Below are 214,159 nucleotides of genomic sequence, written 5' to 3' on the forward strand. Positions count from 1 at the left end.
CGGAACCTGGGTGATCAGACGACTCGATGATCGAGATGTCATACCCTGGGAGAGGCCTGTTTCTAGACAGATAATATTCGCAGCGCAGAAATCATGACTTTTTGGTCAAGGCTTTCATTGTGTATCCCGGCCGAGAACCGTGTTTCTGTTGACATTGCTGCCAACAATGATTCCTAACGAGCTGCCCGTGCGGGAGTATGGCCAAGGAGGCGGTCGTTCCAACCTTCCTCCACCTTAATCTCGCGAAGAGATTTCAGTTCTCTGACATTTGGTTGGGAAAATGAAATGAGAGTGCTGGGTCAGCAATACTCTGTGTATCATGCCGTGTCACCGGTGTGGTCTTCCTTTCGATCCATGTGTAGTTCCCAGTTATTTTGGGAGCTCCGGGAACACCGTTTTGGGACTCCGCAGGCTCCGGTGCAGCAGCCCAAAACGGAAATTTGTTTGGTTCTCCTTGGCGGAGTGACCGGAGTTTAATGGGCCCGCCCCATAATAACGGACCGTGTAAGTGCCGACACAACCACCCAACCTCAGATAAGCCAGCCTGGAACTGACCGGGAAATCCTTTGAAGGCTATTAACGTGTTTTTTTTTCTCTTCAGTCTTGCTAAGCCAATGTAGCAGTTAGAATACTAGTATTTTCCGTGCTCCACAGCTAGTTCAGAAGAATTAATCATCATCGTAATGTGTTGCGAGAATGTTGGTAATCCTGTTATGAACTTCTGTCGAGTTCGCGAGATAACAAGATGTCAACTTGCCAAACTATCCATCAGGGTTCATTCATTTGATAAAGTTTAAATCCCTCCGGAAATAGAGTGCCTTCATAACCCACCTCGTCCGTTCCTGCCGTGTTTCCTCAGCTACTATCACTCACAACGGTCTTCAAGCTTCCCTACCACAAGAGCTGCAACCACCAACAACCCCATGGCAGCAGCCACACCCCAACCTTCGACCAAGTCGTCCCAGACCCCGACCATCATGGAAACACCCAATATATCCACCGAAAAGCAAGACCAAGACCCAGAGAAGAACCAACCACGCAACACCACCACGATGGACGAAAAGGACGCACCGCACCACGCCCTCCCAACCAAATTCATCACCAGCCACGACACCAGCTCAGGCACAGACGCCCCACCATCCCCCAACAACACCTCACCCACCACCACCCCCGTCATAACCCCCGTCATAACCGGCGCCACCCCGCGCACCCTGCACGGCCCGCGCTGGCTGCTCGTCTGCCTAGCCATCTTCTCCGCCAACCTGCTGTACGGGCTGGACACGACCATCGTGGCCGACATCCAGGGGGCCGTGTCGGAGACCTTCGACAATGTCACGCAGCTCGGGTGGCTGGGCGTGGGGTTCACGCTGGGGTCGACGGTGGCCAGCCTGCCGCTGGGGAAGGCGTTTGGGGTGTTTGATGCGAAGTGGGTGTTTGTGGTGTGTTTGGTCAATTTTGCGGCGGCGAGCGCGTTGTGTGGGGCGGCGGGCGGGATGGGCGCGATGGTGGTGGGGAGGGTGTGGGCGGGGGTTGGGGGGGCCGGGATGTATTTGGGGTGAGTGTTTGTTTGGCGTTGTCTCTGTCTTGATCTGGTGTTGGTGGGTGGCTGGGTTTGGTTTGGGTTGGTTTACTGACGGTTGGGGTGATGTCTAGCACGCTGAATCTCTCGACTCTTCTCAGCTCGCCCAAGGAGCAACCGTTTTATGTTGGGCTGACCGGGTTTGTGTACGGCAGCGGGTGTGTCTTGGGCCCTGTTGTGGGCGGCGCCCTTGCGGACAGTGCTGCGACCTGGCGTTGGGTGAGTTGGGATGCTATCCCCTTTTCTAAGGGAAGGGGGGGTGATTATCGTGATGAGTGAGCAAGCTGACCATCCTAGGCCTTCTACCTCAACCTGTGCATCTTCGCGGCCGCCGCCCCGGTCTACATCTTCCTCATACCCTCCCTCCCGCGGCGGCCCAACCCCTCCTTCACCAGCAACATGAAAAGCATGGACTGGCTCGGCACGCTCCTCACAGCCGGTCTCTACTCAGCCTTCACCGTCGCCTTCTCCTTCGGCGGCGTGCTCTGGGCGTACAGCGACGGGCGCACCATCGCACTGATCGTCGTCTGGGCCGCCTGCACCCTCGCCTTCGGCATCACGCAAAAATACTCCATCCTCACCACCCCTCTCGACCGGCTCTTCCCCGGCGAATTCCTCCGCGACCCCCAACTCATCCTCCTCTACATCATCATGTCGTGCGGCGGCGCCGCGCTCTTCGTCTCCATCTACTACATCCCGCTCTTCTTCCTCTTCGTGTACGGCGACTCGGGCATGCAAGCCGCGGTCCGCCTCCTCCCCTTCATCTGCCTGTACGTCGCCACCATCCTCACCTGCGGCGCCGCCATGGGCCGCACCGGCTACCACGCGGCGTGGTTCCTGGCCTCGGGCCTCTGCCTCACCGCCGGCGCCGCCGGCATGTACGCCGTGCGCGCCGACACACCCCTCGCCCACATCCAGGGCTTTGGCGCCCTGCTCGGCCTGGGCATGGCTACCTCGCAGGCGGGGTATGCGGTGGGGAATCAGCTGGTGCGGCCCGCGCGCGCGGCGGAGCTGATCCAGTTTTTGAATGTTAGTCAGGCGGCGAGTCAGTTGATTGGGTTGGCGATTGCGAGCGCGGTGTTTCAGACGCAGGCGGTTGGGGGGATGGCGAAGGTGTTGGGGCCGTTGGGGTTTGGGGAGAAGGAGATTCAGGCGGCGGTGGCCGGGGCGAGGAGTGATGTGCTGCAGCGGGTTGGGCCGGATGTGAGGGCGCAGTGTATCGATATTATCGTGCATGCCATCTCGCAGTGCTGGTTGTTGGTGGTGGCGGCGGGTGCGGTGTATACGCTGTGCTCGGTTTTCTTGACGCGGTCGCGGTGGATTGTGCGGAAGAGTGATGAGGATGGGGTGGTGGGGGAGAGTGAGGGTGGGAGTCGCGAGGGTTTGGAGAGGGCCTGATTGTTACGGTATGGGGAAGGAATGGGGATGAGGATGGAGATGGGAATCGTTTCGATCGTAGATCATGCTTAAGACTTCGTAGAGCGCCAAAAGTTGCAGTTCAGTCAGGGCCGAGCGGAAAACATACAGAATGGAGAATGGGTAGGTATTAACTAATAGCGTCCATAATAAACAGTTGAGCGCCTCATTGTAATCCTGTCATGCTAGGTAGGTATCATTGGTGTATGCTATCACTGCCCATCTGCACTATATATACAAGTTCTTTCCCGCCATTTTCCAACGAGGACTACCGCCCGATGGGAAGTGGCCCTAGCGACGGTGGCTTAATTGGCACTGGCGGTAGTCCTGCCACCCCGGTTTCGCACCTGTGTAATACCCTGGAGGTTACAGGTTCGAGCCGGGGTGAAACATGAGATTTAAGAGGGCATTGCGCTCTTAGATCTGTCCCGGAGAAATCCCCAACGGGGTTTCGTAGCTAGTCACCTCCCCGGATGGGGGGCTGGCCGGTGAGCTTTTGCCTTTTTGTTCTCAGTATAGTGTAAATAGGTTACCTTCTGGCGATTCCACAGTACAGACTGACATTAGTTACCTAGGTATGTACATCACACGTTCCGGGCATCGTCTCACAAGCCCTTAGCTATCAAAACCGAACTCGAACGGAAAGTAAAAAAATAGAAAAGAGAAGGAGGCCAAGAAAATCGAGTAAAAGGAATGGAAGAATAGAAGTTGAATCAAAAAGTAGACTTTGGGTTTCCAAATTGTGAAGCTTGGTAGCGGGGTGGACCGTGAAGGCTTGGTTGGGTCTTTTGCTTCGATGCTGCCGAATGAGCCCGCAGTTGACGTTAGTTAGGTATGGTATACCAGAATAATATGTAACAAGGATGACCCGGCCGTGCAGAATGCGGGAATGTGCCCGGGCTGATTTGGAGAACCAGAAGCTCGGGTCATGTGACAAGCAGTGCCATAAGTTTGGTGCCTTGCTTGCTGTCGCCTGCTTCACTTCCTCATCTCTTACATCTCAATCACCTGTACATCCAACACGCGTCAAAATGGCACCAAACACCCAAACAACCGGCGCAGGCTCACTCAAAGTCAAGGGATTAAAGCCAGCAGATGTATTGACCCCCATGCGTATTTGCTTCCGGGTGCGCGTGGAAGATATCCCGGGCGCGCTGCCGGATCGATGCGTCATTCTCGCCAACGACTTCTTGAACCGCAACCTTCATCGCGACTTTGATCGCGAGCGCGACTACGCGCACACCCCCGTCAACATTAGGAACGAAGGCAAAGCGTGGATAATCCTCGATGTTAACAAGCACCTAGAACCGAAGCCAGATCCGAGGACCGTGGAGCTCGTGCCGCTCAGAGTCAAACGCGTCGAGGGTTCATTGTGGGTTGCCACTTGCCATGTCTGATACGCGACTACGCGTACGCCGAGTTATCACGCTAACTTGAGGTTCTAGGGAGTATGGAACAGTGCATTACGCCAACCTTCGATCGTACACGTCTCTCTTCCCATGGGGTAGCAGGCGCGTCAGAATGTAGGTGAAAGGGGGCCTCAGACCAACACCGTGGTCATGACTGTGGTATGGTGCCTGGCGCAAGTTTCGTCACGTGTCCGGACACCGGTGGGCCAAACTGCCTGCCGGCTGCTGTCAAACCGCCGCCAAGCCGACCAAACTACCTATCCGATCAACTTACCCATCCCCCCTTCAAGCACCGAGCTTCGAGGGCGCAGTTGCCAAGTATAACCGGAAAGCTTAGCTGCCAAGTCCGTCCCAACTGCGAGAGGACCCACATTTTGGACTCCGGATTCCCCTTTGATCTTGGGTAAGGAACGGAACTCTGTGATACCTCAGCCCTTCAAGGAAGGCCAGAGGGGGGATTCGGTGGAATGACCATAGATATCACTTGACCGAAAGCTGAAAATAAAAATAGTTTTATTAATTAATTGGCATCGTTCAAGTTCTGGCTCTGCGTCTCCATTCTCCAACCAAACACACTGGTGTCTTGCAAGTTGTACCTCCTTCGTCCTCCTATATATTCAGGACTCTGCTCTTCTTGTTCACATCGTCACACACACCCATCCACAAAGTCTCACCTCACTCGATCCCCGCCCCCAACCCCTAACTCCACCATGGCCCTCCCCAAAACCTTCAAGCAAGCCGCCTTCCACTCGCAGGGCGCCGCCCTCACAATCGAGGATGCTGAGTTGCGATTGCCCGGCCCCGGTGAGGTGCTCGTCAAGGTAGAGGCCTGCGGCGTCTGCTTCTCCGATATGTTTGCCCAGCAGAACGTCATGGGTGGCGGATTGTAAGTCTAGCCAGCTTCCTTTCCTCTGCATTTTTGAAGGTAACGAGGCACTGATGGATGGATTGATTGTTTCCCCGCAAAATAGCCCCATCGTCCCGGGTCATGAAATAATTGGCCGCGTTGCTGCTATTGGCGACGGTGTGACGGCTTGGAAGGTCGGCGAGCGCGTGGGGGCTGGATGGCACGGTGGTCACGACGGTAGGGCTTTTCGAATGCTGCAAATTCCCGGGCGTTCTCTTGCTCATCATGCCCAGGAACTTGCTTTGCATGCAAGAAGGGCATGTACCAGATGTGCGACAACCAAGTCGTCAACGGCGAGACCAAAGCCGGCGGATGTACGTTCTCCCCGACCATACCTTTCCCATCAACCCCCCAGTTCCACACAACTAACCACCCCCCCCCCTCAGACGCCGAATACGTGCTCCTCCGCAGCGAAGCCACCGTGCACGTCCCCTCGCACGTCCCCGCCGCCCAATGCGCCCCCATCCTCTGCGCCGGCATGACCGTCTTCAACGCGCTGCGGCACATGGGCGTGCCGCCCGGCGAGACCGTCGCCGTGCAGGGGCTCGGCGGGCTCGGCCACCTGGCCATCCAGGCCGCCCAGCGCATGGGCTACCGCGTCGTGGCCATCAGTCGGGGGGCAGACAAGGAGGCGCTGGCGCGCCGGCTGGGGGCGCATGAGTATGTTGATGCTGGTAGGGAGGGGGATGTGGGGGAGGCGTTGCGGAGGTTGGGCGGGGCGAGGCTGGTGATGACGACCGCGCCGACGGGGGAGGGGATGGGGGCTTTGCTGAGGGGGTTGGGACCGATGGGGAAGTTGTTGATTCTTTCGGTTCCTGGGGATGTGTCTGTTAATACGGGGGTTATGGTAAGTTGTTGGGGGGGGGGGGGGGGGGTATTGGGTGAAACGGCTAACGGCAAGACAGTTAAAATACGCTCTTTCGGTGCAATCCTGGCCCTGTGGTCACGCCACTGATTCGGAGGATGCCATCCGGTTTATGGATCTGCAAAAGGTGGATTGCATGGTGCAGACCTTCCCGCTCGCGAAAGCAAACGAGGCCTTCAGTAAGTTGATGTCCGGCTTGTTAGGCGGGTTCAGAGGCTAATGACAATGCGCAGACGCCATGATGGACGGAAGCGTCCGCTTCAGGGCCGTTATTGTGATGGAATAGGGGTCGTCTTGAGGAAGAATGCGTTAACCGGGGCTCAGCACTGGGGTTGATTGATTGGTAGACGAATAGTGGCACGGATTCCATCAAGAGTGTCACGATCATGGCTACGATGTTGACTCATGGTTTCTATCTTTATTACTGCTAGTAAGGTGATCGAAGGTGCATGTGGCGTTTAACCAAATTCAAACTACAAAGTTCAAGAGAAAAGAGGCAAGATGGGGCATTGACATATTTCTAAACCACAATATTAACCAGTGGTCTGTAGTCTCCAACTATACCATGTTTACAAATGATGCTAAATTTCCCCATCTAATTGTGTCTCTACCCTAAAGTAAACCACTTGTCTTCAATCACCATAACCACACTCATGCTAAGAGATACATCTTCCACTCTAAAACTCCGAGCCACTTATCTCTGTAATCATCCTCGTTTATACTCACGATAGATTCTTCCAGTCTCAGTTCACAAACCCCCAACTCATCAACCAACGTTTCAAGAACTTCTTGACATATCCATCTTCCAAAATCATCGGAGGGTTGCGTAGCACCGGACAGTCCCGTTGAGCAGCCGTAGTGTCAAACACAACAGCCGATTTCTGACCAGCAGCATCCCGGACTCCATCGACGCTGTTAACCACCTCCCTGCCTCCATACTGTTGTTCATAGTAATCCAGCAGCTTCACGGCCGGGTTACGCTCTTCCTGGCCTAGGGCTGCACTCGCACGCAGCTTAGCTAGCCAGAGCGCGGATGAGACCTCGACGAAGGGCGGGATACTAGGAATAGAGTGGAGAGCCCGCAGCAAGTCTGCCCAAGCGAACGACGCCGGGTTGACCAGGTTGTAGAAGATAGGGGGGTTGGAGGCGTCGAGGTCGCAGGGCCGGGGCGCCGAGTCGAGCTTGTCGGCCAGTTGGAGGATGGCGGTGGCCAGCGTGTCGACGGGGAGCCAGGCGCAGGTCTGCCAGTGTGAGCAATGGCCCAAGGGGGGACATGAAGGTATGGTGCATAACGAAAATAAAAATAAAAATACGCACCTCATCCAACGCCGGCAGCGCCCTCAGAAAGAAGACAGACCGAATCAAGCTGGGCACAAACTCGCGCTCATTCCACACCCCTTCCGCCCTATCCCCCACCACCTGCCCAATCCGCAGCACATACGCCCTGGCACCAGCCTCCTTCGCAGCCCGAAGCATCATATGCTCGCCAACCAGTTTAGACTGGGCATACCCCATCGGCGACGCCCACCCCAAATCCGGCACCGGCTCCTCCTTCACCACCACCAACCCCTTTTCCTCCACTCCATTCTTCATCACCACCTCCTCAACCCCGCCCTCAACCCCATTCTTCACCACCCCCCCAACCCCCTCAACCTTTGTCCCCACCTCCCCCACAACCCCAACACTCGACCCAAACAGCACCACCGCCCCCCTCCCCCCTTTTCCCTGTCTCTGTCCCCGTCCCACCGCCACCGAAAAATCCACCAACGCCCTCAACCCCCTCAAATGCGTCTCAAAACTGCCCAGCCCCAAACCAAAGTGCACCGGCCAGGCGAGGTGGATGACCAGCGAGCAGGTGGCGAGCAGGTCGGCGTAGATGGTGGGGTCGGTCAGGCCGAGGTGGGGGAGGGAGGGGTCGGGGGTGGGGAGGGCGTGGATTTTGGAGGAGGGGGAGGAGGGGGTGGGGGTGGTTTGGGCGCTTTGGGGGGTGGTGGTGGTGAGGAGGTGGGAGAGGGAGCGGGTGTGGAGGGAGGTGTGGATGCGGGCGAGGGCGGATGAGGTCTGCTGATCTGGGGCTGGGTGGTTGGGATTGTTGGTGTTGGTGGTGGTGGTTGTAGTGCGGACGAGGCAGAAGACGCGGGAGATGAAGGGGGAGGCGATTAGCTGGGCGAGGACGTGCGCGCCGATGGAGCCGGTTGCGCCGGTGAGGAGCTGGGTTGGGAGGAGTGGTTAGTTTATATCTGAGCAAGGGGAGAAAAAGAAAAAGGGGGGGGGGTTCCTCTTACCACAGTCTTGCCGAACCCGCCATACTTTGTAATTAAATCCTCCATCTGGCGCTTCACTTGAGCTGGGCTAGTACTCTCGGATTGGCCGTCACCCTTCACAGTCCCCCGGCCGAGCGAATAGAGGAAACCCGCGAGCCCCTTTCCGTTGCCACACTCATAGACAACGTTGGACGGAAGATCCCTCCCTTGCAAATCCAGGCGCCGAAGCAGCGCCCGGCGCATCTGCAACGCCTGGAGGCTGTCGACGCCCGCGGCAAAGAAGTCGGCGTCTTCCGACGGCAGCGACCGGCCCGTCGCCTCCTGGAAGACACCGGCCACCAGGACCCCCAACTCGTCCAGGCTCAAACCCGTAAGTGGCGCCCGCCCCCTTTTCTCATCACCACCATTACCCGCAGTCCCATCTTCCATGCGCGTGTAGAGACCATCAATAACCCCCGCAAACCCGCTATACACCTGCGCCCGGATGATGCTCCCCTTATCCGTCCGCGGGTAGTCCACATCCACCCCCAGCACGGCCACCATATCCCGCGAGATCTGACTAAACGCCTCCGCCCCGGCATTCGCCTCCACCACCGCCGGCCACACCGCATCCAGATACTCCCCATCCTCCAACCCCGCACCCCCACCCGCACGAAACAACAACAACCCCGGAACCGGCCTCTCCACCCCCACCACCACCGCCTCACGCACAAGCGGGTGCTGCCGAATCCGCCCCTCCATCGGCAGCGGAAGCACCTTCTCCCCAGTCACCAGAGTAACCCGATCATCCAGGCGCGTGATGCACTTCCAGGCGTCGGGGATGGTGGGGTGGGGCGCGAAGACGTCGCGCGAGCGCCAGGAGCCGGGTACGGGGGTGTCTGAGTTGCTGCTTGTGGAGAGTGCTGGGTGGCCGGGGAGGTAGACGGCTTCGTAGAGGTTGTCGCCGAGTGAGTCCATGTGGATGAAGGCGCGGTGGTAGGCGTAGAAGCGGATGTAGTTCCAGCTGTGGTCGGCGGGGGCGCGGTTCATGCTGTCGCCGGCGAGGCCGGCTTCGGTGCTGTTGTGGGTGAGAGGGCCCGGGAGTTAGTCTTGGTTGTGGTTGTTGTACCGAGGGTATTGGTTGTAGGTACTTACGTGCCAAAGACCACAGCCAGGTTAACACCCTCTTCCACCAGCCGATCACCCAACTCATCCGGCGTCTTTGCGCCCGCACTCGTAACCACCTTCGCCGCCCGCAGATACCCCACACCCTCCGCCGTCTCCGCCAACAACCCCAACACATACGGCACGACATGAATAGCCTCCGGCCGGACCCGCCGGACCGCCACCACCAGATTCTCAGCCGTCAGTGGCATGGTGGCGCTGTACATGTGGGCCGTCTTGGCCCGGTACATGGCCTGCAGGCAGGTGGAGATGCCGTATAGGTGGTACCACGGCAGAGGGTTGAAGTTGGCCACGCCCGCCCCTTGAAGTGCATGCGTCAGCAGCGCCCCGTGGCTCACCGTCACCGGCTTGGGCAGCCCCGTGCTGCCGGATGAGTGCATGATTAGGGCTGGGCGGTGGGTTTCTTCGTCGCGGTTGATAATTCGCGAGAATCGGGGCGCGTTGGGGTTGGTGTCGGGGTCTGGGTCAGAGTCGTAGTCTTGTCGGGAGGGGATGGGGAGGGGTTTGACGGGGTAGTCGGCGGCAACTGCTGCGACTTTGTCCGTGATGGTGGAGGCGGCGCCGTGTACCAGGATGGTGCATCCCGTCTGCTTGAGGAGGTTTAGGATGGCGGGTGGCGGGATCCGTAATGATAGACACAGCGGCGTGTAGCCAAGCCGGCTGAGGGCAAACACGGACACGACGTAGTCTACAGTCGATGGGGCGAGTAGTCCAATCGGGCCACGGCCGTTCTGGTGAAAGGGGTAAGCAGGGAAGTAAAACACATTTGAGGTTCATGACCAGGTTGACTTACAGATTCAAGACCGAGTGACTGGTATTTCTTCACAGCCCCATCGATGAAGGAGTCGAGCTGTTTACCCGTGAAGCATTCATAGTCGTCGACCCGGTCTGGGTATCGAGGGTAGCCTAGGATTGGTGTCTGTATCTCATCACTGGCTCGGTGACGAATGATGTCGTCCAGCACTTTCAGATCACCATACTTCTGGTATAGCTCCTGAACGCGGTCCTGGGTCAGGTGGGACATTGTGGATAATAGGTACGATTTGAGCAGAAATTAGAACACAGAAAGAAAGCGGAACGAATGTCCCCTGGCTGGGTTAACAAGGGAAATATCATCAGCTACTTCTTCATCTCTCTACCTTATTCTACGAGTACTATATTCTTCTCCTGAATTCCTGTGTTGATAGCAATATCTGTGCCTCGCCGCATCCCAGCTTCCAGACTTGCCTGGGGCCTACAGGTGCCCAAACCGGTCGACATCAGCCTCAAAGAACAGAATCGGTCCTTGCCGGAAACTCCTTGATGCGCGGTTCCGGCACAACGATGATGTCGTGAGTGGACATAGTTCAGTTGACCGACTCCGCAGCCCCCTGCTGCGGAATATGTGCGGGAAGGTAGTACCAAGGCAATAATATATAAATACCTTATGTGAAACAGGATGATTGTCATCCCATCAGCATGCGGAGGCGGCGGAGCCACGCGTATTACGAGGAGGATCCAGTAGGCAACCCCGGAGTTGTCCCCCAGCTTGGTCAAGACGCTTAGACACCCTCCGGCATGATTTGGTGCAGGGCACCTAGCCATCGCTTCTACATCTGAGCTTGCGTGTCGTCACTTTTTCATTTTTTTTTTTTTTTTTTTTTTTTTGAATGGGGATCAAACTGGTTGGGGACGGCTGTGTTACCTTTACATTTTAGTTCGAGCAGAACTTCCATGCGTTGCCTGTTCAAGGCGTCTTCCGAGAATTAAAACGGTAAGGAACGTGTATGTGCTTGTATTATCTTGTTGTTGTATCTTTGGCCCACAGACAACCCCTGCCGACTGCCAAGCTACTCACGTCATATCATTGTTAAATGACCTTGCCAACCGACATTGGTCGCTCTCTCACTGTAGGTAGTTTCTTATCGAGCTTGAATCCTATCTCATTCCACACTTTTGGTGCCAACATCTTCCAGGTCTCTTAGGTCTCGAGAAGACAAAACGAGAAAAAGAATTAAAAACCACAGTGGAAGGTATGACTGAGCCAGTGGTCAAGTTTAAAAAGAGACAGAGAAAAACGCAATCGAGAAAATGCCCCGAGTCGCCAACCGGAAGCCAATCCGGCAGCTCGTCTTCTGACGACGACAGTGATCGGCCCGGTCGTCGCGACAAGAAAAACAAGACAACCACCGGTAGCGAGGCATCGGGGATATCACGAAGAGTCTAGGAGGCACCACAGTCGCTCATGCAGACAGAGGTGGCGGCGTCGTTGATAAGAACAACGAAGGGCAGGAGGACGAAGGCGCCGACAACATTTCACCTATCTGCGCCATTTGTGAGAAGAGCTATACATCGCCTGTTGTGACAAAGTGCGGCCACTACTTCTGCGAATCTTGCGCTTTGACAAGGTACCGGAAAGATCCAAATTGCGCCGTGTGTGGGACTGCGACAAATGGCATATTCAACTCGGCGAAACAACTTCAGCGCGCACTTGCGAAGAAGGCGGGCAAAGAGCGGGGGGATCAATCTGATTAGGGTCAGAACTGGAAGTGAAACAGTGCAGAAGAAAAGTAGTAGTTTATCACTAACACGAGAGGAGCTTTCGTGGATGATCCAGTAAACCGTTCCGTCGTAGATTTCAAGTTGTAGCTGTCCAAACTTGTTACTTGATTAAGCTGACAGTTCAATCCTAGGCCAATGTTGAATAATATTGAAGGCCAGAGTCTAAGTTCTTCGTCCTGTGGTTGACAAACAATAAGTCTAATAATCGGCACCAACATCCGCAGCCCCTAACACGCCAACACCAAACCACCCCAACCACCCCCCGTAGACACCTCACTTCCGCAACGGCGGCGTATCCCTCACCAACCCGCCCATCAACTGCTCCGCCACGCGCTGCCCATGAACCTCCGCCCTTTCAATCGCCGCCCTCACCACCGCATCCTCCTCCTCCGTCAACCGCACCCGCCACGCCCCCCAATTCTCCTCCAAAAACCCCACCCTCTTCGTCCCCGGAATCGGAAACACCGTCTCCCCCCCCTGCCGCATCATCCACGCCAGCACCAGCTGCCCACTGGTACACCCCTTGCGCGCCGCCAGCCCCTCCAGCACGCGCACCAGCGCCAGGTTGCGCTCAAAGTTCTCGGGCGCGAACCGCGGGATGCTGCGCCGGAAGTCGGAGGGCGCGAAGTCGGAGGGGGAGGCGTACCGCCCCGTGAGCATGCCCCGGCCGAGCGGGGAGTAGGCGACGGTGGCGATGCCGAGGCGCCGGCAGGTGGTGAGCAGGTTGGTGGCGGGGTCCTCGATGTCCATGCTGAAGGGCGAGTACTCGATTTGGTAGGCGGTGATGGGGTGGATGGTGCAGGCGCGCGCGAGGGTGTCGGCGCCGCATTCGCTGAGGCCGAGGTAGCGCACTTTGCCGGCGCTGGAGGGGAGAGAGGGGGGTGGTTAGTGGGTGTTGTCACGTTGTGTGTGGCTGCCTTGGAAGGGTTGGCTTACTCGACGAATTCTTTCATTGTCGCCACAATCTCCTCGACGGGCGTCTCGCCGCTGAAGCGATGGCTAGTGATACGCAATGAGTTAGCAGTCCGTCTTCTAGCATCTTTGATTTCAAGACCACGATGACAACCTCACCAGTACAGAAGGTCAATGTAGTCGGTATGCAACCGCTCGAGGCTCTCGGCCACCGACTGACGGATGTACTCGGGGTCGTTACAGATTTCCCTCCCGCCATCAGAGGACACCTTGTTGCCAAACTTAGTGGCTAGGAATATCTAACCAATAGAAAAAGAAACCTACAAGTTAGCTCAAGGCTTAAAGACAAAATAAGGAGGCCTACCTCATCCCGCTTGCCCGTCCGCTGAAACCACTTCCCGAGGAGCTCCTCGCTGTCTCCGTACAAAGCCGCCGAGTCCCAATGGGTACAACCAAGCTCGTAGGCGCGGTCGAGGAAGGCAAAGCGCTCCTCGTCCGGTGGTGGGGAACCATAGAAAGCTTTGGAGCCCAAGAGTGTTAGCCATGCTGGTCCAACTGTAACCTCCACACATATTACCAAGGCAACTCACAGCTAAGCCCCATCAGCCCCAGGCCGAGGGCGGGAATGTACGGTCCGTTCCTACCGAGGCGGCGTAGGATCACGTTGCGTTTCTGATCGGTGGTTTCCATCTTCAACTTGGAGTAGGATGTCGTTGTACAATTGCCCGTGTTCAACGGCCCGGAAAAGGGGTTCAAATTGACAACAGTGGTTGCCCGAGTTGAGACGAAGTTGACGTCGGTGTTACCGCGTGGTAGAGTGAGATGCGGGGGTTGGGGAACGTTGTGCAATCGTAAACCAGCTAATAAGATATACGGTTTAGGTCTCAAATGGCAATAAATAACGGTCAGTCTCAGGAGTCAGGCCTTCAGCCGTTGTCTACAGGGAGGGGGCAATATATGCCAAGTGCTATGCCAGTTACCGAAAGCGAGAAATCCTACCACTATTACAATGTAGGTAATTATGTCTGATCCTTCGCCTGGGGTTTTGCATGCATATAAACGAGGAAGGGAGGGACGCATTGCCGGAGTTTCTCGATCGGTGTTGATCTTCGACTTGTTTACACCCTTTCTGAACTCCGGCATCATCAACGCTGCAGGACATTAACGATCACTTGGCTGAGTGACATGCTGAAACAATTTGTGCGATCTTCAAATACAGCGAGGAGTAAGCAAGCAAAGCCCCGCATCGTTGTAGTACGGCCTTGGGCGTGTGTTCTCCGCATGGGCCTGGAACCATAACACAAGCATTCAGGGGCTCAGGGGTTCGCACAGCAGATTGCATTGGTTTATCTGCAGAAACGACCACCTACCTAATCTAGTATGCAACCTCCGCCGCCATGATGCCCTCCCTACAACAGCAAACCCCCTTTCCCGGCCCCCACTTACCGCCGGACAGCAGCGGAGATGAATCCACAAACCGACGACGACAGCAGGAACCACACACCACCACCACCACCCTAACAACCACCAGCCACAAACTCAGTTAATGAACCCATTGCCATTAACTCCCGCACCCCCATCCTTCCACTTTATCAGCGTCAGGCCATCGAACACAGGCAGCAGGACGGAGTCGACGCGGGGGTCGGCCTTGCAGAAGCGGTTGAAGCGGTCCAGTGCCTTGCCGTTGGCCGTCCAGTAGGGGCGCACCTTGTCGGGCAGCTGCGGGTTCGCGTCGGTCGAGATGGTCATGCCGCGCGCAAAGACTGGAAGGGTGGGGTGTCTCGGTTAGTAACTCCGGTTTCTGTTTGTTTTGGGGCGCACACCGCTCCTCTCTTCTTTGGGGTTGCGGGGGTTGTTCATGCTTGCTTGTGCTTGTGCTTGCTTACTATTGTCGCACAGGATCAGCCCGCCGGGGCTGAGCAGCCTGCGGTCGAGGATCTTGGCCACGTAGTCCTGGTAGCCATCCTTGTTGGCGTCAACGAAGACGAGGTCGAAGTGGCCCGTCAGCCGGGGGATGCTGTCGCCGGCGGGACCCTCGATCAGCGTGACGCGGTCGTTGAGGTGGTACTTGTCAAACGTGCGCCGCGACGCCGCGATCATCTTGGGGTCCAGCTCCAGCGTCGTGATCTCCGTCTGCAGCGGCCCCGTTGCCTCGTGCCACGCCATGGCGCTGTACCCCGTGTAACAGCCGATTTCGAGGACTGTTGGTGGGGTGGGCGGGGCGCGTCAGCTTCTGTTGTCTTGTGGCTATATTTGGAATATGGATGGGATGGGATGCATACTGCGCTTGGGCTTGAGCAGCGAAGCCAGAAACTTCATGGTGGCGCCCTGGAGCGGCGAGGACATCTTGTCGGCGTCCTCGAACTGGCTGCAAGTCCAGTCCCAGAGCTCGTTCATGTTGTCGGAGACGTCGTCCGAGACGTTGGTGCAGTACTCAGTGACGGTGGCTGCCATCTCGGGCTGAGATCCTCTGTTAGTCATTCATTTGCTGGCGTGGCATGTCCCAAGACACTCACCGTGAAGGAGAGAACGCTGGTCAACATGGTTATTGCTGTAATGCCTTGGTCTAACACAGGGGGGTTGATACGATTGTCGGAATGTGTTGATTCTGTCTAAGATCTATCCAGCCCCAACGGGCGGCCAGCTTGAGAATTAAATACACGTGGTGTCTCTCACCACCTTCTCCCCTTTGACGGTTTGCGAGCCGGAGTCGGCTACCTCTCTCGCACGGAACCGTCTATCTGGATCTCCCCGTGCCCCCTCGGTACTGCTGCTGTCAACTCTACCCAGATATGCCCCTCTCCCCTCTCGCCACTGTAACTGCAGGAGTACCGAGGAGGCACGGAATGCCGGAGAAAAGCGGGGTGTTGTGATTCCCCGGAGGCACTCAAACGGGGCCCGGATCCCGGGGCCGTAGAACATTGCTCATGGGAGATGATGGAACGGGAAGCATGCGACTCCTTGGGGAAATGGCAACTCCACCCGAAGCCCGAAAGGGAGAAGGAACAGAGCCAAGTTCCTGAGGCCGAAGGAGAGAAAATAGCCAGCCGTCGTCATCTGTAGTATCGGACCTAATACACGACGTACCGAAGCATCCTTTCTAAGCCACCCGGTGCTGTGGTACCGTAAGCTCGGCCCGCAAAAGGTAGCTGGGAACTCCGGCCTCCGTAGTGGTGGCCAGCCGTCTTGGTACCGGCGGCTCACAATTGACGGCCTTTCCTTACGGTGGGAAGGCTTGGTAGTGCCCTGGCCCCTAAACGAGGGAAGGGCTGAAGTCGGTCACGGGGTTTTGGGCCGCTGCAACATCAACATCTGTGTGTGCTACTAAAGACGCACCAGTCCATGAGAGAGACATTTCCTAACCGGCCAGTATCTACTCAAGAATCGCCCTTACTGAACGTGTGAGCTAATCACCACGACATAATAAACCAGAACGCAACGACTATGTCTGAAGCCCGACCTCGTGACGACATCCCCGAGCTGTTTCGAGCCTCAGCCGCCGTAGCTGGGCGGCTCACGCACCTGATCCCCGACGAGCTCGCCCTTGCGGTCCCTGACCACCCTTTGTTTGGCTATGCCAAAACAAATAAGCCGGCAGACGGCTTTATCGATGTCACAGCGCGCCAGTTCGCCCGTGGTGTTAACCGTGCCAGTTGGTTCCTTTTAGACCTCCTGGGAGAGCCGACCAACTTTGAGACGATAGGCTACATGGGTCCCGGTGAGCAATACCCTTCGATGTAAGCCCTGCGTATTGTTAAAGGCTGACTGTGCATGCCATGCCAAGGTGACTTGCGTTACTTCCTCTTCCTATTCGGGGCCATCAAAGTTGGCTATAAGGTCAGTTTTGGGACTGGCATAAGTAGCCGCTGCTCCTCGAGCTTTACTAACACGCCCGGCGGCCGGCCAGATGCTTTTTACCTCGCCTCGCAACAACCTAGATGGGCATCTCCACGTACTCTCAGGGGCCGACTGTCATATATTCCTCAAAGCCAACGGCACAAACGTCGACAGCATCCTGGAAGCACGGCACATGCAAACCGCAAACGTACCGGAACTGGCCGACATGCTAGCACAAGACACCGAGCCCGTCGCCGTGTACCCATACACCAAGACATTCGAGGAAGCTTGCATGGACCCATGCCTAGTGCTGCACACAACCGGATCAACAGGCTTGCCCAAACCCATCACCTGGAAGAACGCCAACCTAGCCTCGTACGAGGCGTGGCGGACAATCCCCGACGTGGGCGGCTACGTGCCTACAACGGCTGTCTACCAGCAGGCGCGGCGGGCCTACACCAGCATGCCGCTGTTCCACACCAGCGGGCTCAACGCAGGCATCACCTGGAGCCTGCTGTGCGGCGTGACACTCGTGTACGGCGCGCCCAAGGTGGTCCCCAACGCCGGGTATGCCGACCAGGTGCACCTCCACGCCGGCGTCGACGCCACCATGGGCGCGCCCAGCATCTACGAGGAGCTGAGCCGCGACCCCGAGGCCCGCAAGCGGCTGGATGGGATGCAGTACGTGGTGGCGAGCGGCGCGCCACTCTCCCAGACGGCCGGCCGCACCATCTCGAAGCACTCGCGCGTCATCTCCAACCTCGGCTCCACGGAGACATCCTGCCTTCAGCGTCTCTCACCCTCAATCGCCGACTGGGATTACTTCTACTGGCACCCGACCCATTCCGGCATCGAGATGCGCGAGCACACACCAGGCCTCTTCGAGCTCTTCCTCGTGCGCCAACCGGGGCTCGACAAATACTACCAGGGCATCTTCTCCACGTTCCCCGACATCTCAGAATGGAGCATGAGCGACCTATACGAGCGGCACCCCGACCCGGCCAAGCCGTTCCTGTACCGGTACAAGGGCCGCAAGGACGACGTCATCGTGCTCAGCAACGGCGAGAAGGTGAGCCCCGCGCTCATGGAGGCCGCGCTCAATAGCAGCCCGCTGGTCAGGGGCGCCATGGTGGTCGGCCGCGGCCGGTTCCAGCCCGCCGTGCTGCTTGATTTGGCTGCTGGCCACCCGCCGCAGACGGTCAAGGGCAGGCACGAGCTCGTCGACCAGCTGCTTCCCTTCATTGCCGAGGCCAACGCCCATGCGCCGGCCCATGGCCAGCTGGACCGGTATCACGTCCTCTTCGCGGACCCGCAGCGCCCTGTGCAGTACCTGGGCCAGGGCAAAATCCAGAGGCTGCAGACCTACGTGCTGTACGAGGCTGATATTGAACGGCTGTACCGGTCGATCGAGGAGCCTGAAGAGCTCGCTGGGCTTGGTGGGGATCTGCCCCCGCTGGACTTGAGCAGCAAGTATGGCGCGGGTGAATGGCTGCGCGGGGTGATCGCCCAAGTCACGGGCCTCAACCTTAGTGACGACGATAGCGACATCTTCGAGGCTGGTGTTGACTCCCTCCAGGTGATCAAGATGGCGCGGGAGATCCGCATGGCGGCTAAACGGGGGCGGGCGCCAGCAGGCCTCGCTGAGTTTTCTCCCAGGTTCATCTATGCTAACCCAACAGTGAACCAACTTGGGGCTCTCGTGCTTGGGGCACCTTCGCGGCATGAAGTCGCAACGTCACCACGAGCCTCAAAGAAGGAGCTTGACGAAAAGCCCTCCGCGACAGTTCTGGAGGAAGTCGAAGAAGCGACCGGCTCAGAAACGCCGCCCTGGTCGTCCGGCTCAGACTCGGAAGAGGACGATGCTGCTGACGCGGACCTGGCTAGGATCTTACTCGAGGAGTACACCGGCTTGCTGCCCCCACTCCGGCCAAGGTGGCTATCCACGGCCGAACAAGCAGGCAAAATGACCGTCGTCCTCACCGGTAGTACCGGATCCCTGGGGCCGTACATACTGGAAGCGCTGAACCGCAACCCGAAGGTGGCGCGTGTGATCTGCCTTGATCGCAGTGACAAAGCAGCGGGACGGCACGCTCTGTTGTGTTCTGCACGTGGTTTTGCCCCTTTACTACCGTCGCGTGTACAGTTCCTAAAGGCCGATCTGTCGCTGCCGCAACTTGGTCTAGGGCGTGCCGCATACGGGATACTTGTGAGCTCTGTGACGCATATCATTCGTGAGTAACTCTTTCCCCGCCCCTTCCAAACAAGCGCCACGGCGTTGGGAGTGGTACCTGACACGCCAGTAGACAATCAGTGGCCCGTCAACTTCAACTGGCCTCTGCAGTCCTTCCGGCCACAGATCCACGGCGTTGTCAACCTCGCTCATCTAGCCCACAGGTCCCGGCACAACGCCTTGGTGCTGTTTGTATCCAGCGTGTCAGCCGTAGCGTCTTTACCCAGCGGCACGGCACCGGAGGCACCGGTTCATGACGTTTGTGCCTCGGCCCCGATGGGATATGGCCGGTCCAAGTTGATAGCCGAGATCTTATTAGACCGGGCTGCGCAGCGCAGCGGCGTACGCTCCGCCATTTGCCGGGTTGGCATCGTTGCCGGGCCCGTCGAGAGCAGGTCGGGAATGTGGAACAAGCATGAGTACATTCCATCGGTAAGTGTGTCTGATCAGCACGCATATGATAGCCAACAGCACTTACCTTTTTCTCACCATAGATAATCATTTCATCAGCCCACCTCGGCATCTTCCCAGCCACGTTCCCATCACGAGACCGAATCGATTGGCTCCCCGTCGACAAGCTGGCCATCATCCTCCTAGAAATCCTACAAACCGTTTCCGTCACCTCCACCCACCCCACAACCACACCCCCTCCACAAACCAGCGGCGCCCAAGTCTTCCACATCGTCAACCCGCACCCCGCCTCCTGGAGCACCGACCTCACCCCCCTCATCACAAGCGCCCTGTCCAACAAAGTACGCACAGTGGACTTCGCCCAGTGGGTGTCAGCGCTGCGCGCGAGCGCCGAGGACGCCCTCGCAAACCCGAGCGGGCATCAGCACATCGATATCGATCTTGACCTTGACCGCAACCCTGCCATCCGGCTACTTGAGTTCTATGAGGATGTGGCGGCGGCGGCGGCGGCGGCGGATTTGCTGCCGCGTAGGTTGAGCTCGGGGAGGGCGGAGGGGGCGAGTAAGGCGTTGGGGAGGGTTGGGCCGGTGGGGGAGGGGTGGTTGAGGATTTGGTTGGCGCAGTGGGGGTTGATGGATGGAAGATGGGGGGGGGCTTGAGCGTGATGGGTTGGGGTTCTTGGGGTTGAAGGTGCTGTGATTTGTAGACTTGTGGGTAACGTAGGTACCTAGGCAAATACCTACCTATGTTTCTTGGAATCGCGAGTAGAGAATACGTATCTACCTAGGTAGAGTTTGAATTCATGATTAATACATTTGGATAATTACATGTACGGTTTGCGTGTTGGGTAACCTGAACCGTGTGCTTCAATGAGCCCTGGGATTTCTATTCCAAGGCAGCAAGGACTTCCAATTCATCTCGGTAAGCAGGCACGTTTGATAATAGAGTCACCGGGTTGAATGGCTGTAAGTTAGGAAGATGGGTAGTGAGGTTCGGGTTGGGGTTAGGGTGGGATTTTTGATTTCATCCAAGGCAATCAGATTTAAGCCTAGAAGCCAAGGGCTGGGCAAGTCTGGGTAAAGCAAAGCAAATATGTCCCCATATTAAGGTTGCTTGTATTGTGGCACGCCTTAGTTTGCCGTGTCTTGGTCTTCGACCTCGCCGCTCCGGAACTATGTAGCCCCTTAAAGGTGGTGGATACGGGGGGCTTAGTTTCTGCCCACGAAGTACGGACTGATGGGATGGAATTCTGTAAGTACCTATCCCGTGTTATCCCCTCGCCTCTTTTCTTTCTTTTTGTTGCTTTTTCCTCTCTTGCATACTCGGTTTAAGCAGCTCCCTGACTACCTAGGTAGTACCCATAATAACGCGAATCCACAGCCAAAACGGACGTCTAGTTGCCTCCGGCTTGTAACACCGTCCCATCCAATATCCATCAGCAACATACCCATTACTCTCTGGCGGTCTAAACAATGAGGGGATTGATCAAGTTGTGGATGGAACGTAGTATGAGGAACATGTTTGATGTATGTATTTGGGTGGGCAGGCAAGATCTGAGGTTCCGCTCTCCAGAAACACTTTTATCATCAATGATTGTGGAAATAAATTAACCCGGTAGCTCTGTCTTCCCGAGGAATCAAATCGCAGAACAGGACTCGGGGATAAGACCGAGCCCCCAAAGAGGAGAATTTCGAGACGCTCGGAAAACCAACTCCTAGAATCATGCCACTAGGCCTAATTAGCAGCAATAGTGTAGCTAGGAACTTGCATGGGATTCACCGCCAGTTGTATGTAGCCTTCGTAAGCAGCGGCTCAGTACTATTTCCGGACGGCTGTCAAGCACATGAATCGACCCGACTCCAGCCAACTTCCATCCAAGGATACGGACACACGGGGCGTATTTCCGGACGCCCTTTACCCGGGGCAAAGACCATACGATGAGTCTGTGTGTTGTTACGCGTGATCAAAGGATTGCATGGTTCTACACTAGTGTCCATGTACGGGTTTGTTTGCGAGCCTTGTCAACGGTCCAGAAACCCGGTCATTGGCGCGCCTGTACCCGGGTACCCGGGTATTAACACACACAAATCAGCCAGGATGGGGTATCCCGAAACTCCGTATCCTCGACCGACTAAGTCAACAAGTGATCTCATACAATAGTTCTTAAACCCCAACATTCCTTTGCAATGGACGTGAGTGTCAGGGAACGAGAACCTACCGTCTCCAGCGCACCTCACAAACCAGCACCATGAAGTTCACTCTGGGGCTGGGTCTGACCGCAGTGGCATTCATTGCCAGTCTTGCCAATGCCCAAAAGGAACCGCCAAAGGAACCGCCAAAGCCACCGCCGAAGCCACCGGGGCCGAAACCTCGTCCTTTCGGCACTTTTGGGGAAAATGTGATCTGGTGGCCGGATGCCAACCACACCATCTTCTACCCCCGCATCACCGAGCTCTCGGACGGTACCGTTCTCGCCACGGCCGGGCTGGACAGCTCTCCGAACGTCTTCCCCATCTTCAGCTCCAGTGATGGCGGGGCGTCTTGGAAATGGATTTCCAACATGACGGACCAGGTCAATGGGCTGGGCATGAACGCACAGCCTGCGCTGGCTGAGCTCCCGTGGGCCGTCGACAAGTTCCCCGCCGGCACCGTGTTGGCGAGCGGAAACAGCTGGGCCCGTGGGAACAGCACAAACATCGACTTGTACGCGAGCACGGACAAGGGACACACGTGGGAGTTTGTGAGCAATGTGGCCCGAGGCAGCGGCCCCAACACCGAAAATGGGAATCCCTGCATCTGGGAACCCTATATTCTGTGAGTGTGTTCCAAAGTCCAAATATGGATGCCATCAGCGTGTTACGTTACTTACAAAACATGTCAAGTCCTTACGAAGGCACCATCGGTGTCTTCTACTCGGATCAGCGGGATCCTCTCCACGCACAGAAGCTCGCCCACCAAAAATCAACCGACCTCGTGAACTGGGGTCCCGTCGTCAACGATGTCGCCTACAAGACCTACACCGACCGCCCCGGCATGACCGTCATGTCGTACATCCCCCCCATGAAGAAGTGGATCCTCGTGTATGAGTACCCCGGCACCCCCTCCCTCAACGCGAGCGGCGGCGAGAGCTGGAACGGCGACGCCTACCCGGTCTACTACCGCCTCGCCGCGTCGCCCTTCGAGTTCGACAACGACCGCGGCTACCCGATCGTGATCCGCGGCGTCCAGCCGGGCTCCAGCCCCTACGTGGTGTGGAGCCCCACGGGCGGGCCCAACGGGACCATCATCGTGAGCGACAACGACCACTCGGATGTCTTCACCAACAGCTTTGGCGGCCAGCCCGACCGGTGGGAGGCCCACGAGACCCCGCAGATGAATGCTTACAGCAGGGCCCTGCTCGTGCCGGCCAAGTACCCGGATCATCTCATGATCTTGGGTGCGGCCAGGTATTCGAGGACGGTGCATAGGCCGCTGTCCATCAGTGTGGTTAGTGTCAAGGACCTGCTGAAGAAGAAGCCCAATGATGCGAAGCCCATCTATTGATGATGGTAGTGATTCAGGCCTAGAATGTGTTCATGTTGGGATTTAGAAAAAGTCGATCCGATGAATTGAAAACATAGAACTATGCCCAAATTTATTGCACACCAAAGGATTGTATCGAGTCTGCTCGTCGGCCGAAAAGTGGCCTGGCTACGCGATTGGCGCGCGCCATGCTCACTTAAGTATTTGATTCAAGTGCGAAGCATTCTGCTGGGCGGCGGGAAATGTATTGTGTACAGATTGATTACTGTGGGTCGTTTCGGGCTCCGACGTCTGACCGCCTTCTGAAGCAGGCATCGTCCCCACTGCGCACGTGCCTTTCGCGGGGAAAATAGTCGCTTCAAAAATAACTAATCCGTAAAGTCGACATTTTCCTTCAAGAGGGTGGATACAACGGCAGAAAGCTCAAAAGACACCAGCCTGCGGGTTGACCAACAGCTGGATTCCCTCTCTATCATCGGGCTGCAAAAGAAAACAATTATGTCCGACCAGTTGTTGCCCGCAGATTCGCCATACCACCAATCGACGACCCCTTAACCTCTGTCGATTTCTCCCCAAGTCCACCACTTGGGCCCTCACACCCCTCGACGTCGGTTGTGTCGTCGAGAAGATTGCGTCGACGCCTTCTTCACTCGCTGAACGGCCCATTTACAGAAAACAAACCTTACCATGACGACCCTCTCATCAATTGCGCGCAGTTCCGCGTCGGTTGCCACATCATCCCCGATAAAACCGATCCTACGAAAATCCACCTCGGTGCTGGGCACGCGATCACGATCCGAGGACTCGGACGGGGCAGACGAGGATGAACCCCCGACCAAGCGACAGAAAAAAACAGTCGCCTTCAACGAAGATTTGAATATGATCAAGGAGATCAACAGCAAAAGCCTGGAGGAAGCGAAACGCGAAGTGCGCCAAGCGCTGGAGGGGCACAGCCGCGGGGACGACGAGGACTACGACAACTTGAAGGATATCTTCTTGCCAAAGAATGCCACAACCAACGAAGACGAGGACGAGGACGAGACGACAAAACCCCAAGACTTGATCGTCTACGTCGTGGCGCTGACGGGATACGTGCCGCTGCTCGGCCGGTCGTGCTCGGGTCTGCTGCGGAGTGTGCTGCGGTGCAACTGGCTGGAGCGGGACGAGAACTTCGCGCGAGCATACATCCAGCTGCTTGCGGCGCTTTCGTCGGTGCAAGGGTCGCTTTTTACGCAGGCGCTCACCATGATCGTCGACAAGTTTACCGAGACACGGCATACGTCCAGCGTAGCGGGCTTCGAGCCAGTCGACCCGGAAACCAAGAAAAAGTGGCTACATGTCGGGTTGAAGTATCTCCTCGAGCTGTTCCCGGCGGGGCAACACATCATTCTCAGCTTGGTCGCGTCCAAGTTTCCGTTCACCGAGGCAACAAAGGCGACCCACATGGAGTTTATCGACCACCTGCTGCGTCTTAAGGCTGCGAGGCCGGGGCTGGAACGGGATATCATGGAGCTGATTCTCTCGAGGCTGGTCAAGCTGGATGTGGAAATGACGCTGGATCTGGAGAATGACGACGACGAGACGACGAGGGCGGTGCTGCGCCAGCTGGGCGCGTCCGATGCGAAAAACGAGGAGGACGACGACGATAGCGATGTCGATTCCGTCCTCAGCGATGACGACGATCTCAACGAGCAGGCTAAACGCGTGCTCACGGTCAAGAATAAGCTGGAGACGATGGACGCCATCCTCGATTTACTGTTTTCGATTTACGACCCGATATTTGAGGACCCAGAAAGCCCCGAGGCAACCGAGGCGTTCCAAGACTTGTTGAGTGACTTCTCGAATGTCATTTTGCCGGTATGTACTCTCGAGGTTGGGACGCATGCGGAGGCTGACAGACAGGGCAGCATCTCAAGTCACGGCACACTCAATACCTTCTTTTTAAATTTGCCATGAAGTCCCAGCAGCTCATGGAGATGTTCATTGGGACCCTGTTTAACCTTGCGTAAGCTTTCTTAGCCAACCTCGTTAAATCACACGGCGCTGACCGCCCTCAGATTCGAGTCAAACCGGCCACCCGTCGTTAAGCAGGCTGCGGTTGCTTACTTGGCAAGCTTCACTGCGCGCGGAGCCATGGTTCAGAGCGAACAAGTGCAGCTGATCACCAAAACCTTCCTCGACTACATGGACCACTACCGCGCCGTCCACACTGGCTGTCGCGGGCCGGATGTGAGGCGATACAGCCAGTATTAGTAGGTCATCCCATCCGAGACAAGGTGTCAATGTTTGCGATTCTAACGGTCCTCAGTGCATATTTCCAGGGCTTGCTTTACGTAAGTTGCGGCAAAAGGGGTGTTTTTCTACCTCGTCGTGTTCTAACTTTACATCTAGATCTTCTGCTTCCGGTGGCGCGACCTGATCGACCAGGATCTGCTCCCCCCCAGCCTTGACTGGGACGACCCAGCTTCCTTTGTAGGACAGGAGTTGCCTTGGATGACGGGGCTCAAGTCTCGCCTCCAAGCCAACATCGGCAGCAAGCTCAACGTAAGCCGCCCCCTTGGCTGCGCCTGGTCACCACCCACTAACCCACCACCAACAGCCTCTCAAATGCTGCTCCCCAATAATCGTCGACGAGTTCGCCCGCCTCTCCCACCACCTCCGCCTCATGTACATGTAAGCCCACCACCCATCACCCCTTCCATCCTCCGCCCATCACTCACAACCACCCCCCCTCCTAGCTACCCCCAAATCGAAAAGAACAAGTCCGTCCACCTCTCGCAGTTCTTCACCGGCAGCTACGCCACCGGCGGCGCCCTGCGCGACTCCGGGTTCGAGTTTGACGACGAAAAGTGGACCCATCTCGAGGCCTGCTTCCCCTTCGACCCGTTTCAGCTGCCCATCGCTAAGCGCTGGCTGGATTTGGAGAGCAGCTATGTTGCGTGGCGGCCGATGGCGCTGTTGGATCGGGAGGGGGAGGGGGAGGAGGATGAGGATGGGGGGAAGGAGGAGGACAGTGAGGGGGAGGGGGAAGGGGATGATAGTGAGTTTGAAGGGGAGGAGGGCGTGGTGGGTGGTTTTCAGGAGGATACTGCTACGGATGACGAGGGTGCGGAGGGGTATGCTTGATCTGTTGCTGCTGCTGCGGGATCGTTGGGGTGGCGCGATACATATACCCTTTGATGGGATGGGTGAGGGGGCCGGAGAAAGGGATTCAGGGCCGTTGGGGGAGCTGCTTTTCAAGTTGAGTGATACTATACTAGGGAGGGGGGCATTTTGCGGCATTGGTGTTGGTGTTGGGGTTTGCCAAAATAGCAAGCATATTCTGGGCGTTTTGGTTGATTATAGATAGTCAAAATGTTGAGATGGAATGACAAGTAGATGAGATGAGAAGAATGAGACCGTTTGAGACTCTGAGTATTTGGAATGGGGCCCACTAACAACAAGGTTTATTTGAGTTTTGGCGGCGCGGCACAGGCCACGGGCTGCCAATGACAGGGGCTAATCTTTGTTGATAGGCAGGACAGGTGGTGACGAAGGGCGCTGACACATGACCGACTCCTTCTGGACATTTTCTTATCAACTGCACATTTAATAGTCTTGGGTCAAGGACGCCAACGTTGTCATTTCTTACCATTACGGAATCCGAAACTGGGTGTCCGCATCTATATTTGAGTTTTTAGTCAACGTCTCATTTTTTGACCAGGTATGGCCCCTTGAACGGCTGGAATCTAGCCCAGGATCAGTGATTTGTGTTCTGTGATGTGATGTTGATGCATGACGTCCAGGTATTCGGCGGGGAACTTATGGCTGAGAATACAGTGATGGCAGATGACAGCGAGTCGAATCGGCCCTCGTTCTCAACGTTTTGGAGGAAGTCTAAAGAGGCACTGGGTGGGAAAAAGATTCGGTTTGTGGAAAGCAAGCCTGCAGGTGGTCCTTGGAGTACTGGTGCATCGGGTGAGTTTGTCTGTCTGTCTTTCTATCATTCTTAATTCCCTTTCCTGGTTTCCGAATCTTCTTTTCGACCGCGTTCGTCGCGGACCAAGTCAAGTGATACAGTCTCTTTTGGGTGGGTGGACTCAGTGATGGCTTGGCGACGGCCCGTTGTGGTGACCAAGATTTGTCAATCGGACAAAAAGACGCCATCGGGGCATTTGTGGTTGGCAGGCATCCTGGATTGGGCAACGGCACGGACTGTTGCCAGCCTTCAGGGTGCTCACGATTGAGGGGAAGTTGACGATATCTTGGCGGGCCGGAGTACCTTGATGGCCGACAACGGGAGATATTCGTTTATGTGTGCTTAAGATGGAGAACATGTTCCGGGTGTTTATTGTTTCGTTTCGTCGTTTTGTTTCCCCATCATCCGTTTCGTTTCACCACCCATCACACCTGCTTCCTAATGCGTACAAAAACTAAAGCGAAACATCAAGGGACAGGTGCCCAAGATGATGCAAGCACCGAAGCATCACAGGACAAGACCCAGGCCCGCAGAGCCCAGGTCCGGAAGGCTCAGGTCCAGCACCGGCAACGGAAGGCCAACTATGTCAAGCAGCTCGAGATGGACGTTGCCCGCATCCGTGAGATGATCGAGGCCGCTGAGCAAGAGACCAAGTCTCTCTTGGACGAAAACAAGGCCATGAGGGCGCAGATCTTACACGCCATGAGCAAGAAGGCGGCACCCTTGACTCTGGACCAAGGGGTACATCTCCTGCAGGAAATGCCCCAACCATGCGAACTTAGTGATGCCGGCAAGGCCCTGCAACAGCAAGGAGCAGAGGATGTCACCATCACCCTCGGCTTCGACGAGGTTATGAACGCGCCGACATTCTACATCAGTAGTCCGCCGCCTGCCTCAACCCACACTCACCAGCCCTCTCCCCGGGAGAACTACCCAACTGATAACTCCTTCCCCGACCTGACTCCCGCGCAAACCCAAGCAGCAATCAACTTCATCCTCGCGTACGCACCCCCCTCCAACCACCTCCTACAAAGCACTAAAAACTAAGCTAACAGCCCCCCAGCCTCGAACACCTCTGCCGCGCGCATTTCCATCCATCACACTACAATCCACCCCCGCCAGACACCGTGTACACCAGCCCGCTCATCGGCCACGACGGCCACGGACACACGCTCATGGCGACCAGCCTCGCACTGCGCGACGCGCCCGAACACATCTTCAAAGCCGCCTCGCGCAGCGACCGCCTGCTCTTCCCCAGCACGCCGCCCATCATCCTACACCCCACCTCCACGCCCACACCCCCATCCACATCCACCACCATATCCCCCAGCCCTCCCGGCACCACCAGCGACCACCACAGCACCACAGCCACAACCACCCCCAACCCCCAAAACGACACCACTCCCCCCCTAACCTGGCGCAGCACCTCCCTCACCCTCCGCTCCCTCCACGGCCTCGCCTCCTCCCTCAACCCGCACGACGGCGTCGAGGTGGCGCCCGTGCAGGCGTGGTTCGAGCTGGTGGGGCGGTTCGGCGCGGAGCGGGTCATGGCGGCGGGGGTGCTGGAGCGGCTGAAGCGGGAGTTTGTGGGCGTGGTCAAGTGTTTGCATTATGGGGCGAGTGTGGAGAGGGGGGTGTTTGAGAGCGTGGTGGGGAGGGTTTTGGGGGATGGGTGATTGTGGTGGTGGTGTGACTAGGGAAGGGGGATGGGGGTGGTGGGGGATGGTGAAATTGGGGATGGTGAGGTGAGGTGAGGTGAGGTTGGAAATGGGAGGTGCGGTTCAATGGGGATCATGGGGAATGGGGGGTGGTGGTCTGCTCTGGGAGGCAGTCAAGGCGTAAGCGCCGCGGGAAGTGAAGGGAAAGGGTTTGTCGTTGGTTGGTGCTTCGGCATCAAGGACCAGCGATGAACATGTGCGTTTCCCCTTCCACTCGACTTCCCAGCGCCCGATTTACTCGACCTGACAAACAAAAAGGGGGTTTACGGTGGTCAGGGGCAATATCCGACACAACACTAAAGATTGGGAACACCATGCAACTATGTTCGGAGATGAGATCTTGATCTTTTTACTCGCCGTCGGTGTTCATAATAACGCTTACCGCCGGGAAAAGACTACCCAAAGGTAGCGGTTATTGACTTGGCAATGTTTACTTGTCTCTGAGCATTCAACTTTTACCCCTGAGCAGCTGACTCTTGAGTGAAGCGACACATCTCGCATGTAACCGCGGAGAGCGAGCGAGATGTTCCATGTGATTCGCCTCAGCTTCGGTTCATCTCGACAACACAAATCCCACAGTGACATTGCAGAAGAGATGTGCTGTGTGGCCCGAAGCGTCGAGTAGGCAATATATTGGACACCTCGTCCCACGCTTTGCTGCCTCGGTCGATATTCCGAGATAATCTGCTGACCGAGTCACATTCTCAGAAACTACCATCAGCGCGAGCAGTCAAGCAATTTGCACTCGCCCCTTAGTATGAAGTGATAGTGGAAGGATTGGTTCGAAGCATGGAGCGCGAGATGTGGTGGCGTTTGTGGTGCGTGGTGAAAGACCGCAGGTCTGGACGGGCTAACGGTCGGTCCATCGGTTCTTGGTATGCGGCTGAGGCCGGGTGCTGGCCTGCTTTGGTCTTATTCCCGACCTGGAGCAAGACACCGACGGTCGGACGATTTTACAACCGGACTGACGCGACCCAAACGGCGAGATGTCGCATTGCAGCAGGGTTTTGGGCATGATGCATGAGGTCTCCACCGCTTCGTGTTGGCCAAGGTGCGCGGCACGCCAGATCCGACGGGTTCACTTTGGCATCTCAGTGAGTCAAGCAAGTTCAGGCTTTCGTTGAAGGTTGGCTTGTTGACGCCCGATTTTGAGTTGCGGGTTCAAGGAATCCGGATGAGGTAAAGCGCATTTACGATTCAATAGTGCCGTGTGCGCGATTGGCGCCAGGCGAGCAGGAGAGTTTTGGGATTTTGCTCGTCAGATTCCTGCTGCTGTGTTGTTGAACGTCAGATCGACAAGCGGACAGTGGGGTGCAGGCAGATACGAGTCGAGATTCTGCAAGCAGGGGGTCGTCATGTATGGTGGGACGGGTGGTCAATTGCCTCACGCCGCCGAGGGAAGCCTAAGAACAGAAGGATTTGGCAATGATAAGGACCGGCCCTACTGTGTGTGCAGTGATGGGAATTTATTAGAGTTTTGACACGCCCGGAACAGCTCACGGGAGTCGATCCAAGATCAGAGCTGGTCCACGATGATCTGCCGATCTGTCAATCCTTGACCACTATGAAGATCGTCCGTGGGGTCAACATGGTGGAGGGCCTGGCGGTTCCAGCCGCGGAATCGACGAGAAAGGCATCGGATGCCGACCTGAAAACCCTTGAATTCGACCGAACACCGTCCGGCAGCCGGCGCATCCACACAGTGGCGAACGAGGGAATGCGTCCGGTGTGGGGGAAAAGGCTCGGTGGCTCGTTCGATTCGATGCACAAAAAGATAGTTACCTACTTTAGACATGCCAGCGTGCTCACCCGGTGGAGAGCGCCCAAAAATAGGGCTCTTTCAACACGTGTCGCCCATGCCTTCTTGGACATTGGATGTGCCTTCCTGGATAATTACTAGTTAATAAAATGTTTTGGCAAACATCGGGGGAGCCGGGAAGGCCGGCAAGGGTGCCAGGTATGGAGAAGATCCAGACTGTTTTCCATTTTCCTATTTTCTTAGGAAAAGAGCAACACCGAAGGCTGATATTTCGTGCCTTCCAACACCTCAGAGGTTGGTTGGTTCCCTTGATTGCTCCTTCCTCTGTCAATCTTGTTGGAACCCATCTCGGGCAAGCGCGGCGTTGCGGGAACAGACCGGCCAAGCCCCGCACTGTCCCTTTTCGTGCATTCAGCTCATGCTTTGTGAAATTCTCGAACCATTCCCCAACCAATGAACAACCACCACAATTGGGGGATGAATTCTCGTTGCTCCAAAAGTGCCCACCAGCAGATGGTCTCTTTTCGACTTCCGTCACTTCGCTGATGGATCTGGACCATCAATTTTGAGTTGTCCGTTCTACCCAATAGTCGGTCCCGAAGCGGGGATCATACATTCAATAATCAGTCAATCTTGGATGGGGAACGAGACAACCACCATTCAGTGCATCGACGGTCAATTGACGTCGCTGCTCACTTCTCGTATTAACCATGGATGTGCAGCCACAAGCCTGGTGTCACAAGCCGTCCATGCAGTCACCTTTTCCAACGGATGCGCATTGGCCAACTCGTCCGAACCGTCGCCGGCAAGCAGGGGCCAAGACAAACCCGGCAGTTCCCACAGCAAGGGATTCGCGGTTCCTGGATCCTGGATGGGGCACGAGAGCGAGCCCGATCTGGACTTGCATCTTGGCGCCTTCATCTCCACATCAGGCCGTTCAGCCTTAGCTGGCTATCTGTCGGTCAACCAGGGGCCATGACGGACAGCTTGTGAACCAAAGCACAAGATCGACATGCCGTGGACAGCGACCGTCCGGGCATCAAGATGGAACCGCTGTGAAGTCACCGAAGCCAAGAAGATGGATGGCCGTTGCCGCCAGAGACATGAAGCCACCGATGTCTGCATCTCGCACGGCCGGCGCCAAATTCTTCCAGCCCTCGTCATTTCTTCAGGCGCTCCAAGGCCGCGCGCCAGAGAAAAGCCCAAAGGCGAGACCGTGATGGAGGTAGCCCACTAGCTTTGATGTTCAGAGGCGGCCGTCATTGCTGGCAATGGGTGTAAATTACGGGTGATGCGGATGAGCTGCACGGTTCGATGCCCTGAGGATCCCTGTCGTTGCTCACCAGCACAACCCCCTGCAATCGTGGACACCGCCGCCCTATCCAGACTCGTCCCACTCCTCTCGCTTCTTCCCTTGGCCAGGCGACCCAGGCCCATTCCGCTCCATGGGCTTGGCCACTCGCGCGGCCCTTGGACCGCTAGTTCGGTGGGGCTTCCCCCTGTCCATCCCGTTCCCAAAGAACAGGAAGAGCGCCCGTCGTTCTCGGGCGTGTCACCCATCGCGGGCTCGGCACGGCGGACCCGCCTCGTGGCTGAGAGAGAGCGTGTATATTTTGAAATGTCACCCCCCACATTCGCTCCTCGCTTCCTCTTTGCCTCTGCTTTGCCTTGACCCTGACGCTCGTTTGTCCTGTCCGGTTTGTTGGTGTCGGCGCCCGTTCCTCGGACGCAACAGTCTTCATCATGAAGGCCTCACCATCAAGGACGGTCTTTTCGTCCCTCATCCTGTCATCCGTAAGGGTTCTCCGGGCATGGATTTGGCCCCATTCAGATGTCTATGGGCCGAAGACAAATTTATCTTGCTGACTTGCCCGATAGCTCCCACTCTCGCTTGCCCAGCTCGCCATTCCCGAGGAACTTCCCGGAGCCTGGAGTTATGAAGGATGTTATACCGATGTGCCCGGCCGGACTATCAACAGTGCCTCCTACGCCGATGGCGAGGAGATGACGACCGAGTCCTGTCTCGCGTTTTGCTCTTCCAAGGGTTTTCCGTATGCCGGGACAGAGTACTCGGTAGAATGCTTCTGCGGCAGCAGCCTTGCTGCCGGTGCGGCCAAGGTTGCTGACTCGGCCTGCAACATGGCTTGCTCAGGAGATGCTACTCAGCCTTGCGGAGCCGGGGGCCACCTCTCGCTCTTCCACACCACCGAAACATCCGGACCAGCAGCGAACCCAGGCGTCAATGACTACAACCACATGGGCTGTTATACCGAGGGAACGACTGGCCGCGCGCTTACCTACGGCGCCGGCCTCCCAAGTGCTGACTTGACCGTTGCCAAGTGCACGGCTGCCTGCCGCGCGGCCAACTACATTCTCGCCGGTGTTGAGTATGGCGGAGAATGCTGTAAGTCGTGTTGTGGTCCATGGTTTGTGGCGAGCTTGGGCTGATATGAACAGATTGCGGCAACAGTATCGCGAACGGCGCTACTCCGGCCACCAGCGGCTGCAGTATGGTCTGCAATGGCGACAGCAGCGAATTCTGCGGTGGCCCAGACCGTCTCAATGTGTACAACTACCAGGATCAGTACAACCCGAGCGCGACCTCGACAGCCCCCCCGTGAGCCCCCGCGCATAAATAACTCCTGTGCCGGGCCATCTACTAACAAAGTGTAGGGCCCCTACTGGCGGCGGCGGCAACCCCGGCCCGGCGGCCGGGCCGTCTCAGCCCGAGACGATTGCCAACTACGACTGGTACGGATGCCGGACTGAGGCGACAGGCACGCGCGCCCTGAGTGCTGCCACTTTCGCTTCTGACGAGATGACTCTCGAGGCCTGCCAGGCGTTCTGCTCCGCTTACACCTACTTCGGCGTCGAGTACGGGCGCGAATGCTACTGCGGCAACAGCTTCAACGCCGGTTCCGTGGCCGCCCCGGCAGGCGACTGCAGCATGACTTGCCCGGGTGACGCCGACCAGTACTGTGGTGCTGGCAACCGCCTGTCTGTATACGCCAGGGACGGCACAGCACCGCCTCCGAGCTCAACCGTGCCCGCTGGGCCGACGTCGAGCTCTCCCCCTCCCGTCGTCACCGGCATCCCCGAGGGATGGTCTTACCAAGGATGCTGGATCGATGGAAGGCAAGGGCGTATCCTCCCGTACCAGGTTCCCGACAGCCAGACCAACAGCCAGTCGGCTTGCGCCAGCGCTTGTGCTGCGGCCGGCTACAGCATCTCGGGTGCTGAATACGGGGTTCAGTGCTTCTGCGGCAACGCCATCTACAACGGCGGCGTCAAGACTGCCGAGTCGGATTGCAGCACCACTTGCCCAGGCGCGCCGAGCCAGAAGTGCGGTGCTGGTGACCGCCTAAGCATCGTCTCCAACGGCACCCCCGAAATCTACGCTCCCCCGGCTCCGCAGCAGACCGTCGGCGACTGGGTCTACCAGGGCTGCGCCGTGGATAACATCAACGACAAGCGCACTTTCTACTGGCAGATCTTCTTCCCTGGCGTCATGACGCCCAAGATGTGCCTGGACCGCTGTGCCCAGTTCGGTTATCACGCTGCCGGCCTCGAGTACGGTGAGGAATGCTACTGCGGCGACCCGGCCAACATGGCTACCCGTGGCTCTACCTTCCGCCCGGAGTCCGAGTGCGCCATCCCCTGTGCCGGCAACGCTTCGGCCATCTGCGGTGGCCTCGCCCGCCTTACCACCTACTTCTGGACGGGCACTCCGTTCTACACGTGGGACTTCCCCACGGATTACCGCGCCGGCGAGTATCGGTTCCTGGTCAATGGCGTCAACATCCCGCTCATCACTCAGGAGACCATCACCGGCAAGGTTTCGTTCATTTCTAAGGGCGCGACAGGCCCCGGAAACGAGACGGGCGCTTATGAGTTTGACCCCTCCACGCTCACTTTCCGCACGCTCCACATCAAGACCGATGTCTTCTGCGCCGCCGGTGTGACCCTGCCCGACAAGGGCGGTCGCCAGCTCAACATTGGTGGCTGGGCCGGTGATGCCACCTACGGCACTCGCCTGTACTGGCCCGATGGCTCGCCCGGTGTCCCCGGCACCCACGATTGGCAGGAGAACGTCAACGTGCTCAAGCTCCAGGCCGGCCGCTGGTATCCCAGCGCCATGATCATGGCCAACGGTTCCGTCATGGTCATCGGCGGCTCTATCGGGTCCAATGATGCTGCTACTCCCTCCATCGAGATCTTGCCCTACACCGGACAGGCGCCGCTCTACATGGACTGGCTGGACCGCACCCACCCCAACAACCTGTATCCCTTCCTCTGCGTCCTGCCTGGCGGCGGTATCTTCGTCCAGTACTGGAACGAGGCGAGAATCCTCGACCCCGTCACTTTCGCGACTATTAAGGAGCTCCCCAACGCGCCCGGTGCTCCCAACGATCCCAAGGGTGGCCGCACGTATCCCCTCGAGGGCGCCGCGGTGCTCCTGCCCCAGAAGTACCCCTACACCGACCCGCTCGGCTTCCTGGTCTGTGGCGGCTCGACCGAGGGCCCCGGTAACGCGATCGACAACTGCGTGTCCATCTATCCCGAGGCGGCGAACCCCAAGTGGGAGATCGAGCGCCTGCCGTCGTTCCGTGTCATGTCCTGCATGGCCCCGCTGCCCGACGGCACTTACCTGATCGCCAACGGCGCGCTCCACGGCGTGGCGGGCTTCGGCCTCGGCGTCGGCCCCAACCTCAACGCGCTCATCTACAACCCGGAGAAGCCGCTCGGCTCGCGCATCACGGTGGCGGCCAACACGACGATCGCGCGCATGTACCACTCGGAAGCCATCACCCTCCTCGACGGCCGCGTCCTCATCTCGGGCTCCAACCCGGAGGACGGCGTCAACCCGGAAGAGTACCGGGTCGAGGTGTTCATGCCGCCGTACCTCCTCAACGGCAAGCCGCGGCCAACCTTCACCATCGCTAACAAGGACTGGGGGTGGGGCCAGACGGGCATCACCTTCACGCTGGGGGCGGCGGCGCGCAACGGCGCCATCACCGCCACGCTCCTGGGTTCCGTGTCCAGCACGCACGGCAACTCGATGGGCGCGCGCACCCTCATGCCCCGCGTCTCGTGCACCGGCACCTCGTGCACCGTCGACGCCCCCACCACGGCCAACATCGCGCCGCCCGGTTGGTACCAGTTCTTTGTGCTGGACGGCGGCGTGCCCGCCGTCGGTGTCTATGTGCGCATCGGCGGCGACCCGGGCCAGATCGGTAACTGGCCGCAGGGCCCGGACTTTACTACCCCGGGTGTTTAAGGAGAGACGGGGGGTGGGGATAAGGGGCTGTGGGGGGCAGTGGGGGAAGTGGGCATGATGATGTTTGTCTCTTGTCTTGGAAGAAAGCTGAGCTCTGCGTCTCGCGTCGTCATGATGGGTGGTGTTTTTTGTTTCTCTGCTTGTCTAATTGAGATGATGTCGAACTGCAGCGCGTCTATTTGGTAATTTTTTGAATATATATACACCTTAATCGCTGGCCCGTGCTTGGGCCAAACACATATCACCCCCCTCCCCCCCATTTCCTTGCCGTCCCATCGTTGGTGTCATCGAAGTGGAATGGAGTTGGATCAATCTCATTTGCAATCACTCAAACGCAGCAACTACCCCCGGAAAATCTTGTTTTTTTTTCTCTGACCCAAAACCAGCCCACTACCCAACCAGGTAGCCCGCGCACCCGAGAGCTTCTTCTATCTCCCTGGAATACCGAGGTAGGTAGGGTGATGTTGCGAGAGCAGAGCCACACGACAGGTGAAGCACACCTTCCAAACCTCGTGAACAATGTTCGTTTGCCGCGGCGTTCCTGGTTAGTGAGATAGTCTGAAAAGACTCGATTAGCCGATTCGCTAGGAACCTGTTCCGAGCTTGTGTTCACTGACTGATTGATTGGGAACATGCTACCTGACACAAAGCCAAAACAACCTGGAAATCTTCAATATTCCTATTCGCATATGTATTTAAACCTTTGAATCAATGCACACCACACAGCACACCACCGAATATCCACAACATCCACAACATCGAGGCCGATTATAAGATGGCGAACCTACCCCCCATCCCACTAGAGATCCTTCTCATGATTCTAGACGAGCTTCCTAAATCGTCAATCATATCATTCAGTCGGACTTGCAAATGGGCGGGGGCCGCCGTCGAACCACTACTTTATCGCAGCATCACCTTCAAGTTCCCCAAATACGAGTGCTATAATACCATTCAGCCTGTCCCGCCAGAGCATCCGATACACTCTTTTTTCCGAGCCATTCGTCAACGACCAGCTCGAGCCAGTTATGTCAAGGCTGCCACATTCCTCTCTCTCCCTGAGTCCACTACCCGCAGCGAACCCCCACCCTCCGATGTAAGATCTTTATGGTTAGAGGCGTTGGATACCCTCGAGCAAAACGGTACATGGGAAAAGATTCCGTCAATCCGGGGTGATATCGATGAAGGAGGGCTCGATGGTTTTCTGCCGATTCTCTTGGCCCTCCTTCCCGAACTCGAGACACTGGTAAAGAATCTTAGTATATCATTTGATGACGACGTCATGGGTCATCTCTTGATGCTAAAAAAAGTCGTGATCCGGAACGATCTCAACTCGGGCATACGCTACAAGCTTGGCTCTAGTGGGCCAAATCTCCTTTGCCTTCCTCGCCTCGAGCACCTTTCGACCGTCTTCTCACACGTCCGTGGCGAGTTGATCGCTGACGCCAACCTCCCAGCCCTTCGGACGCTTGAACTAACGGACCATATTTCAAACCCGTCAACTACCAAGGAGCTGCTTGCCAAAACACCCAAACTGGAGCGTTTCAGCTATTTCTTGGTCGAGGACACAGACTCTCTCCTGGAGTTCCTGCGGTGGGGCGATGACTACGGCATTGGCGACACAGCTCATGAGGATGAGTGGTCCGCCTTTGCCACGAACTTGGGCGGCGTTGCCGCAACGCTAAGGGTACTGAAAATATACGTCGATTTCACGCCGCCCGCTTACCCAGAGAATGTAGAGGGCAGCCAGGAGGCCTGGGAGTGGGTGAACCACGCCTCGGACCGCCGAGGGGCCATCGGTTCTCTCACGCACCTGCACAACCTGACCAAACTGGAAATACCCATGCATGTACTCTTCGCCTATCGCCCACACGGCATCAGGCTTCGGGACATACTGCCACCTAGCCTGAGAAAGCTCTACCTACGCGACGACTCCGCCTACTCGGGGGATATATATGATGCCCCTCCCAAATTAGTTATTCCAGCCTTGCAGTCATACCTCCTCGAGTCCGAGCCCGACGGCAAGGTGCTCTCCCTGCAAGAACTCCACTTCAAGCTGAGAACAAGCGACATGGCTTCCTTGTTCAGGAAAATGGACGTGCAAGACGGACTACAAATCGACGAACAGCATCCCCTTAGGCGGCTGGAGAGCGTTGCTCGGCAAGCGGGGGTGAGATGCATGGTACGCTTCCGCGTGCAGCACGCGAGCTTCCTGTCCCCCGAGCATGAATGTATGGATTATGTGGATGAAATGGTTTTGTATGACCCTAACGCCGTTTTCCCGGCTGGCGGGACGACCGAAACCGTCATGGATTCGACTCGTTACCCCACGAGGCGTCGGTTGAAGAGAGCAAGATGTGTCTTCTTTTCCCCGTTCGACGGGCCAATTACATGTAAATACCCATAGCTTTTCTATATCAATCATGCTCCCTAACACCTACCTAACTACCAAAGACCCGTTTGTTTATAATCAACCCAACTCCCGCCGGGCCATCTGCATCCGCTTCCTGTTCTGCTGCTCCAGCAGCACCAACTGTGCCTGATAATCCCGGGCTTCCTGGCTCTGGTCGGTCAGCACCGGTTCGCGGCCCTCCTTGTCCCGCGCATGCTTGTCGGCGCCCCTCTGGAGGAGCAGCGCTCCGGCCGTCGGGCTGGCCACGTGCAGCGGCGTCCGGCCTTCGTGGTCCCTCGCTTCCGCGTCGGCCCCCCCCTTGTCGAGAAGCAGCTCCGCGACGGTGCTGTCCATGGCCGTGGCCGCGATGTGCAGTGGCGTCTGCCCGTCGTCGTCGGCGGCCTCCGTGTTGGCGCCGCTGTCGATCAGCAGCCGGGTGATGGCTGCGTTGTTGGTGGCCGCGGCGGTGTGGAGCGGTGTTTGGTGTTGGTCGTTCACGGCGTCTTTATCGGCGCCGTGGTCTAGAAGCAGCGTTATGACGGCTTCGTCCTCGCGTGAGGCGGCGATATGTAGTAGTGTTGATCCCTGGTGGTCCGCCGCGTCCTTGTTGGCGCCGCTTTCAAGCAGAAGGCTGGCGATGGCGTCCTGCTTTCGAGCAGCAGCTACATAGACCGGTGTTAAACCATCCATGTCTGCCGCGTCCATGTTGGCGCCATTAGCGATAAGCAGCCGTACGATAGCCTCCTCCCCATTTGTAGCAGCAACGTGTAGTGCTGTCCCGCCTCTCATATCCCCCAGGTCCACATCCGCGAGACTGCGGATCAGCAGCTTTGCGAGCTCGTAGTCGCTTGCCAGGGCCGCTATGTGTAACGGTGACCGTCCAAATTCATCCCTCGCCTCGTACTGGGCTTGCTCGTAGAATTCGCCATCTTCTGGGAACATATTCGCCGGTTGGAGGAGCCAATACCATGCGTCACTCGCCTGTTTCCAGTGATTCATTCTCCCCATCTGCTCAGAGTATTGTTTCACTAATGCAACAACCTCATCCGGTTTGGGGAGCAGCCCTTCGACACTAAGTGCCGGGATAATGCTCAGATAAATTTGATCTAGACTCCCAAGTCTAGTGTTCTGAATCTCCTGAGCCATGGTCGACAGGCGTCTATTCCAGAGCATGAAACTCCCTCGAGTGTCGACGCTGCTAGAGTCGTCAGTTCGTAATTCGGTGATGTTCTCGCCCGGCCTCTTTGCTGCCTCCTTTGCCATAGCCCACATGAAATCTGAGAATATAGCGTGGGTATACACCGGCATGATGGGTTGCTGCAACGCAACCGCCAAAAGGGGTTCTCCGCCTTCTTTTTGGATCTTGGAACAGGTCGAGTATGTTGAATTTGAGTCATCATCACTGCGTAGTGATGGTGAGTCTGATGGCTTGCAATCGAGATCCGCCCAGTCCTCTCGATTCTGAGCTGCGTTGCCATCGACCATCTCATACCCTATGAGTCTGTGATAAGCCACCGATGACCACGTGTTATACCACCGGTCCCACGACTCGTTCCACTGCATGTCGACTAATTCATATCTGCGGATTGACGGGTTGGTTTTCTTGTAGGATATCCAGGACCCATGCACCCCACGTTTAATGGCCTTGTCATACATCTCGACTTGTATGATATTTGGTGCATCACGGGTAGTCCACCATTGAAGGTCTCGACGGAGGGATGGGGTGCTCGGGCCCAGAAGTCGCAGGCTTTCGCCGAGTACCTTCTTGAGGGGGTGAGGATCCGGGTTGGGCGGCCATTCTGCAACGTCGCAATCCTCGTGTTCGATGGCCGAATATAGCCACAGGGATAAGGCCGCGTCGAGTGCATCTACATCCACCGTCCATTTATAGTCCTCTGTTGTTAGACCGATACCAACGGCGCCGTTGGACGATCCCGCGTAGCGGGTTCCGAGGGTCCAGGTGAATACACCAAACGGACCGATTAGCTTGTCCATCACGATCTCAATGGCCCTAGCAATGGTCTTGGCTTCTCCGGATGCCAGGCCACACCACTGGGAACGCATGCCCAAATCTGCCCGTACCCCCATCAGTGCTTGTGCCTTCGAGTCGGGAAATTCTGGTTCTGTCCCCCTCTCCCCTCCCCATCGCTTGAGCGTACTCTGACCCCTGCCAGAGATAACCGACCAGTCACTGCGAATCTTCTCGCTGTTTGAAGTAGCCAGCCAAGACGCCTTGTCAGCATCTCCCAAAGCTGTTGCAAGCCAGTCGAGCTCGAACCCCGGGATAAGCCGTCGCGCCTCGGCAGACTTTGCAAGTCCAAGCCGGACCCATGCTCTGAAGGCAGTCATGACGAGGGTGGCGCCAAGTTGAGCAACTGATGCTGACCAATGCATGCCTCGCAGTCCGATAAACTGAACGATAAAGCCACAAAGGCCCATCAACACGCCGAGGACGGTCTTGGAGGCCAAGATGGCCGTGTGGCCTTGCTCTTCAGAGGCCGCTGTCGTGCTTTGAGAGCTTTTTTTGCGTGTTTCAGATACCGTAGACGAGTACAGTAGCTTGGTTACTGTATCAACCATCACTTGGACCGCTCGGTCTACCCGCCCGGTTGGCTTGCTCCCTTTTCCGGCTCGCCTCGATGTCACGACAACTGTCCGGTCATCCCTGGCAATGATGGCAAAGGAACCAAACACTTGGTCGCTCACGGTTCCCGCCTTTTGCAGCCAGACCATCCGGGCGATACTTCCTCGCCCTGTTCGGTATCTCGTCTCTTCGGTGCTGCTGTCGACGACATGACCACACATCATCATGCCAAGTACTAGGAGAAACGTGCCAACGGCGGTACAGGGGTACGCATAGGGGACAATAGGGCGGCCATCTTTCAAAAACATCAGCCGGGGATGGTAAGTGGCGAGTCCGGAGAACACAAGGACGCCCAGCTGAAGCACAGTTCCCAGGGCCGCCACCCAAAGTAGCCCGCCCGTCCCAGACTGATTATTCATATTGAGCGAGATGTTTGGCGCATCGGCCCCGGGATTCCGTGTAACAATGATCTTGGGTCCCCGAATTTTGTGGCGTGCTGACCCTTCCTCGGCCCTCTGGGTCGGGTAAAAGGTTTCCGGCAGGTTTGGCTCTGAGAATGTAAGTGATGTTTGTCTGTGGAATATAGATTCAACGAACCACTTACGAATTTCGTCCAGCAATCCGGTATTGATTGCGCCCTCCAGTGTCATTACCTCCGGGACACCCCATTTGGCATCCTCGCCGTCCCGGAATCCCTCTGGGAGCAAGCAGATAAACTCGCCAATTGGAGCTGCCCCCATGCTTCTCACCACTGCCTGTCCGTTCCAGAGCTCACAAACTTCCTTAGAGGTAGACGACATCAGACTCGCCTCAACAACCGCAAGATTCTCCCTAGCTCTTCCCACAAGAGCCTTGAGCCATGAAGGGCCGCCAACTCTGATAGCACTGACGATGATAGTGATTATGCCCAGGGGAGCCATCGCCAATATTACGTTGTCTGTCCAGCCCATCGCCTGGCTCATGAATTGCATGGTGACTTGTTCTCCCAGAAGCGACAGCAGTCTAGCCCGGTTATTAGTACGGGCGCCAATATCACGATAATCAAAACAAGCAATAATAGTACAACGTACGGTGCTAGGTCTGAGAATAGGTTATTAGAGAAGTCATCTCCAGAATCCGCAGCTATCACGCATCGTGCAAATGAGAGGAGCAAAAGGAAGCCCGGGGTGATTTTGGTGCCTGACATGTTGTCGGCGGCAAACGAGAGACCGAGCGGACAGGTCAGGTCTTGGTTGAAAGGGGGTGAGAAGGGAAACGAGGGAAGAAGATTCTACACACATCTTTGTCACGTTTAGCCTTCTGGCTCTGCTCCCAAGAGGGGCTTGAATGCGAGGCCCGCTCATAAACAAGGACTGACTGGAGGGCGTTGCTGCAGATGGGGCAGTGCAGAAGAGGAATGGACACGGCCAATACGTGGCATCGTTGGCCCACATCTGCAGAAGCATGAGCCGGGGACACCATTCATTGGATACTTGAGTGGTTGGAAAAGCGGACTGGGGCGGCCTCGCTCATTCAGGGGGGGGGGGGGTTAAAACTTGATTGGATAAATTCCATCACTGATTGGGGGCGGCCTCGTTTCCCCTTGGTCAAGGTAATAATAAGTAAGACTCTAAGTTAAGTGTCCCTCATCCTTCTCACGTTTTGCCCGCACGGTTCAAGAATATCAACCCCCCAAAGGCAATCATTCGGTAGACTGTGCCAATAACCAAGAGTACCTACCTATGCTGCCGTCAGACGTCAGATTAGCTCGAAGGCCCCGAATCCCCGTTGAGACCAGCCACAACTAATTATATAACTCACCCAATGTCCATGCTGAAACGTACATACCCTGTCCAACTGGCAGCAAGGTCCAGATCGTACAAGTGGCTCATGATAGCCAAGTGTTATCGAAGTAGGCCTCGGTCAACCATACCTGAGGAACAAGAAGCGAGTGTCGGCATTGAACATGCATGCCCATGCCCCATGTAACCAAACCCAACTCACCCCGGGGCACAACCGCCACAGCCACTCAGGGTGCCACTCCTTGGCCGGGTACAAGGGCGGGCCATACCCCCAAAAGACACCAATAATCAGACTGACGATCATAACCATCAGGGGCCCATTCTTGCGGCGCACGAGCATGGACATTATGGAAACCAGGCCGTAGATGCAGTAAAAGGACAGCAGGTTGGACAGGAACATACTACAGAAGGGCATCTACGGCGTCGCCAGCACGCAGTAGAAGGTGTTAAAGTGTATAGCCGAGATAGCCAGCTACGGGAACGTCGCCAGCACCTTGCCCACGTAGTAGGCCAGCCCCGAGTGCCCGGAGCTCGCCTCGCGCCAGTAGATCTGCTCTGGAAAATCAACATGTTAGTAGGAAGACTCATCGTAAGCCCCTGAGTTGGCAACAAAAGAGAAACAATATAAAAAAAAGAAAAAAAGAGAAAAAAAAGAAAAGAAAAAAAAGAAAACGCACTCTCCTCCCCAAAGGTCCTCACCCCCAACACGGCCGCCGCCAGGCCAACCGCCAGGCTACACAGCAGGCCAATCTGCGGTACGAGCGTGTACCTAGTTGAGCGCGCTCGACAGGAGGGCCAGCGGCGTGTAGTAGGCGCCCTGGAAGTGGGTGCCCTGCAGCTGGTAAAGCGGCAGCCCGATCAGCAGGCCGGCCACCGCGCCCCCGCCGAGATCTCGATCTGGAAGCTCGTCTTGCGCACCCATTGCTGCTTGAGGGGGCGCGTGAAGCAGAGGTGGCTCTGCTGGAGGCGGGAGGCGCCCCGGCTGGTGGCGGAGGTGGTGAGGGCGAGGAGGTTGTTGGGGATGTTGTTGGGGATGTTGTTGGGGTGGTGTGTTGTTGCTTCTCGCGGTCGAAGTCTGCGGTGAGCTTGAGGGCTTGTGGACGCTAATGGTCGAGGAGATTGTCGAGGGTTGGTGTGGTTCCTTTGGCCCCCGGTGTGGTTGCGCTGCCGTGGCCTGAGATGATATCCAGCACGGCGTCGGCCACGTTGGACTTCTCCGACAGCTCGAAGCCCATCTCGGAGAAGTGGTTCACCAGTCCCGCAATACCGCCGTCCACGCGCGTGGTAAGCGTACCGAGGCGGCGTAGTCGATGTTCTCGCGGACTGTACATTCCGCCATAAGCACGTCGTCTTGGGGGACATGGCTGATAAGCTTTTTGAAGCTGGGGTGAGTGAGGGTAGTTAGATGGGAGTTGCTTGCTGATCCAAGGGTAAGGGAAGATAACAGCCTACCGAGAAATCTGGGAGGCTTCCCCGTTGACGTAGACGGTGCCGGTGGTTTGCGCGGCTTTGCCCATGAGGACATTTACAAAACTGCTTGAAGAGAGACAATGAATTAAGAGGACGTGACCACCGAAAAGCGACCAGGTAGCGTGGAAATGTTAGTTGAACAGGGGCGGAAAAGGGCGGAAAAGGGGTAGCAATGTAAACAGAGTAACAGCATCTCGACGCGGGAGTAGCCCTCCCCCCGGATGCCGTGCTCTTCGTCCCACATGTAGACGGCCGTAATGGGCGGGTGGTGGGAGATCTGTTCCGACACGAGGTTGGCGGTGGCGCGGCCGTCGGTCCATTGCGCCCGGAAGATCTCGCCCAGGAAGGCGTTCAGGGGCTTCTTGATGCTGCGGCCTGGGGTAGAGCTGGTATTTGAGGCTGGCGAGGATCCATTTGAGCACGAGAAGGGCGCGCAGCTCCGGATCGGGTTCTAGGGCGGGTGCTGCGGATAATGACGGTCGCTCTACCCAGCAAGTTCCGAGTTTGGTCACAGAGGCGGGGGCGAGGAAATAAGGGGGGGCCGTGATATTGGCGAGGTCACCTTTTACGGACCCGAGGAACTGTAATTCCAGTCAGCATTTATTATTTGAACCACAAGAACGAGGTAGTGGATAATATCATGCCGTACCTTGAGAAAATCCCTGAGTTTAGAAATTGTGGTCATGTTGGAGAAGGGGGGGGACGAGGGGTCTGATATTTTACTGCTTCAGTCTTTCTTCAACATTTATACGAGCGGTGAGAACAAGAGGAGAGAGGCTGAATGTGGGCTTCAAAAAATCACACAAATCGAGCGAGTTCATGGGGTTATTCAACTTGATACGCGTGCGCTGACAAGAAAAGCTGCAAAAGGGGCGGGTGTGCCAAGTTCATCATCGCATGAGGAAAGCTTGTAATTGCATAGGAACTGGACAACCGCTTACTGTGCGATATGTACACGCAAGGCATGTACATATACAGACATGCTACCTACGCTTGAACCAACCGGCCAACGCCCCCTTTATGGATTATACCCGGTCACTTCTCGCGTTTGCCAAGCCTGGGAATCATCCTTCCCGGATTACTACTCTCCAATCACAATCACATGAGGATCACGGTCAATGAAATATGCACGGTTTTGATATTCGAGAAAGTCCCTTCTCGCATCCCCCTAAGAACAACAGTCAGTAAAAGAAAAAAGAAAAAGATGGGGAAGCAATCCCGTCTCCCCGCAACCGACCTCACCCGCTGGCGCCTTCATAGTCACGAGGGAGACCATGAATGGCGTTACCTTGATACCGCCGAAGCCTCCGACAGCAGCACGCGACCACAGACGTTCGCCGAGCGGTACCTCTTGGGGCTGACATCGCCATCAACACCACCCCCCAAACCAACCCCATCACCAACCAAACCTGAATCAACCCCCACATCCACATCCACATCCACATCCCACCACAACTCCCCCTCAACCCCCTCCCCCCCCTCCCCCTTCACCCCCCCCGCCCTCCACGGCTTCCACTTCCTCACCCACCTGCAACTCCCCGAAGGGCACTGGGCCTGCTCCTACGGCGGCCCGAGCTTCCTGCTCCCCGGCCTCGTCTTCGCCATGTACATCACGAAGACGCCCGTCCCCGCGCCCTGGCGCATCGAGATGACGCGGTACCTGGCCCGGCGGGCCAACGCCGACGGCGGGTGGGGCCTGCACCTGGAGGGCCGGTCGACGGTGTTCGCGACGGGGCTGTATTATGTGATGTTGCGGTTGTTGGGGGTGGGGAAGGGGGAGGGGTTGGTGGTGCGGGCGCGGGAGTGTTTGTTGGGGTTGGGGGGCGCGACGGGAATGCCGCAGTGGGGGAAGATTTGGTTGGCGTGTTTGGGGTTGTATAAGTGGGAGGGGGTGAATTGCGTGCCGGTGGATCTTTGGTATGTATATGTAGGGGCGGCGGATGGTGATGGCATGCATGTATGCACACATGGTGTGCTAACTTCATATTTAGGCTTCTCCCTTCCTGGCTCCCGTTCCACCCTTCGCGGTGGTGGGTACAATGCCGCGTGGTGTATCTCCCCACCTCCTACCTCTGGTCCAACCGCTGCACGGCGCCCCTGGATGACCTTCTCGCCGAGGTCCGCGAGGAGATCTACACGACCCCCTACTCCGCCGTCGACTTCGGCCGGCACCGCCACACCGCCGCCCCCTCCGACACCATCCGCTCCGTATCCGGCCTTCTCATCTTCCTCTTCTCCATCCTCGCCTTCTGGTGCAACTACCTCCGGCCCCAATGGCTCCTCCGACTTGCCAACCGCCGCGTAGGCGAGCTGATGCGGCGCGAGGAGCGCAACACCGACTACAACTGCCTGGCCCCCGTCAACAAGGCCTTCCACATGGTGTGCGCGCTGTACGAGGACGGGCCCGACTCGGAACGCCTGCGCCGCCACCGCGACCGCCTCGCCGTCTACCTCTGGCTGGGACCCGACGGCATGACTAGCGGCGGCACCAACGGCGTGCAACTATGGGACACGGCCTTCGCGGTGCAGGCGGCCGTCGAGGCGGGGCTCGCCTCCGACCCCACCGTGCGCGCCTCGCTCGCCAAAGCGCACCACTTCCTCGACATCACGCAACTGCGCGACGACCTGACCGACGACCCCTTCCGGCAGGGGCGGAAAGGCGGGTGGCCGTTCAGCACGCGCAGCAACGGCTACGTGGTGTCGGACTGCACGGCGGAGGGGCTCAAGGCGGTGCTGATGCTGCAGAAGGAGTTGGGGTTCCCCGCGCTGGTCAGCGACGCGCGCCTGGCCGACTGCGTCGACACGCTGCTGGCCATGCAGAACGCCGACGGCGGCTTCGGCAGCTATGAGCAGACGCGTGGCTCGCCGCTGCTCGAGTACCTCAACCCGGCCGAGGTCTTTAACGATGTCATGATCGAGTACTCGTACGTCGAGTGCACCACCGCCGTGCTGACTGCGCTGGCCCGGTTTCGTGCCCACATTCCGGGGCATAGGGCCCGTGATATCGAGGGGGCCATGCGCCGCGCGGTGGGGTTTGTGGCGGCGCGCCAGCGGCCTGACGGCGCGTGGTATGGCTCGTGGGCCATCTGCTTCACGTACGCGACCTTTTTTGCTGTGCAGGCTTTTGAGGCGCGCGGGCTGCAGTATGGTTCGAGTGACGAGGTGCGCCGGGCGTGTGCTTTTTTGCTGGCCAAGCAGCGCGACGACGGCGGCTGGGGCGAGCACTACTCGTCGTGTGTCGAGAAGCGCTACATCGAGCACGAGACCAGCCAGGTCGTCAATACCGCATGGGCTGTCATGGCGCTGATGCATGCTGGGTATCCTGATCCAGAGCCGGTTGAGCGGGGGCTGAAGGTGCGTTTCGTTCTTTTTGTTTTTCCGTTCTTCTTCTTTCATCTCTTTCCCTCGTGTTCTCCCCTCTCTTCTATCCGTCTTCTCCGTCCCGCTCTGTTAACACCATGATAGCTCATCGCCGACCGCCAGCAACCCAGTGGCGAGTGGCTCCAAGAGGGCGTCGAGGGCGTCTTCAATAGAACCTGGTAAGTGCTGCTGCTGCTTCTCGCCAATGACCAAGCAACCCATGTCTGATCTTTCTGTACCTTTACCAGCATGATCGGCTACCCCAACTACAAATTATACTTTACGGTGATGGCGCTGGGCATGTACTCCCGCATGTATCTCCCGAAAATCCAGAATCGAGGATAGAGCTGGAAGCCAGGGACTGGTTGTATTATATCACGGGTTTTCTTCTGTCGTCTAATCCCCCTACCTGACCTGGAAAGAGATGTATGTGATTTTGGGTTTTAGCCCAAAATTTTGATGGCTGGGATAGGTAACTAATTGCTAAGGCCAAAAAATAAAATAAAAGGAGGCTTTACTTGCTTGACTTTCTCCAAAGTGGTTGGCAAGTTAAATTACCGGGAATGCGATCAAGACGGCAGGACTGTATTTACGAATACACCAATACCTTATCTCGTAAACGCCCGGGTGACGATGGAAAAAAAGAGGAAGGGAGCTCAAAATGCAGGCCGATGGTTTCTCGGCCAACCATCTGCAATTGCACAATATTCTTGGCAACCTGCCAAGCTTTAGATATCGCAATCCATACTGCTGACCAAGCAGAAATAAAGGAGGGAACAGGCCACCACGCCGCAAAATCGCCCCCATTGATGTCATGATGCCTTGTTCCCACAACGGGGCTTCACCGCCTTGAAGCCCAAATCCGGCTGCGCAGCTGAACCACGAAACGATGCGTGCACACGTTGTGTTTACAATGCTTAACAACAGGTCGAGCTGGAGCTGCTTTTGCGAGACTGACGCCTCATATTGATCTACCTAGCGCCGCAATTTATGCAGCAATGTTCTTCAGATCTAAGCTTGCGTATCTGGCTGAGTTGCCGCTGGGTCAACCAAACCAAAGAAAAATCATGCCGGCCGCCGCTCCAACCCCTCCATCGAAACCCGAACCGATGGCCTCCCTCTTCCCCCAATACCAAGCGCGATCCCCGATGCCCGTCCCAAATGCCCGTAGTGCCATTTGCGCGTGCTTCAGAAGATGTGTCTTATCCTTTCATAACGGGCATTACCAATCCTGAACCACACCGAATGTACTCGATCGAGTTGTCTTGCTACGGAGGCGCTCAAAGGTCATCGTCATCATCCGGAAGGGGCGCCTTGGCCGCCTCTTCCATCTCCGCCTGGTACTGCTGGATAAGCGCCGCGTCGACCGCCGCTTCGGCGGGGGCCAGCGCAGGGGCGGCAACGAAGTCCTGGATACGTCGTCAGTCTCCATCCTGAATGTGTGACTCTGAGAGTGAGGATCCGAAGATGAAACTTACCAGACCGGGGTTGCCAACAAGCTTGCGGGCGAGCCAGAGGAAGGGCTTCTCGAAGTTATAATTCGACTTGGCCGAAATATCGTAGTACTGCAAGTTCTTCTTCCGGTGGAATGTGATGGTCTTAGCCTTCACCTTACGCTCCTTGACATCCACCTTGTTGCCGCAGAGAACGATGGGAATGTTCTCGCAGACACGGATGAGATCACCTATATATGCCGTTAGTGTCTACCCTAGCATTCTCTGTTTTTCTTTTCGCCACGGTATACATACGGTGCCAGTTGGGGACGTTCTTGTAGGTAATGCGGGAGGTGACATCGAACATGATGATGCCGCACTGGCCGTTGATGTAGTAGCCGTCACGGAGACCGCCAAACTTCTCTTGGCCCGCAGTGTCCCACACATCGAACTGGATCTGGCCGAAGTTCTGCATCGTTTCTTAGCATCGGGCCCGGGCGGTACGGATTGCACGCTCGGCGGGAGCGACTTACGGTGGTGAAACCGAGGGGGTGGACCTCGACACCCAGGGTGGCCATGTACTTCTTCTCGAATTCACCAGTCAAGTGGCGCTTGACGAAGGTGGTCTGGGAAAGGTCGCGTTAGCAAAAGTCGGGACCCTGTCGACGCCCTTTTGCAACCCCGAAGTCGGCGTCAAAGGAGTTGCAATCGAGGGCGCCGTCAACAGGCAAAAATGTTAAGCTTACCTTGCCGGTACCACCATCGCCGACCAGGACCAGCTTGAAGGTCGGGGTCTGTTGTTGAGCCATGCTGTGTGGTTGATGTGTTGATTAATGTGTTAAGAGAACAAGGCCTGGAAGCCCGCGTTAGTTTTGCAATCGAAAGGAGGGGCTTTTGTAGGAGTCGCGAGTGGAATCGTTAAGGAAAAGCAACCGGAGAGCGGGGATAGCACGCACTTGATCGGCTTATGGAGATTGTAGGGAAATGCGGTTGTGGTCGGGTTGCAAGAATGAGTGGCGCCTGAAGACGGAGCGATGTTGTTTTCAAAGGGCAGCTGGCTTGGAACCACAGCAGCCTTGACGAAAAACTCGTTGGCGGCGGGGTGATTTGTGCACGTGATAGCTTGGTCCGTGCGTCAAAGGGAGCTTTTTGGGGCACTTGAGGTCTCTTGCTGCGTGCCTTCCAGTTACGGTTTTTGTCTCTTTTATGGAGGTCGAAGCCTTCAATTCTTTTTTAAGATTCACCGGCCATCAAGTGTTATGTTGCCGTGGCACGGGTTTCGAACACTCCGAGTCAGATTCGGATTATCCGTCATTCACAACGAGAGAGCTGCCCAATGACGCACTTGCCACAAGCTATATCAGATGCCTGAAGTGCCTTGATGTTTTCTCGATTGCCCATCAAGGAGAATTTGCTGCCTGATTGATGAGTCAAAGCTAAAGCTATCAATCGGATGGCCAAAACTGGAGTTCCTTTCATTAGGCATTCTTTCATCGCAGTCATGCTTCGTCCTCTACAAGTCAAATGTTCTCTCACCAAGCCATCGGTGTTGACCAGGCTGCCAGGCATCAAATGGTTTCCAAAGAAAGAATGCCAAGGACAGCCAGGCTGAATTCGCCCGAGCCACAACACATTGATTGCTCTCTCCCCAACCGCTCACGCGACCATTTCTGTGGCCTTCAAATTCCTCTCTTTTGGCAACCCAAAGATTGTTAGGAATAACGCATCGATGCCTCCCTCCGAAAGCTTTGCCAGCATCCCATGCACAAGGAAGAGGGTCTCACTACCTGTTTCTCGTCCTTGGTGTCCGAGCCATGCATAACCTCAGGCGGCCCGCAATAACATCATATCTGACTGTTCTTTGGGCAATACTGCGTTTATCCCAGCCCCTGGTGGCGATGACTTGGTCGGTTCGGAAAGGCTGCCAAGCCAAATGTAGCCACACGTCCACTAGGGCGAAGTTGAGTTCCGGAACTTCGCGAACCTTCCATTCAAGGTGTCTTACGGGATAGAACGGCTTCAGCTGCCGACTCAAGGCCAAGCCGTTAGCAAGTTATTGGCAAGCGTTATCTACGGATGGCCACATTGGGAGTATGCACTTCTTCCTGTTAAGCGGAAAGAGGTCGGCCATCGGCGGTCGACGGCTCTCCTTCGCCACGATACATCAATACTAATCTGATGGTAACCGAAATGTCCCTTTACAAGGTTCAGGTGCTACTTAGCCATCGAGTTCGTGAGAAAAAGCAGTTCGAGCCCCATAGTTGCAGCCCTCCGTATTATTGGTCTCAGGTGTACATGAAGTGTAGTCGTATCCCAAGTCAGTTGGTTCAGAGCTTCTTCGGTTGTCTCATGGGCCCAATCAAGTATTATTTCAGTAACCCGGTGGCAGTCTGGGGGAGATTTGTTGGTAGCGCACCACCCCCGTTGGCCGGCCGTCGTAAAAAGAATGGGCCGACAATAATGTTCTCGTATAATAATACTCCATTATCGAAAGTGGGAGCGTTGACTATGGTCTGCTTGAACGTCGAGAGGGGGGTTCTCAATTTGCTCGCTAACCACAACTTGCGGTCAAGTACCTTTTTTTCGGAGCACCACGCTTTGCCACGGGTCTTGTTTTGCTCTCACATCGGAGCAAAGTAGTACTGCTATCACCTACCCATTTATTCAGAGCTAGTTTGGCCGGCCCCAGCAGGTTGTGTGGCCCGCTCGCTCGCTGGTTCACCAACAATCGCAGCGCCTGCTCGGATTAAAGCGGCAAGATATGGCAACCAAGCATTCCTCTGCCGCCCCAGTTGCGTCTCGGTGTCAGTGTCAGCCGAAGTTCCTGTGGCTGAGAACCTCCGCCGCTTCTTGATACCTTGACGAGGATATTTTGCTGCGATCCCGTTAGCCAACGTCATCAGTCCCTCCACAGGTGGCAAAAGGTTATCGCCTTACCCCTTCGTTTCCTTGTACGCATTCTGCCACCTTCTTCAGGCCGTCGTGGTTTTCGAGGCTCACGTAGCCAAAGTTGCGGATGAGGTCGCCTGCTTGGAGACCGGCGGACGCAGCCGGGCTGTTATCTACCACCGAATTGACCTTGGCAAAAGGTTGGTCGAGCGTCTCGGGGACAGAGTCTCTCAGTATAGAGGTGTCGGCGCTAACAGGGGCTGGGGTTTCGTCATCGCCGTCCTCAAGGCTCGCAAAGTGCTCGTGCAGTCGTTTCTCGATGGTGCCCATCAGATCCTTCCAGTCGTTTCGAAGGTGGATAATGCGCGCCCTGGTAGTCCGAACTGTGACGGACGGTCAGTATGCTCGCTCCAGAATCTCAACGATGCTAGCCCCATACTTTGCGCTACATCGATATCGGCTCGAGGAAACCCATCCGGAGTGAGAAGGTTGGTGTTCATGTCAACCCCATGCTGTAATACTTGTTAGCCGTCCGCCGCTCCCTGGCTGCGAGTTTGAGCGTGGTACAAACAGAATCAAGCACGCCGCCAAGCGCTTTGAGCTCCCCCTCGACCATGTCCTTCTTCCGCTGAAGCTCGGCGATGGTGAGCTGGGTCGCATTTCCGTTTGCGGTGGGCGCCGTAGTTGGCCCCGAGGGGACGGTGGGTGCGTGAAGGGTATTCATGGTTCCAGCTGCGAACACATTCCAGGCCGGGATGGATATTCCAAGTTCATCGTCTTGGAATTCAAGACAACCTAGCGGGTGCAGGCAACGATCCAAAGTCTCAAGCTGGGTGGGCAGCCTGCTGCAAATGCCGCGTTCGGCAGCTGGCATGCGCGGCGCGGGGTAGCTTCAGTGGAGGGGTCGGTCAAGCCAATAGAAGGGCAAGGCCTGTGGAACGTCCCGATCCGGCGGGATGTCTTGGGGGGAAGCCCTGTGCATCCACCACGGAGCGTTGCAACCCGCCAAGAATCCAATGGTTTTTGGCCAGAAGTTCCGTTTCGGGCATTGTCCAAGGTCTTCTCAGCCCAACAAACCACCCCATTTCTTCGTCAAGACACCACCACTACATGCTCAGTGAAGGGAGTGATGATGATATTTCCCCTCCCAGCAACCAGCATTCCGAAAGACCTTTTTATCCCCCGTTCGAATCGCATAGTTGTCTATCTCGTCAATCCGGAGTTGGAAGAGACCAGAACATGGGCGATCGCAAACAAAAATATGGATCCATCACATGCGAATAGAGGAAAGTTACACCACAACATCACAACAACCCCGTCAACTTGTCCGTCTGCGTCGTGATGGATGCTGCCCAAACGCGACGGGACCCAATCGGCCTCAAGACGTGGCTGGGTCCGGGAACATCGTGGCAGTCCGGATGACGTTCCAATAATGGGCCAAGCCCTAGTCTTTTCGGCCAGTGCGCTGGCTCAATGCACCGAGTAATGTAAGGTAAGGTAGCTCGTCATTGTCCGTCACCAGCAGCTCATAGTCCGGCCGTGGCTTTCCGTCACACCCCACATGAATCGATCCCATCTCATAGTTTCTCCTCAATGTCATATCCCACCGCCCAATCCGGCTTTCAAGACGGGTCAGATCTCGAAGGGGTGGGGAGCTGTTCCCGGGGTCCTCCTCCCTCCTTCCTGCCCACTTACTTCGGGTACATGAGCTGCTAGCATCCCACCTCAAGTTCGAGATCGGACCCGTTTCTGTTCCTTCCCTCTTCTTCACTCCGCCTTCGTTGAACCCGGCACCAACGTCGACACCCAGACGTTTGGGCCTGGTATTATTCTCTATCATGTTTTGAATCGGGAGGCAGGTCCTGCTCGTCGTGTGTTATAGGAACACTCTTGTTTCTGGATATTTTATATCTGCCTCCGATCACATGATGCACACCCTGAGTGTCGATTCTGGACCGCTATTTTCGAACCTCGCTTTCTCTAGTTCCCCTAATGGTCCGCAACAGCCCGGAGATGCAAAGCCCGATGCTGCCCAAGTAGGCAGAGGTAGAATGGCGGGCTCGGGGGCCGTTGGAGATGGATTTGGGCTGGATAATGCCTTGACAACGCCCGTTGAAGAGGGGGACGATATGGAAGCGGAGAAGGCGGAATACTTCCTTTGCCACGAGACGCAACCCGATCAATTCCGCTGCCAATCAAGGCCGCGTCCGGCCAAGCCCTTCCAAAAATGGATGAAGACGTTGCACAAACGCGTGTTGCGGCAGCACCAAATGTTGGGTGACGACGGAAGCCTCGCCCCCTGGCTTCGCGAGGCGTCGGAGCGAGGCTCTCCAAGCCGGGGGTCCGCCCATCACAGGCACTCATCCTCCGACTCGTCCTTCGCTTTCGTCACAACGCCGAAAAGTGCCAGTATATCCATGAACGGTCTCAGCCTGCTGACGCGTTCACGAAAAACGACGATCCGGTCATCACGAGGTCCGAGAACAGAGCGCAGTAGCAGGGCTTCCGTCTCCGGGCCCCGGCTTTCTGAGGAGAGTTGTCGTCCCGAGACGCATGCACCCGTGGACCCTGCCGTTGTTGAGCGTGCTTTGCAGCGGCGTCGTATATTAGAAGAGCTGATCAACACCGAGGAATCCTACATCGGAGACGTCCGCTTCCTGATGAACGTAGGTTTGGACATCGCTGATCTCTATCAATTCTCACATTTTATAGGTCTACGTTACAATCCTCGCTTCGTTGCCCACGACCCCCACAGGGCTGCGCTCGTCTGTGAACCGGAACTTGACCGATATCGTAGAGCTTCACGAGGAGCTTCTCGGAGAGTTGCACTGGGCGTTACCGGATTCAGAATGCACGCAGCCGAATCTCCCCATCCAACAAACCGTACCGAGCTCTTCGAATCATGGGCACCGTCGTTGGAGGGGCCTAGATATTGTTCCGGAGGGAAGAGATGGAGTTTCGAGGCCGAAAGACGTCCCGGGGAGGGTGGCCGAGCCTCAAGTGGCAGCCGAAGTCGCGAAGGTCTTTATGAAAAGAGTATGCATATCCACAAGCAGCCCAGACCTCAAACGGCATGCTGACCCTTTCGCCGGATGACAGATGGATCGCTTCTTTATTTACGAGGAGTATGGTGCAAAGTATGAACTATTGACTAAAGATGTCGCTGCGACGCATCGTATGATGCCGGGCTGGCCATCATATCAAAAGGGGCTTGAGGTCCTAGCCTCGTCACTGAGTCCCGCGGATAGTCGTGACGGTCAGTCGAAGAAAGCTCTTGCGATCTGCGACCTGCTTGTCAAGGCAAGTTATCCTCTGCTGTAAAGGAAGGCTCAATTAACGCATATTAGCCGATCCAACGGGTGTGCAAATATCCTCTCCTTTTCTCGGAGTTGTTAAAGCACACACCCGTCATTGACTGCCCCTATTCGCACATGGAAGTTGAAAACACACTCATTAGGCTTCGCGAGGCCACTGCCGAGATCAACCGAGCCACCAACGATTCTCGGACCAAGTCAGTTTTGGAGAAGACGTGGATTCTCCAAGACCGACTTGCGTTTCCAGACCGGGTATGTGACCTATAGCCATTCCTAATTCCGCTAACAAGAAGTAGCAGCTGGATGCGGTCCTGAGGAACCGCATTCGGTCGTTTGGCCATCTCCGACTTTGTGGTGCTCTCCACGTCTGCTGGCAGACCAAGGACGGCGCCAGTGGGCAGTACATGGTCGCCCTCTTGTACCGTGACTGGCTTTGCCTCGCGACGGCTGCCAGGGTTGACCAGATCTACACAATCCAAGCCTGTATCTCCTTAACCAACATTAGAGTAGAAGAAGTTGATAATGGCCGAGGTACGATCTTACCATCCAACCCCAAAACACTCCGGATAGTTATGCTCACCATATGCAGGGCTCCAATGCCATTCGGTGCTACATTCTTGGAAAATTGTATTCTTATGCGACAACCAACTTTACGAGCTAATATTGACTGCATGCTCCCCCAAAGAGGAGCTGGAGTGGCGGGCGCGACTGAGAAGCAGCCAAACAACTAATTCAGAAGATGAAGACCAAACACAACCAGATATTTTTAACTTCTTGTCCCTCGACATCAAGACGCTGGGAACTGTCTTTAGGAAACCAGGTATACCCCATAAATTGCGAGCGCAAATTTGGGCCCTGCTGACAAGCTGGTAGGAACCATTGCTAGAAAGATATCGATACACCGGGCGACCACCATCGGCCCCAAATCCCCCCTTTACCAAGTCATCCTCAAGAACACCAGTGCCGCCAAGGAGGCCCCAACGAGCTCTGGCAGCCAGATCAACCGGTCGCAATCGCTGCTCACCACCAATAGCCGCATCCCCGTGCTAGCGCCGGCCCGAGCTGAGCGGGCACGGCTTGAGGCCTTGCTCTCGGACGTGTGGACCCGCGACGTCTTGCCCTTCCCCGGGATAACCGCTCGGTCCAGGAGCGAGCACCTCGTCCGGGCCTCGGCGTCGTCCGTGATGCGCAAGCTGAGCTCGGTCACCATCCCCGGCAGCTTCAGCCGGCGCTCGGCCAGCTTTGCGAGCCTGCACACCCAGAGCCAGCACCAGCAGAAGGAGAAGAAGAGCGGCACGGCTGACGCAACTAACACAGAGACCGGGCCACGGCCGACCCAAAAGGCCCCTGCGCCTGCGGCCGCATCCGACCTCACATACCCGGCGGCTGCCCCCGACCACCACCCGGGCCCGCACCACGACCAACACCGGCCGCGCACCGCAACCACCACCACCGCTGCCACTGCCACCACCACGTCGACATCCGAACCGGAGCGGGACTCATCCGAGGCGCTGGAAATGGCGGATCGCCGCCGCCCCTCAGCCACTGCCGGAACAATCTCTCGACGCGCCTCGGCCCCGGACGAGCTAGGTCGGTGCACGGAGGAAGAAAGTGAGCCATACCCACGAGAACAAGAACAAACCACAGCGGGACGAAAGGAGCGTGGGAAATCTTCGCCTCGGCCGAGCTTACAGCACTCGCACCTAAGCGAGATATCGGCTTCGGGGAGGGAGGCCGAGTTGAATCTGCTGAGGAAGCGCAGCTGGTGTAAAGTGGGAGGGAGAGGAAGGGGAGGTGTTGTGGAGGGCGAGAGTTCAGGAGAGAAGCAGAACGGCAACCATGGCGGCGACTCAGTGCAGGTACCGATGGGGGATGATGGGGCGGGCAAGGCCTCGTCGTCGTCGCGGTCCAAGTCGCTGCGGCTATCGGGGAAGCGGCTGGCTCAGGCTAGTGTGCGGAGGCGGGAGGCGGTTGCGGGTAGGCTTCGCAGCTTTTTTCGTCAGGGAGGGTGCTAAAAAATGTTGATGGGCTGGCTTATTTGGGGTAGGGACTTGGACTTCCGGATGGAACCGAAAACAAAAGAGGACGGGATGGCTTGCTTTTGATCCCCCGCCCCCCCCCCCTTCACTCACTTTCATTTTTTTCTGTCTTTAGATGGGACGGGGATCATGGCACCTCACGGAGCTTGTGGGTAGGTTTTGGCTTTTTTCCAGTCGGGAACACGGAACACTGGATGTATACTTAGGGTTGTTGGGATTAAAAAGGCACGATGGTCTTGGTCTTCGGCAGGCCAGGACCTGTTCTAGTGGATGGACAGATTGTGGGCTCTGAGGTATACTACGTAAGTAAATAGGTACCTAGTCAAAAAAATATTGGTTTTGTAAACACCATGGTTGGCACCCGAGATCCATCGGGATATCCCGAAGGTGTTGGTCTTGTTTGCCAACGGTGACGTCAAGGGGATAGCTCGCTGCAGGAACGTGATGTTGCTGCGGATCTGCCCGGGGACTGTGTGAATACAGCCAGCCATCGTACGTACAGTACAGGCTTGCCCACCTGCTGCTCCGCACCGTCACGACCATCAATGCCAATGCCAATGCCAATGTCGTTTGTTCGGTGGCACTAGCGATTTAACCAGCATTTACACTATTAAAGACCGAATCGGGGTTGAAATAAAGCCAATACTCCACAAAGCTTACCTAAAACATGGCAGAAAGATGCCAATTCGGGGCGGTGCTGCAGTAATCCATACAGTGCTTGCTTTGGTGGCAGTCTCGGCAGGCTTGGGTGCACCTTCATCGTCACATCAACTTATGACGTCACCACCTGCCCTTTACCTCCCCTCCTTTATTTAATGAAGGCAAGAAGCACACGACACTTTGGAAGATGAACTTTTATTGAAAGCATACTGCAATTGACTCTCATAAGAATACCTTGATTTGACTTTTGACGATAAAAAGCGATCTTTCTTCAAGCAAACTAAACACCAACACTTTCCACAACCACCACTGACCAAGACGACCACTCGGACAACCACGAGTGACACCCCAACCCTAAACTCAATCACACACACACCCACCCGATCCCGATCTTACAGCCCAAGATGGCGCGCGGAGAAGCCAATGCCCCCAAGGTGCACTACAAGAGCAGCAACGACGAGGACTTCATCGTCTTTTTGGAGAGCGTCGAGAGTTACCAGAAATGGCTGGGCGACAAGAGCGTGCCACTCACCCAGGTCGTGTCAGCGTTCAAGATCTTCACTACGCACGGGTAGGTTTTTGTTCTTTTCCATGCTCTGCGTCCCTCCATACCTGCTTTTTGCCTGCCTGCCGATGTGGCACCCTCGGGGGTAGTCAAGGCGGGGGAGAGGGGTTATGACGCAATGGAGTTAGGGGAGCCAAAATACGTACAATAATTCCATATACTAACAAAAACGCGTGATAGGCAAGGCCATCAAGGCATACTTGACGGGGTGTCGAATGCGATGCTCGAGAACGAGTTCGGCACCTCCAAGGACGAAGACGTGGTGTTCCAGATCCTAGAGAAGGGGCGCATTCAGGAATTTGCGGTATGTCGATTGTTCCCTTCCTGTTCCGCCCACACCACATATCTTTCCTTTTCCCGTCGTTGCGTCGATCATCATTGGCGATTGGCGTTGCACACCTTCGCGCCGCCGGCCTGTCCTCGGTGTTCGTCAAACCGCGAGTTGTCAGCCGCTGGCAGGGCTCGTGGTGTATGACAACGAACGGTACGAGCGGGCGGCCGGGCGTCTCGCGAAACGGCCTGCCCTTGCTGAGCCTCGCTCGTACACGCCCGCCCTCTTGCCCGCGCACGCGGCATTGGGGCCTCCGCCGGCCGCTCTCAGTGGCCGTGCCCTCCAAGCGGGAAGCCGCGCCGCAGATCGGACCAGATCACCGAGCCATCAATCCAGCCATCAATCAGTCAATCTAGTGGTTGAGTAGACGCACGGCAGTCGCGGCGCTTGCTTTGCACTACCTTGTCGACTGCCGTGGCGGCCGGGATTCATTTACCAGACGAAAAAGAATATACCTTGAGAAGACACACAAAATCATCCATACTGACATACATGACCTACAGATGCCGGATCGCGAAGGCCGCAAGAATGACTCCAAGGGCGGGGCCTACGTCACTCGCTAAGGAGGTATGTTGAGCCCAGTCACGGGTTACGCACTCGCCCCTGGTGCACCGCCAACCCACACCCGGACCCTTATTTCAGACGATCGGAAGTTTGTCTTGAACCAGGGCGGCGCAAATGGGTGGCGGTGATCCATCGATCGGATTCGATAGCCATGGAAAAAGGGCGGGTGAGGGCGACGAGAGAAGTTGATCGGAGTCGGGGTCTCGAATTCGGCGATCGGGAAGCCGGGGTCGATGGGCGATCTTCAGTCGGGTCTGGTCTGGGCCTCCCTCCGTGGGTGGGGTGGTGAACTGTTTTTCCCATAGTCCGTAACACGACACGAATGCCTAACCTACCTACCCACATCTCTGCTTTTCCCGAGCGGCCCAATTCAATTGCTTTTGTGTGTGGTACCTGGTGATCCGTCTCACAAACGACGCCTCGACGTTTTGTCTCGGACGGACGAAAACCGATCGCGCCTTGGCAACGTCCCTTTGTTAGGCAGGCCAAGGAGGCCAAGTTAGCCGCCAAGCGCCACGTGATACTCTCTCCTGCTTTTCCTGATCTGAGACAAGACAGGGGCTGCTTCCCCCTCCCCTTCCCCCCCACCAGCTCTCTCCCAGGCCTGGTGAGGTGAGACAGGGCTTGGCGTTGCTTCGCTAATGAAATGACTGGCGCGCGGTCTTCGCTTGGAACGTGAAGTAAGCTTGGGTTGGGAGGAAACCGTGAGAGGCGAGAGGCCGACTTTTTTTTTTTTCCGCGAGGGGGCTCAGCTTAGGGGGGGGGGGGGGGTGTTGCTTGGGTTGGTTGGGTTGTGACTGGTTTGTTTGGGCGCGCTTGGTGCGACTGCGACTGCGACTGCGACTGCGACTGCGCTGCCTGGGTTGTGTTGTGTTGTGTCGTCTGCCGCTGGGAGGCTTAATCTTTATTTATTATTTATGGTGTTGTGGTTTGAGTTTGGGTTTGGGTTTGGGGGAGGGAGGGAGTGAGGGAGTGCCATTTTTAGATTTGGGTTAATTATGGAGGTTGTTTGGTTGCTTACCTATTGCTGTTTCGTTAACGGGTTTGTTGTTGTTGAGGGTGGTACATGTAGGCAAGGCAGGGTTGGTTGTCCTTCTGATGACTCCTGACTCTTGACTTCTGGGTTTCGCTGGGGACTCCTGGCTGTTGATGGTTCTAGAACTTTTGACTTTGTCTTGTTTTTCTGGTGTGGATTTGGTAACATGTAATGGGGATTGACCCTGTAGGATATATCGAGGGAAGTTTTACTAGGTTGTCTCCTTGTCGCGGTGCTGGCTTAGACCCCTTTTGGGTTTCAGACGTGTTTTGGTTTTGGCGGATGGCGATGTAGCATCAGTTACCCCTTCAACCCCTTTTAAAGGACAACTAACCAAGCTTCTATTATCTATAATAACATCTCCCAAACATTGAACTTGGTAACTAACAATGCAAATGAAAAAGAAGTCCATGCCAAGAACATAGGTACTGAGAAGTAAAAGGTGTGCTGTGCTGGACGCTCATGGTCCAAAACATGATCATCAGGACGCCGGCACGGTCGCATTGGTCCCGTTCGTCGGACCACCTAGCTCCAGGGGACGCCGCCGACCGTCCACGGTGGCGGAGGACGAGGGACGGCAGAGGCCCTCGGAGGCGGCCCAGAAGCCGTCGACGCAGAGGGACCATAGACGGAGGGTGACCATGCAGGGGTAGTACTCGTCGTCGCCGTCCTTGCCGAGGTACAACCTGTACTGGCGGCGGCCGTCGGTCTTGCCCGAGACGTAGTCGACGATCGACAGACCACCACCCCACGCCGCGATCTTGTTGCCGCCGCCGCAGTCGAACTCGCCGCTCTCGGCCTCGTCTGTCAGACAGCCCGACGACTTGATGGTCAGGCACTTGATCGACCGCGTGCACACGAGCACGCCGTCCTCGTAGATCGTCAGGACCACCTCCGTGTTGATCGGGCCCATCGTGATGTGGACGAACCCCTCCACGCACGACACCCGCTCCGATCGCGAGCAGAACCCCTGCTGGCAGGCGACGTGCACCGTGCAGCCGCCCGTCTCGCTCCCGCCGCAGCCCCAGGGCACGTCCTGCCGCGCCCCGAGGAGCTGGGGGCCCGCGACAAGGCCGGTGTTGCTGCTGCTGCTGTTGTTGTTGATGCTCACGTCGTTTACCACCATCACCCCCGCTACCGCCGCTTTCGCCGCCAGGACCGGGTCGTCAATGTCGTGACTGTGACTGTGACTGTGGCTGTGGCTGTGATCGTAGACGGCACTGGCATCGTCCTTCCGTACCGGATCTAACACCCTCGGTGGTTGTTGTTGTTTCTGCTGCTGCTGCTGCTGCTGCTGTTGCCGGCGCAGGAAGCGGCCACTGGCCGTGGGCTGAGTTGGTGCGGGTGTGGGTGTCGGTTGCGTGGGCGCTGCCGTCAATAGCGCCTCTACCGTGGCCAGTTCCGGCACCGCAGTCCGCTTGTTGAAGGCGCATGCCGTGAACTGCGTCGTCCGGATACAGACGGGATAGTCGGACGGGCACAGGGGTTTCCCGACGGTCGGCCAGGCCGGGCAGGGCGCTCGTGTAGGCAGGCAGATGGCGTCGGTGATGCACATGGTGCTCCCGCCGCTGCTGTTGCAGAGGGTGGTCGACGTATACGTCGCGCATCCCGGCCCGCTGTACGGCGCGTCCCCGGTTGCTGGCGGCGGCTGCTCTGACGCACACGCGCTGCTGGTGATGCACACGGTGTTCCCGCCGCTGCCGTTGCAGACGAGTGTGCTGGTGAATGAGGCGCACGACGCGGTCGTTATGATAGGCGGCAGTCCCCCCGACGTCACTGTTATCGGCGGCCCCGTCGTCACCGGCACCGACACCGTCGTCGGCTGGTGCGCCGGGTCCTCCGGGTCCCAGCGGTCCGGCGGGTACCCCGTGGGCGACGGCACGCAGTAGTAGCCCGTGCAGAGCGTGCCGCAGCCCGGGGAGCCGGGCACGCACGTCGGCGACGCCGGGCCCGGCGAGAAGGTGATAGGGTCGCCGATGGCGTCCGGCCCGCGTCCGTCCCCGTCCCCGGTGCCGGGCCTCACGACACAGACGCCGCCTGCGCGCTTGGCCATCTGTCTTCCGGCCCCCGCTGGCGTTCCCGGCGGCAGGCACCCGGCACCGAATGGCTCCAGATCCGCGAGCCTGCCCTGCGGGCAGCTGGTGTGCACGTTCGGATTCGTGAGGCAGTTCTCCCCGTTGTGTGTTCCGGTCCAGATGAACGGGACTTTGTCGAGATTTCGCCGTTCCTCAGGGAAGTTGTACATTTCGAAGAACACCTGCGACTTGTCGAGGCCGTTGGCGAGATTTTCGTCCTGGATCACGCGTTGCATGTAAAGCAGGAGCTTCTTCACGTTGGCGGGACTCTTGAGCTCGTCTCCCCACCCGTTCGCGATATTGGGGAGACTGCGCCAGTACGCGACAAGGCCTGCTATCAAGGGTGTTGCTGTTTTGGCTCGAGTTACCCGGTCCGTATATATTGTTGAATGGAGGAAGAGGGGAGGGGAGAGGAGGGGAGAGGAGGGGAGAGGAGGGGAGAGGAGGGGAGAGGAGGGGAGAGGAGGGGAGAGGAGGGGAGAGGAGGGGAGAGGAGGGGAGAGGAGGGGAGAGGAGGGGAGAGGAGGGGAGAGGAGGGGAGAGGAGGGGAGAGGAGGGGAGAGGAGGGGAGAGGAGGGGAGAGGATAGAAAGAGAAAGAGGAAAAGTAGTATGCGTGGTGACTTACCAAACGAGTTGCCGACTTGTCCCCATGAAATACCACCCCCGCCCTCAGCTATATAAAGCTGGAAGGCTGGGGCCATGACCAGCCAGGAATCGTAAGGGCTGTGTGGCGCGAGTCGGCCGATAGCGTCCACGCCGCCGACGACGACCAGGCTGTCTATCCTTCGCCGGGCCTCAGTACCGGGGTCGGCAAAGCGGAGTGGGACGCCGGTGAAGTCATCGCCCAGGTCCATCCAGTCATTGTGGGCAGAACAGACTACGAGAACGTCTAGGTCCTCGAGCTTTTTGAGAATTTCATCTGTGACAACGTTTCAGCTCAGGTCGAAAATGGTATGTACAAAGGGTGGGTGGCACTTACAGATCCTTGTCACCATGGTCATGCCGATCACATGGTGGTGGACATCGCTGCTGAGCGAGTGGGAGTACGTGGCAACGATCTTGCCCCTCTGGCTCGGATCAGCGGCGTAGAGTCTCTTGACTTCGTTGTACACCCGAACCCAACCCTCCAGGTGCCGTTCTTGGAGTTGGTTGTATCCGTCCCCGAAGTAAGGCATAGAGTGCTGTTGGTCGATGCTGTTATCTATGCCTCGGCTCCAGTCCGCGTTCCAACGCGTGTCGGGTGCTACCTCGATTTGAGAGAGCTCCCAGAACGGGCTCTCTATTTTAAAGACCTCCCTGCGGTGCTTGCTGGACCGAGTGGAGGCGTCGTTGGAGCTGGCGTCCGAGTCGTCCTCCTCCTCCGAGTCGCCGTCGCTCGGCGCCGGCACGCCATGTTGATTATTGTCATAAATGCCGTACGCCTCGGCCACCACGCCCCCCATGTTCCTCAGATCCCTGATGTGGCAGGTCTTCATGTTGGGCACGAAGAAGAGCGCGACCCATCCGTCGTCTGTCTTCACCTCTTTGTAATAGCCGTAGTTGGTGTGGTCTGGCAAGTCCGGGTTGTTCTCGTCACTTGTGAGGAAGCTTCGGATTGTTTCGATGGTGTCGGCATCGTCCGGAAACCGGGGCCAGATCATGGCGTGGTCGCGCCCGGTTTCCGGCGGTTCTGCCCTCTTTGCCATCTTCTTAGCCGCCGCCCGTCTGGTGTTGTTTCTGCCGCCCGCGATGCTGGGGGAGGCAGAAGAGGGGAGAGAAGAGGTGGAAGAAAAGGGGAGAGAAGAAGAAGCAGAGCTCGCCGCAAGGACGGTGCTGGTCACGAACGCGGCGACGGCGGGCGGGGCGGTACGCATTGCTACGACACTGCACTCGCTGCCACGGGTGCTGGTGGTGTCGTAGTCGCCGTCGGTAACAACGCAGCCCCGGATGGTGTCGCACGTGGTGGTAGCCGTCGCAGTGATGGTACTAGTGGTTCCATCCTTGATCGTAGTCGAGATGAACGTGGACGTGCTGCAGATCTCAGCCTCTTGCGTTTCGCAGTTGGTGGGCTCCGAGGACGGGATGCTCAACTTCCCATCTTTGCCGATTCTGTACGTGTGTTAACGTGACGCGTGCGGTTAGTAGGGGAGGAGACAGGGACAATAAGGGGGAGGTGGTGGATGAATCCTTGGTTCCTTACGTGATGGGCGGCCAAGGCCCCGGTAGGCTTCCCTTGACGGTGATTCCCGGCGGCCATTTGATCGGGGGAGGGCCGATGATGACAACCGGACCGGGAAAGCTCCAGCGCCAACCCCCGATCCTGACACCCCAGTCGATGCAGATCTATAGGGGAAGAAGGAAGGTCAATAATGCCGCGCGCGTATTTGATAGAAGGAATAAGAGACGGGGCTGGGAAGCATTGATCACGTACGAAGAAGAACCACAGCCGGCAGGTCGAAGTTTCGTCGTCGCCGTCGTCCTCGCCGTCCTCTTCGACCCAGACAAGCTCGTAGCCCAGAGGGAACTCGGTCATGGTCGGGGTCGGCTCCGACACGCCGGTCCAACGTGTGCACCCCAGCTGGAAGTCCACGCTCGTCGGTTCGTCGATCTCGACCGTCGCCGTGACCGGGCAGTCCCATTGGAGCGTCGTACCCCCCTGGGCCTCGTCACAGTTGTCCAGCGTGATCATGGCGTCAAACTCCGGCACGTAGTGTGTGTTGGGAGGGCATGTAAAGAAAACCGCGGGCGCCGTGTAAGTCAAGTCCGGGAACGTCACTGTGAACGGTGGCGGGGTCCCGCCAGAGGAACCACCAGAGGAGGTGGTGGTAGTTCCGCCAGGTAAGGTCTCGCCGGGAGAGATTCCGGTTCCCGGGCTCGAGGCCGGGTCCAATCCCGATCCGCCGCCCCCTTGCCAGGTGATAATCTGCGGCCAAGGCGGGAGCGTGATGTTACGCGTGGTGACAACGCCGTCCGGCTTGGTGATCGGGATGCCTGTCGGCGGGAATGTGATGCTTGGGGTGACCCAGAAGGGAGCTCCTGGGATCTGGCCCCGAGTGACGTTATGGTTGGACACTGGCACGACATCGGTTACGATGGAGCCGATCGTGATAGTCACCGTCGTCGTCATCACCGTGAACTTGCCGTCCACGGTCGCGACAACCTCGAGGTCGGTTGTGAACGGGGGCACAGTGATGGTCGTCTGGCTAGAAAGCGTCGTCGGTGGCATGACGAAGACGCACGGCGGCGACGCGCACTGTGCCGTGTGAGTTGTGTACACCTCGGGCCCGACGTAGACAACCTCGCCGCCACCCGGCTCGCCATCCTCGGGGAACCAGAGGCTGATCTCACTGGTGTAGCCCTGCTGGTTCCCGTCGTCCAGCTGGATGCTGCTGCCGTTGGTGTTGCCCGTGCCGATCTCCTCGGCCGCCTTGGAGAAGATGTTGAAGATGGACACGTCCTTGGAGCCGCGCACCTCCATGATCTTCTGCTGGCAATCCTCGGACTTGAGACACGTTTGCCTGTAGTTGTTGAACCACGAGTACAGCCCTGCGCTATGCAGCATCACACCCTCCGAGTCGATGATGCGCAGTCCCCACGCCATCTCGCACGTCTCCTTGGTGCAGTCACTCCAGTCCGGGTCGCCGGGGAACACCCCCAGAGCCTTGTCCATGGGCGACGGAGACACGGGCTTGGGCTGGAAGTAAGGAGACTCGGTCTGGATGTGGCCTAGGTAGACGTCCTTGGCCCCGAGCAACTCGTACTGGTAGTAGATGAGATGCTCGCTACCGGAACCGTAGATCCACACGGGACCCTGCGACTCGATCAGCACACCGCGGGCCCCGAAAAGGGAGATCTGCGACTTAGACGAGTCTAGCTCCCAGTACAGGACCATATCGTTGTCATGGTCGGCGACCCAGGCCCAGAAGTTCTCAAAGTAACCGCTCGCCTGCTTGGTGACGTGCAGGAGCATGGACACGCAGATACACGCATCGTTCTCGCTGAACTTGGGGCACGTATCCACGTCCAGGTCCGTCCCGATCCCGCCGCCCACGCGGATATGCGAGTCCCACAGCGCCGCGGCGCCCTGAGAGCTCTCATGCACGTTCCACTCCATCATGATGGCGCCGGCCGTCGCCCCCTTTGCTGTGAACAACATGTCGACGATCTCCATGGTACCGACGTCGCCGTCCTCGCCGACGCGCACCACAACTTTTGGGTTCTCCACATCGGCGAAGTAGCTACCCGTGGCCTGGATCTGCGACCAGCCGGACCCTTGGATTTTGGATCCGGTAGGGAAGGTCACGGTCCCTTGGACTGAATATATCCCGGCGGGGAAGTAGGCGACCTGGCCGGCTGCGGCGGCCTGTTGTAGAAACGAGTTGATGGCTGCCGTATTATCGCCTGTGGCGTCGTTGCTGCAACCGTGTTCCGTGGCGATGAGGAAGGATGAGGCGGGCAGGTCTTCGTATTGCGGACGTAGGCGTGTGAACAGCTGGCCGGACCCGTCGAGCAAAGCCTCGGGCTTCGTCGGCCGGTCCTCAACGTGGCTGGTCACGCGCTCTCCCTGGCCGCCGATATAACGCCGACCGTTGGCCCAGAGGGCGACGGTGGTGGTGCCACCCTCTAGCAGAGTCTCGCCGCCCTCGACGATAACAATGGCGCCGACGTTGTTGAAAGCCGTATTGTCAATGACGATATTGGGCGGTGCGGTAGCGTGGTTGTTGGTTAGCACGCCGATGGGGACGTTGCTCACGGTCGAGTCAATGATGGACACGGAACCAATCCCCTGGCCATCGATGCCGCCACGGCCGCTAATGTTGAAAGCGATGCTGCCGCCTTCGATGTCGATCTTGTGCCAGTTGAAGCCCCAGTCCCACACCATCTGCACGGCCGTGATACAGTTCCGGAATTGTAGCTTGGTAGCCGTGTACTGCTGTGATCCGACGCGCCAGCCGATGGCGCCGCCCTCGAAGACAAGGTCGGACACGAAGCCGCCCGAGCCATTCTCGGTAAAGATGCCGACGTGCGTAGGCGGTGCCCCCGAGGAACCCGCCGTGGGCATACGGAAGAGCAAGTTTTGTAGACTGCAGGCCTGGCTGACCTGCCAATGGAGGCCCGTAGGCACCAACTTCTGGCCGTTCTCATCCGTGGCGGCCGGCATGTCGGTAAGGTCAAAGACGAAGTTGCGGATCTGCCGGAAGAATTGGTTCTGGTTGATGTACCAGTTGACCCCCGTACCATCCGGCTGCGCCTGGTTGGGCACGTACGGGTCTACGTCGACGAGCGCGATGCCAGTGAACTCGTCGCAACCCTTGATGACGGGTCTGTCTAGCGGGTCGCCGACGAACTGGGTCAGGTAGTACTGGATAATGGGCGTGCAGACTTTGTAGGTACCGGGCGGGAAGTAGATGAGGGCGCCGAGAACAAATGTGTTCCCGCATTCCTCGCCGCAGCGGTCGCCGTCGATGATGGCAGCATTGATTGCCTCTTCCGTGTTGGTGGCCCCGGTGTTGTCAGCACCGTAGTCCAACACGTTTCTATAAAATACGTATCCATCTCCCGCATGGGGAGCCTAATTTCATCACCCTGTCAGCAATGGCGTAACTGCAGCCGCTACCTGATGTGTGAGATCGGGTTGGGGTGGACTAATAGAACAAACACCACGAACCTTTCCCAATGGACCTAACGTGGGGAGCCAAAAGCTGCCACCCTGGCGGCTCTTCAGCGTGCCGCTGTTGGTGTGTATCGGCGGGCCGCCAGTCGTGGAGTTGGGGACAAGACCGGCCGCCTTCTTCTCCGCGAGCTTCTTCATATAGCCCTTAAAGCTTCCGGACTCATGCCAGACGGGACCATTGTATTGTCCTACAACGAGGGTTAGCCTCCTATCATCTCGCGCCAACAACAGGGGAAAATAATAGGGCAAAGGGGTCAGGGCACACGGCGTGCATGCGCCGAGAAAACGTACCTTTGTTGGGGGCAACACCTCGCTTGTCGCCCGTATTGTCGACCATGTAATCAGGCGACTCAGGGGGGGGCTGCTGGAATGCCGGCGCAAAAGACGCAACCCGCGCTGGAGCCTTGAGCTTTTCCCATTGCTTGTCTGCTTGGACTAAGGAGACAGCGGTGCTACCGAGCAGAGCCACGAGGGAGACTATCAGCCTCCTAGTGGACGTCATTGTGCAGACGCCACGAGGGCAAATGGCATGGTGTGAACGAGTGAAACAGGTTACAAGTCGCTCGGATGAGCCAGAAGGGGCCAAACTGGCAACGACGAATGGATGTACTTCGTGTTATTATATGCTAATTACAGAAAACGATCCCTGGGTCTCTTTCGTCCACCCCATTCCCCATTCCCCTGGTATCATCAGGTGGACGCGTCCCTCTTCCGGGCACGGGGTCCTACCATCTGCTCTCTTCCTCCTTCCTCTACCTAGACGGGGAAAAAAGAGCTCATGCCATGGCCGAAAGTGACTAGAGCAATTCCGAGAACCGGGGTCGTTTCATAGGGTACCTATTAACCCAAATCGGCCCCCAACCCAATCTCGCCCCCAAGGGCCAGTGAAGGAACACCACCCGCACCTGACGGATCTACAAGTATGGGAATAAGGTGATGGCGACTCTCATGCATAGGCTACTCATGCATGCCAACGGACGGTGAGCCGGGATATCCGTGTGTTAACGTTAACATGTGTTCTCTTGACTGGCACAGCGCACCAGATGTTGCTCTTCGGTCCAGTTAAACAGCCCCTGGAAGAATCTGGCCCCCAGAAGAGCATATCCACAAGTCATATATATTCCTGGATATCAAACCTAGTTACCTGCAGGTGGAAGAATGGCTTGTCCAATCAGGGAGGTATTCAGCTTCACGGCGCAGTCGCCTGCCCTGAACGCCCAGGCGATGGCTCGAAAGCATTCGTATTGATGCAAGGAGCTCCGCTCACGATCCTGTTCTTCTGCTGGCAGGATCAATATTGGCACCGTCGCAGTGATCCTTTGATATTGCACCCACCAGGTGACTCAATCTCGCGAGTTGCCTCGTTGAGCCGGGTGGACTTAAACTCGTTCGATAATGCCTTTCCGCTTCTCACAGCTTGCTCATCGGAGTCCATCACTGCTTCATTCCTCCCTCGCCCGCTGATAAGCCACCTGTCATACCTCCAAAGTCCAGAAAACAAACTTGAAACGTCCCGTTAGGATGCGACCCTCTCAGGTTCTCGGCGCTATCGCCATGGCCGGCAGCGTGTCTGGCGCCGCTCTAGACAAAAGGCTCTGTAAGCAACCCCCTCACGCACATTAGGCGGAACTCCATCCCGGTGACAGCGGACGTTGAAACTAACCGTGGGCCTTACTTGGCAGGCCTGTTCCCCGAGCCAGAGCGGCGTATCTGCTACTCGGAGGCGGGGGGGACGCCGCAGGGCTTGGACTTGCGTGAGATCAACTTCGTGGCCCAGTACCTCCGGGCGTACGAAGAAGAGATTCTCTCCCAGGGCGGCTCGCCGTTCTGGAAGATGCCGCTGCCCGACGCTGGCAACTGCGGCGAGTGGCAGGTGACCAGCAAGGGGTCAACGTGGGTCATGGCCAAGCTAGTCGGCGATGAGGCGGCCGGCGTGCTGTTCTCCGATATCGCCAACACCATCGACGGCCTCACCCTAGACGACCCGTCCACGGCTCTGCTGAACTGCAGCACCGCCGGTGGCCAGATGGGCACCATCGTCGACGATACCAATCCCTACTACCAGACCCAGCTGTTCGAAGGCTTCACCAACAAGGGTATCATCATCAAGCTTGTCAAGAGCCCCTCGTGAAAGCATCACACTAGGCTCTAGACTGCGCAGAATGCCACCGGGATGTTGGGAGCAAACCGTTACATAGGATAGATAGATAGATAGATAGCCGGCCATACATGCTATTATTAGTAGCCAGTAATCAATCAATAAATCAATCAATCAATCCAGGAACGTCATTCCAGAACTCCACCCCCCCTTGTAGCGTTTGCCCTCCGACTCGACCGCATCCGCTGCGGCGGCCGCGACCTCTCGTAGCGTTCTCGCAACTCCTCATCGGCGGGTGGTGCAGCCGCCAGCCATCCCGTCTCGTACGGGGCCGTCAGCCATCCCTCCTCGCCCGCGGGCGTCCGCGGCGTCATCTTGAGCAGCTCGACGCGGGCCCGGTCCCAGAAGACAAACCCCAGCCAGCGCCACCGGTTCACATTCTCCCGCACCCAGATCCGCTGATGGCCCGTGGTGTCGTCCTCGCCGTCCCCCCGCGCTTCCCGCCGCACCTGCCCGCCCCAGCGCTGACAGTCCAGCCCGCCGTGCGCGTCGACCCACGCAAACGGCGGCGCCGCATCATCCTCGTCACCGTCATCGGCAGCGGCAGGCACCAGCGGCGGCAAGCGGTCCTCACGCTGGTACAGCGCGTCGCGCAGGCCCCGACCCTCCCGCCGCACGCGGTACGAAGCCGGGTCCCAGGCGGGCAGCGGGCCGGCGGCGAGGCAGGGGAAGCGCGGCGACGGGGAAGAGACGCGCCCGGTCGTCGTCGGTTCCGGGCGGACAACGCGGCGGCGCCACGGGCTGGGATCATCGGCGACGGGGACGGCGCGCGCGCGCTCCGCGACCAGCTCGGCGCGCAGGGCGGCCAGGTCGTAGAGGGCGGCGTCGCGCCGCCGCTCCCGCGCCGTCTTGGGCCGCTCCGGGTGCATCAGACGGAGGGCCGTGGTGAGGTGGTGCGGGAAGGCGCACGAGACGAGCTCGGTGACGAGGCCGTGCGCTTCGGCGAGCTGCTCGGCTGCCCAGGGCCGGAAGAGGTGCAGGAAGCGGTGCGTCATGGCGGTTTCCTCCGCCAGGGGCGCCCCGTCTAGGGTCTGCCGCGGCCGGTTGCCGTGTTCTAGGTGGGCTAGGGCTTGGTGGCGGAGGAGGGCCTGGGACAAGCGGCGGCGCTCCGTGGGGGTGAGGGGGTTGGCGGCGTCGGGGTGAATTTTGCGGAGCTCTGGGAGCCGGGATTCGGCGAACTCGTCGACGAAGAACTGCACGGTGCGGTTCAGCTGGGAGAGCGCGATGACGGTATCCATGGCCAGCTCGCTTGCCGATGTTAGCTGTCCAAGATGGTGGGGAAGCGCCTCGTATCGGCGGATGATGCGCTCGCAGTCTTCGAGAGACGCTGTTTCCCGGGTTTCGAGCTTGCTGGGTGTTATTCGCAATGCGGCGATGGCGTCCCGTAGCCCGTTGCCCAGGTCTGTAGCTACGATGCTAAGCAGCACTTCTCGTTTCGCCGCCATGAAGACCTGGTACAGTCTGGGCGAGGCGTGAATGAGGGCATGGAGGTCCGCTGTTGACCGCACGGCGGATAGGATCGCCACCAGCACCTCGGTAGGCAAAAGCTCGAGCGTATAGTTGGACAAGGGGAATGGCGATGACTGCTCCTGCTTCTTGCCCGACTCGCTGGTGTCTGCTGTGCCCGCCTGATACATTGCAAATGTATTCGGTGTACGTTAAAATGCCGCTGTTGTTGGTTGATTATTAGAGCTAGAAGAAGGCAGGAAGCTGCCCTGGTGTTGCGTTTGCATTTGCAATTTGGGGACCAGGATAAATAAGTACATGTAGGGGCAACAGAGGGCCCTTTATAACCGAACCCGGATTACCTAATTACCTACCTGAGTAACTCCCATCCGTTTTCTCTAACAACGGCCAGACCTCTTCTCTGTTTCGAGAATATGTCTGGCAGAGGATCCCGGGAATTTGGGATAGTGTCAGCTGGGGTTTTATTATGACTTCGGCAGAGAATGGTACTCAGAGATTCTAAGCTAGACGTGATACAGGTGATGATTTGTTTGTGCGGCGGAAAGGTTATGGGAGAAAGACTTGTCTTGATAATATTTAGCCCCTGAAGCCAAGCTGCCAAATATGCACACGACCAAGAACAGCAGAAGTTCCCGGGTCTCTACTTCCTTTACAAAGTTCTTAACCTCGCGCTGAGGGCTGAAGTTGATTACAGCTATCTCGAGACTCGAGCTCTTACACAAGCGACACTTTCAACCTTGACTCCAGTCGCCTGTTCCAGGTTTCAGAACCCAATCTGAGCCGGATTGTTGCTGCTTGTATCTCCCAAAGGATTCACAAAAATCTGATCAAACAAAGCCGGCACCTGTGCGGCATTCAAGCCGGCCGGCTGTCGGACGGAGATGACGAGGCTCCCTGACCCGGAGGCCGGCCCGGTCATGGTTGCGTTGTGCTTTTCAAAGTACGCGCCGGAGCGGCAACCCGACTCGGAATTGTTGGGGTCCGCACAAAAAGGGCATACCGGCGCCCAGGGGAGGATGGTGACCCCGGAAAGCGATACCTTGAATTCGACCCCGAAGTCGCCCGAGCCGGTCCAGAAGTTGCAAGCGGAGGCGAGTCTAGGGCACGGGATAGCATTACTTAATTACTTGTGTCCAAGGTGCGCAAAGAAGAAATACGAAAAAAAAAAGGGGGGGGGGGGGTGTCGACTCACCGTAACGTATACGTCGCCGCCGGGCAGAGCTTGATGTCCTGCGTTATGGTAGACAGCCCCCCAATCACCGGATCGAAACTGCATTGGCTAGCCGCAGCTGTTAGTACCCCGGCTCGTCTTACTCTTCCCGCAAGCAAGCCACGCAACATAACATACATGGAGCGTGGATCTCCCCACGCGCCGCTCATATCCGCCGTCGAGTAGCTCCCAGCAGGAACGCACCCGGGGGCGCCGGTCGGCACGGCAATCACCCACGGCTTGATGTTGACATTGCTGGTGTCGGTTGCCGGCTGGCCGTAGAAACTCGGATTCTGTATCACTTGGCCGGCCGGGCACGCCGGGGGCGTGTAGGTCGGGTTGGAGACCTGGTCGGCGCAGTAGCAGGCGCTGGACAAGCGCTGCGGGGAGCAGGTTGTCGGGACAAAGGTCGGCGTCGGCGCTGCGGTGCCATACAAGGCCGTCGTGTACGAGTGACAGAAGTCAAGTGCGCTGGCGCTGTGTTGGCGCAGCGCATTGAGGCAGTTGTCGCCGTTGCAGGTATTGGCCGTCGTGAAAGAGCTGAGGAAGAAAAGGGCGGCAAGGAGGGGGAATGCCGGTCGGGCCATGTTTGGAGAGGAGAAGCAGGAGGAAAACACTTCGAGGAGCTCGATATGCTTCGGCTGGGGTCAATTTGCAAGGTTGTCACACATTTATACCTGTCACTCACGAGTTGTGCCATTCTTCAGGTTTTACTAGCCGCAAGAGGCGTACGGATTTGTATCTTAGTTGCGTAAGCGAGCCAATATTGAACACTATCGAGTCAGCTGAGATTCCTTGAATCCTTCTGCTACTTCGTATCTCCCAATCAGACAGGCCTCCCAATCAATCCATGCCATCGCCTGCTTTCCAGCTTCTTCTTTAGCTAATTTAGCCAAAACAAGGTCTTCTTTTTCTTCAAACCAGGAGACTATCCTCAGATCCAAGTCCTTGATAATTCCTGCTCTGTCCCACGAGCGAAGAAGGGATTCTTGAATGTCCTCAGCCGCTTAGGAAGTGTGATGATATACCAGTCTACTATGCCGCAACTGCACTTATCCAGTACACCGATGGGGATGGTTCGAGTCGACTTGGGAGCACCAACCTGACTGGATTGAGAAGGCAAAACAACGGGTTCAAGAGGTGTGGGACAAGAAATACCGCAACTTTGACATGGTCGCCGTTGAAGATCCTGCACTTATAGTACTCATCCAACTTATCCCAAGCTAGATTAATACCTATCCTGAAGTATTCGGCATCAGGGAAATCACCAACCACAGCCTTGAAGTACTCAAGCTCGCCAAGCAAGAATTCAACGAATTGCACAACAAGCATGCATGGGAGAAATCGTGAAATGCGAAAGCAATGGGCTTGATTGCGTTTGGATTATACACAAGCACTACTGCTTCCTGCTGCCCGCTTCCCGAGCCTTCAGGGGACTGTGGGCTCCTTGCAACCATGGTTGAGGCGCATGCCAGAACCACTGGTGGGTATTCCCATACCTTAAAGCACGCCTTTCTCCGGACTTGCCCGAGTGTTTCCCTCCCTGGAATAACAACGCAACGCCATGCTCGCCATGCTGCCACCCCCTCCCCTTCGTCCCGCCACAGGGCAGGTCTCGTCATGCTGAAATGGACAAAATATGATGGTATATGGAAAAGAAATACAGAAAAATAAGAGAAGCGCTTTCAGATCGCCATCTAAGAATAGGAATGCGTATTTTCGGTTGTTGATGCCATATGTACGGTTTCTCTCTCCTCCTCGTCCCACTCTGGTCCACGTTTCTCCTTCGGTGAGCCCAAGCGATGGGCTTGGCTTGATCGTCTTCGGTCCCCGCGATGACGGCAACTGGTGTGTCTTGCTGGAACGGTTGGACGGATCGGCGGAGGCAACGTGGCGAGGTCGTGAGGTAGGGGGTCAAGAGGTGTTGGCGGCATCGAGTATTCACACCACGGGTAGATATATAGACAGGGGTAATAGGTGCGTGTGTCCATCTAGACACGCCCACGCGCGGTCCGCTGTGGTAGAGTCCACGGCTTTGCGCAAATCATCTGTTTAATGTGTTAGCATCCATCTCAAAAACGAAACAACATCCGGCCAAAACATACCTCTCCTTCACTGTACGCCCAAAAGTAGACCCCCAACCCAATGACCTGATAAATGGCGGCATTCGTGCCCTGGTACATCAATGCGGCGGCCAGGGCGGTCAGCGGCAGGAAAGCGAGGCGCGCTTCGAGGCTGCGATGGAAGCTGGAGCCGGCGAGGAAACCCAACGGCCACTCCCATGCGAGGAGGATGATACCAAAGACTAGATTGATGGTCTGGAGTACTGGTATCGGTTTGACGGCCGGATCGAGCGTCTTGGTGACGAAATCCCAAAATATCTTGGGCCAGAAGTATCCTTCTACTGCGGCAGCGATTTGGTCTGCATGTCTGTGTTAGCATTCCGTCCGGCCACTTTTCCTCTCGAGAATCCCCCCCTGGGTTACCTACACATTGCTGCCGAGAGGACAATGAGCCTCGCCCAGTGATTCTTGATAAGCCTTCCCATAATTCCGGTTGGCGAGTGATGGTTCGATCAAGCGGTCCCGGTGTCCCTTCTAATAGTCCGAGCTGTTCCACAAATGTCTCTCTTGCCGTGTCACAAAACACGCTGATGCTTTTGTCGTTTCCCCGATTATCACCGAAATTCCGTGTCCAAACGATCGATCCTGGGCGCCGAAGAAAAAGATGCGAGAGCCGAAGAGAAACAAATAGTACAGGGGTAAAAAGTCGAAGGAAAGAAAGGCGAGGTTCCGGACCTGCGATGGATGGGTGGCCTGGGCTACCGAGATCCAAGAGAAAAAGATCGATATGAAAGAAGGCTATCGACCAGCGGCGGCGAAGAAGGAGAGGAAGGGAAGAGAGGCGGAGGGGAGATCCGAGACACCCACGGCCAGCGGGGCGGTGCTGGCTTGATATTGGGGGATCCCTCGCCTCGGCCGGGCAGGGCGAGACAAGCCCGGGCGTCGGACGGGGGAGTCTGGCACTCGCCCTAGTGGGCTGGCACCGGAGCCCGGGAGCTCGTGTATCAGATGGGCCGCCGGGGGTGTGCTTGTGTCTCGGGTCGCAAGTCTGAAGCTAGGCTGTGTTCGTGCGATATCCAAGTTCGGGTGACCCTGTCTATGACCACGGCAGGCATATGGGCAAGCATTGATGGGGGTTCCCAGATGAGTGGACCGTTTCGTCGGATCGGGGGTTAAGCGGCCATGGGGATGCCGGAGTTGGACGAGGGGTCTGATTCAGACGAAGCTTTCCTGGGGGCTGGACTTTCTCTCAACTACCGTGGGATGTCAGGCCGGACAGCCCTCGCATAGAGGCGCGATGGAGATCAAACAAGGCAAGGTCGTGGTTACCAAGGGGAAGGTTTGAGGTGGAAGGGGGCGTTTGGGCATGGAGGTAATGTATGAGCGGAGCGGGGACGGATGCTTGATCGCCAGACACCCGGGACCTTGAGAGTTTAAGAAGTGACAGGGTCTATTGCGCCCAGAACGCCGAGGTGCCTGGAAGGGGGGGGGGGGGGGGACCCTGCGCGCGAACGGCCGTGGCGTGGTGTAAGTCGAGAAGTGGAGTCGTTTCCGGAACTTTTTGACGCCCCCTTGTCGGACACGGGGGGGTGGGTTCACAGAAACAAACGACAGCCTGACTCGAGGTTGAGGGAGAATTGAGAGAGAGGGTTGCCTCATCAGCAAAGAAAGAACAAGAAATGGAACCACGATCTGTGTCATGAGCAAAACCAGCCACGTTCGGGACCGCCTCAGCGTCTCCGCGCAAGCGATTGTGAGCGAGCCAAAGCCCCCGCATGGTCCGCATGGCAGCAGCCGAGGGGAAGGGCGGGACGTTGCTGAGGTCCAGGGGTGGGTGGGAGGTGGGGAAACAGGGGGCGGCTCGCGACGCAGAAAAAGTAACCAGGGGTACGAAGTGGTATTCCACACCCCTCTCACCTCTCAAACAACCAGCGATTTGCTGGAGCCCATCCATGCCAATGCTGTCTGATGGACGGCTTGTCGTCCAAGGCAAAAAAGGCTCGGCCGCTGCCCAGGCCGACCATGGGCGCGGGCGGCAAAATGCGGACGCTCACCGCGGGCCATGGTCCACGGGCAATGACCTGCTGCGTATTTCTTTTCCCTCCGTTTTTCCACTTTTTTTTTGTTCAATTCCTCGCTCTGTCGAACGAGAGGTAGCGAAAGGTAACGAGAGAAAAATGAGGATTTTCGTCTGCCATTACACACTGGGCAGACTGCAAAGAGCTCATTTGGGCGGCGACGAGAGAGAACAAAGATGGGCTTGCTGCTTGTTGCTCCGGTGGACTTCTTCGATGCAAGCGTTGCGACACAGCTCTCTGGGCTGGACTGTTTGGTGTGATTGGTGTGTGCCGAGGGCGGCTACAAAGCGGGTCCTGCCAATGAGATGGCCAGCCACGATGTCGCTGCGTCAGGAGCCAAGGGTCCCCCGCATATCTCCCTGTCTGCCAAGACGATGTACCGACCTGTAACGCCCCTGCACTTGGCCGCTGTCAAGTGACAAAGTTGACTCCTCCACCCTTGAGAGGTTCTTCTGTCTCCTGGTGGCTGAGATGCATCGCGGCTGGATTGGGCAACAATAACGGCACTATCGGCGTTGCTGCTGTGGACTGCGTCTGCACGCAAGCAATGAATGCGAGCAAGGGCTGCCCGAGATAGTTGCCCCGAACGGTGCAAGCAGCTCCATAGGCTGTTCTTTCCGTGCTGCCGGGCAAGACATTGATGTTCCAAAATGGAAGCTTAGCATGTTCGAGCGATGCATCGAAATCTCTGCTCAAACCCAGATTTGGGATTTTCCTTGCCGCCGCCATCACCTCGTACCGTCGAACAGCCACGGCAGACTCTGAGACCCGGTCCCGCTCATCCGGCGGCCGGCTGAAGCACAAACCGTTTGAGGCGGCTGGGGCGAACAATGCTGATGGAAGGGAGATCCATACTCTTGGCAGGGTCAGGGGCAGGGATCCTCGCTTAGGTGCCGCTGGCTTGCTTGAGCGGCGGGCCTCGACATGACAACCGCCACGGAGAAAACTCACTCATCGGATGTCGATGATGATGTTGGCCGCGATCGTTGACGATGGCGAAAAAACTGCCTGATTGTCTTTGTCGCTCAATTTCCGTTTCTGCAAGCGTTACATTCGTTCATCATGGCAAGATACTATCCATCCACGTGGGAACGTCTTTCGGATCTGGTGCTTCTCAAAAACCTCCGTGGATTGAGAACCCAAAACGCCAAGGGTTTGATGCTCTGAGCTACCACGTTGCCCAAGCGATCTCGGCTCCATCAACACAGCAGACCAGCCAGCCATTGCGGCAACGAAAAGCTTTTACGAATAGTGGACGAGCATTCCAACATCTATGTATAAAACCGCACTCCCGTTGCACTGCAGCATTTGAGTGCAGTCTTTTATCTGGTGGGCCGGAATCTCCCAGGCATTTGCATTTGCATTCACCGGCCCGGTCCCAGTCCCCATGTTGTTGCTTGCATATGCACATCGAGCATCTCCTTGCTCGTGGCCTCAATATAGATCGAAAAGAACACTCAACCAATCTTTTCAGCGGTTGGTCACCGTCAGCCATTGGCCGCTTCGGCATGGAATAAAACCTTGAGTCCAATGAGAACCAAAAGCTCGCTTCTTCCTTTCCAGCCAATGGGGCTGGAAACGATAGGTTTCCCCGCACCGTGTGGCTGCTTGGCCTCGAGCTGGTTCACCACTGCACCCTGCAGCAGATCACATCGCACAATGCCGGGCTATTTTTATCATCACAGCTGGGTCAAGAGTCGACCTTCGCTCGCTTTCAAATACCTTCATGTTACGGCCAAGCTCCTCGGATCGAGCTGGGAAGGATTATATCATGGCACTATTTGTGACGCCAACGCTGCCGTGATTTTGCAGTTGTCTCGGCGCGATCAAGATCCTGTGCCTCGTTGACTTTCGTGCGGAGTTTGACCCGGCGATCTTCCCGAGGCTGGGCGTTGTCGTCACCGCATCTCCGTCGAGCAGGAACCTCTCCGAGACGAACAAGATATTCTTGGTCTCACCTGCAGCCCTGCTTTGGGATTTGATCCTTCACCGCTACCGCTCGTGACACTGTCCACCACGCCGCGTCCCCGCACTTGTCGGCCCGTGAACTGACCGCCACCAACGCCTCCTACCGCGAACCGGCCGGGGAGGGCCGCCTTGATTTGAGACCACAATGCTTGAGCTTCAGGTGGCGCCGGGTTTCCCAATTGGGATACAAAATCATCAAAAGTCTCTTCTCCCATTCGCCTTCTCTCGTCGCCTCATCTTGTCTCACCCTATGAGCACATGACTTCTGGCGTGAGCCGCAATGTGTCAGCTTCCCTGTATGCCTACCGACGACCTTATTGACACCTGCGCTTTGCTGGAGCTGACAACAGTTAAACCACAAATACCGTTCGTGAGGGGATCACTCGCTCGCTTGGAAATGGCAGCTGACGCTCGCGACCCAACATGTCTAAGAAGAGATTACCTACCTACAGCTAGCAGGCAATGACGCCGCCAACATCAAAATGTATTCTTAGTAGTTGCTGAAATCCCGCACTGCCATTGGGCCTCGCAAACGGACTATTAGACGACGGGCTGCATAGAATCGGACCACGCCCAAATCGGTGACAGCTCCGTCCAACGGCCTTGCTACTGCAGCCTTGCTACGTAAGGCTGCCAACTAACTGCCTCACTGACATCAGGTGGCTTGCGCGTAGGCGACCTGACAGCCGACTGCATGGAGCTAACTCCGTGGTGATTTTTTGCCAGGTACCAGAGGGGCCGACTTGCCGCCAAATTTGGTGTCTACCGCGGCAATGTCTTAGATCTCGGTGTACGCCATCACATTAATCGATCTGTCACGGCGCCTCCGGGCTTATAGAGCAAATCACACCCACCCGCCAAGTCAGTGCTAGCTGTGTTCTGCCATGTTGTAGCTTAACCTCCACCGAGATACTATCCCCATCAATGCCACGTAGACAGCCCGAACCACCGAGACCAGCAGGCCATGCCCAAGCAAAAAAATATCACGTCCAGGATTCCCTAGCCGCAGCCCTAACAACCGAGGCAAGCTTCACGCTCACCCCGGCGTCGCAAACTCAAACTGCCAAAACGAGACCATCCCATCCCCATCGGCACCCCCAATCACCTCCCCCTCCGAGATCCCCTGAACCAACTCCCCCAAGCTCACCCACCGCTCCCTCACCCCCTCCACCACCCCCTCCGACAGCGCCCCGGACATATCATTGCTATTCACACCCCGACTCTGTCCTTGACCCTGCCCCTCACCATACCCGCACCCTTGGCCCCCAACCTGCCACCTACCCTGCTGCCCAAGCGCTGCCACCGCGGGCGCGTGCGTCGTAACGGTACACCAAGGCAGCAGCTCGCGCGCGGCATCCACCGGCCAGCGGCACGCCGTTCGCGCGCCTGTGACCGAGGACTGGAAGGCGTGGAGGGCGGCTGGCAGGGCGGTGGGGTCGGAGGAGGGGGGTGTGGTGAGCGGGATTATGGGGAGGGGGAGGGCGTGCGTTTGGAGTCTGTTGCGTGCGGGTGATTAGTGTTTAGTTATGTGTGGTGTGTAGATGTTTGTGTGGTGCGTGTGTGGGTGAGTGGGGGGGATGGGATGGGCGAGTGGGTGTGGTTTGTTGGGATGGGTGAATGGGGGGCTTACTGGACGTGGAGCTCCATAAAAGGTTGCATGGAGGGCTGAGGGGATGTTGAGTTGCTGTCTTGGGTGTTGAGGAGGAAGAGGAGGGCGGCGTTGTAGCCGTTAGTGAGGCCGTGGAGGTGCTGGATTCGAGGCAGCGTTTGTGAGTTGGCGAGGTCATCCGGGGCGAGGAGCAAGAGGTGAAAGGTCTCGTAGTTTTCTGAGTGTAAATCTGGGATGCTCAAGGCGATGTCATGGGTCACTAGGTTTGTTTCTAATGCCATGTTAGCTGTGAAATATCTATGCTTTGATCGGTATGTGGTGGTACCTCTCCATCGCCTCCCCTCGGTTTGTAAAAGTTGGGTTGCAGCCAATGTCCAGGCCGGGCGTTGCCTAAGGCTTGAGCAAATCAAGTTCACCGCGGACTCCTCGTTTGAGTGATCCATTAACTCACAATCCCGCACCGGGAACTGAACCATGAAGTGTTGAGTGGTCTCTCATTAACTGATTGGGTATCGTTTCTATCTCTATGTCAAAGTTGTTGTTGTTTTTTTGTGGGAGAAGAGTTTGTTTGCCTCTATCGACCCTTGCGCCTTCCTCATATGTAAACTTACATCCAGGCTCCCAGGCACCGGTGCCGTCTATCGTCAAAGTTTTCGTCATCGTGCAGATGAACCAGACAGCAGCATATTTCTCCAGGCTGCATCTCGAACAGGGTAGCCCGCCCGGACCCTGGAAAGGGTGCGATGGTGATATTATATTCCCTGCTTCCCAGCATCAAGCTGTCGCCGTTGGGGTTGCTAGGAGGGGCAGCTTCGTCTTCGGGTCCTTAAACGCCCTCAAAGCCTCCTCAATCATCTGCACGCGCTCATGCTGTCTCCTTTCCTCGGCCCTGAGTTCCTCCTCTTTTATCCTTAGTTCTTCCATCCGACATTGGAGTTCTTCAATCATTTCCTTGTTCTTGTCCGGCTTCTGCGATGACCTCCAGTACTCGTACGTTATCAATCCTCCCGCAACAGCAAGAATAAACGCATCACCAACGACGTCGGCAAAAAGGTCGACCGCCTTGCCCTCGGGAAGCGACCTGAACTTGCGCCTCCAAATGCTGACGGGGGGCTCTTTGTGCTCCTTGATCGACTCCCGTGCCGTCGTCCCGTACTTGGCTCGGAGCTCCTCCTCCTTCTTGACTTGCTCCTCTGTTTTTACGACGGGGGCCTCGGCCTTCTCCTTCGCTCGTTGCTCGGCATCTTGATTCCGTAATACAGCGACCGACATCCGCATATTAAGCTGGTGTATTATCTGGCCATACCGCGCGGCAAAAGCCCGGAATCTGGGGTGTTCGTGCGCCTGGTGTTTTATGTGGTTCTGCGAGGTGGGAGGAGTCAGGAGGGTGCCGGACTCGGAAGACGGTCTGGAAGCAAACGTACTGCACCGTATTTGGAGACATGTCGCACGAGGAGAGCCGCGAGTTTGAAGAGCGGCAGCGGCACCATTGCGCACTAAACTCTGGTTTTTTAACGGCCCACTGGATTGCGATGCCGAGCTTACGGGTGTCGGGTTTGGGGCTCGCCGCCGTGATCTCCGTTGGAAGTCCTTATTGCTGATTCAATACCGGTTTAACTTGTCGTCTTCAGGAAGCCTCGGAGGGGGACATGGAGTCATCTTGAACTTTGGTGGGGCTGTCTCAGGGACAGCTCGGTACTTGAGCCAATGATGTTGCGTCAAGTGGTGGTTCAAGGAAGCTTATTATTCGCAGCCGCAGGGACCATTATGGTGGCTCGAGGGCGGACAACTGTGCGGACCCACACTTGGGTCTTGTTGCTGTGGTGACCCGGGGAAACACTCCACGCTCGGCTCGGCCGCGAATTTCCCGATTGTATCTTTCCGGACCCGACACCTGCAACAAAACACTTCGCCGGTCCGGACTCATCACTAATACCTCACTGCTGTCACCGGTTGTGAGCACGCCTTCCCAACGGCAGCTCTGTCGTGTGCATCCGAGTCGTGGTCAACGACAGTCGCCGTATAACAACGACGTCTTGCATCGTAAGTTGATCCCTCGCGAACTCAATCCTGTTTTTGCTTTGTTTTAGTGGGTGGGAGTTGGGGGATTTAAAAATGTCGAGATGGCATCACGACACTCCCTGTCAACCATACTCCCTCCAGTGTCTTCCATGGCCTAGCTATTCGATCGACGCTAACTGGCAAACAGAACTGGCAAAACACCAGCTTCTGCTCGACAACACGTTGCCCGGCAAACTGTTAGGCCTTCACAACCCCCGATCTTCTCTCGAGCCTCCGGGGCCCGAAGGGTATCGAAATGGAGGCGTTGTCCCCCCGGGATGCTAATGCCCAACGGCTCCCTCGAGCGCACGAACTGAAGACGAAGGCTGCCGCCCAGCTCAAGACCACGAGGGACAAGGAGCACCCGCCGCCGCCGCCCAACAATGTTGTCGAGCCGCCAAGCTCCGACCGCAGGGATGGTGTCGTCTATCAAGTCGGCAAGCTCCTAGGAAAGGGCGGTTTTGCCATTTGCTACGAAAGCAAGGCTGCAGGAGCATCGAAGCGCGTTGCCTTGAAGATTGTCAAGAGCAAGATGCCGACAAAGATGGAGCAAAAGGTGAGTACTACGGCGACGGGTTTGTGGTGCTTAAAGCTAACAGCCGTTCTCTAGTTCCAAACAGAACTGCAGATCCACTCGAAGATGCGGCACCAGAACATCGTGCAGTTTCACCGCGCCTTTACATTCGAGAGCTGTACCTACCTGGTTCTGGAACTTTGCCCCAATGGCTCGCTCATGGACATGGTTAAGCGTCGCAAGGGCCTGACCGAGGCTGAAGTGCGCTTCTACACGGTCCAGATTGCTGGCGCCATCAAATATATGCACGCAAAGGGCATCATCCACCGCGATCTCAAGATGGGCAACATCTTCCTCGACAAGTACATGAACGCCAAGATTGGCGACTTCGGCCTCGCTGCTCTGCTCCTGACCGGCAAGGACATGCAGGTTATGCGGCGGACAACGCTCTGCGGAACTCCCAACTACATTGCTCCTGAGATCTTGGAAAAGGGCAAGAAGGGCCATGATCACATGGTCGATATCTGGAGTCTGGGAATCATTGTGTAAGCTCTTGCTGAAACTGATTGTGTCTCACACCAAGGCTAATTCAGACTAGGTTCGCGATGCTCACATCCAAGCCTCCCTTCCAATCTTCGACGACCGACGAAATTTACCGCCGCGCAAAAGATCGTGACTACGAATGGCCATCAGCCGACACCTCGTCAAAATACATCACCCAGGAAGCGAAAGACCTTGTTGCTACCATGCTTCAAGATGCCGATAAGCGACCCGACCCCGACACAATTGTGGCACACCCATTCTTCACATCCGGGTACATGCCAGGCCCTTCCGACATCAACTACAAACTGCGAGAATTTGCGCCTGAAAACCCCGCCTTTTACGAGCCCCTGAATTCCCAGGCCCAGTCCATCAACCTCCGGAACGTCCAGGAGATGTGCCGAGAGTGTGGCGTTGGGCCATGGTGTCAGTCGCAGTTGGTCTTCAGGAATATCTGGAGGGAAATGGCGGAGGAGGAGCAGAACGGTCTGACTCCAGTCATCCCGCTAGCCGAGGGTATTGTCTACCGGCCGTTCGATGAAATCAAGAACGAGCAGAAGCTGCAGGCTCGGATCGCGGCGCAACAACTCTCAAAGCAGTCATCGCAAACTTCGGAGCGACCATCCGAGTCCAGAAGCCTCAAGGAGAGCACCCTATCCCAAAAGCCCTCAGCCGGCCTACTACGTGCTCCACCCCAAAGCTTCGCTGCCCAGCAGAGGGCGCAACACAGGCCTGCAACCACGACGACGGGCGTGTCGCGATCCAAATCTGTCACGGAACCAGCGACGAGAACCGTCGCCCTGCGACCGCGCCCCACGAGAGAAACACCTGCGCCCTCTCAGCAGCCCGCCGATGATGCCGCTCCAGTCCCAAGAACGTCGACCCGCAGCCTTCGTAGCCAGCTCACATCGACAAGAAGTCAGCCCGCTGTTCGCTCCGACGACCGTCCTCCCCCGCTACGACGGCCGGCATCCACGCGAGAGAAGCCACAAGAAGAGAAACTATCGTTGTTCAGTCCGTCCGAGTACCAAGAAACGGTCCCTGGCACCCAACCAGATGTGGTTCTCGAGCGGCTCCAGAAGCTTCAGGCTGAGCTTGAGCGTGCGCTCAATGCCCGGACCATGGCACTTGTGTCTTCGAGGGACAAGACGCCGTCGCCCCCGCATATCGTGGTGAAGTGGGTTGACTACACCAACAAGTTTGGTCTGGGCTACGTCCTCAATGATGGAAGTGTTGGGTGTATCCTCCGCAGTATCCCGTCGCCAGAGAGTGCTGAGCCCGGCATGCTGCCGCCCGCTTGTTTGCTCGTCCACGATGCCGAGCGTCACTGCCTGCGCAAGGACGACCCGAACTACAGCGGACGCCACCAAATCGTGCCCATGAAAGAAGGCATCTATTTCTACGAGAACAACGGGGAGACTGGCATCTCCCGCGTCCGGGTCGCTCCGGAGAACTTTATCCTCCCTGTCCACGCAGACGGCACTGTTGGCAAGCTCTCGGCAGGCCGCGACATCTACGACCACCGAAAACGCGAGCGCATCGTCCTCTGGAAGAAGTTTGCCAACTACATGATCGCCTACGGCCGCGAGATGGACAGCCCCACCCAACAATCGACACCGACAGCGACCGACGACGCAGCCATGCGCGTGCCGACCATCACGGACCCAACAGCGGTACCCGCAGACGTTGTCACCTTTTACCAACGGTTCGGCGACGTCGGCTGCTGGATGTTCGCGGATGGACACACGCAGTTCAACTTCCCGGACCACACCAAGATTGTGCTCGACGCCGCCGGCGTCTGGTGCCACTTCTGGCACCTCCCCCAAGACGCCGCGCGCCGCCTCGACGAAACAGGCTCCCTCGCCGAATCCGCCCTCGACGACCGCGCCGTGCTCTCCTACCCCCTCCAAACCCTCCTCAACTTCGCCAAACCCCCCACCACCACCACCTCCTCCTCCTCTTACCGAAGCAGCGGCGGCAGCACCCGAAGCGTCAGCGCCAGCTCCCGCCGACGCCCCGAGATCGCCCCCGAACTCCAAAACATCCCCGCGGCCAACCAGTTCCGCAAGAAGATGGAGTTTGTGCGCGACGTCGTGCGCGAGTGGACCGCCAACGGCGGGCTCGGCAACTCGGACCTGACCCGCGAGCGCCGCCTGCGCTGGACGGGCGTGCGCGAGACCCGTGGTGTGCCGATTCCGGCCAAGCATGTGTGGGTTACGATCGGGGCGAGGGGCGGGGATGAAAGGTTGGCGGCGATGGTGGATCCGCGGACGCCGGGGGTGATTGGGGAGGATGTGGATGAGAGGAGGCGGTAGATCGGGACTGCTCTCGGGGAGGTGTATATACCCTTCATGGATACCAGACCTCGAAGGGGGTGGTGATTGTTTTGTTCTGTTTCGTTGGTTTGGCGTTGGCTGGGGTTGTTTGTTGCTGTTGTTGTTGAGCGCGGCGGCGTTGGGGAAGAAGAGCATGAGGCGTTGCTTGCTTGCTTGGGACATGTTATGACGAGATGATTCCTCTTTACTTTTTTTTCCTTTTTCTTCTCTGCTCTCGCTCTCTCTTAATTTTGCTGTGGAAGAGAGGGAGAGGAGACCTACTTGACTAGGTGGATGGTGACCTAGACGGGGGGGTGTATTAGACAGTGCTTGGTGGTCTGTCGGCGTGCGCTTGCTGGCATTTCGGGCCTTCGCGGCCTCTTCTTCTTTGTTTAATTCCTTGTCAATCTTACTTGTTGTGCATACTACTAGCTAGCCAGCCTGTATGTAGATACCGTTTTGTGGTCCCTGCTTGTTTCCTATCCTCGCTCCCAAGTTGTGGTGTCGCCAAGCAGTGGTGAGCTTAGCACTCAACACCCGCGCTGCTCTGTTCCAAGTTATTATCCCTGGGGTTGCTTCCCTGAATGATACTGACCGCAAACAAACATGCTCCGAAGCAGATATATACTCCACAGGGAACTCTCCTCCCCGCCCTAAACCGACAGAAGGCGGCCCTTGGTGCTCAGTCGAGAATCTCCAGGGGTTGTTCCAAAGTCTGTCCCAAGGGCTTCTCCAAGTCGTTTTCCAAGGCCTGTTCCATAGCCTGTTCCCAGGGCTGCTCCAAGAACTCATCGTCTGCCATGGACGTCAACTTGGCATCAAGCCAGGTCTTAAAGGCAGAAGCCGAGTTCGCCATCTCATCGTGGTTAAAGTTGTACTCCTCAAACGCCCGCACTTCATGCCATTCAGACCCCCGGTTAGCCAACCAACGAACGCACACATCACTCAGTGAACGGCAGGGGAAAGTCAAAAACTCACTATCACACACAGGCGCGCCATTCACCCAGTCCTTCCCCGTCAGCCGCGAGTACTCCTGTATGCGGCCCGCTCGCTCGGAACGGATGGCCTCGTACAGCTTGAGGCGCTCAGGCACCTCGTGGGGCTCAGTGCCCAGGGGCAAGACAGCGGCGAGAGCGGCGGCGTCTTCGATGGCTTGGGCACCGCCTTGTGCTTGGTCTGGCGGTGGGGTGCACGGGTGGGGTGGTTAGGACTGTCCAGTATCATCTAGGTGTTGAGGTTGAGAGGGGGAGGGGGGGGCGATGGTGGCTTACAGGGCAGGCAGGGGTGTGCCGCGTCGCCCATGAGGGCGAGTTTCGACGATGTCCAGGTGGGTAGGGTCTCCATGTCGAGGAGCTGCCAGGCTTTAATTGTGGTCTTGTCGGCTTTGCGGAAGAGGGTCAGGAGCCGCTCGTCGAAATCGCTGAACGCGTTGAGCACCTCCTCGCGCGTAGCAACCGTGCCCCAGTCTGGGGGGAAGAAAAGGGGGTTAGCATATGCGCGTTTATGGAGCAGATGAGGGGCGGTGTTGACGTACCGTGGTTGGGGAGAGTTTCCGAGACTGGGTCGGGGTAGATACAGACAAGGTTCAACCACTCGTTGTTTTGGCACGGATACATGACAATCCGCCTGTCGTCTGCGAACCAGGTGGTGAGTGTGTCTTGCTGGCTGCCCAGTGATTCTGTCTCGGGACTGAATCCGACTAGGCATGAGGGAATGAGGAACCGGAAGGCTGCTTTGCCGGTGCGGAACAGCTCCGTTTTCTTGATGGTCTCCCTCGTTTTTGACTGGAGCACAATGTCAGTCCCAGTTGGTCTGCACAAATACTTACTCATGGCCATGGGGGCAATCCTACTTTAATGCCGTCGGCCCCAATAAACACATCAGCCGATACCAGTACACCAGAGTCCACATAAACCCCCACATCTGGCTTGACGTCGACAACACGGTGTTTTGGAAGAAACTCCACGGGCTCCCCAACCCCCTCCGCCGACGTGGCAACTCTCTTCAGTTCCCGGTGAAGAGCAGGGCGGTGAACCATCTGTCGGGGGTAGCCCCAGCGTGCGTTGGGGACGGTGAGGTCAACGTCTTTGATCACGTCGCCGCCTTTGGTGCGTTCAACATAGCGAGACATCAAGCTTGGCTCCAGGTTCTCGGTCTTGATGCCCCAGCGCGGCAGGATGCGGGTGACGTTGGGGGAGAGGTGGATCGCCGCCCCTATATCGGCGACTATGTTGTATTTGTCCATGACCTGCCAGTGAGTGTTAGTCGGGGGTTTCCATGGATACGAGGCTACCGGTATATCGAGTTTGGGGGGGTAGGGAGATGCACCAAAACCTTGTGACCATTCCGCCGCAAGGCAATGGCAGCGGAAAGCCCACTAATCCCGCCGCCGATGATGAGTATTGCCAGAGGACGGTATTCTAGTTCCTCCTCCTCCTCCATGCATACCAAACCTCCAAGCTCCGATCCTTCCATGTCTCCTATGGCGAGTAATGAGGCAATTAAGTTAATATTTGTTAAAGAGTCAATATTTGTTAGAGAGTCAAACTGATTCGGACGAGCCTGTAATTGGAAGGGTGTTATCGAAGCCGCGGGGAGGTTGGGTGACACGAAGCGGAGTCCGGAGTCCGGATATGAACCGAATGTGGCGGTTGTTTACAGGTCCGGGCAGCCAAGAAGGCAACTGCTGGATGAGAAATGTCTACCTACATGTACAATATCAATTGTGGGAAGGTGTAGGAGTGCGATCATTCTTGCAAAAATAGGCAGAGTACCCCTTTGAACATCAAACAAGGCCACTGATGCAGGCAGGTATTACAAATAGCCCGAGCAGTACTATCACATGAAGTCATGAACCAATGCATACCCAAGATAACTGAGGCAAAACACAAACGCCAACCATGCCAATGACTACCACATCGGAGAATAAGACTTGGTGATCCGGCGTGCAGTCTCCCAGCCGTAGTGCTCCTTCTCAGCCTCAAAATATGACAACTGCTCCTGCACCTTCTTTTCCAAGAAAGCCTGACGTTCCTCTGAAGCCTCGATAAAGGCTCGAACACGTGGGATTACCTCTTCGTCCAATCGCTTTTCCAACTCTTCGTCTGTAGGATTACGAGGACGAGGTACTGTCTTTTGGAAAACGAGTTCCCCGTATACAAGGAAGGCATAATCGGGATAGTTGAGTCCAATGGCAACACCGGGGTGGCACCTGTTGGGCAGGCTTTTAGTCGTATCCATAGCTGGGGGGAGGGAGGTAACAACATACCACGTCTCCAGGGCCGCCCACTCGGTCGATAGGAGTGGAGGAAGATCTAGCGCTTTCTCCCGTTCCTGGACGGCTTTACGGAGGTAAGCGACTTGTGTGCAATACGCATCTTCTGCAAGCAGCACGAATTCTATATTGCCGGCAGTGAGCCAAATAGGGGGCATCATGAGCTGGGCTGGCACGACCCGGCTCCATTCCCAGTCCAGGACACCAACGAGTTTGTAGTCTTGGTCAAACAGGACATTTCCTATGACTATATCCATGTCTCCGTGTACTAACAAGTGCGCAACGTAGCGAAGTGCGGTGTCAGCCAGGTTGTTGTCATATATGGCAAGGAGAGGAGCTAACATACCCAGGACGAATGGTCCTTCATTGGCTGACTGATCCAACCATTCGTCTTTAATATAGTGCTTGAAATGGTGAGCGGCATACAAAACAGAGTCAGGTGTCCTATCGTCCAGTGCTTGGTCACGTTCCTTCTCAAGCTTGTTGTTTGCTAGCCATAGGAGGCCATCCACGAATTCCTTGGCCGTGGAGAAGGTTCGTTTGGGCGGGAAGACTTCGTCGGGCTCTAGGCCATCGAGTTCTTGGTCCGAGATCTCGACTGAGAGCGGCCGTTGGTACACACCGATTTCTTCTGGGCTACAAGATATGGCCGAGATATTACGGGAACTTAGCCCCAAGGCCCCGATTCGGGGAAACTCCAGTTGGCGAAGCTGGATGTAGATATCGGCTAGTTGCTGGTGGATAAACCTCGCAGTGGGAGTCTGAGGCCCTGCCAATCGGCCAACCTCGCCGAAGGTGTCCTCGACCCCGAATCCTAGGGCTTTAAGACTCTGGCCATCAATGTAGTCCATAATGATGAAGGGTAGCCCATTCAGTCCTGTGTCAGAGAAGGCGTAGGCATGTACTCTCGGGATGGGGATTGTAGTTTTGGCCGACACATATCTAGGAAGGCATAGGGCTGAGCTTAGCTCCAGCGTTCGAGCGAGTAATTGATTAGAGGGAACCCTGAAGCCTACCGCATCGTCGCCAATTCAATCTCGGTCTTTTCGTCCAGGACGGCCTTGGGTACCATGACGGGGATCGGGATTCGGACCGCCCATCGTTCTGATGTGGGCTTAAACTCGACAAAAAAACAGAGGTTGAAACCGCCACGCTTGCGCGGACGAAAGATGGTGCATGGGTCTCCGTGGTGGAAAGAGGAAGCCAGGCGGCAGATTTCACCCTCATCGAAAGAATTGACCCATCGATCTCGCTCCTCGTCCATTTCCTCAGATTTCATCTCGTCTCTCATGGTGGAGCTGAGTAACTGTGAAGCTGATATAATTGAATGATGTGAATGAGAACCAAGTGCAAGTCAGCTGGTTAGTTGGTTCTTGAAGTCTTGAAGAAGTGCACAGGGAGTCTGGAGATAAACGGGAACAGCTTCAGGCCTCCGATCATTCCCCGTTGATTGAACAACTGGGAGATATTTAGCACCCGATTGGTCTGGGGCTGCAGCATGTTGACTGTTGGTTGTTGGCGTGTTGCCAAAAATAAACGATAGCTACCTACCTAAGGTACGACGACATGCTATTTTATGCATGTAAACACTCCAGGCACCTCATCAACTCCGTGGTAGAATATTTAACGTCAGAAACCATGGCTACCTTAGTTTTTTCCTACGGTAGGTTTCAGATCGAAGTATCAACTCTTCAATAGAGGTTATGTCTCATGGAGTTTTATTGCAGGACCATACGTAGCAAAGATTAAATAAAAACCGTACCCGACCGTCACACCGTTAAGCATTTTAGAGACTCTGAAATCTCAAATACCTTAGCTTTGGAAGATTTGAAACTCCCCGGGGAGATATCTCGGTCATATAGGTAGACTCAAATTTGCAGATTGGAAACAGATATTCAATATACCTGTACCTTGCCGTCCCGCTCCATTGTAAGATTATCCGAGGCAATGTATGTACACTGGGCTAGGTATCCTCATAAGGGGCTTGTGTTTGCAATCTTTCTTTGAATTGGTCCTCTCGTGGTCCTCTCGTGGTCCTCTCGTGGTATTTAAAACAGTTATGGATCCATGTCCGAAAGTTCGGGATACCAACCGCCGGTCCACATCCTTTTTCTAGCTCCCTAGGGACCTACTAGTAGGTGATAGGTCGGTGACCCAGAACCCACCCGGCCCCCAAACCACATCCCGACTCCTCGCCGCCAAGGGGGCTAACTATGTAGCTGCTGACTTGGTCGGCGGCACGGCGATTGCGAAGCCCCGACGACACCGACCGAATCCGGAAATACCGGAGCCGGAGAGTCACACCGTGCACTTGATGACAGGAAGGATTCTGATTCCCACCAGCAATACAACATGTGTGGAAAGCATAAATAGTACCAGCCTCCTCGAGTAGTCAAACTGTCACTTGCAACTATCTAGGTATGTACATACCTATACTACCACATTCACACGTTATACCCATCTTCGATCTGTCCAGAGAAGCTAAGAACCAACACTCATCATGGAATCCAACCTCACCAAAGCCATCGTTCACAACGAAGGTTGTGACCTGCACTACTTCTACCAAGGCCAGGGGCCCCTCATCACCTTCATCCCCGGCGGGAACGGCCACGGGCGGCAGTTCTTCAACCTCATGGCCGCCCTGTCCGACAAGTACACCTGCGTGGCCTTCGACCGCCGCCAGATGTCGGCCAGCCAGGTCCAGGTCAACAAGAAGCTCAGCCCGCCGCAGCAGGCCCGGGACATCCGCGCCGTCATCCAGGCCATGGGCTTCGCCAAGTCCATCCTCTTCGGCAGCAGCAGCGGCGGCATCTTCGCCTTCACCTTCGCCCACGACTTCCCGCACATGGTCGACCACCTGATCGCCCACGAGGCCCCCACCACCTCCCTCCTCCCCGAGGCCTCCGACGTCTTTGAGCAGTTCCTCCGCCTCATGGAGATCTACCAGACCGAGGGGCTCGAGAAGGTCTCTGCCGTGTGGGGCGCTGGGTTAATTGGGTACGGCGACGAGGGGATCCCCAAGACGGCGAGCCCGGAGCCCGGGAATGCCTTGAATTTCTGGGAAAACGAGTTCCCTTCGCTGCTGGGCTATACGCCCAACTTCTGGCGCATCAAGCAGAACGGGACTAGCATCGGCGTGATGAGGGGTGTTCGATGCAAGGATGCCTTTTTTGCGAAGGCGACCGAGGAGCAGGCCAAGGTTTTGGAGTGCACCAAGATGCTGGTGCCGGGCCACCACCAGGGCTTTGAGGTTGAAACAAAGGAGTTCCTGCCTTCCTTTTTGAACATGTTGGACATCTTGGAGAAGAAGAGGCAGGACGCGGCGTCGGAAAACTGATGGATTGGTTTAGGCAAGGGAGAAATGTGTAATTTGAACGAACCGAACCGTAGCCGCCTCAAAGACCATGAAAGCACAACTCGACCCCTTGTCCCATCACGCACCACACCCAATCCCCTCACTCCTCCCCTATCCCAACAAACCCACACAACTTCCTCTCCCAGCCCCCAATAACCCCACCCCCATCATCATCAGACCCTCAGACCCACATCCCTCCCATGTGCCGCTCCGCCCCGGACCCCCCTTCCCCTAGTCCTGGGCTAGATTGGACCGCGGCGCACCCGTTCGCTGGCGTGGTTTGCCCGGGGGGGGGGGGGGAAGGGGGGATAGGGAGGGACGGTACGGTGTGCGGGTGCAGCAGGTTGACCGGCTTACGGTGGCGGCAGGGCGGGGCGCCGGAATGCGTTTGCTCCCGCTGCTGCACCACCACCGCTGCGGTTGGTCAGAAGAGGATCGGCGGGGTGGATGGTGGTTGTTTCTGTAATGGTGACGGTGGTCGTCGTGGCAGTCGTGGTAGTCGTGGTGGTGGTTGTGGTGCGGAGGAGGTGGTTCCGTGAGATGCTGAGGCGGGTGGCTTGGGTTTCATGGGTTGTTGTTGACGGGGTGGTTGGGGAGGCGGGAGTGGTGGCTTGTTCCGGTGGGCTTTCTAGCAAGCGGGAAACCCATGCCGGCTGCGAGGCTCGTCTCGGGGCTGGGTGCAACAAGGCAACGGCGTTGTTGTGGTCCTGCCTCCAAGGCGAGGGGAGAGGATCCTGCCTCCATGGGGAGGGGAGAGGGTCTTGTGCCCAACCGGATGGCCCATGATGTTGTTGGCGGGAGGGTCGTTCAGGGGAGTAGGCAGGAGGGGGGAAGTACTCGGGAGATGACGGGTACTCAAAACCATCAGCGAAGGCCCTTGGGCTGGGGACTCTTGGCTCTTGCTCCGGGGCTTCGCGGCCTTGCCAATCAACCGGGCCGAATGCCGATGGAATGATAGCGGGGAGGGAGTGACGGTGCTGGTTGCCCCCGAAGAGAGCGCTTGGTGTGCCGGCGGTCAAGTTGTGCTGTGTTCTTCTTCTGGGTGCGTAGATGAAATCGCTGGGCGACAGAGAGGGTCGGACTGAGTAGGTAGAATCCATCATAAAAAGTTTCCCGTGGTTGTCTGCTAGAAGATGATGCCGACTAAACAGCGCGCAATGCCGTTCTTATACGCATCGCAGACAAGGGACGCCATGAACCAAAGCGAACCCCATGACCAATCGGGGCCGCGCAGTGGTTAACAAGGAGAGGTCAAAGTGTGTTTGAGACAGTATAATCACGTCGATTTTTGTTATGCTGCTTCTAACTACGTCTACACGTTCCAGATGACAATGCGCCCATCGACACCGCTCGCTGGATCTGGTTAGTAGCTGAACAGGATGAAAGGGAAACGACTTACAGCTAAACTTCCGCACGGAATCTCCAGACGCTTCGTACGGCCGGATCATTGTGATGGTGTTCTGGTGGGTGGTCTTCAGCTGCGTGTCGTCTTTGACCTTGCCCTTCAGGTCCATCTGCCGAAACATGTTCAAAGCCGACTCCTCGCGCTGGTCGCCCGCGCCGGCACCGCCTTTGCCCGCGACCGCGCCGCTGAGCTGCCAGCCCTCGAGGCCCCCTTGGAAACGGAAAGCCTCACAATCGTGGCCGGCAGCAATGATCTCAGCCTCGCCGTTCCAGATCAGGCTCATGAACGGCAGCAGTTGGGTGTTGATGCTGATGACGGCCTTGGGCGGCTGCTCGGGGGCGCTCGGGTAGACAACCGTGATGCTGCTGTCATGGGCAGCAAAGGCGAGGGCGTCGCCGCTGGGGGAAAAGGCGACGGAGTGGATCCAGCCGGCCGAGTTGTTCATGTACTCGCCGCAGACGGTGTTGAAGGGGAGCCTCTCACCCCAGGCGGTGGGCTCAGGCCGGGCGTCGACGCCCTTGATGAAGCTCGAGAAAACGCGGGCGTGGGCATCGGTCGAGCCGGCGGCAAGGAGGACCGAGTTGGGGTGCCAGGCGAGGGTGGTGACGGTGCTGCGGATGGGCTTCTTCAGGTGCTTTGACACCCACCAGTCGTTCTCCTCCTCAAAGTAGCAGACTGCAATGAGGCGGTCTCCGGAGCCGACGGCGAACTTGGTCTCGGACGGCGACCAGCGGACGAAGGTGGCGGCACGGTTGATGCGCAGCAGGACGAGCGTCGGCTTGTAGCCCTCGGGGGTGGGTTCCCAGACGATGGCATTGCGGTCTTGCGAACAAGATACGATGCGGCCAGAGTTGGGAGCGATGTCGATACTGGTCACAGTCTTGTCGTGGCCCTTGAGTTCATCCTTGAGCTTAAAGGCATTGCCGACCTTGCTATAGAGCTCGACGGTAGTGTCGCGGGCAATGGCCAGGGTCTTGTGGTCGCTCGAGAACGAGTGGTCCGCGATTGGGTTGTGGAACAGGTGGTGGATCTCGGGCGCAGCCATATTTTCGGGTTAGGTGGCGATAGGAGTAGCTCTCTACTACCGCAGTCGTCGTAGATTGTTGGAAAGGGATTTTGTAGATGCGAGTTGGGGAGAGTTGGATAGGTAGGGGAGCTGACGTTGACGGTGGGGAGCTGGCTAATGGTGGGGTTAAGCCCCTGTCACAATGCTGCTTGGCACTCCTCTGGTCTCCAATTTTTAGCTTGAACACATCCTGGGCTAAACAGACACGCGACTTTGACGACCGCCGCCGCCGACGAACCCCCAGTGTTTCGCCTTGTAACCTCAATCAACACGGTAAACCAAAAAACAAATCGATCTATTCGAAGATTTAATCATGACAACAATGGCCACACGCGCCCCTCCGCCAGGTCTCCCAGCAAAGGTCGCCTCAGTGCCGCCGAACCAGACTCTCTACGTCACGAACCTCCCATCAGCAAAAATCCAGAAGGAAGATCTGCGGACGGCGCTCTACATGCTCTTCTCGACCTATGGCGCAGTGCTAGATGTAGTCGCCCTCAAGACGATGAAGATGCGTGGCCAGGCGCACATTGTGTACAAGGATATCCAGACAGCAACCCAGGCAATGCGATCATTGGACGGGTTTGAGTTCTTTGGGCAGGAAATGGTGGGCCACTGCTCTCCTCTGAAGTCTGCTATAGTATCGTGCTAACCCGAACAGAAAATCTCGTACGCAAAGTCAAAATCCAACGTCATTGCCAAACTCGACGGCACGTTCAAGATCACCACCGCCGCGACTGCCGCCCGCGTCGAGGTTACCGATCTGCAGCAGAGCATCTTCAACGCGCCCGTACCCGGGGCGCCTGCCGCGGCGCCCGGCCTCCCCTCCAAACCGCCAGGCGCCGACCATGTGATGACCGACGCCGGCACCCCAGAGAGCCGCGGCGTCAAACGGCCGAGAGAGGAGGAGGAGGAGCAGGAAGGGAGCGACCAAGACGTGGCGATGGAAGAGGAGAGCGACGACGAATGATACCCCCCATGCGAGCGTGCCCCAAACAACAAATAACCCGTGGCAAGTACGGCACCTATCGTCGGAGGGCACACCGTGGGGTCATGCCACGGGATGGCGTGCTGTTCTGGGTGTTACCTGATTGCCATCTCTGGCGGGACCCACAGCCCAACGCACTGCCCGACTAGGCCCAGCCATACGGAGATGTATACCTCCTTTGGGCAATCGAAGTCATACATGGCCTCGCCATGGCGACACGGGTGGATGAAGAAGGTTGGGGCTCCGGTAACTGGGTGATGCTGCAACGGTTTGTGTTAGTCTAGGCCATCAAATAGGATCTCGGTTAACCACCAGTATCTAGCATCGCCGAGGAACTCAAGTCCAAATGATAAAAGAGGGACCTACGCTGAGCGAGATGCCATCCAAGGTGCCCGTGCTGGCCCGCATGCCTGCCTTGAAGTGGTCTGGCACCAATCGTCGAAATACCGTGTCGATGCTGAGGGGATCCTCGTCTGCGGGCAGGCCGTATAAGCTGAACCACAGGCACGGCGTCCGGTATGTTGGGTGGATGTGGACCTCATACCGGACGTGGCCGTGTTGTCCAACCTCGAATCCTTTGGGCGGAGGTTGCTTGACGATGACGGCCTTATTTGTGCATTCGCAACATGAGCTTCCAGACCATCCATTATTACGTCACCATTATTGTTTACGCACCTGGTCAGCCTCCTCGGTCGACAGCATCTCGCTGTCCCCTTCCACGTTCATCTCCAGGTCCATTTCTCGATTTGTTCGCTGCTCGTTAAAGGAAAACCCGTCGAGGTACGACGACAAGTCCCCGTCATCCGGGTTTTCCAAGGGTCGAGTAATCTGGAGCCATGTGTACCGCTCCGGGCCAAAAGAGAAAACGATGGCAGGCTCAACTGCCGAGATGACATCTACGCGCCATCGCCGCCTGGTCTCCCCAAGATCTGCCTGGCGATATTTTCTGTCGAAATGGTGGCAGACCTCAACGAATTCCTGTTCAACCAGGTAGGGGTAGGAAGAATAGCTGTGATCGCCTCGCATGCTGTTGTTTGTGGAGTTTAACTTGAGCGAAAAAAGAAGACGGTGGTTTTCTCTCTGAAAGTGAAGGGGATTATGTGGATGATCGGATGATTGGATGATTGTTTGGGTTGATTTGTGGAAGATGGCAAGAGAGGACCTGGCTTGAATCCCACTTTCCTTATAATTAGGGCCCCTCGATGCCCGAGAGAAAGCTTGCGTCACATGGTTAGTTAGCTTTGCTCAAATCCGCTTATCATCCGATTCCTGACACCACAGGTTGTGGAGCTTTTTATCCGTCTGCTCAAGTTCATGACGCATACCTAGGAAGTAAACTTCAAGGGTAGATGTACCTAGTGTACCATGCATGAATGTTGTATGTGCGTAGATAAGGTACATCCGTCGGTACGCCTGTACATAAAATATCCCATCTGGGGTGTGCACAAGATGTCCGTGCGCCTTAACCGGTACGGGCCGGATCATCCGGTGGGTTTTCTTGGGACAGATCTGCACTGTGCCAGTGTAACACGATACACGATCAAACTCTCTTTTCACGCAACACACGACCTTTTCAGAACACATCTCCCGATCTAGCGGCCTTCCCTAGGGGAGATAAACCAACTGATCGCCAACGGTGATAATCACCGCCATGTGTTGCCAGGCGGCCGCAGCAGCATAGTTATTCTACAAATGAACGTTCGAGACCCCTTCAACCTCCGAAACGGCAGCTTGAATCGGCCCCCAATCGCCACCTGGAAGAGCAACAAGAGCTACCAGGCCCAGAACAACACCAACAACTTTGCACCCCTGCACCACATCATCCGCACCGCCGCGGCAGCAACCCAATCCGCCGCCGCCGACCTCCGCGACAAGGCCAGCGAAGCCGTCCAGTCCGCCCAGCAAGCCCTCACCGACACCGCATCCAGCAACCCCCTCCTCGCCCTCGACAGCAACATCAACCTCGACCTCGAAAAAGCCAGCAGCCCCAAACCCAACAAACCCCACAAACCCACCCAGCACCGACCCAAGCCCAAACCCCAGCCCCAGCCCAACACCACCACCCTCCCAGCGGCCGGGGCCCTCCCCAAAAACGAAGAAGACCAGGACATGTCGTTCGCGATCCCGAAAAATGTCCCCTCCTTCTCCAACCCCCAACGCCAACTCGAAGACCACGTCTGGGGAGCCTCCCAATCTCGACAACGCTCTGCCGCCTCCATCGTAGGCGGTGTACAAGATTTCCTCGGCGGTGGCGGTAACAACCGCGCCGGCCTGCCCATGTACAAGGACAAGCCGTACATGTACCCCCCCGGCGGCGGTGGTGGTCCGCGCGGGGGTGCGTGGGGGGGACGGCCATTGTATCGGCGGAAGAGGGCGTGTGGGTTGATGTTGGTGGTGTTGGTGGGGTTGGTGTGGTGGACGGGGGTGTTTGCGGGGCGGGGGGAGAGGGCGGTGGGGAGGTTGGGTGGGTGGGGGTGGTTGGCGCAGGAGGAGGCGGGGAGTAGGGTGGACTGGGAGGGGAGGAGGGAGAGGGTGGTGGAGGCGATGGAGTTGAGTTGGGATGCTTATGAGCGGTATGCGTGGGGTGAGTTGTTGTTTTCTGGTGGTTTTGTTTTCTGGGGGATGGGTGGTGGGGGTGTGATGATTGGGCTGACTGACTAACATGGATTATAGGCCAGGATGAGTTTCATCCCGAGTCCAAGACGGGGAGACAGATGGCGCCGAAAGGGTTGGGGTGGATCATTATCGACTCGCTCGACACGCTGATGATCATGAACTCGACCAAACGGCTGACGCACGCCCGCGAGTGGCTATCGACGGCGCTAACATGGGATCAAGACCAGGATGTGAATACTTTCGAGACGACTATCCGCATGCTAGGAGGGTTGCTGTCAGCGCATTACTTGTCGACCGAGTACCCCAACCTCGCACCCATCCCGGACGATGACCCTGGGAAACCGGGAGAGGACCTGTACCTGGAGAAGGCGAAGGACTTGGCGGACCGGCTCATGGCAGCATTCGACTCGCCTTCCGGGGTGCCGTATGCTAGTGTCAACCTGGCCAAGTACAAGGGGATAGTCTCGCACGCCGATATGGGCGCATCATCGACCGCCGAGACAACGACACTGCAGTTGGAATTGAAGTATCTCGCCAAGCTGACCGGCGAGAAGGATTACTGGGACAAGGCCGAGACTGTCATGAAGTTGGTGGACGACAACGGCGCCAAGGATGGCCTGGTGCCCATCTTTATCTACGCTACGACGGGCAAGTTCCAAGGCGAGAACATCCGTCTCGGCAGCCGCGGCGACTCGTACTATGAGTACCTGATCAAGCAATACCTGCAAACCAACAAGAAGGAGCCCGTGTACCAGGAGATGTGGCGGGAGGCGATGCAGGGCGTTAGGAAACACCTCGTCACATACACAGAGCCATCCCAGTTCACTATCATCGGCGAACGGCCCAGCGGTCTGGGCGGCGCACTCTCACCCAAGATGGACCACCTCGTCTGCTTTATGCCGGGGACCATCGCGCTGGCAGCGACAGGCGGCCTTACCGAGAAGGAAGCTAGGAAACTCCCTACCTGGAGCAAGCAAGACGAGGAAGACATGCAACTCGCGCGCGAGCTGATGCACACATGCTGGGGCATGTACAAGTTCATGGCGACGGGCCTCGCGGCCGAGATCACCTACTTCAACATCGGCAACCCACACCTCCCAGAATCAGCCCCGCACAAGGCACCTGAGGAGTTCGACCCGGACCCGGAGGCGACCTGGCGCAAGGACTTTGACGTGCGGCCCGCCGACAACCATAACCTGCAACGGCCCGAGACGGTCGAGAGCCTGCTGTACATGTGGCGCATCACGGGCGACGTGCGGTACCGCGAGTGGGGATGGGAGATGTTCAAGAGCTTCGCCAACTACACGGCCGTCGCCGACAACGGCGGCTTCACCAGCCTGTCCAACGCCAACAAGATCCCGCCCGTCACGCGCGACAACATGGAGAGCTTCTGGCTGGCCGAGACGCTCAAGTACATGTACTTGCTGTTCTCGCCCGACGACCTGCTGCCGCTGGACAAGATTGTGCTCAACACCGAGGCGCACCCGTTCCCGCGTTTTGATATGGGGCCGTTGTTCTCGACGGGATGGACGAGGAAGTCGAGAGATAAGGAGGGGAGGATCGTGGAGTAAGAGAGGAAGGAGTCTGATGAATCAATGTTTGAAATGAGTACATATTTTGGCGTAACTGTACTGTACAAAAAGTCTACATGGCAATAATAGGAAAATTCACGAAGCTTGTATCTGGGTTGGTAGCGTATTGACGGACTTGGGACCCTGAACAACACATGGTTGAGAAATGGATTTTTATGACAAGAGCAATTCCAGCCATTGATGGACAATAAACAGCACGTCAGAAACGCTCATCTTGAACTAGGTCTTGTAACAGGCCCCTGCGGCTTGAACCCAGATCGGGAAGTTGGGAATCCTCAGACCTGGTTCAACATTAACTTCCCAGTCAGCGGCAATGTCCAAAATGGCAGGTCCTGCTTGGATCGGATTATCTCGAGAGATGTTTGTGTTCATAGAGTAAATCTCTGTTAACTCGGTTTTTTTTATTTGATTTATTTGCTTCTTTACCTTTTTCTCTTTTCTTGATTCTCTTTGCTTCTTTCTCTTTTTTTCTTAATCCCTTGCCCCCTTTCGAGTTCGGCTTTTTTGGCCGGAGTGTGTGCAGCAGGGAGCGAGGAAAGAAAGTCCACAAACAACCTTAAACCAGCAGGTTGGAGAAAAGCGCCACTCGCCAGGCACCGTTGTGACCCACACGAAGCATGGCAGCCCCACACTCGATAACCCTGCATTCCAACAATGAAGTGGGCCCTAATCCCAGCCAAGCCTTTTGCTGACCTGCCATGCCTGCTTTTCTTCCCACTCCTTCACTGAACTCGCCGGTCCCGAGCGGTCTATCAGCAGCCAATCGTGCCAATCGCGCCAATCTGACAGCAGTGGAGATGATTCCACCGCTGATGGTGCTCCCACTTGCCGATGGAGTCGGGGTCGGAGAAGGCTAGGCGTCTTGCTGATAAGTGGTTGTCATTCACGACGATCGACAATCAACTTTTTCTCTTGACTCGACCCCATGTTTGATTGTCGATTAATTGTCGAAACACATTTCACGACCCATCTCATCTCCAGGCACGATCCCAGTTGACCTCCGATGGTGAGAATCATGAGATGAGACGGCAATGTGGGGGCAAACTGCTGCAAGCACGACTCTGTCAAGGACCAAGCAAGACGATCCCCCAGTGATCGGCCGGCCGAAGTTGGACTGAACGGAGGGCGCCATCATACAGAGTACACAGTAAAATACTACGGCAGCTACATATAGTCGCATCACGGTTTCGTTTCCTAATTGCTGCTGCGGTATATCCACTCCTAAGTCCGCTGGACCGCGGGAATCGTCCGAGTTCAAGTCGGGAATTCCAGGAGCACAGACAAACAAGCAACCGGCGACAGTATCCCCGCTCACAATGCCATCCTCTCGCGATCTCGAGATGGCTGACTTGCGGCCCAAGGAGGACTCCTTCGCCCAGGGCAGCGTGCTGAGCATGCAGAACGCATCCTCGTACTCGCGCAACAGTAGCACCAACCACGAACAAGAAGGCCACCCCATCCGCCGCTGGCTGGACACCTTCCGCCGTGACCCCGGCCGCCATGTCACCCCCGCCTCCGTCATGCATACCGCCGAGGACCGCCGCCGGGCCTCCATGGCTACCCGCCACTCCGAGGACACCCGCCCGTCGCTGGAGCGGCGGGGACGCTCTCGCGGCCACTACTTTGACATGCACGCCGCCAACGTCGGCACCGCGAATACCCTGTTGTCGCGCGAGCTGAAGGGGAGGCATCTGCAGATGATTGCGATTGGGGGTTCTATCGGTATGTCTTTCTCCATATCTCGTAGACGCTGTACCCCCAACCGCCCCCACTCCGTAGGCGGTATGTAAGTTCCAGCTAACATAAGTCGTCAAAGGCACCGGTCTGTTCGTGGCGTCCGGAAAAGCACTCCATACGGGCGGCCCAGCTTCTGTCTTGATCGCGTACCTGTTCGTGGGCTGCATGTTGTATTGCACCGTTCAAGCCCTGGGCGAACTGGCCGTTACCTTTCCCGTAGCTGGTTCCTTCTCGGCCTACTCGACCAGGTTCCTCGACCCGGCGTGGGGGTTTGCGATGGGCTGGAAGTGAGTACTCCTACGGCATGCGTTCTTGTCAACCAGTACTAATATGCCCGCCCAGTTATGCCCTGCAATGGCTGGTCGTACTGCCCCTTGAAATTATTGCCGCTTCTATCACCGTGAGTTACTGGAATAGCAACCTCGACCGCTCCATATTCATCACCGTCTTCCTCTTCGCCATCATCATCATCAACCTCTTTGGCGTCAAAGGCTATGGCGAAGCCGAGTTTGTATTCGCCATCATCAAGATCACCGCCGTCATCGGCTTCACGTAAGCCCTCCCCACCCCAGCCCTTCTATGTCCCACCCCCTGACCCCCATCTCTGCTAGCCTCCTAGGCATCGTGATCAATATCGGAGGCTTCCCCGACGACGGGTACATTGGCGGGCGGTACTGGGACAACCCAGGGGCCTTCAACAACGGCTTCAAGGGACTGTGCGCCGTTTTCGTAACAGCGGCCTTCGCCTTCACAGGGACAGAGCTAGTGGGACTAGCAGCCGCCGAGACGGCCAACCCCCGCCGCTCTCTCCCCACTGCCATCAAACAAGTCTTCTGGCGCATCACGCTCTTCTACATCGTCTCCCTCACCCTCATCGGCCTCCTCGTCCCGTACAACCACCCACGCCTCCTCGGCGCCAAATCCGCCGCCGACGCCTCGGCCTCCCCCTTCGTCATCGCCATCGAATCCGCCGGCATCGCCATCCTCCCCGGCGTCATGAACAGCGTCATCCTCGTCGCCGTCATCTCCGTCGGCAACAGCGCCGTCTTCGGCTCCTCGCGCACGCTCGCCGCCCTCGCCGACCAGCGCCAAGCCCCCTCCATCCTCGGCTACGTCGACCGGCGCGGCCGCCCCCTCGTCGCCATCCTCGTCGCCTCCGCCCTCGGCCTGCTCGGCTACCTCGCCGACCTCGACGCCCAGTCCGACGTCCTCAACTGGCTGCTCGCCGTCTCCGGCCTCTCCTCGGTATTCACCTGGGGCTCCATCTGCCTCGCCCACATCCGCTTCCGCCGCGCCTGGCACGCCAAGGGCCGCCACACCCGCCAGCTGGCCTTTCGCTCCCAGGTCGGCGTGCTGGGCTCGTGGGTGGGGCTCGCGCTGAACGTGCTCGTCCTGCTGGCGCAGTTCTGGACCGCCGCCTGGCCGCTCCCGCATCCGGATCCGTCCGCCTCGGGGAAGGCGCAGACGCTGGGTGGGGGCGGGGGCGGGATGGGTGATGGGGAGGCGGGCGGCCCGCTGGTGACGGGGGCGGGGGGCGTGGGCGAGGGCAGTGGCGGCGCGGCGGTCGTGCCCATCTCGGCGGCGAGGGACGTCGCGCAGAATTTCTTCCTGCAGTATCTGTGTGCGCCGATCGTGGTGGCGTTTTATGTTGGGTATAAACTGTGGTTCCGCACGCGGGTGGTGAGGGTGCATGAGATGGATGTGGATACGGGGAGGCGGGATTTTAATCTGCCGATTTTGATATCGCGCGAGGTGGATGAGAAGAGGGGGATGCCGAGGTGGAAGAGGGTTTATAAGTTTTTGTGTTGACGGTATATATACCTTCCCCTCTTTTTTGTCATTCTTTTTTGGATGTAGGCGGGGAGCAGGGTGGTTGGTGGTTCGGGTGGATATCTGTGTCTGTTGTCTATGCGAGGTGACGGTGGGTGGTGCTATGGTTGGAAACTACGCACTCACGCGTCTGGCGTTGGTTTGGTTATGGTTTTTATACCCAGGGGCTGCGGTGGTGAAAGATTGATTTAATAGTTTAGAATTCACTCCTCGTGTTTATGGAGGATTCACGATATGACCTTGGTGTGAAATTGGGTTCCAGAGCACAGGTCAAAAGACACCTAGTTCGACACGGCGTAATGCACGGAGAATCCTGAGCTCTGATGTTCCCTTGCGGTCGAAATGGACAAGTGAACATACAGCATCACACACAACAAGACCGCGGATACAGGCTGCCGGTGTATTGGGCATGCTATCAGAACAAATAAGAAAACAACAGAAAAAAGATCCCGGGAATCCCAGATGCGATCCTCGACAGCGCCCCAAACGCAAACAGGTCTTGGTAACAAATACAGCCTGATAGTCCAACAAGAATTTGTCCGCCAGCCTAACAATTCTCCCGACCAGGGAAACAAAATCTCAGAAAGAAACCCAGCAGTTGTTGTTGGGTATGAACTGTGGTTCTCTCGTCGTGAGTCGCACATAAAAAACGTCAATCGTCAACGGCCAATCTATCCGAATGCCCTGAATGCCCTCGTCGGAAGGGCGCCGAGCCTACCCCAACGTGAAAGGTACGCCCCGCTTAAAAGTCCCAAAAGTTATCTGCCGACCTGGTCGGAGGTCCGCGACCGCCCTTCTTGTTGGTCGGTGCAGGCTCCTCGTCGTCGTCTTCACCGTGGAGCCAACCGCCCCCGGTGCCCTTCCGTCCGCCCATGCCGTTGCCGGCAATCACAATACCCCGCTCCTTGGGCGCTTGCTGGGTGTTGGAAGTGTCCTTCCTGCTGCCCATGCCATTGCCAGCAATCACAATACCCCGCTCCTTGGGGACTTGCTGAGTGGCGGCGGGCTTGTCGTTCTCCTTGCGCGACACGGGCGACACGTCATAGTTGGACCAGTTGCTCTCCATCATGCGAACCGCCTTCTGGCGATCCTCAGGCACCTTGGGGGGCTCGCTGGCACCCTTGTGATGCGGGGACTCGTCTGTCATATTGAAGTGGGGCTCAAAATCCTTGTTCCGGTCCTTGAGGTTGGTGATGTTGCCGAGAGGAGCAGGGCCAGGCGAAGGGATGGTGCCGTCCTCGTGGTGCAGCCGATTGTCGTATAGGTGCTCCCCCTCACTGTGCATGGCGCCGCGGGGCAGCCGTTTGGCATCGCTTGGCGCATCGCGCGCCGGGCCGTCGTCGATCAACTCAAAGTGAGCGTCTGCGTCGCGGCGCGGCTTGATGACCTGGGGATGCGGAGCGGGGGTATTCTCAAGCACCTCGTTATCGGCGCCCCAGTGGCGGACGTCACGAGCACGGTTCATGCCACGCGAGGCAACGGGCTTCTGCGGCGTCACAAAGTCGTCAAACGACCAGTTGCTGCCGTGCTTGCTCTTCCTGTTGTCGGGGGCGGCCTTTGGTGTGGGCACATCCTGCGACTCGGAGCCGTCGTCAAAGTCGAAGTGCTGGTACTTCTTGGGGTCCGGACGCAGGACACGGCCAGCCGACGGGGTCCGCTCGTGGGAATCGCCGGCAGTGTCGTTCTCGTCGGTATCGAAGAGGCGCATCGGCTGGAAGTTCTTCCCAGCGCCAACCTTGGGTGCAATCACCTTACTAGGGGATTGCGAGCGCTCGCGGCCGTTGCTGGGAGAGCCGGGCTCCTCGACGGGTTCGTCGCCCAGGATCTCGGTGAAGGACCGCTGGCGAGGTCTCCGGCCTGCGTAGGGCGAGATAATCCCGGCAGGGTTGTTCTCCAGGTCCTCTCGCGGCGCGAACAAGTCTAGGGACGCATGGGGGTCGCGCATAGCGTTGGTCGAGCTGCCGCGAGAGCGCGTGGGGAGTGCCTCGGCGGCAGGTGCAGCAGCGCCGTGGCCCTTGGCGCATTTCGCGATGAGGCTGATTTGGTCCTTGCCGTCGCGGATGGGCCAATTCGCACCGGACCTCCCAATGACTTCGATCTGCTTCAAAAGCGCGCCTTGGTCCCAGTTCTGTCGAATTTGTGCGATTTTGCCGTCGTCATTGAACGTTACGATGTGGGTCTACAGAAAAGGTGCGTGAGTGGGACTGATCACAACCCCGAAAAGCTTGCTACTCACAACGACGATATGAACGGTGCGGTCAGCCAGGAAGTTGTCGTCCAAGCCAGGGAGGTAGGGCCCCCCGCTGGTAACGAACTCCAAAGTGGTCTCGGCTTCGAGCGCGAGGGCCTGCTGGCTTTCCACAGAGAAGAGGGTGTCCTCCTTCTTCTTCTTGATCTTGTTGCGCACAGAGGACAGGTGCTTGATGATTTCGGTTGCGCTGGTAAAGCTCGACGTGGTCGTGACGTAGTGCAGCGACGCGTCGTCGGCGAGGGCCGATGTGTTCGGCGAAGCTAAAAACCGCTTGTACGCAGCCTGCAGCGCCATGGTGCCGGATGTGTTCTCGGAGAGGGTTTTACTAAAACAGCAATTCGGCTTCCAGGCCTGAAATGTAGGTTGTTTGAAGAAGCAGAGAAGAAAACAAATGTCAGGTGCGAAGAAGTCAAAAGGACAAGCCGAGGGAAAAGAGAGCGGGTCCCGTTTGCAGAGTTGCGACGGAATGGGAGGGCCGGGGATGACAGGACGACGGGGAATGCATGGGGAAGGGGTAAACACAATCCATCACTCCCCTGGCTTGGCAGGCCCTGAGTGCTTGCTGCAGGCGCAGTTGCTTTCAGGTTGCAGTTGCCGGTGTTTACTGCAGCCCTTTTCACTAGCGCCTCCTTAACAACGCCGTCTCCAGGGTGCCTTGTTTACTGTGTACACAGGCAGCAACAAAGTGTGTTCACACCATCTTGAAATGCCCGCTGTGAGTCTCTCGGGCTCTCGGGCTTTTATGTAGCAGTTCTTAAACAAGGGCGGCTAGTATCCAATGGCCAAGGAGACTTTGGGCCTGTCAGTCTTTTTTTTCTCTGCGGATGGCGCTCGAACTGATGGACCATGACCGATCGCTTCCTTTCCTGCCCGCATCGCTTTCGGCTTTCCATTGAGTAGCCAAGAAGCAGACGTCACTTTGACCCCGCTCGCAGGGTTGGGTTCAATGGATGAAAGTACCTCGTGTACACTATTCTCGGCGTGATCCGATCTTGGAGCTTAAAGATGGCAGCAAAGGACATTTAAATGCATGCTCACGCAAAGTTGCAACCTGTCAACCTCGGGCAAAAAAAAAGTCCACAATCAATGCAGGTCCGCGCCGTCAATGCAAGTCAGGCGCGTCTGCTTGAACCTGCCCTGCTTTGGTGGGGCTCACTTGCATTGCGGATCAAAGCCCCGCAAACCGTTCTGTTTCAGGGTGAGCCACGGCCAGGTAAAAGTCTCGGTTCCCAAGGCCGAACTAGCCTTTCTTAGTTAGGTTACTTTTGGTCCCAGCTTCCAAGCAATCTGGAAGGCCTGGACCCCCAATCCGGCAAACAAACAACCACCACATCAGCATCGTCAAGTCAAAACCTCGATGAGATGGTCGTCCCGCAAGGCGGAGTTAGGCTTGAAAGTGTCAGAATTGATGCAGCAATGCGGCTCTTGTTTTCCCGATCCCGTACCGTCCCCAAAATGGCCATCGGATCGATCGTCCAAATCGGGCGGAGCTCACAGTTATCCACTCCTGCCCCTCCAGGCTCTCATGTGCATACACACCACTCCTGTTGCCCCAATCTGGTTCGCACGTCGCCTCAACCAGGCTGTCGGAACAGTAAATGCATCACGGTGCAAACAATGTCAGGCTGACAGCGATATTTTGCCAATCGCTCCCAAAAACTCTTGTTTCAGGTTGGGCGACGCACCGTGTTAATTAAGGCAGCCAGTCACGAACCGTAATCTTAATCTCAGTCCGTCATGGTAGGAGATGATGGTCTCAGACAGCCTCGCGAAGTCCGTCGTACCGTCCCAATGCGTTGACTCGACGTCTCTGTTGCCTTTTTTTGCAGTCCTTGGTGGGGGAGGCATCGGCAGCCAAGCGGCTCTGTCATGACGAATCGTGAGACTGTTATTGCCACTCTTTAGCGGCCACATGACACCGGAATGACAGCTCGATCTTCATTCCTCCCTCTTTGCATGCCTGAATGGAACGAGATTCAAAGTAATCTGGCTGCCAGTCTTGAGCTGAACTATAACCAACGCGTTGATCTCTTGGTTGCTGCCATCTCATCCTTCACTGTCTGCCCATTTTCAATCGTCAACACTCATCAACCGGCAAAACCAGTCCGGCACCGCCGCCACAACCCTAGCCCATCAAGTATCAACCACACGAGATCACCCAACATGCTCATCCCACAACTCCCTCGGCCGAAAACCGCGGCACCAGTCCCCAAACCCCAAATCCACACGCACAAGAACCACCACACTTACAACGGCACCCTCAAACTGCCACAGTCCACACACGTCCGGATCATCACTGAACCCCCCGCCGACAACCACAACAGCAGCAACAACACCAGAACCAAACCCGACCCCCGCACCCCGCGGTACGTCATCACCCTGCACTACCCCCACAACCGCGCCTGCGAGCTGTACCGCACCGCCCTCGACATGAAAATCCTCCAGCGGGCGCTGCACGTGCCAGCCCACTCCAAACCTATAAAGATCAACAATACTAGCAGCAGCAAACCCGCTCCCACCACCACCACCACCACCACCACTGCCGGGGAAGGAGGACAAGGACAAGTATCAGAAGGAAGAGAAAAAGAACCCCCCTGCAAACGCACATGCTCCTGCCCCTGCGCGTGCGCCGCCGCCGAGCGCCAGTGTGATTATGCGCGGGAGGCGGCGGCGGTGCAGCTGATGCTGGGGCAGGCGCTGGGGAAGATGGAGGCGGCGGGGGGAGAGGAGAATGGGCGGGTGGGGGTGCCGATGGAGTGGTTTTTGAGGAGGCGGTTGGGGGATTGTGGATTGTGAGGGGGCGGTGAGGTGATATTCACGCTTGGTTTTTGGGGGTTGGGTTGGTGTGATTAGTTTGTTTGTTGAGCTGCTCTTTTTGAGCTGGATTCTCGCACCTGGGAGACGAGATAGTGCCGTCTGAAGATTGTATACCCAGGAAGCGGGGCGCTGAGGAGGGATAATACAAACTGGCTAGTTAATGTAATGTATTTCAGAGGGAGGGTAAGGAGGAAAGGGGTCCACTAGACCTACTACGATGGAACCGAGGGAAACTCATAAAATACATCAAACAAATCGTATACACTGTCAAGTACATCCACCACCAAACTGCTCTATAAGTGACCCCCACCCCCACCCAACCCATCACCCCATCACCACCGCCGACGCCGCCTTCTCCAACTGCTTCAGCACCACAATGATATTCTCACTCAGCGGCGGCAAGCCCTCCCACACACCAACAAAGTTCCCCCTTAGCACCTCCTGCGCAACCTCCATACACGCCCTCGGATCCTCCAGCAGACAGGCAACCTCCTCCCCCTTCCCACCACCCCGCCCCAACCCTCGAATAGCCGGCTTCCCGAGCCCATCGGCAATCCACGCCCTCACATCCTCCCCCTCACCACCCTCCCCATCCAGATACACCAACAACCCAGCCCCAACCCCATCACCCCGCCCACGCCCACCCCCCTCCCGCCGCTGCTGCCACCGCCCGACACCCCCCTCAGCCCCCCCAACCCCCCTCAACACCCCCCACCCCCAAACCCCCAACATCGCCTGAAACACCACCACCCCCCAAAAGTCCCTCAACCTCCCCCTGGGAAACGCGCGCGCGCACCGCAGCACCTGGGCGGCGTGCCAGACGGCCCGGCGGGCGTCGGGCGACGCGGCCCAGCGCTGCAGCGCCGGGTAGACGCGGCGGGCCTGGTCCTCGCCCTCTTTGCCGGAGAAGAGCTGGAGGTCGGGGAGGGGGGCGTGCAGGTGGAAGAGGTGGTGGTGGTGGAGGAGGAGGGGGTGGTGGTGTGGTTGGGAGTGGGTGAGGTGGTGGTTGTGGAAGGTGGTTAGTTGGGTTATGAGGTTGGTGCGGCGGGAGGTTAGGAGGAGGGCTGTGGTGTTTGAGGTGGTGGGTGGGTGGATGGAGGAGAGCTGGCGGTATTCCCAGATTAAGGACCAGAAGGCGTGGAGGTAGATTAACGTGGCGAATTGTATATCGACGTGGGTGTGATGGGCCGAGAGGGCGTTGGTGTCGCGGAAGAGGTCGCCGAGGGAAGGGGGGCGTGCGTTGCCCCCGGGCTTGAGGTAACGGGCCTTGAACTCCTCGGCGTTGCGGGCGAGCCAGAGGTCTTGGGAACAAGGCAGTGGGAGGTTCAATTCGGCGTAGGACATGATAGGGTTGTTGAGCTGCGTCATGGAGACTTGGGCATCGCGTAGGTAGGCGTGGAAGACAAGCCTACTAGAAATTAGATGCGCTGGCAGCATTCCTGTTATGAGACATACCTTTTCCAGGACTCCTGTTGATACCATGCCTTCCACTTCTCTTCTAGGACCTTTCCCTCATCGGACGGGGAGATGACGATGTCCAGGTAGCCCGACGGCCCAAATCTACCCCTATAGCGCATCATCTACGGATATCAGCATTTCCTCCAGGAACAGGAGTGTCGTGTCTTACGGCTATTGGTATGGATAAATCTAGTCTACGTTAGCTTGTAAGAGCAGCAAGTTGCCAAGGAGACATACGGCATTCAGCGATCTCCATCTTCCGCCGGTTGCCACTCCACAGAGCGACGTCCTGCAGCAGCACCAGGGTTTGGACCTTGTTGATCTCGGCGATGGACTTGTTATTTTCCTCAAACTACGCCAACTTTAGCGAACTCAGAGCTTTAGTGCGGAATAGAGACTGGCCACAACCCACCCTCTCAGGGATAGCGATGCCTATTATGGTCAGCCACGGCAGATATTGCATACAGAAAAGACTCACGAATCGCCTCCTGCAGCGCAAGCCCGAACCGGCGGAAAGCGGGCACCGGGGTCAAGACGGCCCCTGCGGCGGCGGCAACGGCGAGCCACTCCGGCCACTGGCTGTTGAGGGAAAACGACCCGTAGTGAATCCAAGACGCGACCTGGGACATATGCGCTGCCATAAAAATGTTGATCCACGAGTCCATTGTGTCAGCGGACGGAAAGGACGACGCTACGCGGTTCGCCATACGGCTCTCGCGGCAAGTTCCGAGGACGATGGCCAGAATCTTGTCTCGACATGATGCGCGAAGTGTTTCGTTGGCTGCCCAACCGCCTGCCGCTCCATCATGGCGGGTTTGGGGGCTGTGTGCGTCGTTAGATGGCAGAGGTAGGTTGGATTGTTCGGTGTAGCAGTTGTCTGTTTTCCCCGGTGTCCACCTCCACGGTGACTCGGTCCAGAGCTTGTCCAATGTCGACCGCATCTCGGCCATGCCAACAGGGTCCTCCGCGCTGGCTGTATCGTCTGGCGTGACTTGAGTTGCGTCGAGGTTCCAGTTAAGCAGGTTGAAGTCAAACTCGTTGAAATCTAGGGCTGCGTCATCGTAAAAATCGAGCGCTAGAGCTCCCTGAGCGTCGGGTAGCCTCGAGGGGTTACCCAAGGGCTGTTCGTATAAAAGGTCGCAAAGGAAATCGGGGAATGGAGAACTTGCGTGCTCATGGCCCGCATATCTCACACTATTACTAGAATATGCATGCAGGTTGTTCGGGAGGTGTTGAGCGGCTGTGACCGAGGACGCTTCCGGGGTGTAGACTTCCGGCTCCTTATATGCCGTATAAGGCAAAGGTACTATGCCTTGTTTGCTATCCTCCGGGCTTGTAGATCCAACGTATGAAGGCGGAGCTGGAGCGGCGGGGAACAGGCGCTGCGGCGGTCCCGCGCCGGACGAGAGAGAGCAGCAGGAATCAGGGGTAGACTCGGTGTGTCCCGTGCGGTGCTCGGAGGGTTGGATAGAGTGCACGGTCGGATCTTCTGAAGCAACCTCGCAGGCCAGCCCGCGGTTTTTGCAGCGTGTGCATCTAAACTAGTTAGTAAAGGAAATTGAGACAAAATGGTAGGCTAACGTGCGGTTTGACATCCTCGCACTTTACCCTAGACTTTGCGCAGGCGGTACACGCCTGTCCTACACGGCTGGCCGAGGGAGCTGAGTTGAAGCGTTTGCGTTTGTTGCCATTTCCATCTTGATGGTTGGAGCGGTGGCGCTTGAGGAGATCGGCTCGAGCAAATCCTTTAAAACAGACCTACCCGTGTTAGTCGGGCGGTGACATGAACTAGGCAGAGTAACCCACATCACAGGTGAACCGTTTCCCAAGGGTATGCGAAGCAATGTGCCTCTATTGCGGGTCAGTAATGAGACACACATCGCGGGCATGTATATCAAGGGATTCGGGGGTACTTACCTGGAGGTGCTCGGGGCGAGAGTAGCGGCCTTGGGACGCCGTCAGCGGGTCTCTCAAGACAGATCATCAGTATTTCAAGATTTCAAGGCGTCAACTCACGGAGACATTCGGCACACTGATAAAGAGCTTGCGTCTGATTCTGCCCTCCGGAATGGGTTTGCGTGTGGTGCGCCGGGCCCGCCCGGGCTGTGGACGGGGATGCCGAGGCCGGCCCGGATGTGACAAAGAGCGAATTGTGGGTCCCGGACGCCGGATGCCCGGGTTTCTGTGGTTGTTGCGGATCCGGATGGATGATGTAGTCGATGGGGCTGGCCATGGCTGACTGGTACCTACCACCTAGCTGGGCCGTTCTGTCAAAGGGATTGGACGGCTGACTGATGAGGTGCCGAGAGGTGCCCAGGCGGGCAGTGAAGTCAACGGTAGTCCTTCAGGGCTGACCTTCCACGTTGAACTCACTCCACTGGGCTAGGTTCCTAGTCTCGCACTTATTCGCACTTGCTCGCACTCAATTCGCCGCAATCCCTGGTTATTGTGCAATTGGAGAACCCGATTCATGCTGAATCTGGTAAAAAAAAATTGTCGACCCAGAATTGTTGCAATTGAAATACTTGGGAAAGAGAGACTCAGGTCGATCTGCTGGCACTGACAATGGCCGTGCTGCTGCAGGACCTGCCTGCCTCCCCAAATGCTGAAGGATCCGTTGGCTTGCGCAATCCCCCAGGCTTGGCATTTCATGCCAAGAATGCCCCTTGCCTGGCGTGCTTCGCTGAGATCCACCAGGGGCACAATTGCAGGGTACCTGGAACCTGTCTTGCTTGGGCGTGCCTGGGCGTCCTGTTGGGTCCGTGGCCTGGAACATTTTTCCTTGGTGATTGATCCGCCACAACTCGAACGACAACCCACCCAACTGTGTTCCGTCAGAATGCTTCGACGGTTCCATGTTGGCGGCGCCTTAAAGAAGCTCCCCAGTGGGCTTCTCAACCTCCCATTACGAATCCTCTCCTTCCCTGCCGCGCGCGCCCTCCTCGTTTGCGGCCTAATCTGGCTGCTCGGTTTCAGCTATGGCCGACTCTTTCTCTGGCGCGATCCCCATAGCGCCTACTTTCAGTCCGAGGGCGTCTACGATCTCCAATATTCCGCCGTCCGCCAGAAGGAAGCCCGCGAATTCATTGCCAAGGTCTCCGCCGAGTCCACCGAAGAAGGATGGAAGCCACCACCGAAAGCGGGCCCCTCGCCCGCCATGTGCGCCGCCCTCGTGAGCGTCCGCCGCGACGGCGACGTCGCCCGCATGTACATGGCTGACGCGCTGGGATCCATGCTCTCGGGCCTCTACCCGCGCGAGCGCGACGCGCTGACCGTCAAGCTACTCTTCGCCAACACCGAGCCCGCGCGGCACCCCGACTGGAACGCCCCCTGGGTCAAGCCCCTGGTCGACGACGCGGACGGGTATCGCGACCTGACCCGGCTGGAGCTCGCGGGGCTACGCAAGGCCGAGGAGGAGCGCGACATGCCGCTCAAGGGCGTCTTCGACTACCTCTACGTCATTGAGCGCTGCTTGGAGGAGACCAACGCGCCCTTCATCGCCGTTTTTGAAGACGACGTCATCTTCTCCGGCGACTGGATGGCTCGCACCATGCGCGGACTGCAATACCTGGTGCGCGATCACAAGAAGGCTGCAGGGGACAAGGATTGGCTGTATATGCGTCTGTTCTACACCGAGACCCATCTCGGCTGGTCGGCCGAGCGGGACTGGTGGTACAACAACCTGCCGCTGACGCTCGCCATGGCCGCGGGCGGGTCGGGGACCCTGCTCCTGCTGTTACGGTTTTGTGGCTGCGGCCCCCGGCTGCGCCTCGACTGGGTCACCATCGCCGTGGTCTCGCTGCTCGTGGCGCCGGGCTTCACCGTGTTGGCGTTCATGGCCGGCAAGCACAACCTGCCCTTACCGGGTTTCAGTCTCCACCACAACGTGCCCTTCGGCCCGGCCGACTCCGCGCTGGCGGCCGGCGTCTCGGCCATGGACAAGAACGCCTGCTGCACCCAGGCGCTGGTCTTCAACCGGGAAACACTGCCGGACCTGATCAAGAACCTGCGCAAGCGGGAGCGCGGTCAGACGGATACCATGATCGAGCAGTACTGCGACGCAACGGGGCTCAAGCGGTTTGCGTTGCGCGAGCAGGCCGTGCAGCATGTTGGTCTCGTCAGCAGTCGGGGCATGGCGGCAAAGCACACGAAGAGCGTATGGGCGTTTTGGTTCGAGACAAACAAGCCGGAGACGGTGGAGAAGACCCATAAGAAGGTGGTTGAAGAGATTGACTGGGCCATGTTCGATAAGATGTCTGCCGCTCCGTAGGGTCGTTGGCATGGCACGGCTGTGTATGAATTTGCTCTCCCGATGCAAGGGGGTTAATATTTCTCAGGCTCTATTTTAGGATATACACTAGCGAGTATTTGAATCTTATTTTTTCTGTTATTTCTGATACCCATCACAATTTCATCATTGCATCCCAAAAGAGCTGGGCGTTGCTGTGAGTGATCAATGGGAAGCCGTCATTCTTTTCACACATGGGCCACGGAATTGAATACTAACCACTAGCAGACCACGGCCTTCTCGCATCGACAGAACAAGGCCTTGCGTGTAATTGGCAAACTAGACTTGCTGGGATGAGCCTAAACCACCATCGCTTAACGGCATCGTGCCGTCCACCCCCAAGCAAGGGCGGCAAGCGAATGGCCAGCGAACCATGGACTCGTCAGCTCCTTTCTCCCGGAAGTCACCACTGTTTCGCTGGATAGGATGCCGCACCCCTTCGGACGTTATGCATTTCCCGGGCCATCTTTAGTTGTTACGAGTTCCTCCTAAGGCTATAACCATGTTCCACCCTGCGGGAGCAGACATGTTCTTCGAACCAGTTGCTTTTATTACCCACCTCACCATCTAGATGCCCCGGCTTCTAATGCCTGTTACAATCTATAGTAGGTGACCGTCTCGCCATACATTCACAAATCCACGAACAAACATCTCCAACATCCAAGCGGGCTAGACTTGCCAAGTTGGGGACCTCCGGCAATCAATGTATTCTCCTTGGCAAAGTGGGAAAGCCAACCTTCCCAAGTTCATCTCCACGTCAAGGATATCCCTGCTCACGCTTGATGAGGGACCGGACCAGACGCAGCCCATGGCGACGATGGTGGGTTGGTGATATATGAGAGACAGCTTTCCTCCCAGAACACAGTAACGATATGGATGGTCTCCTCCAATAACCACTGTACGGCAGTACCCGTGTCTAGGCCGGCAGCCCACTGAGCTAACCTTGTTGTCGTTGGAAAGGGAGGAGTACGTACGTAAGCCTTATTCCGGTGGGCGGGCCGAAACGGGAACTGCCACCCGACCATGTGGCAGAACCCTGCTCGGTGTTAACAAAGAGAACGCCTGAGAGGGACATCATATTCGAGACCGTCTCGGAGCTGCCAGGCACCGCTGGAACCCACCTACCAGCAGCGTTTCCAGGGATTCCAGCATCAAACCGTCCGATGGTGCTAGGGCCAGAATTCATGAGCTCTCAACACATGAGATAAGTTGTCAGATAGCTATGGGGTAGCATGGGAAACGCAATGCGGCCAAGTTATGGAATCCACCGGCAACTGTGCACTGTGTAGAAGCTTCTCTGGGCAACCTGCGCCAAGTCAACAGCCAAGTCCACGAGATAGACAACTCTGTTCTAAATGTCCGGATGGATGGTCTCTCGATGAAGTGGACATGCTATATGAACCCGGGACCATGACAGCCCAGGGGCCATGAGTGCTCGGCACTCTTCTTCACGACTCACGTCGTCGTCACCTTGTGGACCTCCAAACACAGACACAACCCCTGCGTCGATCATAAACAAGCACGCGGTCCGAACACCCCCTGCAACGTAAGCCTTCGCTGGGGCTTGTTACAGACGCTGCCGGTACTCCCAGGTTAGTGTTTATTCACTTTTAAAAGTCACAGCGGAGTGGGCCCATGAGAATCCTTTAGGGCGCCATGCATGGTGGCTGTCTCACCCTCTACGCGACTGTCCTCGTTGGTATTCATCGACGCCACGAGCGAAATGACAACGGATTGTGTTTAACAGTGGCCATTCCACACGCAACAGAGCTGGCCTCCGTCCGCACGGCATGCTGAACCGGCCTTGGTAGATTGATAGAAAACACCAGAGCCGGCCTGCCAGCTCCCTCTTATACCGCCTCAAACATGGAGAAAGATACCATCGCAGCACCTCTCGGAGCGGGTCATGACGCTGATCGCGTCGACAAGGCCCGTAGGAGAACCTTGGGCAATGTCCGTCTCCGCCATCCCGATACCAACGAGATCATCCTGATACCGACCCCTTCTTCGGACCCCAATGATCCTCTAAACTGGTATGTGTACCCCGATGGAGTGTCTACTTCACTAAAAGTTGCTGACACAGACAGGCCCCAGTGGTTCAAGTACTGGATAGCAGCACTCATCTGCTTCGCTATGCTTATGTGCAACTTCCTAGCTGCCGGTCCGTCCATCGCCATCGTTCAGATGGCCATGGACTTCTTCCCCGGCGCTCATCCCGGCAAGAACCCGCAGCTCTTCAACGCCGCGGTGGCCAAGGTGGCTTATTCCTTCACGACCACCGCCCTACTCCAAGGTCTGGGCAACTTTGTCTGGGTCCCTATCGCCAACAAGTACGGCCGGCGGCCGACGTATGTGCTGAGCTATGCCATGTACTTTGGCACGGCCGTCTGGCTTTGTTTTGAGCGCTCCTATGGTGGCTTCCTTGTGGGCCGTATCCTGATGGGCTTCGCAGCGGGTGCCGCCGAGACTGTTGGTAAGATAAGCCCTTTTTTGAGTCAACAAGAAGGATACTTACCATCTCTCCCCCAGCGCCCATCACCATCGCCGACATCTTCTTCCTTCACGAGAGAGGCAGCATCATGGCATTCTACAGCTCCTTTCTCGCCATTGGCGTGGCCCTCGGCTTGATCATCTCAGGGTGAGCGCCCCTCAAGATACCCCTTTCTCGGTCCCGTCTAACCACTTCTCTAGACTAATAACCATCCACCATCACTGGCGCGTGATCTTCCAAGTCGCCTCCGCCCTAATCGGGCTAGTCCTCCTCCTCGCCATCTTTGCCTTTCCCGAAACAGCCTACATCCGCAACCCGCCTCCCAACACCAATTCCCCCGACCACTCCTCTTCAGACCAACCCACACTAAAACCCACCCCCACCACCACCACAACTACCACCGACCCCGAAAACCCCTCCCCCCCTCCATCCACCACCAAAAAAACCCCCTACCTCTCCACCCTATCTCTCTCCCCCCCCACCCCCCACCGAACCCTCACAACCGAACCCCTCCCCCTCCTCCTCCTCCGCCCCCTCCCCCTCCTCCTCCTCCCCCCCATCCTCTACACCACCCTCACCTTCGCCACCACCATCGGCTTCCTGGTCGCCCTCACCTCCAACGCCCAAGTCGCCCTCTCCGCCACCTACGGCTTCGCCTCCTGGCAGGTCGGGCTCTGTTTTGTCGCGGCGGTGCTGGGCGCGCTGGCGGGGATTCCGGCGGGGGGACGGTTGGGGGATGTGGTGGCGGATTGGGGGACGCGGAGGAATGGGGGCGTGAGGGAGCCGGAGATGAGGCTGCCTGTGCTGGGGGTGGTGGTGGTGGTGGCGCCGGTGGGGTTGGTGGTTTGGGGGGTGGGGGTGCAGGGGGGGGTGCATTGGTGAGTTTTGTTTTTTTTCTTTGGCTTTTTTTGTTGGTTGGTTGTGGGTTTGTTTTTTTGAGTGGTGGTGTTGCTGACATGGTGGGTGTGTTTAGGATGCTGCCGGTCGTGGGGATTGGGTTGTGTAAGTCGTTTGTTTACTTATCCCGTGTTTCCCCCTTTATTCGTCCCTTTCCCCCTCCCCCCTCAACACACCCCAGCTAACAAATCTAACAAAACAGTAAACTTTGCCATCGTCCAGGGCACCAACGTGGCGCTCGTCTACGTCATCGACGCATACCGCCCCGTGGCCGGGGAGATCACCACGACCATCATGGCGTTCAAGAGCCTGTTTGGGTTTCTCCTCTCCTTCTACACCAACCCGTGGGTTGCCGAGGCTGGCTACATCAAGGCGTACGGGGTGATGGCGGCCATCTCGGCGGCCGTGCTGCTCGGATGGGTCCCGCTGTTCTTCTGGGGCAAGAAGATCCGCCATGCCACCTGGCGGTGGCGGGTTATTTCGTACATCCACTGGAACGACGACCGCGAAGTGGGCGAGTAGTTTGTAGGTAGCGGTCATGTTGATGCTATGCTAGTCTATTTATTTCTTCATTGCCATCTTCTTTACATGAAGTTCGCTCATGGCTTCTTGTTCAAATTTCCTCCATCAATAGCGCGGCCTCGAGGTCGTCTACGTCTGGAGGCAAAAACCAAGTCCGCAGAGATGCAAAGGCCCCATATCCCTCAGGGCAACGGTTAACCTGGTACGAGCGAAAATAGTTTCGGCAATATGGGTCGTTGCAGGCGGGCGGTGCATAGCGCAAGTTCTCCGTGTTCAAAGCGTGGAGCCATTCGTGAGTTGGGTTCAATTGTGCTGGAACCGCCTAGATCCCCGCATAGAAATCGAACACCATAATCCTCCGGTAGTATTGAGTGACAATACAATCATCTCGCGGCACGCAAGGTGGTTTCGCGCAGAGTCGCACCGACATCCTTTCGAGATTGACCCTCTTGCTGGATGCTTGATGTATTTCGGGGCGCTTGCTCAAACAAGCGATATAGCTAGTATCGTCTGTATCATCCTGAACGGGGTTCTCAGAGGTTGGGGCCCCCGATCCCCCCAAAGCGTTCCCTATCTCGTAGTAGACGCAGCGGCACTGGGGATGGTTGAAGCAGCTCATGCCCATGTCGCTTTCGGCCCCCAGCGGTGGCTGTCTGACCATGGCAGTGCGCCGGAACAGGGAACGCAAGAAAGGCGCGCGGAGCCGACCTTGGCCGTCGAGGTTTAGTTGGTTCACTCGGCTGTGCGACTCCCACCAGAGATGCAGGTATATCTGACGCTGCTTCCGTTTCGCCACGCCCTGGGAAGTTCTTCCCGCGTACCATCTGAATCGAAATAGCGGTGGTCTCGAACCCGGACAACGTCGATGACTCGGATCCTTGCAGTGCTCCTTGAAACGCACAACTTCGCTGCCGTCGTACTTTGCTTGGGCGATGGGAGCCTCTATTTGGGACCATGAGATCTGCTTATGTCGGCACACCCTGACGAAACCATTTCTTCCATAGCAGACATCTCCCCGTCTTCGCTTTGAAAATTCGTATCTGCTATGACGCTCCTTGCATCGGGCACACTTGGGCGTCGGCATCTCTGGCCTCGGGTCGAATTTACATGATTCCTTCTGAACCTGTTCGAATGACGGGAGGCATCTAGTGCAGAGCCGGTCAACCCGTATATTGAAAAGCACCTTCTTATGTAACTCAGGAGAATGCTTTAGCAGTCCGTAATCAATCTTCATCCTGACGGGTCGTTGCCTAGTACCGCCACGATTCCCGCTCATCGACATGTCCCAAGAGGTAGGCCGCAAGACAAGACGCCGGAACTGCCTTGAGACTTGCTGAAGAGAGATGCGAGTGACCAGGTCTTCGTCACAGTAATCCAAAATAGAGAGAAGGATATCTTCGGGAAGGCGGGCGATGGGACTATGACGGCGGTTATGGAGCACTGCGGCTACGAGGGGGTCGGTAAACGGGTCGAGTGTTGTGCAGTTGGGGCAGCCGGGGACTGCCATGTTGATGGGTTCTGTTGGCTTATCGATGCTCGTTTTGCTGAAAATGAGATGGTTGTGGTGGTGTGCATGTTTTCGATTATCTTGCTTTTCAGGTGTTCCAAGGGACGGTTTGAAAAGCGACGGCTCAGGGTAGAGGGTTATGGAAGTAACCTTTAAGTGGGAAGGTAAGAGGGTGACCGAGGCGGGGGGAGAAGGGAGGAAGGAGGACGGAAAGCGGGAAGTTACGAGCGGTCACCATCTTTCATTTGATCTCATCTCCCATCTCCCTAAGTTGTCCGGGTTTAACCCGCCATCATGATTCTGGCCTTACGGTTGACTGGTCCCCTGGAAGTCAACACTCGCACTCGTCTGGCCAGCCGCAGCCTCGTCCTCCTTAACATTCTTGTCCAGCTTCTTTTGTTGCTTGGCCAGTTTCTCAGCCGTATCCTTGCCCTGGGCAGCCTCAATCTGCAGGGCCAGCACTTGGAGCTGCAGCTTGAGCACCTTGTTCTTGATCTTGCCAGCCTGCAGGGCCTGCCCTTCGGGGGTGTTCTTGCCTCCGGCGGCCTCGATGGCCTCGTTGAATCCACCGGCCTGGGTCTCTGCCGCTTCGGCAGTCTCCCGCGCTGCCTTGAGAATTGCCAGGTCCTCGGCGTCGACCGAGGCGAAGTCGGATTGGTCAATCTGGTCGTGTAAGTGACGGGCCAATGAGGCATGACAGGAAATTGCATACAGGGAACTTTGCATTCACTTCGGCCAGGGCATCGCCAGCAACGCCAGAGGAGACCTGGAAGTCGGCGTAGTCCTGGACGGTAAGGACTGCACGTTTGACTTTGCGGTCTCCATTGTTCATGGGGAGAGCAATAGACGAGGCGAGAAGAGAGAACAGGACGGCTGCTTTAAAATACATGGTGGTGGTTGATGAGATAACGAAGGAGTATTAAATTTGGATATGAAGGTGTCTCAGACAATCGAAACAGCACAGCTGTTGCAGAAAGCAGTGAAGAGGAGAGGAGAGAAAAAAGGTCAAGAGTAGTGTTGGTTAATGAGATGAGAGGAAAAGAAGTGAGATCCAATTGAAGCCGGTGACAACGGGCCCTTTAAACTCTTGTCCCTATCCCAACAGAACCTCATCGACGGGGAACGCGAGCACTCCGTCTCGTATGTTGCCAGCTTCCATTCCCATGTCGTCAACACGAATACCAGGGTAGACGACTCCTCGCCCAAACGTCAGGAAGCACCAAGAAGCGCCCAGTGTTTACAAAGACGTCGAGAGTGAGAAGCGGCGGATCCAATGGGGGGTATTTCGTACCCAAGCGCGGTTTGGAAGGCGTCGCAGCCGGTAGCGATTTTGATCCGATGTGCTTCAGACCCCTGTTGCTGCCCCTGAGCCTCAACCCTTCAGACATCGAACATGGAGTAATTGAGTCCACCTATTATCGACAGGAGGAGAGAGGCGATATAAGAAAACGAATACGCGGGTATTCCAAACATTGACTCTTTTGAGGGTTTTTTAATAGGTATGTACGAATATTCATCAAGCTTTGCTTGTTCCGCCATGGCGCATGCTCCCTGAATCCCCAATGGAGAGCAGCTTGGTGTTCCATCGACTCTTGGAGAGCAGCACCCCTAAAAAGAAAGAAAAAGAAATCCTAAAAAACAAGGACAGGAAAAAAAGAGAGGGGCGGCCAAAGTTAGCTAAGTCCGAATAACGCGATGTTAATTATCTGATGTGAAAAGGTGAAAAGCGGGTTTGATGGGATGGAAGGACGGGATGGAAGGATGGAAGTCGGTGAGCGTGTCGATCTGTCAGTGCTTTCCAGCATCGTACCGGGCCCCAGCGGGTTTAAGCGCCGCCCATCACCTGACGCCTGCCGCCCTCGGCGCCCGGAGTCCAAAGGCCGTGGCGGGGCCGATGCTAACCCGACAGCCTGTCACCGACCTTCAATTGACGATCCAAGACCAATTTGGAGAGCCGATGCAAGCCATGCCCGAACATGCAGCACGCGACTAACCACATGTAAAGCATGGTCAGGATGTAGCACCAAACAGAGCATGTCTGGCATGGCATGGAGCAGGACGCCCCAGTTTTGTCAACACCACAACTCATTTCCCGGAGCTGATCGATAGTTCATCATAGCTCATCCTCACTCTCATCCCTCAGGAGTCGAGTAAGAGTTACTAACATCTTCAACTTGCCTACACTGACCGCTTACACATCGCGCTTTCGGTCCCCTTGTCCTCCACAATGCCGTACCCATCCACCTTCCCGCCTCTTGATATTCCCGATGGGATTGACCTTTGGACTCTCATGTTCGGGGACAGGCACCGAGACTTCCCCGTAACTAAAGAGATCTTGACATGCGATGAGACAGACCGCTCCTATAGTTGGGGAGACATACGCAGTGCCTCAATTGCGTTTGGCAGGGGACTGATGGCCGTCTGGGGATGGAAGACGGGTGATGTTCTGGCCTTCTACACACCCAATTCCATCGACGTATATGACCCTTCCCCCCGTTTTGACCGTAACTGAACCGACAATAACACCAACTTACAGACTCCCATCCTCACCCTTGGCGCCCTCTGGGCCGGCGGCATCGCCTCCCCGGCCAACCCCCTCTACACCGTTGACGAATTGGCCTTCCAGCTCCGCGACTCGGGCGCGAAGGGTCTCGTCACCCAGCCAGCCAACCTCCCCGTCGCCATTGCTGCAGCACACAAGGCCAATCTCCCGCTCGACCGCATCATCCTCGTTGGCCACCACCGTGACCCCTCCGGGCAGATCCGCCGTACGTTCACCCCATAAGGCCGTCAACGACTCCCAACAATAAATATCCCAACTAACGAACACCAAACAACTAACCCCTCACTCCAGACTTCTCCAGCCTCACCACCACCACTCCCACCACCCCCACCAAACCCCCCACCCCGCAAAACTCCCCCGCCTTCATCGTCTACAGCTCCGGCACGACGGGTCTCCCCAAAGGCGTGTGCCTCACGCACCGCAACATGGTGTCCAACGTCCTCCAAGCGAGCTACGTCGAAGGCCGGCAATGGCGGGCCCTCGGCGGCCCCGACGGCCGCGGCGACAAGCAGCTCGGCGTGCTGCCCTTCTTCCACATCTACGGCCTGACCTGCGGCGTGCTGATGTGCGTGTACGAGGGCTGGCAGCTCATCGTGCTGGAGCGGTTTGATATGCTGAAGGCGCTGCGCGCGATCGAGCGGCATCGCATTACCCTCGCGTATGTCCCGCCGCCGGTGGTCCTGGCGTTTAGTAAGCACCCGGCGGTGGACGGGTTTGATTTGAGCTCGTTGAAGGTGCTGCATTCGGGGGCGGCGCCGTTGTCGAGGGAGTTGACCGAGGCGGTGTGGAAGCGGTTGAGGGTGCCGGTGAAGCAGGGGTTTGGGTTGTCTGAGACGAGTGCGGTCGTGTGCTGTCAGGTGGTGGATGAGTGGGGGAAGTTTATGGGGTCGGTGGGGAAGATTATGCCGAATATGAGCGCGAAGATTGTGGGCGAGGATGGGGAGGAGGTGGCGGAGGGGGAGGTGCGTTTCTTTTTCTTGTGTTGTTGTCTTTTTCGATGGTGTGAGCTGACCTGGCTGTTTGGCAGCCCGGCGAGTTGTGGTTGAAAGGCCCCAATGTCTTCCCCGGTTACTTCAAAAACCCGGAGCGAACCAAGGAGGCGTTTTCGCCTGACGGCTTCTTCAAGACGGGAGACGTCTTCAGGCGTGACAAGCACGGAAACTATTACTGCGTGGACCGGCTCAAGGAACTGATCAAGTACAGTACGTATACCATTCCCTCCCACTGATACACCTTAACTTACTGATACGTCTAGACGGCTACCCCGTCCCGCCAGCGGAGCTAGAAGGTGTCTTGATAGGCCACAAGGAGGTGGCGGATGCCTGTGTAATTGGCGTCGAGGACCAGGCGAAGGCGACCGAAGTGCCTCGGGCATATGTGGTCCTCCGCGACGGCGTCAAGGCGAGCGAGGCCAAGGCGCAGGAGCTCGCAGATTGGGTGGCAACCCAGGTTGCCCCTCACAAGAAGCTGCGCGGCGGGATACGGTTTGTCGACCAGATTCCCAAGTCTCCCAGCGGCAAGGTGTTGAGAAGGGTGATGCGGGAGCAGGTGAAGAAGGAGGAGCGGGCATCCGGGGCAAAGCTGTAGCCACCTAGCTGTGAACCCTTCTCTCGGGGGAGAGAGCCTGTATTCTGTCTGTCACATCGACACACCACATCATCTATCCTCTAATACAAATACACCTTCAAACACCATCTTTATATCGCTTCCATCATACAAATCAATCCCAATATCCTACAACTTTACCCCACCATCACCCCATCCTCTCGGCCTCCTCCAACAACGCCTCCACACTAAACCGCGCATCCCCCTTCCCAAACCACTCCAACAACCTCCTCCTCTCCTCCGCCCTCACCTTCCCCGCCTCCCCCCCCGCCCCATCCCACCCCCCATAAAACCGCTGCAAGCACATAACCAACCACCTCGCATCATCCACCTTGACCCCCCGATCCTCCATCACCGTCCCCTGCATCAGCACCACCCCTTCCCCCACCGCCTCACCCTCCCCCTCCCCAACAGCAGCAGCCTTCCCCGGACCATGCATCAAATCCAAATAATGCGTCACCGTCGTATGCGGCGCCGCAAACTCCCCCCTGGCCTTATACTCCGCCAGCTGGGTAAACAGCACCGTCGCGCTGCGCGTCGCCGCGTCCCACGTCCACTGCAGGAAGTGCAGCTCGGCGCCCTGCGACGGGTGCGGCACGGGGAGCACGAACTGCGGGTAGGTGCGCGCGAGGGCGTCCATGGTGGTGAAGGTCGGGGTGGGGATCGCGGCGCAGAGGGAGTTGGGCTGCGAGGCGTGCCGGAGCCGCCAGATGGCGGTTAGTTCGGTCGGGGGGAGGTGGGAGGCTTTGGGGAGGTCGAGGATGGAGGAGAGGGGTTTGATGCCGGTGTTGGGGTTGGGGGTTGTTGGGGGGGGGCGGGAGGTGGGGTGGGGGGCGGGTTTGGGTGCTGCTGTTCCTGTCCCTGTCCCTGTGGGGGAGGGGGGGGTTTGTTGGGCATCGTGGGGTGGTTGTTGCGGTTGTGTCTCGGGGATGGGGGTGATGGGGATGGTGTCGGTCTCCTTGCGCAGGGACTGGATCTTGTCGGCGTAGGCGGCCTTGAGGGAGCCAATGTCCGTGTGGCCCTCCTCGCGAGCTTTGCGGTCGAGCTTGTCGCGGTACTTCTCGAGGATGTGGCGCGGCTGCTGTGTCGTCGTGAGGAAGCGCACGTCGTGGACTTGGGCCCAGCGTCGTTGGTTCGAGGCGCGCAGGGCCCGTGTTTGGCAGCTGACGAGGTGCCGTAGCACCGGTACCCGAACGGTAGCCATTGCGTTCGTGAGAGCTGGTGGTGGTAGTTGGGGGTTGTTGTTGGAGTTCGAAAGACGAAAAGTCGGATAAGAAAATTGATAAGAATGGTTGCATAGGTAACCCTAACCCATCTTTCGGATCTACCCCCGGCGTACCTGAATATGCGGGGAACCTGGACAATTCAAGGACCAACACCGTTCGTGACGTTGCCGATGATACCCCAACATACAAGTACTCGTATGTAGATCTCCAAGCAGTGTCTTCCCCTTTAGGTCAGACACAGCCAATGCAATGCCACGCGACTCCTCCCCCGCCTTTGGCTCCTTAAAACGTCCTGCCTCCCCTCTCATGCAAATTCCCCAACCTCTCAGATCATCACACATCACACCTCCCAAGCCGAACTCGTTGCTCCTTTCTCAAGTGATTCTATTTCACCCCCAGCCTACTTTACAAGTTTAATCTGCTAGACACGAGAAGGAAACGCTGAAGAAGCCATGTAATACAGCAGCTGCGATGGGCCGCAAAACTGCCCGCTCTAATGCGGACGTGGTCAGGTCAGGGGGTTGAGCCCGGCTTTCAGACCAGCATTAAATATCCTCCGTCTAGACGATGCCCCCATCTAAAGCTCCTCGAAACAAAACGCCGCCCACCCTGCGGAAGCCACATATCATCATCCTCTTCGAGCGGCCACATCAACCTCCGATTTAGGCGTTGACGGGCTTGAACACCCACTTCTCGGTGCCCTCCTTGAAGGGCACGCCCAGCTCAAAGAGCTTGGTGACGACAGCCGAGAAGTCCTTAAAGAAGAGGTCGTTGTCGGCGGCGTACTCCTTGACCCAGTTCTTGAACTTCTTGTCCTCGACCAGCGCCATGTCGGCCGGCAGCATCATGAGCGACTTGGTCTTCTTGTCCTCGTACTGTTTCTTGCGTCAGCAGCCGTCCCCGAAATCATCGCGAGAGCTACCGGTTCGGCTTACCTGCTTAGGGCCGTTCCACTTCTTCCACTGCCACTTCTCGTCAAGGAGAAGCTTGTAGAAGTCGTTGGTCAGGACGGTGGGGGAGAAGGTCCAGGGGCCCTCGTAGCCAGAGCGGTTGGAGTGGCAGCGGCCGAGGGCGTGGGCACCAGCCAGGGCGACGATCTCCTGGTCGTTGAAGCCCATGCGGTAGAAGATGTTGCGGAGGTGGTCTTGGGCCTGGGCGGCGTCAGGCAGGCGACCGTCGGGGGTGCAGGCGGCAACGTCCTTGTCCTGGCGGCCGGCGCGGAAGGGGATCTTGGGGCCGAGCATCTCCTGGATGGAGCAGACGCCAGCGAGGATCCAGAGATCAGAGTAGGTGATCCAGGGGAACTTCTCTGTTTCCATTGTCAGTCACCGGGTACTCCTGAAACGCTACCCTGCAAAACTTACTCTTCACAGGCTCGAGGAAGTCCCGAGCAGCCTTCAGACCGGCGTTGGCGCCGTGGTCGCTCTCGGGGGCGAAGCGCATGGTGGCGCCGTTGCTGCCGCCGGTACCGGTAGCGGCATCATAGGTGCCGCTGGCGTGCCATGCGAGGCGAACCAGAACGGGGCCATAGCTGCCGTCGTCGTACTCGTCGTTCTCCTCCAGGCGGTTGGCGATCTCGTTGTACACGGCTTGGTAGTCCTCGAACTTGGGAGTGAAGACCTTGGGCGTGGCCGAGCCCTGGTTGTTCAGGAAGAACCAGCCACCACCTCCGACAGCGGCAGCACCGGCAACCCAGAGCCAGGTCGACGAGCTCTGCTTCGCGGCGGGCTCGGATGAGTAGTAGCGGCGGCCACCCTGGCGGAAAGCGGCGCGGGGCGCAGCGGTGAACGCAGGCCGGGCCGAGGTGCGCAGAGCGCGGGTGAACGTGCGAGTTGCGGTCGACATCTATGGAATTTGCGAACCACGAGGTTAGGATCGGGTGTTTGTTGGAGGGAGTGTTTGGTTTGGTAAGGCGGGGGCTTTGGTGCAATATTACGCGATTTCCAATCGCTGATAAGAGAGGGGAGGAGCCAGGAGAGTTACAATGCAGGAGGGAAAGCGACGCTTGGGGAGACTTACCTTGAGATCTGTGAATTTAAAGAGAGAAAGGTCTGGACGACAAGAGAAATATCAGAAACAACTGGCCACCAGAAAGGCGAGATGGGGAGGAAGATGCGTAATCAAAGGGCCAAGCTGGTAGTCGGCTGGGATAACCCTTCGGCTTCGGGGGTTTGCCAATGGCGAGCGGAATGAAATCGAAAAAAAGTTATAGGCGCCTCATGAGTGGCCGATTGGGATGTGGAGTGAGCCCACAGGTGGGTCTTCTCACAGTGTGAGACAGGTTCAGGGTCGCGGTGCGCCCCGTCTTCCCCGAACTTCGACTCACGAATCCGTTCTCCTGTGGTGGCGGAACAAAACCGGTGGGGCTTCCGGGGACGCTCCGAAACCACATGATGACGGAGCCGAGGGTTCTCCGAGGAGTGCCGAGCGGAGCCGTCAGTCCGGGATCACAATTTGAGTTTTAGGTACCCGTCCTTACAGGTGGAACGGAACGTCTGACTCAACCATTGAGCAGTGGCCGGTAGTTGCGAGATATGCACTACCTAGTTCAAGGTACATATCTCCCAAGCATATACAAACCAGCCCGGAAACAATCGCGACTCAAACTCCTGCTGGGCACCTTTGCTGTGGGTTTGAATAGATAGAAATCCAAATTACAATTCAAAATTCCGCCAGCGATTTCCAGGGATGGCAGGCATATGGGGAAGGAGTGGTGTGACATGTCTTATGTATTAGTTAAATGATAAGTCAGCATGGTCCGACACGGCACTGGCCCGGCCGGACCGCAACGTGGGATCTCTGTTCGTCTATCTCTCCCGCTTCGGAAGGAGGCCGATGGCGGAACATGCTTCCATGACAGTGCGTCAGTAAGCAACAAAGTAAAACTTGGCCACATAAACTCCAATCAGTCTTCTCAAACTATTGTCATATCTGGCGACATACATATACGAAGTGCAGGTGGATTGACCCTCGGGTGAGTACCTAACAAACAATCGAAGATCCACCATGCCCAATAGTGCTACATAATCCATACACAATAATCCCGTATACCTAACAGGCCAGACCTCGCCTCCCATTATGGAAGTGTTCTCAAGAAGACCGAGTCCACAAACGCCCAACATCTTGCTCCTCCGACTTCGGAACAAAGGAGCGTCGCCTCTTTTGCTGGACTGGCCAGCAAAAGTCGCTCTGGCACACACGTTCACCCCGAGAAAAAAAACCAGCCATAAACCATGGCAATGTACTTGAAACGCAATGAGGAATATTGCCATAGCAAACTCGTTCACCCTACCAATCCCCCCCTTCAAACCAACTTTAATCGAAATTAGCGGGCCCCTGGGCGTTCGGGTCCGGGTCCGTGTGCAACTCGTAGTAGTTGTAAAAGCGTCTCTCTGCCTTGGGGCGTGTTGCGTCGTCAAGAGCTGGAAGGCCAACACTTTCTTTAGATTGCTTCGCCTTAGTGATGATAGAGACTGACTGGGGCCTGTATTATTTAGTTAGTATCGTTCGCTACCGCGCCTTGACAGACAATGCACTGCTTACCCAAATAGCTCCCGGTCGATGATGAGGAACTCCTTCATGGCCTGCTTGCCCCCGCGTTGTTGCAAGTAGCTCAGGTAGACCTGGCCCAATTCCTGCTTGATGCCTGGCGAAAGACGACTCTTGCTGCTCATCTCGGCAAAGACGTTCTTGACCCGCTCGGCGTGTTGCGTCTCCATGTCCGCATTTGTCGGCTGTTCCAGCTCGAATTCGAGCCACTTCTGCCAAAAGTGGCGGCTGTCGGCGTACCAATCCACGTTTTTGGCGAAGGAAGCACGCGCTTCATCAACCGAGCCCTTGACCTTCCACAACAAGAACGCCCATTCTGTAACCAACGCAGCTTTTGTGAAGATGTCCACGACGGGGGAATCGATCTGCGCCTTATACACCTCGATCGCCGCGTCCAAACCGCTCTGTCGTCGCTGCAGGTTGGCCCACGAGATGATAGCCTCAACACAATCTGGCAACTGCGTGAGGATAGCGGCATGGATATCCCGGGCGATCTCGACCCGCCCGCACATCTCTTCGAAATAGGCAAACTGGAGCCGAACGCCTGGCCTGCTAATGGGAACAAAAAGCGTGGCCGCACGCAGGTAGATGTTGCGAACCTCTTCGTCCTTGTTGTCCTGTGCCGACATCCACCTGGCGTACCGAAGCCAGAACTCGTCGTAGAGGGAGCAGGTGACCAGGCATCGCTCATACAAGCACACAATCCGCTGGTAGCCACCCTCGGCCTCCTCAAAATCAAGGTACTTCCGCCAGTTAATTAGCTGGTGATGCTCAAGCTCCGTAACATGGAAATACGGGCGCTTGATCTCGGCTTCGTACGTCCACCTCTTGCTCGTCTCCTCCTGAGTCCGCTGGAAGACCTGGTAGAAAGAGGCGTCAATCTTGGCGCGAATGTCGCGCTCGATCTCGAGCTCTGGCTTTTGCACACCAAATTGTGCGGCTTCGCTGTCGACCTCGGCGCGATACCGAGCTAGCATGTCCGCCGAGACGAGTTCCTCCAGAGGGCGAGTATGGGCCAGCTGCCGGAAACGCTCAAAATACCGAGCATACTGATGCATCGGGATATGAATGACGCGGTTGAGGATGGTAAAGATCTTGTCTTGTGCCTCCTGCCGCGTTTCGTATTCCAGGTACTTGTCCCAAAAAGGATGGGAGAGGAAGTCCAGGCCGATATGCGAGGCGGCGCGTTCGAAGAGCCTGAAACCCGTGTCAGCGGCGAACAGATGTGACGGGATGGGGATGGGGCGAATTGGGAAGGGTGTGTAAATACAATAGGGGATTTGTGTAAGTGGTGCGATCCATCTGAGGAGGCCAGACTACAATTCCGGGAAAAGTGCGAATGGGGAGTGAGGACGAGGCCACAGCACACAGGGCGTGATCTGCCGAGCACAGCAGAGCCTGGTTAAACTTTGTGAGAGAACGATCCCAGCAGAGGGTGGCGGCTGCCTTTGGTATCTCTCACCATGTCCCGGATGGTTGTACGTTCGCTCTGATGGTTCTGGCGGTTCGGTCGGTGGCGCGGGCCGGCCTCGCAGGTTTGCTGCGGGTGAGGAGTCATGGGGCAGGGAAGGAAACGGTCCGCGTATACTTACTCTCTCACAAGGTGGGGAGTGTGAGTGGTCTCCATCTTGAAAGAACAGTACTCAGTCCACAGATCGACTGAGTTGGTGATGCTGGCGCAACCCCTCTCATACACCTAGCAATCGTGTCAGCCTGAATTCGCCTGATGCCGGTGTGAGACTCAATGGCATACCATTTCGGCGGACTCGGGTCCCGAGATGTTGAATTCGAGGTCGGCATACTTCTTCCAGTAGCCGAAGAGAAGCGGAAATTTGAGGAGGAATCGGTCGTAGGAGTCGCGGAGGGTCGCCAAGGCCTGGGGACTCGAGTTCCGGTTGAGCCCGCCCTCGAGGCCTTCACAGGCGCGAATCAACTTCTCCCAATTCTCAAAGTTGTCGGTATCCGTTTCCTATCGCGATGTGGGTTAGCAGTCGGTAGCGCGCTTCAGAATGCACGCGTCTTACCACGTCGGCATTGAGCCGCTTGATCTCGGCGTTTTCCTCGTCGGTGCCTCCGAAGTTGGCGAAGTCGGCCATGGTCGCGAGTCAAGAGGTTGGCAGAGAAGGTGCCTGTCGACTTGTCGAAATCCCGAATTACGAGCTAGTATTATTGAGTCAAGGGCGTATAGTTTCAAACCGATAGGAAATTCGATGTTGAGGCTTCCAAGATAGGTGGACGAGGTGGGAGGACGATGGAATCGGGAGGCTGGAAGTTTGAAGTCAAATGCAAAAAAGCGGCTGCTGGGTAAGGGTCCCACTTATGATTCGCGCTGGCCACATTGGGACATCTTGCTTGGCAAGCTCGAGGCATGGGACAGCTTGGGCTAGATCTGGGTGGAGGTGAACTGCTTAGCTAATCATGCCCTTTTAATCACTTTTTTTTTCACGACTGTTCAATTTTTTTCTTTTCCTTTTCCAGGCTAATGATGATTGAATCAATAAACAAACATGATAGGAAGAGGCTGATTTTTCCGGAAACGGAAAGCATGATCTCACCATTGATTACATTCCTGAAGCCACCAAATGTTTTTCTGTCATTTTCGTTTTCTGCCACTCTTTTCGTCGAGATTTACCGGACCTGTGTGCTGTGCGATACCAAGATGCAGTTCCACGTTCCTAGGTAGGTTGTTTGGATAGCAAGCCCCGGCCTTGTGCAAAAACAAAACGAAGCATGGCAGTATTTTTGATTATTTGTTCGCTCCGGGCGTGTTTGCGATAATGAAAGCCGATGTCTAGCTCCCTTCACCTCGGGGTAGCCATGTATGTTTGGAACAAAACAAATATCATGATATCGGCTGTTTGGTGTTGCCATGTTACTTGTATTCTTTCTCTGCCCAGACATTTAAAACAAAGAGCAGCCCATTAGCCCCGCAATAGCCTTGAACTCCCGGAGGACCAGGGGTAGCCCCCCGCGCTGTCAGCTCTGTGCAGGGGCACTAAACAAGGCGGCTGACAGATTGTGCAGCTGGAAAGCGCCCAGCCGGGCAGGCACGTCAGGCTGACCTCCTGCCCTCCATTATATACAAGCGGATGCCCCTCGGCTGCATTCCAACCCGATATTTTGCATTAAGGTCGACTTATATGGCTGTACTTTCGAGTTGTCCACCAGCAGCTTCCTGTCGCTCCCCGAAAGCCTGACTCGTCCCGGCGCCGAATTGGCCCAGCGTCGTTCGCTCTGGAACCGCTATGACGACTGCGCTCGACTTCGCAAGCTGTCCTCATATTAAATATCAACCACATCATAGCCCCTCTTTACGACTCAGACCGACATGGACTACGATCAAGGCCCACCCTCGACGGCTTTGTGGCCGGGCCAGCCGCCGTCTTTCGAGAAGTCCAGCCAGATCTTGATTCGAGAATACCCCCACCGCGCCATCGCCATCGCGTCCAAGTCGCATGCCCTCATCTTAAGACACAGCACAACAACAAGCGAAGTCATCGCCAATGGATCCCTTGCGTCTGTATCGGCCGGCCGCCCGCGCTTTCCCAACCCCGACAACAATGCGTCCAAATGCATGGTTGAGTTTTCTGCAGCATCCGACAAGTTACTTGACGACTACCGCCCCTTAACACCACGGCCCATTTACGGAACGCTGGGGCTTATATCGATCGGGCCAGATGTGTTTCTATGTGTTATCACACAAGCTTCGCGGGTCGCAACGCTTCGCCCGGGTGAGACAGTTGAGAAGATCGAGGCTGTCCAGTTCTTCTGCCTCAACTCGGCCGAGTACGATGACGTCGTAGCCCTCGATCCCTACGACCTGGACTCGGACGCTGCCTCTGTATACGGGCAAGGACTGGGGAGGAGGGATGTTGCAATAGAGCACCCTTGCCAGGAACTGCAGAAGCTGCTTGGGAACGGTACCTTCTATTATAGCACCGACTTCGATGTTACAAACCGCATGCAAGACAGGTGAGGAGACAATGCAGGACACCCGCGCCAGACATGGCACTAACACGATCTAGGCCGGCCGATGCTGCGGAATTCGATATAGATAACTTCGACGAATCCTTCCTGTGGAATTCTTACATGATCCGACCACTCGTTCTCTTTCGATCACGATTACAAAAGCAAGAGCGGGACGCACTCGACGCATCGAGGATCTTAACCTCTGCGATCCGTGGCTTCTGCAGAACCTGGACAATACCACAAAACAGGGCGCCATTGAGCTCTGCGAATACTGGTTTGCCGTCCTACTTGACTATCACCTCGCGGCTGTCATGCAGAAGAGCCGGTACAAGGTTTAATTCAAGGGGCATCGACGACGATGGGAACGTGGCCAATTTCGTGGAAACAGAGACGACATATTGGAGCCCATCCGGGGTCGTGTTCTCGTACGCCCAGGTACGAGGCTCAGTGCCGGTCTTTTGGGAGCAGGCTGCCGGCCTTATACCGAATCAGCAAAAGATCACCGTTACGCGTTCGGCGGACGGGACCCAACCAGCATTCGACAAGCACTTCTCCGACCTAGAGCAAGCATACGGCGCGGTTCATGTTGTGAACCTCTTAAGCGCCACGAAACCCGGAGAGTACGAGCTCACGACTCTTTACCGACTAGGCGTTCAAAACTGCCCCCTCAGCCGACCAGAGGGAAGCCAGTCCAGGGATCATGCGTTGCTCAGGGAGACCGAGTATGATTTCCATGCAGAGACCAAGGGCCCTCAGGGGTACGTGGCGGCCAACGAAATCCGACGGTATATCGAAGATTCGGCCGACGGATTTGCGTATTATCTTGCGCAGGAGTCGGATGATTTGGGGCAATCGAACGGCAGTACGCATGGCCATAAGAAGCGCCGATCTGTTGTGGTCCTTCAGCAGGAGGGTGTCTTCAGGACAAACTGCCTTGACTGTCTAGACAGGACAAACCTCATTCAAACCATCATCTCCCAAATGGCTGTGGAAGCTTTCCTCGGTCACAGAGGGGAAAGAGCGCTCTCTGACTTTTGGTCCCGCCATGCTAACTTGTGGGCTGACAATGGCGACTCCCTATCCAAAATCTACGCCGGCACCGGCGCCCTCAAGTCCTCTTTCACTCGCACTGGGAAAATGTCACTTGCCGGGGCCATTGCCGATGTCCGAAAATCAGCCACCCGGCTTTACTACAACAACTTCGCTGACAAGGCCCGCCAAACAACCATCGATACCTTGCTCGGGAGGTTAGTTAGCCAGGCGCCCGTCATTCTATTCGACCCGATCAGCGACTATGTTGCCGGCGAGCTGCAACGGCGGAACGCCGAGTTTTCCACAAACGAGAAGATTCATATGTAAGTACTAGAAACGATTGTTCTAAGGTCGGCGCTGACATCAATAGCCTCGTGGGGACCTTCAACCTCAATGGGAGGACTGATGGCATCAGTGAGGATCTGTCTTGTTGGCTTTGGCCCTCCGAACTTGGTTCTATTCAGCCGGAAATTATCGCTATTGGATTTCAAGAGATAGTCGAGCTTAATCCCCAGCAAATCATGAACAGCGACCCAACCAGAAAACAGCTCTGGGAACGGGCTATCAAAGCCACGTTGGACGAGCATTACAACCGAGAGGGGGACGAGAAGTATGTCCTGCTGCGGAGCGGACAACTCGTCGGCGCTGCGCTGTGCATCTTTGTCAAGACCTCGGTACTTCACAATATCAAGAACGTGGAGGGCAGTGTCAAGAAAACAGGCATGTCAGGGATGGCTGGGAACAAAGGGGCGGTTGCGATCCGGATGGACTACGCAAACACACCCATTTGCTTCGTGACCGCACACTTGGCGGCCGGTTTCGCCAACTACGAGGAGAGGAACCGAGATTATGCCACTATCGACCAGGGCCTCCATTTCCAGAGGAACAGGGGGATAGCCGACCATGGTGAGATAAACAGAGCTGCGATTGGGCCAATTGACAAGGCTAACACACCCGATTAGACTCGGTCATTTGGTTTGGCGACTTCAACTACCGAGTTGGGCTCGGCCTGGAGGCAGCAAAAGATGCGGTGAAGAAGCGGAATCTTGAGCGGCTGTTCGAGAACGACCAACTGAACCTTCAAATGGTGGCGGGGCTCTCCTTTCGTTTCTACTCCGAAGCTCGAATAACCTTCATGCCGACATACAAGTACGACGTCGGCACCGACGACTTTGATAGCTCGTGAGTAGCTTCATGGGGGTACATGTAAAGACTATTGCTGACATGGGTTGCAGTGAGAAAGCACGTATCCCGGCATGGACTGACCGCATCCTTCGAAAAGGCTCCAACCTTCGACAGCTGGCCTACAACTCGGCCCCGCTACGCTTCTCGGACCACCGGCCAGTCTACGCCATCTTTGAGTGTACTGTCAACATAGTGAATGAGAAGCTGCGGGACAAGATCAGCCGGGAGGTCTACGAACGACGCAAAGCCGAGGTTGGGGATGGTACCGCGAACCTAGGTGCAAACGAATCCGACGACGAGGATCTAATAGGGTACGATGCCATCGAACCCGGACTTCCACCGGCGAGTTCCGACCGTCAGAAATGGTGGTTGGACAACGGAAAGATGGCGAAGTCTTCCATCAGCCCACCCAAGCCCAACAACCCAGCGTCACAAATCATTTTGAACCCAAAGCGACCAACAAACCCCCACGCGCCAACTGACGAGCCGGACTGGGTCAGTATTCCTAGGTCGGAATCCCGCTTGTCGTCTTTCTCCAGCATGTCGACCTCGCCGTACGAGCACGTCAACCATTCTACACTACTCTCGTCATCAGCGTCTAGCTCAGCGCCGAGAAAGCTACCGCCTCCCTACGATCCATCAATGCTTCCCACTAAGATGGGGAGGATGCAGATCAATGAAGACATCAAGAGCTGGCCGGAAGATGGAACACCTCCTCCACCTCCTCCACGGCGGCAGACGAGCATGGGTACCGGGTCAGGGACCGGTTCCCCGGCTCCATCGGCTCAACAGAAGCGAAAGCCGGTGAACAAGGCAACGCCGACTCCGCCTGTTGGACCGAAGCCGGGAGCATCTCAAGAGCAGCTAGCGAAACAAAAGGCCGCGCCGCCCGTGGCAAAAAAGCCAGCGCATCTCGCAGCCCCGGTCTCCCCAGCAAGCAGCATCCTCTCAACCAGCCTCGCCTCGGACGCAACTCCACGTGGCCCCGAGGTATCGGCGGCTGACATTCCTCGACGGCCAACACCCAACACCTCCCACGGCTCGGGGTCAGACTTGAGCCGCGGCCTCGCCCCGCTGCCGGTCAGAAATGCGAGCCTTAGGGAGCGGACACCGTCGCCATCACACTTTCCTCGTCGAACTAATACTACCGCGGGTGTGACGGCACAGAGCAGGATGGCGGCTGCGGGCGGGATACCGCTTGTTGGGTTGGCAGGGCCACAAGAGCGTAAACCGCAGTTGCCGGCTAGGAAACCGGTGAGCCCCGCTCCTACGCCCTCGTTTCAGAAGCAGACGCCGCCGCCTCCGCCGGCACCGAGGAAGGCGCCGCCAGTGGTTGATCTGCTGGCGGATGACGGGGCGATGGAGATGGGCGGATGGGAGGCGTTGAAGCCTTCGTCTTAGGAAGATGTTGATGGTTTCACGGCTGTTGTCTTTGGGTAATGGGTATAGAGAAGGCGTTTGAAAAGGGGTTCGTTTTATTTCGGGTTGATGAAGCTTGGCAAGGTGTCCGCTCAGCTAGTATCAAATGGGACAATTGACCGTGACAAACGGCGTTAAGGTTGTGGTTGTGCTTGTGGTCGAGGGAACATATATATATGGTTGATTGGAGGGATATAATTATGGGCTCTGGATAGGCGGGTATGGCAAGAACCTGGTAGGAATTGATATTGACCACGGATACCGAAACTGTGAGACTACTTCCTGGTATGATGGTTGACGACTTTGCAAAGTGCTCTCGGTGTGCAGGTTTCTGCTGTTTGGTCGCCGCTGTGTATATACCTAACTAAGTGGTTATGTGTGGTTGTGTATGGTTGAATTCAAAACCACAGACATCCACAAGCCAAGCCATGGGAGGGGAGGGCTCACAGTGTCCGATCAGTATGATTTTCCCCAGGTTCACGATCTCTCCGGGCCCTGACCGTTCAGCCGCCAGCTGCACCATCTACCAAATTACGTCATTTACATATGCAGTGCGTTTATGGTATTTAAACTTTCTTGAAGGCGTTGAGAAGGCTTTACTGACTCGTGGATCTCAAATTACACAAACGATATCAGGATCCGTTCTTTACTTATTAAAGAGCCATAACAAGTCAATGCTCAATGCTTCATTCCTCTCTCCCAACACTAATCAGGTGTGTTACAGGGGATACCAGCAGCGTTCCTGTGTAATTCTCCACATCGTCTTGCACAGTTCCATGTGTGCCTGCAACGACCCGGCTGCGGCACTACTGAGGCACAAGCCGTGCGCTAGTCCAGTAGCGGTCTGGGTCTTGAACCAAAGAGGTCATCAGGACCCCCGCCAAGAAGTCGCTTTTTGCCTGCCGAGAACCGGGGAGTCGGGGACGAACCCACAGCACCCACAGCACCCACCCCAACTGGAAAACCGAGCCTAGCAGAGCGAGAGCGCGTGAGTTGTGACCGCCGGCGCCGCTGTGGTTGCTCCATGCTTTGGTTTTGGTTCTGGTTCTGGTTCGTGCTTTCGCTTGTGCACGACCATTTTTCAACTCGAAATAATTGAATCTGCAAATTTCAGCAACAAGGGGCCGAGGTCAACTTTGCAGTGGATTACTTGGTACTTTCATCACGACGTCTCAATTATATTTTTACAGGCTGCCCGTTGCGTGTTGCGAGAAACCAAGATCGGGGTGTGTTTTCAATTCCGAGGCCATGGTGACCGATACCGCTGTCGCTTTCCGGTGACACAACGCAGTGTTCACGAAGTGGAACAGGACACAAGCTAGAGTCACTGCTTCTATCTCTACACGCGCCTTGGACCATTGGCGACCATTGGTAGGCCGTGTCTTGCATCTGCTATCTCGAAGGTCGGACAAGGGAGACTCGAGGCGCATCTCACATCTCGCTGTGTGACAGGCCCAGGTGAGTCGGCCTCGATTCCTTCAATCCCTTCCCAGCTGAGATCCAAGTTGGGAGACTTTTCCTTTTTGATCGCTAGCTTCGAATCTGCCGATTGACACATTTCAAGCACAGAGAGCACAGAGCACAAAACGCCCCTGAAAACGGTGGTCTACCCTGCCTTTAGGACGAGGCTTAATACCAGGCACGCGACACCAAGACCGCACCCACCCCCGACTACACCCGTCGATCTCGAACTGTTGAATACCACAATCATGGATCTCTCAAGCAATGCATCTCCCCGGAGCGTCCCCACGCCGCAAAGCCCGGCACCCCTGGCCCTGTCCGAGTTTATGGCTCAAGCAACACCGTGCTCCGATACCACCAGCCCTTCCGACAAACCAGCGTTATCCCAAGACATACCGAAGCCAGTAGGAGCAGTCGTAGAACCGAAGCAGCCATCAATACGAGACGAACCCCGAGCAGAGACCCCGCAACAACAACAACAACAACCACCACCACCACCCCAAGAAACACAAACCCAGGAGACACGGCCGCCACCAAGCAGAGAGGACACCGCAGCACCTGTCGACTGGCTCGCGACCCGCCAACAACTCCTCCCGCGCAGGAATCAAGGCAAAAAGGCCGATTGGATCCGCGGCTGGAGCCAAGCAGTAACCAGCTACGGCGAGGAGACCTACTGTGCCTGCTCCGAGGCCATCGAGACCCACGGCATCCACCGCGGCCGCAAAGGCAAAACCAGCGCCCAACTCGCCGACAACGTGCGCGCCATCCTCCAACGAACCGCTTCCCCCTCATCCACCAACAACAAATCCAAACCCACCACCCCGGCCACCCCCGACCCGGAAATTTGCCGCCTCTGCAGCCGCCCACCCAGCAGCACCAACGGCGGCCACGGCTCCCACTCCAGCAGCAGCAGCCACAGCAAACTCTACTCCCCCGGAAGCGGGGGCGGCGCCCTCAACCTCACAAGCGGGAAGCGCTTCTTCAGCGAGCTGCTGCTGCGCGTGCGCCGGCCGTCGTCGCGCAGCAAGAGCGCCGCCGCGCAACATAAGCGCGACGCCGAGCTCGGCAACCCCCACGCCTGGTCGCCCGAGGACTGCCAGCCGCGCTGGGCCACTACCGACCAGAAGCGCTTTCTTGCCCGCCCGCCGAGCCAGCCGGTTTCCGCGCCTGTGCATGGGACGGGCCGGGGGGTTGCGACTGGCCCTGGTGCCTCGCCGGTGACGACGGGGGCCGGGGCCGGGGCGCATAGGCTGTTGAAATCACCCGCGCAGGCCGAGGGTGGTGGTGGTGGTGGTGGGGGTGGGTATTTCGTGTGGAAGTCGCGGTCGCGCGGGAAGTTGCTGCCTGCTCTGGCCGGCGGTACGAACGGCGCCGGCGGCGTGGTGGGCGGTTCCGGGGCGGGATTGGGCGGCGCGCAGTCGTTGTCGTCGGAGACGGACGGGACCAGCGACTCGGATGTGGACGCGCAGCACCGGCCGTTGGGCTTGTCGCGGAGCTTCTCGCGCCTGCAGAGGGCGGCGGCGCTGCTCCAGCGCGCGACGGCTAGGTCCAAGGACTAGGGGGCTGGTCTGGTCAAGTCGCTTGCGCGGGCGGTTCGGCGGCGAAGGTGGCGGAGGCGTGGTGCTGGGCGTGGTGGTGTTGGTCGTTCTGGTGGCCCCCCGCGGCCTGTTTATTATGAAGCTCGGGGGGCTGGGACGAAACGGTTTTACTGAGCATACCCGCCCACCGGATACCTCACGGCGGCTGCCTGTCCGGCGAGAGATGAAAGCGCGAAGGTGCGAAGACGGCCGACCTGAGACTAGAATATGGTTTTCGGTAGTTCCCCACAACCGACGCAAACAACGGGGCGCCTCAGCACTTGGGTATTGCTTCTTTGGAAGCCAGCCCCGGGATCCCTTGCTTTTCAACTTTGCCGCCGAGCCCTCGAGCATTCCAACGAAATCATTGGGCGTTTCTGCCGCCTGGGTCTACGGGAAGCAGCAGTCAACACCAACTACCCGCCTTATAACCAGCAGGGCTACAAGTGCCCTGTACTACTTGGCTGCGCTGCTACAAAACAGAAGCAAAAGCAAGCCTACAGCCACGAACTCAACTGCCTCACATCAACCAATACACGAGTGTCTGATGGATGGCGAGATGGCCGATATAGATACCGACTTATTGTCGGAACGAAACAAACCGAGATGGGCGGATGGGCCAAACCACAACACGCTTAGCGGCGGTGTCATAGATACAGAGCAAACTGTTGCAAAAGTATGGTACAGTACGGCACAGCGCGGCAAACAGAGGAGAGAGCAAGTCTTGCCGGAGTCTCGAAATGTTTAAAGGAGGGGGTTGGAACTGTACTGGGCCTGGCAGGGCTGGGTGATTGATATATAAGAAATACAAGTAATGGTATTGTTAATGCACAAATCATGTGAAGTCGTTCGCTGTTTTCGCGTGCTATGTGTGATAACCGATCAACGGCGTGTGGTGTATTAGGGCGAGTTAGCTCCGTTTGGACGTGGTTACATGTTTATACGTTTCCTAGTCTGAGTATAGAGGAACGAAAGGACGGGGGAAGTCAAGGAAGAAGGGCTTGCATCTAAACCCCCGTACATGGTTACTTGAAACCAGACGACACACCTGGAAACATTCGATGTAGCCGACTGTCTCAAGGTCAACGGGGGTACATGACTCAATCCCCGGCACCAAAAATTGTCCATATAGCATATCAGCTTGGTTTGTATTCTTTATCTTAGGTTGCAATAACCACGGGAGTAATCAATGAGATCATCCTTCCATACCCCGCCCAGCCAGCCCCATCCCGTTAAGAGGGAAAAACTACAAGGAAATAGCACGCACATGTACCACACTAGGAAATAGTGGCACGAGTCCCAGCACGAGTCAGAGATCACGGACCCAGCTGTAGAGGATTGCGAAACACCCAAACGAAACAGGCCAGGAAAAGACAAGGCTCGGTTAAGAGGGGGTTTCTGTGTATTGTCTCGACCTCGCAAAGGACGACGAGCTTGTGGATTTGGATTTGGTTGCATGTGTTCCCCATATAATGGACGGACGATAGCCCGTTCTGGGGTAAAGCAGTGAGTAAAAAAAGGGAAAACGAGATAACAAAAAGAAAAGCACCATGCCCTGCATTTTCAGTCCCCACCCAACGACCAACTCCCTTGCGCAGTCCAGCCCTTTCTTTGCCTTGAACAGCGTGCTGGCGCATACCAGAGTCCGCCAGCTAGCCCAGTCCAGACAACAAGACCCATATCCCTACCGTAAACTCAGATCCCAAGACGGGCCATGCAGGATCCCCGTGCAGCGATTAACTGCGCGTGGAGCCCCAGCCCAAGAGACAGAGAGAGGGTGTGCGACAGAGGAAAAAGCGAGACGATCAAGCAAGCAAGCAAGCAGTGACGCCGCTTACTGCTGTTCAGGCGCAGGCTCCTCGGCCTGGCCATCGGCCTCCTTGGGAGCATCGGCGGGCTTATCCTTGGGGGCATCGGCAGCGCCCTCGGGCTCACCGTTGTCAGACGAGGTCCAGAGGGTGAGGTTGTCCCGGAGCAGCTGCATGATGAGGGTGCTGTCGCGGTACGACTCCTCGGAGAGCGAGTCGAGCTCGGCAATGGCGTCATCAAAGGCCTGCTTGGCCAGGTGGCAAGCACGGTCGGGGGAGTTCAGGATCTCGTAGTAGAAAACGGAGAAGTTGAGGGCCAGTCCCAGGCGGATGGGGTGGGTGGGGGTCAGCTCGGTCTGAGCGACATCGGTGGCGCTCTGCGCGAATTCATCATGTCAGTTGATGCAAAGCACGTGCGTAATCGAGTGGGCAATTCTACCTTGTAAGCCTCGTGGGCAGCGGTCGCGGCGACCTTGCGCTTCTCGCCCGAGGCGAACTCGGCCAGGTAGCGGTGGTAGTCACCCTTCCTGTAGCAAAACCAAGTTAGAACATGAAAAAAAACATGCAAACGCAGAGCGGGGAGTTTTGGCAGGGCAGGCGCACATCTTGTGGTAGAAGACCTTGGATTCACCCGAGGCGGCGTTGGGGATCAAGGCATCATCGAGGACGTCGAGAACATCCTGGCAGACCTTCTCCAGCTCGGTCTCAATCTTCTGGCGATAGTCGCGGATGGTGCCCACGTGCTTATCAGAGCCCTTGGACTCCTCCTTCTGCTCGATGGACGAGATGATGCGCCAGCTGGCACGGCGGGTACCAACTACGTTCTTGTAGGCGACGGAAAGCAGGTTCCGCTCGTCAACAGTGAGCTCTCCACCGATCTTGGCGACCTCCTTCATATAGGTGACCATCTCATCGTAGCGCTCAGCCTGCTCGCACAGACGGGCGAGGAAAGTCTTGCTGCAATTTCAAGATCGGTTAGCTGGTTCGCTGCGGGCTGGCGACCACGGCCGAGAGCAGTCTAACACACCTTTCGCGCTGCAGAAAGAGGAAAACAGTTAGCGACTGATGTGTAAAGGAGAATGCAGCTAAATGGCACCGAGCCCAACGCTATCGGCGGCATGCGAGCCACCTCACATGGCGGGAGGGGAAACGGCGGGTTTTGGTGGGTTTGCACTTACCTCGTTCGCCATCTTTGATGATGTGTTTTTGAGAATAGAGTAGTTGAACAGACAGTTGGATGTATGTGAAAATGGAGAAAGAATAAAACGGTCGCAAGGGAACTTGGTATGGGTGGCTTGTTTTGTTGTTTTTGGATTGTGGTCGGGGTTGCAAGCGGGCTCTCAGATGTTGAGCAAAGGGACTTTAGCAGGTCAACTCCTCCCCCTCACCGCGCTAGTGGGTGGCAGCCGGGGGGTGCTCACTGTGGGAGATCGAATGAAACTCGTTTTGCGCGTTAACACGTGACGCTGATACAACCTTATTTCCCAGCAAAATGGGAGTCCCACTCTAACAGGCGTCTCGCTGGGTCTTGGTTCCCAGGCCTCCTGGTCGCTGGCCCACAGCTAGGATCTCGACTCCAACGCACCCGACAGCCTGACAGTGGGGGCTGTCGAGGTCATTTCTGATGTTCAAAGGCAGCAGCAAGTGGATACAACAACCAACGACGACGACTGTTTGCGCATCGACATTGCCCGAGAGATGCGTCAGCTTGTGACTCCCTACCTGCTTAACCAACTCTGCTTCAAAATGTCTCAAGTTTCTCTGCTCTTTCACACCGTAGGCTCAACAAGACGGATACGAATAGCGTGTCATTCAACCGCGCGCTTCCAATCTATGGTGGTCTCAAACCTGGAAGGCCAGAAGAGCCCAGGTTCTCGGCCAATCCGCCCCATCAAACACTTGTTATTTGGTCTTGCTCTCACACGCCATTCGCCTCTACATACATACACAGAAAGCGCAAGCTGATGAGGGGCATGCTGCACGTCACACAGCACAACCAGCCGCAGAAGAGGGCTTCCTTTGGTTGAGTCGGACCACTCTGGACCCCTCCATCTGGCGGCAGCACGCCTTATCATTGCCCGCCCAAATGCGCACCCTCATGGGCACCCCCCATCCTCGGGGTCTCGTGCCCCCGTTTCTCATTGACAAACCTCATCCCGTCCCATCATCTCGGATGGTGGGAATCACGAAGCTAGTCTCCCGCGGCCACCGGGCCCCTTTTCCTTTAGCATCGGACAGTGGGGTCGTCCATGCCCAGCAAGTCAAGACCAGCAGGCCAACAGACAAAAGCGGTCACACCACAAGTGTCCCGCACCCAAAATTGTCCGGATGGGTCCCCGCCTCTCTCTCAGGTGGGGCTGGGATGGACAGCGCACCATGGAAGCGGCTAGAATGCCGCGAGGCTCCCAGCCCGTGGCCTTCCCCTCCCGGCACTCAATGAACAATGTGGGCCAACAAGCAATGAGCCGCTGATCGCCCGCTTCTGCATCGATTCCGGGAGAAGGACCTCGGCAGGGTCGCTTGCACAGCCTCGCTCGAGTCACCCAACGTCATGACTGGTTTGTTTATTTGTGACCAAGTGGCTGTTTTTTCCAGTCCATTTGCCCTTGGATTTTATCGTGTGATTAAAAGAGGCCCGACCCATGGGCTCATACTTACGTGCTCATCTCACAGGTTCCGCTCCTGGCCTATCCCTGCCAATCGGCACAAAGCTCGCAATTCCGGGCTGTGATAACAGCGTCACGCGCCCCAACCCTTGGTGCGACTAGTTTCCGAACCCCGACCTCTGCTGGTGGGAATGAAGATATTCATCCCCGTCTCCACTGAGAGGATGATCCTGGGAGCTCAGCCTCCTCTGGCTTGAGCTGGGTTCACACGTGAGGTACACTACAGATTATTAGCACCTTGTAGTTATCCAAACCGTAGTCTTGACTCAAAAACTGTTAGGAATGTTTATGTATCAATATGCCCTCAAGAATGCTATTGCCAAGCCCCACTCAAGGTAGACCCACAGGTGTGTACAGTAGACGTCCTGACGAATACCTAAACCAAAGCGCCATGCTATGCTATCATTATACATCAAGCCGACCCTGCCTGAACGCCAAACTCATCCCTCTCAGTATCCATGTCATAGATCCCGAATCTCATCCTCAGGCCCGCTCAATGTCAGGTTATACTTCTCCCTCCCCCAGTCGGCCGGGTCTCCTCCAGGAACACAGAGCCCCAGCCTCCAGAAGTAGTCCCGGTGTGCAAAGAACAGCTGCCACAGCTTGAGCCGCGTCGGAAACCATCGCCAGCCCAGCCCCGACACTTCAACCTCATCCGGTGTCCCGTGCCACTTCATCAATCCCAGCACCCACTGTAGCCAGTCCGCCGTCTCGGCCCCGCCCATACACTTCGGGTCGTTGTTTCCGCGGCACAACCTCAGGTCCTCCGGCCCGGGGGGTAGATTCGACTTCTCGATGTAAATCTCTCCGGCATGCGACCGATACCCCCACTCGGTCAACGGCAACAGCGGCACCGGGTCGCCCACATGCGTAACCCGGCGGTAGGCCGTGTCCTCGCCGTCATCCCCTTCCCCTAGCCTAAACGCCCGATCAATATAATCGGCCAGCTTAGCATTGCCCACCCTCGGCTCCCCAAACGTCGTCACAACCACATCCCGCCACCCCAACCCCAACCTGACCTCCAGCGCGGCGAGCGCCGCCACCGCCCCGCCCAGGCTGTGCCCGATCAGATGCACCCTATAACCGGGATACTTCTCCCGCGCGGCCTGCAGCGCGGGGATGACCACCTCGCGGGCATTCCGCCACGAGGCCATGAAGCCCATATGCACGGTGCAGTTGTCGCACCTCCCATCACCATCCCCATCATCGTCCCCATCCCCAGGCGGAGCCGGATACGGCACATACTCCTGCGGCACGGTACTCAAATCCACAATCGTATTCGTGACGCTATACGTCCCCCGAAACGCAACCACAATCTCCCTCCCACCCACACCACCCACACCCACCCCACCACCCCCCCTCCTCACCACCCCCTCCCCCAACTCCCCCACCCCATTCCCATCCCCCACCACCCCAGCAGAGGAGGGCGACCCATGATCCACCGCCAAAAACCCACAACTATCACTCAGCAGCAGCCCCGTATTCCACGTGCGCAGCAGGCGCAGCGAGGGGAACTCGCGGCAGCGCGAGACACAGGAGAAGGGCGGGGCGATGCCGGTGGTGCCGACGCAGTAGGTGATGTCGACGAGGCGGGCGGCGCGTTCGAGGGAGGCGAAGAGCGGGGGGGTTATGCCGCCGGCGGTGTTGGGTGGGCTGCTGGGGTTGGGGGTGGTGTTGGGGTTGGTGTTGGGTTTGAGGGGGGGTTGTTGTTGGTGTTGTTGTTGTTGGCGGTCGGGAGGGGGTGGGTGAGGATCGAGGAGTCGGGGCTGGGGTTGGGGTTGGTTTGGTATTGGGGGGATCGGGTCGGCGAGGATGGTGGTGGTGAGGGAGGCGAGGAGGGTGAGGTTTGGTAGGATGCGCATGGTTGTGTGTCGATGTCAATGCCAATGTTCGTCGTTGGGAAAGCAAAGAATTTGGGTAGATAATCGATTATTAGTACAGGAAGGCTAGGATATGTAGGATGAACGGGAACTGGATTTAACGAAGCATCGCCGTGTGAGTCGGACGGCAAAGTGTTGGATCGCGTGACCGTGATCACCCGCCAAGCCCGGCAGAACCTCCGACGTATCAGCCTTGTGAGTTGGGAAGGCGCAGTTTCTGGTGTATGCCGTTTTGGGTCTCGTTTCAATTGGCGGGACTCTGGAAGTCTGGAGCCTTCATTCGACTGCTCGGCGCGTCAAAGCCGACCCAAGTTCAAGACTCAACTTGCCTGCCAGGTTAACGGCAAGAGCAAAGCGCCGGGCCACCTGCTTGCTCATGCTTGGCAGTTGGCCTGCCGGTCCACGCGGGAAAGTGGGGCTGGTGCGGCCGGGATCGATCGCCAAGACAAGCCCCGTTTCCAACCTCATCCTCGCTGCTTGCACAGTATTGTTTAGCTAAGGCAGAGAACAATGAGGACCATAAAATACATAAATAAAAAATGACGACGCACTGGAAAAAAACAATAATTTCTTTGAGTTTACTTTCGTTTCCTTCCTCCGCCCGAGGCTTGGCCAACAACATCTCATCTCGACTTCGAGTCCGGCTTTTTTATCCATCAGGTAGTAGGCCAGGACTCGGAAAAGTAGGGGATGGTAGGACGGCGGCATACCTAAGCTACCCTACCTATATTTCGTGACATGAGATCCTTGGTCTTTGGAGACTACTATAGGATAGACGGAAAGCTAGGAGGGAGAATTAGGGAGAATGTAGAGAGTAGAAGAGTCCAAGATGAACACATGGGCGGAAGTCCCTTGTTAACCCAAATCCATCCAAATATCTCACGTTTGTGATATAATTCTATTGATATATATTAAAATGAAACAGATGTCGTCGCCCTAACACCATACCTTTAACCTCTCATCTCAGTCAGGATTCCCAACCCGCTTGCCGTGATTTCTGCCTTTACCACTTGACCCGAACTGATGATTCGGGATCGAAGCGGGAACATGAATCGGACGATATTGCGCTATCGTTGCGGGTGGTTTCTGGACTCGCTCGGCCCTTGTGGTACACCCTGCATTGTCGGAATGAAAACCACCACTCCAATTTCCCGCTGCAAGGCAGCTCAAGCCATGTCACGCCATCCGTTTCGGCCGGACGAGAGGCCGCGATTTCGGTCACGGAGTGCCCTTCCAGTGCGGTGGTTGAGAAACCCAGCCACAGGGCACCCTCCAATTCTAGGCGAGAACCCAAAGCGTTCAGGCGGACCTCGCCGACACAGGACACACGTGCGTCGGCGTGGTGCAGGAGCAGCCCCTTGGTGACCGGCGTTTCCCCGATTCGGCACCGACAAGGGGTTACTGCCGTCACGTCGTCGAGGGAAGCCGACGTGTAAAAGTAGGGCTCCCTGGGGGCCGATTCTGGACGAGGGGAGAGCGGCGTTAGAATCGAAAAACGTCTCTCACGCCGTTCCGGGAGAGGGGACTCGAAGGCTACTAGACGGATGCTGTGATCAGAAGACCCGTAAAAGACCCTGCTGGGCTGTTTGCTTGGCCGGTTTGCGAGAGTCCATTTGTGATAAACCCCCATTGGCCATGATCCCATTATTACGGTGCGACCCTTGTTCGTCCGGAACTTCCCAAGCGTCAGCGTGGCAAATCGTGTAGAAGGCGGACGTCATACATACCGTGAGAGCCCCTCCTCGCGGAGAAAGACGGTCGAGCTTCCATATCTCCACCACAATCTCTTCTTTGTCGAGCGGCATATACTGCCAGACTGTACCAACACTCTGGTTCTGTCGGTAGAATTCGGTATCCTCGCCGGGAGAATAGGCATGTATTGCGGTCGGGTTGGGCGTGCAACAGACCGAATATCCAATGACGCCAGGGTCGTTGCACTTGAATGCAGCCATCTGGATTGGGCCGGAGTGGTTGAGTTCCCGAGGGTTCGCATGCAACAGGCTACACCGCAGGTGCTCGAGGAACCGGGGTGTCGCCCAGGACATAAGCCGGGCAAACCTAGGCGTGTAAGACTCGGACAGAGATGTCAAGGAGAGCAGCCTTGCGCCCTAGACGGATGTCAGATAGAAGAACTGCCGGGGCAAGAAAGTACTTACGTTAGTTGTGCCCTTGACCGTGGAATTCTGGAGGTTCTGGAAGGTTCGCCACCAAACATTTGGCTGCTCCTCGATGGCCGGCTTCTCGAAGGAAGACGTGAAAACAAGGTCTCTCACGCCCAGATGGTCTTCCGCAACAAATATGGCCACGACGGAACTTGAGCCGTAGGCCAGCTCAGCTGCGGCGCTGCCGTCGGGAGGTTGCTCATTTGTGAGGGACTGGATATATCTGACCCCTTCAAAAAAGGTATACCGTACCCAGATCTTTGTGGAAAGACTGATGTAATAGGAACTGGGCTTCTGGAGCTTCTCCGATACTACCATCGCATGGCGTGTCGCAAATGACTCCAGGCAGTACTGGGCAATATTCTCGCAAATCTCCAGGGGGAAACACCCCTGGAACGTTATGAACAATATCGTGCTCCAACCGGGTCGAAGCCAGCGAACCCGTCGTTCCTCTTCTATCTGGGGCGGCTCGTATTGGTAGGAGGTGGAATTGGCAATGGCGGACCGTAATCTGAAAGGCACAGCTCAAGGTAGTTGGAATGACAACGAAATGCTCTCTCATACGCGCTGCAACGGCACGAGTCCGAGCATTGTGCATAGGTGATGCCCGCGATCAGAACTCTGCGGGAGAATCGGAACCTCTCTGAAACTGCTGTCCCAGTCTTCAACACTGGTATGTTGGTTAACAACAGCCTGACGTCCACACAAGAAAATACTGGGAAATAACATACTGGCAATGACGTCGTCATTCTCCTCTAACTTGAATCTGCAGAAGGGGCAGCGTCGGGTCAAACAGAATTTGTATTTCTCTTTCATATCTATCCTGGACTCAGCTAAATATCGCGGTTTGTTTCGTCGGTGTCGTGGTGAAAAACGTGGGTCAAGATGGGGTTGCAGAAAGGAATTAGGGTGAGCGGAATCAGCGGAGGATGGTGGGCTTTTTATACATGATCGGATGGGTGGAGGCGTACTAGCAGTTGATGTGCTAATGCCCTGCCCGTCTCCAGTGCTATAGAGTCAGTCATGTCGTCATTATAAACATCAGGCATATAAACCCCCCACTAAGATCAAGATCCATGACGTTGTGCGCTTTGACATTTGCCCTAGCGTTTGCTCCCCATGGGAAACAACGTTGCGAATATAGAGGAAGTGAGCTAAAAGGCAATTTGGTCAACGGACAGTATCACGACGCTGAAAGAGAACAGAGCCTCGGCCTGATGATAATGCGGAGAGTATTGCTCAAACCATGTGATGCTGCCGCTGCTTGAGATTGTGTTCGTTTCGTGATCTAGGACCAGGCGCCGCGTTTGCGTTGCACCGGTGCTCTGGATGGGTTTCGTTGTTCCTGAAGGGGAGTTTTGGTCAACATTTACACTTGGAGTTCAACCTTTTTATCCATAAGGCGAGCAGCTACCTGGGTAAGGAGGGATTCAGGCTTCAGTGATGCATCGTTTGACAAGAAAGGCGGGTATGATGGGCGTTGATTGCCCTTTCTGAATGGTTACGGTATAGCTGCTATCTGGCATCTCTAACATGTCTGCGTCTCTTGAATGATGTCCATCGTCCACTCGCATCGAAAGATTCGCTCGAAAAAAAGCCAGTTAACGCCATGTCCCACCTCTCATGCTTGGTCCCATCTCATTCCCGGATACCTAGTATCCCCATCAGTGCCATCACCCTGTGTGCCGGTGTGGTCGGTTCGGAAGGGTCTTAGTTCGGCCTCGGCTCAAGGCTGATGAACACGGCAGACAGGACGCTCGGCGACGACGAGCAGACCTGGCCATCAGCGGTGCCATTCACGGTGCTCGTGGTGCATTTCATGTTCGGCGTAACCCAGCCGGCAGCCTCGAAGGGGCGGTTCCTAGTGATTTGGTCAGCGTTGTGATGACAAATGCCCATTTTTCCGCTGATAACTCACTCAGTCTCGAACGGACAAGCTCGCTCAACCATGGTAAGCTCGCGCTCGTTCCAGATGAACTCGACTAGGCTGTTCTCGCAGGCATAACGAGCAGCGAGGTCCTGAGGGCCAACGTTGACCGAGGTCTCGTTGAAGTGGCACTTGGTCTCAATGGCGGGCATGACGCTGTCATCCGTGTAATCGAACTCGACGGTGGCGGAGTGGTTGCTGCCAACCTCGGGGGTCCAAGTGCGGAAGTTCTTGATCACAAATTCCTCGGGATAGGTGCAAAACTGGCCCTTGTGGGTGACCCTGGACAGGGCCAGGGGGATCTTGTAGGTCGGTGAAGCCACGGCGAGCTGGGCCGCGGCCATAATGGCGAGGATGAAGTGCAGCATTATTGTAACTGATGAATCGGCAGAACGGAGATAAAGGTGGAGGTGCTCGAGTGATGTGCAAGATATCTGGGAGATTCCTGACTCTCTCAAGAAGCAAACGGCTGGCACTTTAATGAAGGAGAAGTGAGTGTGGTGATGTTTGGTGGTTGGAAAAATTGGGGGCTTATATAGTTTGAGATTTGAGAATGAACCGGTTTAAGTGTGTGCGCACCTTCCACAAACGCGCACAAGAGCACAGTACCTGCATACAGTTTGCATTCCTCTGTTGCCCGGCAGCAATGCCAGGCTGGGATCTTACGCAATCCTCGAGACCGGATGGCAGCCACTAAGTAACCTTTTCCCGCCTGCCAAATCATCGTTAGCCAACCTTGATGGTTTAGTTCAGCATGGAAAGGCGGCTTCTTTCCGCTCAGTGATATTACTTACAGACCGGTCAGCCCTTAACTGTGGGGTAAATCTGGAATTCCGCTCGGGAGAAACTCTTCGTTGGCTGTGCCCTTCCCTCAGCAAGTACTGGATCAACTGGCGAACCAAGGTGGACATCAAGGTTCTTTACTCCCCTGAGCACTCTTACTGAATTGCAATTTTAGGCCCTAGCTAGCAAACCTGACTAGCTTGCACGGTTGGTGTGCAGAACCATGGAAGCCACCCTCGTGCGAGTTTGCACTGTCTTGAGGTCAAACTGAAGCAACGACTCGGGGCGTCTATCATTGGGCTCTGCCAGGTTCGCCTCTTCTGAAGTTTCCGCCTGCGTAACGTACAGACTCTGGTTCTTCCAGGAGTACATACACAAGCCGTCTCACAAGGTTGTGATGGGTTTAGTGTGACATTAAACAATTGAGGCTGGTACGAGATGGTGAATAGCGGTGATCCTAAATTCATGAGGCCGCAATGCCAATGGGACAATCAAGGCACAATGAACCTTGCACGCCCTCATGACCAAGGCTACAGAGTGTTTGTTGGCTAAGCTTACTGATAACAAGCCTAACTTTGGTAGGACAAAAGTGATATTCGAGAGCTCACGTTCGGGAGGTCGCATCTCACTCTCATCAGGACACACAAAAATCCTTGTAAACTGAGCAAACTAAATCAAATCGAGACCATTCAACCCGGGTCATGCCAGGAACTTGCGTACTCCGTCACACCTAACGAAGCTTCTGCCGAGCGGCTATACAAGGATTGTAAGCCGTTTGGACGCTCGAGCGGCTTGCTCTCTCTCAGCAGACATGATCATACCTACAGGGACCAAATCTGCTACACAGCAAGTTGAGGATACAATATCGATGTGTCGTTCAAGGGCCGAGCAGGGGAAACATACTAAGGCCCATAACCCCCTCGAAGCAAGTCACTAGACTTTTGCTGGCCAGCCCCTGAGCGTTGGCATGGCAACAGAGAACCACTCCTCGCGCAGCCTGGGGAATATCTGTGGGCGGGCTTTGCCACGTTACTGGCTAGGTATTGTGGGTTGAATAGACCGTGTGTCTGCAAGGATGCTTCTTTTCTTACATGTATAGGGGCCCTCGCAGTTGAAGTCTCATCAATTGCGCTAACAACGACAGACACAGGATCGCGGAGCATCTGACCGTAACGGAATGTCCAGTCGTGCTTTCTACCTACCAATTACCGTTACCAGACAAACTCTACCCCCCAACGCCGCATGATGCAAATACTCCCTAGGCATTGGTAACATTCAGCTCGACCTAGTATTGCTCCCACCATACCCCCGCTGACCGTTGCCCCCTCATATCCCCCGGCCTCACTTCTTCCCCAGCTTCAAGAACTTGCCCAGTTTCTTCTTCATCGCATCCGAATCCAGACCACCCCCACCCTTACCCTTTTCCTGCCTGGCCGGCTGTGCAGACGACGGCCCGGCCGCATCGCGCTCATCTGCCACGCCCTCCGGGATATCGGGCACCACCACCTCCGTCGCCTTGCTCGCGACGCTCCCCTTGAGGAACGGCTCCTCCCGCACCTTCCCCGCGACCGAGTCCTCCCAGAGCAAGTGCAGCATCTCGCGCCCCTTGAGGCGGTACTGTGCAACCAGCGCCTTACCGCTCTCCTGTATGACCGTCTTCGGGCCGGGAAGGATCAGCTTAAAGGGCGCGGTCGGGTGGTTCATGATGTTGCGGATGGCCTGGTAGAGAAACTCGCCGGTCTCGACTGGTGTGATGGTCCACACGGCTGAGGTCTGGTCGGGGAAGCGGACCTTGATCTCGACCTTGGTGACTTTGGCAAGCCGGGCTGCCTCCTCGGCGGCCTCAGCGGCCAGCTCAGCGTCGGACTTGAGACGCGTGTTTTGGGCTCGTTGAAGGAGCTGGTGTTGGCGGAGTTGGGCATGGGCGATGGTTGGTTCGTAGACCGAGTCGTCTTCGCGTGTGTGAGCGGCGGCCGGCGTTGAGGATGTCGGCGCGGCGAAGACGCCGGTTGGTTGTAGAGGATTTGATTGGGAGGGGGCTGCAGCGGATGGTCCGTCGACTTCCATGGGCTCGCCTGCTGTGCTTGACTCGGCTGGAACACTCGGCGCTGCTTCTTCGGTGGTGGCCGGCGTGGCAGCTGGAGCGGCAGCTTCAGGCTGTGTAACTTCCCCCGGAGTACCTTCATCCGCTTTCAGTTCCTCGGTAACCGGGGCCGGCTGGGGCTCTGCTCCCTCTTTTGATGTCGATTGTTCCGGCTCCACCTCGTCGAGATACTGGGCGATCTCCTGCATGGCATCGTAAAGCGTCCTCTCGCCGAGCTTGAAAGAAACCCTGAGCACCATGCTACCAGAGTTGATACCACACTGCGAGAGTGTCTTCTGCAGGTCCTCCATGGCCGCATATTCTCTACCCATGATGTTGACCACAGGGGCGTCGTGGTACAGCTGGCCACTGTTGGTCCCCACAGGCACCCCCCTCCCCGTAATGCTCAGGCCCTTCTCCGAGCTTTCAAACTGCCGCATAACCTTCCATAAAGACATGTCGCTGGGAAGCTTCTTGGTATACCGCTGACCGTTAACATCAAGAGCAATGGACACCACCGAGGCGCTCTTTGACTTTTGTACGAGCTCGAGTTTGGCGCCAGGACCGAGCCCAGAAGTGCGGAATGGGCCAGTCAAATCAACCAGCTTCTGCTTGTGCCTGTGTTTGTGAGTTGATTGTAGCAGATGGGCTGTCAAGTCGAATGACTACTTACTTGAGCTCGTACTTATCGCTCTTTAGGTTGAGCTTCTTACATGCTTCGCCCAACACATCGACCAGGTACGTCCCTGGTGAGACCTTGACTTTGGCCCGTCTGAAATCGGTAGAAACAACCTCGACATGTGTCGACATTTTGGCGAAACTGTGAGGGATTGTTGAAAAGGTTGGTGGCGTTGGACAGCTCTGGCAAGTTGAACTAAAGCTCAAGCTCCACTCAAGTGAATGAGTGGGATAAGTCCTTGTGAGCCTGAGGGCAGAGAAAGAGTCTCCGCAAAAGAGCAAGAAAAAATGTTATTTATCTTTGTATATGATTGCTGTCGGATTATAGTTTGAGTAGATGTAGAACGATCACAGCAAACGGGTTGATTGCTTGATGTTTGCTTTGCGGAGGTAGGTTGCTTTGTCAGGAGGGATGAGATGGAAGCTCGGCGGAGAAGCTCAGGTCCCACGACGCTGTATAAGACAGCTAATCTGAGGGCTTATTTGCCAACAGAATTTGCTTTTATGGCCGAGAATTGTCGAATGTAGCAAGCTTAATACCGGGATGTTTTTGATTGAACACCAAGAAGCATGGATGTCGGTGGAATACTAGGGAATCGCCATCTGAGTATGTGGTGGGATGAGAGAGCCTGGAGGATGGAGGGGCAATTCCACTGATGAGACGCCCCACAGTGGAAGCTCCCCGGGCTCGTGCCAGGCCCCAACATTACCGCCGCCCGACACCGCCTTTCATACATGCTAGGGACCCCGGTCGCCCCCATGCCACGCCAGCTGCGTGTTGCCTTGCACCCACCCGAACGTCAACTCCAGCGCAGCCTGTCAGCTGGAGCTCCAACCCGCCCGACCACAAGGCTGCTACGAATACCAACTACCTACTGCACGAGGGAGCTCTCTATCGCCCACGGCACCGCAACACCATCAGCTTGCGATCCCGTTTTGCGCCCGTTTCCTGGCAACATATTCAGGCCCACGACGAATTCAGTCTCTTATTTGCGCCGAACCCCGCCCGCCTTGAACCTGAGAGCTCCATCGTTCTTGTCGGCCGTCCCACTTCCCGGAATCATCGACCGACTACTCGACTGCTCCCAAAGACGCATCATCACCCACAGACAAGATGGTACGCCAACACCATACCTCATTCTCCCCACCGCAATGCTAACAAAATGATCTCTCTCTCTCTAGTCATCCCCCTTCTCAATAAGTACCTCCCCCCCGCCTCCCAACCCAACCACCACCCCACCGAAAACCAGCAGCAGCACAGCATTCTAACCCCCCGCAACAGACGGCGGCGCGTGCGTAGCGATGGTGGGCAAGGACTGCGTGGCGATCGCGTGCGACCTGCGGCTGGGCTTGCAGGCGCTGACGGTGTCCAACAACTTCCCCAAGGTGTTCCAGTACGGCGAGAACGTGTTCCTGGGCCTGACGGGCCTGGCCACCGACGTGTCCACCGTGTCGGACCTGTTCCGCTACAAGGTCAACATGTACCGCCTGCGCGAGGAGCGCCACATCGCCCCGCGCACCTTCGCCAACCTCGTCAGCAGCAGCCTGTACGAGCGCCGCTTCGGCCCGTACTTTGTTAGTCCTGTGGTTGCGGGGTTGGACCCGACTACGGGTGCGCCCTTCATCTGCGGGTTTGATAGCATTGGGTGCATTGATTTTGCGAAGGACTTTATTGTCTCGGGGACTGCGACCGAGCAGTTGTTTGGCATGTGCGAGAGCTTGTGGGAGCCGGATATGGTATGTGCATTCTACGACGAAACTTTGATTGTGGTGCTAGGTTGCCGCCGGGATGGCTTGCTGACAGGGCGGGTTGCCCGCTATGTAGGGTCCGGATGCGCTCTTCGAGACGATCTCGCAGTCTCTCCTCAACGCCGTCGACCGCGATGCTCTGTCTGGCTGGGGTGCTCACGTCTACATCATCGAGAAGGACAAGGTGACCAAGAGGCTGCTGAAGGGGCGACAGGACTAGAGGGTGATAGAAGCGTTATGAGCTATGATGGAATGGCGGAGAATAGTGTCCCGGCGATGGTTAAGCCAGGCATACGGGCGTTGTACATAACAGTACAGCAGTTCGAGACTCCGTGGTCGATACGCAATGAAGACCGCAGAACAACCACAACCACAACCACTATCATCACATGCCTGCTTGTGACTCGTGATTCTGCATTGACTGCTTGCGCAGCTATGTTGGATTATGTACTAGTACTATACAGGTCTACGTATCTATGTACGCCTGCCTCCACTCTATTGGTCCTTCTTTGCCTTCGGCAACCTGCGGGTCGAGCTTTGAACGAAGAATGCCCGCTCAATAAACTTGAGACCTTCATCGATGAGACTGGGAAGCGTTAGCAATGTTTCAACAAGATCAAAGGCTGTAGGGTACTTACACAACAGGCGCGCTAATGTACAACACTGCCTTCCATTCGGTCCAGTTGAGAGGCAGAATGGAGAACAGCGACTGGAGGAACGGAATGTACAGCAGGGCGAAGTGCAGCGCCATCGACAGGGTAATGGCATACACGAGCATCATGTTCTCCCACACGGGGAGCGTCAGGAGCGACTCGCTCGATGAGAGGGCGTTGACGGCGTTGAACATCTCGATGACGACCAGGATGGAGAGCGAGACGGTAGAGCCAGACTTGGCCATATCGTTGCTGAACATCTCGCAGCCGATCTCCGGGAACTCGGTCGAGCAGCGGTGGAAGTGCGACAGCTGGTAGAAGGTGATCTGGGGCCCCTCCGAGTGGAACATGAACCACCAGGCGTAGCCCGCAACCGTGGCGAGGCCGACATAGGTGCCGATGACCATGTACCGGAAGAACAGCCAGCCGCCGATCAGGGCCTCGTCGCGTTTTCTCGGCTTCCGCTTCATGATGTCATGGTCAGGCGGGTTGAAGGAGAGAGCGGTGGCCGGGAGACCGTCAGTGACCAAGTTGACCCAAAGAAGCTGAACGGGGATGAGAGCCTCAGGCATGCCCAGGGCGGCCGTCAGGAAGATGGAGACAACCTCGCCAATGTTGGACGAGATCAGGTAGCGAATGAACTGCTGGGTGTTGTTGTAGATGGAGCGACCCTCCTCGATGGCGACACCAATGGTAGCGAAGTTGTCGTCGGCCAGAACCATGTCGGCCGCGAGCTTGGACACATCAGTGCCAGAGCCCATGGCCACGCCGATATCAGCCTTCTTGAGAGCGGGTGCGTCGTTGACACCGTCACCAGTCATGGCAACGACCTCACCGAGGGACTGGAGCAGGTCAACAAGCTTTGACTTGTGGGTAGGCTCGACACGAGAGAACAGCGAGGCATTCTTGGCCGCCTCCAGCTGCTCGCTGGGGCTGAGGTTGTCGAACTCGCGGCCCGTGAAACTCTTGCCAGCCAAATCCTCCTTGGGACCGAAGACACCGATCTGACGGCAGATGGTCTCAGCTGTGTTGCGGTTGTCACCAGTGACGACAATAACGCGGATACCGGCATCCTTGCACTTTTGGATGGCAGCAGGCACCTCCGGGCGAGGGGGGTCCAGCATACCGACCAGACCAATAAGAGTGAGGTTCTGCTCCAGAGCGGCGTACTCGGCGGTGGACTTGGCCTTGTGGAGAAGGGGGTCGCCATTGACGTTCTCGCGACGGGCTAGAGCAATGACACGAAGACCCTTGTTACCGTAATCGACGACTTCCTTCAGGAGCAGATCGGTGAGCTTGCGGTCTAGGGGAACTCGCTTTCCGTCACGCCCGAGCACAGCATGGGTGCAGCGTTCGATGACAGACTCGGGAGCACCCTTGACGAACAGATTCTGTTGGCTACCATTCTGAACCAGAACCGACATGCTCTTGCGGTCGCGCGAAAACTCATAGGTTGCAAGACGCTTGTACTGCTTTTCGTACCAGGAACTGGCGTAGTGGACACAATCCTGACCCTGGCTGCTCGAAGGCGCGCAAGGGCCAACCTTCTCGACCATAACACGCAGAGCGCCCTCGGTGGGTTCGCCAACGTTGGAGTAGGTTGCCGTAGAAGGGTGGTAGTCGAGCCGGGCGTCATTGCACAAGGCAGCGACTTCAGTCATCTGAAGAACCGTTGTAGACTCCTGGCTGAGGTCCCGAAGTACCTTGCCCTGGAACTTGATGTCACCCTTGGGTTCGAAAGTCGTACCTTCGACGTCGAGCTCCTCGAGGTCGGTGCCCTGGTTGTTCAGATAGACGATCTTGCTAACGCTCATTTGGTTCGTGGTCAGGGTGCCGGTCTTGTCGGAGCAGATAACGCTGCAGCTCCCGAGAGTCTCGACGGACGGCAAGCTCCTGACCACGGCGTTCTTGGCAGCCATCTTGCGGGTTCCGAGGGCGAGGCAGGTGGTGATAACAACGGCAAGACCCTCGGGGATAGCGGCAACACCAAGAGAAACGGCGATCTTCAGGTAGTAGATGGCGCCCTTAGTCCAGTTTCCGTGGTTCGCGTCGCTGAAGTGAGGGATGTTGATGAGCCAGACGAGGACACAAATGACAGTGATAACCTTGGCAAGCTGGTCGCCAAAGTCGTTCAGCTTCTGTTTCAGCGGGGTTGGCTCCGAGATCTGAGCGGTGATGCTCTCGTGGATGTCGCCAATAGCCGTCTTCGACCCAGTCAAAACCACCACAGCCTTAGCGTGGCCAGTCACGACGGTCGTTCCCGAGAAGAGCATGTTGATTTGGTCCTGAAGCACCGCCCGATCGTCATTGATAACAACCTGGCAGTCCTTGCCCACGCTCTCGCTTTCTCCAGTCAAGATGGCCTGGTCGACGGCAAAGCTGTTGCTCTCGATCGCGACAAGACGGCAGTCGGCGGGGATGCGCGCGCCAACGGCGACGTCAACGATATCGCCGGGCACAAGCTCCTCCGCCTTGATCCGGTGAATCTGGCCATTGCGAATCACGTTGGCCTCGTTGGCCGAATATTCCTGCAGGGCAGCAATGGCCTTCTCGGCACTGCTCTCCTGCGAGACTCCAACAACAGCATTGAGTACCAAAATGGTGAGGATAACGGCCGGGTCGACGAACGCGCTCCAACCCCCTTCGTCTTCGAAAAGCGCCAACACAAACGAGATAGCAGCGGAACCGAGAAGGATGAGGACTAGCTGGTCCTTGAATTGTTCGAGAATGAGTTCCCAGAGAGGGGTAGGTGGTTCCTCGGCGATCGCTGTCCAGGAAGATGTTAGCGACGAAGGAGAAGGAGAAGGAACCGGGGCTCGACAGGCGCCACATACCATTCTTCCCGTGCTTGGCTCGAGACTTCGAGACTTGCTCGTTGGTCAACCCAGTCGCTTTGCTCACACCGAGCGTGCCAAGCACTTCGTCAATCGACTTCGCGAAGGCGTTGTCCATGCTGCAGGCGTTGCCGGCCCCAGGGTGGCAGCGGGGCGTCTCGGATATCTATGAAGAGCTGCAGGCAGGGAACGGGAAACCGAGATTGAAGAAACCCTGAATACCTATTCACCGTGAAAAAAGATCCTCCAATGCAAGACAACTAATGCAATTATGAGGATAACATGGGCAAAGCAAGGCAACTACAGGCCTTCTTGAGGAAAGAAAAATGACAAAAGCGAGTGGAATGGAGATTTGAAACAGATTCAGCCTTCCAACCGTTCCGGGCCCATGTGCACTGGACGACGTGTCCAATTCAAACAAATCGCCGCTCGGCGCCTTTCGTTGGGTGGAGTGGCTGCTGACAAGTGGTCGCCCACAGCCGCGCCCCAATTGCGGTCCCAACGTGCAATCCCCCTGGGCCCCCCTTGGTCCAGGCGCATCGAACCCCGCCGAACCCTCTTATCTCCGACTCGGCTCTGCAGGTCAGCCTTGGAAGGCCGTTACCGACTCTCCCAGCGCACAGGGAACCAATCAAAGTTCAATCCAAGAGCCGACAGAACCGTGTTCACGATCGGATTTCCCGTCTTGTGGACACTCAATGCCTAGAAAGGACGGAATTTCTTCGGGGTACGGCAGGCCGGAGGACGGAACTCCCGGGAGTCGGCGCGGCCCCGGCTGTCGGTCCGCTGTTGGTTCGAGAGAAGGCTCGGTTCCTGGTCCCGTTTTGGTGTCGTTCTTGTCAGACGTCAAAGTGGCCCTGGAAGGTACATAATGTAACAGCAGCCACAGGTGTGGGGGTTCGAATGTTCTGGTGCCTTTCGTGTGCTAAAAGCCACAATCAAGCCACGATTATCCCAGTTGTTTGAAACGCGGGGAGAATTCGCGGAAGAGCCGAGCGCGTTTGGCATGCCTGGAGCAAACCGGAAAGGACAAAGGATTGGTTTGTTTGAATATGTGCAAACTGTTTGGGTGCCGACACGTGGATGAGTAATTTAGGCCGTCACATAGATCCAGGCAACCCATTTCTTGCCAGTGGTGATGTCCCTATTCGTACATCCCCAGAACGATATCGCGGCTGTCACCTAATTTTTACCCCGCCAACCCCACCTCGAAGTCAACAACACAACAAGCACATCAGGACCCAGAGCTTGCTCACTGGACGACGCCATTCAGGCAACCAAAACTGAGGAATACATAGACCTGCGTCAGGCCCTCAACTGGCACCAGCATCCACAAACTCGACACAGCAACTCCCATAATGGCTCCCCCAACGTCCCTTGCCATCGCGACGCAGGCCGTCAACCGCCTCGTCAAGGAAGAATCCTATTACCACAAAGAACAGGCTAGCCAAGAGAAGCGCATCAAGAAGCTAGAGGAGGATATCGAGAGCAACAGCCCGGACCTGGATACCAACGCCGAGTACATTCTGAAGCAGGAGGTGGGTCACCCATTGCAAACACACACATACAAGGTTGGGTGACAGATCAACCCTAACCCTCAATCTAGAAAACCGCCCTGGACGAGACCAAGGCCGTATTCGAGCCGTTGAGGCAGCGCATCTCGGACGCTGTGGACAAGCTCGAGGAGCAAATTGCCATTGCGGAGAGTGATGGTACCGGCCCTGAGGAAGAGCTAAAGAAGGCAAAGGAGGCGCTGGAGACGGGCCAGAAGGCTGTCGAGAAGGCAGAGGAGTCTTAAGCTCGACGCATACTGCGTGTGTTAATACAAGATGACGGAGTTCATGTTCGCTGGGGTTGAGTGATATCAATATCAGATAATGGCCAACTTGGGTAGCTACATCACACTGACACATACCCAGAAGTGCCATATCTGTACATTCATGGGCCAAGAACTAGATGTCCCAAGATTAAATTATGGCCTGCGTAAGCAGCATGCAATATACCGACAGTATTTGGCGGACTACGTTGTGTCCATGCTCTCTCCCTCTCCGTTGACTACGATCTGCGGCATGTCGTCGGCTGGAGGCGGAGTCAAGGGACTATCAGGCTCCGATCCAGCGTCTTTGGCATCCTCCGGCTCGCCCATCTCAACATCCTCTCCCCCCTCGGCTTCGCCCTGGATTTCCCGCTCGACAGAACTCTCACGGCTGCCCATCCGGCTACCCATCTGGCTGCCAACTTGTGAAAAGCTCGCGTCCGTGGCCGTAGCCCGTTTGGCCAGAAACGACTGGCTGTCCAGACCCGGCGCAGGGCTATCTCTCGCCGGCGTCCGGCCACCAGCAGACACTGGTCGGGGTGTACCCACAGCATCACTCTCGGCGCCATTCTTCGGGGCCAGCCCGCCCTCGGGTCTGGGCGATCCCTCCCGACTCCCCATCCCCGAAGGCCGCGGTGTACCCCCCGCCTCGTCGTCGTCCATCCCCTCCCTCCTCTCGACCTCCTCCTTCTCGTCGCGAATCAGCCTCCTCAGCCGCATGCTCTCGTCCATGATCCTGGCAAACTGCTCCCTACGCTCGTGCCAGGTAACACCATAAGCCTCCCTCTCAGCCTCGAGCTCCGCAATCTCGTCGCGCAGCTTGCGCAGGTTGGCGGTCTGCTCGGCGCGCGGGCGCAGGGACGCGTTGCTGGTGATGGCGTCGGCGAGCGCGTCGAACTCGCGGCGCTGCGCCAGCGTCTCGCGCGCCTGCTCTAGCTGCACGCGCAGCTGGGCCGTGTTGCCCCGCACCGACTGCGACGCCGCCACGATGCGCTCTCGCTCCGCCGCGTACCGCTCGCGCTCGCGCTCGTTGGCCGTCAGTAGGAATTGAAGTCGTGCGATGCTGCTGTCGAAGGCCGCGAAGTCGATCGTCACGTCCTCCTTGAGCTGCGCGAGGTCGGGCGACGCGCTGTCGGTGCTTGGGGCTGGGGTGCCATCGCGTTGTTGTTGGCTGGGTGTGGCTTGGGGCGATTGCTGGCTGGGAGTGCCGTTTGTTTCTGGGGGTGGTGTCGGCGCTTGTCGAGCTCGTGCGATTGTAAGGGAGTGGAGGGTGCTGAGGCGCTTGGTGATACGCTTGAATGGTTTCTCTTCCACGTTGAGCAGCCGGGACTTGTGCAGCTCTGTTTCCTCCTTGTCGTCGAGAAGGCCCCAGGATGCCATCTTGTGGCCGTTATTGTTTTAAAACCACAATTATTGGTAGAGCGGGCAAATTGCGATTCAGATTAGGCGGGCAGGGAATCTCGAATGGTGATTTCTGGCATTTGATGTTCAGAGATAGATCTCTCGGGAATGGAGTACAGTTCTAGATTAATCCAACCCTTGCTTGAGCCGCACACGGGTGTGGGGCGGAACCACAACACACAGTGTATCCCACAGTATCCAATACATGCAAAACCATCGAGCTGCAATGACACACGCATGAGATGACGCAAACAAAGGGCTGGGATTCGCACAGTGCGATGAGGCCTGTATTGGCCACCCGAATAACCTCACATGCTCTTGCCACGTCCCATCTGACTCTTTCCATAACACTGTGCCACCAAAGTACTCTTGACATATCTTTATCGGCTCTTAACTGACAGTGCTCTACAGATGAAGCTGACCGTAACATGACAGCATCCATCTGGAAAGAGCCTCCTGAATGCATACCGGCGCAGCCTCTTTATAGCAGGTCTGCCCTTGACGACCCAAATCTTCACTGTGAGGAGCACTTCTCCAAATTTGCTCGGGAACCCAGTGACCTGAACCCGTGACTTGAGCCGTGCAGCGATGCCTGGAGCTTCCATATCAGCAGACCACCACGAACCTGAATAGGCATCGGCATTATCCCCCAACACGCTGCCTGCATCTCAAGCCCATCATCCTACCTTCAGCTATCTTCGAGTTCTAGACGCTTGGGTACACTGCACAGCACCTCAAAACTGCTATCAATACCGCACTGGCTTACTGCCGATTTGGAGACGCCCCCAAAAAACTATAACGATTGGGCCATCGCTTTTCCTATCGCCCGTCCCATCGTCCACCTCTCCTCTCGTCATCCAAAATATCAATCGACTCATCTCCGATTGCTCGGCCTGCAGTCATCTTCCATTGCCCTCATCACCAAACCTCACCTTCTTGACATCAACCTGTCAACCTCAACTCTTTCAACCTGAACCAGCTCCAGTTCAAGTTGCTCACAATGGACCAACAACGCACTCTCGTGCAAACCTCCCTGGGTCCCCGCCTCGTTGTGGAAGTTCCCCTTGGTGCTCGATCTCTTGCAGAGATGAGCTTGAAGGTGGCAATCGACAACGTCAAAATGATCCAAAGTCTGGGCGACATCCCTCCTTGCTACCTCGACCCAATCCTTCAAGCTGTTAAGTCAGCCGAACAGCTTCACGTCATCGAGATCAACAGTTACGATATCTATGACGAGACTGAAAAGCACTGGAAACGCATCATCAAGAAGGACTTCCCCATCCTCGCCAATAGGCACGATTACGCTCCCCAAAACCGAAAGTCGTGGCACAAGATCTACGACAAGTACAAGCAGCTTGACAATGAGCAACTCGCTGCCGCTACGGAGAAACTGATGAAGGGGTTCGCCGTACACACCCAAGAGAAGCAGTCTCGCGCCTCCACCATCATCTCGGCAGAGAAAGGCGGAAAGCTACGCAAAGCCAAGGCCAAACCCGGGTTCAATACGCCGCGGTCGGATGGCAGCTTCATCTCCAACACCAGGGCTCAACTTCGCCGAGAAGCGTTCCGCTTCAGTCGCCCGACGCCGTCAGGTCAACTTCCCGTCCAGCCAAATCAGATCAAGAAGCCACCCCCCGCCATGGTCGATGACCACCGCAGAATGGCGTATGGCAACTCAATCCCTGAACCACCTCCGATGATTCGAACGCCGCGCCAGAGATCAGCTCCGAACGCTACCGGCAGCGTCCAGAACCGCAATGAGGGCGAATCACGCCTCCTCCAGATCAAAAATGGGGGCCAACCCAATACCGGACCTGCTAAAAATGTTCTCAGCTTCAGCGATGACGAGGGTCCCAACGATTCTCTACCGAATGATGCTGATCTCTTTGGCGACGCGGATGATGACGATCTTTTCGGAGACCTTGAACAGGAGAACAAACCGTCTTCTGCCTCATCACCACAGAAGTCACGCCCCGCGCCTCGGCCGGTCCCGACTCAATCTTCCAAGCGCCGCCGTAACGTGGAGGATATAGACACTGGGCAACCAACCAAGCGCCCTCGCGGTTTCGGAACAACAACCACTTCTGCCTTATTGCTGCCTAATAAGGCCCCCAATCAACCTCTTAAACCCCGCCCCAAGGGCTTGTCGGCAGCGCCGGGTACCAACCAAGCCCTGCGTAAGATCCCCCCCGGGTCTTCTCCCAAGGCAGTGGCCCCAAGCGCCGCGCCGCTCCGTAGGTCCTTTCCCGCTCATACCGGGTTCTCTCAATCGCCCCGCGGCCACCCCCCGCTGGAGTCCCAGCTTCACCGCCCCGTCCCCCGACACCCGAACCCGGAAATTAGCACTACCCCTCTGGGGCTGATCCCTAATAAGCGCCAGATGGCGATTGCTAACAACCGTAAGATTCCACACAAGAAGGACGAAAACGGTAAACCGATATTCGAGAATGGGAAATCGGTACCAATGCACAGACAGGTTGGAGCCCACGCGATGATACGACCCCCGAAGAAGCTAAAGTCGCCCTGAGATCTCGGTGGGTTAAGTATAATGGTGATATCTGAGCGGACAACATCTGGGAGGGTAGGGCGAGGTTCCGTGGTTTGGAGTTACGGCTTGGTGGTTTGACGGTTGAGTTTCATGGTTTCACTGGTCTATGGTTTTATCGTTTCGTGGTCTTGTGGTCTCATGGTCATATGGTGTTGTGGTTTACGAACTGATTTACTTGCATGGTGTTCTCGGAAAGGTTCTGAGGCTGTTTCAGCGATTTTGCTGTCATATTTCAGCTCCAGGGTTCTTGGAGTCATAGCTTGGGGATTTTCCATGGTTATTGTACGACAATGGGTCGGAGATATCACACGGATGTCCGTTGAAACCCAATGGGATAGGGTAATTGTTTTCACATTTCTAAACGTGACATTTGCAGGCAGCCGGTGGTTGATAGCGAAGTTCCGCATTGCTAATATCACTGACTTCTATTTGTCGTTCCTCTCTAGACTGTCAGCTTGTAACCTTGTAACCACCCTTGTGAGAAGAGAGAGACAGGCTTAGAATCATCATCCGCAGCTCCAAACAACGAACTACTAACAAAACTAACACCCACCTCCTCCCTTGATGGCGTGCACATTCCACATTCTACAACACAGGCGGTCAAACCAGGTTCCTTGTTTCCCGCCGTCTTTCCTAGCAGAGCACAAATTAAAAATAAAACGCTAATGCACCGTCTTGCCCGGGTAGGTAAAATAGGCAGCAGGATCCCCCAGCACTTTCTATTCCCCTCGCCCCTCTTGACTCGACTCAAAACCTCATCAGCTACGCACACCGTTTCCTCTCTCTTTCCCCCTTCATAGCCCTCCCCTGAGCGCCAGAACCAAGTGCAGCGTGGCCCCGCCGACTAGGGCGTAGTCATCCGCCGTCTTGTCGTCGACCCTGGCTCTGGGTTTAGTACGGGGAAATCGGGGGAAGGGTAGGGGTTGGGGATGGAAATGACCGCCACACTCACATCTGCTTGCCACCGTGGATGAGACGCTGCTGTGCGGGCGGGATACCCTCCTTCTCCTCGACGAGGTCCTTGATTTTGGAGACCTTTGTTTGGCGGGTCAGCATCTCGACACCAGTAGTAGATAGATAGACAGCAGATATGAAAGGGGGACGGGAGGGAACAAAAGTACCTGGTCGCTCCCCTCGACATCGAGCTCGATCTCCTTGCCGGTAAGCGTGCGGACCCTACGGTTGGGGGTGGTTCATCGGTCAGTAACGGGGGAGGGTTCTCCCTGCTCCGGGATAGGCGGGATGGTGGTGGCGGGGAAGGCGGCATCCATTCCGCGGCGGGACATACTTGATGAGCATCTTGGCGGACGATGATTGTTGACTTGGTTTTTGGTTTTGAGGAGGTGGTGGGGTTGATGAAGTTGAGGTTAGGGGTTTTTTGTTGGCTTGGAGCTTGAGCTGCAAGCACGGCGGGGTCGGGATGCAGTCGCGTGGTCCAAATTTGGGCGGTTGGTGGCAAGCAGGCTGAAGGCAGCAGAGGTGCAAGTTGGGAAGTTAGGTGCTTGATAAGGAGGGGTAGTGGGGTAACTGCAGTGAGGTTAGAAGTGGGGCTGTGTGAATGCAAGTCATGGATAGCTTGCAGTTTGCATGCGGCCGTAGGGACATCGGAGCCAACTGGTCAAAAGTCGATCCTATGGTCTATATGGAAAGAAATGGGAGGCCCATCGTAAAGAACCATTACCTGATATTTTGTACATGGTAGTATGAAACATACATTTTTGACTTCATTATATCTGTCTCCGTACCCCAACCGAGTGCTGCGCTGAAGCTCACAAACAATGGAACCAGGAACCGGCGCCTGCACGTGATCAGCCAGGCGACCTTTGACCTCGTCATTAACTTTCCAACAGCCGGGCGATTCCATTACTTTCAAATCCCCTTTCTATATATTCCCCGCTGGTGGTCGAGATAGGGATGGCGCTTCCAGTTCCTGCCCCGGGCTGTTCACATCCATCTCCCGCGCAGCAACCTCATTCGCGGTCAGCTCTGCCGCCCCCCAATGTGTTTGTTGACCGCCGAATGTATAGTAACTCCCCTCGAGCTCTTGCGGTGGTCGAGGTTCGGCGTCGACCTCCAGTGGTGTCTTTGGCGGCCCCGGTACGCTCTCCGCGTCTAACTCTGGTTTGCCGGTCCACGTTTCTTCCGGGTTCTGAGATCGTTTCCGTCGTCGGGCGAAGAAGAGGTAGATCCCCACAAGAATAGCGAGACCTGCGACGCCCCCAATCACCGGGCCAGCGATCCATGCCTGGCTGCCACCCCCTGAGCCGCTCGAGTCAGCGGATGCGGTCCAGCCTTGCATTAATCACAATTCTCGGAATTCAATCCAAGAAGGAACGAATAACCCTACCGTTGTCACCAGTTTCGGTGCTCCCAGCTCCAGTCGTTAGACCAGTACTTTGACCAAAGCCAGTCCAGTCGGATCGCGTGGCGAGCACGTCCACCACGACGGTGTAGACTTTATCGGTTGTAACGCCGCCCTCTACCAGGCCAGAGAAGGTGGCTACTGACAGGGTGGTAGATTTTGTAAGCCACGATGTCGGAATGGTGTAATGGACGGTGGACGTGGCGGACACGGGGTTAGTGTCGCAGTAGGCAATGCCCTCGCTCCATGGGGGATTGCCGTTAGGGCCCACCCAGTTCGCCTCGAGGCAACTCGCACATTGCTCAGAGTATTCTCGAAACGGCCCTGCAGGGTCACAGAGCGAGGGGTTGATGCCTATTTGTTGGAATACCAGGTAGGCATTGTCTACATTAGACAGATAATTAGTATTCAGGTGCATCATCAACCAATTAGTCAGAAACTAATTTTCCTACTGCAAACATCTAAGCATACTGCTGGGATGAAGAATTCCACCTCTCCTGCTGTGCTGCTGGGTGAGGCAGGGCCGCCGGCCTGACCCTGGTTAGCAAAACTGGAGACGACCGAGGTCGTCTGCCGGGGAACCGGGCGCATTGTTAAGGTTGGAAGATGAGTAAACTACCGTGGAGGATGCCGACGGGAATCTTCGACAGCTTCAGCCTTGCCGAGTTCTGGCTACTTTATACTGGCCTCGCCGCCCCCAAAGATGTGACCACACAAACAAGTGTGGGTGGTAATGCGGGGGCGCAGCCAATCTCCCCCGTCTCTGTGGTTATAATCATGGTTCCAGGAACATTTGCCGGTAGCTACTTGCATTTAGACGAATGATGTGATCTGAAAGGCTGCATGCCGCATGCGAGTCTTCTCAAATCTGCGGCGTGGCAACCATCGGCAAGATCGTCGATCCAGTCAACGACATAGGAATCACTCAATTACCACATACATGCAGCGTCAATACCCAGTAAATAAGGCTCCTTAAGGAGAAGAGAGTAGCTGAACTTCATAAACCCAGAATCATCATGTTGTTACACGGAGACTGCTCGTCATATCCCCTTAAACATACAGCAGAGATTGTCCATCGCGCCCACCGACGCTCCAGCCTCCTTACTTCCTCTCAGTCTGGTCGAAAACATTCAGGCCCAAGCCCTCTGAGTCGAGTAGGAGTCTGTTCTTGCCACCAGCCTCTTGCAGAAGCCCGGCAATCGTGCGAGCATTCTCCAACTTCTTCAACTCCACATACGCCTTGTTCTTCTTGATAGCATCACCAATGAGCTCGGCCGACCGGGCCTCACCCTGTGCCTTGACAACCATGGCCTGCTTCTCCTGCCGGGCCTTGTCGACGACGAAGGCGGCGCGCTGTGCCTCTTGTTGGGCAACCTGCTTGGCTTCAACCGCTGCTGTGAACTCCGGGGAGAAGGCGAGATGCTACATTTCGAATTAGCAAAATCCAATGCAACCCCACCCATTCTCGTAACTAACCGTCAAGGATACATCATCCAGGGTGATGTTGAATCGCGCGGCTCTCCGCGACAAATTCTCCCGCACGAGCCTGGCGACCATCTCTCTTTGGGTAATCAGTTGGCTGGCGTTGAACTGGGCCACAACACTCTTCAGGACTTCGTTGACGATCGAGGGGAGGACGCGCTCGTCGTAATCCTGGCCGAGGGTCCGGTAGATCTGGGGGAGGGACTTCACATCGGGCCTCGAGAGCACACGGCATGTGATGTTGACCATTTGGAGATCCTTCGTGCCGGTCAGGGAGGAAACGTTTCTCGGTTTCGCTCGCACATCGTAGATAATGGGTGTCTCGAACCACGGGACCATCAAATGGGTACCTGGAGTCAAGTTAGTCTGGGTTCTCGGACATGGGTAATGATATCGGTATCGGCGGGGTGGCGGGGTGGAGGGTCGCACCTTCGGCGTAGATATCTTTGCTGACACCGCTCAACCTCCGGTATTTGATCGCTCTGTGACCACCGTCGACGTTGAATAGGGCGTTTTGGAAGAGGAGTGCGCCGCCGCCGAATAAAAGAAGACCGGCAAGACCGGCACCAATACCGCGGGGAGAGCCACCGGGGAAACCGCCAGGGAAGCCAGCGCCTCCACGGCCGCCGGCCTTCGCAGCGGCCCGGATCCGATTGGCGTAATCCTCAAATGGACTGCGATTCGACATCTTTGCTGGTGGTCAACGGTTGAGGCTCTCGACAAACCCACAGCTCGGTTTGCTTGGTGGAGAAAGAGCTTCAGTAGCTTTCAAGGGCCAATTGGTCCGTGCGCTGCTGGGTTTCTTTTTTGGCTCCCTCACGTGCGCCAAAACCGTTCCCTTTCAACAACCCCTGTCCGTACGGTATGGTACATACACATATTGTGTAATGTAGCTATCAACTGGAACGTGACTTTCAACCTCTTTTTCGTCCCAACATTCATTGTTGATCTAAGGAAATTCGCCAATCTCATTCAAACCACACTGCCTACCTAGAACTGGCCTAACTGCAGGACTCACGTGAGTTAGAGAGGGACAGAGCGCTTGGAAAGCCCCAATTGTTGCGCTAGTCCACTTGCTTTGGCATAAATCCATCACCTGCTGCCTTTGTTGGTTCTCCATCTCTCCATCGCTCACTTCCGACCCCAGACGTGACCTTCACAACACTGCACATTCCCCGTGCCATCGTTCCTGCGTATCGATACCTTGATTGTCCCTACCTTTTTCATCAAGTAGTCGTTACCAAGCAGTTCTACAGGGCAATTGCCCAGTTCCACACACGATGTCGACCCGACAACCCTCTCGTGTTGTGTTCGTGGGGAATATTCCGTATGGTAAGCTATATGGGAATGGTTGCCGCGATCTGATCTTTGCTGACCCACGTCAAAAGGCTTAACGGAGGAGCAAATCACAGAAATCTTTAGTGGTGCAGGCAGAGTGCTGAACTTCAGGCTTGTTTACGATCGTGAAACTGGTCGACCGAAAGGGTTTGGATTCGCTGAATTCCCTGACTACGGTACGCCCTCTTCCCACTCTTTCACAACCAACTTTCTCTTCTCTTCCTTTTTCTACAAAATCCATCAATTACTGACAGCACTCTGCTCTCAGATTCCGCGGCTTCAGCAGTCAGAAATCTCAACGACTACGAAATCATGGGTCGCAAGTTGCGCGTCGACTTTAGTAACGAGACGGTCAGCGATGAGGATAATCGCGACCGCGATGGCGCAGTATGTATTTTCCTTTCTTCCCCGCAATTCCCTCCCCATCCTCATCCAGGATCTATCAATCTAACCGCCACCCTCAGGCCGGTACCAGCGGTGCCAATTACTCCAACCCCGCCACAGCCAACGGCAGCGGCGCCAATGTCCCCTCCGCTTCAATCCCGGCCGCTGGCCCGGGCGGCGGCGGCGGTTCTTCTCTCCCGCCGCTCCCGCAGGGCAAGGATCTGCCCCCCGGTGTCTCCTGCACCGACGCCATCTCGCGCACGCTGAACACGCTCCCCCCTGCTCAGCTCCTCGACATCCTGCAGCAGATGAAGACGCTGGCCACCAACGACCCCGCGCGCGCCACCGAGCTGCTCGCCCAGGCGCCCCAGCTCAGCTACGCCATCTTCCAAGCCCTGCTGATCATGGGCCTGGTCTCGCCCGACGCCATCAACTCGGTCCTCGAGCCCGGCGCCGGCCCCATCATGCCCCCCGCAGCCGGCCCCGCCGCCGCCACGGGCACGCCCCCCGTCGCCGCGCCTGGTGGTTACGCGCCGCCGCCTCTCGCCGCGCAGCCCGCCGCCCCCGTCGCGGCTGCCCAACCCCCCGCTGGCCAGGACCCGGAGTCGCTCATGCGTGCCGTCATGGAGCTGCCGCAGGAGACTATCGACCAGCTGCCCGAGGCGGAGCGCCAGCAGATCATGATGCTGCGCGCGAGCTACGGCGCGCAGACCCGTCGCTAAGGCTCCGGCTGAACGCCGCAAGCAGACCTCGTGCGAGGGAAGTGGTGGTGGTATAGGCAAGGAGAGCGGAAATCTGGCGCGTCTCCTATTGATTGCATGCATGCATGGCGGTTGGGGGCTCTGTTTCCTTCCGGCGGTTTCGTTTTCTCTTCTTCTTTCTCTTTCTGTTTCTGGCGTTTCGGAAATGGGGCAGGCTAGGTAGAAAAAGGCCCGCGGTGCAAATGCCATGCTATATATATGGGATTCTTCTGGACAGCTGGGATATGATATTGGGGCCGGTGATTATGAGAGATCAGTCGCTAGTTTGTCATAGACCACGTTTAGGGAGTTCTAGCAGCAAGATGATTTCAGCCGATACATTGAGAACGAAAAATGAGGCACTTCTAAATGACTTCCATCGATGTCAAACATCATTCTTGAATCCATGTATTAAAAGTCAATACTCACACGCTTGCCAGCGTGCGTTGCTAACCAATGTTGCAAATCCATCCACCATTTCCAACGCCATAATGCAATTCTAGCCAACCCAAACCTCGGTAGCCATGCAGCCTATATCTGTGCCGTATGTATGTATGCACGCACTCCAACACAACCTACCCAAGCAAACCAGCCTCGCTCCTAAGGCTAAAGGCCCCTGCAAAGGCTATCCTTTAAAGTTCAAACAATGTTATACACCCTCTTCGCAATCATAAAGCACCCCAGACCAAAGCAGAGCAATCCCGCCGTAATGGCAATGAACCAGTTGAGGTCGCCCTCATACTCCTGGCCCGGCACCCACACGTTCATGCCCCACAGACCGGTGATGATATTCATGGGAAGCACGATGGTGCCCAGCACCGTCAGCTTCCCGAGCACATCAGCCGTCTGCTCCTGCCGCTCGTTCATGCGGATGTTGATCTGGGCGAGGTAGTTCCCATGAGAGCGAGCCAAGATCCTGATGAAACCGTTAGTTAGCTTGTTTTCGTGTGTATTCCGGTACAGTAAAGCAACTTACTTCTCGTAGTGGCTCAGGTTCGAAGTCATGGTCACAATATGATCCTGAATGTCGCCGAGGTACAAGCCGATCTCGGACCGTGGCGCCACCTCCCAGTGTTCGTTGCAACGCTTGGCAAAGCCCTTGATCACGTCCGCCTTATTGCTGAGAAGCCGGTAGAGCGACATGACCTTCTTGCGGCAGTCTCCGACCCGCCGGAGCATGTCGCGACCAGCCTCGGCTGACTTCACCTCGGCCGAGTCCGACTTTTCGTTAAGTCGCCGCTTCTCCTCTCTCATGGCCTGGTCTTCCTCCGAATGCATTTGCAGGATGGCGTAGTCGATGTCGTCTACTTCATCCTCGATGTTTTGGATAAGTGGCACGAAGACATCGGTGATGTCGTCGATGATGGCGTACGAGATCCAGTCGGATGAGAGAATAAGGTAGTCTCGCAGCTGGCGAATGCGTCTTCGTACGTTGGCTGGATGCGGCGTTACCGAGAAGTGGAAGCTGAGAACGCATTCCCGGAATACGACAACGTACATGTTGACGGGCTCGAGGAAGTTATCGCTGGCCAAGTCCTGGTCGAAAGAACGGTAGTTGACGAAGTAGTAGTTGCGGAATAGCTCTACCTTTTCCCGTTGCTCCTGCATCATGATATCCTCGGCCGTCAGCGGGTGTATCCCGAAGGCTTTAGAGATCACTTTCATCTCGGCCTCCGTCGGACTGAGAATATCGAGCCACCACACTGGACGATCTCCGTATTTGAGGGGTTTCTGCGGCTTCCCGTTCTGTGCTGACTTCAAAGGGTCTTCTGGGGGTTTCAAGCCTGCAGGTGTATGCCCACCCGAGTCCGCCCTGGTTGCTTCACTATGATTCGAGTGTTTTCGGTCCGATTCGTGGGTTGTGGTCGCGAGCGATGGTTGTCGCGATGGGATGAGTGGATCGCCGCCTTGCCCTCCAAGTACTTGGTATAGATCGACGTTCGGTTCCGCCTCATCGTCGCTGTCGTCGCTGTCGTCGAGAACCGGTGGATCGGGGACAAAAAGCTCCCTAAAGGTGCCCCCGGGTTGTACCAACTCCGAAATCGACTGACTGTGGATAGTGCTCTGGAATTCTTCGTTGAAATAGGTGAAGCGATAGGGCGCTGCCTCCTCGGCCTGAAACCATCCTCGGTGTACAGGTCTCAACCTTCCATTGATCAGTTGCGGCTCGGTGATCCTCTTCGCACGGCGTTCCTCGCTTCGGCCTTCCTTTTCAAATCTACTCCATTCATCCAAAATGGACAGATCGGGCCATTTCCCACGCCGCCTTCGTGGCCTCGGCCGGTACGCGGTATCACGAACACTAGGCTCGTCAAGTTCGGAGAGGCCTTCTTGTGGAAAGCAAACGTCTTCTTGGGCTTGCAGAGCGATGGTTTTCCTCCTGCCCAACGGCGACGGTTTGCCTTCATCTTCGTCTTCGCTCCCCTTAGTCGTGGAATGCTCGCCGTGATCGATCTCGTCGCGTAGCAGTACATCGCCAAAGCTCATGGTCATATGGTCCGTGGCGTGGAGAGCAGGCGATCCCGGTACGGAGGGCGGGTAGTTCACATTATAGACATCGCCAAGGCGCCTCTTTTTGCTGCTACTCGCCATGCTCGAATCGCGTCGGCTCGTGGGGCCGGTCTTTCGTGGAGTATCGCCCGTTCCATAGCCAGGGGCAGTGTCGCTCCTCTGAAATGCCGGGCCGGGGAGCAGAGGTGCCCCTTCGTCCTCCTCGTCGCTATCTACCCTAGTTGCCGCCCTCGGTCTCGTGGTGGGTTGCGCAGCCGGGATGGAGGTGCTGGTCGTCATCACGGAGGGGCGTCTAGGTCGTAGAAACGGCGGCTGTTCCCTGAAGTTCAAGTGGTTAGTCCCTGAGGGTAGGGCAACACGCGCACGATCGGCAGTCCTTACCTATGGTCGAGCAGCGCTTCGCTCTCCATGCTCGTGGCGCTAAAGTTGCGACCCGGCCTCGTATAGAAGCCCGGTGGGAAGTTGCCTAGCCCCTCTTCGTTGTCGCCGTCCTGCGCTATCTCATCGGCAGGCAGCGCAAATGACTTCCTTCTCTGCTTCTTTTTCTTCCCCCCTCTGTGGTTTTTGCGTCTTCTTGGGCCGTGACCAGTCGAGGATGGGGGGTTTGTGGTGTGAGGAGACATCGAGCCGGATATCTCCGGGGGTGGTTGTTGGTTTGACGAGTCCATTGGGGCCAGGAACCAAGACAGCGGGTCTAGGCAGGCTAGCAAATCAGCCTCGCTGGGTCCCTGTCGTGTTTCAACGAACAACGATATTGTTTTCGCTTCTCGGGCACGTGGGGGGCCAAACTCGGCTACCGTTGCTGAGGTATCCCGATTGAGCCACAAGGCATCGAATGACGGGCGATAAAGTGGATGAGGAAGCAAGATGAACTGCGAGTGTGATTGGGGCCACGTCCAAAGGTGGATTGAAAAGTGAAGATCGAAGGCTTGGTCGAGTGCTCGGCCTACACGGCAAGGCTGTCGGATCTGCAAAAAGGGCGGTGTCGCTGGCCGATATCACAAAGTTATGGCAGGGTCGGCGGCCAGTGGTGTCCGCAAAAGATGGAGGGCGGTCGCATGGTCGGAAGCTCTGGTGTTGGAAGACAAAATACCGGTCGGCTCGAGTGGCCAAGGTTCCAACTTCCTGGTGATGTCAGCCAGACAAGCAGATGCTGCATCGAGTATGCGGCTTCTCATTGGTTGGTTCAGGACAGGATGGGGGTCTTCGCACTGCAGCTCCGGCGCAGCTCCCCGCATGCGCGGGGGTTCGACTCCACCACAGTGGGAATTCGTGAAGAGCGCTCTGAGTCAGGAATCGGAAAGGAGAGAATCATTGAATGTCAAAGGAAATCAGTCGTTTGTTATAATTGGAATACTTCCGAATGTCTCATGATTTTGAGCTTTTGAGTTATCAGGAGTACCTAGTCTCCACACTCACAACATCCCCTAGCTATGCCTTACAAGCACAGCGTTAGCAAGAGAGGTTGGTACGTCTATTTGTATCACATTGAGCTTCTTTGCACCTCGTATGGCCATATGTGTGTCCCAAGTATATAGGTACACAATCAGGACCTCGGTACGCTCAACCTACATTCTCCGCATCCTACTATGTGTAAATTGCGTTAGCAGGTTTCTTGAGGAGAAACCCAGTACAGATTCCTCAACATTTATCATCTACATAGTAGTTACCTACCTTGACATGGCAAATCTCTCATCATCCGAGGTGATTATGGGGCGATAGCGGAGGGGTTTGTGGAACCTCCGGTACTTGTACACCCGCCACAGCTTCTCGAGAGAGCAGTGGAGGTCGGGCTATTGCGGCGGCCACTCCCGCACTCGGGGCCCCTCCTAGCCAACGTCTCCCCCTCATGAGACTATACATACTTGACCTCAACAGCCATCACCATCTCATAATCTCTCTCACTCACCTCCTTTAGCAGCCGTTTCTTTCACTCCTCACACATCACATACCACTCTTACTGCAACCCACCTTCCATCAACTCCTCACCATGGCTAACTTCCCCAAGCTCATCCCCGCCTTCACGGTCCAAGTAAGCAACCCCTTAGACAGGACATGGGAACCACCTCCCTAGAACATCCTCCCCTTTCCCTCTAACCATACCCCCATCCCCCACAACACAACAACCAGAACACACCACACCACTCCCAACCCTCACTAACCACCCCCTCCCCCCCCCCAACCAAACAGGTCGCCATCGCCCCCGCATCCACCCTCTCCCGCGCCCTCGTCTTCGTGCCCTTCGTCTCCACCGGCGGCAGCATCGTCTCCGAACCCAACTACCCGGTGCAGATCCGGGCAGCGATCGAGCACGGCGGCGACTTCATCCGGGTGACGGCCGACGGCACGCAGGCGCGGCTGGACGTGCAAGGGCTGGCGCGCGACGCGGCGACGGGCGCGCTGCTTAGGTTGAAGTACACCGGGAAGGTGGACTTGACGGGGGAGGTCGGGGTGGTGTTGAGGGGGGAGGAGGGGGCGGGGACAACGGGGTTTGGGGATGCTTGTGAGTTTTCCTTATTCTTTTTTTCTTCCTTTTTTTTGTTGTTCTTGTTTGGTTCTCTCCTATTTTACGCACTTGATGTCGCGGGCCGTGATGCTGATGTGCTTGCTTAAAAGTCAATGTCGTCGAATTTGAGACTGGAGGCGGGGAGTTCGCCGTGCTGGAGAACAAGGTGTATGTTGGGTCTGGACGGTTTATCCTCGAGCCTGGAAAGCCGACCATTGTCGAGTATCTGGTCAGCGAGCTTGCTGCCTAGAAGGGAATAGGGTTCATATATGATCACTATTTTCGATGGTAAGGCGTTGATTTGACGACCGTGAGCATCGCATCAATTGTAGATGCGGGTTTAATGTACGTGTCATGTTGAAACCGTGGCAATCAATGAGACCACCAAATTGAATCCATATTGTTGGACCATAGGGTATTCGCTCCGTATTTACCTGACTGTGTCCTATAAACTGTTGCTATAAACCCGCCGAATGCTTCTTGGCTGTGCCAGACGATGCACATCCAGTCCCCTCGCCTGCTATGCAGAATAACCTTCTTCCATCTCCATCGCATTTTCGTTCGGCGACTCCCATCAGCTCGCCGGTGGCCCTCCTGCCTTTTGGACCAGTAGTTGCCCAACTTGGAGGTTGGCAATCTCGAAAGCCTTAGACCCCTGAGGGAACGTTCCAAGCGCCGCCCAGAGGTCGATCAGCGGCTGCATGGGCTCGAGATCCGATTTCTTGAGCAGATTCAGCGTGGTTGCCGTTAGGATGAAGTGACTGAAGCAGCTGTTCATCGACTTCTCGAGATTCAGGCTGAACATGTCGTCAAAGTGCGACCAGTACAAGTGCGCATAGACGCGGAACATCTGGCGGAAGATGGTTTGGCACGTCTCCATAAAGTTCTGGGGGAAACCGCTACGCTTCCCCACCCAGTCCTGGCCCGATTCGGGCGCTGGCGTGCAGAAGGCCAGGTTGTCGGCGTATGAGACTCCAGCCGGGTCTGTGGGGAAGATGGTGCCATCGTCAATCTTCCCTGAGATATACCTCTGGACGAGCGTCAAGTACTCGTAGGCCGGAATCTCAACGGGTTGGTAACGCGAGTTGAGCCACGTGAATGAGTGATTCCTGTCTCGGTCAATATGAAGACCGTGAGTAGGGGGTTGGCGACAGACTCACCCGCCCGCTGACATCTTGGAACATCTCCTAGAGTTGCAGATCGAAGACCCATCTTCTTCTTTGTCGTGGACCAGGCGGATGAAAGTGATCAACATCCTCCAGTGGTCAACAACTGCCAAACGAATTAGCCGCGTGTTTCAGGACCCCGCTAGAATCGCATGTACCTTGGTGTGCAATCCACTCTCCCATCTCAACCGTCTTGGGCTTCGCACTCAGGGTCAAGAAGTTACCCTTGACGATGTGCTTGGCATAGTTGGCATTGAGCCATAGAGGCTTTGCCTGGGGGAGATGGTAGGAGGCAAGAACGTCCTCCGCTGACGGCACCATGCCGCTAGCCTGGTCCATGCCGATGGTCTCAGCAAGCGATGGCGAGGTGGGGAGCGGCGGGAGCTTCACCGCAAGATTTGAGGAGGAAGAGTGGCTTCCTTGGTGTCCTTGGTGCCCTTGGGTAGGGGTGGCTGGCGACTGGGCCTGGGCTTGTGCCTGTGGTGATACTTGCGCCGGCGCTTGTGGCAGTGATTGATGCTCGGGAGTTGGAGAGCTCGTGCCCGGTGAGTTCGGGCTTCTCTGGCCACGGAAGCGCGCGTTACTGTTTCGGCAGTTAGCCGCAGTGCTATTAACCAGGGAGGAAGACCGTTGGGCTGGGTGAAGTGACAGGGCCTGGCATCCATCCAATGAGGACATGAGGGATCTCAGGGTCTGCTTTTGATCAAACATACTCACTGTGCCAAATGCAACGAACCACACTGGTAGATTCTTATGCTTGAATGGGCGAGGAGCTTTTCTTTCGAATTTGGACGAACGGACAGTTCTCACAAGGAACGTTGAGTGAAACAATAAGAGGGGTCCCGAGCGAGGGTCACTACCCCTGATCGAACCACAACTTGGAACGCCCGAGAATTTAAAGATGTTTAGGAAGCACTAAGGTAGCACTGGCTCCGGCCTGGAAAAATAATAAGGGCTCTTAAGGGGGGAATATTAGAAGCGGCTGCCTCACTCTTATGCACGGCTGAGTTGAGGCGGGATGGGTAGGCCCGATGTGGATGGTGTGTTGGAGTTGGGTGTTGGTGGGTTGCGGGGAAGCGGTGGATGAAATCGACCTGATGGACCGAAACTCACATTCCAGAGAAAAGGTTAGACATTTTTGTTTCGGGTTAAGAGAAAGGTAATGGGCGAAAAAATGAAAAAGAGCCCGAAGCACCGACAGGAGACCTGGGAATAGTCCAAAAAGTGCTGTTTCCTGTTAGCTCGGACGGGTCGTCATGAAATTGTTTACTGGTGAATTGGTTCGGGTTGCAGCCCAGGTTCCAGGCCCACCGACTCTTTGGGTGTTCGTTCGACAGACCCCCGCCGTTTCAGCGCCACCTCTCCTTATCGTTATCGAAAGCAACAGGGGTGTATGCCAGCTGAGTCAGCGAGGTGCCATTGGTGTCGAGTCGAAGCAGCAGCGCATTGAGAATCGCGCCTTGAAGCTCCGCGACTCGCTCCCATAGCTTTGCCAGGCGCTCAAATTTGATACTCGGCCTTTCGAGAGTCACAGTTTGCACACCCTCGAAATACCCGCGCTACAAACTGCCGTTCCGATTGTCAATCAACTTCAAACGCATTTTCCGCATCCTCTCTTAGACCGAATCAACATGTCCGACTCCGAAGAACCCATCGATATTGCTGACGAGGGAGGTGACGATCTCTTTGGAGATGACGGCGATGACGCGCTTTCAGATATCGAGAATGTCGTGAGCGACCGGGAGATTGTGTCGGATAGGGAAGACGATGAGGCAGACGCGCCGCGCCGGGACGATGATGAAGAGCCTCGCGAATTCCGCGAGAAGCTGGTTTCCGAGGTTCCTTTGTATCGGCACCGCACGCCGCGCTCCAAGGACGGTGATGTAAGTCACGATTGTTGAGCAAGTCTTGAGCGCAGTTTTTTGCTAACAATTGCCTAGTTGCACACCCTCCGGGTACCCGATTTCATCAAGTTCAACCCGATGGAATACAAGGCCGACGAGTGGCGACCCAGCGAATGGGACCTCGAAAACGCCAATTCCGAGAACCCGATCCCCTCGATAATGTGCCGCCGCGATCCCAAGACCGGCCGCATCCAGAGCAACGCCAACATGTATCGCTGGAGCGACGGCTCCGTCACGCTCGCCATCGGCGACGAGCACTACGAGATCCAGAGCAAACGGCTCGCCCCGCCGCCCAACAAGCCCTACCGCGACGTACAAGACGCGCACTACTACGCCGCAGCCGCCCATTTAACAACTAACTCTCTGCTCATCGTCGGCCACCTCACGGAGCAGTACACGGTGCGCCCGAACAAGGAGCTGCAAGACCATGCGCTGGAGCGGCTGATGGCGGACCTGGCCGGCGCCAAGAAGGACCGCGGCTCCGAGATGATCATCGTCACCAACGAGGACCCGGAGCTGCTGAAGAAGCAGGCCGAGATGGCCGAGAAAGAACGCAACAAGCTGCAGCGCCGCCGCGAGACGGCCGCCGCCCGCGCCGACGGCACCGGGGCCCGGTACAAGGGTGGTGGTGCGCTGTCCGTCGGCGACCTCGAGGGCCGGCGCGGCGCGGGCGCCGGGAGGAAGCGCGGTGCTCCGGGCGGTGCCAAGCAGAAGCGCCGTCGGCCCGAGTACAACTCAGACGACGACCTGCCGAGCGGCACGCGCCGGACGGATAACTATGATATGGAGGACGGGTTCTTGGTGGACAGCGAGGAGGAGAGCGAGGCGGTGGAGGAGGACGAGGAGGAAGAAGAGTTGCTGGATGATGAGGAGGAAGAGGAGGAGCGGCCGCGGGCGAAGCGCCAGAGGACTGCCGAGCCGGATGAGGATGCCGAGGGCGAGGAGGACGGCCCGAGTCATGCCGACGCTTCGAGGAGTCGCAGACGGCGCGTCATCCAGGACGATGATGACGAGGAGGAGTAGGTGGAGTTGCAATTTGGAAGAGATGTACCATTCATTCTGGGTTAGCGCATGGTCACTGGCACATTAGGCGTCTTGGTCTCAAAATGGTATCTACCTAATCAGCGTTTGATATTCGCGACACGAGCCGGTCAATATTTTGGTATTTCGATATGATTGCTGAGACAGCATTGACTCATGTCATGGCGTTTCTCCATCTAATCCCGCTGAAGTAGAATTGATGATAACCATACAACAAAGCCTGGCCTCATCGTCACATCTCGCTCACGGGGCTATGGGAATCAATAATAGCCTGGTGTTCCTGTCCTATTCTCTGCTGGCCTCCCAGAGAAAGTCGACGACGAACCCAGTGCCGTTTCCTCGTCCGAACTAGGGTAGTTGCCGAATTCGTCTGACCTGTCCGGAGGTGCCCTCATCGCCTCCAACACCTCGGCGCTCAATAATGGCGGTTGGAATGGCTTAATGGAGTGTATCTCGCGCCCGGATGGCATTTGGGCGAGGAGAGGTCCGATAGGGGGTATCGGTTGTGTAAGTATCTGCAAGAAGTTAGAATGGGTTCTGGTAAAAGGGAATTCAACGGCAAGTCACAGTATCGTTTTGCTTCACCCACTTGGCCTCCAACATCTCAATCACCCTCGTCTCCTCCAACCGCCCGCCATCCGCACCCCAATCCAACCCCTTCTCAACCTTCTTATCCTCCCTCCTCTCACTCCACTCCTTCCGCAGCCCCTTCAACCCCCCACCACCACCACTCTTCTCACCTCCCTTCCTCTCCACCCCAACCTCCCCCAACCCCGCCCTCAACCACGCAATCCCCGTCCCCGTCTCCCCCCCCAACTCCGCATCAATCGCAAAGAACCGACACGCCCGCGCCCGACTCGCCCTACGCAGATCCTCCACGTAGCGCACGAGCCCCTCACTCACCTTTCCCCCCGACTCCGCCGCCGCTCCCGCCAGCCCCGCCGCCGCCTGCGCAGCGTGCTCCGCCGCGGCGAGGCACAGGCGCGCAAACAGGTGCGCGCGCACCTTGGGGATGTCGGGCGACTTGTACATCCACTCCGTGTCGTGCGGGTTGCGCGTCTGGGCGACGGCCGCCGGGTAGGGGTCGTCCTTGAGCACGGCGAGGAGGGTCGCTTCGGCGAGGGCGAGGGCGCGTTGGGCGCGGAGTAGCGGGGGGGAGATATCGGCGCATGGGTAGGGGTGGGGTGTGGTGGTGGCGGTGGTGGTGGTTGTGGTTGTGGGGGGGGATTCGGTGCGGGTGGAGAGGTGGTCGTATATGGAGGCGGCGTCGAGGAGGTGGCGCGTGGCGGTGGTGATGGCGGTTTGGCGTTGCGCGGTGCCTACGGGTGCTGTGGTGGTTTGGTAGAGGGGTTGGAGGGCGGCGCGGGCTTGCAGCGTGTGCGTGTTGGCGAGGGTGGAGAGGGCGAAGAGGAGCTCGTGCTCAAGGGAGTGGATTCGTACGCGCGGGGGCTCGCGGCCGGGGAGGAGGTTGCTGGAGAGGGTTGGGCGCCATTCTATTTGGGGGGCGGTCGTGAGTGTGACCGAGGGTTCGTCGGGGTGGATTGGTTTGCCCGAAAGGGAGGCGTTGAGAGCGAAGAGGTAGGGGAGATAGGTTTGGAGTGTCGAGGTGACGGCGGAGAGGGAGGGTGCCTGTGAAGCTGGAGGGAGGCGCTTGTGTTTCTTGAGTGTGTCTCGGACCACGCCGCGGTGGGTGCTTGCTTGGAGGGGCAGCGAGGGGTGTGACTCGCAAGTGAAGCTCGATGAGAAGGAGAAGCAGGAGGTGGTTGAGAGGACGAATGGGTACGGCATTGTCTAAGGGACCCAATTCGGGATGATATAATATATATATAATGTTGAATTTTCTAGAGCGAGTGAAACACCTGGATGTCTCAGGCTGCCGTTTATTAGAAGCTCCGATTTCAGGTTTGGATCGCCCGCTTTTCGCCCAATGTTTCAATGAGGGGCATCTGTTGCACGCGCAGGAGCTGCAGCAAGGGAAGGTGACATCACATCGGCCCAGCAGCTGCTGTCGGCCCGCTATGGTGCTGTTCCTGAGTTGCTGCAATGTGGCCCCTGCTGCCTCCTGGAGCTCCCACGGCTCCCCACATCCACTCCCGTTAGCTGTCATCCGAATTCCGAACCCCTGTCCAGACAGATTGCTGTCAGCCAAAAAGTTCCGCATCAACTCCACAGCCCGAGGACCATCCTCGACGGACTTCAGCCCTTCCGAACGCTCAATGCGGCCTCTTCTTCAACACCAGCTGCATTTTCGGTGACAATGGCCAAGCCTTCGCCTTCCCCCCACAAACCAAGGCGAAAGGCCAAGCAGGCCGTCAATTCCATCAGCAACATTCACAATGTCGGTACTGTCGAGACCATGTCTCGCGCCCCGGCTTTCCCGCTCGCGGCTTTCCTCTGGCCCGCGAGGGGTACTGTCTCTCAATGGGAGCTTCTACCCCTCATATTGATGGCCGTCGGTCTCTTCAGATGGGCTGCTGGGCTGTGGGGTTATTCAGGTGCGATTGCTCTCGAACCTTGGCTTCAATGGTTTGGTGAGAACGACGGCTGACTTGTCGCACTGTCGCAGGCTTCGAGAAACCCCCCATGTTCGGCGATTACGAAGCCCAGAGGCACTGGATGGAGCTCACAACCCAGCTTCCCATCTCGCAGTGGTATTTCCATGACCTTCAATGGTGGGGCCTCGACTACCCGCCGTTGACGGCCTATCATAGCTGGCTTTGCGGCAAGATCGGTTCGCTCATCGACCCGTCGTGGTTTGCCCTCTTCTCGTCCCGCGGCCTGCACGACCCGACGCTCAAGGTTTTTATGAGGGCAACCGTCATCATATCGGAATACTTGATTTACATTCCCGCCGTCGTTGTCTTTGTGCGCCGCTACAGCAGGCTGAACGGCGTTGCCAACTGGTCTGCCGCGGTAGCTCTTGTTGCCATCCTGATGCAGCCTGCTACGATCCTAATCGACCATGTCCACTTCCAGTACAACACGGTGATGCTTGGATTTGTGGTGGCAAGCATGTCAAGCATGCTCGCTGGTCGCAATCTGTGGGCTGCCGTATTCTTCGTGGCCGCCCTTGGGTTCAAGCAGATGGCGCTGTACTATGCTCTTTCTGTTTTTGCCTATCTTCTCGGCAGCTGCGTGTTCCCGCGGATCAACATCCCTCGCCTTATTGCGATAGCAGGAATCACCGTGGTGTCGTTTGCCATCCTCTTACTTCCCCTCGTTATCGGCGCCCTCTCCGACGCGAGGAACGGGATCGATTCTCGTCCGGACATTGACGGCCCCCGTCCGCCCTTGCCACTATTCCAAGGGCTTGCTGACTATCTGGATACGGAAGCCTTCTACTACCCGGTGGTAGAACAGTTAGTCCAGATGGTCCACCGCGTCTTTCCCTTTGCCCGCGGCCTATTCGAGGACAAGGTCGCCAACTTTTGGTGCGCATTGAACGTGGTTTTCAAGATCAAGAACTACCCGGCCGAACTCCTGCAGCGCGGCGCGCTCGTGGCAACATTGGCATCGATTGCTCCTCCCAATATTGTCCTCTTCCTCCGGCCGAGAAAGGAATTGTTGCCACTGGCGTTCGCTACAACCGCGTGGGGCTTCTTCCTGTTCAGCTATCAAGTACACGAAAAGAGCGTTTTGCTCCCGTTGATGCCGATGACGCTGCTGCTTGCAAGCAGCCATGGGTTGAACAAATCCACTCGCGCCTGGGTCGGGTTCGCTAACATCCTGGGCTGCTGGACCATGTTCCCTCTGCTGCAGCGGGTAGATCTGGCGATGCCATATGCGGTGCTCACCCTGCTCTGGACATACCTTCTCGGCCTACCTCCCACTTCGTTGAGTGCCTATTTTCAAGAAGGCGGCAACAACTGGACCCAATGGGTCACGCTTTTCATTCATGGCTCATTCTACCTGGCCATGACGCTATGGCACGTCCTAGTGCAAGCCCTCCAGCCGCCTCCAGACAAGCCGGACTTGTGGGTAGTGGCCAATGTCGGTGTCGGCGCTGCTGGCTTCTCTCTCTGTTATGTTTGGTGTCTAGGGAGACTGGTCATGCAAAGCGAAATCCTGCCCAGGTCGTGGTTTGCGAAGAAGGAGAAGGTGAAGACCCAATAAGCGGGCATGGCGGTCAACCCGGCGAAGCGAGTGGAGTGGGCTTACAGTTTTATACCCTGAATTATACCCGATTCGACTTTTTTGTGCAAGTTCTTGAGCGATCGTCTGGTTTATGCACCTCGTGTCAGTCGACGAAGGATCCCGCCCCCATCGGGGGCTCACGAATGAGAGAAATGATCAACCAAGGAATCTCAGAAGTCAGCATCAGAGGATGGCCATCCCAGTTACTGATTCTCAGCCACACGAGCCACAATAAGAACAGAAAGACACCTGGGTGCCTGCTGGTGAACCTTCGATGACACTAAATGGTTGCAAGTGGCGACGACAACAAGAGACAGGCGCCGTTGTTTAAATTGGACGGTGGAGCTCTTGGCATCAGAAGACACAATTCGGATGATAGTTCCTGACGACGTGCTCGAACTCGGCCCGATGGTCGTCGGCTGGGCACCGACATCCCGGACAACCACGCACCAACCCGTGGGGGCCAAACTTTTGGAGAGACTCGACCAAATATCCTCTACTCGACGTCACGGATCCGTCCAAAAGGTTGTCACCATCCCCTAGTCGCTTCAAACGAAACTTACAACCCTGAAGCTGGCAGCCTTCCGAAAAGAAACAAATCCTTGGTGGGCTTTATGGGGATCAAAAACGAGCAAAGCAGCAGCGATCGACCCGATGCGTGTGTTGTCAGACCCCGTTAGCCTATCGCATCCTGGAAAACAACCAACGGTTGGATCCTCCCGGGGTCTTGGCACATTTTCAGCCTTTCAACCAACTTCCGGAATGGGGTGTTGCTCGGCACACAGCCAGCTAGGAATGGGGGCCAGATACACAAGAGACCTCGTGGCGACCGCCTCAGCCCTGCGGCTTTGCTGACACTCTGCATCTTTGCAGACTCGGTCCAGATGGCAACCTAAATAACCCGACACCGCTGCGCCTGGGGGCGCCGAGTCTCAGGTAGAGATGGATGCATCCCATTGCCGCCCATTGGTATTCCCACTGGCGTGGAAGCGAAACTACGGCACTCACTGCCCATTGAATGGGCAGCGGCCCGATTTCGTGTGACGCGGACCGCCCGAGAATACACTGCAGCGTCCACGGTGCCAAACACACAACGTTGCTTGGAAGCGTCCTCCTCCGCAGTCCGTGCCGCCAGCCTGTCTTTCCTTTCCTCGTGTCTCGAGGGCGGGATGGCGCCACCACGCTTCAGCCTTTGTTTTGGTCTTTGTCGGCGAGTCCAACAGACGTCCGGGGTTCATTTGGGTCGTGATTTACACACATGGCAGCTTTGTCTGGCCCGGTGCTACTCGGCCCCTCCATGCCGCCACCCTCACCATAGAAATATGAGCACTCCCCAGATTCTGACATAACCCGGTGTTCTTTTGTCTGCTCCTCCTGTCAGCTTGATGTAACCAGCACACCGAGTACGTCTGCCGCCGGGCTTGAGAACCAAACGAGCAGGTCGTCCGTTGTTGCACAGGTCCCGCTGCGCTTCCCCACCGGGCTTGCACATCCCACAACCAACAAGCCACCCGGCCCCTTGTCGAGACCACCAACAGCTTTCCTGCAGGCAGGGCACTAAGTGGGCTCAGGTATCAATATTAGAGGGAGGAGACAGCGCGCCACCTTTGTTGTCTTTCTGCTCTGTTTCTGTTTTTGTTGGTTGCGCTCTGGCACTCAACCTTAACCTTACCGTTACGGAGTTAAAGTTCCAACATCACGGCCATGATCGCCCGAAAAATAATCGGCGTGCTCGCCGCCCTGGCAGCCACGGTAGCGGCCCAAAATGACCCGGAACCAGTCCCGACAGGCGCAGGGTCGTCGGGGTCATCAGGATCAAGGACGACCTCGGCCGCGTCCGGACCAGCAACAGTTACCATAGCAGTCGGAGCAGTAAGACAAATCAGCGTCTGTTGACCTAGCATAAGGCTGACCACGCTGTAGAATGGCCATGTCTTCACACCGAACGAGGCCAAGGCCAAGGTCGGCGACATCATAAGTGAGTCCCAACTCATCGATACCTTTTGATGAGTCTGATCGGCTTACATCCCCAACCAGAATTCACCTTCTACCCTGCTGGCGACAACCCACGTATGTCAACCCAGCCCTTCTTTTCACCTCTTCCATGGGTCCCAGGAGCTTCCAATATCAGCTATTATGCTGCCGAACTCCTCCAGGTGCTCCAAGTCACGATAGGGCAAAGGTAGCTAACACCGCCGGGGACAGACCGCGTCGCCCGCGCCGAGTTCGGCTGGCCATGCATCCCCTACGAGTACGCCAACATCGACAAGCCGGGCTTCTACACCGGCATTTTCGCCCCCCAAGTCATCTCCAACAACGTAAGCCATTGACCCCCCCACCCCATGTCTCCCACGCTCTGTTTCCCACCCTCTGACCCCACCCCCCCAAACAACAGCCCCCCTTCTATGAAGTCCGGGTCAACGACACGGAGCCCATCTTCTTCTACTGCGCCGCCCCGCACTCCTGCGTCGACTACCACATGGTCGGCGTTATCAACCCCAACTCCACCCAGACCCTCGCCCGCCAGCTCGAGTACGCCGGCAACGCCACCTACCAGCTCATGCCCGGCGAGCCCTTCCCCTCGGAGACCCCCGTGCCGACCCCGACCCCGGGCGGCGGGCCGCCACCCGCCGACGGCGATAATGGCGGCGGCGGCGGTGGCGGTGGTCTGAGCGGCGGCGCCATCGCGGGGATCGCCATCGGCGGCGCCGCCGTGCTGATCCTGGGGGCCGCGCTGGTGTACCTGTGCGGGCGCCGCGGCGGGTTTGATAAGGCGTACCGCAAGTCGGCGCCGCCGGCCGCCGTCGCGGCGGTCGGTGGTGGTGGCGAGCCCGGGTCGCCGAGTATGGTGGAGGCTAACTATGCGAATGCTGCGGGCGCGGGCGCCGGTCTGGGCCTTGCGGCTGCGGCTGCGGGCCATAATCCTAAGAGTCCTGGCCAGGGTACCATCTCGACGTATGATGGGAGGAACTCGGTTTATGCGGGCCAGTATCCGTATCCTGGTACGACCCCGTCGCCTGCTCCGCCTGGTGGGGGCCCGGCGCCGGCGTATGGCTTTGCACCGGTTGGGCAGCATGGTCATCATGAGGGGTATGCGGGCGGGATGTATCCGTAAGTCATCTCTTCCTCTCCCTCTCTATCTCTGGGATGGGGTTGTGTGTGTAAGTGGTTGCTGATGTGTTTCGGTCTAGATCTCCGCATTCGTCGCCTCGGGCCGATCAGTACACGCCTTTCCTCCAGCCCCAAGCCCAGGCACCGGTGGAGCTGTCGGCGGGGGATGCGCCCCCGCCGACACAGTCGCCGCCTCCGGGGTATCAGGGGAGGTGATTATGAGCGTCGGGACATGATGGGTGGCCTGGCGTGAATATATAAAAGGGTAGGGCTGGTTTGGGTTAGGTTTTGGTTTGCGTCTTCCTTTTTCGTTCTAAATCAGATATCCTTCCTTGTATAATGCGTGCGTCTTGGTGTTTACACGTGGTTGGTAGCACCTCCTTGGAACTTTGAGACGGTTAATAGATGGCATGATACAGTCCCAGCAAGACATTCCAGGTTCACGGTCTGCCTTTGGAGAACTCCATCCTACGTGCTGTAAGCTTGTCTACAGCAGACCTTTTCTTGATGTTTCTCAGTCATTACCAACTTGTTTGGCCTTGTTGCCCACGCCGCAGCCTTACAGCTGGTGGGTGTTGTGAGACGGCACGTGGCTTGATGCCCGGTATTGGGTTGCCCGGTGGTTATTGGGTCAGTTGGTTACTGGACTGCTGCCATGCGGCACACTGCCCTGTGCTCTCCCTCCTTGCCAGTTCGTCTTGCGGGATAGGTGACATGGTGCAAGGAGGAGGCGTACGGCACCGCCACTTGGGTTTCGTTGGTGGTTATTTGAGAGTACCCTCTTGACGATATACCTGTGTATCAAAATGCTTGGTTGGGGCCGCCAACGTACCAAGCCACTACTAGAACGAATACCGAAGCTCATCGGAAGAGTTGGTTTCAGCTCAAGCTGGCTTAGGCAGTGAGACAAAAGATGACCAGCTGAATGATGGGAGACTTTTAGTCTGGGTTAACTGGCTGGTACAATGGATTTTGTGCTGGCCCCAATGTTGTGTGACCTGAGCCGGAGATGAGGACAGGTGGGTTTGGAATGTTATAATGCGGGGGTCCCGTGCATGAGATTTCGAGGAGGAGGAATGGAAAACAATGGCGATATTGACTACGGTCGATTTGGGTTCATACATAATACAACAACCCCAAGCATTGTCTCCAGAAACTTGAGGCTCGCCTGCCAGCAGCAGTCCGGACGGATAAGTGAGGGGTGGGTGGGCCAAGCTCGGGATTGATAGATCTCCAGACCCCGCCAATGCTATTTGGCCTTGTATCCCTAGGTACTTGAGCAGGCTGGGGAATCGGGTTCGGATGTTTCCCGCGCCTCACTAAAAGTCAAAAGAATAGAGATAGAAAGGACACCCTCGTGTCCTCATGTCTTTGTGCCCTCGTGTCCAATGCTTCCGGATAAAGGGTTGTATAAAGTATCCATAGCTGCGGAGTTGAACGGAACTCGGAATCCGGGTCCGTAACCAATTTGGAGGTTGTTCTTTCATGACCAGGTTTCCAGGTTGTGGAGGGATGAGCTCTCCTTCCCGTCTAAAGGGTGCACCTCGGAGGATCCACTGATGCTCTGCCGAATTCAAGGTATATTTGTTAGCGTCTACGCTATGGCCAGCCAATAAAACAATATAATTTAGGTACCAGCAAGCGAAGATACCGACCCACCAGCCCGTGGCGATCGCCTTGATGCGGCACGCCAGTGGGTTTACGGTTGGTTAAGGACACAGTTGTGAATACCACCATCGTCGGTCTGAGCTCAGCAAACCTCAAATTCCGAACAACAAGCGGCACTCTCCCCCTCCCTCTCGCCCGCCACTTCTCTCGCCGGCGAATTCTAGCATCTTGTCATCCAGCTTGCTGAGCTTGTCTGGGGGCCTTTGCTCCACGATTTTCGACCTTCTCTCTTTTTCCCGACCCCAGCAGCAGCTACCCTAACTACAAAGAGCTCGGTTCTAGTCCTGTGTTGCCATCGCAACCCCTGGCCCGCCAACCCCTCGGTCTCCGTTGCCTTCCCTTCCCTCCCGCTTCGCCCTTCTCGCTTTTCCACCGCCAACGACAGCCCCAATTGCGCCAGCCGGTCTGCCATCTTTCGATTACTCGCCCCGCGATTCCCCCTGATTTCCGCAACAACCGATCACAACAATGGCGCAGATGCGAGGATCGGGTAGCTACGGCATGGCCGCGCCGAGCCCCTTTGGAGGACCGTCCGAAGACAAGACGGGGCAGAGCCCGCTTGATGCGATCCGCCAGCAGACGAGCAAGGTCGAGGACCTTTTGGACACCTTGAGCGAGCCGATCAAACCGTGCGTAGTCTCCTAATTGTTCTCCCTGGGAGCTTCCCCGGATCCGCTGACCCCCCGTCTAGCTACCTGCCCGCCATCGGCCGCTTCCTGATCGTCGTGACCTTCATTGAGGACGCGGTCAGAATAATAACACAATGGAACGACCAACTTCTGTACCTGCACGACTACCGCCACAGTACGTCTTACTCCCGACCAATCTTCCTCGCCCCTCCACCCCCTTGTTTGATTTTCCACCCCGCAACTAACCACCAGCCCTCTCCTCCCTGCAGTTCCCTCCGGCCTGACGCATCTCTTCCTCATCCTGAACGTGATCGCCATGGTGGCGTGCTCGACTCTGGTGATCATCCGCAAGCACTCGGAGCGCGCGGTGGGCGGGCTGATCGCGGTGGTGATCACGCAGGCGCTCGGGTACGGGCTGATCTTCGACCTCAACTTCTTCCTGCGCAACTTGTCCGTTATGGGCGGCCTGCTCATGGTGCTCTCCGACTCGTGGGTGCGCAAGACCAAGGCCTTCGCCGGCCTGCCCCAGCTCGAGGAGAAGGACCGCAAGATGTACTTCCAGCTGGCCGGCCGCATCCTGCTCATCTTCCTGTTCATCGGCTTTGTCTTCAGTGGCCAGTGGTCTATTTGGCGCGTCGCCGTCTCGCTGATCGGCTTGATGGCCTGCGTCATGGTCGTCGTCGGCTTCAAGGCTAAGTTCAGCGCGACCTTGCTGGTGGTGATTCTCAGCGTGTTCAACATCCTCGTGAACAACTTCTGGACTGTGAGTACCATTGCTGCTGCGGAGCGTTAGTGAGAGCATTTTGCTAACCAAATTTAACTCAGCTCCACGAGCACCACCCGCACAAGGACTTTGCCAAGTACGACTTCTTCCAGATCCTGTCAATCGTTGGCGGTCTCCTGCTGCTTGTCAACAGCGGCCCAGGCCAGTTCAGCATCGACGAGAAGAAGAAGGTCTACTAAGCATCTCATGCCGCCATTTTCCGATAGTATGGTAAATCGCACGCAGAAAGATAAATGGGCAGTCCGATCCGGGAAAACGCCGAGAACGGATTGCCCACCGAGATTGGTGGTTGTGGTTCTGGGGCGGAGGGGTGGCATCGGCTGGGCCCTGCATCAATTTCACGGCGTAGCCCCATTTTGATGTAGAAAAAGTCAACAGCACAAACGCGCAATGGGAAAGTTTTGGGTCAAGGAGTTCTGAGTGGTGTTGCTTCTTTTTGTAGTGTTTATGTGGGTTAGCATACATGTGCTTGAAAAGAAGCCTGTTTCCTGTTCCTCAAATGTCAAGACATTGCAACACATGACCCTGAACAGCATGACCGAAACATAGGTATCCCCTCCGAGCCTTCCACATCTGCCTTCCATTCCCGGCATCCATGCATGATGTGGCTCCATCTCGTGTTGTTGTACATACACCGGTTGGTGCAAAAACCGAACATGTCCAGGACTTGTTTTCCTTCCTGATATTAGGTTGTCGGAGCATGCCACGTCGTGGTATCATACCATAACTGTATCATTGAAACCTCCTCTGTTCCTCCGTGCGGTGTTTGGGTATCAAGTTCGCGAAAGTTCCGTCCCAGCGGCGCGGCGCTTCGTAATATATATATATATATTGTTGGACACAGGTGAATTCCCGCCAACCCCCTTACGGTCGTCCCTTTAACCTCCTTGGGCTGCTCCTCGTTGGCATGAAGAGTAGCGGGCACATCCGTCTCTAGGCATCAGAAAATGGCGAATCTTCGTCTCGAGGTAAGTAGGCGGCCCTCAGGGAATAATCAGATCGTCCATGGACCTCTTTGCGATGTCGATAATCCGCATGCACGTCGGCTTATCGCCCGACGACAGCGAGACATATTGACAATTCGACTTCAACACCACACCCGACGCCACCAACGCATCCATCTGCTCGTGGCGCCGGCGCGAGCGTTGCTCCATCATATTGATGATGTCCTTCAGCCCGGGCTGCTGGGCGGTTTCGTCATCGACGCCCGGCGTCAGCTCGTTGATGCCGTACACGTCCATCTTGAGCAGCGCGCGCACCGTCAGCCGCCAGAGGATCGGCTCCAGCACGGCGCCCTCGAGTCGGTCCGACGCCCCGCACTTGAGGGGGTCCATCTGAGCCGCCCACCCCCACAGCCCGCCGTACGCCGCCAGCGAAAACGTGATCTTGCGCCGATTGGCGTCGGCTTCAGAGGCCTCGGTGTCGACCATGGTCAGAATGCGCATGTACGCGTTGGAGACGGAAGGGAGCAACGCGCCGAGCATCATCAGGCTTTGCAGGGATTGTATCGGGGGCATGGCAGTTGGTTCTAAGGGCGGGTCGCTGCAGTTTGGACAGAGGATGGTGTCGTGGGCTGTTTTTGTTGCCGTGCGAGCCACACGCATGGCTTCCGAGACTTCATTAGGAAGGTGCTGAAGGGAATTGAGGGCTAGGTAGATCGCCGAGAGGCAATTGCATGACTTGGTACAGTCCGGTTCGCTAGGTGAGGCGTGTGTGCTCGGTGAGTTTGAGGAGGGCGGGGAGAGGCTGGGAATTGTGTCAAGGTCGACTCGCAGTAACTGGCTGACCTCCTCCGCTGTCATCTCGAGTGTTGGTGGTTGGGGGACGGGGTTGGCGGGCTCATCGAAGTTAATGTCGCTCAGGTTGCTGCTCATGGGCCAGAATGCAGACGGATGCGGGCGTTGCTCAGTTGGTTTCCCATTTGCATTCCCAGCTGGCTCTTGACTGGAGTCAACCTGATCAGGAAGGGGTGGGAACTGAATATTGGGATCGACTATCTCGAGAAAGTTCATGTCCATATTGTTCATGTCGAGAAAGGAGAGGTCCAAATCCATGCCGAGGGTGCTATCGAAGTCGAAATTTGGGGCCATGATCGACTGCACTTCCTCCTGTTTTGGTGGTTCGGTCGGCGCGGTGACAGTAGGTTGTGGTTCTGTTGTCTCAACAGCCCGATGCTTCCTCGGCCTGCCCATGCGCTTCTGGGCCGAGTAAACGCATTTGATGCCCTCACGCTTGCAGCGAGCACATCCATCGACCTCTTTGGAACAGGCAAGTTTTCTGCCTCCTATAAGTTCGTTAGAGAGCGCAAACAATGAGTGGGGCTCCCAGTTTGCCTACGGCACTCATCACAAGCCCGCCGCTTAGGCTGCTCCGCATTCTTCTTTGCGCTCGCGTCCATGATCGGACGGAGGGGTTCGTCCGTGGTCGCGGGGTGGGTCTGTCGTTTCGTCCTGTTGCTGCGTAATGGGAATAGCGTGTGCGTCTGTGGTGTTTATAAAGAGAAAAAGTGTCGAGGACCGAGTCGTGTCAGATCTCGGGGTCTGGTGTCTAGTTGCAGCGGCCAATGGATTAGTAAAGAGGGGAGGACGGAGCGTGCGCCGGTTGGTGAACGCACAAAGTTAAAGTGGGGGCCGCGCGTTCGCCGAGTTACCTGATAAATCAAGCACTTGTGGTAACATTGAAATACAAGGTGAGACAAGGTCAACAAGGACGGGACATCAGGCAACCATTGACATGATCTGTCCATCAGCCGCGTCAAAACACCACCAAATTTCATTGGCAACTTATATCTCTTCTCATATGACCAGAGTGAGAGATTGGTTTCGTATCTACGTGGTCTTTATGCGACCTGGTCCCCGAATGATTCATCCTCGATCGTAACTTGGTTGCGCGGAGAGTTTCAACTCACCTGCCCATCAAGGTGCCTGGCTGTCTACAATGCGCGTTTGTCTGTGAAAGCCATTCTTGGGCCCTCGGTGTGACCGAGATTAGACCACGTAGCTTTATCGGCTCATATCCCCGCACCCTTTTGTATCTACATTCATCCAGCGTCATCCAAGACTGGGGAATGAGATGGAAGGAATGTGGTGGCCCAACTCACTGATACATCCCATTACTAAAGTAGAAGGTGGGGTAATATGCGCAAGCTAAGTTAAAGCGGCTTAGCGTTACCCACCACCTTAGCGCAGGCGGTGAGCCAAGCTCCCCGCCAAAAAGTGATAAAACTGGCAGAAAAAAAGTAGGGGCCAAGCAACTTTTTTTGGCTGCTACGCTGCAGGTTGCGGACGAACAACAACAACAACGTACGAGTAGCCGGGACAATGGGGTCAAAAATCACGGATAAGAAGCGCAAATCGAGGGATTCGGACTCTGAGTCCGACGACGAGCTCGCCAATGGCCTCTTTGACGGTATTTTGTCCCAAAGCGAGGACGAGGAAGATTACCTCCCATCCGACGACGACGACGGTGTCGAGGATAGTGAAGACGAGGGCACTGGGGCGAGCGATGATGACGATGACGACGACGACATACTAAGCGACGATATACCCTCGGATGTGGATAGCGAGGAGGCGATCAACAGGCTCGTCAAACAACAGGGGGAACTTGAAATCACGGAACCGGGAGTCGACCCGAAGCGGGAAGAGGATGATGGCGCAGACAGGAACTACAGGATTGAAAAGGACGCTAATGGAGGGGAGAGATATGTCTATGAGTGCGTTCCCTTGTCGGAGCAACCTAGCGTTCGGTTGATATTGACTCGATGTTGACAGTGAGATTGATCCTGTCTACGACTCCGACGATTCCGACGCGAAGGGCCCGGTCAACACGATAGGCGACATTCCTTTAAGTTTCTACGACAGGTGAGAATTCCCTGTGGCGGGAGATCGGATCGCCATGCTCACACCCGCTGCAGCTATCCCCATATCGGATACGACATCAATGGCAAGAAGATCATGCGGCCGGCGACTGGCGATGCACTCCAGAGTCTCCTAGACAGCATTGAAGTGCCGAAGGGGTGGACAGGATTGACCGATGTGGATACTGGCAACCCTCTCAACCTCACGTACGTTGCCCCTAAACCTCGATTCATCAACCGAGCCATTCTAAACGAGATGCAGTCAAGATGAGCTGGAGCTCGTCCGTCGAGTCCAGATGGGCCTTCTTCCAACTGATGTCCAGGATCCGTACCCCGATACAGTGGAGTACTTCACATCCATCGAGGAGAAAATGCGTGAGTATAATATCCAGTCATTGTTTGTTGACGGGCGAGTTAACTGTGAAAAGCCCTCAGTAGTGCCCCGGAGCCCAAGCGGCGTTTCCTCCCTTCCAAGAACGAAGCCAAGCAAATCATGAAATTGGTTCGCGCTATTCGCGAAGGGAGAATCCTACCGTATAAGCCGCCTGAGGAGCGTGAACGGGAAGAGGAGGAACAAGAGGAGGTGCATTTCGACCTCTGGCAAAACGAGGAGCCCCAGGCCCCCAACCCGATGCATATCCCTGCGCCCAAACTGGCGCCTCCCGGCTACGACTTGAGTTACAATCCGCCAGAGGAGTACCTGCCGTACGTGTTTTCGGGACTTCGTTTCTGCCCTGGCCATCTATTAACACGCCTTTTCTTAGGTCGAAGGAAGAGCGAGAGGAATGGGAGAATGCGGATCCCGAGGACCGAGAAAAGGAATACCTTCCCCAAAAGCACAATGCCTTGCGGAAAGTGCCTGCCTGGGGTAACTTGGTCAAGGAGCGGTTTGAGCGGTGCATGGTACGTTGGTCGGGGGAAAAAAAAGCTGGCATTGTGCGCGATAACTGACTTCCAACCTAGGACCTTTATCTGGCGCCTCGTATCCGGAAGAACAGGCTCAACATTGACCCGAATTCGCTTCTCCCCAAACTACCTTCTCCTTCCGAGCTCAAGCCTTTCCCCACTGTTGCTCAGACTATCTTCCGTGGCCACGAGGGTAGAGTAAGAAGTGTTTCGGTTGACCCAGTAAGTACTCATCTACGCCTGGGTCAGGTGCTCAAATGGCCAAAAACAACGATGCTAATAATCTGCAGACCGGCGTGGCGCTCGCGACCGGAGGCGATGACGGGACCGTGAGGGTGTGGGAACTACTAACAGGCCGGCAAGTGTGGTCCGTTAAACTGAATAGCGAAGAACCAGTCAACGCGGTCCGTTGGAGGCCGACCAAGGATGCCTTTGTCTTGGCTGCAGCGGCTGGTGAAGACATCTTCCTAATGGTCCCAACACACGCCAGCGTCACTCCAGCTCTCGACCAAGCCAGTAGGGATATTTTGGCGACAGGCTTTGGTTACGCCACAAACGGGCAGCAACCGGCGGCCCCGGTTGGCAAGGAGCCAGCAGCGAAGTGGGCCCGGCCAGGCACGAAGCTCGAGGACGAGGGCGTCTTGATCAGGATTACCGTACGGTCAACCGTGAAGGTGATTAACTGGCACAGGAGAGGCGACCATTTTGCGACCGTCTCGCCCACAGGACAGCGCAGTTCAGTAGCCATCCACACGCTCTCGAAACACCTCACACAAATACCATTCCGGAAACTATCTGGCCTCGCCCAGACAGCAGCTTTCCACCCTCTCAGGCCGCTGTTCTTCGTGGCTACCCAGAGGACAATCCGATGCTATGACCTCCAGAAGCTAGAACTTGTCAAGGTTGTCCAGCCTGGCGCAAAGTGGTATGTTACACGAACCCGCTGACAATGCACGACGCTTTGTTACTGACATGTTTCAGGATCTCGTCATTCGACATCCATCCCGGTGGAGACAACTTAATTGTTGGCAGCTATGACAAGCGTCTCCTCTGGCATGACCTCGACCTGTCCAACAGGCCGTATAAGACGATGAGATTCCATGGCCAAGCCATTCGGCAGGTCCGGTACCACAGAGGCGGGCTTCCACTTTTCGCCGATGCCAGTGACGACGGCTCCCTGCAGATCTTCCACGGAAAGGTTCCGAACGACCAGTTAGAGAACCCGACCATCGTCCCGGTCAAGATGCTCAAGGGCCACAAGGTCGTGAGCAAGCTTGGTGTGCTAGATATCGATTGGCACCCTCGGGAACCGTGGTGCGTCAGTGCCGGCGCAGACGGGACAGCTCGGCTATGGATGTAAAGAGAGGGAGCGTTCGGATTGGTGCTCGGATTTGATTACTATGAGTCACCTCATGTATGTACGTACATTGGTCCTTTTTCTTGAGGCAAATATGCCGCGAGGCACGATACCATCAGGGCTCAACCGTTGGGCAGGGGGTAATGTTCTTTGATTTTCCGCCCGCTTCACTATTTTTGCATATACATTATCCTTCCAGTCAGCCAATATCCTGATGCCTTGCATAACATCTGACGAGGATGCCAATTGATACTGTTGGGCAGCGACCTTCGGGCCTCAGGATGTCGTCCCAAGGCCCACACCGCGACTCTGCATGGTTACGTGTATCAGCCCCATGAAGGCCCCTGTCAAAAAAGCACACGAACTTCTTCTCTCTTATTATTTAATTCAAATATGAAGGATCTCTCCCATGTTTTAGTTTGGCCCCCCTTCCCCGCCCTTCCCCCCCCAGTCCTGACTCGTCCCAACTCGTCCCACATCTCCCTCTCAGACCATGGAGTTCACACCGCCCCCAAACCGCGCAAACAACTCCAAGTCGACTGCATCAGCCATGGCCTTATACCCAGCCGGATTCAGATGCAGGTAATCCCCGCTATCATACTCCGTCTTCAACATGGTCCCATTCTTGGGGTCCCGCACCACCTTATCGAAATCCACCACCGCATCAAACCGCCCGCTCGTGCGGATCCACTCATTCAGCCGCTGCCGCTGCTTCTCGCGCTCCGGGTCCCCATACACCTGGCCCGGCCCGCTCATGGGCGTGATGGTGCCCCCGAACGCCGCGATCCCCGCCCCATGCAGCCGCGTGATCATCTGCTCGTACGCGAGGATCACGCGGTCGCCGACCCGCGCCTGCGCCGCCGCGTCCGTCGCCGCCGTGCCCAGGTCGTTGACGCCCTCGTAGATCAGCGCGTACTTCACCGCCGGCCCGCGCGCCAGCACGTCGCGCTCGAGGCGCCCCAGCGCGTTGGGGCCCAGCCCGTCCGCCAGGATGCGGTTGCCGCCCGCGGCCATGTTGAGCACGGCCACGGACCGCTGGTTGCCGTCGCGCTGCAGCCGCCGCACCAGCTGGTCCGGCCAGCGGTCGTTGCCGTTGGTGGTGGACCCGCGCCCGTCCGTGATGGAGTCGCCGACGATCGCCAGCGCCCGGTGGTGCGAGGGCAGCCACCCCTGCAGGGCGGAGGCTAGGAACCACTTGTCGATGCGCTGGGTGGTGGGCGTGGTGACGTCGGCGGCGGAGACGAGGTTGCCCTGGGTGAGCCAGGTGGCGGTGCGGCTGCCCGGGTGGCCGGTGATGGCGTGGCCGGCCTGGCCGGCGGCGAGGTAGACGGTGATGGTGAGGCTGGTCTGGGCCTTGACGGGGAAGCGGAGGGGGTCGGAGACGACGAGGGCGCCGTTGGGCACGGCGAAGGAGCGCGACCCCGAGAAGGTCAGGTGCTGCAGGGTGTCGGGCTGGATGGCGGGCGAGCCGGCCGTGCCATTGGCGGGCAGCGCGATGGTGGCCGCCGTGATGGGCAGGTCGGAGCCGCCGAAGGCGTTGCTGAACTGCAGCCGGATCGTGTCCGCGTCCTGGGTCAGGTAGACCGTCTGCCGGATCGTCGTGTTTTGGAAGACGCCGTCGGTGCCGTTCTGGAAGTAAGGGTGTGAGGTGAGTATGTGTGGTCCGATCATATGTGTGTTATTACCCCCACCTGCTTCCTGGGTGTAGGAGCAGGTGGGTAGGGTTACTAACATAGGGGGCATTGGGCAAGTTGTAGGGCTCAACCTGCTGCGGCATAGAGGCCCAGATGTCTATCCAGCGGTCGTCGTGGCATGTTGCGAGTGGGACGCAAGTCGCAGCCAACGCGAGGCCGAGAAGGCGACGGAGGCCCAAGGTGCTAGACATGACGGTGAAGGGCAGGGCGAGATCGCGAACGCTGCTGTCAACCTCCCCTCCCGAGCCCACCACGGACCCGGACGAAGGCTTATTTATCGTCGACCCCAGACGCAGGAACCCGCTTGACCGTTGCAACCCATGGCCATGATGCTGTCGATCGGAGGATGGGAACCCGAAACGAGGAAGCTCGTTTTAATCAGGCTAAATAGGCGGCCGTACGGTTCCATCGCTTCGTCTTCAACCAAGGCGGCCCGGGGGTATGGTGGACTCGGGATGCATCTCCAACGGTCCTCATTGATGGAGTACCCGACTTCTGGCAATTTCCGATGCAACCTCGTCCCGTTTGTCCCCCATAACCCCGCACCCGGCATCCGGGGTAGGGGACGTGGAGATTTGGAGAAAGAGTTATAAGAGGCGAGCATGCAGATCAACAATGGACGGCTCGCCAGGGGACAAAGGCCAAGTGGATATACGATGGTGACATGGTTAAATGCAAACACGCGAAGCTAAACCCAAAACCAAGACAGGGAACCATATTTTTACCCATCCCTTTTTTTTCTCGATGCCAAGTTCTTCCACCAATCGCTTCCTAACCGACCCAGCCGTTTTGCTTGAACTCGTCGTACCCAGAGACATATGAGGGTACCGAAATAAAGGATTAGGAAATAGGGGACGTCATCCACCAGAGCAAAGAAAAAGATGAACCGAAGCAAACACGAATAGTTGACACCGGCCGAAGCATGCGAGAAAGAGGAAAGAGTGTGTTGTTGTTTGGTGCATGGGGTATAGAATAGGAAAGATAACCAAAAGAAAAATCATCCAAGGTAAGACAGACTCGAAGGGAACACTGACCATGCGACGGATTCATACCAGTCGCCTCAAAGACGCACACCAACCACATCTCATCAACTCGTGGTCATCATCACCACTCAGCGTCGACCACACGCCGTCAGCCTCGCTCGCCGTCGAGTCGACTCTCCCATCATCACTTGCCCCCCATCAACCCCAACCAGCTCTTTCAGGGCCCTACCCTCTTCGGCTTGCAAGTTCACAGCGGGATGGGGGTCTCATAGCACCACGCGCCGGCAGCATTAACATCCTCATCGCCCCACATGGGCGGCTGCACACATGCCCAGTCGCCCACACCGCCGCCGATGCTGCTGCTCCGGCCACTTCCCAAGGAGTGCCCGCCGACCGCCAGCACGCTGCTATTGTATCCGACACTCGACGACGGGTGCGACGACGACGCCTTGCCCACCGGGCGGCGGGGACCCATGCCCGCGTTGGCCGCCCAGGCGGCGAGGTTGTCGGTGCGGGACTGCTCGAGCTCGCGCTGGTAGACGGCCATGTTATGGTGGGTCAACTCTTGGTGGGCGAGGCCGGGGGTGGAGCGGGTGGCTGCGACGGGAGCGGGGGCGGTGCGGCGGCCGGTGACGGTGCGGGTACTGTCGTTCGTGCCGGGCGTCTCGGTGGAGACGTTCGACGGCGGCTTGTGGGCGATGGCCGGGTTGTCGTTGTTGGTGTTGTTGTCGTCGGCGATGGCCGCTTCGGACAGACTGAACGAAGGTGTGCCGTCGGCCGAGGCGTTGGCAACTTGGCCCGAGGGCATATTGTCGTGAATGAGCTGGGGCGACCTCGCCTCGGTGTGAGCACCGTCGACGAAGACCCAATCCTCGCTGGGGGTGGACGGGCGGGAGTGGGGGAACGAGGTGTGCGGAGTGTTCATGTTGTCGAGAAAGCCGGCGGCAGATGGTGGCTGGGCTTCTTCTGGGAGGAGTCTCAGCATGGTGCTGGTTGGGCAGGTGCGAAAAAGAGATGGCCGACTCGGAACGGGGCAGTGGATAGGAAAGGGAAGCTGACCTTGGGGTGAAGGTTCCAGGTAACTGACTTGAAGGGTCGACGGAGAATGGCGCTGACGACTCTATATAAGTATTTAAATGCTGATGGCTTCGCGTCCAAAGCACTGGTTGATGAAACCTCGAGGGTGTTGGCCCAACTTGCGTGTCCGACGCAGCGGGTTTTATACCAGCTAGGTGCTAGGATAGCTTGCCAGCGGTGACTGGTAAGTATGGAAATTACCAGTGGTCAACGATTGCATGCAAGCCACAGACAAGCAACGAGTGCGGGGCCACGGTGGCTCGGCTTTCCCAAGCTGCGAGTGCCCTTACCGCCAATGACCTAACGAAGGCTCAACCTATCCGACCGGGAAGCGACACAGGGGAGATGCGAGTGCGCCTGGCTACCACCCATTGTTTCAATATTCCATGGCAAAACGAAGACGGTGGATCTTTCCTCTGATGTACGACACGAGTTGACACACCGAGGTCGAGTGGGTAAAATGCTGTTTTGCACGAGCTTGGGACCCGACGGCATTGGATTGCAGGTCGCCTGTCGGCTTAGGTGGAACAATGGATGTCAGTCGAATCCATGCCCGTCCTCTCGCCTCACTTTTCTCTCTTCGCATCCCACGCCAACCTGCCGGCACCGCAGAGACTATACCCCACATCCATGTAACCCTCCTGACCTTGCCTGACCTTGATTTCCGTTTGGGGAAACTAGGTGAGCCCAAAAACACACACAATACACGTCCTCGGCGGACTTGGGAAGCCCCAACAAGGCGGCATTGTGGCTAGTTGTCCGATCATCGGCGACGTTGAAGCGAACCAAGGAGATGGTTTGCACTTTGCAACTGGGCGCCGAGCACTCGGCTTTTTTCCTGCCCTAACCGATCAGACAATTTTGAATTGTCATCCGTTCCCGAGGGCTGCAGCAAGAAATCAACCTCGCATGATCACGTCTCTGTCTCTGTCCAACACTGACTGGCCTCGGACGCCTCAGCTGCCCCGCCGTTCGTCAGGTTCATTTCGATGATCCCTGTTGAAGCTTTCCCCGCTTCTGCCGTTGTTGGAATTGAACATTTTTACGCCGCCCTCCGAATCGAGCGACAGACAGCACAGCCCATCCGTTCGTTGCCTCAAGATCGTCTTCCGTCACAACCGACCCCTGCAATCTCGAATGACGAACGCTAAGATAATAAGTGGAGGACGTTGCAGTATCGCAGATCCCCCGAAAGCCCAGCCAGCCCAGGATCCACAAGTAGCCTAGCGTAGTTATGTACCGTGCGAGCCCCGAGATGATGTGCACACACAACCCAGCGGTCGGGTGGGGCTGAAACGGAATGTCGAGCTTCGATAAACATTCGAGAAGCTAGCAAAAAAAGCTAGACGACAAGATCAGCCGTTTCCTTGTTGAAACATTTCGGACTCCCACAAACGGGCACGGACAGTGATGCGCAACAACAGATGCTGGCTGGCCTAGTTTAGGCCCTGAATGTGTCTCTAATCCAAATCAGTGGAGGGTTATCAGCACATCCCTGTCGCATCGTTGACAAGCCACAGCCGCAGCGGCGGGCACTGAAAAAAATAACATGCGCTGCTGCATTACCAAACCGTTTCAGAGCCTTCGCTGTCCAGCCGGGCAGGGACTGACACCACAGACACTGCTCGTTTCTCACCGCTTCATGCAGAGAACCAGGTCCGATGGGGATCGTCATTTCGTTCATGACGACATCTCACTACGCGAGCCGCGTGTTGTCTTTGGGTTTTCACTTGCGTCGAGTCCTCGACCTCTTAGGACTCGAGACGGTGGAAGTATGGTACGTACGCAGCCTGCAGTTCTTGAAGGTCAGTTGACAGCTCTTGGCTTGGTTCCTGCATCAGCCAATATCCCAGATCCTTGTCGTCGAAATGCAGCTTGTGGATGCCGAGGCACTTCTTTTCCACAGCTTTCCCAGCCCAGGTTCAGTAACTGCACTAGTGGATGGAGTGTGCATACACATTACTTCATAGCCCCCTGGGGAACGTCGAAACCGGATCCTGTTCCATCCCCAAGTCACCATCCCATCGATGCATCTCCGTGGCTCCATCCTTCCCGCCCGATGGCAGAACGAACCTAACAAGGTCACTTGGCGTTCGGCCGGCATTCCCAATTTCCATTACCTCAACAGACCGAAAAACCCCCAACTTTCCAGTATCGACAAAACTGTGTGTCAACCCGAAAAGGAGCCTCCCCAACAGGCAGGCTTGCGCGTCGTGCCCTGACCCCCCGATGCAAGCCGGACCAGAACCGGCAACCCCGATGCAATACCAAGAAGATCGACAGATGTCCGGGGGCCCTGCTATCCGCCAGCCAAACCTGACGACATCAATCCAGCCCCCAGCCCTACCCTAGTGAATGTAGACAAAGTGTAGTTAGCGGAGTTAGTCCCGTCTCCCAACCGTCAACCCTGCTGCATACAGATTCCGGCCCGCCAGATCAAGCCCCCCTGGTCTCTTCTCCCAACAACCCACCAGGCGCCAGCCTGGCGTTACAGACAATTCGAACCCCAGCCGCTGCCCTGCCGGAGAGTTACACAGTGAGATCTCGACCCAGAAAAGACGACCACCCCTCCCCAGCCTCCAACCCCCATCCGGCACATGCCGCATCAACCCCAGCAGCACTTCGGAATTTGGTGTCTCGCAGCGGACCATCCACAGTTGAGAGTTGCGGCTGGGTCAAATCGAACCATGATCACCAATTTCAATTATGCTTTCTCTACCCTGCTGTGTGCTACGAGCTAGTCCCTATGGATACGAACGCCCAGAATCCAACTACCAGTCATTACTGTGTGTAACTAAACCTATACCCCAAACGTAGCACTCCTCCAACCCATGCAGTCCAATCTTGCCCGTTTTCATCGACCGCATACCGCATCGTCAGCCAAACCACCCATGACCCCCAAGCCCGTTGCCCCGGCCATGATCATCCCCATGTCACAGGCAGACAGACAGAGTGGGGATGAGCAAGCAAATCAGAAAGTACGGCGTTAACGCCCAGCCCGGCCACACCGCGACTAGCCCGCCCATCCATCCCCAGACCCGCGGCGATGGTTATCGGACATGACCTCCTTTCAGCCCCCATTCCGATCTCCGCGACCGTTGCCCGTCACCCACGACCACCACCCCCGACACGGGCTCTCACCTGGGTCTGGCCCTGTGTCTGAACCTGCGCCTGGCCCTGAACCTGTGCCTGGCTCTGTCCCTGAACCTGCGCCTGGTCCTGAGCGCGATCCCTCGCCATGGCCGCCACCTCACTCCCCTTCCGCCGCAGCCCGCCGGCCTTCAGCCGACGGACGTCCTGGTAGGCGCGGTCGAGCTCCATCTCGATGGCGCAGCGGACGCGCAGGGCGGCGACGGCGGGCCAGACGCTACGCTCCCCCCGCAGGATCCAGTACTCGAGGGTGTCGCGGGTCGGCGTCTCCATGAGGCGGGCGAAGTCGCGCGCCGCGAGCCGCGGCACCAGCGTGACGCTGGGGCCCGGCAGGTGCTCGTCGACGAGGAAGCGTCGGATGGAAGGGGGGAGGAGGTGCAGTCGGTCGAGCTGCCGGAGCCGGTGGCGGGATTCGAGGCTGACCATGCGCATGAGGAGCGAGCGCAGGCCCGCGACGCCGAAGCCGAAACCGCCGCCGAAGAGCCGCGGTGCGGGCCCGTGCATGTCTGACTGCAGGAAGGGGACGAGGTAGGGGCGCGCCTGGCTGACGATGTAGTGGTTGACGTTGAAGAGCCCGGACACGCGCTGGAGCGGCGCGTTGCGGTCCGTGTACGATGCCAGCGTCCAGTGCCGGAAGTCGGCCGTGTCCGCGGGCGCCCAGGGCCCGATGTTGCCGTGCGCGTCCTTGCAGAGGATCCGGGTCTGCCGGCGGCCGTATAAGGCGTCCGACGAGGCGTTGGAGGCGACGGCGGCCGTCCAGACGAGCTATGAAAAGGGGTTGTGGTGTTAGTGAGGGGTCTTAAGGGGGGGTTGACGGGTGGGGGACATACCACGTTAGGCGCTGTTACATGGTTAAGAAGGGTTGGGATACCCTCCTGCCCGGCCGTCACTACGGTGATGTTGAGAATCCGCTTGCTGCGATTAAACGCTTCCTCGAAGGTTAGATCGCCGACGTTTGCTCGGACGCAGTCTTCCAGGACCTTAACGTCCAGAAAATAGCCTTCTTCCTTAAACCGCCGTATTCTCCTGATGAATGTCGCCCCCCACGTCCACATTGACTGCATGACTTGTTCATTGTGGGCGTCCGGATTTTTACCGTGGGCGGAGAAAGCTGAGAGGTCGATTCCGTCGCCAGTAAGGATTCGGAGGAGGTCCTCCTCGGAATGGACCCCAACTAGTGCCGCTATCATTGCCCCGGTTGCTGTTCCGACGATGATACGTGGGAGCAGCCCCCTGAGAAATAGGGCCTTGACGACGCCGAGGTGGCACATCCCAAAGATGGCACCGCCCTGCAGCACGAGCGCACTCCGGCCGAATCCCTGCCTCGCAGAGGTGACGAAATCGAGCTTGTGCTGCGTCTGGAGGGACTGAGTCGCCATGCCGCTTTGGTAACGCAGGGTAGCCGGGGCGGTGCTTTCGACGCCGTTTCCACCGATGCTACCGTCCCCCGCTATCTCGCCATCCTCGTACTCCGAGGGAACCTCTTCCACGTTCGGAGGCCCCCCATCGGCGGGCGGCGGCGGAAGCAAGGCGATCTCTTGAATCGCCTCAACATACTGCTCGACATATCTCTCGATGGGGGCTTTCGTTCCGGAGAAGCAGTAGTTGAACAACTTGGCGCTAGTAATATTCCCTAAATTGCGGACAAGCCCGGTGCGCAGCGTGTTGATGAGCCCATAGACATCACCCTCCTGGCGGGCGTTTTGGATGAGCCGGGTCCGTTCGTTGATGAGGCGGTAGTCGTAATCCCTGCACATCAGGTTGTAGCGCCACACATCGAGGCCGAGAATGCGATCGAGGTTATGAGCCGCCTCATCCCACTGGTCGTAGTCGGCTGCCCTGTCCAGTGCGTCTGACCATCTTCGGAGCGGTGAGGGCTCGAATAAGTAGGCAAGGGTTTTCTGCAGAATGCTACACATCAGCGTCGAGAGGAAGAGCAAGAAAGACAGCATCGTGGAGGATATGCGCACATCTCGCCAGAACCACGCCACGTCCCAGATCGCGTGCCAGATAGGCATGATGAATAACAGCATGAGCGATCGGATGTTATACAGATGAGTTCCCTATACCCAATACTCGGTAAGACTTATGGATTGCATGGGTGGCAAAGTGGAAAATAGAAGAGACGAAAGTATTGCCAAAAAACAACTAAATTTCCTCCCAGTTTAATGAATGGGAGACATCTACGAATATTCGTAGGCAAAATAGCGAGGTCAGCAGATGAGCATCCAAGGGCCGAGTAGATCAGAGTGAGTCTGTGTGCGACCCTCCTGAGTACGTATTCAAAGCTGGGGAAGCACAGGGAAGGAAGCGGTTGGCATTTTGTGAACGTGGGTGGCGGATGGCACAAGAGCAATTACATACACCGGAGTGTTGGGGCGGCACTGGGCGGCATGTGAAAGTTACAGATCCATGACCGTGTCGGACCCACCTTTCTAATTCCCCACAGGGGAATGCTTGGCCTGTTAGTGAGCAGGGATGTCAACCGCGCACTGCATCGACGTACTTCGCACTGCACTAGGGATCGTACATCTGTATTCGTACAGACAGATAGTTACAGCCAACCGAGAGACTCGAGACCTACCTTGACCTTTGTGGATGATCTTATAGGTAGCCGAAACTTGGACAATGCGATGCACTGCATTGTGATGTAGTCCAAATATTATCTTCAAGTTCGCTTCAAAGCCATCTGGCAATAAACTAAGATTGAAATGTGCCATTTCCGGTCCCTTTAAGTCTATATCTAATTCTCTAAGCTATCCCGTAGGCAGCAGTGGTCTATGCACCGTCGTAGAGGGACGCTTGTAGGAAAACAGGGCCTTTGCATGCACCGGCCAGCGTCCTGGCGGGACTGGTGGTCCCAATACCCGAGTCCCGACCCATCTGGCCGATACTGCTCCGGGTGTATCCCAAAACCTGGTCCTGCAACATCACAAAAAGTTGAAAGCAAACCGCGCTCCTTGTAAATGCCTGACGAGAGGGAAAGCAAGACGGGATGAAGCCAATTGGGCAAATGCGGGCCAACAAGACATGTGATAGCTCCTGACCCGAACACCTCCGCTGTTCGCTGTTCGCTGTTGAGGTCTCCTTTGAGAGAGCTGATGCTATCTCGTAGCGGCAGGTGGCCGTAACTCAGGTGCGGCCAGAGAAAATAACCTCTAAATGTTCAACATCAATCTTCGTTCGGAGGCGTCGAAGGAGCCAACTGCAGCAGCCGGCTCTTCACCGCCGACTCCATCTCGCCGGAGGTCATTTCGACCGTGCTCCACCCGACGACCTTGTTGGCGAGCTCGAGCTTCTTCTCACATGCCTTGTACACAAGCTCTTCGACGGTTCCCTCGCTAATGAGTCGGATGATTTCGACCGGCCGCGTCTGCCCCAGCCGATGGGCTCGGTTCTCGGCTTGGATGTCATCCTGCGGGTTGTCGGATTGGTCGAAGATGATAACCTTGTTTGCCGCCGTCAGGTTGATGCCTGTACCCCCAGAGCCCGTCGTTAGAAGGAAGACGGGGATGGATTCGTCGGCATTGAACTCGTTGATTAGCTCCTGCCGTGCGCTGACGTCGGTGTTGCCTTGGAGCGACAGATATTCGATGCCTTCCGAGGCGAGACACTCCCCAAGAATCTCAATCACTTTGGCAAATCGGGTGAAGACGAGGGCGCGGTCCCCGTTTGCCTGGTATCCCCGAACTAGTTCGAGGAGTGCCTTGACTTTGGCGCAATCCGTCCAGGAATCGTCGGGGAGATCGTAGCCCTTGATGCATTTGTAATCCCTACACCAAAGATGCAACTCAAAATCGGACAGAGCCTTGAGCTCGTTTGTGAGATGATCCAGCTTTGGTTGCTTCAGCTCTGCCTGAGAAACCCTCTTCATCAAGACCTCGGCCATCTTCTCAACATCACGATCCTTGAAGAATCGCCGGAACAGCTGTGGGTGGATGGCCGATTTACGCAGCTGGATCCAGACGTTGTTTGTATCGTTTTCGCGGCCCTCTTTCACGCGGGGGGTGGCATCATGCGAGTCAGACTTCTTGAAACGTCTCTCGTAACCCCGGTAGATGGCTTCCTGGACCGGATCCATCTTGCAAGTGACAACCTTGGTCGTCTTGGGCGGTAAGTCCTGAAGCACCTGTTCCTTCCGCCGCTGGAGAATGAAAGGCTCAAGAATCGTTCGGGCACGCGCAACCCGTTCGCTATGCAACAGCGCCCCCTTGGAAACAGCCGTTAGGGAGACTTTTTGGCTGAATAGCGCTTCCAAATTTTCGAAATGGGCCTGGAAGAGGCTTGGCTCGACAAACTGGAGAAGAGCAATCATCTCCATGAGGTTGTTTTGAACAGGTGTGCCGGACAAGACCAGACGCCAAGTGGCGGTGATGCGCAGAAGATCCTTGTAGAGCTTTGTCTTTGGGTTCTTCATCTTGTGACCCTCGTCAAACACCGCTACTATCGGCCGGAGGTGACGGAGGTTGGCTATGTCGTCGTTCCTCGAAAGTTGCGTGTACGAAGTCAGAACCACATGATGGCTCGATGGATCCTCCTTGATCTCGTAGGCGATCTCGTCTCGAACCGCCTGGCTCCCTTGATAGAGCGTGACGTTGAGCTTCGGGGCGAACCTCTTGAATTCCGCAGCCCAGTTCGCCAATGTGGACGGTGGAACGACGATAACATTTGGCCAGGGACGATTGCTTTCGCTTTGGCCAGTTCGCTCCCAGGCTTCAACGATCGCACACATGAGCGAGATAACCTGACAAGTCTTGCCGAGGCCCATGTCGTCGGCCAATATGCTGCCGTACTGGTTCTTGTATAACAGGTGAAGCCAGTTGAGCCCGTATATCTGGAAAGGCTTCATCGTGCAGCCCTCCATGAGCCTTGGCTGGCGCAGCGGCACCTCCACCAGTTTCGTAGAGTCCTCCATGCTGAGCGGAGTCATCGGCTTTCCGTCATCGGATTTGGAGTCGTTGCGAAGCTGGCCGGTCTGGTCGATATTCCACTTCGAGGTCGTCCCTTTCAGTGACTCGGCTTGCGATTCGCACACTGCAATGATGTGGTCTATGTCGTCCAGAGCACGTGCGTAGGTTCTAACAGCCGAAACAATGTCTTCCCCGATAGAGACCTTGGCTGATTTCTTGCCACGCTTTTTCTGAGATAAGGTCACTTTGCGGGCTTCCTCGAGGTTGTCGAACGGCTGGCGCGAGACCATCAGCTTCGCGCTGTCCTCTTTAACATTCGCAATTGCAACAAGCTGCATGACATCGCAAGTATTTAGGTAGTTCAACACCCGTTCGTCGAAGGAATCCTCTTCCTCGTCCTCCGCAGGCGAAGAACCGCGCTGTGGGGATGCCTTTGACTGCTTGTACCCGTCATCAGCGTCGTCGTCGCTGACAAGGTCGATCAATTGCGGCCGGGGTGGTGAGTGCTGGCTAAGCTTCAATACGGGGCTCGAGGGGCTGACCACGCCGGGGCGACGGCCTTGCACAAGGCGCCGACGGGTTGGCTTCGGCGGTGAGATTTGTCGCAAAGACTCAAAGCTCTCAAGCGACGAGGTAGGCGAGAGCGACGACACCCAATCTTTCTGCAAGACATACGACTTGTCCGGGCTCGTTAGGAAGCTCGCAGGGGCGGACGTGGAATTCTGCCTCTCGTCAGCTTCTCCATCTGAAAGTGTAAAACGCCCTTGACCGTAACTCACAAGTTTCCCAACACGCGGTTGGCTCCCGGTCGTGGAGTTCGACGTCTTCAACCCCTTAGGCTGGAACGAAGACGGACGAATGTCACCCCTGGAAGGTTCGTCGTCATCCGAGGAATCACCGCCCGCGTAGATTGGCGCATCTAGCTCGTCATCTGAGATCATGACGAACTCCCGCTTTGCTGCCGTCTTTGTATTTGTCAAAGTTTGCCGGGCAGGTGCCCTGAACGCGGTACCGGCAGGAGCCATGAGGTTTGCGATTCGGCCTCCTCGTTGTTGAGCAGCCTGGGGCCGAAACGGAGAAGAGGCAGGTACTTCGACGATCGATTTCGGAGAGGAAGTTGTGGGGTTCGGAGCTCTTGAAGCTGACCGCCCGATTATTTGAGTGGGCTGTGTGAAGTAGGGTGATTGCGTTACTACACTCAAGTCGTCGTCGTCCTCGATATGAAAACGCCGGTGGCTGGCGGGAGGTGACGAGGAAAACTCCATTGTTGGAAAATCGGATTACGAAACGTGGGAGAGTCGCGCTGAATCGATAGACGGGGTTATTTTAGATCTGGAAGGCAAGTAAAAGAAGAATCCCTCGTTTGGTAACCCTCAACCTCCCGGAAATTTGCGGTCAGCTACAAATCGGACAAGGGAGTAGGTAGGTGGTAATTAGAGTTAGATAAACAAAGAAGTGGAATTCGGATAGACCGATACAATGAGCTAAGGGAGGAAAGAGCGCTGAGGAAAATCTCGATTCTGTGCTTCGGTTTGGCGAGAGCAGTTCGGGATGGAGAAAGATGGTGTTTTGAGTTGAGGAGTTGCAAGAAGAATCCAGCAACTCCCCCTGTCGGTCCGCAAACAACGCCAAACTTATCAGCGCCCCACAACGCGTTAATGGGGCATTTTGCGGGTCGACGCGACTGGGGCCTGCACGTCGACACGTGCGCGGTCAAGGAACGGTAAAGTACAGCACCCGAGCATGTCGAGTCTGTGCCTCACCAACACATCACATCATCCGCACATCCAAAGGAACCAACCAACCGAAGGAGCCCGATCTAAACTTAAACTCATCAGCATTGCAATCCATATAACAAACTTCGACTCTTTGCCAACACTCCTGTGGATTTCCAATTCCAATCTCACCCCCTTGAATTACCTTCATCACACACCACCTACCCACCTCATCCCCATCATGGCCACCCGCCGAATCATCTCCCAGGAGAAGACCCTTCTCGAGAAGGATGACAGCATTGGCTCCAGCCCAGCAGCAGACGAGAAATCCAACATTGCCCCGGCGGTCCCAACGTGAGCATACTCCCCCCACCCTCCCTATCCACCCACACCCCATTCATCACACAATTGAAGCTAACTCTCACAGGTCCGTCATCATGAAACTGCTCGCATTCACCCTCGGCATGATCGTGATTCCCATCGGGTCATACTTCGTCACAGTCGACACAGTCTTCAACGGTAAGCCACCCCAGTACCGACATTACCCACCCAGCCTTACCGCAAAAAGAAAGAAGAAAAAAAAAGAAAGAAAAAAGGAACCCCAAGACTGACCATGTGTGCTGTGTGTGTCAGGCAACTCAACATACGCGGGTGCTCTCGCGGCCATCATGGCCAATGTGGTGCTCATAGGCTACATTTTCGTGGCCATGGCGGAAGACCAGAGTGAGCAGCAAGAGGGGGGAGGCCCGGGAGATGGAAAGAAGGACCGGTGAAACGGTGCCCTTGGAGTTTTCTTGTTGTGTATTTATAGCAAGTTATCTAGTGCGATTTGGGCCCCATTTTAGACGGAAAGCATTGACTATAGTTGGAGGGAATGTATGTGATGTTCCCGTTTCTGGCTGCTCCGGCTTCTCGGGACGTTATGTGGCCAACCCAAGATCGGGACGTAAATCGTTCACCGGGATGGGATTGTACAATTAATTGCTTCCGTGTTCGTATCAGCTCCATTACGTTTCGAATACAGGCCTAACTATGTTCCGTCTAGACTCCATTCTCCCCCTTTCCCCCGATACACGAGCATCGAGCGCTGAAGTCTCATCTCACTCACAGAGAAAAAAAACAATGAACAGAAAGAAGACGTGATTAGGGAAACGGCAGCGCCAACACCGACAATCGACAAGAACCTCCGAAGACCCATCTCATTACTTTCTTCGTGAATCGCATAAAACCCATCAAACCAACCACAAGCCATGTAATCCGCATGTACGTTTGGGAGACAACGTCCCACCCTCTCATCCCGCCAAAAAATAGACCGACGACAAAGAGAAAAACCCCGCTAATGAGTGTCCAAGGTAGCCCCAACAAACTTTTCATCATTTTTACCGCCACGAAGCACCGAGAAGAGCCAGCAGACCGCCCCAGTTTCCCCCAGTTTCCCCCGGTGGCGCAAAAAAATCATAATTATGCCACCCGCCGCTTTCGAATAGCTTTCTGCTGACCTCTCCCAACTGTTTTCGGGTGGGTCGAGAAAACTGGGTATCGAAATCAACAAAATAAAACAACAATAAAAAAAATCGAATATCCGCGGGGTTCGGGGCCAAGGGACAAGCATCAACACTATCCGTGCTTGCTGAACCGTCGTGCAAACCAGCTCTTTCGTTTCTCAGGCTGGGCCGGCCGGGCCTGATGAGCCTGGTGAACAGGGTTAGAGACTGGTTTCCGCAGCGTCCCTCCCACATCTTTCCGCGGGACCGGCGGTGGAGGGTTGCCGTGGCCGTGCGCGCCGCCCGCCTGGTAGTTGTTGTTGTGGCCGCCACCTGCGCCGCCTCCCGTGCTCAATGCAAAACTAGGGCCCTGGTACGATGGGCTTTGACTGAAGCCGATGCCGTAATCGTTCACCGGTTCCGGCTGTCGTCGGGGTACCGAGGATTGCACGCGCTCTACCGAGCTGTTGTCGCTGCTGGTGGGATCGGTATGATAGCCCGCTGGTTCCGCCGAAGAACCACTCCCGGCAGCAGTCGTCACCGTCTCGTATGATCGGTGGTTGCTCGGAAGCGAATAGTCCATCTGCTGTTGATGTTGATGTTGGTGCTGTTGCTGTCTATAGGAAGCGCCGTGATGCGGTTCAGACGCCATCCTCGGCCATCCCCGTCGACCGTTCTGCGCCGGACCCCCGTAACCGCCATACCCAGGTTGCTGCTCGTAATAGCTGTCGCGTTGCCCCATGCCGCTCGACCTTAGATCAGGAAGACTGCTATCCGCACGGTTGGCATACATCATCGAAGGCGGGCGGCTGCCATAGTAACTGTCGTGGTTGAATCGGCTGACGTTTCCATCTGTTCGTATTTGTGAGTAATACGCCACCATTCGGGGTTGGCGGGGATTCATACTCCCACCGTAATAACTAGCCCGCCGACTAGGTCCCCATGTTGTCCCCTCTGCATCTGATCAATTAATACATCATCCTACGTTGCCATTGGGGGGGTTCTGCCGTTCGTACCTGGACGAATGATGGACCTCCGGTTGTTGTACCCGCCGTCAATCGCCGCCTCAAAGCTGCGAATGGTATCGAGAGGGCGTTCCCACCGACTGCGGGTCGGGTTTGAGCGGTCGGGTTCGGCTGTGTGGAGCCCAGGTTAGCCTTACGCCCCAAATCCACGACAGTGTCTCAGATCGTACGAATTGGGTTCCCAAACACGTCCTTGTGCTGAATACTCCTCAGCGAGGCGAGCGAGGACTTGACGGTTGTGGCAACAGCGGCTGTAATGTAAGTCAGCAACGGCGCAAGCTGGGTGTTTTTTTAAAGATAAGGCTGCTCACAAGGTTCCGCCTCCTGCATGGCGAACGTCGGGTCCGCTTTGCTGTGCAGCCTCTTCGCTTCCTTTTCGGCAGGTGTCTCATGCAAGTCGATCTTGTGGTGGCTGCCCGAGCCGCGAGACTTGTCCGACCGAAAACTAAACGCTCGGGACTTCCTAGGTCTTTCGGTCTGCTGCGGCGGCGCTGAGTGTAACTGAGGCGCGTGCTGTGGCGGGGCGTGCTGGAGTTGGTGAGGAGGAGCGGGCGGAGGATGGATATTTGCGATCGCCATGGTGCGGGTCGGGGAATGACAACGACTTTATTATCTCTTTACTCTGGGCGGCCGGGGTTGAGCGCAGAAACGGATGCGCGATGGAGCCAAACTCGGCTTATCCTTGCCGTGGTTACTGCGACGACAACCCGCTTGTCAGAGAGCCAACAAGTAACTGTTGCTTGAACAACGAGGACTGGAGAATAAAAGTGGATTGTCGGGGGGGATCCTGGACGTCGAGAGATTGCCGTGGGCGCCTCTGGTGCTTTTTCAGGACCACAGGATCCACTGAGTATTTGTTACAGGTCTTTGGGGGAATCAAGGCGGTAGATGCCTTTTGAGGTTCGGACGCGGTCCCTAATAGAATGGCGGAAGACGGAGCAAGCAGGTGGTGACTCCAAAGTTTTCTGCAAAACAACCGTGGTTGAAATCACAAAGGCAGAGGTGGCGGCGGGAGCGTGGAGGTGGCAGGTTCTTGGCGCTTGCGCCTTTTGTCCTTTTGGGGGGGGACTTCCCAATTCCCAATTGCTGGGACCAAGCCGGGGCTTTCTTTCCTGGCGTCAGATCGGCTTGCTGGGCGCTCGATCCAGTTTGCTGCAGGGTGGGAGAGATAGCAACCCAGACCGGAATTGCTCCACTGCAACCCCAGAGCAGCGCCTTGTGGAGACAGCGCTAGGACCGACGGTGGTGGGTGGAGTGGCTTCAGACGGCACTGACGTCAGCAACGTCGCCCCCACTACAAACCTGGAAACTTCAAATCGAAAATCACCACCTGCTCGAGAACCGTTGAGAACCGTTTATTGCAGGTTCGCAAACGTGAAAATGAGCAGGATTTCGTTCTCGAGGAGATTCCACGTCTGTTTTCAGTTTGGGTGTTCTCGTGAATGCCAATGGCGCGATAAATTTGGTGTGTGTTGAATACGAGGTTTGGTCTCCTTTGCGGGAAGGACGGCGTTGCATGTGCAGCGCAGAAAATCGGCGCTAAATCGATTCCGCGGCCACAAGTTGTCCCAACTGAAAGGTCAGCGCAGTGGTTTGAGCCAAGCCCCTGCTCTGAGGTGGTATGAAGAGGCGACTTCGGCGTCTGCTGCGCAAAGAGGATTTTATGGATGCGACCTGAGA

The 214,159-nt window shown here is 56.6% G+C and overlaps 80 protein-coding genes across 80 annotated transcripts; 35 read left to right on the plus strand and 45 right to left on the minus strand.

The window, feature by feature from the left end:
* Positions 1-1,052: 1,052 nt before the first annotated feature.
* F5144DRAFT_637943 (major facilitator superfamily domain-containing protein) lies at positions 1,053-2,977 on the plus strand (the record flags this gene model as incomplete). The annotated part of the gene is made up of 3 exons (XM_066792677.1): positions 1,053-1,312; positions 1,654-1,798; positions 1,877-2,977. The coding sequence occupies 3 exons, from the start codon at positions 1,053-1,055 to the stop codon at positions 2,975-2,977; spliced, it is 1,506 nt and encodes a 501-aa protein (XP_066649047.1).
* A 995-nt stretch (positions 2,978-3,972) lies between these two features.
* On the plus strand, positions 3,973-4,905 carry F5144DRAFT_557212 (uncharacterized protein). The gene is made up of 2 exons (XM_066788006.1): positions 3,973-4,367; positions 4,441-4,905. The coding sequence occupies exons 1-2, from the start codon at positions 4,027-4,029 to the stop codon at positions 4,520-4,522; spliced, it is 423 nt and encodes a 140-aa protein (XP_066649048.1). The 5' UTR covers positions 3,973-4,026; the 3' UTR covers positions 4,523-4,905.
* On the plus strand, positions 4,906-6,768 carry F5144DRAFT_608641 (chaperonin 10-like protein). Its single transcript, XM_066791598.1, has 6 exons — positions 4,906-5,290; positions 5,376-5,488; positions 5,545-5,625; positions 5,698-6,158; positions 6,217-6,355; positions 6,410-6,768. The coding sequence occupies exons 1-6, from the start codon at positions 5,115-5,117 to the stop codon at positions 6,460-6,462; spliced, it is 1,023 nt and encodes a 340-aa protein (XP_066649049.1). The 5' UTR covers positions 4,906-5,114; the 3' UTR covers positions 6,463-6,768.
* Positions 6,769-6,934: 166 nt separating this feature from the next.
* F5144DRAFT_637955 (putative NRPS-like enzyme) lies at positions 6,935-10,640 on the minus strand (the record flags this gene model as incomplete). Its single annotated transcript, XM_066792678.1, has 7 exons — positions 6,935-7,417; positions 7,494-7,763; positions 7,854-8,237; positions 8,301-8,387; positions 8,462-9,497; positions 9,575-10,335; positions 10,398-10,640. Coding segments are annotated over 7 exons (3,264 nt in total), but the record flags the coding sequence as incomplete, so codon positions are not given.
* A 1,778-nt stretch (positions 10,641-12,418) lies between these two features.
* On the minus strand, positions 12,419-13,747 carry F5144DRAFT_598183 (putative aldo-keto reductase; the record flags this gene model as incomplete). The annotated part of the gene is made up of 5 exons (XM_066790924.1): positions 12,419-13,007; positions 13,082-13,144; positions 13,217-13,356; positions 13,422-13,576; positions 13,648-13,747. The coding sequence occupies 5 exons, from the start codon at positions 13,745-13,747 to the stop codon at positions 12,419-12,421; spliced, it is 1,047 nt and encodes a 348-aa protein (XP_066649051.1).
* An 849-nt stretch (positions 13,748-14,596) lies between these two features.
* F5144DRAFT_589171 (O-methyltransferase) lies at positions 14,597-15,454 on the minus strand (the record flags this gene model as incomplete). Its single annotated transcript, XM_066790006.1, has 3 exons — positions 14,597-14,820; positions 14,944-15,258; positions 15,340-15,454. 3 exons carry the CDS (start codon positions 15,452-15,454, stop codon positions 14,597-14,599), a joined length of 654 nt encoding a protein of 217 aa, XP_066649052.1.
* A 974-nt stretch (positions 15,455-16,428) lies between these two features.
* Positions 16,429-20,303, plus strand: F5144DRAFT_637972 (putative NRPS-like enzyme; the record flags this gene model as incomplete). The annotated part of the gene is made up of 6 exons (XM_066792679.1): positions 16,429-16,775; positions 16,842-16,894; positions 16,965-19,125; positions 19,198-19,556; positions 19,619-20,163; positions 20,267-20,303. Exons 1-6 carry the CDS (start codon positions 16,502-16,504, stop codon positions 20,301-20,303), a joined length of 3,429 nt encoding a protein of 1,142 aa, XP_066649053.1. The 5' UTR covers positions 16,429-16,501.
* A 326-nt stretch (positions 20,304-20,629) lies between these two features.
* On the plus strand, positions 20,630-21,351 carry F5144DRAFT_557223 (uncharacterized protein). The gene has a single exon (XM_066788007.1). The coding sequence runs from the start codon at positions 20,772-20,774 to the stop codon at positions 21,009-21,011; it is 240 nt and encodes a 79-aa protein (XP_066649054.1). The 5' UTR covers positions 20,630-20,771; the 3' UTR covers positions 21,012-21,351.
* On the plus strand, positions 21,334-23,288 carry F5144DRAFT_557225 (Sialidase). The gene is made up of 2 exons (XM_066788008.1): positions 21,334-22,349; positions 22,418-23,288. The coding sequence occupies exons 1-2, from the start codon at positions 21,784-21,786 to the stop codon at positions 23,076-23,078; spliced, it is 1,227 nt and encodes a 408-aa protein (XP_066649055.1). The 5' UTR covers positions 21,334-21,783; the 3' UTR covers positions 23,079-23,288.
* A 456-nt stretch (positions 23,289-23,744) lies between these two features.
* On the plus strand, positions 23,745-28,691 carry F5144DRAFT_480976 (RNA polymerase I-specific transcription initiation factor RRN3-domain-containing protein; the record flags this gene model as incomplete). Its single annotated transcript, XM_066785259.1, has 11 exons — positions 23,745-24,914; positions 24,965-25,062; positions 25,115-25,309; positions 25,366-25,390; positions 25,449-25,601; positions 25,657-25,730; positions 25,796-26,097; positions 26,370-26,413; positions 26,843-27,014; positions 27,494-27,837; positions 28,071-28,691. The coding sequence occupies 11 exons, from the start codon at positions 23,745-23,747 to the stop codon at positions 28,689-28,691; spliced, it is 3,198 nt and encodes a 1,065-aa protein (XP_066649056.1).
* A 3,453-nt stretch (positions 28,692-32,144) lies between these two features.
* F5144DRAFT_59509 (glyoxal oxidase-like protein) lies at positions 32,145-36,158 on the plus strand. The gene is made up of 4 exons (XM_066790657.1): positions 32,145-32,292; positions 32,371-32,896; positions 32,950-33,109; positions 33,166-36,158. The coding sequence occupies exons 1-4, from the start codon at positions 32,236-32,238 to the stop codon at positions 35,768-35,770; spliced, it is 3,348 nt and encodes a 1,115-aa protein (XP_066649057.1). The 5' UTR covers positions 32,145-32,235; the 3' UTR covers positions 35,771-36,158.
* Positions 36,159-37,049: 891 nt separating this feature from the next.
* On the plus strand, positions 37,050-38,310 carry F5144DRAFT_589176 (uncharacterized protein; the record flags this gene model as incomplete). The annotated part of the gene is made up of 2 exons (XM_066790007.1): positions 37,050-37,998; positions 38,222-38,310. 2 exons carry the CDS (start codon positions 37,050-37,052, stop codon positions 38,308-38,310), a joined length of 1,038 nt encoding a protein of 345 aa, XP_066649058.1.
* A 212-nt stretch (positions 38,311-38,522) lies between these two features.
* On the minus strand, positions 38,523-38,921 carry F5144DRAFT_454407 (ankyrin repeat-containing domain protein; the record flags this gene model as incomplete). The annotated part of the gene is made up of 1 exon (XM_066784957.1): positions 38,523-38,921. A coding segment is annotated over one exon (399 nt), but the record flags the coding sequence as incomplete, so codon positions are not given.
* Positions 38,922-40,778: 1,857 nt separating this feature from the next.
* On the minus strand, positions 40,779-42,113 carry F5144DRAFT_59685 (uncharacterized protein). Its single transcript, XM_066790835.1, has 3 exons — positions 41,814-42,113; positions 41,348-41,745; positions 40,779-41,291 (listed from the first exon to the last, which is right to left on the minus strand). Exons 1-3 carry the CDS (start codon positions 41,927-41,929, stop codon positions 41,155-41,157), a joined length of 651 nt encoding a protein of 216 aa, XP_066649060.1. The 5' UTR covers positions 41,930-42,113; the 3' UTR covers positions 40,779-41,154.
* Positions 42,114-42,610: 497 nt separating this feature from the next.
* F5144DRAFT_598192 (uncharacterized protein) lies at positions 42,611-43,446 on the minus strand (the record flags this gene model as incomplete). The annotated part of the gene is made up of 5 exons (XM_066790925.1): positions 42,611-42,655; positions 42,727-42,925; positions 43,001-43,079; positions 43,202-43,257; positions 43,313-43,446. The coding sequence occupies 5 exons, from the start codon at positions 43,444-43,446 to the stop codon at positions 42,611-42,613; spliced, it is 513 nt and encodes a 170-aa protein (XP_066649061.1).
* A 181-nt stretch (positions 43,447-43,627) lies between these two features.
* F5144DRAFT_637998 (uncharacterized protein) lies at positions 43,628-45,174 on the minus strand (the record flags this gene model as incomplete). Its single annotated transcript, XM_066792680.1, has 6 exons — positions 44,644-45,174; positions 44,507-44,575; positions 44,183-44,445; positions 43,977-44,057; positions 43,819-43,906; positions 43,628-43,759 (listed from the first exon to the last, which is right to left on the minus strand). The coding sequence occupies exons 1-6, from the start codon at positions 44,677-44,679 to the stop codon at positions 43,628-43,630; spliced, it is 669 nt and encodes a 222-aa protein (XP_066649062.1). The 5' UTR covers positions 44,680-45,174.
* A 303-nt stretch (positions 45,175-45,477) lies between these two features.
* On the plus strand, positions 45,478-48,124 carry F5144DRAFT_557261 (terpenoid cyclases/protein prenyltransferase alpha-alpha toroid). The gene is made up of 4 exons (XM_066788009.1): positions 45,478-45,911; positions 45,986-47,348; positions 47,460-47,533; positions 47,603-48,124. Exons 1-4 carry the CDS (start codon positions 45,598-45,600, stop codon positions 47,697-47,699), a joined length of 1,848 nt encoding a protein of 615 aa, XP_066649063.1. The 5' UTR covers positions 45,478-45,597; the 3' UTR covers positions 47,700-48,124.
* Positions 48,125-48,195: 71 nt separating this feature from the next.
* Positions 48,196-49,845, minus strand: F5144DRAFT_557262 (ras family-domain-containing protein). Its single transcript, XM_066788010.1, has 5 exons — positions 49,534-49,845; positions 49,321-49,413; positions 49,103-49,256; positions 48,833-49,038; positions 48,196-48,763 (listed from the first exon to the last, which is right to left on the minus strand). Exons 1-5 carry the CDS (start codon positions 49,594-49,596, stop codon positions 48,635-48,637), a joined length of 645 nt encoding a protein of 214 aa, XP_066649064.1. The 5' UTR covers positions 49,597-49,845; the 3' UTR covers positions 48,196-48,634.
* Positions 49,846-51,533: 1,688 nt separating this feature from the next.
* F5144DRAFT_481518 (uncharacterized protein) lies at positions 51,534-52,400 on the minus strand (the record flags this gene model as incomplete). Its single annotated transcript, XM_066785288.1, has 4 exons — positions 51,534-51,662; positions 51,725-52,059; positions 52,116-52,188; positions 52,248-52,400. The coding sequence occupies 4 exons, from the start codon at positions 52,398-52,400 to the stop codon at positions 51,534-51,536; spliced, it is 690 nt and encodes a 229-aa protein (XP_066649065.1).
* Positions 52,401-53,805: 1,405 nt separating this feature from the next.
* F5144DRAFT_589180 (uncharacterized protein) lies at positions 53,806-56,761 on the plus strand (the record flags this gene model as incomplete). The annotated part of the gene is made up of 8 exons (XM_066790008.1): positions 53,806-54,342; positions 54,389-54,712; positions 54,776-54,970; positions 55,024-55,242; positions 55,287-55,521; positions 55,580-55,810; positions 55,864-56,584; positions 56,638-56,761. 8 exons carry the CDS (start codon positions 53,806-53,808, stop codon positions 56,759-56,761), a joined length of 2,586 nt encoding a protein of 861 aa, XP_066649066.1.
* Positions 56,762-58,093: 1,332 nt separating this feature from the next.
* Positions 58,094-59,148, plus strand: F5144DRAFT_543770 (ribosome maturation protein; the record flags this gene model as incomplete). Its single annotated transcript, XM_066787266.1, has 3 exons — positions 58,094-58,260; positions 58,435-58,558; positions 59,089-59,148. 3 exons carry the CDS (start codon positions 58,094-58,096, stop codon positions 59,146-59,148), a joined length of 351 nt encoding a protein of 116 aa, XP_066649067.1.
* A 5,249-nt stretch (positions 59,149-64,397) lies between these two features.
* Positions 64,398-68,275, minus strand: F5144DRAFT_638007 (exo-beta-1,3-glucanase). Its single transcript, XM_066792681.1, has 4 exons — positions 68,206-68,275; positions 67,909-68,102; positions 64,672-67,812; positions 64,398-64,583 (listed from the first exon to the last, which is right to left on the minus strand). Exons 1-4 carry the CDS (start codon positions 68,249-68,251, stop codon positions 64,437-64,439), a joined length of 3,528 nt encoding a protein of 1,175 aa, XP_066649068.1. The 5' UTR covers positions 68,252-68,275; the 3' UTR covers positions 64,398-64,436.
* A 1,057-nt stretch (positions 68,276-69,332) lies between these two features.
* On the plus strand, positions 69,333-70,123 carry F5144DRAFT_60247 (uncharacterized protein). Its single transcript, XM_066791205.1, has 2 exons — positions 69,333-69,511; positions 69,597-70,123. The coding sequence occupies exons 1-2, from the start codon at positions 69,436-69,438 to the stop codon at positions 70,043-70,045; spliced, it is 525 nt and encodes a 174-aa protein (XP_066649069.1). The 5' UTR covers positions 69,333-69,435; the 3' UTR covers positions 70,046-70,123.
* Positions 70,124-70,131: 8 nt separating this feature from the next.
* Positions 70,132-71,817, minus strand: F5144DRAFT_608656 (uncharacterized protein). Its single transcript, XM_066791599.1, has one exon. The coding sequence runs from the start codon at positions 71,707-71,709 to the stop codon at positions 70,201-70,203; it is 1,509 nt and encodes a 502-aa protein (XP_066649070.1). The 5' UTR covers positions 71,710-71,817; the 3' UTR covers positions 70,132-70,200.
* Positions 71,818-72,057: 240 nt separating this feature from the next.
* F5144DRAFT_557283 (uncharacterized protein) lies at positions 72,058-73,496 on the minus strand. The gene is made up of 3 exons (XM_066788011.1): positions 72,888-73,496; positions 72,732-72,818; positions 72,058-72,636 (listed from the first exon to the last, which is right to left on the minus strand). The coding sequence occupies exons 1-3, from the start codon at positions 73,334-73,336 to the stop codon at positions 72,303-72,305; spliced, it is 870 nt and encodes a 289-aa protein (XP_066649071.1). The 5' UTR covers positions 73,337-73,496; the 3' UTR covers positions 72,058-72,302.
* Positions 73,497-74,740: 1,244 nt separating this feature from the next.
* Positions 74,741-75,297, minus strand: F5144DRAFT_589186 (uncharacterized protein; the record flags this gene model as incomplete). Its single annotated transcript, XM_066790009.1, has 3 exons — positions 74,741-74,797; positions 74,855-75,171; positions 75,240-75,297. The coding sequence occupies 3 exons, from the start codon at positions 75,295-75,297 to the stop codon at positions 74,741-74,743; spliced, it is 432 nt and encodes a 143-aa protein (XP_066649072.1).
* A 4,379-nt stretch (positions 75,298-79,676) lies between these two features.
* F5144DRAFT_557288 (uncharacterized protein) lies at positions 79,677-80,779 on the minus strand. Its single transcript, XM_066788012.1, has 2 exons — positions 80,489-80,779; positions 79,677-80,354 (listed from the first exon to the last, which is right to left on the minus strand). The coding sequence occupies exons 1-2, from the start codon at positions 80,746-80,748 to the stop codon at positions 79,895-79,897; spliced, it is 720 nt and encodes a 239-aa protein (XP_066649073.1). The 5' UTR covers positions 80,749-80,779; the 3' UTR covers positions 79,677-79,894.
* Positions 80,780-80,941: 162 nt separating this feature from the next.
* On the minus strand, positions 80,942-82,195 carry F5144DRAFT_557290 (optic atrophy 3-like protein). The gene is made up of 2 exons (XM_066788013.1): positions 81,892-82,195; positions 80,942-81,829 (listed from the first exon to the last, which is right to left on the minus strand). Exons 1-2 carry the CDS (start codon positions 81,955-81,957, stop codon positions 81,242-81,244), a joined length of 654 nt encoding a protein of 217 aa, XP_066649074.1. The 5' UTR covers positions 81,958-82,195; the 3' UTR covers positions 80,942-81,241.
* Positions 82,196-82,329: 134 nt separating this feature from the next.
* On the plus strand, positions 82,330-86,282 carry F5144DRAFT_617559 (uncharacterized protein). Its single transcript, XM_066791886.1, has 4 exons — positions 82,330-82,510; positions 82,677-83,084; positions 83,139-83,587; positions 83,641-86,282. The coding sequence occupies exons 2-4, from the start codon at positions 82,785-82,787 to the stop codon at positions 85,895-85,897; spliced, it is 3,006 nt and encodes a 1,001-aa protein (XP_066649075.1). The 5' UTR covers positions 82,330-82,510; positions 82,677-82,784; the 3' UTR covers positions 85,898-86,282.
* Positions 86,283-86,579: 297 nt separating this feature from the next.
* On the minus strand, positions 86,580-90,462 carry F5144DRAFT_589188 (uncharacterized protein; the record flags this gene model as incomplete). Its single annotated transcript, XM_066790010.1, has 10 exons — positions 86,580-86,791; positions 86,876-87,073; positions 87,169-87,363; positions 87,432-87,681; positions 87,750-88,145; positions 88,346-88,444; positions 89,162-89,439; positions 89,518-89,807; positions 89,919-90,113; positions 90,188-90,462. The coding sequence occupies 10 exons, from the start codon at positions 90,460-90,462 to the stop codon at positions 86,580-86,582; spliced, it is 2,388 nt and encodes a 795-aa protein (XP_066649076.1).
* Positions 90,463-91,286: 824 nt separating this feature from the next.
* On the plus strand, positions 91,287-92,657 carry F5144DRAFT_557299 (Alpha/Beta hydrolase protein). Its single transcript, XM_066788014.1, has one exon. The coding sequence runs from the start codon at positions 91,672-91,674 to the stop codon at positions 92,506-92,508; it is 837 nt and encodes a 278-aa protein (XP_066649077.1). The 5' UTR covers positions 91,287-91,671; the 3' UTR covers positions 92,509-92,657.
* A 49-nt stretch (positions 92,658-92,706) lies between these two features.
* Positions 92,707-93,775, minus strand: F5144DRAFT_557300 (uncharacterized protein). The gene has a single exon (XM_066788015.1). It carries the CDS (start codon positions 93,627-93,629, stop codon positions 92,880-92,882), a length of 750 nt encoding a protein of 249 aa, XP_066649078.1. The 5' UTR covers positions 93,630-93,775; the 3' UTR covers positions 92,707-92,879.
* On the minus strand, positions 93,776-95,087 carry F5144DRAFT_557301 (WD40-repeat-containing domain protein). Its single transcript, XM_066788016.1, has 2 exons — positions 93,926-95,087; positions 93,776-93,879 (listed from the first exon to the last, which is right to left on the minus strand). Exons 1-2 carry the CDS (start codon positions 94,974-94,976, stop codon positions 93,839-93,841), a joined length of 1,092 nt encoding a protein of 363 aa, XP_066649079.1. The 5' UTR covers positions 94,977-95,087; the 3' UTR covers positions 93,776-93,838.
* A 232-nt stretch (positions 95,088-95,319) lies between these two features.
* On the plus strand, positions 95,320-95,964 carry F5144DRAFT_598210 (uncharacterized protein; the record flags this gene model as incomplete). Its single annotated transcript, XM_066790926.1, has 2 exons — positions 95,320-95,601; positions 95,656-95,964. The coding sequence occupies 2 exons, from the start codon at positions 95,320-95,322 to the stop codon at positions 95,962-95,964; spliced, it is 591 nt and encodes a 196-aa protein (XP_066649080.1).
* Positions 95,961-97,372, minus strand: F5144DRAFT_60421 (uncharacterized protein). The gene is made up of 3 exons (XM_066791330.1): positions 96,658-97,372; positions 96,349-96,588; positions 95,961-96,242 (listed from the first exon to the last, which is right to left on the minus strand). The coding sequence occupies exons 1-3, from the start codon at positions 97,006-97,008 to the stop codon at positions 96,078-96,080; spliced, it is 756 nt and encodes a 251-aa protein (XP_066649081.1). The 5' UTR covers positions 97,009-97,372; the 3' UTR covers positions 95,961-96,077.
* A 138-nt stretch (positions 97,373-97,510) lies between these two features.
* F5144DRAFT_60458 (glycoside hydrolase) lies at positions 97,511-100,270 on the plus strand. The gene is made up of 3 exons (XM_066791353.1): positions 97,511-98,369; positions 98,514-98,566; positions 98,656-100,270. The coding sequence occupies exons 1-3, from the start codon at positions 97,675-97,677 to the stop codon at positions 100,167-100,169; spliced, it is 2,262 nt and encodes a 753-aa protein (XP_066649082.1). The 5' UTR covers positions 97,511-97,674; the 3' UTR covers positions 100,170-100,270.
* Positions 100,271-101,306: 1,036 nt separating this feature from the next.
* On the plus strand, positions 101,307-103,845 carry F5144DRAFT_60498 (amino acid permease-domain-containing protein). The gene is made up of 4 exons (XM_066791395.1): positions 101,307-101,912; positions 102,007-102,214; positions 102,270-102,479; positions 102,539-103,845. Exons 1-4 carry the CDS (start codon positions 101,507-101,509, stop codon positions 103,734-103,736), a joined length of 2,022 nt encoding a protein of 673 aa, XP_066649083.1. The 5' UTR covers positions 101,307-101,506; the 3' UTR covers positions 103,737-103,845.
* A 462-nt stretch (positions 103,846-104,307) lies between these two features.
* F5144DRAFT_60491 (uncharacterized protein) lies at positions 104,308-106,514 on the minus strand. Its single transcript, XM_066791385.1, has 2 exons — positions 105,994-106,514; positions 104,308-105,936 (listed from the first exon to the last, which is right to left on the minus strand). The coding sequence occupies exons 1-2, from the start codon at positions 106,300-106,302 to the stop codon at positions 104,500-104,502; spliced, it is 1,746 nt and encodes a 581-aa protein (XP_066649084.1). The 5' UTR covers positions 106,303-106,514; the 3' UTR covers positions 104,308-104,499.
* A 1,657-nt stretch (positions 106,515-108,171) lies between these two features.
* F5144DRAFT_598215 (uncharacterized protein) lies at positions 108,172-108,804 on the plus strand (the record flags this gene model as incomplete). The annotated part of the gene is made up of 1 exon (XM_066790927.1): positions 108,172-108,804. The coding sequence occupies one exon, from the start codon at positions 108,172-108,174 to the stop codon at positions 108,802-108,804; it is 633 nt and encodes a 210-aa protein (XP_066649085.1).
* Positions 108,805-110,470: 1,666 nt separating this feature from the next.
* F5144DRAFT_60546 (uncharacterized protein) lies at positions 110,471-112,700 on the minus strand. The gene is made up of 7 exons (XM_066791428.1): positions 112,300-112,700; positions 112,201-112,229; positions 112,090-112,134; positions 111,869-112,041; positions 110,762-111,819; positions 110,521-110,715; positions 110,471-110,472 (listed from the first exon to the last, which is right to left on the minus strand). Exons 1-6 carry the CDS (start codon positions 112,514-112,516, stop codon positions 110,636-110,638), a joined length of 1,602 nt encoding a protein of 533 aa, XP_066649086.1. The 5' UTR covers positions 112,517-112,700; the 3' UTR covers positions 110,471-110,472; positions 110,521-110,635.
* Positions 112,701-112,995: 295 nt separating this feature from the next.
* Positions 112,996-114,750, plus strand: F5144DRAFT_557318 (uncharacterized protein). Its single transcript, XM_066788017.1, has one exon. The coding sequence runs from the start codon at positions 113,123-113,125 to the stop codon at positions 114,551-114,553; it is 1,431 nt and encodes a 476-aa protein (XP_066649087.1). The 5' UTR covers positions 112,996-113,122; the 3' UTR covers positions 114,554-114,750.
* Positions 114,751-116,437: 1,687 nt separating this feature from the next.
* F5144DRAFT_589195 (major facilitator superfamily domain-containing protein) lies at positions 116,438-118,481 on the plus strand (the record flags this gene model as incomplete). The annotated part of the gene is made up of 6 exons (XM_066790011.1): positions 116,438-116,604; positions 116,659-117,044; positions 117,101-117,209; positions 117,263-117,940; positions 118,036-118,064; positions 118,162-118,481. The coding sequence occupies 6 exons, from the start codon at positions 116,438-116,440 to the stop codon at positions 118,479-118,481; spliced, it is 1,689 nt and encodes a 562-aa protein (XP_066649088.1).
* Positions 118,482-118,642: 161 nt separating this feature from the next.
* Positions 118,643-120,129, minus strand: F5144DRAFT_60656 (uncharacterized protein). Its single transcript, XM_066791497.1, has one exon. It carries the CDS (start codon positions 119,986-119,988, stop codon positions 118,804-118,806), a length of 1,185 nt encoding a protein of 394 aa, XP_066649089.1. The 5' UTR covers positions 119,989-120,129; the 3' UTR covers positions 118,643-118,803.
* A 6-nt stretch (positions 120,130-120,135) lies between these two features.
* On the minus strand, positions 120,136-121,023 carry F5144DRAFT_60645 (uncharacterized protein). Its single transcript, XM_066791491.1, has 2 exons — positions 120,701-121,023; positions 120,136-120,651 (listed from the first exon to the last, which is right to left on the minus strand). Exons 1-2 carry the CDS (start codon positions 120,875-120,877, stop codon positions 120,295-120,297), a joined length of 534 nt encoding a protein of 177 aa, XP_066649090.1. The 5' UTR covers positions 120,878-121,023; the 3' UTR covers positions 120,136-120,294.
* A 1,192-nt stretch (positions 121,024-122,215) lies between these two features.
* On the plus strand, positions 122,216-124,221 carry F5144DRAFT_638043 (uncharacterized protein; the record flags this gene model as incomplete). The annotated part of the gene is made up of 5 exons (XM_066792682.1): positions 122,216-122,464; positions 122,525-122,756; positions 122,843-123,513; positions 123,579-123,753; positions 123,807-124,221. 5 exons carry the CDS (start codon positions 122,216-122,218, stop codon positions 124,136-124,138), a joined length of 1,659 nt encoding a protein of 552 aa, XP_066649091.1. The 3' UTR covers positions 124,139-124,221.
* Positions 124,222-124,304: 83 nt separating this feature from the next.
* Positions 124,305-125,562, minus strand: F5144DRAFT_625780 (ATP11 protein-domain-containing protein; the record flags this gene model as incomplete). Its single annotated transcript, XM_066792239.1, has 1 exon — positions 124,305-125,562. The coding sequence occupies exon 1, from the start codon at positions 125,358-125,360 to the stop codon at positions 124,305-124,307; it is 1,056 nt and encodes a 351-aa protein (XP_066649092.1). The 5' UTR covers positions 125,361-125,562.
* A 359-nt stretch (positions 125,563-125,921) lies between these two features.
* On the minus strand, positions 125,922-127,509 carry F5144DRAFT_60746 (heme peroxidase). Its single transcript, XM_066791557.1, has 4 exons — positions 127,402-127,509; positions 126,747-127,227; positions 126,318-126,691; positions 125,922-126,257 (listed from the first exon to the last, which is right to left on the minus strand). Exons 2-4 carry the CDS (start codon positions 127,225-127,227, stop codon positions 126,045-126,047), a joined length of 1,068 nt encoding a protein of 355 aa, XP_066649093.1. The 5' UTR covers positions 127,402-127,509; the 3' UTR covers positions 125,922-126,044.
* A 761-nt stretch (positions 127,510-128,270) lies between these two features.
* On the minus strand, positions 128,271-131,509 carry F5144DRAFT_557345 (uncharacterized protein). The gene is made up of 6 exons (XM_066788018.1): positions 131,487-131,509; positions 130,956-131,320; positions 130,685-130,900; positions 130,524-130,627; positions 128,926-130,128; positions 128,271-128,866 (listed from the first exon to the last, which is right to left on the minus strand). Exons 2-6 carry the CDS (start codon positions 131,025-131,027, stop codon positions 128,698-128,700), a joined length of 1,764 nt encoding a protein of 587 aa, XP_066649094.1. The 5' UTR covers positions 131,028-131,320; positions 131,487-131,509; the 3' UTR covers positions 128,271-128,697.
* Positions 131,510-131,890: 381 nt separating this feature from the next.
* On the plus strand, positions 131,891-136,709 carry F5144DRAFT_60808 (SacI homology domain-containing protein). The gene is made up of 5 exons (XM_066791577.1): positions 131,891-132,903; positions 132,957-134,255; positions 134,303-134,838; positions 134,895-135,114; positions 135,168-136,709. Exons 1-5 carry the CDS (start codon positions 132,260-132,262, stop codon positions 136,516-136,518), a joined length of 4,050 nt encoding a protein of 1,349 aa, XP_066649095.1. The 5' UTR covers positions 131,891-132,259; the 3' UTR covers positions 136,519-136,709.
* A 603-nt stretch (positions 136,710-137,312) lies between these two features.
* Positions 137,313-139,556, plus strand: F5144DRAFT_589201 (uncharacterized protein; the record flags this gene model as incomplete). The annotated part of the gene is made up of 4 exons (XM_066790012.1): positions 137,313-137,384; positions 137,658-137,813; positions 137,859-137,994; positions 138,106-139,556. 4 exons carry the CDS (start codon positions 137,313-137,315, stop codon positions 139,554-139,556), a joined length of 1,815 nt encoding a protein of 604 aa, XP_066649096.1.
* A 1,753-nt stretch (positions 139,557-141,309) lies between these two features.
* F5144DRAFT_60869 (14-3-3 domain-containing protein) lies at positions 141,310-142,798 on the minus strand. Its single transcript, XM_066791601.1, has 5 exons — positions 142,561-142,798; positions 142,410-142,417; positions 141,986-142,339; positions 141,822-141,909; positions 141,310-141,759 (listed from the first exon to the last, which is right to left on the minus strand). Exons 1-5 carry the CDS (start codon positions 142,570-142,572, stop codon positions 141,409-141,411), a joined length of 813 nt encoding a protein of 270 aa, XP_066649097.1. The 5' UTR covers positions 142,573-142,798; the 3' UTR covers positions 141,310-141,408.
* Positions 142,799-144,084: 1,286 nt separating this feature from the next.
* On the minus strand, positions 144,085-145,910 carry F5144DRAFT_638069 (Alpha/Beta hydrolase protein; the record flags this gene model as incomplete). Its single annotated transcript, XM_066792683.1, has 2 exons — positions 144,085-145,295; positions 145,458-145,910. 2 exons carry the CDS (start codon positions 145,908-145,910, stop codon positions 144,510-144,512), a joined length of 1,239 nt encoding a protein of 412 aa, XP_066649098.1. The 3' UTR covers positions 144,085-144,509.
* Positions 145,911-146,931: 1,021 nt separating this feature from the next.
* On the minus strand, positions 146,932-148,408 carry F5144DRAFT_638073 (uncharacterized protein; the record flags this gene model as incomplete). The annotated part of the gene is made up of 4 exons (XM_066792684.1): positions 146,932-147,389; positions 147,435-147,510; positions 147,656-148,036; positions 148,085-148,408. The coding sequence occupies 4 exons, from the start codon at positions 148,406-148,408 to the stop codon at positions 146,932-146,934; spliced, it is 1,239 nt and encodes a 412-aa protein (XP_066649099.1).
* A 1,147-nt stretch (positions 148,409-149,555) lies between these two features.
* On the minus strand, positions 149,556-150,579 carry F5144DRAFT_608682 (uncharacterized protein). The gene is made up of 2 exons (XM_066791600.1): positions 150,009-150,579; positions 149,556-149,951 (listed from the first exon to the last, which is right to left on the minus strand). The coding sequence occupies exons 1-2, from the start codon at positions 150,383-150,385 to the stop codon at positions 149,801-149,803; spliced, it is 528 nt and encodes a 175-aa protein (XP_066649100.1). The 5' UTR covers positions 150,386-150,579; the 3' UTR covers positions 149,556-149,800.
* Positions 150,580-151,263: 684 nt separating this feature from the next.
* On the minus strand, positions 151,264-153,693 carry F5144DRAFT_589203 (GLUT4 regulating protein TUG-domain-containing protein; the record flags this gene model as incomplete). The annotated part of the gene is made up of 4 exons (XM_066790013.1): positions 151,264-151,353; positions 151,892-151,998; positions 152,171-153,501; positions 153,557-153,693. The coding sequence occupies 4 exons, from the start codon at positions 153,691-153,693 to the stop codon at positions 151,264-151,266; spliced, it is 1,665 nt and encodes a 554-aa protein (XP_066649101.1).
* A 650-nt stretch (positions 153,694-154,343) lies between these two features.
* On the plus strand, positions 154,344-155,700 carry F5144DRAFT_557379 (proteasome component). The gene is made up of 4 exons (XM_066788019.1): positions 154,344-154,678; positions 154,744-154,762; positions 154,844-155,298; positions 155,387-155,700. Exons 1-4 carry the CDS (start codon positions 154,676-154,678, stop codon positions 155,528-155,530), a joined length of 621 nt encoding a protein of 206 aa, XP_066649102.1. The 5' UTR covers positions 154,344-154,675; the 3' UTR covers positions 155,531-155,700.
* A 244-nt stretch (positions 155,701-155,944) lies between these two features.
* F5144DRAFT_543803 (uncharacterized protein) lies at positions 155,945-158,915 on the minus strand (the record flags this gene model as incomplete). Its single annotated transcript, XM_066787267.1, has 2 exons — positions 155,945-158,730; positions 158,798-158,915. The coding sequence occupies 2 exons, from the start codon at positions 158,913-158,915 to the stop codon at positions 155,945-155,947; spliced, it is 2,904 nt and encodes a 967-aa protein (XP_066649103.1).
* Positions 158,916-159,980: 1,065 nt separating this feature from the next.
* F5144DRAFT_61038 (tubulin binding cofactor A) lies at positions 159,981-160,706 on the plus strand. Its single transcript, XM_066791655.1, has 2 exons — positions 159,981-160,335; positions 160,404-160,706. Exons 1-2 carry the CDS (start codon positions 160,156-160,158, stop codon positions 160,593-160,595), a joined length of 372 nt encoding a protein of 123 aa, XP_066649104.1. The 5' UTR covers positions 159,981-160,155; the 3' UTR covers positions 160,596-160,706.
* F5144DRAFT_61011 (Tho complex subunit 7-domain-containing protein) lies at positions 160,598-162,163 on the minus strand. The gene has a single exon (XM_066791650.1). The coding sequence runs from the start codon at positions 161,991-161,993 to the stop codon at positions 160,818-160,820; it is 1,176 nt and encodes a 391-aa protein (XP_066649105.1). The 5' UTR covers positions 161,994-162,163; the 3' UTR covers positions 160,598-160,817.
* Positions 162,164-163,014: 851 nt separating this feature from the next.
* Positions 163,015-164,541, plus strand: F5144DRAFT_589207 (RNA polymerase II transcription factor SIII subunit A-domain-containing protein; the record flags this gene model as incomplete). Its single annotated transcript, XM_066790014.1, has 2 exons — positions 163,015-164,309; positions 164,358-164,541. The coding sequence occupies 2 exons, from the start codon at positions 163,015-163,017 to the stop codon at positions 164,539-164,541; spliced, it is 1,479 nt and encodes a 492-aa protein (XP_066649106.1).
* Positions 164,542-164,949: 408 nt separating this feature from the next.
* On the minus strand, positions 164,950-166,110 carry F5144DRAFT_557390 (ubiquitin-related domain-containing protein). The gene is made up of 4 exons (XM_066788021.1): positions 165,851-166,110; positions 165,684-165,738; positions 165,515-165,597; positions 164,950-165,441 (listed from the first exon to the last, which is right to left on the minus strand). The coding sequence occupies exons 1-4, from the start codon at positions 165,859-165,861 to the stop codon at positions 165,357-165,359; spliced, it is 234 nt and encodes a 77-aa protein (XP_066649107.1). The 5' UTR covers positions 165,862-166,110; the 3' UTR covers positions 164,950-165,356.
* F5144DRAFT_557393 (uncharacterized protein) lies at positions 166,111-167,736 on the minus strand. Its single transcript, XM_066788022.1, has 3 exons — positions 167,377-167,736; positions 166,910-167,308; positions 166,111-166,821 (listed from the first exon to the last, which is right to left on the minus strand). Exons 1-3 carry the CDS (start codon positions 167,513-167,515, stop codon positions 166,445-166,447), a joined length of 915 nt encoding a protein of 304 aa, XP_066649108.1. The 5' UTR covers positions 167,516-167,736; the 3' UTR covers positions 166,111-166,444.
* Positions 167,737-167,810: 74 nt separating this feature from the next.
* On the minus strand, positions 167,811-169,191 carry F5144DRAFT_557395 (band 7 family-domain-containing protein). Its single transcript, XM_066788023.1, has 3 exons — positions 168,836-169,191; positions 168,401-168,756; positions 167,811-168,346 (listed from the first exon to the last, which is right to left on the minus strand). Exons 1-3 carry the CDS (start codon positions 169,092-169,094, stop codon positions 168,026-168,028), a joined length of 936 nt encoding a protein of 311 aa, XP_066649109.1. The 5' UTR covers positions 169,095-169,191; the 3' UTR covers positions 167,811-168,025.
* A 77-nt stretch (positions 169,192-169,268) lies between these two features.
* Positions 169,269-171,241, plus strand: F5144DRAFT_625798 (hinge domain of cleavage stimulation factor subunit 2-domain-containing protein). The gene is made up of 4 exons (XM_066792240.1): positions 169,269-169,738; positions 169,795-169,920; positions 170,013-170,131; positions 170,209-171,241. The coding sequence occupies exons 1-4, from the start codon at positions 169,687-169,689 to the stop codon at positions 170,848-170,850; spliced, it is 939 nt and encodes a 312-aa protein (XP_066649110.1). The 5' UTR covers positions 169,269-169,686; the 3' UTR covers positions 170,851-171,241.
* Positions 171,242-171,259: 18 nt separating this feature from the next.
* Positions 171,260-174,475, minus strand: F5144DRAFT_608692 (uncharacterized protein). Its single transcript, XM_066791602.1, has 3 exons — positions 173,761-174,475; positions 171,845-173,698; positions 171,260-171,784 (listed from the first exon to the last, which is right to left on the minus strand). Exons 1-3 carry the CDS (start codon positions 174,045-174,047, stop codon positions 171,508-171,510), a joined length of 2,418 nt encoding a protein of 805 aa, XP_066649111.1. The 5' UTR covers positions 174,048-174,475; the 3' UTR covers positions 171,260-171,507.
* Positions 174,476-174,944: 469 nt separating this feature from the next.
* F5144DRAFT_608693 (uncharacterized protein) lies at positions 174,945-176,284 on the plus strand. Its single transcript, XM_066791603.1, has 3 exons — positions 174,945-175,411; positions 175,570-175,882; positions 175,996-176,284. Exons 1-3 carry the CDS (start codon positions 175,370-175,372, stop codon positions 176,133-176,135), a joined length of 495 nt encoding a protein of 164 aa, XP_066649112.1. The 5' UTR covers positions 174,945-175,369; the 3' UTR covers positions 176,136-176,284.
* On the minus strand, positions 176,285-178,349 carry F5144DRAFT_557429 (Mob1/phocein). Its single transcript, XM_066788024.1, has 4 exons — positions 178,165-178,349; positions 177,210-177,634; positions 177,046-177,157; positions 176,285-176,994 (listed from the first exon to the last, which is right to left on the minus strand). Exons 1-4 carry the CDS (start codon positions 178,185-178,187, stop codon positions 176,460-176,462), a joined length of 1,095 nt encoding a protein of 364 aa, XP_066649113.1. The 5' UTR covers positions 178,188-178,349; the 3' UTR covers positions 176,285-176,459.
* Positions 178,350-178,366: 17 nt separating this feature from the next.
* F5144DRAFT_61333 (Leo1-like protein-domain-containing protein) lies at positions 178,367-180,263 on the plus strand. Its single transcript, XM_066791746.1, has 2 exons — positions 178,367-178,934; positions 178,992-180,263. Exons 1-2 carry the CDS (start codon positions 178,683-178,685, stop codon positions 179,976-179,978), a joined length of 1,239 nt encoding a protein of 412 aa, XP_066649114.1. The 5' UTR covers positions 178,367-178,682; the 3' UTR covers positions 179,979-180,263.
* F5144DRAFT_625803 (uncharacterized protein) lies at positions 180,077-182,031 on the minus strand. The gene is made up of 2 exons (XM_066792241.1): positions 180,564-182,031; positions 180,077-180,511 (listed from the first exon to the last, which is right to left on the minus strand). Exons 1-2 carry the CDS (start codon positions 181,782-181,784, stop codon positions 180,257-180,259), a joined length of 1,476 nt encoding a protein of 491 aa, XP_066649115.1. The 5' UTR covers positions 181,785-182,031; the 3' UTR covers positions 180,077-180,256.
* Positions 182,032-182,097: 66 nt separating this feature from the next.
* F5144DRAFT_61516 (ALG6, ALG8 glycosyltransferase family-domain-containing protein) lies at positions 182,098-184,447 on the plus strand. Its single transcript, XM_066791792.1, has 2 exons — positions 182,098-182,491; positions 182,563-184,447. Exons 1-2 carry the CDS (start codon positions 182,254-182,256, stop codon positions 184,107-184,109), a joined length of 1,785 nt encoding a protein of 594 aa, XP_066649116.1. The 5' UTR covers positions 182,098-182,253; the 3' UTR covers positions 184,110-184,447.
* A 1,281-nt stretch (positions 184,448-185,728) lies between these two features.
* F5144DRAFT_61520 (uncharacterized protein) lies at positions 185,729-187,497 on the plus strand. Its single transcript, XM_066791793.1, has 5 exons — positions 185,729-186,002; positions 186,054-186,108; positions 186,168-186,200; positions 186,336-186,448; positions 186,526-187,497. Exons 1-5 carry the CDS (start codon positions 185,835-185,837, stop codon positions 187,243-187,245), a joined length of 1,089 nt encoding a protein of 362 aa, XP_066649117.1. The 5' UTR covers positions 185,729-185,834; the 3' UTR covers positions 187,246-187,497.
* Positions 187,498-189,377: 1,880 nt separating this feature from the next.
* Positions 189,378-190,501, plus strand: F5144DRAFT_598247 (SURF4 family-domain-containing protein; the record flags this gene model as incomplete). The annotated part of the gene is made up of 4 exons (XM_066790928.1): positions 189,378-189,538; positions 189,601-189,713; positions 189,808-190,301; positions 190,364-190,501. 4 exons carry the CDS (start codon positions 189,378-189,380, stop codon positions 190,499-190,501), a joined length of 906 nt encoding a protein of 301 aa, XP_066649118.1.
* Positions 190,502-190,815: 314 nt separating this feature from the next.
* F5144DRAFT_557445 (uncharacterized protein) lies at positions 190,816-192,932 on the minus strand. Its single transcript, XM_066788025.1, has 2 exons — positions 192,660-192,932; positions 190,816-192,606 (listed from the first exon to the last, which is right to left on the minus strand). Exons 1-2 carry the CDS (start codon positions 192,718-192,720, stop codon positions 191,306-191,308), a joined length of 1,362 nt encoding a protein of 453 aa, XP_066649119.1. The 5' UTR covers positions 192,721-192,932; the 3' UTR covers positions 190,816-191,305.
* A 710-nt stretch (positions 192,933-193,642) lies between these two features.
* F5144DRAFT_480607 (NUC169 domain-containing protein) lies at positions 193,643-196,444 on the plus strand (the record flags this gene model as incomplete). The annotated part of the gene is made up of 9 exons (XM_066785239.1): positions 193,643-194,034; positions 194,093-194,182; positions 194,236-194,385; positions 194,441-194,553; positions 194,607-194,883; positions 194,943-195,081; positions 195,142-195,306; positions 195,375-196,009; positions 196,066-196,444. The coding sequence occupies 9 exons, from the start codon at positions 193,643-193,645 to the stop codon at positions 196,442-196,444; spliced, it is 2,340 nt and encodes a 779-aa protein (XP_066649120.1).
* A 427-nt stretch (positions 196,445-196,871) lies between these two features.
* Positions 196,872-198,786, minus strand: F5144DRAFT_62078 (SGNH hydrolase-type esterase domain-containing protein). The gene is made up of 2 exons (XM_066792033.1): positions 198,174-198,786; positions 196,872-198,070 (listed from the first exon to the last, which is right to left on the minus strand). Exons 1-2 carry the CDS (start codon positions 198,324-198,326, stop codon positions 196,928-196,930), a joined length of 1,296 nt encoding a protein of 431 aa, XP_066649121.1. The 5' UTR covers positions 198,327-198,786; the 3' UTR covers positions 196,872-196,927.
* A 579-nt stretch (positions 198,787-199,365) lies between these two features.
* On the minus strand, positions 199,366-200,103 carry F5144DRAFT_543821 (uncharacterized protein; the record flags this gene model as incomplete). The annotated part of the gene is made up of 1 exon (XM_066787268.1): positions 199,366-200,103. The coding sequence occupies one exon, from the start codon at positions 200,101-200,103 to the stop codon at positions 199,366-199,368; it is 738 nt and encodes a 245-aa protein (XP_066649122.1).
* Positions 200,104-203,300: 3,197 nt separating this feature from the next.
* F5144DRAFT_480273 (acyl transferase/acyl hydrolase/lysophospholipase) lies at positions 203,301-205,297 on the minus strand (the record flags this gene model as incomplete). The annotated part of the gene is made up of 3 exons (XM_066785220.1): positions 203,301-203,681; positions 203,769-204,110; positions 204,176-205,297. 3 exons carry the CDS (start codon positions 205,295-205,297, stop codon positions 203,301-203,303), a joined length of 1,845 nt encoding a protein of 614 aa, XP_066649123.1.
* Positions 205,298-206,414: 1,117 nt separating this feature from the next.
* Positions 206,415-209,845, minus strand: F5144DRAFT_62196 (SNF2 family N-terminal domain-containing protein). Its single transcript, XM_066792086.1, has 2 exons — positions 209,035-209,845; positions 206,415-208,977 (listed from the first exon to the last, which is right to left on the minus strand). Exons 1-2 carry the CDS (start codon positions 209,518-209,520, stop codon positions 206,518-206,520), a joined length of 2,946 nt encoding a protein of 981 aa, XP_066649124.1. The 5' UTR covers positions 209,521-209,845; the 3' UTR covers positions 206,415-206,517.
* A 366-nt stretch (positions 209,846-210,211) lies between these two features.
* F5144DRAFT_543824 (vacuolar ATPase assembly integral membrane protein VMA21) lies at positions 210,212-210,743 on the plus strand (the record flags this gene model as incomplete). Its single annotated transcript, XM_066787269.1, has 3 exons — positions 210,212-210,324; positions 210,398-210,489; positions 210,604-210,743. 3 exons carry the CDS (start codon positions 210,212-210,214, stop codon positions 210,741-210,743), a joined length of 345 nt encoding a protein of 114 aa, XP_066649125.1.
* An 844-nt stretch (positions 210,744-211,587) lies between these two features.
* On the minus strand, positions 211,588-213,058 carry F5144DRAFT_543825 (uncharacterized protein; the record flags this gene model as incomplete). The annotated part of the gene is made up of 4 exons (XM_066787270.1): positions 211,588-212,306; positions 212,471-212,590; positions 212,650-212,730; positions 212,791-213,058. 4 exons carry the CDS (start codon positions 213,056-213,058, stop codon positions 211,588-211,590), a joined length of 1,188 nt encoding a protein of 395 aa, XP_066649126.1.
* Positions 213,059-214,159: the final 1,101 nt, after the last annotated feature.

The sequence above is a fragment of the Chaetomium tenue genome (genome assembly GCF_020726465.1).
Source record: "Chaetomium tenue strain MPI-SDFR-AT-0079 chromosome Unknown F5144scaffold_1, whole genome shotgun sequence".
In the NCBI taxonomy this organism is placed as follows: domain Eukaryota; kingdom Fungi; phylum Ascomycota; class Sordariomycetes; order Sordariales; family Chaetomiaceae; genus Chaetomium; species Chaetomium tenue.

What these genes read in the sequence shown, in the direction of transcription:
- F5144DRAFT_557212 (XM_066788006.1), top strand. Translation starts at nt 4,027, where the DNA reads ATGGCACCAAACACCCAAACAACCGGCGCAGGCTCACTCAAAGTCAAG. An exon ending in AAACGCGTCGAGGGTTCATT is followed by an intron (nt 4,368 to 4,440) that starts GTGGGTTGCCAC and finishes TTGAGGTTCTAG; the next exon opens with GGAGTATGGAACAGTGCATT.
- F5144DRAFT_608641 (XM_066791598.1), top strand. Translation starts at nt 5,115, where the DNA reads ATGGCCCTCCCCAAAACCTTCAAGCAAGCCGCCTTCCACTCGCAGGGC. An exon ending in AACGTCATGGGTGGCGGATT is followed by an intron (nt 5,291 to 5,375) that starts GTAAGTCTAGCC and finishes CCCGCAAAATAG; the next exon opens with CCCCATCGTCCCGGGTCATG. An exon ending in ATGGCACGGTGGTCACGACG is followed by an intron (nt 5,489 to 5,544) that starts GTAGGGCTTTTC and finishes CATCATGCCCAG; the next exon opens with GAACTTGCTTTGCATGCAAG.
- F5144DRAFT_557223 (XM_066788007.1), top strand. Translation starts at nt 20,772, where the DNA reads ATGGGATGGAATTCTGTAAGTACCTATCCCGTGTTATCCCCTCGCCTC.
- F5144DRAFT_557225 (XM_066788008.1), top strand. Translation starts at nt 21,784, where the DNA reads ATGAAGTTCACTCTGGGGCTGGGTCTGACCGCAGTGGCATTCATTGCC. An exon ending in ATCTGGGAACCCTATATTCT is followed by an intron (nt 22,350 to 22,417) that starts GTGAGTGTGTTC and finishes AAACATGTCAAG; the next exon opens with TCCTTACGAAGGCACCATCG.
- F5144DRAFT_59509 (XM_066790657.1), top strand. Translation starts at nt 32,236, where the DNA reads ATGAAGGCCTCACCATCAAGGACGGTCTTTTCGTCCCTCATCCTGTCA. An exon ending in TGAGTATGGCGGAGAATGCT is followed by an intron (nt 32,897 to 32,949) that starts GTAAGTCGTGTT and finishes TGATATGAACAG; the next exon opens with ATTGCGGCAACAGTATCGCG. An exon ending in GCGACCTCGACAGCCCCCCC is followed by an intron (nt 33,110 to 33,165) that starts GTGAGCCCCCGC and finishes AACAAAGTGTAG; the next exon opens with GGCCCCTACTGGCGGCGGCG.
- F5144DRAFT_59685 (XM_066790835.1), bottom strand. Translation starts at nt 41,929, where the DNA reads ATGTCAGGCACCAAAATCACCCCGGGCTTCCTTTTGCTCCTCTCATTT. An exon ending in CTATTCTCAGACCTAGCACC is followed by an intron (nt 41,746 to 41,813) that starts GTACGTTGTACT and finishes TAACCGGGCTAG; the next exon opens with ACTGCTGTCGCTTCTGGGAG. An exon ending in CGGATTGCTGGACGAAATTC is followed by an intron (nt 41,292 to 41,347) that starts GTAAGTGGTTCG and finishes ACATTCTCAGAG; the next exon opens with CCAAACCTGCCGGAAACCTT.
- F5144DRAFT_557261 (XM_066788009.1), top strand. Translation starts at nt 45,598, where the DNA reads ATGTACATCACGAAGACGCCCGTCCCCGCGCCCTGGCGCATCGAGATG. An exon ending in TGCGTGCCGGTGGATCTTTG is followed by an intron (nt 45,912 to 45,985) that starts GTATGTATATGT and finishes CTTCATATTTAG; the next exon opens with GCTTCTCCCTTCCTGGCTCC. An exon ending in CGGTTGAGCGGGGGCTGAAG is followed by an intron (nt 47,349 to 47,459) that starts GTGCGTTTCGTT and finishes ACACCATGATAG; the next exon opens with CTCATCGCCGACCGCCAGCA.
- F5144DRAFT_557262 (XM_066788010.1), bottom strand. Translation starts at nt 49,596, where the DNA reads ATGGCTCAACAACAGACCCCGACCTTCAAGCTGGTCCTGGTCGGCGAT. An exon ending in ACCCCCTCGGTTTCACCACC is followed by an intron (nt 49,257 to 49,320) that starts GTAAGTCGCTCC and finishes GAAACGATGCAG; the next exon opens with AACTTCGGCCAGATCCAGTT. An exon ending in TTGTTGGCAACCCCGGTCTG is followed by an intron (nt 48,764 to 48,832) that starts GTAAGTTTCATC and finishes CGACGTATCCAG; the next exon opens with GACTTCGTTGCCGCCCCTGC.
- F5144DRAFT_638007 (XM_066792681.1), bottom strand. Translation starts at nt 68,251, where the DNA reads ATGGTCGACAATACGGGCGACAAGCGAGGTGTTGCCCCCAACAAAG. An exon ending in CGTTAGGTCCATTGGGAAAG is followed by an intron (nt 67,813 to 67,908) that starts GTTCGTGGTGTT and finishes TGATGAAATTAG; the next exon opens with GCTCCCCATGCGGGAGATGG. An exon ending in GCCGGCTGTGGTTCTTCTTC is followed by an intron (nt 64,584 to 64,671) that starts GTACGTGATCAA and finishes CTTCCCCTATAG; the next exon opens with ATCTGCATCGACTGGGGTGT.
- F5144DRAFT_60247 (XM_066791205.1), top strand. Translation starts at nt 69,436, where the DNA reads ATGCGACCCTCTCAGGTTCTCGGCGCTATCGCCATGGCCGGCAGCGTG. An exon ending in CGCTCTAGACAAAAGGCTCT is followed by an intron (nt 69,512 to 69,596) that starts GTAAGCAACCCC and finishes CTTACTTGGCAG; the next exon opens with GCCTGTTCCCCGAGCCAGAG.
- F5144DRAFT_608656 (XM_066791599.1), bottom strand. Translation starts at nt 71,709, where the DNA reads ATGTATCAGGCGGGCACAGCAGACACCAGCGAGTCGGGCAAGAAGCAG.
- F5144DRAFT_557283 (XM_066788011.1), bottom strand. Translation starts at nt 73,336, where the DNA reads ATGGCCCGACCGGCATTCCCCCTCCTTGCCGCCCTTTTCTTCCTCAGC. An exon ending in TGGGGAGATCCACGCTCCAT is followed by an intron (nt 72,819 to 72,887) that starts GTATGTTATGTT and finishes AGCTGCGGCTAG; the next exon opens with CCAATGCAGTTTCGATCCGG. An exon ending in GCGGCGACGTATACGTTACG is followed by an intron (nt 72,637 to 72,731) that starts GTGAGTCGACAC and finishes CCCGTGCCCTAG; the next exon opens with ACTCGCCTCCGCTTGCAACT.
- F5144DRAFT_557288 (XM_066788012.1), bottom strand. Translation starts at nt 80,748, where the DNA reads ATGGCATTAGAAACAAACCTAGTGACCCATGACATCGCCTTGAGCATC. An exon ending in TTTATGGAGCTCCACGTCCA is followed by an intron (nt 80,355 to 80,488) that starts GTAAGCCCCCCA and finishes CGCACGCAACAG; the next exon opens with ACTCCAAACGCACGCCCTCC.
- F5144DRAFT_557290 (XM_066788013.1), bottom strand. Translation starts at nt 81,957, where the DNA reads ATGGTGCCGCTGCCGCTCTTCAAACTCGCGGCTCTCCTCGTGCGACAT. An exon ending in ATGTCTCCAAATACGGTGCA is followed by an intron (nt 81,830 to 81,891) that starts GTACGTTTGCTT and finishes CCCACCTCGCAG; the next exon opens with AACCACATAAAACACCAGGC.
- F5144DRAFT_617559 (XM_066791886.1), top strand. Translation starts at nt 82,785, where the DNA reads ATGGAGGCGTTGTCCCCCCGGGATGCTAATGCCCAACGGCTCCCTCGA. An exon ending in CGACAAAGATGGAGCAAAAG is followed by an intron (nt 83,085 to 83,138) that starts GTGAGTACTACG and finishes GCCGTTCTCTAG; the next exon opens with TTCCAAACAGAACTGCAGAT. An exon ending in TGGAGTCTGGGAATCATTGT is followed by an intron (nt 83,588 to 83,640) that starts GTAAGCTCTTGC and finishes AATTCAGACTAG; the next exon opens with GTTCGCGATGCTCACATCCA.
- F5144DRAFT_557299 (XM_066788014.1), top strand. Translation starts at nt 91,672, where the DNA reads ATGGAATCCAACCTCACCAAAGCCATCGTTCACAACGAAGGTTGTGAC.
- F5144DRAFT_557300 (XM_066788015.1), bottom strand. Translation starts at nt 93,629, where the DNA reads ATGATGGATTCTACCTACTCAGTCCGACCCTCTCTGTCGCCCAGCGAT.
- F5144DRAFT_557301 (XM_066788016.1), bottom strand. Translation starts at nt 94,976, where the DNA reads ATGGCTGCGCCCGAGATCCACCACCTGTTCCACAACCCAATCGCGGAC. An exon ending in TTCCGTGCGGAAGTTTAGCT is followed by an intron (nt 93,880 to 93,925) that starts GTAAGTCGTTTC and finishes AACCAGATCCAG; the next exon opens with CGAGCGGTGTCGATGGGCGC.
- F5144DRAFT_60421 (XM_066791330.1), bottom strand. Translation starts at nt 97,008, where the DNA reads ATGCGAGGCGATCACAGCTATTCTTCCTACCCCTACCTGGTTGAACAG. An exon ending in CGACCGAGGAGGCTGACCAG is followed by an intron (nt 96,589 to 96,657) that starts GTGCGTAAACAA and finishes TGCACAAATAAG; the next exon opens with GCCGTCATCGTCAAGCAACC. An exon ending in TGGATGGCATCTCGCTCAGC is followed by an intron (nt 96,243 to 96,348) that starts GTAGGTCCCTCT and finishes AAACCGTTGCAG; the next exon opens with CATCACCCAGTTACCGGAGC.
- F5144DRAFT_60458 (XM_066791353.1), top strand. Translation starts at nt 97,675, where the DNA reads ATGAACGTTCGAGACCCCTTCAACCTCCGAAACGGCAGCTTGAATCGG. An exon ending in AAGAGGGCGTGTGGGTTGAT is followed by an intron (nt 98,370 to 98,513) that starts GTTGGTGGTGTT and finishes GAGGAGGGAGAG; the next exon opens with GGTGGTGGAGGCGATGGAGT. An exon ending in TTATGAGCGGTATGCGTGGG is followed by an intron (nt 98,567 to 98,655) that starts GTGAGTTGTTGT and finishes CATGGATTATAG; the next exon opens with GCCAGGATGAGTTTCATCCC.
- F5144DRAFT_60498 (XM_066791395.1), top strand. Translation starts at nt 101,507, where the DNA reads ATGCCATCCTCTCGCGATCTCGAGATGGCTGACTTGCGGCCCAAGGAG. An exon ending in TGCGATTGGGGGTTCTATCG is followed by an intron (nt 101,913 to 102,006) that starts GTATGTCTTTCT and finishes AAGTCGTCAAAG; the next exon opens with GCACCGGTCTGTTCGTGGCG. An exon ending in ACCGCCGTCATCGGCTTCAC is followed by an intron (nt 102,480 to 102,538) that starts GTAAGCCCTCCC and finishes CATCTCTGCTAG; the next exon opens with CCTCCTAGGCATCGTGATCA.
- F5144DRAFT_60491 (XM_066791385.1), bottom strand. Translation starts at nt 106,302, where the DNA reads ATGGCGCTGCAGGCTGCGTACAAGCGGTTTTTAGCTTCGCCGAACACA. An exon ending in GCACCGTTCATATCGTCGTT is followed by an intron (nt 105,937 to 105,993) that starts GTGAGTAGCAAG and finishes CCTTTTCTGTAG; the next exon opens with ACCCACATCGTAACGTTCAA.
- F5144DRAFT_60546 (XM_066791428.1), bottom strand. Translation starts at nt 112,516, where the DNA reads ATGGCCAGCCCCATCGACTACATCATCCATCCGGATCCGCAACAACCA. An exon ending in TCAGTGTGCCGAATGTCTCC is followed by an intron (nt 112,230 to 112,299) that starts GTGAGTTGACGC and finishes CGGCGTCCCAAG; the next exon opens with GCCGCTACTCTCGCCCCGAG. An exon ending in CTCGCCCCGAGCACCTCCAG is followed by an intron (nt 112,135 to 112,200) that starts GTAAGTACCCCC and finishes GACCCGCAATAG; the next exon opens with AGGCACATTGCTTCGCATAC.
- F5144DRAFT_557318 (XM_066788017.1), top strand. Translation starts at nt 113,123, where the DNA reads ATGCTTCGACGGTTCCATGTTGGCGGCGCCTTAAAGAAGCTCCCCAGT.
- F5144DRAFT_60656 (XM_066791497.1), bottom strand. Translation starts at nt 119,988, where the DNA reads ATGGCAGTCCCCGGCTGCCCCAACTGCACAACACTCGACCCGTTTACC.
- F5144DRAFT_60645 (XM_066791491.1), bottom strand. Translation starts at nt 120,877, where the DNA reads ATGTATTTTAAAGCAGCCGTCCTGTTCTCTCTTCTCGCCTCGTCTATT. An exon ending in AAGTGAATGCAAAGTTCCCT is followed by an intron (nt 120,652 to 120,700) that starts GTATGCAATTTC and finishes TTACACGACCAG; the next exon opens with ATTGACCAATCCGACTTCGC.
- F5144DRAFT_60746 (XM_066791557.1), bottom strand. Translation starts at nt 127,227, where the DNA reads ATGTCGACCGCAACTCGCACGTTCACCCGCGCTCTGCGCACCTCGGCC. An exon ending in CTTCCTCGAGCCTGTGAAGA is followed by an intron (nt 126,692 to 126,746) that starts GTAAGTTTTGCA and finishes CAATGGAAACAG; the next exon opens with AGAAGTTCCCCTGGATCACC. An exon ending in AGTGGAACGGCCCTAAGCAG is followed by an intron (nt 126,258 to 126,317) that starts GTAAGCCGAACC and finishes CGCAAGAAACAG; the next exon opens with TACGAGGACAAGAAGACCAA.
- F5144DRAFT_557345 (XM_066788018.1), bottom strand. Translation starts at nt 131,027, where the DNA reads ATGGCCGACTTCGCCAACTTCGGAGGCACCGACGAGGAAAACGCCGAG. An exon ending in AGCGGCTCAATGCCGACGTG is followed by an intron (nt 130,901 to 130,955) that starts GTAAGACGCGTG and finishes ACATCGCGATAG; the next exon opens with GAAACGGATACCGACAACTT. An exon ending in ATCGACCGGGAGCTATTTGG is followed by an intron (nt 128,867 to 128,925) that starts GTAAGCAGTGCA and finishes TAAATAATACAG; the next exon opens with GCCCCAGTCAGTCTCTATCA.
- F5144DRAFT_60808 (XM_066791577.1), top strand. Translation starts at nt 132,260, where the DNA reads ATGGACTACGATCAAGGCCCACCCTCGACGGCTTTGTGGCCGGGCCAG. An exon ending in ACAAACCGCATGCAAGACAG is followed by an intron (nt 132,904 to 132,956) that starts GTGAGGAGACAA and finishes AACACGATCTAG; the next exon opens with GCCGGCCGATGCTGCGGAAT. An exon ending in ACCGACGACTTTGATAGCTC is followed by an intron (nt 135,115 to 135,167) that starts GTGAGTAGCTTC and finishes CATGGGTTGCAG; the next exon opens with TGAGAAAGCACGTATCCCGG.
- F5144DRAFT_60869 (XM_066791601.1), bottom strand. An exon ending in AAGGTCTTCTACCACAAGAT is followed by an intron (nt 141,910 to 141,985) that starts GTGCGCCTGCCC and finishes GTTTTGCTACAG; the next exon opens with GAAGGGTGACTACCACCGCT. An exon ending in CTGCCCACGAGGCTTACAAG is followed by an intron (nt 141,760 to 141,821) that starts GTAGAATTGCCC and finishes GAATTCGCGCAG; the next exon opens with AGCGCCACCGATGTCGCTCA.
- F5144DRAFT_608682 (XM_066791600.1), bottom strand. Translation starts at nt 150,385, where the DNA reads ATGCTGCACTTCATCCTCGCCATTATGGCCGCGGCCCAGCTCGCCGTG. An exon ending in GCTTGTCCGTTCGAGACTGA is followed by an intron (nt 149,952 to 150,008) that starts GTGAGTTATCAG and finishes CCAAATCACTAG; the next exon opens with GAACCGCCCCTTCGAGGCTG.
- F5144DRAFT_557379 (XM_066788019.1), top strand. An exon ending in GCTTGTGGGAGCCGGATATG is followed by an intron (nt 155,299 to 155,386) that starts GTATGTGCATTC and finishes CCCGCTATGTAG; the next exon opens with GGTCCGGATGCGCTCTTCGA.
- F5144DRAFT_61038 (XM_066791655.1), top strand. Translation starts at nt 160,156, where the DNA reads ATGGCTCCCCCAACGTCCCTTGCCATCGCGACGCAGGCCGTCAACCGC. An exon ending in AGTACATTCTGAAGCAGGAG is followed by an intron (nt 160,336 to 160,403) that starts GTGGGTCACCCA and finishes CCCTCAATCTAG; the next exon opens with AAAACCGCCCTGGACGAGAC.
- F5144DRAFT_61011 (XM_066791650.1), bottom strand. Translation starts at nt 161,993, where the DNA reads ATGGCATCCTGGGGCCTTCTCGACGACAAGGAGGAAACAGAGCTGCAC.
- F5144DRAFT_557390 (XM_066788021.1), bottom strand. An exon ending in ATGTCGAGGGGAGCGACCAG is followed by an intron (nt 165,598 to 165,683) that starts GTACTTTTGTTC and finishes CGCCAAACAAAG; the next exon opens with GTCTCCAAAATCAAGGACCT. An exon ending in ATCCACGGTGGCAAGCAGAT is followed by an intron (nt 165,442 to 165,514) that starts GTGAGTGTGGCG and finishes ACCCAGAGCCAG; the next exon opens with GGTCGACGACAAGACGGCGG.
- F5144DRAFT_557393 (XM_066788022.1), bottom strand. Translation starts at nt 167,515, where the DNA reads ATGCGCCCGGTTCCCCGGCAGACGACCTCGGTCGTCTCCAGTTTTGCT. An exon ending in AGTATGCTTAGATGTTTGCA is followed by an intron (nt 167,309 to 167,376) that starts GTAGGAAAATTA and finishes TGTCTAATGTAG; the next exon opens with ACAATGCCTACCTGGTATTC. An exon ending in CACCGAAACTGGTGACAACG is followed by an intron (nt 166,822 to 166,909) that starts GTAGGGTTATTC and finishes CGAGCGGCTCAG; the next exon opens with GGGGTGGCAGCCAGGCATGG.
- F5144DRAFT_557395 (XM_066788023.1), bottom strand. Translation starts at nt 169,094, where the DNA reads ATGTCGAATCGCAGTCCATTTGAGGATTACGCCAATCGGATCCGGGCC. An exon ending in CAAAGATATCTACGCCGAAG is followed by an intron (nt 168,757 to 168,835) that starts GTGCGACCCTCC and finishes ACTTGACTCCAG; the next exon opens with GTACCCATTTGATGGTCCCG. An exon ending in TGGATGATGTATCCTTGACG is followed by an intron (nt 168,347 to 168,400) that starts GTTAGTTACGAG and finishes TTCGAAATGTAG; the next exon opens with CATCTCGCCTTCTCCCCGGA.
- F5144DRAFT_625798 (XM_066792240.1), top strand. Translation starts at nt 169,687, where the DNA reads ATGTCGACCCGACAACCCTCTCGTGTTGTGTTCGTGGGGAATATTCCG. An exon ending in CGTGGGGAATATTCCGTATG is followed by an intron (nt 169,739 to 169,794) that starts GTAAGCTATATG and finishes CCACGTCAAAAG; the next exon opens with GCTTAACGGAGGAGCAAATC. An exon ending in ATCGCGACCGCGATGGCGCA is followed by an intron (nt 170,132 to 170,208) that starts GTATGTATTTTC and finishes CGCCACCCTCAG; the next exon opens with GCCGGTACCAGCGGTGCCAA.
- F5144DRAFT_608692 (XM_066791602.1), bottom strand. Translation starts at nt 174,047, where the DNA reads ATGGACTCGTCAAACCAACAACCACCCCCGGAGATATCCGGCTCGATG. An exon ending in GAAGCGCTGCTCGACCATAG is followed by an intron (nt 173,699 to 173,760) that starts GTAAGGACTGCC and finishes CTTGAACTTCAG; the next exon opens with GGAACAGCCGCCGTTTCTAC. An exon ending in AACCTGAGCCACTACGAGAA is followed by an intron (nt 171,785 to 171,844) that starts GTAAGTTGCTTT and finishes CGGTTTCATCAG; the next exon opens with GATCTTGGCTCGCTCTCATG.
- F5144DRAFT_608693 (XM_066791603.1), top strand. Translation starts at nt 175,370, where the DNA reads ATGGCTAACTTCCCCAAGCTCATCCCCGCCTTCACGGTCCAA. An exon ending in TCCCCGCCTTCACGGTCCAA is followed by an intron (nt 175,412 to 175,569) that starts GTAAGCAACCCC and finishes CCAACCAAACAG; the next exon opens with GTCGCCATCGCCCCCGCATC. An exon ending in AACGGGGTTTGGGGATGCTT is followed by an intron (nt 175,883 to 175,995) that starts GTGAGTTTTCCT and finishes CTTGCTTAAAAG; the next exon opens with TCAATGTCGTCGAATTTGAG.
- F5144DRAFT_557429 (XM_066788024.1), bottom strand. Translation starts at nt 178,187, where the DNA reads ATGTCTAACCTTTTCTCTGGAAT. An exon ending in TCTAACCTTTTCTCTGGAAT is followed by an intron (nt 177,635 to 178,164) that starts GTGAGTTTCGGT and finishes CTGCCGAAACAG; the next exon opens with TAACGCGCGCTTCCGTGGCC. An exon ending in AGAGTGGATTGCACACCAAG is followed by an intron (nt 177,158 to 177,209) that starts GTACATGCGATT and finishes TTCGTTTGGCAG; the next exon opens with TTGTTGACCACTGGAGGATG.
- F5144DRAFT_61333 (XM_066791746.1), top strand. Translation starts at nt 178,683, where the DNA reads ATGTCCGACTCCGAAGAACCCATCGATATTGCTGACGAGGGAGGTGAC. An exon ending in CGCGCTCCAAGGACGGTGAT is followed by an intron (nt 178,935 to 178,991) that starts GTAAGTCACGAT and finishes ACAATTGCCTAG; the next exon opens with TTGCACACCCTCCGGGTACC.
- F5144DRAFT_625803 (XM_066792241.1), bottom strand. Translation starts at nt 181,784, where the DNA reads ATGCCGTACCCATTCGTCCTCTCAACCACCTCCTGCTTCTCCTTCTCA. An exon ending in GGGTGAAGCAAAACGATACT is followed by an intron (nt 180,512 to 180,563) that starts GTGACTTGCCGT and finishes AACTTCTTGCAG; the next exon opens with ATACTTACACAACCGATACC.
- F5144DRAFT_61516 (XM_066791792.1), top strand. Translation starts at nt 182,254, where the DNA reads ATGGCCAAGCCTTCGCCTTCCCCCCACAAACCAAGGCGAAAGGCCAAG. An exon ending in TGGGCTGTGGGGTTATTCAG is followed by an intron (nt 182,492 to 182,562) that starts GTGCGATTGCTC and finishes GCACTGTCGCAG; the next exon opens with GCTTCGAGAAACCCCCCATG.
- F5144DRAFT_61520 (XM_066791793.1), top strand. Translation starts at nt 185,835, where the DNA reads ATGATCGCCCGAAAAATAATCGGCGTGCTCGCCGCCCTGGCAGCCACG. An exon ending in TTACCATAGCAGTCGGAGCA is followed by an intron (nt 186,003 to 186,053) that starts GTAAGACAAATC and finishes ACCACGCTGTAG; the next exon opens with AATGGCCATGTCTTCACACC. An exon ending in CAAGGTCGGCGACATCATAA is followed by an intron (nt 186,109 to 186,167) that starts GTGAGTCCCAAC and finishes ATCCCCAACCAG; the next exon opens with AATTCACCTTCTACCCTGCT.
- F5144DRAFT_557445 (XM_066788025.1), bottom strand. Translation starts at nt 192,720, where the DNA reads ATGGACGCGAGCGCAAAGAAGAATGCGGAGCAGCCTAAGCGGCGGGCT. An exon ending in GCGGGCTTGTGATGAGTGCC is followed by an intron (nt 192,607 to 192,659) that starts GTAGGCAAACTG and finishes ACGAACTTATAG; the next exon opens with GAGGCAGAAAACTTGCCTGT.
- F5144DRAFT_62078 (XM_066792033.1), bottom strand. Translation starts at nt 198,326, where the DNA reads ATGTCTAGCACCTTGGGCCTCCGTCGCCTTCTCGGCCTCGCGTTGGCT. An exon ending in ACTTGCCCAATGCCCCCTAT is followed by an intron (nt 198,071 to 198,173) that starts GTTAGTAACCCT and finishes CCTTACTTCCAG; the next exon opens with AACGGCACCGACGGCGTCTT.
- F5144DRAFT_62196 (XM_066792086.1), bottom strand. Translation starts at nt 209,520, where the DNA reads ATGGAGTTTTCCTCGTCACCTCCCGCCAGCCACCGGCGTTTTCATATC. An exon ending in AACCGCGTGTTGGGAAACTT is followed by an intron (nt 208,978 to 209,034) that starts GTGAGTTACGGT and finishes GACGAGAGGCAG; the next exon opens with AATTCCACGTCCGCCCCTGC.